General features: G+C 49.2%; 2 protein-coding genes across 3 annotated transcripts; one reads left to right on the plus strand and one right to left on the minus strand.

Annotated features, from left to right (window-relative positions):
• The first annotated feature begins 51,018 nt into the window (after positions 1–51,018).
• On the plus strand, positions 51,019–162,055 carry FLI1 (Fli-1 proto-oncogene, ETS transcription factor). 2 transcript variants are annotated; one of them, XM_084867293.1, is made up of 9 exons: positions 51,019–51,210; positions 113,119–113,327; positions 122,023–122,177; positions 125,275–125,478; positions 135,555–135,620; positions 154,315–154,380; positions 156,261–156,320; positions 158,533–158,580; positions 160,045–162,055. In XM_084867293.1, the coding sequence occupies exons 1-9, from the start codon at positions 51,193–51,195 to the stop codon at positions 160,572–160,574; spliced, it is 1,356 nt and encodes a 451-aa protein (XP_084723419.1). In that variant the 5' UTR covers positions 51,019–51,192; the 3' UTR covers positions 160,575–162,055. The 2 variants fall into 2 exon arrangements, with proteins under 2 accessions (XP_084723419.1, XP_084723420.1); XM_084867294.1 differs by lacking the exon at positions 51,019–51,210 and adding an exon at positions 104,685–104,781.
• Positions 162,056–182,082: 20,027 nt separating this feature from the next.
• KCNJ1 (potassium inwardly rectifying channel subfamily J member 1) lies at positions 182,083–210,167 on the minus strand. Its single transcript, XM_084868369.1, has 2 exons — positions 210,043–210,167; positions 182,083–186,665 (listed from the first exon to the last, which is right to left on the minus strand). The coding sequence occupies exon 2, from the start codon at positions 186,642–186,644 to the stop codon at positions 185,526–185,528; it is 1,119 nt and encodes a 372-aa protein (XP_084724495.1). The 5' UTR covers positions 186,645–186,665; positions 210,043–210,167; the 3' UTR covers positions 182,083–185,525.
• Positions 210,168–210,474: the final 307 nt, after the last annotated feature.

The following is a 210,474-nucleotide window of genomic DNA, read 5'->3' on the forward strand; positions in this document are numbered from 1 at the left end:
CTCCGCTGTCAGTTTATGACATTGTCAGTTTATGACTGTTCAGTAAACCATTCGGCCCGCGATTTAGGCTGGATTTTAGATTTTGGCCCCTTCTCTGATTGGGTTCGACACCCCTACCATGGAGGCTTCTTCTCCTCGTTCCTGCCCAGCCTAAGCTTCTTAGGAACAGGGCCTGTCTCACAATTCCATGCCTCTCCCATGCCAGGTATACAGTAGGCGCTCCAATAAGCACGCATCACTGATTTTAGTGGCTTCTATCTTAGGAAGGAAGGGGAGGAGTGAAGAACAGGACACTAGAGGGCAGGAGGCCCCACATTGGGTTCTGTTGAGTAGTGCCCAGAATATGCATTCACCTCAGGGGCCCGTGGGTGGGGTCCCCTGCAGCGCCCCCTGCAAGCAGATTATTCTACTGCAGAGCACAGTGCACTGTGCTGCAGCTGCCACACCCCCCTCCATTTTCCTCTTGCTCTTTTTTTTTTTTTCTTTCCAAATATTTTTATTTGTTTCAGAGAGGAAAAGAGAGAGAGAGAAGCATCAATAATGAGAGAGAATCATTAATCAGCTGCCTCCTGAACTGGGAATCGAGCCCGCCACCGGGGCATGTGCCCTGACAGGGAATCGAACTGTGACCTCCTGGTTCATAGGTCAATGCTCAACCACTGAGCCACACCCGCTGGGCCTCTAACACTCTTTACATAACCTTTCCTCTCCACACACAGTGTTACCTGGTCTCCACATTGTCTCTCGGCATTCCTGCACCAATATCTGCCAGACCCACTCTGGCCCAGCAACACAGACCATATGCAGCTGACTTTCTCTGGGGGTGAGTCTTTGACCCCCAAAGCCCAATACCTTTGGGGTGGGAGAGGAAACACAAGTGGGGCGGCTGCAGCAGTCCACTGTTAGCTTGCTTTTTGTAATGCGTGACCATCGCAGACCATTTCCTACGAGCCTGCTGCCCTCAGCCACCATCCTGAGGCCTGCATCTCACCTCCCACCTGAGTGTGGAGGCCAGAAAGGTCGAGAGGTCACAGGGAGCCACAGGCAGAGCTAGTGGGGCCCAGGTCCTGTCAGCCCCACTCAGGTTTTCAAAGGAGGAGTCCCTGCAGTTGCTGAGGGGCGCTACCCAAAAGTCCAAGCTTTGGGGTCAGAGAGACCAGGATATGAACTATACCGTCCACTAACTGCGTGACCTTGCAAAAGTAATGTAAACTCAGCCCCAGTCTATCTCGTGTGAGAATGAGAAAACACATGGAACTCACAGGGAGGTGTGATATTGAAGTGAAATCACAAACATAAGATGCCGGGCAGGTCTGTAGGCACGGCCGGTATTTGATCATACAAAAATTAGCATGTAGCCCAGCTGGCATGGCTCAGCGGTTGAGCATGGACCTATGAACCAGGAGGTCATGATTCAATTCCAGGACAAGGCACATACCCGGGCTGTGGGGCTGGATCCCCAGTGTGGGGCTTTGCAGGAGGCAGCCAATCAGTTAATCTCTCTCATTATTTTGATGTTTCTATTTCTCTCTCCCTTCCTCTCTGAAATCAATAAAAACATGTATATATTTTTAAATTTAGCATGTACATCTTGTACCTAACGGAGATTTCAAAGATAACATTAGTAGCCATCAAAACGGAGGAGAAAGAGATGAAGGAAGATAAAGAAGAAGGAGAAGGAGGAGAGGGAGGAAGAGGAGGAGGAGGAGGAGGAGGAGGAGGAGGAGGAGGAGGAAGAGGAGGAGGAGGAGGAGGGAGGAGGAGGAGGAGGAGGAGGAGGAGGAAGAGGAGGAGGAGGAGGAGGAGGAGGAGGAGGAGGAGGAGGAGGAGGAAGAGGAGGAGGAGGAAGAGGAGGGGGAGGAGGAGGAGGAGGAGGAGGAGGAGGAGGAGGAGGAGGAGGAGGAGGAAGAGGAGGAGGAGGAGGAGGAGGAGGAGGAGGAGGAGGAGGAGGAGGAGGAAGAGGAGGAGGAGGAGGAGGAGGAGGAGGAGGAGGAGGAGGAGGAAGAACTGAGAGTGGTTGGCAGTCTGTTTGGATTGAATGACACTGAGCATAGCAGCCAGCAGCTTTGGGATGGATGGAGAGTGGTGAGCAGTCTCGCTGAGCATCCTCTCACAGAGGTCCCCGAGAAGTGAAAACCCAACAGGAGGGGACAGGCCTCTGAGGCAGAAGGAATGACATGGGCCAAGGCAGCAAGGTGAGAGCCCCGTGGCCAGTGGCCGGTCTTGAGGAGTGCAAGGGGAGATGATGAGGAAGGATACCAAGAAGACAGGTGGGCCGTGGCATGAGGGCTCAGTGCCCCTGACTGAGCATTGAGACTTCATCTGAGTCCTCAGGAGGTCCCAGCAGGGGGAGTGGGGACACATGCATGACCAGATCTGCTTCAGAAAAATGGCTTGGGTGGCTGGGGGCAGGGGGTAGGGGGAGAGAGAGAGTTAAAGAGGAGGGAAAAGTTGTAGCAGCGAGTTAGTAGCCACCAGGTGGGAAAATCAACTAGGTAGACAGCCCCCAATGGAGGATAATCTTCGAAGTGACCATGAACTCCAGGGTCCCTGAATCTGAAATGTGAGGGGGGCCCTAGCTGGTTTGGCTGAGTGAATAGAGTATCGGCCTGTGGACCCAAGGGTCCTGGGTTCCATTCCTGTAAAGGGCACAGTTCCTTGGTTGCAGGCTCCTCCCCAACCTGGGCCCTGGTTGGGGGCTCCTGCAGGAGGCAACCAATCAATGTGTTTCTCTCACTTCGATGTTTAACTCAGTCTTCCCCTCTCTCTTCCACTCTCTCTAAAACTCAATGGAAAAATACCCGTGGATGAGGATTAATAATAATAATAATAATAATAATAATACCAATAATAATGAAAAGTGAATGGGATTTCTGAGCATGCTCTGTCTCCTGCTCTGGGTGGGAGGCACGCTAAAGCCTATCTCTGCTTCCCAGCTGCTTTCCAATCCCAGAGATAAAGGTGAGAAATCCAAAGCAAAGGGCCCCCACACCAAAGGGAGCATTTATTTTAAGGACATTGATGTCTATAGGAAGGAGAGAGAGAAAACAAACAAACAAACAAAACAAAAAAACACAACCAGGGCCCCAATGGGGAGCCATGACATCCACATCCATTGTGTGAAGAGAAAAATTCCTCAAGATGGTGTTTGTCCAAGAAATCAGACAGTTTACAGTCCCCGAGTCAAAACACTCCGGGATTGGAAGCCAGCGTTTCCTGGGCTGAACCCAGTTACTAAATAAAATGAAAAGGAAAAGAGCAATTAGATGCCATGCATTGTTGTCAAGCGGGTGGGGTTGGTTGCCAAGGCTTTAATCAGCCGACATAACAGAGTGCTGGGGTGTGCCAGCACCCCCCCTTCCCATCCCCCGTCCCCCACTCTGCCTCCCCACCTCCCCCAGCAGCCAGAGCTGGTGCTGCTGCAGCTGGTGGTCACAGTGGATCACCGGGGTTTGGGGATGCGGGGTCTGGAAGACCAGCGGATTAGTTCCTGCTCATCCCAGAGATGAGAGAAAATCCGCCCTTCTTGCTAATTTCAATAAGTCTCCTGGCTAGTATCACCCTGCAAAGCTTGCCCACCAGCAAGAGCAGTTTCCTCTCTTCCCCAGGCATTGAGAATGTGGGGGGGGGGCCTTTATCTCCCCCCCCCCCACCTGAGGGATGGGATTAGCCAGACAAGCCACCCAGGTGGGAACAGCGGGAAGGAGAAGCTGAGAAGACACACGTGATGATGGGGAGGCTGCCTTCACCTCCAGTCTCTTCACCTCCTTTCTCTTCACCTCCTTCCACCTGCCCGCCCCCCCCCCCTGTGCCCGCACCCCACTGTGAGCCCCAAAGCCAGCATCTAAGAGGGCTGGAAGTCAAGGACTCCATGCTAGTGCCAGATCTCTTATCAGGACCACCCAGCTGAGCACTGAGGGGAGGAACAGGACAGTGATGAGGAGAGAGCTGCTTGGCATTGAAATGCCTCGTAGGTGCTCCCACCTGTGTGTGGGAAGGTAGAAGCCAGCTGCCTCCCACCTGGGGAAGATGCACCAGGCCCCCTCTGCCGGCCTGCGTGTGTTTGGGTTGCCTAGCGACCTACCCAGGACATTATTGCTCAGATGTCCCCTACATGGTCACTCTACAGCCACCAGGGGGACATGCTTTCTGAACCAGGGTTCCTCATGGTCCTTGCATCCAGAAGATTCTCCAGTACTTCAGTCCTGAAATGGCATTTGCTGGGATCCTGAAAAGGCTTCCGAAGCAGAACTGTACGTAAGGGTTAGTAGCTCAGCATTCTGCATACGACAAACTCCAAAGGGGTGACATTCTCCTGAGCAGGGAGGTCCCAAGCCAAGTCACACAAATGAAAGAGGAAAATCCCAGCCAACGTGTGCAGCGGGTTAAGGACACCTCTGTCCATTTCAAAGATGGGGTGTTTTCTCCCCAGCCCTCTGCAAGGGAGCTCCCTGTCCACGCTCCGACCTTTTGAGAAGAGGCCGAGGTGTTTCCTGGAGCCGAGGCGGTCAGTCACTTACTGAGGGTGTGTCAGGGTCAGAACGTACTATCAGACCTCACGGATGCCATCGAGTGCTGCGGAGTGCAGAGCCACCACCTGCTCAGGCCCCCACCTCCCTCTGCACAGACCTGCTATGGAGGGTGGGGAGATGGAAGGGGAGGGCATGTCTTTTATTGTTTTGTTTTGTTTTTTATATATATATTTTATTGATTTTTTACAGAGAGAAAGGGAGAGGGATAGAAAGCTAGAAACACTGATGAGAGAGAAACATTGACCAGCTGCCTCCTGCACACCCCCTTCTGGGTATGTGCCCACAACCAACCTACATGCCCTTGGCCGAAATCTAACCTGGGACCTTTCAATCTGCAGGCCAAAGCTCTATCCACTGAGCCAAACTAGTTTCGGGTGTTTTTTTAAATTGATTTCAGAGAGGAAGGGAGAGAGAGAGAGAGATGGAAACATCAGGGATGCCAAAGAATCACTGATCAACTGCCTCCTGCACGCCCCACACTGGGGATTGAGCCTGCCACTTGGGCACATGCCCTGACCGGGAATCGAACCGTGACCTCCTGGTTCATAGGTCAACCATTGAGCCACGCCAACCAGCCTAGAAGCCTTTTCTATAGAGCTGGGTGACTCTCTCCCACACCTGCCTCACTTCGGAGAGGAGGGAGAGAAATAGCGACCACAGGAGTGTGCACTGTTGATGGGATAAATGGTGCCATGGGGCTTCAACCATTCTCTAAGAGCCCAGGCCATGACCTTGGGAGGCTGCCTGGCATCGGGGTGGGTAGGCCTGGGAGCAGGGAAGGGACGTGGCAATGCCCCAGGTGGGCCTGGCTGGCCTTGCATGCAGCAGAACTGGGCCTTTCCTGGTGAAGGTTCCAGGGAAGTCGCCCAGATGGGAGCCAAATCCTGGCGGATAATCAAAGGAAAATTGGTCCCAATTATTCCCCCGGGCTCCCGTTCTCTCTGATGAGTTACATTCCTGACAACACTCATCAGAATCTAAGACCTGTGTTCTCCTAAGATGGCCATACCGCCCTGATAGGTGAAGGCTGTAGCCTCTGGCACATGCTGTGCATGGAGGTGTGAGTGCATGTGTGTGTTTTAAGGTAGCTATCTAGCCTTGTTTTTCAAGTCCATGAAGCAAAGAAACAACCCAGGTGGAAATAACTGGGACTTCTGAAAAGTCATTTCTGCAGGGCACCGAGTTTGCTTTTTAAGGGCTGTTTTATAATTAAAGATAAAAGTCTGAGCCTTTTGGATTTCAGCCTTTGAGGCTGTCTGTTCATCGAGTCTATTTTCCCATCTTGCTCACTGAGGCTCTGCGGCCTGGAACTTGGTGAGTACAGCTCAATGGTGCCCCCTGAAGGCCAGCAGGGAGAGTGCAGGAAAAAGGAAAAGGTGAGGCCCAGAGACAGAGTCAGCAAAACCCGGGAGCTGCCCGGCTCCCAGCTCTGACACCAGCAAGCTGCTCCTGGACGGGCCCACACAGCTGAGAAGAGATTGGGCTGTGGCATGAAACAGGCCTTGGGTTGAATTCCAGCACCGATAAGCTACTTAACCTCTCCGACTCAGTTCCCCTTTCTGCATAATATATAGTACAAACTATTTTTGGAGTGCTTACTATTGGACGGCTCTACTCCACATGCTGAGCATGTCTTAACCCAGTGGTCGGCAAACTCATTAGTCAACAGAGCCAAATAGCAACCATTGAAATTTCTTTTGAGAGCCACATTTTTTAAACTTGAAGTTCTTTTAACACCACTTCTTCAAAATAGACTCGCCCAGGCCGTGGTATTTTGTGGAAGAGCCACACACAAGGGGCCAAAGAACCGCATGTGGCTCGCGAGCCACAGTTTAAGAGTGGGAAGATGGAGACAAGAAACAGTCTTCTATGGGGAAGGGCATCTTGAAACATCCCTTCCAGAGGGTGGCCAAACTGGCGGGGGGGGGGGGGGGGGGGATGGGAGAGGGAGGGAGCATGTCTTTGGAGAAAGGAGAGGTGCTGAGTTCCTCTCCGTGTGGCAGTTAAAGAGCATAAGCTGAAATGTCAGAAGTCTGGTTCTCCTCTCTCCCTGGGAGAGGCTCCTCTCTCCCTGGGAGAGGTTCCTCTCTGCAGCTTTCCTGGGCTGCAGCCTGAGAACTTGTGTTCCGCGCCTAGAGAGCCCCCTTCTGCTCAAATGTGGTAGTGCAACGCAGCCAGCTGCTGAGCTCTCTTAGGAGATGAGGAAACCACAGAGGCCAAAACGCACCCTGGGGCCTGGGCAGCCCCTCTCCTCCTTGGCCAGTCAGAGCCGCGCTCTGTCCCTCGTGTGCACACGCTGGACCACAGTGCCATCCAGCAGGCTCTGCGTGGGAGCTGGGGGGTGGGGGGGTGGGTGTGTGTGTGTCGGAGTTTCAATGAGACATTCAGAGCCCAGGGCAGGAGAGAGCTGGGCACGAGTGACTATGTGCTGGTGTGTGTGTGTGTGGGGGGGGGGGGGGGGGGGAGCTTTGCCAGAGGGCGTAGGAGGGCAGTGAGGACCCTGTCTAAGAAACAGAGAAGGAGCAGGTGGGCAGAGAGTAAAGCGTGCAAAGCCACAACAGTAGCACCCGAATGTCTCCCAGCTCCCCATGCCCCAGGCCCTGTGCCCCTGTAGCTCATTTAGGTCTCCTAGCAACCCCATGAAGTGGATGCCATGATCACCCCATTGTCCAGGGGAGAGCAGTGGCCAGCAGAGGTGGGGGGGGGGGCTGTGCCCCAGGCCTGTCCCACCTGCAGCATCTGCACACGTGGCCTGCCTCCCAAAGGCACCCCCTGTCCCCCAGCTCACCCAGGCGTCTCAGAGGTCCCTGGAACCGTGTCTCGGTGCAGGTGACCAGGCCAGGAGGGAGTTTCCTCGCTGGCAAACCCTGTGGGGAGGAAGAACATGCGCTGGGCTGGCGTTCTCCTCTTCTGCCTGGTCTTCCATCCGCTTAGCAAATTCATTTAGCAAATAACCGTTGGCTGTTTATGATGGGTTCTGCTAGGCAGGTGAGAGGCATGGGAAACGTGACGCCTGGGGGCCTTTGCAGGTGTGCGTCTGTGTGTTTCCCTGAGGGGAAAGAGGGTTTGGAGAGAAGTGAGAAGTGACCAGAACCCCCTTCTAATTACCCTCCTTGCCTCTAACTCCACACAGCCACCACTCACCAACCCCAAAAGCCTGACTTTTTAGATGACCTTCAGGAAGGCAGCGGAGGAGCCCAGGGTCAGCCCCTCCCAGCAGCACGGCATCCTGGGAAACCCACGAAAATGAGAACAGATGACACCTGCTCGGAATTCCAGCTTCCGGCTTACTGATGGGTGGACCACCTGAACCTGGTTGGCATCGGTGAAATCATTCCCCCTGCGGGGTTCTCAGGGAGGCAGGCATGCATCCTCGGGGGCAAGATGCAGTTGGGACTGGGTCAATGCCAGGAGAAGGAGTGGCGGCAGCACGTGAACACACACCGCCCCGGGGCTGTGAGCATGGGAAGAGGGAGAAAAAGTGGTTGGTAGCTGGGAGCAGGCGTATCCTGGAGAGAAGGGGTTTAAGGATGGGGAGGAATTTCATACATTTAGAACCCGAGGGGCACCAGCAACAGAGAGAGCGAGATTCAGACACAGGAGAGGGGAGTGTGGCTCTGGGAGGACACAGGCAGGTGGGCCAGGGCATCAGGCAGGTTGAATGGCTGCCCCAGGCTATGGGAGTTCGGCGCCCTTCTACTCCAGGCGGAGTGGGACCACACGTGATGCCGCCATGAGGACCTGGACCACCATCAGCGTGGCCTCTAGAATTCGCTCCTCGCCCCTGTAACAAGCATCCACGAACCCCTCCCACGTGATCATGCGTGAAGTTTTAGTTTGGCAAGTCAACCCTGAGACACCTCCCTAGCTTCTTTTGTAGGACTACCCCTTGGCAGCTCTGGCCTCACCTGCATTGAGAGCGCCGCCTAGTGGTCACAAACTCAGCCTGCAGCAGCCAAGTCCTCCACCCACCACGTGTGCTTCAGAAAGGCCTTGAAGCGTTCTCCAGGCTTCTTCCCCTTCCTTTCCCTTTCTCCCCACCCGTCCCACGTGTCCCCTGACTCTTCCTGCCCCCCTGAGGTGCTACCCGCAGCTTGGGAACCTTACTCTGAAAGTTCCAAAGGCAACAGGAGCCACTGACCAGAAATCCACTTGCTTCTTCCCTCTGCATTCTTTCCCCACCACCTCCAGCCTCTACAGGGGCTTCTCAGAGAACCCTCCCCCCCCTGCCCCGGGGAAGCAGAGTCATTCTCACACTGAGGAACGTGGCACCCTTGAGTCATCCCCCCACAAACTCCGAGCCTGCAAAAGCCCCCTAAAGTTCTGTAACGTGTCTGGTGTCTTGAGGGAAACAGAACTGCTAAGAACTGGCCATCACAGACAAATCTCAGTGCCTGCTTCAGTGTCTCTTCTCCCAGTGCTGGCCACGGGGCAGGGGGAATCTGAGAGCTTCCTTTTCTTCTCTCTCCTGCAAAAGGAGGAATCCGGGAGGCAGAGATTGGTGCGGGTAGTTCAGTGGTTGGCAAAGCTCAGCTCTCAAGCCACATGCAGCTCTTTGGCCCCTTGAGTGCGGCTCTTCCACAAAATACCACGGTCGGGAGCGCACATACAGTGCAATTGAAACTTCATGGCCCATGTGCAGAAGTCGGTGTTCGGCCTGGGCGAGTCTATTTTAAAGAAGTGGCTTTAGAACACTCAAGGGGCCAAAGAGCCACATGTGGCTCGCGAGCCAAGGTTTGCTGATAACGTCCCATCGTTATCAAAAGCCACACAGAAAAATCCAAGAAGAATAAAACCCAAATTGTTGGACCTGGTGGGGGGTCTATTTGTGGGGAGGGAAGGGGGAGAGTTTGCAGCTTTCTCATCACCTGCAGATTTCATACTGCTTGTAGGATTGCGACAAAGCTAAAGTGGCCCTGAGGGCCCCTGCCTCATTGATGCCTCTGAAATCTGCAGAGGAAGTCTGAGGATTGGAGGTGCGTGGGGAACGGGGCAGAGAGATAAGGATAGAGAAGGAAGGAAGCAGGAAGAGAAGGGAAGGAAAGGAGCTGCCTCGGGGAGTGTTTGGTGCAACTGGATCTCCTGTGAATGCGCTTCATCCGAGCCCAATATCCTCCCAGGACGCGTCAGTCCTGATGGAAACAGGAAGCTGGTGAGGAAGTGTAGAGGAGGAAGGCATGTTCCAGAAGATAAACCAAGATGCTGTAAAGCCAGGGACTGGGCTTATTGGGCACCAGCTAAGGCAAACAGGACAGAGGGTGATCCCCAAAGCTGCGTACAGGAGACCTCCCGAGTGGGGACCCACAGGCTGCGCTCTGGGCCACTGCCCCTGCTGTTGCCACAAAGAGGGGCGCTGAAGCACCACCCACTGACCTTTCCCTACATGCCTCATGTTCCAGCAAACACAGCTGATGCTGTGACCGCCTGAATGAACCTTGATGCCTCTGTGGGCATAGACTCTTCATTGGAGCAGCCGGGGGTGCTCAGTGGTTGAGTGTTGGCCTATGAACCCAGGAGGTCATGGTTTGATTTCTGACCAGGGCATATGCCTGGTTTGCAGGATCGATCCCTAATAGGGGACATGCAGGAGGCAGTTGATCAATGATTCTCTCTCATCATCAATGCTTCTCTCTCTCTCTCTCTCCCTTTCCCTTCTTCTCTGAAATCTATCTATATCTATATCTATATCTATATTTTATCCATTTATATCTATATCTATATCTATATCTATATCTATATCTATATCTATATCTATATCTATATCTATATCTATATCTAGAGTCTCCATCAGTTTCAACTTCATCCTTTTAGGAAATAATTTCTGACTGCCCAAGACTGGGCCCACCCACAGATTCCGGGATCATTTGATAAAGTAAACTGTTCTACAATCACCCGATTACCCACCAGAACCCCTCACTACACAAGCCCGCATCAGGCAGAGGCTAGGCCCAGCTCCTGCCACCCACAGCTGAGCACCCCGCCCGGCCCAGGATGGACGCCGGCACAAGGCAGACATTCCATTGGTAAAGTGTTGAATCGAATACAATATTGTCCCCCCTCCTGAGCAATAAACGCGACCATTCCAGTGCTTTGCCTCCCCCATTTCACCAGCTCATTTTGTGGAACTCATTTCATTCTGGGACATTCTTGAAATTTCCCTTCCAGTCCATTGTGGGCATCAAGCACATGATTGATCACTGAGTATCCATTTCCAGGTGATAACCCATTTAGTTTCGGGTTGGATTCATTGGCTGGTGGGTTGTTTGACCATGGCCTGACCTCCACTGCCGCAGAGGGGAAGTCACGTGCTGGTCCCAGTGCTTCTCGTTTGCATGTAATGTGTTCTTCCTAACTGGATAGTCAAGTGATTTCCCCTTTCACTTTGAAATGCCTAATTTTACAGGAAGAGACTAACAGCATCCACAACTCTTTGAGAACTTCTTAAAGGCTGGGCCTGCTCTGAACAGCTTTCAGGTAGCAACTGGTTGAATCCTCACAGTAACGCTTTCAAGCAACCATTAGCATCTCCATTATACAGGTGAGAAAACTGAGGCTCGGAGGTTAGGTCCATGGCCTAGATCAAACAGCTCTGATGTGATGGATGGAGCCGGGTCCCCAGCACAGATGGTCTGGCCCCGGAGCGGGGCTACTGGCCCTCATCACGGGAGCACTTTCTACAAATGAAACCTGACCAAGGCTTGGTGCCCCCTCAGTTGTGCAGACTTAATCTTCCTTCAGCCCAGGAAGATGTTATTCTATACTAGATGGTTTTTCAGTATTTACTCTCTCCTTTTTCTTTCTTTCTTTCTTTTTTTTTTTTTTTTTTTACAATTCTCACTTGAGGATGTTTTCCGTTGATGTACCTGGGTTGCGTGTTCAATCTTCAGTCCTGGTCGGGGCACATGTGGGAGGCAACCAAATAAAGTGCCTCTCTCACATTGATGTTTCTCTCACTCTCTCTCTCTCTATCTCTCTCTCTCTCTCCCTCCCTTCCACTCTCTCTAAAAAAATATCCTCCAGTGAGAATTAACAATGAGAGAGAGAGAGACAGAGAGAGACAGAGAGAGAGAGAGAGAGAGAGGAGAGGGTTCCTCCTGTCTTTCTATTGGCTTCGCTCCCACCACTCTCCTCTCAGCCTCACCTCCTCCACTCTCCCCTCACTCGCTGCATTCCAACCCTGGTGCCCTCGGTCCCTCAGATGTGCAAGTTCTCCTGACATGTGGCCTTCACCCATTCTTTTTCCACTGCCAGGAAGGATCTCCCCTCCACTCCCCACACCCCCTCCCTCCTCCAGCTACCTTTGCCTAATCCACTTGGGCATCGTTTCAGCATGGAACCATTCCCTTCCCTTAATACCCTGCCCCTCCTGTCTGTCGCAGGTCTGGATGTAGTCCACGCCATTCTGACAGCATGCACATGCTTTCCTTTCACATAAGCTCAATGTGGAATAATACATCTCTTTGTGGGTTTCTGGTGAATACCTGCCTTCCGCACCAGGCAGAGGCCCCCAAGGCAGGGACCAGTGTTGATTTTTACTCATTGGCCCAGAACCTATTGCTGACATATAGTACATGCTTAATACATGTTTGTTTCAAGAAAATTAAATCAAAAAACTATTTTATATAATTAAACTGTAAGAAATTACAACTGAATATGCAAACCATAAACCTAAATAATGTTAATTTCAATTTCAGCAGCTTTGAAAATAAATACAAATGCTTTAAACATACTACCATTTAAAAAACTAATGATTGCATAGAGAGATGAACACTTTTATATAATATGGTGTTCAGAAAAAAGAATGATATACAACTATATTTAATAAAATCTCAATTTTTGCGTTTTCTTCAATAAAAATCTGGAAAGAAATCCCCAAATTGTTAATAGCAATCATTCTGAGTAGCAGAGTTATGAAAGGCTTTCATTCTCCCCTTTATATTTCTCAGAATTTTCTAAATTATTTGTAAGGAAAATATATTACTCAGAAAAAAAGTTATATCAGCCCATTATACTTTCTGCTACAGATTACAGAAAACCAACCTCAAAGTGGCTCAAACAATAACAGGAATTTATGACTAATGTAACTGGGAATGTTTGGTTATGGTTTGATCATGGCCCTGGCTTTATTTCCTGCAAATTTCTCGCATTTGGTCTATTTCTATGTTTCACTTCCACCCCAGATTAGCTTCCCTCGTAACAGCAAAGTGGCTGCAGTAGCTCTAGGCTTCTCATCCTTACCTCTTCCTACACAGGAGAGAAAGCACCTGTGTGCCACTCTGATTGGACCAGCTTAGATCCCAGCCTGCTTCTGAGCCACAATCACCGTGGCTACTGTTCATTTATCCATAGTTGGAGCTGGAAGTGTAGTCACATTCCCGAGAGCCATGTGGATCACTAAACTGAGATACAGGCTATGGGAAACAGGCACAGAGGGGGAGGGTGTTGGCAGATATGTATGCTATAAACATCCTATATAATAAAAGGCTATTATGCAATTTGACCAAACAGGGGAAGGATAGGTCACTATGATGTGCACTGACCACACCACCAGGGAGCAGATGCTCAATGCAGGACCTGTCCCCGAGTGGTCAGTGTGCCCCCACAGGGGAAGCACCACTCAGCCAGAAGCAAGGCTCACAGCTGGTGAGTGCAGCATCAATGGCAGGAACCTCTTCCACCTCTGTGGTGCCACTAAGGATGTCCGACTGACAGCTTAGGCCTGCTCCCTGTGGGCTCCCGGACTGTGAGAGGGTGCAGGCCGGGCTGAGAACCGCTCACCCCCCAGAGTGCATGAATTTCATGCACTGGGCCTCTAGTTGTAAAATAAAATACTCACTTACCCCATTGAAAAGACTAAAAAGTACTGTGATGCAATGAAAGGGGCCTTGGTATGAAATAAGACCCCCCTCACCCCCCACCCCCACTACTTTTTAACAACATCCTGGAAATAATATGAATGTAATGAGGAAAGAAAGGATCTCCAGACTGGGAAGAAATACATAAAACTACATACTCACAAATGGCATGATTATCTCTGTAAGAAATCCAAAAATTATTAAGGAAAAACCTGCTGGAACTAATAAGAGATATAGCAAGATTTTTATACAAAAATCAATTGTTTTACTATAAACCAAAAACTAAAAGGTAGACTTTGAAATTAAAAACAATACCATTTACATTAGCACCCGGAAAGCTGAAATATTTAAGTATAAATCTAGCAAAAAATATATGAGATATTTATGGCGAAAACTGTGAAAGTTGGATGAAGAAAATCAAAAGAACTAAATGGGAAGACTTAATATTGTCAAGATGTCAGTCCCTTCCAGCTTGATCTATAGATTCAATGCAATCCCAATCAAGATCTCAGCAAAGTTATTTTATGAATAGCAACACACTGATTCTCAATTTTATAGAGAGAGGTACGAGGCTCAGAATAGAAGGAGAAAAACAGGGCTAGAGATCTGAGATTACCTGACTTCAATGCTTACTATAAAAATACAGTAATCGAGACAGCATGCTATTGGCAAAAGAACAGACATATAGATCAATGGAATAGAATAAGGAGCAGAAATAGACCCATATAAGCATAGTCAATTGATCTTTGGCAAAGGGGCAAAAGCAATACAATAGAGAAAAGGTAATCTTTTCAACAAATGGTGTGGAACTACAGGGCATCCACATGCAAAAAAAGGTGAATCAAGACAAAGACCTTATACCCTTCACAAACATTAACTCAAAAGAGATCATTGACCTCAATGTAAAATGCAAAAACTATAAAACTCCTAGAACAGTGATTTTCACCCAGTGTGTCACAAGAATTTTTAAAACATGCAATACCTGGCTATTTAGTCAGGGGCACTGACCTCTTTTTACTTAGGTTGTCAAATAAAAACATAACACCAGCCGACACAACAATGGCCACCCGGTGTGAATGAATCAAAATTATACCTATTTTTGGTGTGCCACAGGATTTTAGCAATTTATGTGTGCCATGAGATAAGAAAAGGTTGAAAATCTCTGTCCTACAAGTGATGGAGAAGAAAACCTGGATAATCTTGGGTATGGTAATGCCTTCTTATTTTTAAATATATATATATACATTGATCTCAGGGAGGAAGGGAGAGGGAGCGAGAGATAGAAACACCAATAATGAGAGAGAATCATTGATCAGCTGCCTCCTGCACTGGGGATCGAGCCTGAAGCCTGGGCATGTGCCCTGACTGGGAATCAAACCTTGACCTCCTGGTTCATAGGTTGCCACTCAACCATGGAACTGTGCCGGCTAGGCTGATGATGCCTTTTTCAAAACAATACCAAAGACACAATCCATGACAGAAATAATTGGTAAACTGAGCTTCACTACAATTAGAAACCTCTGCTCTGGGAAAGACAATATGAAGGGAATTTTAGAAGCCAAGCCACAGAGATGATGCAGGCGTCCCAGGGTTAGAGGAACCCAAAAAATCCACCACTCACTGTGGCCTCTTGGTTTCATGCAGGAAAGAGTTCATACACAAGCCAGCCTAGAGTTCAAAGTGCAGGAGAGTTTATTATGCCGCAGTGAGATGGAGATTGGCGCCTTCACAGACAGAGCAGCCCCTCCCAAGTAGGATCTACTTCTTTTATTGAGGCTCATTTAATTGAGGGCTAGCTAGGGCAGTGGTCTGCAAACCCATTCGTCAACAGAGCCAAATATCAACAGTACAATTTCTTTGGAGAGCCACATTTTTTAAACTTAAACTTCTTCTAACGCCACTGCTTCAACATAGATTCGCCCAGACCGTGGTATTTTGTGGAAGAGCCACACTCAAGGGGCCAAAGAGCCACATGTGGCTTGAGAGCCGCAGTTTGCCGACCATAGGGCTAGGGCATTCAATAAGGGGAAGGAACAGGCAGAATTTTTCTGAGAAAGGGGTGGAGACATCTCAGAAGCTCCACTTAGGTCATGCTGTGTCTTTATATGGGCCTTTCTTTTCCAGTCCTGGTGGCTCTGGGTGCTTCTTTAGAATGCTAATGTATTACAAGGAGTGTATAATGAGGCTGGGGGTTACCACAAGATGAAATTCGTCTCCATGTTGGCTCCAACTGGTCTCCTGCCGGTTCTAAGCCATGAATCAGTTGGAGGTTGGTCTTATTATCTTCCTGATAGTCCTTGTAGCCCTTATTCGTTACAGCTGTCTCACCACATACCCTATCTCGGAATTGGGGAAAAAATATTTGCGAAAGACACATCTGATAAAAGACTGTTGTTTAAACTATACAAAGAACTCTTAAGACTCAGCAATAAGAAAACAAACAGTCAGTCTGATGGGTGTGGCTCAGTGGTTGAGCATTGACCTATGAACTAGGAGGTGATGAATTTGACCTGCCTGGGTTGCAGGCTCAAACCTCAGTAGGAGGCTTGCAGGAGGCAGCCAATCAATGATTCTCTCTCATCATTGATTCAGTGAGCTCTCCCTCACTGAAACCAATTATATATATATATATATATATATATATATATATATATATATATATATATATATTTGTTTGTGGGGGTTTTTTTTGTTTGTTTGTTTTTTTAACAAAAGAGGGAGAATTTGCTTGTAAGGTGGAGTCAGATTTGCCTGCCCATTGCGTTGCTCTTATCTGGCTCTTATGATTTCATATGCCCACCTCTTCCAAGACGGTCCCTGAGCCTTAGAAGAGGCATTTTGGGTGTTCAATTTACAAGCAGAGACCACAGCAATGGCAGAAGAAGCAGGGTGTCAGGACACCTACACCCTCAGTAATAATCGGAGCAAAGCATAAGTTAGTCTCTGAGTCTGTAAGGCCGTCCTCCAGACCAAAGGCTCAGGACTCCATTTCTGCTGGGATGAAGGCAGGGGGTGACATTCTGACACTTTCCTCTGGTTTACAGGCCAACAGTCCCTGATGATGTCCTCAGGTGCTCAAGAAACTCTGTGTGTGGCTTCCACAGCATCAGTCACCAAAACTGTCCAGGCAGGAGCTGCTGTAATGATTTCTCTGAAATTTACATTATGTGGTCTGGCCGCAGTCTGCAATTGCAAGTCTCAGAAAAAAAAACACATAGTTTTAGTTCTCAGTCATTTCAAGGCAAAGGAAACACCGGTTCAGACGGCCGAAGTCAAACACTTTCACTAGAAAAACTCAGGATCCAGTCCAGTCCATCGGTGAACAATAAAACTTTAAAGATAATTAACCAAACTGAAATGTAATATCCACGGTTGGGAATGAAGGTTTCCATGGAAACAGTCTTTCTCTCTAACTCACCCTCATTTTATCCAAGACAGTCAGGTTAGAGACTAATTCATTGTCTAAGTCATCTCAATCAATTTGACCTGTTATCTGTATAAATAGGACAAGAATAGCAATGGATCCTACAGGCTCTTTGAAATCCGTTTTGCTGGAATTTCATAGGGAATCTCCAGGTGAAACCTTAATTTGCCTCTCAGGGCTCAGATGGCAAGCCACACCATTGCCATCCTCATTTGCCTGCAATATCGGTAGCTTTGGGTTAATTCCTCAGCTTCTCAAGGTTCCCTAAAATGTCCTGAGATTCTTCCTTGGTCATCTCCCAGAAAAGACACTATAAACCATGTAATCAAGCTTTTCTTCAAAGGCTCCAAGAGCTTATCCTCTCTGCCCACCCCATCCCCCCGATTTCCCCCCAATAAAATGTTGCCTGGTACCCCAGCATCAGGGAAACCCACCTCCTTGGAAAAAATAAATTCTTACCTCTTATCCCAACTCCACAAGCATGCCATGGCTGTTTCTCGTGAGCACCGCAGTCTTGTTTGACAATATAATGAGGTCTGGTTAAACAGATGAAAAATGCCTCAACCTGAGTGTTTATCTCAGCCCTGCCAAAGCTCTCAGCCCCCCGGGCACTCCCATCTCTGTGGAGAGGGTCAAGAGTCTTCCCTGCAGCTCGTGGCTGGGAGCTGGCGTCTTGCTACACTAAGCCACTTTTGCAACAGCAGAAGGCAGGAGTTTCTGTCAGTTTGAATTTCCTGAAATGCACTGGCCTGTGTCACGATCTCAGTGTTGTCTGGATGCCGTTTGTTCTGTCAGATCCCTGGAATGGAATGAGAAGAGAAAAGGGGAAGTTTGTGCAAGCGAAGCAGGTTGGAGAGTGCTGCTCAACAGGGCCCACCTGGGGCAGAGCTGGATGCATTTGGATCCAGCCAACACGTACCCTTAAGAAGGCTCTCTGCCATGGTTCTAGAGACATAAACATAGCCTAGGCCAGTGGTCGGCAAACTCATTCCCCCACAGAGCCAAATATCAACAGTACAACGATTGAAATTTCTTTGGAGAGCCCGATTTTTTAAACTTAAACTTCTTCAACATAGACTCGCCCAGGCCGTGGTATTTTGTGGAAGAGCCACACTCGGGGGGCCAAAGAGCCGCATGTGGCTCGGGAGCCGCAGCTTGCCTACCACGGTCTAGGCAGCATTTGCAATCCAGGTGACACACCAACCATTCTTTGCAAGCCAAGTCTACAGAGAGCACCATGAAAGGAAATTAGAAAATCATCCAACTAATGCAAACAAGGATAAGTGTGAATGAAAAACACAATTTAACATATACATCTGTATCTGACCACTTTGACCCATTCTGTGATTTCCAACCGATCCGCCCTGGGGTGTGGCCTTCCATCCGGATTGTTCTGTCTCCAGCACACACCCTTAGCCCTGGTATCACTGTGTTGTAATTGTCTACTGACATGGCTTACCCCCACCTGACTGAGCTCCTTGACAGCAAGTAATTGCCATCTGCCACGGACCTTCATTCCTTGCTTCTGATGGTGAATAGATATGCAATAATTAAATTAATCAATAAGGGATGAGTAGAATAAGGTATTTGAGAAAGAACACATAAAAAATATGCATAAGAGTAGCATTTTGGAGTCTCCAAGAACCAAGGTAGGAACAGATTATCATGCATGTTAGCAAACATACTCCAAATAAAGGTGTTTTTCACCCCTTAATACAATTCCCCCAATTGCTTCAGAGAGAAATCACCTTTACTTCCACTTCCTGTTCCAGTGCTGGGACATGGCCATTCAGTTGTTAATTTGCCAGTGCTTCCCCCACTTAGATTTTTTTTTTTTTAAATATGCTTTTATTGATTTGTGAGAGAGAGGAAGTGAGAGGAAAAGAAAGATAGAAGCATAGATGAGAGAAACATTGATTGACTGCCTCTTGCATGCAAGCTCTCTACTGGGGATTCAGCCTGCAACCTGGACTTGTGCCCTGACTGGGAATTGAACCAGTGACCTCTGGGTGCCTGGGTCCATGCTCAACCACTGAGCCATACCAGCTTGCTCCTCCCCTGATCCCAGTCCCCAGATTTGATTTTACAAAGGATCAACTGATTTCCAAGAAGACTCTTGAAGGGATAAAAAGATACCAATATAACTAGAAATCCAGAAGGTTTATAGGAAATATTTCAGCATTTTATTTACCTGGTATTTATCTTCTTCCAATGATACACTTTATTTTAGAATGTCTTGCACTGTATTAGATTAGAATGAATTGATTGGATTGGAATAGATTGAATTGCATTGAACTATAATAAAAGGGAATGGAATGGAATGGAATGGAATGGAATGGAATGGAATGGAATGGAATGGAATGGACTCACACTGTTTACTTCCATGTGTTGCCTCATCCACTACAGTGTAAGCTCCTGGAAGGCAGGGAAGGAACATGAGTTTTTACCTATCACAGTGTTTGGCACATAGTAGTTACTCGATATTTGCAGAATAAAAAAGTAAAAGAGGTATTTGGGGATAAGTCCAAAAGGGTCTAGGTTACACCTATCATTTATATTTGGCCTTGTCCTTCTTTGAGGTGAATGATGTTGCTCCTTATTATTTCTAATAAGGCTGGACATTGTCATTTAGGAGAAAACTATAAACCTTAAGTGCCTTGTGTGAAGTTTTTGCGTTTATTTGTTTGGTGTTTTTTTTTTTTTTAATTTTCTTTTTAAAGTGTGCATAATTAAACAAACACCAACTACATTCATTTTCAATTGATAAATAAGTAAATTGCCTTCCCCAAAGGGGAACATGCCCAGCACCCAAGGGAGTCACATCTTAAATATAAAAAGGAAGCCCACGTGTAGCCGAGATGCAATAAAGAAAGGAGGAAGCCAAAACCAGTTTGGCTCAGTGGATAGAGCGTCAGTCTGCGGGCTGAAAGGTCCCAGGTTCGATCCAGTCAAGAGCTTGTACCTTGGTTGCGGGCACATTCCCAGTAGAGAGTGTGCAAGAGGCAGCTGGTAGATGATTATCTCTCATCAGTGTTTCTATTGTAACTCTCTATCCCTCTCCCTTCCTCTCTGTAAAAAAAAAAAAAAAAAAAAAAAAAAAAAATCAATAAAATATATTTTTAAGAAAGAAAGAAAGAAAGAAAGAAAGAAAGAAAGAAAGAAAGAAAGAAAGAAAGAAATGAAAGAAAAGAGGGAAACCAAACAGTGGCATCGGACAGAGTAAGGGGCAACACTGGCCAGAACAAAGGAGACGTGTGTTCGTTCTAGCATTTCCCACAATATTCGAAGCAAAATACAGCTGTAGGTTCCTCGGAAAATTGCGATGTCCCCTTTAAAAATGATCTCTCCAGTGATCCAGGGGCAGTTCATGTCTCAGGGGTCATTAACCTTCTGCCCTCCATCCCTAACCCTGAGGTTCAGGGAGTATCTCTCTAAGAGACTGACTGCCAGAGGGGGTCAGTATTTCCTCTTAGGAGCCCCCAGAGCAAATGACTGAACAGATTAGGACGGATTAGACAGATAACAACTCAGACCCTTTTACAAGCACATTTTTCACTTGACACTCAAGTTCCCTCCTGTGCCCCACCGTCTCACACAACCCGACGACTGGATAATATTACTGAAATATCCGCGCCAGCCCAGTGCGTGGAAGTGCACGCAGCCAGATGTTCTTGTAACCCTGTTTCACGGAGTTATTTATATCCATATAATATTTGACATTTCCTGTGTTGTTAAAGAGTTGGGGGCCCTGGACATATTTTTTAAGAGAACATTGCCGACTTTTCTTTTCTTTTTTTTTTTTTCCTTTGATGCCCAGCACCAGAAATAAGTAATATGGAGAGGGGTGGTATTAAACAGATGCTGAGGTATCAAATCTTTACCTTCTTTTTGTGCCTTTCATCTTAAATGATCTTCATGAACAGAAAGATGGTTGACTGAACACTCGAACTGATCTTACTATTCCATAAGAGTGCAAGCCCATGGGGCTAAGATAAGCCAGCCAATAGACAAAACATTTTTTTAAAATAAATATTGAAATATTTTTTAAATAAGTATTAAATAAATATTTAAATAAATATTTTAAATAAATATTTAAATGTTGAAAAAATATTTTTAAAATAAATATTGAAATATTGAAATATAAAGTTTCATTTCTGGGATGAAACTTTATGGATACATGAACTCAATCTTATCTTTGAACTTGATAGATATGAAAAGGGCTAGTTAAAATTGTTTCCAGTGAAGTATGAGCTGGCGGATTTCTCTGGCTAAATGAAATAATGGAAACTTTATAGAGGTGTGAGTATTTGGTTGAGCCGAAGCTGAAAGAATATTTAAACTGTACATGAAACTTGATATCCTAGAAGGCTATCCTTCTGTTTTCTTTGTTTATTAGAAGGATCTATTCGCAAGCCCCAATTTTTATTTTATTTTAAGATTCCCAAATTTTAGATAAGTTACCCTTTTATAGGATAGGGCAGGGGAGGGGTTTGCAGTCAGTTCTTAGTATCTTCGGCTACTCAACACTGAAGCAGAGAGAGAGAGAGAGAGAGAGAGAGAGAGAAAGAGAGAGAGAGAGAGAGAGAGAGAGAGAGAGAGAGAGAGAGAGAGAGAGAGAATATACAATGTGAATTAGTTGGGGTCTCTTTGGCCTTCAAAGTTGTTTTACAAATTGTCTCAAAACTCCCTATGTTCGGGTTTTATTTTTTTAAAGGTCAGCTTTCTTTTCTAAAAGCAGAGTACATATGCACATGTCATTGTGCAGAGATACTTCCCAATACATTGTCTTCCTCTGTGTCTTACCCCTGCTCACCCCATTCTGTACCTCGCTCTGAATCCTAGGCCCCTCCTGACAAATCAAGAGCCCAAGGAAGCCGCCCGCTCCATCGCAGCAGTCAAATCCTTTGCAAATCCTCTAAGCTGTGATAAAGCGCTAATCTTCAAGTAACGGACAGATCCTCTCAGAGCAGACAGGTCAGGTCAGTGCTCAGTGCACAGGCTTGCTCCTCTGTATCAACTCCCCAGCCCCTTCCCACCACTGACTGACAGCAGACTCTGTGCTCAGTCCTTCCAGGGTTGCTCCTCTGAAATAATGGGAGTGGGGGAGTCGCAACTGGGAGGTCAGCATGGTCTGGACCAGGGTTTTATTTGGGATCTGCATCTCCCAGATTCTTCCTGACCCTGGTTAGGCCACTGGACTCTGACCCCCAAGTCAAGATCTTTTTCCACCTCTTAAATCGTTGCTATTTTTCCTCCTGCACATATTCAGCCCACCACTGTTTCCCTGGAAAGTCTCTGGATTTTTGTTGTTGTCCATCTTTGTTTCTTTCCTATTTGCCTTAGAACTTTCTCCCTACTTCTATTGATAAACTCTCATTCTGGAAAACCTTCAGAAGGAGTCACCTTCGTTCGCTTGGAAATCAGTCAAAAGCTGTTGGCCAAGGTGTTTGGGAAGAGGTGGGGAGAATTCTGTTCACAGTCCACACAGCCAGTATATTACCAGCCCCAAATGCAATCTTCTTCTTTTTTTTTAAGTCTATATATATATATATATATATATATATATATATATATATATTATTGATTTTTCACAGAGAGGAAGAGAGAGGGATAGAGAGTTAGAAACATCGATGAGAGAGAATCATCGATCAGCTGCCTCTTGCACCCCCCCTACTGGGGATATGCCCGCAACCAAGGTACATGCCCTTGCCCGGAATCGAACCCAGGACCTTTCAGTCCGCAGGCCGATGCTCTATCCACTGAGCCAAACTGGTCCCGGCCCCAAATGCAATCTTCTATGTTAGTGGTCGGCAAACTGCGGCTCGCGAGCCACATGCTGCTCTCTGGCTCCTTGAGGGTGGCTCTTCCACAAAATACCACAACCTGGGTGAGTCTATTTTGAAGAAGTGGCATTAGAAGAAGTTTAAGTTTAAAAAATTTGGCTCTCAAAAGAAATTTCAATCTTGTACTGTTGCTAGTTGGCTCTGTTGATTAATGAGTTTGCCGACCCCTGTTCTATGTCATCAGACTGCCTTGGATGAAACAGAGACTCAAGTCCTGAAGATATGCCTCCAGAAAAATCTAGCCTTTTCTTCAAAGTTATTAACTGATTCACTGTATTGGAGCCTAGAGTTTCGAAGGAAAGATCCCGAGGTTTGACACTGGGATAGGCAAGTTCATTTCACAGAAAGACTTTCACAACCACAATAATACCATGAACCTAGCAACTGCTCCAAGAGAATTTAGCTAACAGATGTGGATAATTTAAGATAACCCATCAACACCATGTGGGAAAAAGCAAACAAAAATTATTATACTGGGATTGGTAACAGTAACATTCCCGAATGTAAGAAATGTATGTTTAAGTCTAAAGAGTGATATCCATCCAGATAATGGCGAGAAAAATGATGTCAATTCCAGAAGAGTTAGGAGCCATCTCTGCAGCACATCACCAACTTCAGCATAGGAGAGCTGAGATAGAAAAGGAGACGAGCCTAACGTGGTGTGGTGTGTGTCACATAATAAGCATCCTGCAAGTTATGGCTAGAACCATTATGGTTATTATATCTGGGATAGATGAACCCTCGCCTTCAAATAGAGAAATGGAGGCCCAGAGAAGAAAAAGTTGCCTTACATTCAGGCCAAAACCACCTCTTCTGCTGCCTCTAATTTCTACTCTTGAAGCAAATACTATCAGAGTGGCCAGAGCAGCCACCATTCAACTCCCAATTCCCATCCTCCAAATAGAACATTCAGAAAGGCTTAAAAAACAAGCATCCAGCCACCAGATGTCCTTAACATCTGGCTAAAGCCATAAAACTATCCTCTACCACCACTACCTCCTTCCTAACTCCGAAGTGTAGGGGGGGGAAATCTCATGAAATCTCTGATGCAGTGAAATAGGATCTTGGCATAGCCATCTTTGTGACTTTTCCTTTCTTTGCTGTATGTCCTGAGTCTCTCCTCGGTATTCAGAGGCATCCACGTGGCTATAAGGTAAACATTGACTCCTATACCAAGAGGACTAAAAAAAAAACAAAAAAAAAAACTCTGAAATTCAATTTTTTATAAAAATTCTAACTTAAGTTCCTGGAAATCAAAAGGGAAGGCTCTAGCCTGGCCAGCATGGCTCAGTGGTTGAGCATTGACCTATGAACCAGGAGGTTGCAGTTCAATTCCCAGTTAGGGCACATGTCCAGGTTGTGGAGCGTGCAGGAAACAATGATTCTCTCCCATCATTGATGTTTCTATCTCTCTCCCTCTCCCTTCCTCTCTGAAATCAATTATATATATATATAATTGATTTCAGAGAGAAAAAAAAAATATATATATATATATATATTTTTTTTTTTTAAGGGGAAGGTTCTAAGGATAATAAATCTGCCAGAGCAAAGGGGATGGAGGATTAGAAGAGAAAAAATGATGATGTTCTCTACCCTAAAGACACTTGGTGATGGTAGTCCGGGTTGGCAGTAGAGGAACAAAGGTTATGAGATCAGAACCTTGGAACATGTCAGGGGCTAAGTCAACAGAAATAGATGTGAAGAGATAAGGAGGAAGGAGAGGAGTCTGCATGGAGATGGTCTAGCATCACCAGTGGCTAACTGGGAGCCCATGGAAACTGAATGGCTAAACACCACCCAGCACTGTTCAAGAGACACATTAACTGATCTCAACTCATCAACTGATCTCAACTCCTTCAGGTGAGGGCCCTTCACCAGCAGGATCTTGCAAGAGGCCAGTGTAGTAGAAAGACACCTGGCCAGATCCAGGGCTTTGCTGGGCCCCAGCTGGGGATCTTTGTGGATATCCGGGACACTTACACAGACCCCCTGGATCAGGATGGGGTGCCTGACTCCTAACCAAGCAGGGATGGTACAGCTCAGTACTGACTGTGTCAGATGGCTAGGCCAGCATATCAGCCTCGGCACTATTGCCATTGGAGGCTGGTAATTCTTTGCTGCAGACACTGCCCTGTGCATTGCAGGATGTTTACCAGCATCTCTGCACTCGACCCACTAGATGTCAATAGCACACATACCACCTCCTTGTTGTGACACTCACAAGAAGTCATCCATTCATGGTCAACAGTCTCCCATGGGGGTGAGGGGTTGCAAAGCTGTCCCCATTTGAGAACTATTGGTGTAGACGGTAAGGAGTCCCTTGCTTATTACACTGAATCAGTGTTGTGGGGATAAACATTATATCACTTACAGCTTCAATTTGTGACAGCAAGCCACTATCTTAGACACTGTCCCAGAAAGTGCATTTATTTCCATCATCTCAAAACATTGGAAGCACCCACTACTTCCATTCATTCCTCAACACACACACACACACACACACACACACACACACATACACACATAGCACACATTCATTCACATACACTCCACAGACTTTTAGAGATGTGGTATAGACCAACTCCAGCATATGCTACTTCCTTTCTGCGTGCAGCAAATAAATACAATAGTTAGTTGTGAAGGGACCATTTGTATTAGCTTAAGGACTCAGGCTGCTCTATGACACAGCTACAGAATGAGTAGTAAAACTGAAAATAGAAGCAAGTCTACTCCGGAATTTAGGATTGGAGGAGGTTTTTGTGAAATTGATAATTTCTTGAAATTGCTGGGGCAATTATTATTCTCAAATATTTACTAGTAAGCCCTCCCCCTTTTCCAGATGTGTAATATTAAAAGAATGTCTTAGTTTTCTAATGCTTTCCTTCATCTGCAAAATGGGCATATAATAACATACTTTATAGGATTGTGATAATGAGCTATGCCATTATAACAATTAACGCAGGGCCTGACACTTAGAAATCTCTCAATGGAATCAACCACTCTCATTTTCATAATAATAGACTAGCAGATTGAAGGGACATTTTACCCACGTTTTGAAGCTCTGACTTATAAGATCTTTGCTCAGCCATGTGATAGAGACACAGTGGCCATTACACCCCTTTAACACAGGCATCAACACAGAAGCTTGGCCAGATTCGCTCCTGGACACATGAGTAGTGTATGGTAGCCTAAGACTCCAGGCTAGATTCCTGGATTCCTACCTGAGTTCTCTTCTCTGGCACCATGCCCACCCTACACCATGCTGAGGGTCTACACCCAGATCCGTTGGTTTCAGCTGCCCTGGTCAGCTTAACCATCAGAAAATAATGTTTGCTCATCTGATCGGATGTCCAGAGGTTGGGCAGATTCCAAGTAAACATGCAGTCAAGACCCTTACTACATTTCCCAAGATTCTCTGCAGCTGCCTTCCTCTGGACCTTGATCTCAGAGCAGCAACCCTCAGAGTCATAAAAAGACCACCAGCAGAAGCAGAGGCAGAAAGAGAGAAAGGGATAATGACTGCTTCTCTTCAAAGAGAGTAAGAACATCCCCAGAAGTCTCTACAATCTTTGCCTGAACCAAATGTGTTCGGGAAGGATGGACATGCCCTGATCTGTGTAGTCAAACCATAGCCCAGCCCTGGAGCTGGAATCTCGGGCAGTGTGGAACAGTGGTTTGCATCACACTCAGATTCATTCAGTTAGGAGTGAGGAGGGAAGAGAAGCCAGCTCTCACACCCTTCGTGGTGTTTAAGACTTAAAGCTTTTACGTCTCTTGTGGTAGTCATCATAAAAAGAAGTTTTAGATGAATCTAATAATGCTTTTCAACAAGGAAGTGAGATTTGAGGAGTGTTCTGAGAGAATGGAGGGCATCCTACACCCCAGAAAGTCTCCTAGAGACATTTCCCAACACCAGGAGCAGCAACAGGTCTGAATGAAGAGAAGCTGATGACGGGAAGTCCTCAACACGATGCAAATCCGGCATAGCGATTTCCCAAGACTCAGACAACTGCTTCCTGGTCTTGGCCACCTTGACTTTGCTCTGAGCAACAGAAGTAGCTCCGCGCCCTGGGTTTATTTTTATGAACAGCTTCTCCCCTGCAACATCATAAATCGTCAGCAGTTCTTCCAGGGTTGGGTGTGTTCTCTGTCTGCAGACTTTAGCAGCAGCTGATCCGCAGATACCACCGAATGGCCCAGATGTGTCCCCTGAGACCAGAGATGAAGAGCTGAGAAACTCTTCTCTACCTGCCTACAAGAAATGACCACGAGGAATGCTTTCCTCCTGGCTTAGGGCCTCCTTTTCAGCCGGTGGTGAAAGCCACTGCTCCCATGTGCCGGTGCAGGGCAGAGAGAGGAAATCCAGGGAGGCTACAGGTGGAAGAAGAAAGGACAGAGAAGAGGGGATGGGTAAGTGGGTGTTGCTGCTGCACTCCTTCCTGAGCATGCCCAGTGCCCACCCAGAGCCCACACCAGGCAGGAAGGGACAACTGCCCGATGCCCAGTCCACGGCCCCACATGCAAACTCCACCAGCCTTCCCCCAGCACCATGGTCGGCAAACATGTGGCTCTTTGGACCCTTGAGTGTGGCTCTTCCACAAAATACCACAGCCTGGGTGAGTCTATTTTGAAAAAGTGGCATTAGAAGTGTGAAAGAAATTTAGAAGTTTAGAAAATTTGGCTTTCCAAAGAAATTTCAATCGTTGTACTGTTGATATTTGGCTCTGTTGACTCATGAGTTTGCCAACCACTGACCCAGCACAAGGTCCAAGCCCTTACCCACCCTCAGGTGAGGCCTAAGAAATAATATCACCAGGGAAAGAACAGAACCCCAAGAAGGCTGATCCTATCCTATAAATAACTTGGCTGCCCACTAAGTTCTACCCCAGCTCTCCCAAATGACTTGCCCTCACTGCCCCTCCAGTTCCACCCACTCTTTCTAGCACTAAGTTACTATCCACTCAGCCAGCAGGTCTGCAGCCACAGCTTCAGGAAGGTCAGTCACAAAAACAACATTGGGAGGCAGGGGTGTGTGTGCGAGTGTGTGTGTGGAGTAAAAGATCAAGAGGAAGCCTCTCGTTCTTGACATGGTTCCATTCTGGCCCACCATTTTATTCATCTTCATTGGGGACATGAGCAGAAGGTCTTAAACCCGGGGCCCAGGTCGGAGGTCATCTGGTCTACCAGAGGCACTGCCTGCCCCGGGCCCAGCCTCACTCCACACATGTGCTCTCGAAGTTACGCGCAACTCCAGCCTTCTGTTTCTGTTTATTTGTCTTGTGTTGTGTTGTTTCATTAACCAGAACTTGAAAAGGAGGCTTTCTTTCTTGTGCTGCCATTTGGCAGAAGACTAGAGGTTACAGTAGCAGGCAGAGCCTAAACAGTTTTTTTTTTTTTTAGAAAGTCTCCATGGAAGTTCCTTCCAGAGAGAAAAACTATATCCGATTCCCCGTCTCCCATTGAACCTCAGAAGGACTTCCCACACCTTAGCCTTCAAATAACAGAACCCCGGCCAACGCAAATGGAAAAGCATAAATTTTTGCACGTAAAATGAAAAGTCAGGGGGTGCGGACAGGCCTATGTCAACAGGGTATTTTGAGCTATCAGTGAATTTTTAGAAGCAGCTCTGGAGGCCTGCTTCTCTGCTCGGGGACCTGGGGCGGGTTTTTTAGGGCCTCTGCTTCGCAGGCCTATCTTCACCTCATTTTCAGCAGTAGATAGGGACCCCACTTAAAAGACCAGGCAAACCAAGGCCCAGGTGGCGGAGGACTTACATTCATTCATTCCCAGTGATTAAAGAGCAGAGCTGAATGTCTGTCTGGATGGGATAACCCCCTGCTAACCAGTACCCCTCAGGGTGGACTTGAACTCCCATCCTTCCTGATCCTCATTGCTCAGCTTTCACTTATGGCCTCTCTCCCTAAAATTCGGTACCACCCCGGTATTGTGCATGACTTTTTTTTTTTAATGTATTTTTAGTGATTTCAGAGAGGGAGAAGGAGAGAGAGAGACATCAGTAGCAAGAGAGAATCATTGATCAGTTGCCTTCTGCAGGTGCCACAGCGGGGGTCCAGCCTGCAACCCAAGCATGTGCCCTGACTGGGAATCGAACTGTGACCTCCTGGTTCATAGGGTGACGCTCAACTACTAAGCATGCTGGATGGGCTGTGCGTTACTTTTGTCTCTTTCCATCGCAGACTGAGTTCCTCATCTGTAAGCTCAAAGGAAAACAAACCCAGTGGAGAAGGAGCTCTCTTGTAAGGCTCTCAGCCTCTCTGTCCCCGGATCCTAACAGGATGGTTTGAACACTGAGGGTGACAGTGAGTGACGGACTCTGGCCGGGGTTCAGTTGTCTCCGGCCCCGCCCCCTTGTGCCAGGAGAGGAGATGAACCCAGCCACTCGTTTTCCCTCTATTTCCCTCCACGGTCACGGGTGGCTAAGTCTCAACGATCAAGCTGTGGCAGTTAGAGGCAGGAAATGGAATCGGAGAAAAGAGACTTAAACTTACCCACCATGGAGAGCCCTCCCCTCCCCAATCCCTCCAGGCTGGGGCGATCTTCCAGGTCCCAAGGTCCCCAGCTGGGTTTGCACCTGGACAAATCCTCTAGGACAAATCCTCCAGGGCTCAGATGGCCCCTGCATTCCCCAAACTCTTAGGAGCCTGTGCTGGATCCCCCTTGAGCTGCTGCTGCCCAGTCCCCTTTGAAAGGCTGTCCTGAGCGTCAGAAGAACTGACCCCAGGGGGTCAAGGAAGCCCAGAACTCAGGTGGCCTGGTCCTAGCCTTGCCACCAAACAAATGAAAGGCTCTGAACGCAAAGTGCTTCCTCCTGTGCCCAGGCCTCACTGCCTATGACCTATTGTGGGTGTCAAAGTGCAAGGACTGCGCTCTGCGGCGCTGGTGATGGAGTCTGCTATCCAGCTCCTGCCATGCAGAGATTCTCTCCTGTGGCCAGGGCTACCTTTGATCAAATATCGCACCTGTACCTAACTGGTGAAGGCACACATGTACCTAAACCGTGAAGATCGGCGGCTCAGTAAGGCAGCTTTAACTTTCTTTTCCTTTTTTAATAAATTTGTATTGATTTCAGAGGAAGGAAAAGGGGGAAGAGAGATAGAAACATCAACGATGAGAGAGAATCATTGATCGGCTGCCTCCTGCATGCCCCACCCTGGGGATGGAGCCCGCAATCTGGGCTTGTGCCCTGACACAGAACAGAACGGTGTGACCTCCTAGGTCATAGGTCAACGCTCAACCACTGAGCCAAGCCCGCTGGGTGATAAGGCAGTTTTTCTACAATCATGCACGAGTAAGGAGAGAGTAGGGGGGTTTTTTGTTGTTTTTTTGTTTTTTTTAGTAACATGACTAGATTGTTTTATAAATTGAACTAGATGAATTCTAAAAGTTGAACACAACTCACTTTTCAACCCAGTGTGTGTGTGTGTGTGTGTGTGTGTGTGTGTGTGTGTGTGGAGTTTTCTTACATGGCTGCCCGGCTCTGTTTAAAAATCAGTCAGCAGCCAGTCATTTATACTTTAGGTTTTTCTGATAAATGACAATTTCTGAATACATGCCTTATATGTAGACTGATTTCAATGGAAATAATTGAGTGATTTTTAAAAATTAGAAGTGCTTCTGGCATGTTTCTACATTTCAGAATAGGTGTACTGTGCCAACGGCAGCTGCTGAAATTCTTTAGAGTTTGGTGTAGCCAAATTTCATCAATTATAATTTTATAAAACTTGTAACATTTAAGGTAAAAAGCTATGTATTCATATAGCTAATATTTATTGAGAATTAAGTTCCAGGCACTGTGCTAAGTAGTATAATACATAAAATAATGTAATCTTTATTATTGCCCTTTTGAGATATTAGAATCCTTTGCTGTTACTACACTTCTTTCAATGGGGGGAAACTGAGGCTTAGGGAAGTTAAGTAACTTGTCAAGGTCACGGAGCCAGTATGTTGCACAGCCATTACACAAATCTAAGTGTACTTGACCCAAAGCTGGAATCTTAACCACACACTCTATTGCCTCACTGTGCCGTTAGCAATGGTAATTTAATAGCAATTACTAAACCATGCTTGATAGCACTATTAGCAATCAAATTTTTAAGCAGGTATTCTTAAATGTCTACTAATCTTTCTCAAGGAGTTCTCCAGTGGAAAAAAAAAAAGTAGACTTTTTTTAAAATTACAAATATAGTCAAAACATAGGCAGAAATAAGTTTCTGTGTGTGGACAGCATTGCATGCTTGTTCACGTCCCAATTTGGAAACTTATTACCCATAATTCCTGAACAATCTAGGATGAATTTATGTTTACATTTTGTGTCTCGGTACTGACACTTTTAGGTGATATTGAGTATTGATATTTGAGACTCGGCCACTAGCAACAACCACACAATGAACTGCAACGTCGTAAATATAAATTCTTTAAAAGATGCACTCACATTTCTCAATAATGTTGAAATGTCAGTTCCCTCTTTTTATCTATAGATTCAACACAATCACTACACAGCAGACTTTTTGAGATAGCAGCATGGTTTTAAACTGTATACAGAAGACAAAGGTGCTAGAATAGCTAAAAACAATCTTGAAAAAGGACGAAGTCACAGGACTGCACTATCCTTCACACTATGATTCCAAAACTTACTATAAAGCACTGTCAGGACAGTGTGGCCTTAGTGAAAGGTTAGACAGATAGATCAGTGGAACAGAAGAGAGAAATATAGTCAACTGATTTTTGACACAGGTACAAAGTCATGTCAATGAAGAAAAGATAGTTTGTTTTAAATAAATGGTACTAAAAAACTTAGATGCCAATAAGTAAAATCAATTAAAGCAATTCTATAATGAATAACTATCAATACATATTCTTCACACCTTATACAAAAATTAACTTAAAATAGATCATAGTCTTAATTGTAAAAACTGGAACTATCAAATGTTTAGAGGAAAACATGAGACTATATCTGCATGACTTCTGGTCTGGCAAAGGGGTTTTAGCAATGATAATACAAGCAAGATTCATAAAAGAAAAAATATATAAATTGTACAAAATAAGGACATTGCAGGAAAACCGATGAACTCTTAATAATCTGTAGTTTAGCTAATAGCACTGCACTAATGCTATGCTTTGATAATCATGGTTATAAAATACTAGAGGCCTGGTGCACAAATTGGGGCATAGGTGGGGTATCTCAGCCTGGCCAGTGATCAGGGCCAATTGGGGCTGGCCGGTCAGGGGTAGGGATTGAGGGAGGTTGGCCAGCAGGAGGTTGGCTGTTAGAGCACACTGACCACCAGGGAGCAGCTTCTGCATTGAGCTTCTGCCCCCTGGTCGTCAGTGTGTGTCATAGCTACCAGCTGATTGGACGTCATGGTTGCTTAGACTTTTATATAGAGAGATGGGTGAACGGTATTCATGAATTATCTCTAATACCTTTGCAACTCTTGCTCACTGTGGGATGAAAGGAAGGGGAGTCGAAAGCAGTATTGGATGTTTTAGAGATGGAAGGAGAGGGGAGTTATGAAATCAGTGAATTGGCCTGTTGGTGAACAGTCCCACCACCCCCTGAAGGAGATGGAAAGTTAGCCTGTTTCATGGGATGTGTTGATAGAAACTCAACAAGGAAATATGAGATTAGAAGTTAAAAGACTTGGGTTTCAACCAGGCCCTGTGGCTCACCTGGCAAAGTTTGACAAATTACTTATATAATTACTGAGATAATGTCTAAAACACATTACTTAGATAATGTATAAAAGATGATTCTAAGAGACTCGGATTTCACACATGTGGCTCCGTTTCGCCAAGTAAGAGATGGTGATAGCAACAATCGTGTCACTTAATGGAATAACATACTTAAAAGTCACCATGAAAAAAGGAGTCATTCCTCTTTCACATTCTGTTTCTTCATCTGGAAACTGAGCATGAATTTCTCTAGGGTCGTTTCCGATCACATATGACTCTAAGTGCTACATAAATATATCATAGAAATATTATAATAGTAGAATAAGATCAGGTTTTGTATTTATATCCATATGTCAAGTCTTTTATTAGTACACTTATTAAAATTGGAATAAAATTGACCCTAAAGATAAACATGAGAGGTGGAGAGAAGTAATTCTCTTTCCAAAAATATTATCTGCTTACAACATGTTTAAAATGTTACACTATGGAATTTATCATGTGTCAATAAAATGCAACCTAATTCTGCCTGGCCAATGTGGCTCGGTGGTTGAGCATCAACCTATGAACCAGGAGGTCATGGTTCAATTCCTGGTCAGGGCACATTCCCAGGTTTCAGGCTTGATCCCCAGTTAAGGCCCTGTAGGAGGCATCCCATCAATGATTCTCTCTCATCATTGATGTTGGTGTCCCTTTTTCCCTCTCCCTCCCTCTCTGAAAGCAACAAAAAATTTTTTTTAAGATGTGACCTATTTCTAATGCAGGGGTCTTCAAACTACGGCCCGCGGGCCACATGCGGCCCGCAGAGGAGTCTGATCCGGCCCGCCAGGATTTTTGGGCAGTGAGCGCAGCCGAGGTGTTACAGTAGGAATTAGTAGTTCATATAGTCCGGCCCTCCAGCTCTCTGAGGGACCGTGATATGGCCCCCACTTTAAAAAGTTTGAGGACCCCTGTTCTAATGTAATCAACTTAGTGGTAGTTTGTCAAAAGCATATCAGGTTTTTTTTTTCAATAAATGTCAGCTGAATATTCATGCAATGTGTGCATGTGTTTATTCAAAGAAGTGCCTGTGGATTGTTTTTATTTTATGGGTAACAAACCTGTATGGGAAGTGAGTCAGGCACATAACTGTATCCTCCCCTCGAACCCGCACTATTGCTGACCTTGATGCCCGCCCACCTTCCCTGCCCAGCAGCGATGAGGGAGCTGAGAGGAGAAGCCCAGCAGCCTGCTCCCTCCATTCCTGCCCTCAGTGGGGTGGGCAGGAAATGCCAGCCTCCTCACAGGAAGGCCTGCTGCGGTGAGATTTCCCGATTTACTTTCTAAATGCAAGAAGGCCAGATACAGGGGGAGATAAGCGCTCAAGATTGCAAGTGCTTATCATCTGCCAGGCTCCTGGGCCCCACAGCCACGGCCAGCTTCTCTTAGAGACATGCAGGCCGAAGTTCAGTTTGGTTCCAAATCGTGAGGTCTCCCAAACTGAAAACCATGATCACCTACCCTTGTCATTTCTTGTAAGGAAACCACTCCAAATACCGTGCTGAACTCTCACCAGGAGAGGCATCTTCTGCCTCGGGTATTCCTAAAGAAAGTCAGGAAATATCACTCTCCCTCTTAGCTGCTGGGATCTTATCTTATACCCTTTTCATTGCATCACAGTGCCTTTTAGTCTTTTCAATGGGGTAAGTGAGCATTTTATTTTACCACTAGAGGCCCATTGCACGAAATTTGTACCCTTGGGGGGTGCTCTAAGAAAGACTGGAGTCTCTGGTTCCCCAAGTGAGCATCGATAGGCAAGGCACCCACTGGACTTCATGGTACTCAGCTGCCTCGTGATGTTTCCATGGCAACACTCCTCCCTCAGTCAGGGTGTTCCATTGCTGGTGCCACTCACATAAAACATTTAGTACAATGTGAAGAACCGGATCCTCAGAAAGACAAGACAGCCAGCCAAGGTGGCTAGCTGAGGTCATAAAGGTCAGGGGGGACTAGCTCAATTAAAAACATATTTTTATTGATTTCTGAGAAGAAGGGAGAGGAGAGAGAAATAGAAACATCAATGATGAGAGAGAATCATTGATGGGCTGCCTCCTGCACGCCCCACACTGGGGATCAAGCCTGCAACCCGGGCATGTGGCCTGACTGGGAATCGAACCATGACCTCCTGGTTCATAGGTTGAGACACTTAAGCACTGAGCCACGCCGGCCAGGCAGGAAAGCTCAATTTAGCAGCCGCACGGGCCAACCCACTCTCTGGTCAGACACTGGGATGAAGGGGGCATTACCCACTTGAAGGAGAATGCTCCATTCCACCCCTTCTCTTCCACTCTATTGTTATAAAATAGAACCAAAACCCTCACCCAAAGCCACAGCACAGAGGCTGCATGGAGAGCCAACTATCACATCCTTCTTTCTCCATCTCCACATTATCGATCACTGTGAAGCCATGAGAATGTCAGAGTCAACCCCTCCACTCATCTCTGTGTGTCACTCACAAGCCTGACATTTTAAGAAGAGAAAAATGGGGTTGGAAATACATCTCCATCTCCTTTTTCCCCAGCCAAAAATCTTACTTCACAGAGTTCTCATTTAAAAATACCACCAAGAACATGAAAACATACCCTCCACTTTTGATCTCTTATCTAGGGAAGCCAGAGGAACTCACAAGGCGGTGAGTCCCCAGTGTTTATTGTGTTAAGAGGGGACATTGTTTTGTATTCAGCTGTGATGTGCGTTGAAGTAACACGGAGTAACTGTGCTCTTTCTGGGGCCTTGCTGTTCCCTGTTTGACCAAAGTTGAAGGTCACAAAATCATAATAATGACACAGCAGACCCGTATTTGACCAGGCAAGGACTTACATAGCTTCTCTTCCCTCCAGAAGTTGGAAACACGTGGCCAAAGGCACATTAGTTCTTTTTTTTTTTTTTTAATAACATATTTTTTTGATTTTTTACAGAGAGGAAGAGAGAGGGATAGAGAGTTAGAAACATGGATGAGAGAATCATTGATCAGCTGCCTCCTGCACACTCCCTACTGGGGATGTGCCCACAACCAAGGTACATGCTCTTGACCGGAATCAAACCTGAGACCTTTCAGTCTGCAGGCCAATGCTCTATTCACTGATCCAAACCGGTTTCGGCAAGACACCTTAGTTCTTGAAAGAGTCTCCCAGACCCTGGCATGAGGACTATCATTTATACCTCTACCCACTCAACTGTCTCCCACACCTCACCCTACTCCTCCCACCTCCATTAAAAAAATGTACACAAGCCCAGCCAGTATTGTTCAGTAGTTAAGCATTGGCCTATGCACCAGGAGGTCACGGTTCAATTTCCAGTCAGGGCACATGGCCAGGGTTGCAGGCTTGATCGCCAATAGAGGGTATGCAGGAGGCAGTTTATCAATGATGTTTCTCTCTCATTGATGTTTCCATCTCTCTAGCCCTCTCCTTTCCTCTCTCTCACAAAAATCAATAAGAAGTTCCTCTTTGCCTTAATGAATAGTTTCATTCATTCTCTAATACCTTACCTCTACCTCTCCAATCCTGGGGAGCTTTAGGATATTTAAAAAAAAAAAAAAAAAAAAAAAAAAAATATATATATATATATATATATATATATATATATATATATATATACACACACACACACACACACACACACACACACACACAGAGACCTGTGTTTTCCGGCGTATAAGACAACCCCCTAATTTTACAGTTAAAACATAGGTTTAGGCCTATATTCGCTGTATAAGACTACCCCCCACTTCAAAGAAAAGACTTACTTTGCCGTCAAGATCTGCAGGTAATTTTTGTGCAATTTTGTTTTTTTGCCCCCAATTTTCAGTTGACTTTTTTTCATTTCAAAGGTTGTCTTATACACCAGAAAATACAGGGTGTGTGTGTGTGTGTGTGTGTGTGTATAATTGATTTTTTTTACAGAGAGGAAGGGAAAGAGATAGAGAGTTAGAAACATTGATGAGAAAGAAGCATTGATCAGCTGCCTCCTGCACACCCCCTGCTGGGGATGTGCTCGAAACCAAGGTACATGCCCTTGACCAGAATCAAATCTGGGACCCTTCAGTCTGAAATCCAACATTCTATCCACTGAGCCAAACCGGTCAGGGCAAGGCATTTTTATGTATGGGTGGGGTGAGGGTGAATCTGTGACATAGGGGAGGCCCTTTCTCTCACTTCTATTTGGATTGCAAATCTCTTGCCCCAGTCCTTTTCAGTCTCACTCTGAATACTCCCTCTTTTGTACTTTGTGCTACACACCCAAAGAGCCTCTTTACACTGAGGACATGTGTGAGAGTGTGTGTGTGTGTGTGTGTGTGTGTGTGTGTGTGTGTGTATGAGATATGATGAGAATCAAAGGACTGACCAGGTCACCCACATGATGGAATCTAAAGAGCCTGGTCTGCTGCGTCTTCTTTCTCATGAACCCTGTTCTACTCACTACTTCCATTTCCTGGACTTATCTCCCTGAGCAGATTTCCCACTCCACTTTCTTTGTCATTTCTAGGGGCTCAATCTTGTTTTGCAGCCTGTCAGGGGCTACAGGGGCATGCAGAGAATGAGAGATAAGGAGTGTGACATCTTATTGGCTCCCCTGTAAAATCTGACATTGCTTGTTGGAAGAGTGGGAAGCAACTTCCTTCCTTTCTCATCATGAACAGCGAAAAGAATAGGAAATCCAGAGAGGCTAAAACTCAATTAGGCTTTGAATGTTATTGGGGTTGAAAAGAACCCCAAGGACAGGAACACTGCTTCACCCACAAGGCCACTCATGGTCAAAAGCATTCGATAGTCAATAGATAGTCATCATCACAGCAGGTTTTGGAAAAGCTCAGGGAGTGGGTCAGCCTCATCAATTCTCTTTCCCTTGCTTGGAGAAACCAAGTCACGGCAGAATACTGCATCTCAGAGGCATTCGTTGGCTGGGGCTGCCATCATAAATGCAAACCAGTAAGTGCTTTAAACAACAGATTTTTGTTTTCTTACATTCTGGAGACTAGGATGTCCAAGATCAAAGAGTCCGCAGGGTTGGTTTCTCAGGAGGCCTTGCCCCTTAGCTTGCAATGGCCACCTTCTCCTGTGAGCTTTCAGTCTTTCTTCTCTGTTCTCACATTTCTGTGTCCTGATCTCCTCCCCTTACAAGGACACTAGTCACCCTGCATCAGGGTGCAGGCATTTTATCTCCTTTACCTCTTGAAAGACCCTCTCTCTAAATACAGTCATAGTCTAACGTCCTGGGGTGAGGGCTGTAAGACATGAACTGGAGGTGACACAATTCAGCCTCAAGTTCATCAGGAGCAGAACCAAGACTCGAACCCAAAGTTTCCAGCCCTGGAACATGAAGTTGACATTGATTCACATCCTTTCCCAGGTTAAATTTTCTCATGGAATTATTAATTGGGGGAGGGGGTATCTCTTGATGATCTAACTGTAGCCAAATGGTGGGCCAAATAAGGAAGCTGGCTCCTAATTGTGTTGCTTAAAATCATAAAACTCCTTGACAGCCACCCAGTGGATCTGATCTCCTATACTCCTAAACTCCACAGGAGGGTCACGTGCTAATCTGTGGATTGTAAATCTATGGCACAAGGAAACAGCTTGGTACAGGATGATGAGGGCGTAATAACTATAGAGCAAGAGAGCCCTCACTTACCTGGTCTCCCTTTGAAAAGAGTTGGAGGGATAAGTTTGCTTTAAGAAGTCTTCCTGCCCCTTTCCCTCCATCCTCCTCTTTTATGCCTTTCCTTAAGGCAGCTGTTACTAATTTCAGCAATTTTCTCCTGGCAAATTGAAGGCTTCAGGTGACAGAGAGTTGGTTGTGTTCTTCTGGAGAATGAGATAGGCTAGGTCCTACTTCCACCCCACCCGTGCTCCAGGACTGGGTGGTTAGGCTGCAGGCACTTCCCCAGTGGGCATCCCCATCTCTCCCTGCCCCCCCCCCCCCGCCACACACACACACACATGGGCCAGCATGGCAGGCTTCCAGGTATATGTCCAGTTCTGAGAGACCCTATCCGAGACTCCACAGTATTCCTCACTTCATTCTCAGCTCATTTGTTTTCCCAGGACCACCAAGATTTTATTATTTACATGCCCCTTGGAGGGAGTGCCCATTCTGATGCTTGAAATGACAGGAGGAGTGTGAAATAGGACACAAGCACATGCGTGTGCACACTCTCACACACACACACACACACACACACACACACACACACACTCACACACACATACAAAGAGTTTGGTACAGAACTTAGGTAATGGACACCTCTATCAGCTGACCACACCCAGGATGCTTGGGGGCGGGGGAGGGGGAAGGAGGGGAATGAGCTCAGGCTCCCTGGTTAATCCAGGAGGTAAAAATGAAGCCAACACATGAGCACTGATTGCATATAAACCTGAGCAGCAGAAAATATCAGTAGCAGTTAGGTGAAATTTTCCTGTCAGTTTTCCTTAGTTTGTTTTTGTTTCTCTTTGTCTTCCCTTCTTTTTTAAAAAATATTTTATTACCGAAACCGGTTTGGCTCAGTGGTAGAGCGTCGGTCTGTGGACTGAAAGGTCCCGGGTTCGATTCTGGTCAAGGGCATGTACCTTGGTTGCAGGCACATCCCCAGTAGGGGGTATGCAAGAGGCAACTGGTCGATGTTTCTCTCTCATAGACGTTTCTAGCTCTCTATCTCTCTCCCTTCCTCTCTGTAAAAAATCAATAAAATATAAAATAAAATAAAAAAAGAATATTTAAAAAAATAAAAATAAAAATATTTTATTTATTTTTTGTTTGTTTGTTTGTTTTGTTTTTTTTTTTTTTTTTTTTTTTTTTTTTACAGAGAGGAAGAGAGAGGGATAGAGAGTTAGAAACATCGATGATGAGAGAGAAACATGAATCAGCTGCCTCCTGTACACCCCACACTGGGGATGTGCCTGCAACCAAGGCACATGCCCTTGATGGGAATCAAACCTGGGACCCTCCAGTCCATAGGCAGACACCCTATCCACTGAGCAAAACCGGCCAGGGCCCCTTCTTTTTTTCTTTTTATTAATCCTCACCCGAATATATTTTTCCATAGAGTTTTAGAGAGAGTGAAGGGAGGAGGAGAGACAGAGAAAGAAACATAAATGTGAGAGAGACACATCGATTAGTTGCCTCCTTCACACGCCCGACTGGGCCCAGGGATTGAGCCTGCAACCAATCTATGTGCCCTGGACCAAAATCCAACCGAGAACCCTTCAGTCCATGGGCTGATGCTCTATCCACTGAGTCAAACCAGCCAGGGCTTATATTCTCTTTTTTAGGTATTTCAAAAAAAGGGATGTAGCCAAATAATTGTTTCCTTTGTCTGCCTATTTCAGTGTGGACACTGGGTATCCAGCCATGAACAAAACAAACCCAACTTCTGCCTTCGGGGAGTTTACAATCTAATGGAGGGAGAGAGAGCTTAGACATGTTTACAAGCAAAGATGCGATAACAACTGTGAAGACATGGAGGAGGAAGAGTTTAAAATCCAGAGGGAGATACTCAAGTGATAACTTAGAAACTCCCTTCAAATAGAGGAAGAAAGAAAGTAAGGAGGAAAGGAAGGAAGGAAGGAAAGAAGGAAGGAAGGAAGGAAGGAGAGGAGAGGAGGAGGGGAGGAAGGAGGGAAGAAAGAAGGGAAGGAAAGAAGGGAGGGAGGGAAGGAAAGGAAAAAAAGGGAAGAAGAGAGGGAGGGAGGAAAGAAGGGGGGATGGGATATAAAGGAAGGACCGCGACTAGAAAAACTTAATCTGGATGGTAAATTATTATGCCGACAGTTGTTTAGTGCCTACCTCCTCTAGCATAGTGGAACCCCTCCTTTTCAAATCTCCAACTTTTCCTGACAAGCACCTGTTTAAAAATACCGGACATCCTCGGAGAACGGATTACGGGACGTAGCTGCACCTCTGTTTTATCCGTGGTTGTTTGGAACCGTGTGCTTGTGTCCTCGGGAAGGAAAAATCATTTTCCGAGAACGAAAATACAAGGGGCCTTGGCTCTTGTTCTTCAAGCCCCTTCCCCTCCCAGGCCCAGCCGTGTTTTCCTAAGCAATTGTCAGGAATGCGCGGGGCGGGGCGGCCTGGCCATCAGCTCGGAGCCCAGGCAGCCCCAGTCACGGTCCCCAGCTGGCCTTTCACCTCGCAGCTCTCCCGGCTGCTCTTATTAAGCAGCAAAATGTTTCAATATGTGGAGCTCTGGGGGGAGGGACGGGGAGAAAAATCGGGATATTGTTGCGAAGGAAATAATGAATAACCCTGCCTGCCAGCCCCCATACCCCCCACGTGGGGAGATCTGGGTGATAAGTGTGGTTTCTCCAGAAATGGAATTCTAGCCATTGCCTTTTGGTCCAAAATCTCCAGAGACAGCGGGAGGGGGGGGGGGGGGAGACGACGGGGGTCTTGAAGGAGAGGGAGCGAGTCCTAAACACATTTTCTCAGTGCCCAGGACCAAAGTAGTCAGCCATCCAGGGACCCAGAAAAGAAAGCGGAGGGGAAATTTGAGAAACTGAGGCCCATTCCCTGAGGCGCGAGCAAAGCCTTCAAGCTTGATCCTTACAAATGGACCCACTCCCCATCTCTCCTCTGACCTGTCACCTCCATTTCCCCTCCCCACCTCCAAGTTCATCTGTTTGGGGGACGGGGAGGAGGGAGAGGCTGGTGAGCGGTTCCCATTTGCAGGACTCTCTGGGGGCGTCCTATGCAAGGGTTTGCAAACCACTAAGGCCCCCTCTGTTCTGTGATCCGGCCACTGAAAGAGTAGTACCTGGGAGCGTGGACTCAAGGCCAGGTCCCCATGAGGAAGCGAAGACATAAGCAACACCCCCGATTTCAAGGAAATGCACATTTGAGGACCCAGAAATGACTCCTTAGCAGAAGTGTTTTTAAATGCCTGTGTTTTTAAATTACCCTCCCCTTCCCCCACCCCCATCGGTTATTTCTCTGACATTTGCAATCCCCTTCGCCCTTCTGGAGTCTGCCTAGAGAATGTGGGTCACAGGAGGTGAATTCTTCCTGGGAAGGACCAAGTCAAGGCAAGGAGCTACCTTGAGGTCGGAAAACCAAAGACCTCACTCCTCTCTCGTTTGGGCCTGAGGAATAAGCATTCGCAGGGTCCTCCTTTGGAACGAAATCATGGGCGTATGGAAGGCCTGGGTGGCTGTCCCCCCCCCCCCGCCCCCCCAGGCTCCGCAGAGCCGTCTTCACATCAGTGATGAGTGAGCCTGTGCATTTCCTAGAAGCCCAGGCAGGCTCCTGGAAAAGCAGCCGGGGGCAGATGGGTGGCTGTCCATAAAACCATCCATCAGACGGCAGTTGAAATATTGATAAGAAAACGGAAATCAAATTAAAAGACGGGGCGGAGGGGGAGAGGAAGAGGGAGTGGGACGGAGAGCACTGGCGAGAGGTTGGCGGAGAGGCAGGCTGCAGGGCGCACAGACTGAAGTGGCTCCTTTAGCCGCCTCCCCCCCCCCCCCAGGAGGCGCGGAGCCTGAGTCCACCCCCCCCTCCACCCCCCGCGTCTGGATGTGCAGGAAAGAAAGTCCAAACGTCGACTCCAGCGGGGGTTGAATTCGCGCCGCCAAGGATCAGATCGGGCTCTGGGCACAGAGAATTCGCACCGAGCTCTTGAACATCCTGGCGGTGCCGCGCTGGGCTTGCCTTAGCAGGAGCGGGTGCCTAAGGTGAGTGTTCCTTTAAGAGGGACATTTGGGGGTGGGGGGGGCAATGCAGACTCTGGGCGCCCCCACTCTGCCCTCTCAGCTTGCTTTAGTTGTCCTCAGGAAATGCAAAGCTTTGGGGTGGGGGGTCTTTTATTTATTTTTTCAGTCTCTCCAATTCTCCAATGCTTTCTTTTTCTCTCCCCCCCCCGCCCCCCCGCCCGCCCCTCTTTTCTTGCAAATTTCACCGCAACTTTGAAAGTAAACAGGGGAGATGCTGCAGCCGGGGCGGAGGCTAGTGAATGGGCATCTAGGAGCCCCCCAGAAATGTACCTAGTCCCTAACTCTCTGTGTGTGTGTGTGTGCGCGTTGTGGCTTCGGGAGCCCCAAAGCTGGAATGTGTTAGTGGGGAGAAAAGTGATTTTATCAGAAACACATTGGCTGCCGGAGAAGCTGCGGGCTGCCGCGTTAGTTAGAGATGGTTTCAGGGAAGGAAGGACCTGGACCAGGAGCCAGACTGGCATTCTGGAGTCCTTGGTGGGGTCCCCCCCGCCCCAAAATTCAGATCTCAGGTGCCACCTCCCCTGCCAGTGACAGTGAGGCCGCATGTTTCGTGATCGTGGCCTCTGCCTGCAAACCCGTGTTCTTTTAGAAGCGGGGACCCCGGGGAAAGGGGCCTGGGGGACCCCCGGAACCGAGCCGGTCTGCCTAAGCGCTCCCTTAGGAGGGAAGAGGGGGGTATCTGGGCGCTAGCGGAGCCCTAGGGGTGTTGGGGAGTTGGGCAGAAGGGGCTGTGCCCCCAAGGGCCCCAGCGTGTTCACCCCTGTGAATATCTGTTTCCTGGGGCCTGGGCAGGAGGTGGGTAAACCTACCTGCATCTCCTCTGGCAGGTGGGAAGCTACCCAGGCCCCCGGGAGTGGGGGTGAGGGAGGGGGGTCGGACAGCGGATAGCGGATTTCCGGCAGAAGAGGCTTGCAGGAGAGTGGGGAACAGACCAGAACTGTGAGCTGGGTTCAGTCTTTATCCCTTAGCCTGAAGTCATCCCCATCCTCCACCCTCCACCCCTGTACTCAGCACAGGCACGGAGGGGGGGGGGAGTGTCCGGTAATGACCACTCGGACCCCCGTCCCCCACCCCCTGGCTGATCCAGGAGGTTTGGAGGCCTCCAGCTCTAGCATTCTCTCTTCATCACCCCCCCCCCCCCCACACACACACACCGCATCACCCTTGCTCCGCTTGTGGGTGACCCAGGTCTCTCCTCCCCAGGTTGGTTCTGGGACCTTCCCCACCCGTCCTCCTCACCGCCCCAGGATGTTCCAGACGGTCCCCGACACGTCGTCTTACGTCAAGGTAAGACCTGACAGCGTCTTTAAACAGGTAATAACGCCAGAGCCCCTGCACCCCGGGAAAGGGTGGTGGCTGGGGGGCGGGGGGGGGGGGGGGGGGTCGGTCAGAGGTTCCGGATCCCTGGCGGCTCCTGACGCGGCGGAGCTGGTGGCTCTGCTGGGAAGCCGGGGCGGCGGCCCCTAGATCGGCCCCTGGAGCCAGCCCATGGCGTGTGCGCTCCCGCCTGGGGCACTGCGGGCTCTCCGGGCTGAGGATGTGCGTGTGCGCGGGTGTGCGCAGGTGGATGAACGAGCTGCGCCCCTCTTCCCCGTCCGACACCCCCTCACCTCGTCCGAAAGCCCCCCTTCCTCCCTCCATCCACGCCCTCCAAGGTTCCGATTGCGACTTGACAGCAAATCGAAGGGTGGTTTTGTTTTGTTTCCTTTTTTTTCCTTTTCCACAACAGTTTCCAAGAACGTAAACAAAATGAGGCCAGGGCACCTGGGTTACACGTTTCATGGAAATCGTCCAGCGAGGCTGGGCCGAGGGTGCCGGGCGGGCGGTCCTGCCCCGGGTGGGGACGCGTCGAGGTCCTCCCGCCGCCCTCGGTGGCTTCCCGGGACTGGAAGGCTGGAAGGAGGACCTGCGAGGTCCTGGAAGCGAGCTCCCACCTCCCCCAGGTCCGGGCTCCGCCCTCTTCCCAAGCCCCGCCCACGAGGGGCCCCCACCCTCCGGCGGGACGGGTCCGAGAGCGCCCAGGTGGTGTGCGCTGAAGAGAAGCTTGTGGCCACAACGACGGGGCGAGGACCCTCGAGTTGTATCCTTGGGGCGTCCACCCCCCATTTCTGTAAAGGGAAGTGTGCTGCCACCTGGTAGCCTGCGTCTAAGCGCACCCCCCCCCCCAATCCCATCCCATCCCCATCTCCCCACTTTCAGTAGAAGTCTGTGGTCCATGGGAAGCCAGGTCTGAAGGGTGTCTCAACAGCAATGAATGAATGAAAAATGAGAAACCAGTGTGTCCATAAGTGGATGGATGGATGGATGGATGGACGGACGGAGGGCCCCCAGGAGGAGGCAGAGAGCACATAGGCTGGAGCAAGCTCTGGTTCCTTGTAACCCCTCCCAGCAGCCTCCCCTCTCCCCCCCCCCCCTAAAACTGGGAGCCCAGCTGAGGAGCTCCCTCTTCCAGCTGGGTCCCAGGGCTGCAGGCGGGCTGGGGGGGGGGTGGGCAGTCTTTCCCATCCACGTGGACCCACCAGTCTGCACGCACCCCGAAAACCTCCAGGAGGATGAGTTCTCTTAGAGGGTAGAGGGGCGAGAGAGAGTCCAGGAACCTGATCCAGGCCGAGAGTTGGAGAGCAAGCATACCCTGGGGGCTGGGGGGGGGGGGGAGGAGGAGAGAGGGAAGAAAGGGGAGAGGTGGAAGGGGGCGTGCCGTTGTGAGGTCTGAGAGCTGTGGGCCCCTAGGGGAGCCGGTCTTCACGGGAGCTCTTTAAAAGGGGAAAAAATGGATTTTTCAAGCAGCCACAACGTTTGTATTGTTGCACAAAGCGGGGCATTGATGATGGTGAAAGGTCTGCGTGGCCAGGACAATCTTCGGTCTGTTCCGCTGGCTCCCGGGGGGCCGGACTAGTTGCCAGAGGGGCACAAACAGTCCGCGGCTGCCAAGCCCCTGCCCTTGGGCGACAGGCGCCCACTCCCAGGTGACTGACAAGCACCTGGGCCCTGGCGCAGGGACCGGGAGCTCAGGGTGCCCACTGCCCCCAGGCAGCTTCCTGGTGCTGATCACTCACAGAATACCCAGGGAGGCACTGAGGGTGGGTGTGAGGATGGGAAGAGAGAGGGAGAGAGGGAATTCGGGTGGCTAAGACATGGACAGGCAGTGAGTGAGTCAATGAGTGAGCATCCCTCTGCCGGGCCCTGTTCTAACCATTGCACTAACTGGTTTCGTGCTGATCACAACCCTAAGAGGGGGTCCAGTTTGCAGATGAAAAACTGAGGCATTGAGAAGTTCACGAAACCCAGCTTGTAAGGGGGCAGAAGCCAAGATCCAAATCATAAGGACAACATCTTGCTGACTGCCAGGCAAGCTCTAAACAAACGTTCATGCCAGCTTTACAATATCCTTTTGAGGCAGGTCCTATTATAATGCCCATGGTTTAACAAGGTCACTGAGACACAGAGAGGTGAAGGAACTTGTTCGAGGCCACAAAGCTGGGAAGTGCAGAGGCAGAATCCACACCCAAGTAGCTGGATCTCCCGATGGGAGTCACTTGCAGCTAAGGGGAGGAGGGTGCAGGAGACCCCCAGAGTAATCCTAACGGTACGTGTACATGGTGCCAGTGCGCTGGGCAAAAACACATGGGGTTTGGGATGGGAATGGGGGGATGAGGACAATTATGTGATACCATAATCAATATTATATTATATTATATTATATTATATTATATTATATTATATTATATTATATTATATTATTGCACATCCCCAGCGCACAGGGCACTCCTTGAAGGTCCCTTCCCGACCCTACTGGAGACTGATGGGGTCCTTCATTTTCCTTTGCAAGTTTTCCAGATCCCTAGCTCTCGTCCCCCCATCTACCAGCCTGAGGGCGTAGCCTATGCAGCCTTCCCGGCTGGGAGACCTCCCCACTCTCCCCACCCCACCCCAGCCCCACCACCAGAAGACAGAAGGCTGATAGCTCTAGAATGTTCTCCGCCCAGACCCGCCCAGTGGCAGCTTCTAGCAGGTCCTGAAGCGGCATCTCAGGGACACAAGTCTGTGCTTAGAAGGACCGCTGGCTGGCGGGCGGGGCAGATGGAGATTGGAGCAAGGCCCCCATCCAGATGCAGCCCCTGGCTGAGGGTCCAGGCCCCTGGCTGGTCTCCACCTCTGGTCCATCTGCGCTCTCTGTCCACCTCGGGCTCCCTGGGGGGGCGGGGGTTCCTCCTGGACGCGGTGTGGTCTGGGGACCCGGCCCCCTGAGCGCCAAGGCCTGGGCGCAGAGACCCTCCCCTCCCTCCCCTCCCCTCCGGGGCCTCCCGCCGCCCGGCCCCCCACGTCGCCTCTGGAACCCGCCCGGCGCTGGGGCGGGAAGGAAGGGGCGCGGGGAGCGGGCCGGGCGGGCGAGCAGAGGCTCTAAATCTTCCTTCCACCGCGAGTGGCTGGAAGTCTGAGCAGCAAATTCAAAGCAGGCGCGCCTTGCAGAGCGAGCCTTTCCTGCAGAAATACGCCCCGGCATCCAAGCGCATCCAGGGGCGGCTCGGGCTGCCTTGTTTGGCTAAGGTCAGACGAGACTCGAGCTCTCCAATAAAAATAAATCTCAAATTAATTATGGCCTCGAGCGAGGGGCCAGACACTTGAAGCTGCAGTTGTGCAGCAGTCTGGAGTTTTGGCGCTGGCTCACTCGCCCATCCCACCTCCCCCGCCCCGCCCCCCCCCCCCCCCCCCCCGCCCCGCCTGCCAGCTCGAATACCCGAATACCCGCTGTGGCCGCTAGAAGGAGGGGTGGGGGGGGGGGCGAGGAGGCGGGCGGAGGGGGAGGATCCGCCCTGGACCGCTGGGCTGGCTGGGCCGGCGTCTCTCTTCCAGCCCCCCCTCCTCCCCCGCGGCATCGCTCAGGGTTTCAAATGCCCCGACGGACTGTCCAGGAGTCGTCGTCGTCGGCACCCTAGGGACCCAGCTCTGCCTGTCGCGCCCTCCCGTCCCTAACTCAGGGCAGGTTCAGAGAAGCCCGGGAAGTCGCTTCTGTCTGGGGAGCCTTGACCGGGTCAAAAGGGCTGACATTGAGCGAGCCAAGCCGCCTTTCACCCGCCGCCCCCCTCCCTCCCGGGGGAAGCGGGACTTCCGCATCCGTGAAAATACTGTCCGATTCGGAAAGTTCCAAAGAAATATCCCCCTCCCCCCCCATAGGCATGCTTTCCATAAAGGACCCTAGACTTAGACATGGAAGGGGGTCTGTTTTGGGGGTACCTCCTCCTCCCCAGGTGGTAGCTTTCGTTTTAAAAGCTGGACCCGCTTTGTGGGGTTGTGAGCCTCCCCGGACTTGGACTTGAAAGCCAGCCGGCGGCGGTGCTGATGGACTGAGGGGGCACGGGTGGCAGCCAGCACCCGCTCCTGGTTGGTCAGCAGCCCTGCCCAGTCTGGGAAAGGGAGAGGCAGCGCAGGCTGTTCTGGTAAGCCAGAAGAGAGGGTGTGTGCCAGTGTGTGGGCTGGGGTAAGTCAGCAATCCCTAGCCAGGCCAGGAGGAGACTGGCAAGGCAGGAAAGGGAAGAGAGAGAGAGAGAGAGAGAAAGGGAGAAAAGGAGTGAGGCAAGAAGTGGGGTAAGGAGAGAGACAGACAGGGAGGGAGAGGGAAGGACAAGGGTTCCACCCACCCCCCAATTCCCAACTCCTGGACAGGCTTCCTCTGCAGCAGGCCTCACCGCAGGCTCTCTATCAATTTGTCTCAATGCAAACATTCGAAATATTCTCCTTGGCTGCTCGTGAAAACAATGCGGGCTGCCAGGATCAAACCATCTTTCCAGATGTCTGGTGGAAACCACATGAAAAGGGGGCAGACTTGTTTACTGTTGTGTTTGGTTAGGGCCCCCCCCCCCCCACACACACCCCAGTTTGGGATTTACAAAAGCAGCAGCGGGAGAGGCGAGCCTCCAATCCAGAGTTACATAAGTGGGCACGCTTGCCCACCGGCATGTCAACACAGGATGTGTGTGTGTGTGTGTGTGTGTGTGTGTGTGTGTCGCATTCCCTCAAAGGCTGTCCAGAGTTGGGGGGGGGGGTTGGTTCGTCTGGACGGAGAGCCGTATGGATGGACAGGAGGGCCTCAGGAAGGCCTGGTCAGTAGGCACAGGCGTGGCCCGCATGCCAGTCCCTGAGTCACAAAGTGGTGACAATGATGCTGTGCCAGCTGCTCCCTCTTCTCGCCCCCACCCCCCCAGCTTCAAAATAATGAAATTGCCATAGCGTGGGTCTTACAGGCAGAAAGAAGAGAAAGTGCTACTGAGCCCCAGAACTAAAACAGGGGGGCAGCCCTCCTTTCAATCCAGTTCCCTGTGGAGCATCCCAATGGGAAAACCGGCATTGGGGGCGCTAGTGATATGGGGGTGACCGTGCTGGTCCATGAGGTGAAGGCAACCTGCCTTGGTCCAGGCTGAACCGGAGGCGGGAAGAGAATGCTTGCCAATGTGTTGGCCACAGAGGAGCCTTCTGGAGGCCTAGGTGGAGGGCATGGGGTATGGGGCATGGGGCATGGGGTGGCCATTCATGGCCTTGGTGCTTGCCCAGTGCCAGGAAGAGGGCCTCCTGATGGTGGAGCTGGAGTCCTCTCTGTCTGAAAGAGGGGTGCTGTGGCTGGGGTAGGGGTGGGGGGGTAGTCCCAGGTTTCTGGTCTCCCCCCCAGTGGGAAGCAGTCTCCCTCTCGCCCTCCTGAAAGCCCCCGTTGTTGTTTGAAGGTCGGCCTGCAGAGTCTGGGCTGCAAAGGAAACAATTTGGGGTTTGAAAGGATGTAATTCATTCTCCCTTTCCCTTTAACCTCTCTCCTCTCTGGAAAGCATGTGGAAGCTGGAGGGGGAAGCAGTGAGCGGGGCCGGGCGGCTGGGCCGAGGGGAGGAAAGGGTTAACCCTGATTTCTTTTAATTGAACTCCAGAACTGGTGGCCCCAGGCAAAGGGGGGGGGGGGGGGACTGACCCCGCTAGCGGTAACCAGATGTGGCGGTCCCAGGGGAGCCCCTGAGCAGACCCCTGGATTGAGAAGCAGACAGGAGGTGGGGGGGTGGGGGGCAGCCCGGCCCTCATTCCACCCCTTAACCACCTCCCCCCCCCCCTTTCTTCACTCCCCCATACACACACCGAGTCTCTCAATTGCTGGCAGGCTGCACCCGCCACTCCTGGTCTGGTCACGTTCAGACCCTCGTCTGCATTCGACCCCAAAATTGGAGCTGAATTGATGAGACTCATTTCGAGAGAGGGGGGTTGGGGGGCAGGCGGGCGGGAGGGAGGCGAGAGAGCTCGCTCTGGGGCTCCGTTGCTCCTGAAGAAATAAAGAATTAATAAGTCACCTCTTTTCGCTGCCGCTGCAGAGGACACCCCTTGGCAACTTTTTTTTTTTCTTTTCGATTGGCTCGGATCTCCTCTGGATTTTTTTTTCTTCTCTCTCTCCTCCTTCCCTGGGTGGACTCTTAAAATAAAAGTGAGAAAGTGCCAAAGCGTGGTCCGGAGAGCGTGGACAAGGTAATTTCGGGGAGAAGCACAGGAATCAGGCCGAAAGCACCCCGGGGTGCCGGGGTGGGGTTGCCCTCCCTGAGCCCGGACGCTGGAGGCTGCCCCCTCTGGAGCGTGCGTCCGAGCTGCTGGGGTGGGGGTGGGGGAGCTCTGGGTGTCGGGGTACAGCCAGAGGGACACCGGGAGGCCACCTCAGCTTAGTGGGGGCTTGGTCGGGGTCTCCCCGGAGTGGGGGCGGGAGTCTGAGTCTGGGCCGCGATGAGGGTGCTGCATGCGCTCCGGAGACCCGCTGAGCAGCGTGGAGGGGACTTCCCGCCCGAATGTCCGTCTCTTGGGCGCGGGTGGCATCGCGCAGGCGGCTGTGGCCGTGGTGCCCGGGCTGGGACCGTCGCCTCCAGGTTAGCGCCGGGGTTTGACCCTAGAGGGCGCGGGAGGGAGGTGGCCTAGGGTGTCGCTGGCCCCAGCCCCAGCCCTGGGGGGGCGGGGGGGGGGCGGGCGCGGGGGCCCCAGGAGCTCTCCAGGAGCACAGGGTCTAAGCCTGCCGCCAGGAGCCCCCCACCCCACCCCCTGCTCCCCAGCGCTGGGTTCGGAGTCCGCGCTCCCCGAGGTCAGCATCCCTGCAAAAACAGCCCGGAGTGCGAGCGGCCGGGCGGGTGAGCCACTCCAGGAGTTGGCAGCCCAATTCCGAGTGGAAAAATTCCCATTGGATGCTCTCTGCCTTGGTCGGTTTGCCTCTGTCTGCGTCTGCATCGCCCAGGGCAGGAGGCTCTGGCTTCTTCTCCCCAGCCCTAGGAAGCGCTCCTGCCCCCACCCCCCCCCTCAAAAAAAAAAAAAAAAAAAAAAAAGAAAGAAAGAAAAAAGAAAGAAAGAGAGAAAGAAAAGAAAAAGAAAGAAAAAAGTTTGACTCCGGCTCCTCCGGCTGGAAAAAACATTAATGAACGTATCTGTGGGAAGAAACGGAAAGTGAATGAGTCAGGAGGGCCACCTTGGGCCAAGGGCCCCGGGAGAAGGAAGAAGGCCAAAGGCGATTGGGTTTGGAATTGGGGGGTGGAGGGGGGAGGGCTGGGAGGGGGATGCAGCCTGCTGGGACCGGGCACGGGCGGCGGGCGCGCCCCCGGGCATTGTTCCCGGGGCCCGTTATCTCTCCGGAGCCGGCATCCTGTGTGCGCGGCGCGTGGATGCAGCTGGGCATCTCCGTGTGTATTTATGTAGCGTGTGATGCGAAAAGCAGGAGCGGCGGAGGGGGGGGGGGTGGAGGGAGGAGAGAGAGAGAGAGAGAGAGAGAGAGAGAGAGAGAGAGAGAGAGAGAGAGAGAGAGAGAGATAGGACTTCCTCCCCGCTTTGCAAAGTGAAGTCACTTCCCAAAATTAGCTGAAAAAAAAGTTTCATCCGGTTTAAACTGTCTCTTTTTCGATCCGCTACAACAACAAACGTGCACCGGGGCGCGCGGGGCGGGCAGGGCGCTCGGCTCGCAGGGGGCACGCGGGGAGGGCCCGGGGCGCCGGGAAGGAGGCCGCCGCGCCCGGCTGATCCGAAGGGGCTGCTGCGACGAGGTCAGGCTGCAACCGGGTCAATGTGTGGAATATTGGGGGGCTCGCCTGCAGACGTGGCCCAATGGACGGGACTATTAAGGTAAGAAGAGACCGGCCGGCTGGTGGACGCGGGGAGGGCGGCGGGCGGCGGGCGGCGGGGTCCCCGGAAGACGTGGCCACTCTCTGCTGCTTCCGCGCCCCGCTCCGCGGCGTGACCTCCCCGCGCGTGTGGGGCAAGTTTCCTCCTTCTTCCCGGGGCCATGTCCCCTGCACCCTTTGCTCCCCAAGCGGAGCCCGGTCTCCCGGTCCCTCTCCTCCGCGCTGCCATCCTCCCGATGCGGGCGAGGGCGGTGTGAATCCTGGGGAGACGGGGGAGTCCCGGGCGCGGGTAGGAGCCTGGGATCCGATTCCGTGCGGATCCATCACCTCCACCCTTACCCAGGCTCCGGGTACCGGTCCGCGGCCGGCTCCCCTCCCTCCCGGCTGGAGGCGGTGGGGGCGGAAGCTGCAGCCGCCAGCAGCTCGGGTCCCCGCCCGGTGGGCCCGGGGCAGACGCGCAAGTGGATCGGTTGCAGCGGTAGGGGTGTGGGGGGGAGATCGGAGGGTGAGTGACCGTTTCTGGGCTCCCCCTCCGGAGGGAAGCCCTGTTGACTTGTCAGAGAGCCTGGTTTCTCTTCCTCCCCGCGTTTCTGCCGCCGCGTAACGGGCCGACCTGGCCGCTTCCCCCGCCGCCGCCGCCGCCGCCGGGGCAGGACGGCTCCCTGCAGCCCGGGTCCTCGCCGCGCCCCGCGCCCCCGGCTTCCACATCCCGCCCTGGGTCGGCGCCTGCTCCGGCGGGGAAGAGCCGCTTCTTCTAAGGTGGCTGGCCAACCCCTGCGCCTCACCCCTACCCTCACCCCCACACCCTGCGCCTGGCTGAGGTTGCAAAGTGCAGCCCCGGAGGGAAGGGCTGAGGGACTGGGTTTCACGTCCGTCCCGACCTCAGAAGGGCTGACTGCCTCCTCCCTCAAGAAGGGGAAGTGGGGCGAGGAGCAGAAAGGAGGGACACCCCCTAAAGCCACTGGCCTCGGAGGCGCGAGGGGGAATGAATGGGACTAGGAGGCGCTGGGCGGCTGCAAGGCAGTGGTGCAACCCCAAGAAGGAGTCAGTCTGGAAAAACTATTAGGCTGGCGAGGTGAGGACTGGCAGAGCCCGCCAATTCCCCCAGAACCCAAAGGAATCAATTTCAGGCTCTTGGGGCTGAGTAGGAGAAAGCTAAGAATTCAAGAGATATTTATCATTTGGGTGGGGTAGTGGTTTTTGTTTTCTAAGGTTTTTTTTTTTCTTTTTTTTTTTTTTTTTTTTTTTGTGTGTGTGTGTGTGTGTGTGTTGTTGATTTTTTTCTCAAAGTTTGAGATATGCTGACTTAGGTAGAAAGCACCAACAGAAGAAATCTGGAGATGAGATAACTGATGCTGATGGGTTAAAGGGTGGCTGTGTGAGCCCGGGTTCCTCAAGTTTCAAGTGTGTGGGTGAGGGAGGATTCCTATAGGGAGGGCGTGGTGCTCAGAGATAGTTTCGTGCTTGTTTTCCTTCACGGTGGCTGGTATGTGTGTCTGCAAGTGTCCTGGGTCCCTGGTTTAATAATGAGATGCTGCACTCTAGCATACTCCACCCCCCACCCCCTCATTAGGACACTTTCCACTTACCCAGAAGGCACCTCTTTGATCCCAAAGAGGGGTAACATGGCTCCGGTCCGATGTGGACACTCTAAGGAGAAGTGAAGCAATTTCTTCTCCACGATGCTCAGACCTCTAAGGCAGGCCCAGCGCAAAGGGAGGAAGCTGTGGTCTGTACCCAGGATGTGCTAATCTCTTTAGATAGACACACACACACACACACACACACACACACACACACACAGGGATTGGCATGGCGGGCAGTGAGCACAGGCTTAGGCCAAGACCCTGGCATTTCGTGCCAAGGATGTGAGTGAAAGCCTTCTTTTTCCACGTGGGTGGTGAGAGCCTGCGGGTCCCTCCACACACCCTCCACAGGAGCACCCCGTTCTCATCTGGGTGACCTGGCTTTACAGACCCCCCCCCCCCCACACACACACACACACACAGAACAGTGGCTGCTCCAGTCCCCAAAGTGCTGAAGGATTGAGTCCTTGAGTGTATGCATTGGTATTTAAATTGTGTGAAAGCCACAGCTTCTCTTTCATGTGAGACCTTTGGATCTTGGGGTTCCTGGGCCCCACTCCCACAGTGGATTACATGTTGTTGTTGGAGAGTGGATAAGAAGATAAGAAGTTAGACCAGCTAACTTCTGGTCTATGTGAGAATGCAGTTCATTAAATCTGTCTGAGCTTCCAAATCTTTGCAATTATCCAACAGTGGGACTAAATTACCTCCACGAGAGTATCTTTCCCAACCCTCTCTGTTCCTAAAATATTATGGTCCTATGCTCTAACAAGAACATGTACTGGATGTCTCTGAGATCCAGGTCTATACAGACACGGTCGGAGGGATCTGTATAGAAAGGGAGAGATCTTGTGTCATATCTAATCTGCAGCCACAAATCCAGAAAAAGGGTGTTCCCCATTGGAATGGCCTGGAAAAACCATTTATGAGTGATTCTGGGATGTGATTTCTATGCACCTGTACATGTTTTCTCCCTCAAATATAAGGTGGGTGTCTCTTTCAAAATCCCTGTCAGTCTCGGCACTGAGGAGGTATTTGGCCCAGAAAAGTCTCTGCAGAAGATTTCTTTGCAAAAGCCCTTGACTCTGTGCATAATTCGGTCTGATTCCAAAACCTCGATCTTAACTGCCCTTGTTACAATAAGTCCTTCTGTGTTATGTTTTCCTCTCATTTCCATGAGCGCCTCCTGGGAAGGCTCGGAGCCTCTAGTTGGGGAAGCACCCAAGTTTGGGGGGGGGGCACCATTCTACTCTTTCGCTGCCACTGACAGTTAACCTGCATATTAATCATCACCCCATCCCGCCCCTGCTCCCCGCAGTGATGGTATCAGGGTTGAAAAGCACATGATACTGGTGGCTGCTCTAAGAAATGACCTGGTTTCAAGAACTGCATCTTAGTTCCAAGCAGTCTTCAACCGAGTCTTAATAGTTCATCTGTGAAAGCTTGAGTCAGTGCCCATGGTGCCAGCAAAAAGGTGGCGAGACAAATCCAAGGAGACGCCGACATGGCAAATGCCATAGGGAAAGGGACAGCAGACTTGAGATCAGGAAGCCCGGGCTCATGCTCAGCTCTGCTAGAATGTTGCTACAGCGAGGGGCTTGGTCCTTGGAGTCTCGGTTTCCTCATCTGTGAAATGGGGCCAGAGTAGCTCCCTGACATACGTAAGTCACAGTAAGGATTATGTAAAGTCTGCGCCTTCGTTGCATGCACATTGGTTGAATTTCTCCTTGGCGATAGGCCTTTTGGGGTTTGATTGGTTAGAAAATTGGATCGTGGGTCTGGATTTACCATAATACATGTTTCATTCATTTAACAAATATGAACTGTGTGTTTCTTATGTCCCAAGGCTCAAAACTCATGCTTTGTGTGTTGAGAATAAAACAGGCATCAAAACCCTGCTGGGATTTATACTCTAGTGGAGGTGACAGGCACACAAATAATTATATGTCTATAGATAATAGACCTTCTGAAGAACAGTGAAGCAAGTTAGGGGATAAAAAGTGATACAGCTGTGTCAGCCAGGATGGTCGGGAAAGATGCTTTGAGCAAAGTCCAGTCGAGGAGAGCAATTCTGTTTGCATCCTTTCACCTCTGGAAAGTACAGCACCACACAGCCAGCGAGTGCTGGGCGAGCAAAGCGGGGAAGAAAGGTTGAGATTGAAGTTGGGTTCTGCAAACCTGCAGAGAGTTTCCGGGCCAGGCAGGCCCAGGAGGGCAGGTTGTCGTCCAGGGGCAGTGCTTGCCAGAGGGGGAAGCAGCAGAGGGAGGAATGCTCCGGAACAGACCTGACTTGTGTCCTCAGAGAGGGACGCTGACTTCACGTTGCAGAGTGAACACCTACGCACATCTTTTTACCTTTCTATCTCCTCCATTCTTTGTATCTGTCCCCAGGAAGTACCCAATGGTGAATTGGTAATGGTTTGGTTTATTTTTGTGGATAATTTCTACGCTTTGGCCAGTTTGGCTCAGTGGAGAGAGCGTCGGCCTGCGGACTGAAGGGCCCTGTGTTTGATTCTGGTAAAGGGCACGTGCCTGGTTGTGGGCTCGATCCCCAGCGTGGGGCATGCAAGAGGCAGCCAGTTAACGATTCTCTCTTATCATTGATGTTTCTCCCTTTCTCCCTGAAATCAACTTTAAAAAATTTAAAAAAATGTTTGAAGAATAATAGTTTCTACAAAACAGCTTCCTTCTATTTCTGCTGCTATTCCAATTAACAGGTTTGCAAATTTAGAGAATATTTAGCTCCATATTCTTATGCTATGGGTGGGAAAGCTAAGCCTAGAGTTGTTGAATTAATTATTCAAGGTTACACAGATTATTACCGAGTCAGGGTGAGAATTCAGGGCTCCTGACCCTCAGACTAGTGTAATTCCCACTCGTACTATGAAGCTTTCATTCACTTTCATTACATTATTGTGGATTATAGAATCCTGGAGGCAGGGTGAGTATGTTGTGTGTGAGTGTGCTTAAGAGAGAGACAGAGACAGAGACAAAGAGAAGCTTTGAAAAAATCATGACACTTTGGAATAAAGACACTTTGTATTCTTTAATGAAAAAAATGTACTACTATCACCTTGAATTATTTCCAGACTTTAAACATTTGAAATTTTCAGATAGGATTTTTGCATAACTGCTTTCGAAAATAAATCCTTCTTTTCTTGTAGACAAACAAGGGTTCCATTATCAGAAGATAATAAGAAACATAGTATTTTACTTAAATAGTCATTAGACTCCTTTGTAGACAAGGGCAGGTGGGCTGAATTTTTCTTTCAATAATTTTAATCATGGAAGGTTGACTGTATCAAATAATACGTGCCAATGCATTAGAACATATCTTAGGGACTCCCCTTCCGGGCTATGTAGCGAGTGGATCTTAAATAACAACCACATTCAATAAGATTTAGGATTTCAATGTCTTCCGTTTGGAATCAACCAGTTAACTTAGCACTGGTTTAAAAAAGTGGTTGATTTAAACCAAGCCTATTTTCTAGAAATGTAACGTTAGTCTTACGTTAACACTGAGTTGTTCCAGAAAAAAAGGGGGGAAAATTTATGATGATGAACAACTTGGCAGCATTTCTAATGGACAGAGGCCTTTATTCTATCTCAAATTTAAAAAAAAAAAAAAAAAAAAGCCTAAATTGTAAGTCAACATTCAGGCCTTCAGCAAAGTCCCAGTGCTCTCTGGGAGAAAATGCACTCCATTTGAAGTTAAACAGACAGATTTTCAGATTAGCAACCAACTCTGTAGGGTTAGAGTGGAAAAGCTGCTATTTTCATTCATTTGAGACAGCCGGCTACGTTACGAAAATATAGAATAACATTTTTGTTTTGCTTTGTTCTGAAAAACATGACTTTCTATTTTGGGCTTGTACTTAAAACAGTCTTTCTAAGTCCATTTTTTTTTTTTTTTTTTGCTTGTTGTTTTGTGACAAGTTGAGAAGGCTAAAGGACATTGGCCACTACACACACACACACACACACACACACACACAGGCACAACTCGCACACACAGACACAATCTCACAAAATCTTGCACCGACCATAGTAACTTTTTTTGTCACCTCAGGGCTGTGCAGGTGTCTTTTCCTCTGGAGGAGACCACACCCTGTTTCATTTTCTGTTGCTTTTCTGATTTATATCTGTGTATTCCTATCCCATTCATGGGTTAGTTCAGCAGTGGGATGAGATGATGTCATTCTCATTCTTCCACAGGCAGGATAGGCCCAGCACCAGCAGCTTTTTACCCGGAGGCAATGGATGGGGTTTGTCTATCCTCACGTGGTCACCCTTAGGGCCAATATTTTGGGATTTTGACAGAATTAGACAATCTACGGAATAGCCCTTTCCTATGCAAAGCTAGCCGGCCTTGTGGAACTCTGTAACCTTGGCCTCATTGGCATCATAAACTGATGTCAGCTATGTTACTAGAAATCAGTAATCGCACATGTTAGGAAGGTCTGTCACATGGCTGTCGTGCAGGCACTGAACTAGGTGACTAAGTGCTGTCAATGTTGGTGGCAAGAGGCAACCTTGGGGTCCTAGCAGGGGGATTAGCCGTGTGTGTGTGTGTGTGTGTGTGTGTGTGTGTGTATGTAAGGGAATGCAGGGTTCCATCAGCCTGGAGAGAGGGAAGAGCAATTTCAGATGGAGGGCCAGGAAGACCTGAGACCAGTAGATATTTGCACAGTCCCTTCCATGTACCAAGGACTCTCTCATACACGCTTGCGTTAAATCCTCACAAAAGCACCGTGGGAAGCCACGTTGCCATATAACCGTTTTGGTCGGGAGGAAATCCAAGTTCAGAGAAGCCAGGTAGCTTGCCCACGGGGACAGCGAAAAGGTGACAGAGTTGGGATCCAAGCCAAGTGCTTCTGATTCCGGAATACCTGCTTCTTCTTCACATGACCCACGCTGCTTCTTGGCTGAGGTGGTTGGGTGGGCCTGGACAGTGGCTTTGAAGGTTGGCTAGGCCTTGCACAGGAAGATAGAGTTCAAGGAAAGTGAAATCCTTTGGCGTGTATGTTGGGGGAGGGGAATGCATATAAAGGAGAAGGTAGGAGTGGAAAGACGGGGTGGAATTAGATTGGAGGACTTTTAAATACCACAACAAAGAATGTGGGTTTTATAAAATCCACGGGTGGGCAAAAGGAGGTTTGCAGCTATTCATATGGTAACTAATACACCCGTTAATAAATAACACAAGCATAAACTCTGTGTTTCACATACTCGCAACCATAAACCTGCTTTTGCCTGCCCTGGTAGACAGAAAGGAGGAAAACCCAGCTTTTCTGATGGATGGATGGTCTACAGAGCTGTTCAAATCTAGATCCTTCAGCTTCCCTCCCTTCCCCTTAGGACAGTGGTCGGCAAACTCATTAGTCAATAGAGCCAAATATCAACAGCGCAACGATTGACATTTCTTTTGAGAGCCACATTTTTCTTTTTTCTTTTTTTTAAAAATATATTTTATTGATTTTTTTTGCCCCCCTCCCTCCCTCCCATACATACCCTCCCTCCCCAGAGTTTTATGTCCATTGGTTGTACTTATATGCATGTACACAAGTCCTTCGGTTGATCTATTATCTTCCCAGGATCTTCCTCCCCTCCCCACTGAAATTTGACAGTCTGCCTGTTGCTTTACTGTGAGAGCCACATTTTTCAACTCAAACTTCTTCTAATGCCACTTCTTCAACATAGACTGGCCCGGGCCGTGGAATTTTGTGGAAGAGCCACGCTCAAGGGGCCAAAGAGCTGCATGTGGCTCTCGAGCCGCAGTTTGCCGACCACTGCCCTAGGAAATGGATATCAGAGGCCACAAAAAATTAGCCGGAGATGGAATGAAACATCCAGGGATAGTTTCGGGCAACCAGACCCAGCTGTCTTTAAACATGTGTTTATTAAGTATGGAGTCAGGGGAGAAAGGAGCAACTCCATCACCAGAAGCCATAACCATGGATTATCTCTTGGCCCCTTTCAATGACTCCTTCCACTGTGTTCTAGAGATTCCACTGCAAGCTGTCTTTTTGACTGGCCATCTCTCCTGGGCTACAACATTAGTTCCTTTCGAGAATGAGTCAGCAGCTAGTAGCTGAGAAGACACAAAAGGAAAGGGTGTTTCCCTGAGACTCAAATCACATTTCTATGGAAATCCCGACAGGTCTGACCCGCCTTCACAGGTTGCCTGGGACCCTCACCTCCCGCAGAAACACACCAACATTCACCGAAGCAAACCCCAGACTCAGAGTTAGCACCACCCTCCACGTTGGTTCAGAGCTCGTGTTCAGATGCATTTCTCAGATCATTCCAGTGAACTTGACAGCAGCTTCCAAATTGCTAACACCTTCCAAAAAAAGGAACCCAGGTACTGAAGGATGGAAGGGGGCGCCCATCTTTGGAAAGCAGCGTGCCTGCCATTTAGTTCACCATCCCAGGCCCAGAGTATGTCATTTCTCAAGCCGCCTTCGGGAAAATGCACCTTTGCAGACTGACATGCCTCCTCGGCCGCGGGGCCCCTTTTGCTCAGACAGTGCCATGTGTCCACAGTAATGAAAGACCTTATGTCACAACTCAGTGCACACAGGCGAGAGGCCAGAATTACAGGTGCCGTGGGAGCTCTAACCCTGCATTTCTACACACGTGTGGGTTTCATGTCTACTGAAACCCAGCAGTTCAGTAGCAGGGTGTTGGTGTGAATAGGTGGCTATTCATCGACTTTATGTGCAGAGGGGCCTGAGAGCGTGGTTTGGCGGCCTTGTTCATGCAGCAGACACTTGGAAACAGGCGAATGCTATAAAATGACCGAACGTGCGAGTTGTTTTTAAGTTGATGCCTTCGCAGTCTGTTTCAGTGCATATGTTTAGGTTGAGTTTCTTACGCCTGGAGAGTCATTTTGTCTTTAGGTATTATCAGTTCAGATAAATAATAAACTCATCCATTTATTCACTCAGCCAAGAGTTGAAAAATAATACTGCCAGACACACGCTCCTCGGAGCTCTGCGTAAATGAAGGAGAAAAAGTTGCTTACGCTGCTATTTTTTTTCCAGACCTCGAGACCCTAGAGAGCAGAGATTTCTCCACTTTCTGATTTTAGGCTCTGACAATTGGCAGGTCCAAAAGAAGCAATGCTCACTGGAGGAAATCTTTATTTGTGGCTTTTTATTAGATGGAAAGTTTAGGCACATTTCCCCAAAAGTAACACCCAGCTTATAATTTCCTCCTCCTCTTTACGCATGTTTTGTTGTTTTGTTTTGTTAATCCTCACCCGAGGATATTTTTTCCATTGCTTTTGAGAGAGTAGAAGGGAGGGAGAGAGGGATGGGAGAGAGAAACATTGATATGAGAGAGACACATTGCTTGGTTGCTTCCTACACATATTTAAACCTGGAACTCAGGCCCATGCCCTTGCCCAGGAATCAAACTCTAAACCCTTTGGTGCAAGGGCCGCTGCTCTAACCACTGAGAAACACGGGTCAGGGTTGCCCCTTTACTTATTGTCTGGACATCTTTTGAGAACTGAGGCATGCCAAGGGAACTTCTTTTTATTGCTCTCCCTTTCTTAGCTTTATTACCATGATTCATACATGAACACAGAGGAAAGTACTATAAACACAGTGAAACAATAAATGAGCATCTGAACAATATTTATTTCTCACACATAAAACAAAGGGCAAATGTCTTCATGGACAAAGTCTACTTGCAAATCAATAAGAAAAAGATAGACCAAGTAAAAACAGGCAAAAATGCTGTGCACACTCAGTGCTAGAAAAAGTAATGAAAATAGCTCATAAACATATGAAAAGACTCTCTAATGAAATGTGAACATGTATCACCCATGAGAAAAGCAAAGATTCGAGCAGCTTAATCATGCCTCTTGTTAGAAAGAGTTAAGGGATATTTCCCTCTCCTACTTGGAGGGCAGTTTGGAAATATCTGTTAAGATATTAAGTATTGATACAAATTTGATAATAATTTCATTTCTAAAAATTAATCTGACAGACATGTTCCCATCGATACCAAGTATATACATGTACAAGATATTTATTATAGTGTTGTTTGTAATGACAAACGTTGGAAAGAATCTAAATGCCCGTCCATAGGGGATTCAATAAATAAATTACGGAAGACGCATGCGACTATGAAGTGGAATAAAATACAATGATTTAGAAAGTCCTCCATGACACGTCATGTCATGGGAAAAAAAAGGAAGTTACAAAATGCGTGCTCTCATGTCTGTAAAAAAATGTGAAGACATGATTATTTCTGCATAGATAGATTCTGGAAGGATATATAAGAAGCTATTCATTAACAGCATGTGCTTCTGGGCAGGGAGAGGTGGACTTTTACTTCTCACACTGTAAACGTAGGTAGCATAGGATTGTTTTTAAAAATCACTAGATGTATTACTTGTATAATTTAAAAAACTGAGGCAAAAAATCAAGAGGGGCTATTGGAAACAGACTAGTAAAGGGGGGTGGGGAAAGTGCCAGGCACCAATAGTCCAGCTCAAATGTGCTCTCTCGGAGACATTGGACCCCACTTTGCAGTAAAAACAGGGGGAAATGCTCCAGCCTACGATCTGGAGACCTGAATTCCAGCCCCAACACCCATTTGCACCCCAAGTGAGCAATGGGATCTTCACTTCACTCCTTTGCTCTTCATTTAAAATTTCTCATGTTAAAGGTTTTCTCGAGTATAAAAGGAAGGCATGGTTTCAAAGTGTCCTTCCAGCCTCCAGGTTGATTCGATTCTCCCCCCCAAGTAAACTTTAAAAACATGTCTTATTGGGGAGTACGGATGAGTGAAGCCCTTGTAGGAATTCCGCCTGAGCCACTGTGGCTCTCCACAAGCCCTGACCTATACTGTAGAGCAAGCATGTCAAACTCACGGCAGGCGGGCCACATGAATGAGGTATGTGGCCCTCTGGCCATGAGTTTGACATGCTTGCTGTAGAGTAGCCTTCCAGGCCAGCTGAGAGCTGGGACTCTCCGGGAGATGCTTTGCAAAGACTCCTGGGCTGGTTGTTTTGATTTCCTGGTGACACTGGAGCTGTGCTGACCCCTCTGCGCTCATGCCAACCAGAGAGAGACTCTGCTCTGGGTCTTACACTCTTTTCCAAAATTTGGTCTCATTTAAAACCCAAAACACATTTGGCCCCAAGCGCCTTTCCCCTGGACTTTTTAAAAGTCCTGTTTAATTGAAGGGAAATTGAATTCATCTGGTTCTGATTCATTTACACTTAACTGTAAAAAAACACACACACACACACAAAAACAATATTTTGAGGACCTATTTGATGTCCAAGAAGAATTTTGAGCCTCTTAATGAGGTTTCTGGAAGGCTTTTCTTCTTCTTCTTCTTCTTCTTCTTCTTCTTCTTCTTCTTCTTCTTCTTCTTCTACTTCTTCTTAGAACAGGAAGTGGGCAAACACAGTCAACCCTGAAAGGCCTAATTCAGTTTGAAACTTTATCATCCACCATTTGGCATGAGCCTGGTGGCCCTAAGCAAAGACCTTTCTATTCCTACCTAAGAGTCAGCGACTCACTCACCTCCCACCTGAGGGAGAAGAACAACGAGGAGGAGCAGGCACAGGAAGAAAAGACTAAGCTACGTGTCTAGCCCTTGCTACGCACCAACACTGTTTTAACCTCTGCAGACGTACTCCTGTTTGATCCTTGGAACAATGCCGTGATGCTTGTGTTATTTTCATTTTGGAGAGTGGAAGTGACTTACCCAAGGTCATTCAGGTAGAAGGTGGAAAAGCAATGACTTGAACCAAATCCCGTTTGCCTCCAAAGTTTCTAGACCTCAGCCACTGGGTTACCTTGCCCGGTGGACATACCACATACCCATGACGTTTAGGTTCTAAACTTAACCCGTCTGTTGAGGACCGTGGATGCTTTGTTGTGTGTTCTGTCCTCCAGTCTCACTGACCCTGCTCACAGTCTGTCTGCATTGCTCAGACTCCTGGCATTGCTCCGCCGCCACATGCTTTATCAAGAGGGCTGCAGCCCTGAGTTCCTCAGGTAGAGAGATGGCCTGGCTTGTTAGCAGTTGCACCGGGCAGCAGGCAAGGGAGGATGAATGAAGCCAACAGGTTCTGTCTCATTGTAATGAGCTCGAGAGATGATCCAAAGGAGAAGGTGTATAGCTCAGAGGACAGCAGGTTCTTGGACTTGACAACGCTGCCTCCTCTATCCTCCTACCTCTTCTCTCTTTTTCTCTCTTGCTCTAACTCTTTTTCATTCTCTTTCTCTCATCCACACACACACACACACACACACACACACACACACACACTATACACACTTTTATTTTTTATTTTTAATATATTTTAATGATTTTTTACAGAGAGGAAGGGAGAGGGATAGAGAGTTAGAAACATCAATGAGAGAGAAACATTGATCAGCTGCCTCCTGCACACCCCTACTGGATATGTGCCCATAACCAAAGTAGATGCCCTTGACTGGAATTGAACCCGGGACCCTTGAGTCCACAGGCCAACGCTCTATCCACTGAGCCAAACTGGTTAGGGCTAGGTATACTTTTAGAAAAACAGATGGGGCGAGTCCTCAAAAAAACAACAAACAAAAACAAAACCAAAAAGGGAATGTTTTGCAAGGTGAAAAGGAAATCATCGAGGAAGGCTAGCCTCGGGCTCCAGTTTCTCCTGAATAGCACTTGTTGTTTCAAGGCTGATTGACTTATAACTGCATCCACAGCCACCTCACATCAGGTCCTTTTATCAGCCCAAGTGAGACTTCCTGTGCACTGGCAGCTTCCTGATGTATTTCCTTTTTCCTTTGGCAGAACAAAGAAAACCCTAGCTCCAAGGATCCTTGCGACCAAACATAATTTAGCAGCGAAGAAGCTATTATTTTAACATTTTCGCTCTCGACGCGTAGGGCCAAGTGCTTGCTTCTGTGCATGTTCCCACAACAGTGTGTACCGCATCCTGGTGGAATCCAGGTGCAATGATCAGGGGCCAATGAGCCACTTGAACTCACCCTAGCTGTAGTTTTATTTCAATTAGAGGGCAAATGAACCCATTCCCCTCACTGACACTGCATGAGCAACCTACCCACCCCTATTCCATACACATATCCTTCTTTAAGTGTTACATGGAACGCCTTTCTATGTAGTGGTTACCCTTCTTCCCCTCACTCAACATACCAGGCCAGCAAAGAAACCCTCTTATTTAGAGAGTTCAACCTTTCTGTGTTTGAAGTTTTAATTCTAGAAATATAAGAGAAAAACGTCAGACTATATCCAAAGGGTCATCAGAGTCCATTGAAGAGGGCATTCCAGAAATTGGGATGAAGTGTTGCTCTCTTCTTTTGCCTGCAGTATGCCAAGTCACTTCTTACCCTCGGCCTCACCACCTATTCTGCACATTATTTCTTTGAGAGACCTTTCCAAGTGATCCAGGTTAACAAAGGAATACTTCTGAGAGAGCTGCTTGCATCTCTGTTGTGTCTCCCAAAGCACAAATCAAAAGTTGCCAACTTATAGGTCCTCTGTAAAGTCTTAGATCATGAGAAGCCATTGTCCAAAGAGATAACTAAGTCTTTACGCTGTCATGTGTCTAAAGATGAGAACTGGACAAGGGACACAGGAAGCAGGATTTAGGTATGCCTATACCCAAACAACACGGTAAGGATGTTTCCAAGAGCAATGGTACCAAGACTCATTGAAGCTACAGCTCCATGCTTTCTTTGTTCTCTGGTCTTACTTCCTGACCGTTGTCATCATACTCCTGGGGAACTGAAGATGGCAATTTCCAGGGGACCCCCCTAGGCCCCTAAGCAACCATGCAGCTGCCCAAAGTAGCTTTTGTTCTTTACAAGGATCGTTGATTCAGAAGGAAAAGCCATCTAAACTGAACCGTGGCTCCCTTGGTTAGAGATGTATTTCTAAGACAAGAGGGAGAATTCATCATGGTTAATTCCTACAGACTCCATTGAACCCACTCCTCGGGGCCATCATCTCTGGGTGAACATGGGTGGGAAGGGCTTTCTCAAAGAGGAAAGTGACTCGGAAATGATAAGACATGAAGGGAACATGTGAGGGTGGGTGTGGGCATAATTACAGTGCAGGCCTCCCATAAACTGCGCTGGCCATGCCAAGAGGAAGGATTCGATTGACTACACCTATGTACATGAGCAGGCATGCTTCCTTTCCTGGGCTCTGTGCTCTGCCACCAGCCGTGTACCCAGGTCTGTGACTGGTCAGGGATCTTAGAGCAAAGATCCATGTGATCTCACAACCCCCCCACACCCCCTGCCCCATAGTGCTGTTTTATAGAGGACCCTATTCTGACCTTGGCCTTCTCCACCAAAAGGAGCATATTTGGGTTGAAGAGCACAAGAAACCTTACTCCTCCAGTGGGTATCTTAGGGGGGACACAGGTGTTCCTGAAAGGTCGGGGAATGGTGGGGCACCTATACTTGCTCCACTTTTCTAGAAAGGAGAGGGGGAAGGAGCAGACTGCTTCTCAGGAAACTGGCATGAAGAAGAATTTTCCCAGGATGCCTCAGGGAAGGTGTCCAGGCAGGTGGATTTGCTGTTCTGGACACTGGGACCTCTAAGTTCTGGAGATGTGTAGATCCCTATATCCTTCCTGGGTCTGTAGTGTGGTAAAGAAGTACTGTGGTCACCCTTACATGCCTACCAGAGTTGACCCCCCAAAGATTGTGTAGACAAAGCCATGATGAAACAGTGGGGCTGGTTCCAGCTCATTAGAATCAATCATCTTACCCATCAGTTTGGATTGGGGATGACCCAGACTCTTCCCTGCCCAGAGCACCTTTTTTTTTTTTTTTTTTTTTTTTAAACTCTGTGTGTATGTATTTCATGGGAGATTTCACATGCCTGTTTCTGATTCACTTCCAATTAAAGGCTCAAAATGCTGGTTTTGTAAGCGCTCTTTGATGATTCAGATTCTCGTTGGTTCTTTTCTTTTTTTGCCTCCTAAAAGTCCTCAGAAGTTGAATAAATGTTGTTCAGGCATTTGCATGCTTAATTGTTCAAAATAATTGGAAACAGGAGAGAATGGTTTACTAGCGGGCCCAATACAAAGCACAGTCTCAATGGGCACAAGAAAGACGGATGAACTCCTGTGGGAAACAAGGGGTGTCCCTGAAGGTGTGCCCAGCACAGGGAGGGAGCTGCGGCTCTGAGCTCACATCCCTGCAAGTGCCAGGAGCCTGGTACATGAAACATAGGGCCAACAGAGGGGTCAGTCTCATCAGAGATGGAACAGGTGGAATGGAATTTTCCAGATGCTAATAATGCTTTCAACTGCCTCTGGATTGGAGGGAGCTCACTTTCTGCCATTTACAACAAGCCCCATTCTCCACCTCCTTCCTCCTAGTCATGAAAAGGCTTTGATGATAACCCCGTCTGGTGGGAACACCTCTGCCCTAAATGTGGGAGAGGCTGCAAAGCAGACCCACACTGCCCTGGGGGAGGTCCCAGATCCTGAGTGTGTGTGTGTGTGTGTGTGTGTGTGTGTGTGTATCAGTTCCTCTAAAGTGCTGGGGCGGTTGTGGGTTTTGGGTGATCGGAGGCCTGGTTTTGCCTGAGGCTGGCTGATGGCATTGGGCAAGTTACTCTCCCTTTCATAACCTCAGTTTCTCCATCTGCTCCAAAGCATTAAGAACTGGTAGTAATACAGTCTTCTTCTCCCAGGGATTTGGTCAAAATCTGGAGTGATGAGTCGCTTCAAGTTTCTCGAAGAAAGGCGTTAATTAAGTACAGCCATTTGGCTAACTATTGGGTGGCTCATTACATGGTTATTCTGGTTGTCAGTTGTAAATCATGCAACATTTCCGTTTCAGGGCCTGGTTTGGACTTTTTCCTAAAGAGAGATCATCCCACTCTCTTTACTCCCAGAAGTTGGTTAGCAATCTTTTTTTTTTTTTTTTTTTAATATATTTTATTGATTTTTTTACAGAGAAGAAGAGAGAGGGATAGATAGTTAGAAACATCAATGAGAGAGAATCATCAATCAGCTGCCTCTTGCACACCCCCTACTGGGGATGTGCCTGCAACCAAGGTACATGCCCTTGATCGGAATCGAACCTGGGACCTTTCAGTCCACAGGCCGAAGCTCTAGCCACTGAGCCAAACCAGTTTCGGCTGGTCAGCAATCTTTAGTCACCCAGACTTACCAAGTGTAAATTTGTGTTCACACAAGGTCGTGTAGGAATGGTGTGTGCTCTGTGGTGCTGCTTACCTAAGAAAGGAGAAGACACTAAACGGTGATTCAGGCCTGCAGTAAGATGCTGGGGTGTTTTTGGAAATGATTGCGATGGTGGCAGGATGGCTCTGTGAAAGCCATGTGAAATTTGAAGTGCAAAAAATCTAGGCTTACACTCAGTCATTAGCTGTGTGATGTTGAGCCAGAAATGAACTTCTCTAATCTTCTCCTTCCCCATACATTTTATTCCTAAAATAAGAGTAGTAATAAAAATATTGTTTTCTCCCTGCCTTCCTAACTCATTATAAGAATCAAAAGAACTGTGGATGTGAAAGCACTTGGAGCTTTTCATAACATAACATAAAGTGCTTGTTATGATTATCTTATTATCTCATCCAGGTTGGTGTTTGACCCTAACAGATCATAAATATTGCTTAAATTGAGTCCATTGGGTTGTATGATTTCAAAGACTTACTTGCATATGGTTAAACCCGTCATTTAACTACTCACTCATATCTCTTTGGCCTTATAGACACCACCTCTTATGAATGCACATGTGAGTACAGACCAAACATCACACATTCCACTTTTCCCTCCCTCATATCCGGCCATTGTTCTGCTCCTGAAACTCCCATCCCAATCAATGGGCGTTTTACGTAAAAACCGATGGCAGGATATGAGTGCGGCTTCAGGAATTCCAGGCTTGTTCTACTGATAAAGAGAGTTATGTCCAAGTGAAAACACCACAGAAACACCATTCTCCTGTCCAGCCTAAGCACCACCGTTTTGTTTAGGTTTGTCTCCCTTTGAAGAGTCTAGAGCCACCTAGACTATAAAACACATCTTTGACCACATTCCCTATTCATAAGGCCCATCTGGCTGACCAGATATCCACTGGTCGCCCCCTCTCATTCACCGGTGCCACCTCCTCTGTCCTAGTCTCGGTGTCCTTGTGCTCATGGATTAGGGGAATACGGGCCAGGCCTGAAATTGGTTGACTCAAGAGATTTCAGTCCTGTACTCTCTGCTTTCCCATCCACTTAAAGAAATAAGAGTTTTCCAGCCCGAAGGGACAGTAGAGTTGGACTCCCTGATCAAGGGATGTGAATTAGGGTTGTGATGGTCTGCATTGAGCGTCAAAGCTACTGATAAATTTAATTGATCTAAGGGTGAGTAAATAAAACAACAGAGCGAAAGAGGTGATTTGCCTTAAAGATGGTTCTCTGCTAACGTGCAAGTCAGGAATAATAATGGCTCTTCTCCTGTGTCATGAGGCCAGGCATAGTCTTGATTCTCAACACTTTATTCTCAACAGGCTGTATTTAAAAAAGGTTGTATTTCTGTCTTCCATGCTACACACACAATCGAATATGAGGCTATGGCCTCCAGAAGTGGAGTGAAGGAACATTTCCTCGCATTCTATCCACACGGAAGTAGCTAAGTTAATGAAGAAAGAGAAAGGAAAACAAAGTTGAGCCTTTTCATTTTTAAAGTGCTCATCCAGGCATTCAGGGCTGAGATTAAGAGCTTGTCCTTAAGTCTCTTTTGCTGAATGCGTTGAATTGTGTATTTAGGATTTTATTTCTAGACAACTGAATTGAGATTTCCAAGTCTGTGGGTCTGGACCTTGAGCTGCTCAGATACTGACCTGCCATTCTTTTGTAACCACAATCGAGCTAAAATCAATCTCACTTCTTCTTTCCCCATAAAAAAATAAATTACTACTAAGAAAGATCCTGCTGCTACATTGAAGGAGGCATTCTGTGTTTTCTACACTAGAACGTTGAGATTGTAAAGAGATTTAGAGAGCATTTAAATACATATTTCAAAATATGAAAGAGGTCTCCCACAATGGAAGTTATGTGGCCTTGCAGGAAAATCATTTGTTTGTGGAGCCTGTCTTTGTGAGGTTGGGCTGTGTACAGGTTCTGGACAAACTCATCATCCTACCATCTTAACTATGTCCTATGTCTTGCCTAAGCATTTACACATTTGGGAATAGCTAATGTGACACGTTCTACTCTTTTCCAATGAACTCTGAATTTCTGGTTATAAACTTGACTTGGGTAGAAGGGAGCAATATTTTTCTGGGTTGTTGAAGACTCCAACATCTCTCTTTTGGAAGTATTGATGTACTAGTATCAGAAGATCCACTGGGATATGATTCCTACATGATTTTTAGGGTAGGAGATTTGGGACACTTCATCACTATTTCTCGACTTTCTTAACCTTGTCTTAAAGTCAGAGGAAAGTGGAATATTAAGAAAACTGTCTTTATCAGGGCTGTCCAATAGAACTGTCTGCAAAGATGGAAATGCCCCATTCTGTATTGTCCAATAGGATAGCCACGAGCCTAGCTACTCAAGTGGTTCCTGAGCACGTGACGTGTGGCTAGTGCAATAGGGAACTGAATTTTTTAATTTAATAATACTTCATCTACATTTAAATAGCCATATGTGGCCAGTGGCTACCCTATTGGACAGTGCAAGTCTAGATAACTGAGGTCAAAAAAATTCTGTGAAGTCTGAATTCAGTCAGAAGGCTATATTTACATGGATTATTTTTATCTGAGTCAGCAATGTGTTGTCCACATGGAGAACTAACACTTCCGTTTACTCTTGTGACCAGCATGAAGCAAAACAGAAGGAAAAGTGAATGTCCACCATTACCAAGGTTCCACCAGTGCTGGCCCGGAACTGGAGCTAAGGCTACCATTGGAGTGGCTTGGCTTCAAGTCTGTGCTGGTGGTCCTTTAAGAACACAATAGTATCTTTTCCCTTCTATAAAATGGGAGCATTTGGAACTTGGCAAAGAGATATTCACAAACTACGATTAAATTAAGTATATTGGGAAAAAATGTATAGGCTTTTTCTGTATTGAAAAAATGACCTAGGTCAAAGAGAATCCTGTCCAACACGGTTTCTGCTTCCTCATTTGTAAAGCCCCAGCATTTTCATCTCTATTGCTTTGTGCTGCAATGAATACATGATTTCCTATTACGTAGGTCTCTGTCTTATTAACAGATGGTTGGCTTTTCTAGTTCCCAGATCCCTAAGACACATTGTAGGAAGATTTTTCCTTAGGTGTCAATGGGAACAAAGCAACTGAATTTAGCAAATAAGGAGCTAGTGTGGTGGCCTTTGAACCCCCCGTTTCCATCCAGGAAGGGTTCCCAGTGAGTGTTCTTTTTGGTGGCACACTCAGTGGCAAAGAACCATATGCTTGGTATCTCCATGGCATGATGCAATTTCTCTCTTTCCTCCGTGGCCCTCGCCCATTGAGAATAGGAACGTGATATAGAACCACACCCACAGTAGCTTTGGAATTACCATGAGGATTAGGTACCCCAGTCCTCCAGGGTACATCTGACCTTGATATTAAGGCCTCTCTACTGGGCAGGCAGACCTTAGGTGCAAGCCTTTGACATCCCTACGAAGGTCAGTTCTGTGTCCATCATATACTCGGTGATGTGCATCTCTGAGTTGAATTGTTTGAAACCAAGATAGACAAAAGCCACGGGAAAAAAACATGGCCAAGGCCTCTGAAGTCTGACTGCATATTGATTTTGGGAGAATGAACTATCATGGTCCTGCTTCTCACGCACACTTGCCTTCTACAAAGGAGAGAATACAGATCAGCCCACAGACCCCAAGATATGCCCATTGTCTTTAGTCAGCTCATCCTGATTGCACATGGTCCACCATTCATTCAATATTGCTGCAGATCATGCATTTTCAGAAACATCTCTCTTCAGATTGAAATCTTCTACCTTAGTTGTTTTCAGATTGCATCTAGAATAAGGTGAGGAAGTGTGTGTGGGATCTTAGTTATCTGACTATGGGATCTTAGTTAACTCCTGTTACATCCTCTTGAGCCTCTAAGCATGAGTTTTAAATGCTTTGTTTTAACTAAATGGATTAGGGTGCCATTGGTTGACATGATCCTATAGGTTTCAGGTGTGGGTTTCTATGTTACAAGATCTGTATATAGCACAATTTAATTTTTTTTTTTTAAACATTTACTGTATGCTCATGGAGGGCAGACACCCTACCACTTTGTCTTTGAGACCGAAGTACCTGGAACATATTCATGTGCTGATTGAGCACCTTTGATGTGCCAGGTGCTGGGATACGCCAACTGAGACCTCGCTGATTCTACAGGCTAGGATTTTCAAAGGTGGAAGTAAGCCTTTCAGAATCCCATTGTGACAGAAGTTCCAGGCAAGGAGAAAACACAGATATTTAGCCAGCTGTTGCAAGCACAAAGAGTTCTGTGAAAAGGGAAGTACGGGGCACTTCAGGAGAGTAGCGTATGGGTTTCTAACCTAGTCTCAGAGGTCAAAGGCTTTCCTAGGGAAGTGACATTTAGCCTGAACCCTGAGCGATAAGCAGGAGTAAGCATGAAAGAGAATAGACCTTTGGAAGGCCTTTGCTGAATGGGTGAATGAATGAAACGGCTGCTCTCCTCTGTGCCTCCCGCACAGGACTGCTAAATTAAGTATCCCAAGCTTAGTCATTCTAACCATAGTCCCTCCTCCAGGCATTATCTGTGGGTCCAGGCCTCATCTGTGGGTCATTTTCTTAACCTCCCTCTTCTTTGGAAAGACAAGTAAAGTGTAATAAAGAATATTGTGCCAGGCTGCTGTGGCTCAGTGGTTGAGCATCAGCCTATGAACCAGGAGGTCTTGGTTTTATTGCCAGTCAGAGCACATGTCTAAGTTTTGGGCTCGATCCCCCAGTAAGAGTTGTGCAGGAGGCAGCCGACCAGTGATTCCCTCTCATCATTGATGTTTGCATCTCTCTCTCCCTTTCCCTCTCTCTTCATCTCTGAAATCAATCATATATATAGTATGAGAATACAATTACCTTTGGAGACATTGTCAGACTAGTATTTACTGAATGTCTGCATATGTATCAGTTAATATGTTTCTAATATGCAATGCATCCAGAAATTTCAAGGGCAAGAAGATTCTGGAAGGCATTCCTTCCACCTTTGAAAAGCCCAGCCTATGGAAACAGCTTGGTCTTAGCGCGGGGACTCCTTCCGGGCACGGTCAGGCAAACTCCTTGGCAAACGGAGCTCTGGAAGCTGCAGCCATTGGCTTTGATGCAACTGGCCGTCTGTCCGTACCCAAGGATCTGGGTGTCCCCATGCTTCGGTTTCCTCAGCTGCTGAGCAGGGAGATTCTGCCAGTGATAAATTTACCCCGAAGCGATGTTGTAACAAAGATGGCCCTCTCATCATTTTGTAAGATCAAAAACCAAAAAAACGCCTACTGAACCGGCGTGCTACCGATGGCTGGTGTTGGCTGGCATTTCGGAGAAAGCTCTCTGATCTAAGGCTTTAGAAAGGCGAAGAGCTGGGATTGGCTTTCAAGTTCGTTTCTGGAATTACTGTGCCCTTGACCTCCTTATGACTTTAAAACCACCCTGGCAGGTGGTAGCGGTAACGTCAATAATAGTAATAGTGATAAAAAAAATATTTATTGAGTATTTATCAGCGCGCCAGGCACTGTCTTGAACACTTAACTCATTGCGCACTGCCTTCCTGCCGTGGCCTACGGAGCATCTATTATTAGACACACTTTGCCAACGAGAGGAACTGAGGCAGAGAAAACGCTTGCCCGAAGTTATGCAGCGGGCAGGGTCTGTCTGTCTGATCCCAAGGACTTTCCTGGCCGCATATGTGAAAGATTTCGAGCCTTTCAGAATAAGAGCTCAGGGTTGCTAAGTGACTCAACATATACAATTAATTATTCCTGCCCTGAAATACAAGAGTGTTAACATTAGCAGAAGTTTATTTTTGCAATTCCTCCGGCCTTCTGGAGTTCCCGCATGCCTCCACCCCTTCTCCTGACTGTGCCGCTCTCCTGTTGCTCAGAGGGAAATCAGATCTGTTCTCTAACTGGCTCCAATGGAAAGCGAGTCACAGTTAAACTAGGGACAGGCGCAGGGAAGGCCTGAAGCATTGAGGTGTCAATCACGGGGGAACAGGCTCTGGGAGAGGGACCGCCAGGACCCACGCTACGTTTTATGACCGAGATCTTAAACCATTTTTAAGGGTCTTTTTTTATGACCTCCCCTCTTCCTGCCCCACCTCGGGTCGCTGGATGCAATAGAGAGAAAACATTTTTTTTTTTTTTTTTTTACCTCCTTGAAATGGAAACAATGGGCTTTGGCTGCACTACTTTTATTTCCCCGCTGGGGACTCTGAGAGATGACCTGATCGGATTCCACTCATAAAGGTCACGCTTTGAATTCAAGGCAGAGGAAAAAGTGAAGAAAACATTTCGCAGCGATGCCCCCTGGGTCCCGAGCTCACTGGGGCCTCCCCCCCCCTCCTTCTTTCCTCCCTTCTCCCCCCCCTCACCCCCCCTCCTGCACTGTGGCCTGCTGATAAGGATAACGTGGATGACAAGCAGAACATTTCCAGGACAAAGAAAATTCCCGGTTTCATTGTGGAGAGGAAGCCACTGTCCACTCAGGAGAGCGGCTTCAGGCTGTCGCACACCGGTCCCTGTGGCGGGGAGGGGGGTTGGAGGGGGGGAGACGGTCAGGCGGGGGGTGCAGGGGGAGCTGGGAGCTGCCAGCTGCTTGCAGCACATCTGTCCCTAATTTCATCTGGGGAGCCCAGGCCTGGCTGGGCCTGGCTGCAAGCTAAGAAGGGGTCATTGCCGTTAATGGCATTTGTTAGGGGGTTCGGAGCCAGACTGCTAGGGATGGAGGGCGCACGCCTGCTCTGCACAATGTGGCCCATTGAGCCGCCACAGCAAAAGCACCAGGAGGTTTTAGAGAAGTTGATCTGGTTTTGAGTTTAAATTCTGGCCTCCTTCTCTCCCCGCCCCCCTCCCCAGCCCCCTGTGTCAGAGCAGGGCCTGGTTTCCCTTTATGGAGCGCAAAATAAACAGATCTTCTGCGGTGGGAGAGGGGCCCAGCCCCCCAGCCAGCCCCCCCACCCCCAATCCCCCATGCCAGGCCTGGGGAGTGGGGCCACGGGAGCAGCCATTCTTCTCTGTCTGGTTAGGATTTGGCATTGACTTTCATTTTCTCCAGCTCTGTTTTCTAGAAGCTGCCCACAGGGGAAGTGCGGAAATCAAAGAGAAGGCCAGCTGGGGGGGCTTGTCTTGGCAGACTTCAGAGGAGGTGGACTTGGGAGTTTGGATAGTTTTTGGGGAGACACTGGCCACATGGAGAATACTTTGGGGAACAGAACCCAGAGACCAGGTCTTAGCTGTTGGCCCGGGGTACGGCTGGCTCTCCTGAACTCTGGCTCGGGCCAGGAGCTCCCCGAGCCGGGCATGCTGGGGTCAGCTGTGGTTAGCCTGGCCACAGGGCCCTGCATTCCTCCGGGCTTTGCCTGGTTTGAGTGGGTGTGACCACGCATTGGTGCTGGAGAACACGGAGACAAAGAGGCTAAATTGGGCAGGATCTGGGATCTAACGACTTGTTTACAGATCCCGTCCTTCCTCCAGCGCCCGGAGGAGGAAGAGGAAAGGGCAGGCTGGGCACCGCGGGCATGCCCGGCGGCGTTGTTTTTCATTCTATGGAGGTAGGATGTTTCAGAGAGCTGAGGGCCATCCAGGCCATCTGCCTGGCAGCCAGTGGGCATGGCATGCTGGGTACTTTTCCAAGGTGGGAGGGAGCGAGCCGGCCTTGGCCTCTGCCCGCTGGCCTGGCTTCCCGGGGACGCACTGCCCTGGGAGCATGCCCCACGCAGCCACACGAGAAACCCCATTCCTCCTGCTGCTCCCCAAACCGGTGTGTCCAGCAGAGAGGGTGCAGCTGTGGTGTGGCCCAGGGCAGTACGGGCCCTGCAAGGGAGAGGAAGCTCAAGGCCTCTAGTAGTCAAGGCGGCTCCTGAAGGCTTTGCTATAAGGTGGCATTTACTTAGTGATTGCTAAGTGTAAGAACAGCACCCCTGTCTCTCCCCCCCAACCCCCCCAACCCCCCCAAAAAAGAGTCCTGCAAATGGGAGGACTTGCTCTCCCAGATTCTGGCAGTTCTCAGAGGTTCTGCTTCCAAGACACCAGGCCCCTAGCTTTGCCCTAAAGCAGGGGTCCTCAAACTTTTTTAAGTGGGGGCCAGATCACGGTCCCTCAGAGAGCTGAAGGGCCGGACTATATGAACTACTCATTCCTACTGTAACACCTCGGCTGCGCTCACTGCCCAAAAAACCTGGCGGGCCAGATCAGACTCCTCTGCGGGCCGCATGTGGCCCGCGGGCCGTAGTTTGAAGACCCCTGCCCTAAAGGGCAGTGCTGGACTGCCGGGGCAGTGGGAGGAGCCACACCCAGGTGTGCACTGGGCCCTTTGTCAGCATCCCCTTCCATTCCCACACCAATGCATGAAGTAAATACTGAAATGACTCTTTTATGATGAGAAGACTGAGTCAGAGAGGTTCAGTAATTCACTCAAGGCCACACAGCTGCCCAACATGTCAAAGCTACATCTCCTCGCCAAAACCGGTTTGGCTCAGTGGATAGAGCATCGGCTTGTGGACTGAAGGGTCCCAGGTTCGATTCCAGTCAAGGGCAGGTACCTTCGTTGCGGGCACATCCCCAGTAGGGGGTGTGCAAGAGGCAGCTGATCGATGTTTCTAGCTATCTCTCTCCTTTCCTCTCTGTAAAAAATCAATACAATATATTAAAAACAAAACAAAACAAAAAAAAACTACATCTCCTCTCCAAAGCACAGGGATACAAGGTGAGGCAGTGACTCAGTGTGTCTGAGCTCCTTAGACAGAAGGGGGTATCCCCAGATGGAGGCGCTCCCCTCTCTTGGACTGTTTCAGTTGGGTGCGGCTGAGCCAAAGTCGTGCTTTGAGAGAATGTGTAGAGAAGCCCAAACCACAATGCATTGCAGGACGTTGTTATGCAGAAGCCCTCCAGATGTTCCCTAGGGACATGCAAGGTGGCACTGGGGATGGTGGAGATGGGGATGGGGAGCCTTCGAACCTTCTGCCAGCGAAACCTCATCGTTACTGGCATTCCCAGAAACCTCTATGTTTGGAATGGAAGGGGACTCAAATGAAAGATAGCATCAACTATACCAACTACCCCCAGAACTGGAATATGCAGAAAACTATAACAGTAACTATAACAGACTTTCTGTGACACCGAAAACTCATGATGTCTGTTAGCTCATCTGAATGCTGAGAGTTAAGGCAGGGCAGCTGTTAATGGCTGGACAAAGAGGCACCCCGATGCTGTAAGACAGGGGTTCTGCTCCCGGCTCCTGCCCTCAAGCTGTGTGTGTGACCCTGAGCAAACCACTTCTCCAGGCCTCAGTTTCCTCTTCTGCAAGAGGAGGGCCTTGTTCTTCAAAACATCCCGCCTTCTGGGTGTTGAGTTACAGAAATGGTTTTCCCCAACCTTCCGAGGCTCCCCCAACACTGGCAACCCCGGGGGCGCTTCGGGGCCCACGACCTCTCCTTCCTCTGCCAGCCCAGCCTGAGTCTGGCCCCCGGGAAGGCCAGGTCTGTGCAAAGGAGGAGGTAGGTGGTGAGATTTCTCTCCACTGCTCTCCTGCACGCGGAGACAAGGACCCAGGCCTTGACTCGCTGGCTGACTTCTCCTTCAGAGCTTTTGTTTGCTTTTGAACTTGAGAGAAAGACACTTGCACGTCTTTCCAATGGCCATTGTTTCTCTCTACTGCCTGTTGCATCTCACTGACTTGCAGCCAAGTCCAAAGCCACCTCTAAGTCCATAGCAACAGATTTTGTTAGTGATTTGTACCCCACGCTGGGGGTGGAGGGTGGTGAGGCGGGAGGAGCTGCCGAGCAGCTGAGGCCCGGCTCCCTGGAAAAATCCAGAAGTGCAGACGTGGGTCCAAACTGGGCTGAAAATCTCATGAGATCAGGCGTTCTTGGACTTCCTGCTTCTGGCCTAAGCAGTGTGCTCAACATAAACGAACTTTCGGTATTTTGAAACTTCCGTTTCTGATCTCAGAACCTGGAAGTAAAGAGCTGCTGTGAACGTTTCCGCAGATTTGGGCATCCTGGCTGCTCGGAGGCCGGGCCGGGCCCAGAGAGTCTGGAGGGCGCCCTCGGGGCAGCCCCGCAGCCCGGGGTCCGGGAGGGGGCTGTGGCAGAGCCCGGGCTCGGGACCCGCAGGCCGGCTTCAGATTCTAGCCCTGCCACTTCCGGCCGTGTGACTAACTCCTCGATCTGTTTCCTCATTAGGGCGATGAAGAAAATATGCCATTTCATAATGTCGTGGGGACAAAATGGTGTGTGTGCTCATGCTCGCCCTCTCCCCTCTTTACACATCCATATGTGTATAAATGTGCATGCATGCATGTATGGGGGTGTCAACCCATGCACACACCTACCTACCTATCTCTGTACATATATACAAAATGTGTGTGATTGTGTGTGTGTATAATTTATTTATTTACACCTATAAGTTGCCCTGGGCATCTCAGGCAGCCAATTTTCTGATAGAAGGAGCATTTGGAAGTTGCTGAAATCCCCCTAATTAACTGTCCAGTGATGCTTGCTTTAACCCAAAGGCAGGAGAGCTCTGGATGTAGAAAGGATGAGAGCTCCATGGGCTCTGAGCTCCCTGGGCCCGGAGTGATTCAGGCATCCCCAGTGAAGAGGGATCAGGCACAGGACTTCACAGGGGATGAGGGAAGCTCTTAGGTCCCTCACATCTGCTTCCGGTGCAGGGCCTCCTGGCTTCCCCGAGACAAGCTAGAATGATGCCGGGCTGGCAGGGGCTGCAGGAGCACGGGCCACTGAATGAGCAGTGCTGTGTGGAGTGAGGCGGGGAGGAGCAGGCCAGGGAGGGGGAGGGCAGGCAGGTCCAACCCCCACCCCCACCCCCACCCTCCACCAATTCCAAGAGAACCGGCTGCTCAGGAGCCCACTCTGTAGGCTGCCACTTCTTCCCTTCTCTGCATTTTGGCTTATAACCTTCTCTTCACTCGTTCAATGGATTGTTTCTAAGCACGTTTTACCCAAAGGAATGCATCATCCTTGCATAAAATTTGGAAAATACAAAAAAATTCAAAAGCACCCATAGTCTCTCAACCCAGAAAACAATTCATTCATATTTGAGTGTATTTCCTCCCAGATTTTTTTTTAATGCAAATATATGGACCTATGAGTCTTATTATTCAATAACTAGAATCGTGTTGCTTTATAAGCTCCTTTTATTCTCTTAATATTAAAACATGAACATTTTTCTGTATCACTACTTCTAATGGGTGTACAGTAAACCATGAAATGAGTGTTTCGTGTAGTCTGCATCAACTTGTTTCCCTCCAACTTCTGGGCCTATGATGGCATTCTGTAACAGGGGTAGACGGAGCTCCTTTTTAAAAAAATATATATTTTATTGATTTTTTTACAGAGAGGAAGGGAGAGGGATAGAGAGCTAGAAACATCGGTGAGAGAGAAACATCCATCAGCTGCCTCCTGCACACCCCTCACTGGGGATGTGCCCACAACGAATGTACATGCCCTTGACCGGAATCAAACCTGGGACCCTTCAGTCCGCAGGCCGACGCTCTATCCACTGAGCCAAACCGGTTTCGGTGGGAGCTCCTTTTTAGTTTAATATAATATCCTTTAGAGACTTTAGAAATGAACCCACGTGACATGCTGAAAGGGGGGACCTTAAGGAAGTCGCGGAGCCCCCCCCCCCCTCAAGTCATTAACCCACCAGGCTGGTGGGGATGGAGGCCCAGCTGAACCTGATCACAGGCAAACCCAGGGCCCGGCTGAAAGCACAGGGTCCCTCCCTGGACTGAATGGCCCGCTGCCACGAAGCCTCGTTTTGCATAGACTGTTCGGCTTACACATACGTGGAAAGCAACCGCTAATAATAGGAGAGCTGCCTCTTGTCTTCCGTGGCGGGTCCGAGGGACGGCCTGGGACTCCCGCATGGGGTGCAGCTGCCTGTCGCTCCCCTGCCCCTCCAGGCGGCAGGGTCAGCCAGGCTCCTGGGAGAAAGATGCCGGGCCCCCTCTGCCTTGCCTACTCGGTGTGTGGCGGGTGGGCAGAGGTGGGGAAGGTAGCTCTCTGAGGGCTCTTTGTCTTGGGAGGGAGTGGACCGCTTTGCAGTTGGAACCCCTCTGGCCACCTCTCCAGTCCTGCCCCCTCCGCCCAGCCAAACGTGTTCTCCTCCTCCAGCCTGGAACCTCTGGCAGCGTGGGTAGGGTCTGGCCTTCCCCGCTGGGTGCTGACAAGTGTGTGAGGGAGGGCGCTCTGGGAGTCCCTGGGGACCATCAACTCTGTCAGCTCACCCTGCAGGAGGCCTACAGAGCTTTATTTTATTTATTTATTTTTAAAATATATTTTATTGATTTTTTACAGAGAGGAAGGCAGAGGGATAGAGAGTTAGAAATATGGATGAGAGAGAAACATCGACCAGCTGCCTCCTGCACACCCCCCACCGGGGATGTGCCCACAACCAAGGTACACGCCCCTGATCGGAATCGAACCTGGGACCCCTCAGTCTGCAGGCCGACGCTCTATCCACTAAGCCAAACTGGTTTCGGCTTTGATGCCTTGACTCCTCTTGTGCCATTGAAGCATCCTTAAGCATTCATTCATTCCACAAATATTATTTAGTGCCTCCGATGCAGGCATTGGGCTGTGATAGTGATGGGCTGGAGGGTAAAACAGACAAGAAATCTGCTCCTGTGGAAGACACAGAGAATAAAAGGGAAACAATAGGGTTGGAGAGCTATGGTGGAGCTCTCGGGAGGAAATGCCTGTGGAATTAGAAACCCCTCCGACGCTCTGTCTGATACCTGACTTGGGGATCCTGGGCTTAGCCCGTCCAGGCCCCCCTGGAGCACGGCACAGGCTCCCAGCTCTCCAGCTGATGGGCTGAAGAGAGACCAGCACTTATGGGCAGGAGAGCATGCCTGGCGGGAGCACACAGCCCCACAGCCCCTTGTGGTCAGAGAGCTCCTGAAGGAGCACGGGCCATCGGGGGCTGGGATGTGTTTACTCTTGGCACACTGGGATTTCCTGTTTCTAAGAAAATGGGCTTCCATGCTCAGCTGCATTAACCAAACAACATGTTGACGCACATGAAACTGAAACGTGCCGGCTCCCGATTCTCTAGAAGGCCGGGTTTGGGAAAGGAGGCATTTGGGTGACTGTCCGAACCCTGGCCTCCAAGCCAGATGTCTCAGGTGTGTGTGGGGGAACTTCATTCCTACCCTTCCAGCCTGAAACCCCACTAAGTGGCTTAGGAGCCAGACTCCCTGGTCATCCCAGAGAGGGGAGAGGGTGGGGAACCTCTTTCTCCCCTTGTCCACAGTCGGCCTTAGGTGTAGGGGTGGGAGGCTCTGAAAGATTCATCCCCCCAAAGTCCCATCACAGTATCCCATCCTCCTGACACAGTCACCCCGATCTCATTCCTTTGTGCCTCCAGGATGCTCATGTCAACATGCACAAGTCACTCATTGGCGTGACTTGAGTGGCTGCATTGACTTTGTGAGCTTAGCTTAGCAAACCTGGCAGGTTGGAATGGGGTGCGGGGAGGGGAAGAGAGAAGGCAGAGGACACAGATGCTTGGCCCAGAGAAGGAAGGCTGAGGACCACAGGAGAAGGATGCTCCCACAAGGGGCAGAACAGGCTGGAGGTGCCAATTTGGGGACTGCAGGCACCACACGCCCCACCTGGCCTGCTGAGCTACAAGGCCTTGCATTGAGCCTTCGTGCTGGTATCCGTGGCCCTGGGGCCCAAGCGCTCAGTGGGATTTGCCTGCTCGGGCTCCAGGGAAAGCAGTTCTCCCTGCTGGGAAGGGTTTTACCGTTTCTGTCAATATTTGAACCCGGAGACTGGGCTTCCACATTGAGGTGCAGCTATGGGGTGAGCCATGTGCCCATGAAGGAGATTTCTTCCGTAACAAGAACTGTAGTCATTGAGATGTTGCTGATTCATATTGCTTGATCAGAGATGGTCAAGGTTTCTGGGGGAAACCCCCGTCTGGGTTGCTAGGCAGCGTGCAGCAAGGCTATACAGGTACATCCAAGACAGCCGTTCATTTTGTATTCTCCCCCCGTATGGAGTATTATGAACTGAGGGGTATTAAGGTGGGTCTCTAAAGAATGAGGAGAAAATATCTAAGACAACTGCATCCAAGTCCAAAGCCACAGACGAGCAGTTAAAGAGAGCAGGGATGGGGCGAAGTCAGGCCGAGTCAGCAGGATAAGCCCAACCAATTCCAAAGAAAAGGCAAACCCCTGTGGGTCTGGACTAGTCTAGGAAGGCTTCCTGGAGGAGGCACACTGTGACCCAGGAGAGCTCTTCTTCACGGGCACCTACATCCTTGGGTAGTAAAGGTCCTGAGCCGATGTCTTTACGGATACTGGAGGCCCAGGAGCGCAGTGAGCAGCAATGGCTCTGGGTAATTGTATGGAACGTGTGCACCAGGGTGTGTACATTTCAGAAATGGAAACAGGAGAACAGCCTTCCTGGCACCACATGTGTGCTGAGCTCCAGGAGATGGCCACGTGTGGGAAAGGAATGGAAAGAAGGAGGAAAAAGCACAGGAAGACGCTGCTTGAGACTCTGAAGAGCAGATCCGTGGAACCCATTTCTTGTTTCACTCATTTGATCACCAGACATTTAGCATGCGCCTACTATTTCTGAGCAGTGTGCAGCATTGAGAATGCAATCATACATAAGACACGGTCCCTGCTTTTGATTAGCTCACAGTCTCCTGAAGGAAGCTGGCATACATGAGCAGCAAGCGCTTCGCAATCAAACTCATGACATGTCATAACTGAAGGAACGTGGTGACGAATGGAGTTGATTTTTTAAATGATTTGGAATTTACCTGTGAGGGCATTCCAGTGGGTGGGCAGAGCCTGGGCGGGGGCCTGATCATGCAAGGTATGAGCCATGCCAGTAAGATGCCACCATGTGGACCGACTACAGAGAACGTGTATTTTATGGTGTAGATAGCAAGGAAATCAGCACATGTGTTTTATGGGAATATGGCAGCCAATATCTGACGCCTGTGAGGGCAGACAGGGCGAGGACCCACCACACTGACCCGTGGTTTGCAGAAAGATGAAATAAGCATATATAGAGCGCCGGCTGCATGCCAAGCACTCACGGCGCTGGGTAGCTTTACAGGCCATGCGAAGGAAACATACCTGCAGGAGACCCCCAATAAATGTGGGGAGCAAGCAGTGAGGGCAGAGAGAGGGTGAGGAGAAACATGGCAGGAATGATTTGGATAGAACATGGGAGAGGGAGGGACACGAGCAAAGGTGTATGGAGGCAGAAACGCCCCGAAATGCCCCGACCTGTCCATGGCCTTCTGGTCAAAGCAGGTCTGATTGGGAGGCCCCACCATTTCTCATTTCCTTTCCTTGGTCATGCCACCGCGATTCTCAATCCTCCCCCTCCCCCTCGAGCAGAGTGCTTTGACTAGGCCTTCAGAGAACTGAGGGGGGGTGGGGTGGTGGTGGTGGGGAATGGGGATGCCAGCAAGCAGGTGACAGCAGGGCCACCAGCATGAGCTGGGCAGCTGGCCCTTCTGCAGGCCTCCAGGCTGTGCCCACCAGGCTGTGACTCGAGGTGTTCTCTTGGTTCACATCAAAACCATAACCAGCCACCACAGCAGCCCATGAATGTGGGAGGGAGGGGGAGGGGGGAGCTCTACATGTGAAAAGTTTTTTCTGGATTCGTCTATTTCTGTCTCCTCTTCTTGCCTAAGGCTGTGTTCAGCTAAATACATACCCGTGTTTGCCTCCGGAGTGACCCACTCGATGGGGCTGAATGTGATCCCTACATAAATAACAGCCAAAACTCAACAGCGTCTTCTGCGTCTCCTCCTCCCCCTGTTCCCTGGCCCCGACACGGGCATGTGCCTATGTCCACACGTGTGCACACACGGGGAGCTGGCAGGTCTGCTGCAGATTGTAACTGAAAGTCTAGACCCCTCTCACCTCACCTGTGACCACAGGCAGCAGGGCCGTGGGGTGCAGGGCACAGACACCCACAGACCCCTGAGGGTTCCAGGACCCTGCACCAGCTGACGCCTGTGAGGGCAGACAGGGCGAGGACCCACCACCCTGACCCGTGGTTTGCAGAAAGACATCTTGTCTTCCCTGCCTTGTCTTGTCTTCTCTCTCTCTCCTTTTCTTTCTCTCTCTTGTCTTCTCTCTCCTTTTCTTTCTCTCTTGCTCTCCTTTTGACTGCGTTGCCTCAGGGTTGGTGGTTTCAAAACTAGCAGCTGCAAACATACGAAGGAAAAAAACCCAAACCACAAGAACCCGCCTTGTGCAAACCGTGTGTGCCACTCTCCAAGCGCTGGGCCAGGAGGGGGGCAGCCCGTGGCCGTGAGCGGCCGGAGCAGGGCCGGGAGGCGCAGGAGTCTGGACAGTGGAGAAGAACAGGGTGCAGAGGACAAGGCAGGAGAGGAGTTGGGGAGGAGGGAGGAGTCCTAACCGGCCCTGGATGCCTCCTAGGAGTGGCCCTTCGTCAGCTGAGCTGTTTGAAGCAGCCCAGCTTCCCAGATGCTAATCAGAACAGCTGTTACTACCTCAACCCTGATACCTTCTCCCAGAGGCAAGATCCAGTCCCACGCCCGGGCCACTGGGAAACTCTTGGTGTAGATGGCATCATAGGGATAGTGTGTGTACCCCCACAAAGTGGCACCTGTGTGGGACTGCGCCCCAACTCCCATCTCAGCGCACCCTCCCCAGCCAACCCCCACGTGGGCGCTCAGGTGTTCACACTTTTCCCAGCTCCAGTAAGGAAGCAGGAAGAGTCCTCCCCAGCCCCAGCTCCCAACTCCTCCTCATGGCCACGTTCCTCCTCTGATGGATCTGAGGGCATGGGTGCAGGGATCGGGTCCTTGTCCGACCCAAGCCTGGGAAAAGGAGGTCCTCCAAAGGGAGTTCCTTAAGGGACAGTAAGTGTCTTGGGCCATTGCTCTTGACCTCCTGCCCATGCTCCACACCAGTGTCCTCTTGGGCTGGAACAAAGAGGGCACTTGAGGCCCTGGCCAGCCCGTTGGGAGCTGGCCTTCCTCCCCGCCACGCTGTGGGTGGAGAGAGCTGGCCATTCATAGACCCACAGACAAAGACAAGGGAGGCCAATTCCGAGAGGCCCCCGTGGGCAGCACTCACTGCCAGGCACTGTGGCGGGAGAGAGGACAAGGCCGAGATCGCTGACAAAGACCCCCATGAAGTCCAGTTATGCAAACAAGGCAAAGGGCATCTGGGGTACATGGTCATAGGAGTATCAGAGGTGAAGTGATCAGAACTGGGCGGGGTTAATGCGAGAAAGTGTGGAGGAGGAAGTTCTGAGTAGAGGTTGCCGAGGGGAGAGACCAGGGTGGAGGGGGAAGGGGGGGGGGAAGAGGAAGTGCTCTCGGTGGGGGAGGGGAGCCCCGGAGGCATGGCGCTCCTATCAAAAGTTAATATCGCTTGGATATATTTTCAAGAAGGAAAACTAGTGTGACTTATTCAGTTAGGCATGTTGGGGAGTGCAGAGAACATAGACGTTGGAAGGAGCACACTCTGGAAGCAGACAGACTTGAGTTGAGATCGTAGCTCTGCCCCTTAGGAGCTGGGGAGCCCTCCAAGCCTCACCTTGCTGAACTATAACGTGGGGACACTGTGTCATCAGGCTCCGGTAAGGATTAAGGTAGAGGAGATAAAATGCCTCGGTTCATACCAACAGTAGCTTCTAAGTGAAGAGTGGCTAGTGTGAGATGTTGCATTGCTCATAGATTAGATCAGCAGCCACAGACTACTGCTTCAGGTCCCCGAGGGAAGAGTGTAAGGAATTAGTTGCTAATCTCAGCAGCTCTGCCCGGGCTCAGCCACTGGGTGCATGAGGCCTCTGGGCATGGATTCAAGTCATGTTTGATTGAGAAGGAGGTACGTCCAGCCATAGGTGCTGACATATGCTCGACCACCAGCGCTCATATTCATCAGCATGCCTATTTCCGTGGTGTAAACTCCACCACCATGGCTAACTCCAGGCCGCCAGTAGGCTGCCAGGAACACACTGGGCCAAGCCCACGCCAGCACTCACAGCACCCAGAGCCCCTGTCTCAGGGCCTGGCCGCTGCCAACTTGAGCAGAGTGGCACAGCCCTCCCCGCCTCGCCCAGCCCTGCTCCTGGCCCTTTGTTTAGCGGAGGGACACGAGGTTGAAGGGGAAAGAAGGACACATTCCTGCTTCTTCTCCATCCTGCAGGGGCCAGAAGGAGAGGTCCTCTCCCAGGACCACTTCCCCCTGGGGCAGTTCCATGTTGACTGGCCCTAGCTAAGCGGAAACAAAACACACACAAAAAGGGGAGGTTCTGTCCAGTGGACCCTGAGCAGACTGGCTGTACTTTAGGACAGTGTTTCCCAAACTTTAACATATGTGTACCCCTTTTATAATTTTCGTAACGCTGAGCACCCCTCGTACTCATGAGAACGTAGAATTAGGCGCAGCTAAGCATGGTGCAGTGCATATCCCCACCAAACTCCGGTGCAACGTGTACCCCCACCAAACTCTTCCCGTATCCCTGGGGGTACGCGTACCACACTTTGGGAAACACTATTTAGGGGAATGAGAAGGTACAGCCCCAACCCGGTGCACTCACTGCAGGGAGCTCCTGCTGCAATGGATACACACACACACACACAAACACACAGGAGAGGAGGCGGTGCACTTCCGGTTTCCCCTTGAGTGGCAGCTGGTCTGGCCTCGCCCTTCATGCATTATCTGGTGGGGGCTGGAAACACCTTAGGGATGGTGTGTGTACCCCCTTGCCGCCCAGGTGAGGACAGTTACTGAGGTCAAATCCCTCAGCTGTCATGGGATCCAGAGCAGGGCCTCCCTTTCTTGCCTGACTCTGGGTGGCGCCCATGTGTTGCTCACATCATTCCTTCTACAATCCCCTACCTCCCCACCTGCACCCCCGGCCCCTGTGAGTATGGTGTGTCCCCCACAGGCACCCAGCCCGGCCTGGGCAGCCCCGCTGGATGGCGGGTGAACAGGTCTGCTTCTGTTTTGCAGTGAAGGAAGTGACATAAGGGGTGGTGCGAAAGGGCCCAGAATCGGGGCAAAGAACCCTCCCCCCCCACCTCCACCTCCCAACAAATCATGTTGGGATTCCTCCCTGGAGTGACAGGAAGCATTGCCCACTCCACCTGACTCTCAGGTGGCCCTGTGTGACCTCAGGGAGCTGAGGGAGGGATGGAAAGCTAACCAGTGCCATTAGCCCCCTGGCCAGGGTGCAGGGTGAGAGAAATGAAAGGAAACCAGAGCTCTTCGCAGCCTCTCCTCCAATCACCAGAGGACACGCCCTTCTCCGCTTCAAGGAGTGGAGACCCACACGGGCCTCCGTAGTGAGGACGGAGCTGCTGGGCTCCTGCAGGATCCCAAAGTCCCATCCGTGGGCAGCATCCCCCGCTGGGACCCAGTGTGGGCAAGGCCTCTAAGGACACCAGCAGGGTTCTGCCAGAGACTCTGTTATGCTCAGTGTTTTTGTGTTTTTTTTAAAAAAACAAACAAACAAACAAACAAAAAAACAGGGGGAGGGATTAATAAAGGGGCAGGAAGTGAGCTTATTATATTGATAAACAATGAGACCATGCTAGCATTTCAGGTGTCCTGATTTATCTCGCAGGTGGGAGGGAAGGACTGCTGGCAGGCGGCCTCCCGCTCCGGGCCCTGAGTAGTTTGGGAACAGGATTTCCTCTGCAAGCTGCCTGAGATCAGATAAACGTCTTAATCTCGGGCACACACAGCCGCAGCCTTTGGCCCAGGACCCCGTGTGCTCCGCTTCCAGCCACGAGCTGAACAATAGCGTGGGACCCGGGACAAGGAAGAGGTCGGGAAAGAAAAGGATCTGGCAGGCGGGAGGTGCAGGGGGCTTTCCATGGGAAATGCAGGTCCGAGAAGCCGGGCTCCTCCGGCTCAGGACAGCGTGGGTTCCTTCCTCACCCTTTGGCCAGGAGGTGCCTGTTGGTGCCAAGTGGAAAGTATAGGAAATAGACACACAGGCTTCCTTTTCTAAAAGGGTGGACATGAGAAACAGTCACCTCTGCTTCTTGGGTTGGGCTCTTTTTTTAAAAAAAAAAAATTATATATATTTTATTGATTTTTTATAGAGAGGGATAGAGAGTTAGAAACATTGATGAGAGGGAATCATCGATCAGCTGCCTCCTGCACACCCCCTACTGGGGATGTGCCCGCAACCAAGGTACATGCCCCTGACCGGAATCGAACCTGGGACCTTTCAGTCTGCAGGCCGACGCTCTATCCACTGAGCCAAACCGGTTTCCGCTGGGTTGGGTTCTTTGGGACCAGCCTGGAAGAACACGTCCCAGGCATGGCCCGTGGGTCTGTTCTCCGGGATGTTTGCACAAGACGGATGCCTCATTTCCCCAAATGCATCTGTCACTTGAATAGGAAGAACCATGACTTTTTGGTGCTGTGTTTATTTATTTTTAAGATATTTTCATTGTTGATAGTATTATAGGTCACCCCTATTTCTCCCCCTTCTTTCCCCTTCTCCCAGTTTCTATCTTCCCCCGCCCTCCCAGGTCTTCACTACCCTACTGCCCATGTCCAAGGGCTGTGCATAGAAGTATATGAGTTCTTTGGTTTATCTCTTCTCGGCTTCCCCCTCCCGTCCCCCCGACCCCTCCATGGAGGTATGCCAGTCTGTTCCATGCCTCCCTGCTTCGGGTCTTATTTTGTTGGTCAATTCATTCCTTCCATTAGATTCCACAAATGAGTGAGATCCTGTGATATTTGTCTTTCTCCGTTTGGTTTATTTCCGCTTGGCATAATATTTCCCAAGTCCATCCATCTGTCCCCGAATAGATGCCACACTGGATTAGGTGGCCCTCGGTTAGAAACTTCTCTGGGAACTGTATTGAACCAACGCCCGACCCTTTCGCTGTTCTGACCTCAGCGCACAGAGCTGATCCGTGACGAGGGAGCCAGCCAACCAAGTGGCACAGAAAGTGTCAGGACATAAAAAAGGTGACAATCTTGGAAGCAGGCTCCTTACCCTGTATGACTCTTTCCCCTCCAGTTCCACTTTCATTTCCTACTGTTGCTGCCTCAACACTGACTGCCGTGTGCATGCTTGGCACCAAGGGTCTGGGCCGAAAACTACTCAGATTCTCTCATCAGGTCCTCATGACCTCGCCACTCCCTTTTATAGATGGAGACATGAACCTCCAGAAAGCGTCCTTTGCTCAAGGTCACCTAGACCTCGGCTTAGCACAGAGCACTTGCACCAGGTCTGTGGGCCCCATGTTCCAGGAGCTCTAGTACCCTGACTGCTCACTCAGCGTTTATTCCGCAGGGAGAGGAGCATGGTAAAAGGTCGGCCCGAGAACTGGAGTCAAGGCCAGGCCCAACAATACCCTTCTAGTCCAGGGTGTTGATACAGAATCTGGGTTTCAAAGCAGCCAAGATGCCTGTTTCCCTCCCTCTTGCGGGCTGGTCTGTGGGCTGGGCCCCAGGAGCCTCCATGCTCAGGACCTTTCTGTTGGCTCAGCCACGGGTGGGTTTTGGGAAGCTAGACGGTGGGGGTGCAATGGACACAAAGGTGTGGGGAGACGTGCTTTATCTGCCTGGAGGACATATGTGCGGATCCAAGCCTAATGAATGAATTCAGGGGGAACTGTGCAATGAGGACTTTTCCCACGGGGGCTGTATTCCGAGGCTGCCGGCAACCTCAAGTGTTTCCACTTTTCTGAGCCGAAAGGCATCCTGTCCCTGTTCCTTGTCTGGGGGAGACATTAGTGCTGCATGCACCATGGAGGCCCCCAAGAGGGAGAGGTAGATATCTTCTCCCCACGAACAAAGCTCATACGAATCTGTGCAAAACAGTGCCCCTGGATACACCCCGCGTGGCTATATATACCCCGCTGGCCGTTTCCTGTCACTCTTGCAGCTTGTGTAGGCCTGAAGGTGGGGTGAGGCTGTGACCAGAAGCCACACGGTGACATGTACATTAGCAGTGCCCTCGGCTTCCTGTGCTGTTGTTGACAGCGTGGGCTGGAAGAGCCAGCATGCGCTGTGGCAGCTGCCCCAGGGGTTGGGGGGCAGGAGCCGCCAGACCTGACTGTGGGGGTGCACAAGGTGGGCTCTCACGTTCCCTGACTGCAGACTGATGTCGTCGGGGGAAATACTGTCGCCAGCGTGCGTGTCTAAAGGCCTGCTTGTGTAACTTTCGCACCAAACAAGAGGTCAAGTAAGACAGGCTGGTTCACAGGCTGAGCGACCCTGCTCTGTGAAAGGGGCCATGTCTTGGTGACGTCATATTCAGAGTCATCTGGCAAAACCCAAGGTTCACGGCCACATGCTAGAGACCCTTCGTGCCAGAAATAATAGCCAGGATTCGAACTGCAGAATCGCCTGGCATTCAGGATTTCAAAAATGCTTAGATGTCTCACGGGGTCATTGGAGAGTGACAAATGGGACTCCTTCTAAACAGTGAGATGTAGGCAACAACAAAAGCAGAAACTTGTCCAAACCTACAGCACGTCGGGAGGAGAGAGGAGATACCATTCTCCCGTGCCTTCCTTTCTCGTCTACGCAGTTAGCGATGGCCATACTGTGCCTATGCTCCTTTCCTCCTTTTCATGTAGATCTGAGCGGGGGGGGGGGGGGGGGGGGGGGGAACCTTGCATTTTTAGAAAGCTTTCCAGGAAATGCTGATGAACAGGAAGAGCCACTGTGAGTGTATATCACATCATGTCCTGTGTGAATGGCTGGATTAAAATTCTGTAATTTGCCCTGACCGGTTTGGCTCAGTGGGTAGAACATTGGCCTGCTGACTGAAGGGTCCCAGGTTCAATTTCGGTCAAGGGCATGTACCTTGGTTGTGGGCACATCTCTAGTGGGGGGGGTGTTGCAGGAGGCAGCTGATTGATGTTTCCCTCTTATCGATGTTTCTAACTATCCCTCTCTCTTCCTCTCTGTATAAAATCAATAAAATAGATTTTAAAAAAACAACAACAAAAAACCCTACTATTTAAAATTCTGTAACTCAGGCAGCAAACATGTATTAAGTGCTCTCTGTCTACCAGACATTGGGCTCATCTCTGGGTGCACAGTGGATAAAGGAGGCCAGAGAGCCTGCCTGAGGCAGCTCGGGGTAGTGGCCGAGAGACCCGAATCCCAGCTCACACGAGACTATATAATCATGAGTGGGTGTGTGAGTGACTATAATTATGAGCATAGTGAGTGCAATGAAGGACAGTGAAGAGTGTTGCCAGAAAGAGCTTAAGGCTGGAGGTCACTTAGGTCGGAGGACTCAAAGGAAGCCCCTCCGAAGAGAGAGAAGATGTTCAGATGCGAAGGATGAAGATGGGAGAAGGCATGTGCAGCATTGCTTTCAGCACAGAACCAGAGCAAGCTGGGATTCTAAGAAGCAATTAATTACCTCCCCCTCAACCCACCCCCCAAAAAACAAAACAACAACAAAAAAACATGCAATTGCTCTTTTGAGCTTTTGAGCTCTAGTGCATTTGTCTTTGCCCAGGGCGCCCTGCTTTCTTCTCACATTAGTTTGGGTGGTTTGTGGCAGGAAACGAGAAAAGTGAGACCTAGGGAGTAGGGTCCTCCAAAGACTGGTGATTACATTTCTATCGGGTATGTCATTGCTTCCAAAATGTGTCTGCGGGATGTTCCAAGGTGCCTTATGCACATCAGCATGGGCGGCACTTGGCTGAACACACCTGGGCCTCTTTACCTCAGGACTTATCAGAACCTTGCGCAGGCGAACAGCTCTTGGGAATCTCCCAGGGAAGAAGAAGCAGAGGCACCTGTGGCACTTTCCGAACCGAGATGATGGCCGGACGGTTCCCCCTGAGCCCCGAACAGAGGCTCCGGAACCTGAACCGCCTAAGACCCCCGGGGAGTGTGCAGAGGGCTCGCCCCCAGGCTCCAGCTCTTGCCCTCCTAATGCACCAGCTCCAGGATGGTCCCAGGAAGCTGCATTTTTTAAATCAATTAACACCCAAGCGATTTGGATGCCACACTCTGAGAATAGGATTCCGTTTTTGCAAGGGGCATTGCAGCAGCTCTACCATTCCCAGGGCAAGTTCTCTTGGGTTTCCCTCATCCTTGTGAACCTAGGTTATGCCTAGTGACGGGGCCAGAATAGATTTAAAATATTAATAATACCAATAATAACAATAATACCGTGTTCCCCCGAAAATAAGACATCCTCGAAAATAAGACCTACTTACAGGTTTCCTTCTGAGTGAAATATAAGGCATCCCCCCGAAAATAAGGCTCCCCCTAGGCTAAACCTGAGAGATTTGGTCCACTGATTCTGAAAGAAATGGAGTCACAAGAAATTCACCAGGAAATTCAGGAATTGAATTGTTGTGATGATGTTCCAGAAGATGATGACAAGATTGTCATTGAATAAATGAGTACATTCTTGATAATGTAGGATTCGGTTTGTCTGGTTTGTGGTGACAACTACCGTAATACCGTACCGTACACAGGTAATAAATTTCCTTTCTTTTAATAATAAATGTGTACTGTATTCTTCTTCATGGAAAAATAAGACAGCCCCGAAAATAAGACCTAGCGCATCTTTGGGAGCAAAAATTAACATAAGACACTGTCTTATTTTTGGGGAAACAGGGTAATAGTGATGACGATAATAATAAGCAAAGTGGGTCCCCTACAGCAAATCCGACCTGGGTTCGGAATAGAGTGGAGCGACAAGACCACATTTGTCATTGGGCTCAGTTGGCAGCCACATCTCTGGTGTAAGAGGCTATGCAAACACAGGGACCCGTGAATCTGTTCTGATGTGCCCATCTGTCTTTGTCTAATTAGCCACCACTCTCTGGCTGCCTCCCCTCCTTTCAAAGGGAACAAAGGTACCTGGAAAGACACAACTTGATGCATTCACGTGCATAGACATGTGTGCCTTTTCTTTCCTTTCCCCCTCTCTGCGGTCAACAAGAATGAAAAGGGCTGGAGAACCTGGCTCTTTTCAGAGGAGTGGGCTGCTCCTATCTGAGTTGCAATCAGTGTTGAGGGGAAGGGGGTGGGGCGGAGCAGGAGTTGTGAGGGGCTCGCTGCTCTGAAGAAAAGGGTTCAGATGGCTGGTACCTTTGCCATAGCAGCCACCCAGAGCTCCGTGGCCACAAGCAGAAATCCCCTTGGCAGTCAGTCACACACCAAGAAGGTTCTTAACACCTTTAGCCAGAGATGTGAATTGGTCACAAGAGAAACAGGAGCTGGGAAGGGAAAACTCGAGAAAGGAAAAGGTGAGAAAGATGTGTGTGTGTGTGTGTGTGTGTGTGTGTTTAATATATTTTATTGATTTTTTATAGAGAGGAAGAGAGAGGGATAGTTAGAAACATCGATGAGAGAGAATCATCGATCAGCTGCCTCTTGCACACCCCCCACTGGGGATGTGCCCGTAACCAAGATACATGCCCTTGACCGGAATCGAACCTGGGACCCTTCAGTCCACAGGCCGACGCTTTATCCACTGAGCCAAACCGGTTTCAGCAAGATGTGTGTTTTTTTGCCCATTCGCCTGCCCTGGGTTGCTCTGAGCATTCAGAGAAGCCAAGGGGTCCCATGCAGCCTGCAGAGAAGGCCGGGATTCTGTGTGTGTAGAGGTGTGTGTTAGGGGAAGGCAGGCGAGTTCTGTGTAAGAACGGGGGTCTAGGTATGGGATGGAACCTGTTTAAAAGTTGAGTCTGCAGGGGATTCAGACCAAGGAGAGAGGGAGAAAGGCGCCCCCTCCTTCAGAGACCACTGCTCTCTGAGCCCGTTGGCCCTGACTCACGCGGTTTGCATCTGCGTTCTGCTTGGCTTGCACTCATGCTCCGGCTGCTGGTCACTTGCTCGTGGTGGCCAGTTTCATTTCCTGCTTTTGAGAAAATGGCAGGGAGGCTGTGGCTCGCGCAAGCTGCGTGCGTCCCCGAAGGAAGTGTGCCCTTTGAAAATATCAGAGCCAGCAGCCTCATGTCCAGGGCATGCCGTCCGTCACCCAGGGCCCCTGGGCCCTAGTGAACCCACTGCAGGTCAGAATGGGAACAAGCCGATAGAGATCAAGCTCTCGCCTCAAAGCTGCCTGCGCTGGAACCAAGGAGGCAAGATCAAAAGGGGAGGGAAAAGGGCATCAGGATGAAAAAAATAAATGCACTCACTGGCATGGTGTTCTTAGGCAAAGGAGGCGTTGGAGAAGGCTGGCCCGTGGAAAGGGCTGGTATATGCTGTCCAGGAGACTGGGCTCGCAGCCTTCTGCTTACCCGCTTTGTGCCCAGGGCTGAGGCGTAGCCTTTCAAAACCTTCCTTTTCTTCAGCCAAATGGAGGGGGCGGGGGTATGGCATAGTGTATCTCCACTTTATTAGGGGGATTAAGTAAGATGTTAGGTGTGGGAAGGCTCCTGTTAAAATAAGGTCTTAAACTATGAAATAGCCCAAGATTCTCAGCTATCGTTGCTAAAATAACCGTGTGGAGGGAAACAAGTCTAGAAAAATGCATCTTCTGCCATTTCCGTCAAAAAGAGAGGGGGGCAGGGGCTGAGCGGAATCGAGGAATTAAACCAGGCCAGGACTCTGTTCTGGCCCTTCTGCAAATGCTTCCATCCCTCGTTCCTAAGGTCATGGTATCTGTGGTTATCATTTGCACTGAAAGATTTAAGATGAACTTAGCACTGCTAAGACTTGGAGAAATCCAAAGAATCGTGTTCTTCCTCTGATGCCATTTGGTTTCAATTTTCTGGCAGTAGGTCTCCAATTTCGGAGAGTTTTGTGACTGTGCTGTTGGTGTAATTCCCTGAGATCAGACTGATGATCCAGCAATCATCGTAGTGATTATCGGTATATATGAGGACTTTGGATAAGATAGGCAAATAAAAGATAACAAGCACCTGTGTGGTTGTGGTTCCCTGGGTAACTGCATGAATCAGGAGTCTGATTTTGGCTGGATTTGGGCTCTAACCTGGGACATACTTATGAATCCATAGCCTTGCTGAGCCCTTCCACCCTTACAGGCCAGGTCCCCATGGACATTCATAGGATTCCCATTAACAAAATATAGTATTAAGAACAAGATTTTTTTTTTAATTTACTTGCAAGGGTCTCATGCACTGGGTCTGCGAAATTGTTTAATCCAACTCTACAGAGAGGACCTCGGAAGAAATAGGGCAAAGGACAGTTGAAGGGAGTAGCCCACATTGGGAGTGGTTCACCCTCAAGTTTTCTAATATGGAAACTTGCACCTGGTTGATGTCTGAGGCCAAATCTCGGCTGTGGGGCATCACCATTGTGGCTACCTACCTGGGTTACATGGTGACCTTGCTCTCAGAGCCTTCACCCAAACCCACTAAACAGGAAATGCGAGCTACTTGAGCTGAACAGACAACCGCCCCCAGGTCCCCACCCCCCACCCCGCCCACCATTAGTACATTATTCTTTACCTTCCATCCTGATGGGCTGTGTGTATCTCTTTACTATACCCAGGGGAATACATTAGACATTGTTAGAAAAAGGCCTGGCAATCTTTTGTACTCTCAGAAAACTCCCAATGGAAGGGGCAATGTGAATGAATAAGCTATAGCATTAGCACTGTGGCTTATGAAATCTATGAGATAGATACTCGTGTAAGATTTGACACACTTGAGATTCTCACTGTTGGTTTCAGATCCTGAATGGCTTTGTTGCGTGAGCAACTTTGAGAATGTGGGAACCTGGAGAGATTTCTCGAGACACACCCATGTCAGACACAAGCCAGATGCAGATAAAAATCTCCACTGTGGCTGCAATATCAGAAAAACAAGCTGATGGCTAGCAGGGTGCCCATCAACTGCTGATATATGGTAGAAGGAAACTAAAAAAGATAATGTTCTTTTTGATTCTAGAAAAGATAGATAACTATCACTTTGTGTGAGTACTTTCTGTTACAATCCTATTTGCATAAGTTAAATATTTATGTTGGTGTATTTAGTAGTCTTCAAAATACATGAGAGTGTGTGGGTATCTATGGGTGTGCAGGTGTGTGTGTGGGGGGGGGGGGAAGGAAGGGACCATGAGAAAAACTAAGCCCTCTTGGCATTGGGAGTAGAGCCTGGCTCAGCACCCAGACCAGTCCAGTCCCTTGCCTGCCTCCCGAAGGACCATACCAACCAGACCATAATGCTAAGTCTTCCTCTTCATTCTCAAGCAAACATGTTCTAAAGGATCCATAACTGTATGTGAAAGAGTAGAGCTGTCTTTCTGCACTCAAGGGGAATATTTTGGCCATTGATGTAATTCTTCAATGGACGTGGACTTCTGAAGACCCTTTGCAAAAGGAGTTTGTTTAGTCCAGATTTCTGTGTAGTGATGAAGGAGTAAACCCTCAGTGGGAGCAGGAGTAAGGCCTCCTGATTGAGAACTGAGAGAAGGAAAGGAGTCCTGGGCCCAGCACAGCTCCATCCCCCCGTCTGTAAAGTGAAGGTACACTCTCTGGCCCACCTCACGGCATTATCTTCAGGATCTCAAGAACTGGGAACTGAAAAAACTAAAAATGAAGCCAACTATTCATGAATGAGATTCATATGATGGACGCAAGTAAGGTATTTATGAATGAAAACCCTAGGATAGACACACCTGGGGCGTGTTCATGTCTCTCCAGTCGGTCAGGACTGCCCTTGAGCACTGGCCCTCTGCCAAACCATGAACTTGACCATGCACAAGGTGATCCTTTTGTCTTAACCCATCTTTTAAAGTTGATTTTTTTAAAAAAATATATCTTATTTATTTTTAACAGAGAGAAAGGAAGAGAGATAGAGAGCTAGAAACATCGATGAGAGAGAAACATCGACCAGCTGCCTCTTGCACACCCCCTATCAGGGATGTGCCCGCAACCAATGTACATGCCCTTGACCGGAATCGAACCTGGGACCTTTCAGTCCGCAGACCGACGCTCTACCACTGAGCCAAACCGGCTTCGGCTAAAGTTGATTTTTAATGAAATAAATAGCACATGGCTACATTCTTGCAAAAAACTGAATTAGAGATAAAATAAAAGCCCTTTGCCTCACCATGCCCCACAGTCTCACCCCCCATCCTCGAAGTGGTCTTTTAGAACTTATTCAAGTTCTTAAGATAGATTGTGTGAATAGTATGTCACCTTTTTCATCAGGAAACTTTCTCTCTGGCTGAGTTCCAGTTACTTCTGCTGGAATGTTGTAGTTGAGGTTTCTGCGGAGGGATTACTTCCTACCCAACTGCAGATGATCAATATGATACATGTACTGGTAGTATTGAGGGCTTGGCAATCAGGAGCATAACTGCTTAATGAAAACTTGCTGGAAAGAATTCATTCTTTTTATGGACTTCAATAGCCATCAATAGTTCCCTGAGTTAAAGATTCCCACATCAGCACCAAGGAACTTTGGAGCTAGGAAGAGTAAGTGTAGCCAGATTCTACTTTTTGTTTCTTAATCCCCACCTGATGGATTTGAGAGAGAGAGAGGGAAAGAGAGGGAAAGGGAAACATCAGTGTGAGAGAGAATCATGGACAGGTTGCCTCCTGTGTGTACTCTAATTGGAGATTGATCCCTGAACCTGGGTATGTGCCCTGACTGGGAATCAAACCTGAGACCTTTCAGTGCACGGGACAATGCTCAACCAACTGAGCCACACGAGCCAGGGCTGTGTTTTTCATCTTTGTCTTAACAAGTCATTTCAATGCTTTACCCCAGTAAGGTCACGGCAGTTGTATGATTTTGAAAGAATGTGCTCATGTGTAGCAAACACTCTCCATGCTACCCTCATCTCCCTACCCTTTCTGCCTGAGCGTCCTCTTGTCTCCCCTCTTTCACTTTATGGAAAGGGAAATGGACAGAGAAGTCACTCTTTCCTCAGACTCCATAGCTTGTCCCAGTGGGGCAGAGGTCAGAGCTCAGATCCCCTCTCCTTGCCCCTTCTACTCTTCATTACACCTTCATCAGCTACTCCTTGCTGAGGCCCTAGCATAGGGCTCAAACTGCGGCTCTCGAGCCACATGCAGCTCTTTGGCTCCTTGAGTGCGACTCTTCCACAAAATACCACAGCCTGGGCAAGTCTATTTTGAAGAAGTGGCCTTAGAAGAAGTTTAAGTTTAAAAAAATTTGGCTCTCCAAAGAAATTTCAATCATTGTCCTGTTGCTATTTGGCTCTGTTGACTAATGAGTTTGCCGACCACTGCCCTGTACTAAAAAATCAGGTATAACCAACCCACTGGGATACAGGACAGCCCAGGCTCTGCCTCCCTCCTATGACTCAAGAGCTGCAAAGTTCAGAGCTCCCCCCCCCACCCTCACCCCAGTTCATCCACTGCCACCCCAGCTTTCCAAATGCTTCCAGACAGGATGCCCAGGTTCAAGGCCATTCCAGTTTCTGGGAATCTTCTAGCTGCCAAGCCTCTGCATCTACTAGAATGACTAAAACCCAGCTTGCAAGGCAGAAAACTCTGGCTTTTTCTTCTGACATCCTCACTGCCCTGCACTTGGCATGCCATTAGACCAATCTCATAACCCAGCTCACGTCGTGTCTTTGCTTGCAGACCATCGGCCCCACCTTGAAGTCCAGATAACACACGTCTGCAGAAGCACTTTGCAAAAGATACTGCTCTGGGCAGATTGCAATGATTATCAATTTGGCTCGCCCTCTTATGTCCGGGCCGAACATATATCTTCTGCATCGATGTCAGAGCAAACAAAGTGTAACAGTGCAGAGAGCTAGGGCTGCGTTCCTGCTCTGGGGTCCCCTGCATTACAGTCTCTGCACCAGGCTCTCCAGTGCGTAGACCAAAACAAAGCAAAACAGAAAAGAAGAAGAAGGAGAAAAGCAGCAGCGAATACTGCTTGCTGTTGCATTTTCCCTTCTGTTTTCTGATTAGAGTCTCTGGGGCCTGCCGCTGCAGAGAGAACCTCAAAAGATCGTGTGAGCTGCGGATAAGCACCGACCCGATGCTTATCGGCACTTTATCTCCTGCAAACTCACTCTCTGGGCTTCAAAGCACAGGGTGAGCTCTAGCCCTGCGCTGGGGAGGTGGCTCCCGCAGGGCCTCCGCTGCAGGTGTGCCCAGGAGTCCTGGCTCCATCCTCGGGGCACGTGGTTCCCTCATTCCTGCCCACGCAGAAGAAGGAAACAGGTTTATTCAATGTTTGGGGATGGGTCTTGTGGTAGTAGGAGCAGCAGGAAAAGCAACCAATTAACCAACCAACCAACCAACCAACAAACAACGGAGTAATTTGAAGCAAACCCTGAAAGGCAGAGAAAGGAAGTAAAGCAGGGAAGGGAAAGGCGGGCTACCTACCTACCAGGTCCTCCCACCTCACCCCTCCCCGACTCATCCTAATACTTAAGCTGCCACGCCAGCCTGTGGGACCCTCAGAAGATGTTTTAACTCCCTCCATCTGCTCCCAGCTTACCTTCCCGGCCTCCTTTGGATGGATGGGCCTTTGGCTTTCTATTGGGAACAATTGTTGGCAGAGAGTGGGACAGTGGGAAGGAGGGAAGGAGGGTGTGGGGGGGAGGGGAGGCGGCATTTTATTAGGCCGTTGGATTTGATTTATTAGGGGGGAAAAATCCTTCGCTCGCTTGCCACACAGGTTATTCTCAAAGTGAAAACTCTATTTTACTTTGAGAGAGAGAAAAAAAAAAAGAGTGGTGAAAGTGCCTCCAGTTATGAATGGAGCCCTTTGTTACCTTCCAGATCGACAAGACAGACTGTTTGGTTCATGTCTGTGCACTAGCGAAGGAGTGCGGGGGCCTGGGAGACAGATGTGGCCTTAATTGCATGGAAATATTAGAAGGTCGTTAAGCCGTTTTGACAGGGTTTTCCTCTGGCTGCAAGAGCCAAGGGCCAGTCTGAAGCCACGCCAGGCCTGGCCCGGCCGGGCCCTGCAGCGGGGCCTCTGTCCCCACGTGGGAGGGACGCAGGGGCCTTGGGTCACTTGCCCTGATGTTAGAGGGAATGAGATGCCTGTTTACCATCAGCGCCCGCTCTCTGCTCCTTAAGTGCAGACAGTAATTTCCCTTGAAACCCTGCGACGGAAGGGAATGTGTGGGGATGTGTTCGCACGTGGAGAGAGAGAGATCAGACGGTCTCCAAACCGAAGAATGGGCTCCCCAGAGCTCTCAGGGAGTCACAGGGGACCGGAAAGAATACATGGTTATCTTGACAAATACTGGTATCTAAGGACAACAGCGTTTCTGTCTACCGTCTACTCACTTTCCCTTGGAGCTCGCTTTTGGTGCTCAGAGAAGCAGTGGCCCCTGGGAGCCTGAACTGAAGTCAGAGGAACCCTTGAATGATGCTGGGTTTATGACCAAGACCCCATCAAAGCACTCAACCCCCCGCCCTCCCCACTCCAGTTCCCTACTGGCCTGCCAGACCCCTCCAACCTTTCCCCCACTCCTCCTTCCCCTAATTGCCTCAAGTGGTTTTCTGTATACTTAGAGAATGCAATTTTTTTTAAACATTCGCCTAAATTAAAAACAATTAGGAGGATTAATCTGCGGGGAGGGAAGGGGAAACCCCTCCTAAACTACATTCAGCAATCCCTGTGGATTACAAGGGGGGTGTTTCAGATCAGATCTGTCTTGGTTGTTCCCTCAGCCCATGGGCTGCAGATAGTCAGTGCCTGTGGGCAGCCCTCCCTCCAGAGGGGCGGGGCCTTCTGAGCGTCCTACTGTCAGGGCCACTGCCTATAATCTGGATGGTGGGTGATGGCTTGGATGATGTTTGGGCCACGGCTGGGGTGGGATGGGGACAGTGAACAGAGAAGAAGGGAGGTAAGAGGAAAGAGAGGATGCAGCTGCAGAGACCCTGTCCTCATGCAAATGTGAACCCAGAGGGAGAGAGGGAAGGGCCCCCTGGCAGAGGTGGCACCAGAGCCACCAGGCTGAGTGGCAGAGGCGGAGGGTTTGAGGGGACCAGCGTGGGGTGTTCAGGGCCAGGAGCATACAGTCTGCAGCTCCAGGTTAATGGATGGACAGTCATTACCCACTGGGATTGGGCCCTGGGGCCCGAGCCAGCCCATTGCCTTCCAGCCAGTCAGGGTGCAGGGCACCCACTGCAGAGTCTTACCACTGCTCAACGCCACCTGCCTTCGGGGTACTGTGTGAAGACCCGCCAGTGGGAGCCACGCGTGTTACTAAGTGGACACAGTGTCTGGCAAACCCCTTAGCGAATGAGCCTTCGAGGTGGGCTGTGCCCCTTCTCCCTGCTGTGAGCTGCTGAGAGGATGCGGGGTGTTTACCTGGCTATTTATGACCAGGAAAGTCCCTGCTACATTGGTTGACAGCCAGTGAACTGTTACCACCTGCCCCTGGGCCACATTCCTGCTCAGCTCACTGCTCTCCCCTCCTCTGAAATCCCCTGCCTCCCTCCCGCCACCTTCTCATGAGCTGGTGGGCCAGTGGCTTCCTCACTTTGGGAGATGGCTCCCCTAATGGCTGGGAGGCCATCGCTCCAGTCTGGGTCATTCGTGAGCTCACAGCCTCACACTTAGCAGAGTTCAGTGGTGGAGCTTTCTTGTGTAATTGAACCCTCACGATACTTCTTGATTCCCACCTCATTTAATTCAGGGTCTTCCCCACCATCTCCTTCCAACTGTGGAGCAGAGGCAGCGCTCACACAGCAGATCTGGTGCTGCTGCTCACTCCTTCGAGGTGAACCTCACCTCCCCCAAATCCTCTGCATCTTCTCATACATTTAGTTCACTGCAGAGACATGGTCATATCAGCGGAGGAAAAGTTTGCACACATCTCCCACTTCCATAGTCATCAACAAATGCCATTCAAGCATGGGAGCGTCTTTTGCCCATTGACATTTTCCTGACTTTTATCATAGGGCTGATGCATAGCACACGTCCTCTGAATATCCTTCGAATGAAGGAATGATTGGATGAATGAATGAATGCATCCGTGAAGGAGTGCTTTGATAGGTTTCATGATCCCATAATGAGACAGGACTTGTTAAAGGAATATGCAAAATGGCCTTTGCGTGTTTTGAGTAGCATGTTATCGGGCCACGGAGCAGAACCTATATTGGTCAGTGTGGTCACCACCAGTAACATGTGGCTTTTTAAATGTAAATGAACTAAAATTTTACCTTCAGCTCCTTGGTCACACTAGCCCCATTTCAGATGCTCAGCTCCTCTGTGTTGTGAAACACAATGTTTACGACATTTCCTATGGTGGAAATTTCTAGCGGGCAGCACTAATTTCTTTTGGTTGAAAGGATCAAGGTAAAGCACTCAATTTCTTTCTGTGTAGAAGAAGCATAGGCTTAACTAAACCTTCTTTGTTGTTTCTTAGTTTTGATTTTATCATAAAACTGAGGTTGAAGAGTGTGCTCTTGTTTTTTCCCAGAATCCTCAAATCTTTTGAAAAGTCGTTCAGGCTGTTGGACCCGAAACCTTCCTTTGTGTTGTTCTTGTTGTTGTTGTTAATTCTTACCCAAGGATATTTTCCCTTGATTTATATGTTTAGAGTGGAAGAGACGGGGAGAGACGGGGAGAGAGAGAGAGAGAGAGAGAGAGAGAGAGAGAGAGAGAGAGAGAGAGAGAGAGAGACATCAATGTGCAAGAGACACATCAATTGATTGCCTCCCACACACTCTCTGATCAGGGCCAGGGATCCAGCCTGCAACCTAGGTATGTACCTTTGACTGGAATTGAACCCATGACCCTTCAGTCTGCAGGTCGATGCTCTATCCATTGAGCCAAACCAGCTAGGACCAGACACCTTTCTTGATTTAGGATTAGAAGGAACAGGTGAACCTAAGGTTCCCCCAAGGGCATTTTGCTCCCTCAGTTTCCCAAGAAGAGCAGGATGGGGAAGGTCGGCATCACGCACCTTGGCCTTCTCATGAAAGTCTCCAAGCCCACCATGAGCGCAGGAGATGCAACTCATGGTGACACCAAGCGGGAGGAGCAGCGTGGGAATAGACAGCCTTCTCCAGTGGGTCCTGAAGGAAAGGGACTGGGCAGGGGAGAGCAGCTGAGAGGCTTCAGATGAAGTGTTTAGGCATCTCAGGGCGTCCCCACCTGGAGGCTGGCTTCCCGTTTCCCATCAGTGTTGGGAACGCCGAGGATCAAGCCTCCCGGCCACCAGGACACCAGGCCTTGAGGCAGAGACAGACAGACAGGCACGGCTCCTCCTGGGCAAGGTCGGTGTGCCCAGCAGCGTCCAAGAGCAGAACACTAAGTGCCCTTTATGGAGAAACAGAATCAGCCCTGCGTCCCTGGGAGCTGTCAGGGGGCTTCGGCTGGGATTTCTGTTCCAATCGCTTTAGTGAGATTGACAAAGAAAATACCGCCCTGTCATCCCGCCGAGCTGTTTTCGTTGGATGGCCGAGGCGGCAGGGCTTGTTCACAAAGTATCTGCCTTCCCTATAGTTGGATGCCTAGAGACAGGAGGCCCCGTGCCAGGCAGCCCAGGCTTGGCACTCGAGCCAAGCAAGGAGGAAGGCCAGCCCGGTGGGTGATGGCGTGGAGGGTGGCTGCCAACCGAGAGACCAGCTGTGCACTGGAGATGGAGCCTGAGCCCCCAGAGGAGCGGGTGCTTGGCTGCTCGTATGCAGACAGGGCTGTCCTCGGTTCCCCTTCCCTCCGCCCTGCCTTCCCTCCTCCCTGGAGAGAGAGCGAGGATGGCAACCAATGGGTCCAGGACACGAGGACACACTGAGATGCCCGAACTTGCTCATAGCTCAGCCATATTCAGATTCAGGAATGGAAGGAGCTGCTCTCTTTAAAAAAAAAATTATATATATACACTCATACACACACACACACACACACACACACACACACACACACATATATATATATATATGTGTGTGTGTGTGTGTGTGTGTGTGTATGAGTGTATATATATATATATATATATATATATATATATATATATGCTCTGGATAACCCCCAGAGCATGATGGGAAAAATATATATGTATATATATTAATATATATTAATATATGTGTGTGTGTGTGTGTGTGTATGTATGTATATGTCGATTTCAGAGTGGAAGGGAGAGGGAGAAAGAAATAGAAACATCAATGATGAGAGAGAACCATTGATTGGCTGCCTCCTGCACGCCCCTCCCTAGGGATCAAGCCTGCAATCTGGGCATGTGCCCTGACCGGGAATTGAACTGTGACCTCCTGGTTCATAGGTTGACTCTCAACCACTGAGCCACGCCAGCTGAGCTAACGAAGCCGCTTTTAGTCATTTCTCTGGAACCATAGGCATGAACTGGGACTTTCCCCAGCAGATGGGCTGTAGGATCCGGGGATTGAGGCTCTGGAAGGGTCTTCCGGTCCTGGAGGTGGGTCCTTTTACATAACAGGCAAAGCAACAGGCCTGAGAAAGGAAGTGCTTCTCTGTTGGAACCTGAGGATTCTAACAAGAAGATCAAGCTTGGGGAGTGCTGACTACGTGACAGGAGTGAGTTAGAATGAGGTGACAAGACATCCCGCTTTTGGCGGGACAGTCCTGATTTTTAACAATTTGTGCCCAGCTCTGATCCTGACGCATAGCTGTGAGTGTTCATCACGTCTGTGGAAAACCAGAAAGAAAATCCATCCTTGACGGGTGTTCAGACAGAACACAAACCTATGGAAAACTACACTGTATGGCAGGAGTTAAGTATAAATAAAACAGCGTGACAGGCGGTCTGGAATGAAGTGCTGAACTGGTGGCAGAGAGAGAAAGGGCTGCAGACTCGGCAGAATGAGAGTTCCCCGGAGTGGAATGGAGGGGATGGTGGACTCCAGGAAATCTGGAAGGTCAAGGATGTGATTTTTCACTCATTTATCTTATATCCCCTGCACCTCCCAGATACCTGACACGTAGTAGGTCTTCCATACATGTTTGGTGAGTGAATGAGATCTGATGGGATGGGGAAGGCAGGTCTATGCAGGGACAGCTGGGTTAGCTGAAAGGAAAGAAATGCCGATTTTCACAGACTTGTTTGCAGATGCCCAAAGAGCAACACAGAAACGTATATAATAAATAGGGGTCTAAGGTTGAGAAAGGGGCAGTAAGTCTTATGTAACCAAAAGAGAAACATTTGAAACAGGGCATTAAAATGCAGAAGAAAGAGCAAGAGGGTAAAATGGAATAGGATTTGGATGCAGGAGTAAGTGAAGAGGGCAGAAGGGCAAGTGAACAGAGGGTGCAAGGGGAATGAAGGGCCAGAGTCACACAGGCAGAGATGGGGCCGGGGCTGCTGAGCCAGCCCAGAAAACTGACCTCCTTAGGCACCCTCCTCCCATGACTCCCCTCCTCAAAGGTTTTGCCACATGTGGATGCAACAATATGGTAACCATATGCGCAGAGGCCACAGAAGAACAAACACCTCGGAGAGAACGGTTCATCCAGATGTGAAAGTTGGAAACACTGCCCTTGTTGGCTGGCTCAATCGGTTGGAGCACCATCTGTGCAGCAAAAACCTGTGGGTTTGATCACCAGTCCGAGTGGATACAGGAGGCAGCCAATCCATGTCTCTCGCACATTGATGGTTCTCTCTCGCTCCATCTCTCTTTCTCAAATCAATAAACATATCCTCCAATGAGAATTAAAAAAGAAAGAAAGAAAGAAAGAAAGAAAGAAAGAAAGAAAGAAAGAAAGAAAGAAAGATGGAAACACTGTACACTCAGGTCTCCGTGGGCATGAGGTCACCCATACTAGCTCCTCAGGCCTGAACCGTGGAAAGGAAATAGCCATTAAGAGCTGGGACATGGACTCAGGGACTCCTCTCTTCCCCATGCTCTGCCAGGACACGGAATAAAATGAGTCTCTCCTGCTCTGCCCAGTCTGTCCATCGGGGTAAGACAGTGGGAGGCAGGCACCTGCTTCTCGAGGCGGGCTTGCTTTGGTCCTCCTGCCCAGTGCTCCCTGGGGACGGCGAGGAGGCACTGGCAGAGGGCCCTGTGCATAGGTTTCCTCGTGGGTCTCCTGTGACTGTTAGGGCCCCAGCTGCCACGACAGCTGTCACGTGAGGAAATGTGAGGAAATGGTCGGATAAGATCACAGCTTCTAGGAAAAGAACCTCACGTTGTTGCTGGGGGAGGGGTCAGTGGCTTCTTGCTTAAATTTGAACAAGATAGTCACAGGGTATGGCTGGTTAAAAAAAAAAAAAATGGACACGCCCAGGGTGCAAGGCTTAATGGAAGTTGCCCATAGCCAAGAGGTAGAGCAGGACATCGGGCTGGTGGTCGAGAGGATGGCTGGGGAGGAAGGTCTGTGCATTTCCCATCATGCTCTGGGGGTTATCCATCAAAAAGGCCATTGCACACCTACTGGGGACCAGGAACGGTTTGAGCAACTGGGATGGAAACAGTGAGTAAGGTAGACATGGCTCCTCCCTCTGGCAGCAGAATTAGTCTTTGAGGGAAAGGATGGGAAAGTTCTCAAGACCCCAGGAGTCAAAGAAGCACCCAGGGCATATGCCACCTCCCCTTCCTCCTCTCCCAGGGCTCCCAGAGCATTGCAGGAAGCACCGAACCCAACCCGGTAGACTGGAGTCTATTGCCCCAGGGGGAGCCCATCGATTCCAATCTGGACTGCCTCACTCGCCCCCTTTCCTTTGCCACTCTTATGAGCAGGGACCAGATTGAGATCCTTTGGGTTCAGCCACAGGCCCGGCCCACGAAGCCCGGGCTGCAGGGAACTTGCCCCGCCTCTCGCTCTCTGTCCTGGCTCCCAGGCCCTGGGTGACATGCAGACCCCATGACACACCGCAGCCTTCCCAGCTCCCAGCTTTCTGGGGTCTGGGCCGCTGGGCCATTCGTCATCGCTGAAGAGCATTAAACGCTCTGTAGACGACATCTAAAGTTCTCCCGGAACCCAGAGGCTAGGGAATCCGCCCAACGACCCAAAGGCGGGAAGGCTCCGCATGGACCCAGCTGGGAGTGGGGGCCTGTGATTGGAGCAGATTTTTTAAAAATATATTTTATTGATTTTTTACAGAGAGAAAGAGAGAGGGATAGAGAGTTAGAAACATGGATGAGAGAGAAACATCAATCAGCTGCCTCCTGCACCCTCCCCCCCCCGCCCCACTGGGGATGTGCCCGCAACCAAGGTACATGCCCTTGACCGGAATCGAACCTGGGATCTTTCGGTTCGCAGACTGATGCTCTATCCACTGAGCCAAACCAGTTTCAGCTATTGGAGCAGATTTTTAAAGCAACACCTTATGGAGTGAAAAGACCAAGGTGGTGGTGTGCTTCCTTTGCCCTTCACCTTCGGACCCCTTCCACAGGGACCATGTTTGCGGAGCCTCTGGGTGACAGAGCCTGCTCCCAGCTGGGTCCAGATCTCCCACCATCCCCTGGTGCCATGGCCAGTGCAGACAGAAAACCACACTCAAGCATAAAACCTCTCCTACTGCATAGGCACCAGGCACCACCCCTTGGCTTGGAGCGCCTGCCATGCCAGTCTTTGACCCTGTCATTGTCTCCAGGCAGAGAAGGGAAAAGGTGGACTCTGAGCCGCAGGACTTTAGCCACAGCTGTTCCAGGCTTGTTAATGGCGGGAACAGCCAGCCATGCACCAGGCAGAGCACAGCCCCAGGGCCAGCAGAGAGCAGACAACTACTTATGTCATTCCAAGGATGCAGCTTTCCCTGCCAGCGTCGCCCCCTGGCATCGGGGTTGTGTTTTGAGGGTTGATGGCTCTCTGTTTATCCTCCAGCTTTGCTCCAGCGAGGGCTTTACTTCACCTTTCCATCCCAGCAAGAGAACACGGGCTCCATTTCACAGGAGAGAACACCTGAGCTTCCCCACCACAGTGAGCCTCGTGTCTCACCCTCATTCCACCCTGTCCCTCGGGCACCTTGGGGTCCACCTCAGAAGTCAGGTTGCCCCTATTCACAGAGGGAGCTTGGCCTTTGGACTGACAAATGTAACTACTTATATATATATATATATATATATATATATATATATATTTCAAAGAGGAAGGGAAAGAGAGAGATAGAAACATTAATGAGAATCATTGATCAGCTGCCTCCTGCACGCCCCCTACTGGAGATCGAGTTCACACCCTGGCATGTGTCCTTGACCGGAATTGAACCTGGGACCCTTCAGTCCGCAGGCTCGGGCCAAATGTAACTACTTTTATACAAGATATCACTGTTGATCCTTTCGCCATCCCCATGGTCCTAGAGAAAAAGCAGTTTGGAGGGAGGGGAGCAGACCCACCCTAAGGACACAGAAAGGAAAGCAGACGGATGGTAAACGTCCCTTCTCCCGGGGCTCAGAGGAACCTCTGTCCCCTTCCGCTCACCTCCCATAGTCAGCACTTGTTTCCCTTCAGCAGTAAAATCATCCTCTGTGGGAGGAGGGTTTCACTTTGATCTTTACAGATGCCCTTTAAATGTGGTTATGGTCAAAAAAAGTGACTGTGAAAACTCAACGTCAAGGGCAAGGGTAAAGCCCATGGGAGCCCCGGAGCAGCGCCTAATGGGAGACAGTGATGAGCAGGGGCCCCTCTGGATTCTGTTACACGCGCGCCTTCCGAGGCCGGGGATCCTCTGCTCTGAACTCCCTTCAGGCTGGTCCCCGTAATTTATTAAACTCCATTAAATAAAGTACTTTCATCTGCAAAGGATTCCAGTTCCATGTTCGAGGAACTTGGCTGCCTCGGTCTAGGACCTAGGTCATCCCCTCCCCAGTAAGTGAAGAGCTAAGTGCCAGGGAGGGGGAAGGAGCACTTGGGCGGGGGGTGGGGGGAAGAGGGTAATTTCAAGAAGATGCTTGAGGAAGCAGACAAGCTCTGTGAGCTTGCAGGGCAACGTGGGGATGCAGCAGAGCCCAGGGTCGAAGTGAGCAAACGGCAAAGTTTGGGGCAAGCGCAGAAGCCTTGCAGTCAGGCTGCCGGCTCACAGGGTCACCCGCTGAGGGACCGGCGGCAAGTGCTGAGCCCCTTTAAGCCTCAGGTTCCTTCTCAACTAGTGATGATCCTCACTCACGTCTAAGAGGAGACTTTAGAAGGCCTTAGGAAGGCCGAGTGCGGTCACGGCTTAAAGGTGTAAGTTCCGTAAGCTTCTTGATGTCAAATAGTCCTTGTCCTATTCTTTCTCACTCTGCAAACACGGTCCTTGTTTGTTTCTGGCTGTCGTGTGTCTGGGGTAATTTCACTCTGTGGTTATTGGAGGACTTAGATCTGGATGCTGAGATGGAGTCTCCTCACCCTAGGAACCCCGAGAGGCTAGGCTCTGTGCCTCAACTTCCCCACCCAGTCAGTCCGGGTGCTGATTCCTGCCATTTGGTGCTTGTAACCACAGTGAGAGGACACCCAACGACCGTCCTCTACCTCCTTTGAGTATGAATTCTCTTGTTGCTGATGAACCTGAGAGCAGATGTGGTTGAGCATTGATCTATGAACCAGGAGGTGAGGGTTCAATTCCCATCCAGGGCATGTGCCCTGGTTGTAGGCACGATCCCCAGTGTGGGGTGTGCCAGAGGCAGCTACTCAATGATTCTCTTTCATCATTGATATTTTTCTCTCTCTCCCTTCCTCTCTGAAATCAATAAAAAATACTTTAAAAAAAAAAAAAGAGGAAGAAGCAAAAGACTTGAAGTAACTTACAGCAGCCCCTGCTCCAGACACTCTAGGCTGGACTGTGGTGAGACTCTGACCCCCCCCTCCCCCCAATCCCCTATCCCCCACACCCTCAGCCCATAGCTTCCAGCCTCTGGTTCCCAAAGGAAAAAGACAGAGGAACTTGCTGAAGTTCATGTGCCCTCACGCTGGCAAGAGAAGGGACTTCGAATCATTATGCAAATAGCCTAATAAAACGCCAAAGCCTGTGCTGCCTGGGGGACCGGTGACTGGGAGGTTAGCTGTCAGCAGGCCCGGCCTGGGAGTCAGGTGGAGTCACTGGTTGGAGTAGCAGCTGGGACTTAGTCTGGTTGCCTTTGACATTAACTTCCACTGGCCTCCAGCCCAGCTCCTCAGCCAGAGCCTGTCCTTAAAGGTTCCAGCAGGACAGAGGGAAGGAAGGGAAGACGCAAGGTGGGCCATGCCTGGCTTATCCTGTGCTGGAAATAAAACTCAGTCTAGTTGTAAAAATCAAGGAAAGACTGGGACTTTTCCTTCTCTGACTTCATGTGGCTCATTATTATGGATCTGCATGCATCCTTCCTGCACCTGGAATTTCTCTCCTAGATTCCTGGATAGAATGGGGGTGTCGAGGGTGGGGGGAGAGGGTGTCCTCAGCATATCTCTCACCTTCTCTCGCTGCGAGGGAGGTGCTTTCATCTCTGCCTCAGCTGAGCTGTTTGGGGGTGCAGAGTCCTCTGCTCAACGTTAGTATCAGCAGAGCCATCACGTGGCAACATTCTGACCACATCCCCTGCCGCTTAACTGATATGCACATGGAAACTAACCTTTGACTTAATCTGCAAACAAATGTTTGAAGATTCATCTGCTAGTTTAGAACATGAAAAGAATGTAGAAATACATAAACATCTGCATATACACTGAATGGCCAGATTATTATGATCTCTGAACACATAATAGTCTGGCCACTCAGTGTGTGTGTGTGTGTGTGTGTGTGTGTGTGTGTGTGTATTTTAGAGGCCTGGTGCATGAATCGTGCGTGGGTGGGGTCCGGCCAGCCTGGCCAGGGGGAAGGGACATGGGCTGTTGGTTGGCCTCGAACTCCTGGTTGAGGGGAAAATTTGCATATTAGCCTTTTTTTTATATAGGATATACTCTGAGTGGCAAGATTATTATGCATTCAGAGATAATAATTTAGCCACTCAGTGTCTATGTACATGTATGTAACAAATCCCCAAATAAGGGAAGTGTTTTAAACTAGTGGATTCACAGCAATGCACACAGTGCTATTCTGGCATTTGCTGCCTACATGATATGTGAACAGCAATAGGAGCAGATGCTGGCTGCCTACTATGTTGATGATCTAGGCCCCAAGGCCTCCTCCCCTGTTGGCATGGCCATTTGATGGAACCTTATCTGTGCCACCTACAGGCCTGAATGCTAGAGCTGAGAGGGGACTGAGGCCCAGGGGAACAAGGCCAGGTTTGAGAAGGACAGTGAACACGTATGAGGGAAGTCAGCTCCAGACCCTAGAAGGCCCATGGAATTCGCATCTCAAAATCTATGGATTATCTGCAAGCTTGCTCATTTTGGACCTTGGTTACTTTGAAATAAGCACAAGTTTGGAAAGGGCTGATCTCACTGGTTTTAACTGTCCCCCTGTCCCGTTCCATCTCCAACCCACAGGTTCCCAAGTCATCTCTCAGCATTGTGAGTCCTTAGAAAGGATTTACTACGTCCTGAGCCCTTTAGGCCCTTGGTTTAGGTATTTCATTTATGTGATCTCATTTTGTCTTTATTGGAAGTCTATCAGGTTAGGCAGTATTTTTGCCCCCATTCTGCAGTGGAGGAAACGAAGTTGTATCAGGGGAGGCACGAATGAGCTTGGATTGGAACTCGGAGCTCTCTGAGATTGTGCTGTTGGTTACAAGAGACACCAGAGTTACCCCTGGAGAGTTCATCCTAATTGGCGAGTGAATGGTAGTGATTAGGTACCCAGACAGCAGATCTGAATTTGAATCCCAGATCCCTTTCATTTGCTGTGTGAGCTGAGCAATTTACTGCATGTCTCTGAATATCCATCTTCTTATCTGAAAAAATAGGGGTGACAGTGATACATCCCTCATAGAATTGCTGGCAGGGATAAATTACATTCCTCATGTGGAGTGTACAGTGTTTTGTACTTAATCAATGCTATGATTATTGCCTGCTGCTTTGATCTGGTTTTGAGAATAAGGACACAGGATGGATTATAAGTGAAGTGCCAGATTGGGTAGGAAAGGGGTCCCACACCATGACAAGGGCCTCATTGGCCATGGATCTCTGCTGGCTCCCTGGGCCAGCAAGGGATCATGGGAAGGAACACTGATGCAATGTGGTCAGCACTTCTATGGGTACATATGGCCATCTGCTTGGCTCAGGGCTACACTGCCACTTGAGGCTACACTGGCCTGAGCACTCCAGTAATGGGGCCAAAGGGGATGCCCATATGCTGAGCCACTTCCCTGCTGGGCGTCAAGGACCATGTGGCTCCTTCTGGACCAGTACTCATTGGCTGGAGGACCAGAGCATCCTGACTCTCCGGCCCACTCTTCCCAGCATTCAGCAGGTCAAAGGACCAGGGCTCCTGAAAATCTAATCGCTGAACCAATGAGGGCTTCCTTTCCCAGGGGCAACTAATGGGACAAAGAGTTAGCCCAGAGCCGGGCACCATAGGATTAAGGAGCCCCCACTCCTATATTGCCTACTTGGAAGTCTGTTTTTAGGTAGCATACTCTCAACAACCTGGACTCAGCACGTCTTTAAAAGAATAACTAGTCTTCATCTGAATGAAAGGATAAGTATAGAATCAAAGTCAATCAGAGAGGTCATTAAACACCAGGGAATTGAGTCACTCGGATGAGAGTGAGCTTGCCTAGTGAGCAGTGAGGACCATTAGCCTCAGACAGGAGTGATAGTAGGGAGTCCGAGGACAAGAGGGTGGGCAGCTGGGGCAAGAGCAGAGTTCTAGAAAACAAGCCCATGAGAATGGGTTTGCTGTTGGCTGTGAGGAGGGGCTCCGGGGGTATCTAAGCAGGGGCTGTGGCAAGGTGGCAGTCTCATTGAGAACCTCAGAGAGCGCGGTCTGACCAGGGAAATGCGAGGACGGGAAAGGTGAGAGCGTGGGAATGTGTCATCGCCGAGGATATGCAAGGGGAAACCCCTGGTCACAGCCGGGCCACACAGAAGTGTGAGGGGTTCTGGGGTAAACCTGGGCTTTCTCTTTTTGTGATGTGGCCACATGACCAAGTTCCCTTTAATTGTGACCTGGCTTCTGTTCCCGATGCGTTCAAACTGCTTTTGCGTGCTTTACCTCATCTGCACTGTCTCATCAGAGACTCCTTCTCAGTGTGCCACCCATAATCACCATAACGAACACTGATGGGGTGTCACGTAGCATGTGCCAGAGATGTTGTGTTTTTCGTGTATTAGTCCATCCCATCTTCACAACGGTAGATTGTATAGGTCAGAATCAGTTAGCGTTTACCACCTTTTCTGAAAATGGTCACCTCCACTTGGTGTAGTTTTGTGATCTGGTGAGCACCACATCCCCGCCTGTGACCCGGAGACCCTGTGGCTTGAGGGGACTTGGAACAATGGGAGAATCTCATGCACACGCTTCGGTTGGTAGAAGGCCTCTGGAAACACCATGACCTCCACGCACCTGTGTCAGGTGACAGGCCAGTCGGAGTGGGAAACAGCAACCTCTTTCAGAAGGTCCCCGGATGGATTCTCCCATCCACATAGCTGAGCCTCCACCCTCACCCCTGGGCAGGAGGAAGGCAGGGGGCTGTCATCTCAAGGGGTCCCGTGAGAATGCCCGATGGAGCCCTCTGTCCCGGAGAGCGAGCGGCCTCCCATCGGAATCCTGGGTGTGCAAGACACACTCACACATCCCGGGCAGCTCTTAACGCATGCTGCTGAGCAGTTCTTAACATGCTAGGCACCTGTCCCTAGATCTTCTCATTCGCCCCACTTATCAACTCTGCAAAAGCTATTCCTTTTCCTGTTTACAGATAAAGAAACCAAAATTAGCTGGGGCCGCAGCCCTGGGCCCCACCCTTCCCCTGTGTGACCCTGAGCTAAATACATAAGCTCTCTGGGTGGGTCTCTCGGGCCTCACCTGTGAAATGAACGCTCATGCTCACTCCCCTAACCCCCCCAGCTTAACTGTCCCCTCACAGCTGGTCAGAGGCATTTCAGCTTCTGCCTGGCTGAGCCCAGTGTGCCTGAACCACCCATGCTCACTGAGTACCCAGGTTTCTGGGCCTCCTGCTCCCACCATCCTTTCTAGGGGTCCCAGCTACAGATGCAGCAAATGAACACAGGCTTATGGACACCCCCCACCCCCACTTCAGTGCCCTAACTCCCCTGTCACCCAGAGTGACCCGCCAAGAAACCATCCCGTTTGCATATGGGTTGACTTGCTCTGAGTGTGAGTCAATCAGCATCCGACGAGTGGCCCGGGGCCGCCCTGCCAGCTCAGAGGAAGCGCAGGTGAGGAGTGGCTCTGTGCCAGGAGTGACTCTGGGCTCTCTCTCTCCTTCTCTGGCCCTCCAGGAGGCTCTCTCGGTGGTGAGCGACGACCAGTCCCTCTTCGACTCCACATACGGAGCGGCCCATCTCCCCAAGGCCGACATGACCGCCTCCGGGAGTCCTGACTACGGCCAGCCCCACAAAATCAACCCCCTCCCGCCGCAGCAGGAGTGGATTAACCAGCCGGTGAGGGTCAATGTCAAGCGGGAGTACGACCACATGAATGGATCCAGGTAAGCCCGCCAGGATCATACGTGTCTCCAAGGTCAGGTGCGGGGTTGGGGGAAGGGGGAGGAGGAGGGCTGGAGGCATGCTTGCTGCCCGTGTCTGCGTAGGCAGCTCTGACCTAAGTGGTTTCTGGCACTAGAGTTCCTGCAGCAGGTGAGGTTCTCGCTGGTGCTGAGCCAGGAGCCTCAGTGAAATGATAGAGAGAGAGAAAAAGAGAGTGAGAGATGCCAACGTGAGGGCTGTGGGCGGAGCAGGGCTGGCCAGCCCACTTGGCTTCCTGGGGTAGGCCTATGACCTCCTCTGCAGACGCTGTGGAGGCCCAGATACAGCCCCTCGGGGGAACACTTTCCCATACTGTCTTATCACTTGCTCCCACCACTCTCCTAGGAGGTAGATGCAGGAATTCCATCTTGACATAAAAAGACACGTGAGCGGAGGGGTCAGTGACTTGTCTAAGGATTTAGAGGAGGCAAAGCAGCATAAGAGCCCAGGCTTGCTGGCTCCTGGCCTGGGGGCCACCTCCCTCCCTCTAGGCCTGGTGCGGTGCTTCTGCGTGCACCCTCTCATGACTGCCAACTCCCCCCGATCCCCTGGCAGTAAGGTATACCACCCAGCGAAGCCTCCCACAGCTCCCAGTGCTTGTAGAAAACCCAGATCCCACCCTTGGGAGAGTCTTCTGTCTGTTGGAGCCTGAATCCAACCGCCAGCTCACCTCCACTGCCCACCTCTAGCCGAGCCAGCAGCACGCTCCTTCCATGCCCATACCCCTCCCCCCCTTGCCTCGTGGCATCCTGCTCTCCCCACTTCCTCTTCACAGCAGGTAGAGTCATCCTTTCAGAACATCTAACTGTCTTGCTCACAATCCTTTCCTGGTTTATGACAAAAGTCCAAGTCCCTCCTGCAGCCCCATCACCCCGCTGACACCCTCTTCCCCCCCTCCTCCCATCCTCCCATTTCACTCCCTCCCTGCATCCCAGCCACGTGAGACTCCAACTGCCCCTGGGTACCAGGCACACTCCTGCCTCAGAGTCTCTCCGCTTGCGTTCCTTTCTTCTGGGATGTTCCTACTTCATCTTGTCATGTGACTCTCTCCTTGTTTCAGGTCTCTGCCTGAATGTCACCTTCTCAGGGGTCGTCCCTGACCCTCTGATCTAAAACAGCACCTGTCACTCTAGCCTGCCTTGAGTCTTCTTTTTAGCTCTTCTGGGCTCTTATCACATCCCCCCATTAAATGATAATATATATCATATTAACTCTATATAGCTGAAGTCACTGACCCCTCTGAGCTCAAGTGTCTTTCTATGTCAAGATACTTTCTATATACATACATACATACTGGTACGTTTTTATTGATTTCAGAGAGGAAGGGTGAGGGGAGAGAGATAGAAACATCAGTGATGAGTGAGAATCATTGATCAGCTGCCCTCCTGCATGTCCCCCACTGGGGGGGTCAAACCTGCAACCTGGATATGTGCCCTGACTGGGAATCGAATTGTAATCCCTGGTTCATAGGTCAATGCTCAACTCATTGAACCACACAGCCTGGGCAGAGCTTCCTATTTCTTACTGAGGACACAGCAGGTACTGGGTAGATAGCTGTTCAGTGAATAAGTGGGTGAATGTGTGGCTAACCGTGCTCAAAGGTGAAGATGGTGACTCAAGGTCAGGTAGAACATTCGTGTGTGAGTCCACAGGACAGGGGCCCAGGTCGGCCTTGGTCTCTGCCTCAGATGGAGCCTGTGTTTGTGCTCCACTGCCCCCAGAAGCCCTGAGCACTCCCAGATGCCAATCCCTGGCCAAGAGGGTCCCCACAGAAATCAATTTCAGAGCCCCTTGCGGCTCCCTCCCGGCTCCCGGCGCCCGGCAGCTGGAGGAGGACTGTGCGAAGCTCAGAGCAGATGCCTGGCTCGGGTTGCACAGAGCGGCCCCTGCCTTTGATTTGCCGTCCTGACCCAGACCGTTAGCAGGTGACAGCGTAGGCTCAGAAAGACGGATGTACGCTCGGCCCCCGGAGAAACAAAGAAGATGCAGTGGACTCTGGGAGCCCTGCAGGTTCTCCACAGCCGTCGCCAGCACCTCATAAATATCCGCTAAGTGCTCGCATGGAAGCGGGGCCAGTGGGCAGCAGGAAGCCAGGGTTTTCAGAAAAATGTCTTTGCTTGGGATGGAAGCGTGTCCGACGCTATGATCTGATCTGCAGAAAGCAATAACAGGGTCCGACAGATGCCAGGCTCTTGAAATCTCTCGTCCTCAACACTGAAGCTTCTCATACCCCCTGAGTATTTTTGATAAAGGCATTTTTCATGCAAAAGATCCATCCTCACTTGAGACGAGAAAACCAAAGCAGAGGATACAATGGGGACTCATGGACTAGATTCATGCTATCCATGCAGCAGTCATTTAGCCACATGTTGCTTTTGAGGGCTTGACATGTGGCTAATGCAACAGGGACATGTGTGCTCCACCTGTCATACCCACGGGATTTAGAAGGCTTACATGGGGAAAAGAGTAAAATAGTTCCTTCGTTCTTTTTATATTGATTATGCTGAAATAATCTTTCAGCTATAGTGAGTGGATATATGTTAATGTATTATTCAAATTCGCTTCACCTCTTTTTAAAAATTTTAAACGTGTGACTGCTCGAACATGTATAGCTGTGTGTGTGGCTCCCATTCTATTTTGCGTGCACAGCACTGGGCTAGCGGAGTTTGGACTTCTCTCCATGTTCCCTGATAACATGGGTTCCTGAGTTACTCCTTCAGGTTTACTGAGCCACATGGATGCCTCCGAGAAGCTACAGAGCACTTCCTCATTTTTGTTTTGTTTTGTTTTGTTTTAAATATCCTCACCCAAGGATATTTTTTCCATTGATTTTTATTTTTAGTGGCATTCCAGTAGCTCGCTATGATCGAATAGTGGTTAGTACTCTGCATTGTAATTTTTATTTTTTAAAAATATATTTTATTGATTTTCTTTTTACAGAGAGGAAGTGAGAGGGATAGCGAGTTAGAAACATTGATGAGAGAGAAACATCGATCAGCTGCTTCCTGCCCAAACTCTATCGGGGATGTGCCTGCAACCAAGGTACATGCCCTTGCCCAGAATCGAACCTGGGACCTTTCAGTCCACAGGCCGACGCTCTATCCACTGAGCCAAACCAGTCAGGGCTCCATTGATTTTTAAAGAGAGTACAAGGGAAGGAGGGGGAAAAAGACAGAGACATTGATGTGGGAGAGAGAATGTCAATTGGTTGCTTCCTGTAGATGCTCTGACCTGGGCCAGGGATCAAACCTTCAACCGAGGCATGTGCCCTTGACCTGGAATCGAACCTGGGACCCTTCAGTGCGCTGGCAGATGTGCCAACCACTGAACCACACCGGCTATGCCCCCTTCTTCCTTTTTATCCAAGGATCAAGTTATTTGAACAAAGGTGCAGTGAGGGTGCTGAGGGCTGAGGAGTCAGAGAAAGCCATGCTGGCTCGGCGGCGGAAGGCACTCTTTCCTTCCTTTTTCCTGTGTGGTTGTGTTTGTTAGCGTGCATTGTTCCTGAAACAGCAGGGCCAAAGGTTCTGTGCTGGATGTAGACTCCAGCAGCTCAACCCACACTGTGGTCTGCTAGTAACTCCACCGCGTCCTATCTCAGCCACGGGGCTGGGGCAGCATCCGTGAAAGAAAGAGAATGGGTTAATGGGGAGGAGACCCAAGGCTTTTCATGCCTTATGCGCCTGGCCTGCAGGCCCCGAGTTCCATGTGACTCTGCCCACGGGGATCTGGATGCCCTTATTAAATGCCTAGACACCTCACGCTTCACATTCAGGAAGAGCAGCCTCACACGCCCTGTAACTCCTGCTCTCTGGCCTTCTAAAGGGGCGTCCCGCGGGCTGGACCTTGCAGGGTGAAGCATGTCACACACACCTGGGTGGGAAGCCAGCTGCAGGATTCCCGAGAAGCTATGAGCATCTACTATGTATGGGCCTTAAATTAGGGATGAGGTCAGGGCGATGGCTTTATTATGGGCGATTTCCTTTCTTTTCTTGAAATTTGCTTTCAACTTGTTTCATCTTCTTTTCAAAACCAAAAAAATCATCTGCAGACATCTATATATAGATCCTATAGGAATCCTAAGGACAACACAGGTTTGCTTAATTAAAAATTTTGTTTTAAATATATGTTTTTATTAATTTGAGCGAGAGCGAGGAAGAGAGAGGGATAGAAACATGATGAGAGAGAAACATCGAACAGCTGCCTCCTGCACACCCCCTACTGGGGATCAAACCTGAGCATGTGCCCTGACTGGGAATCAAATTGGGGACCTCTTGGTTCATGGGTTGATGGTCAACCACTGAGCCACGCCAGGTTTGCTTTAATTTTGCACCATGTGCACACATTACATGGAAGACACACATGACAGGTCCTAATGTAGCTGTGTAGCTTGGGTAGCCTTGAGACTTCACATGATCTGTGTGAGTATTGGGTATCCCCTGATGGTGAGTGAGTTATATATAGCTTTGTGGATGGGTTGACACCCCGAGTGAAGGTGCCCTGAGTTCAATGGGAAGATAGAGAAAATGTTTTTAATCGAAGGGGTAATCTTGGGGAAAGGTCTTTGAAATCTTCTTTTATTCAAATATTGAGGATTTCTCATCTTGTTTTAAATGGCTTAACAGTTTGCAAGGCTGACTGTTGGAAATCAGTAGTGGTCTCTATAAAACAATATTCCTTGAACATGCAGAAATAGGACCAGAAGGGTCTGGGGGTAAAAATAAAGGGTCAGGCTGCAAGGTTCACGTCCCTATTCCTGTGGTCTCCCTGTTGTGGCCTCCCTGCCGTGGCTTTCTGAGCCGTGGCTCTCTGAGCCGTGGCTCTCTGAGTCGTGGCTGAGATTGACATGCTCGGAGTTAACCTGTCAGAGGCACCTCCCGCCCTGCCCTATTGTGGCAGCCCCAGCCCTCCTGTCACCTGTCCCAGTGCTGTCAGCTGCCTGTGGGCTCCAGCGTGTGCTAGCTGTAAGTGCGGGTCTCAATACAAATCCGTGGTGGTGTAGACCAGCTGAATGGCCCAACCTCCTCCCTCTGTCTGTGCCTCTCTTCCCCTCCCTCTTTTTTTTTTTCATCTGGCTCCTTCCCAGGTGCCAGCTGCCTCAGGAAAGAGCAGCCTTTATGCTGTGTTTCACCTGGATTACGCCCCCTCCCCTTAGCAGTAGCTGTGGAGCCCAGTGACCACACGTGACGGGGTGCTGTCTGGAGGAGGCAGAGAGGTTGAGAGCATGGGAATGGAGGAGCAGGTGGCTTTCTTCTTTCCTGAGCCGTCGGAGCAGGGCTGGCCTGGCAAGGGCAGCGGTCTAGGCTGGGGGTCAGGCTTCTCCCAGAGGCCACCCCTGTGCAGAACCTAGCTGAGGGGCCTGAGGCCGAGGCCAGGGCCTGTTCCAACAGAGCATCCTGCCCAGCTGGGGAGAAGGTGCGAACACAAGGGCTGAGGAAGGGGAGAGGAGGAAGCAGACAGATGCGGGTTTCTATGGGATAGGAAGTAAGGAGGTTCCAAGAGCACTGAGAAGCTCCCAGGAGTCACCCGGCAAGAGAACCCTGGCCTTGACCATGACTCTGATGTGGTCTTCCAGGAGCGGGTGCTCCTGCCTCCTCAGTACCCACCTCTTACCAGGCAACATACCCGGTAGCTTTGACCAAATGCTCTCTTTTTTCAAACGTTTTTTCTCCACTCCTGGCACCAGGGCTGGCCCTGCCAGAGGTGCTAAGTGGCTGTCATTTCAGGGATTTCTGAGGTTCTGGCTTCTCACCTCCGCATGGCAGGGGTCAGTTTGGGGCCTGGAAACTCCCCCTCACCCCCCAGGTCTGGCTGATGTGGGAAAGAATGTTTTGAAACTCATCTCCCCATGTCCCTAAGGGGAGAGCAGCCCACATAGCAGCAGCTCTTCCCCTGTCACATCACGCTGGCCCCTGACAGACAGCGCTCTCTAGGCTGAAAGTTTCCTCCGTGCCCATGGCCTTGTGCTCTGGCTCCCTCCCAGGAAAGCGTGTGCTCGGGCAACCCCACCCTCTGCCACGGAGTTCCCAGCCAATGAGACACTGCCCTCTTGGTTGAAGGCCAACGTAATCCTCCTGCTTCTGAAGCACTTGAGTTGTTTCACAGCGACCACGTATGCGGAGAAAGGCTGTTAGGCCCTGGTGGGTTGGTGTGTGGTGCATATGTGTGCATGTGCATGCATGCGTGTGCATGAACGTATCTGGGCAAGCATGCATGTTTTAAGTGTGTACACATGCATATGCTGGTGTACATTGGACGTGGGCTTGTGTGTATGCATGCTGGCGTGTGTGCATATGGGAGTGTGTGCATGCATGCATTGGAGTGTGTATGTGCGTGCAAATGTGTGCACCAGGGTGAGCATGCGTGTGCACATATGTGTCGTGACATGCACACATGCATGCACACATGTGCGTGTGCTGGTGTGTGCATGTGTGCGTGCATGTGTGTGCACATACCCTCACGGTTAGCCATGAGGAGCCCAGTGAGCTTGGCCATGGCCCAGGACCAGGGTCTTTCGGGGACGGCTTCATCTCAGGCCAAGTGCTTAAACTGCAGGAGCCGAAGGCCAGCCCCTGGTGAAAAGCCCTGATGAGCTACCGCCGCCCTCGCACTGCCATGGGGACATTAAGCCTTCAACAGTCTGGCTTTCTGACGGCTGGCTCTTGGTCCTCTGCCTGGAAAAACAGTAGGCGCATAGTAAAAACCTTAAATTCTAACATGTGTAAGTTATACATCTTATTTTCATTTTCAGCCCATGTTCCCCTCTGTACGACATCAGGAAAAAATTACCGTCTGACTTCTAATATCTCAGTGGAGCATTTATCTCCCAGCCATGATAAGTGAGCTTCAATACTTTTTTTCCTTTCAGATTAAGAAACAAATTCATTTAATTTTCTTTATTGAATGTGCTCAGTCTCCCCGGCCCGCCCGCGTCCCCCCCACCCGCAGGGTGGACCCCGCCTCTTCTGCATTCATGGCTGGGCCGCTCTCCCTGGGAGTGCAGCTACTGCCACTGCCTTGCGAGAGGAGCCGGACCCCGTCTGGCAGCGCCTGCTGCTTGGGACCCTGTGATGGTCAGTCCCCCGCCACAGCAGAGCGAGGGAAGCAGCAGCCAGGCCTTCCGAAGGCCAGAGAGGTTGGGCAGCTGGGCTAGGCGGCTGTCATCTGAACCTTATCTGAACTCCTGGGTCTGAAGCCTGGTCTGGAGCTCTTGAGAGAGCTGGCTGGTCTCCCGCCTAGAAGAATCTGAGCTTCCAGCTCCGTAGACCCGCAGCTGCAGCCTCCCCTTGGCCTGGCTGCCTGTGTTGGTCCCGCCGCTGGCAAGTGGCGAGTGAGAGCTAGGACAGGGCTGGATGTCACTTGCCCAGGGCACATGGGGAGGGTCCATGACGCTGCCCTGGGGTATGTGGCATATCTTGCCAACCTGCTCTGGGCACCAGGAGGCCACAAACTCGGACCTCCAGATGGTTGCTTATTGCTGACTAAAGTCAGTGAGCAGCCTCTTGCAAAACCTCAGCGGCTCACTCAGCTGCCTACTCTGAGACCAGGTTGAGTATTTGGCTCCGTCGCTGGTGCACCTCATACTTCCCCTGAGTGTGATGCCAGGGCTAAGCAAGGCCACAGCCTCTCTGTATCAGGTTGAAGCTCTTGGATTCTATTCCTCCTTCACGCAGCAGCCAGCTCTTCCGCCTGTGCATTTTGACGGGGAAGCTTAACAGGAAAGATCCTGCTGTCACCTGTACTCACCCTGGGACCCTGGCTCAGTCACCTCGCCTCTTAGTTGCCTTAACCACAGCAAGGCGCTATTAACCCCTGCCAGGCCCATCTTGAAGGGTTATTGGGAAGTTCGGGTAGAACAACGTATGGAAAATGTGTTGACATTATAGGCATGCAATAGAAATAATTTGCCCAGGAAACATCTATGGCTCATCCCCTGCACAAGATTCTGTATAAAGCTGGCGATAATCTATATCGAGGTGACAAAAAGGTGATGTCACCATCTCAGGAAACTCCCTCATCCAGCGAGGGCCTAGGGCACCTGTCAAGCTAACAGGGCATGACAGTCCTGGGACCAAGGCAGACACACTATGGGAGCCACGTGTAGTCTGCCTGGTAACAAGGTGAAACGTGTCAGAACTGCAGTCCTGTGCTGAGAAGTCCAGACTCTAAGGGCAGTAGAAGCTGGCAAAAGCTTTTTAAGCATGGTAATTCCAGGACCAGGCTGGGATTGGAAGAACACTCTGGTGGCAGTGTGGAGAATAGAAATAAGGTGGCAGTGCCCGGCCGGTGTGGCTCAGGGGTTAAGCGTCAACCCATGAACTCAGGAGGTCAAGGTTGTTTCAATTCCTGGTTGGGGCACATGCCAGAGTCGCAAGCTTGATCCCAGTAGGGGGCGTGCAGGAGGCAGCCAATGGATGATTCTCATCATCCATGTTTCTCTCTGTCTCCCTCTCTCCCCCTTCCTTTCTGAAATCAATAAAAACATGTTTTGTTTTGTTTTAAAAAGTAAGGTGGCATCAGCAGCATCCTCACCATCCTGCACCCGGTGGGGCTGGGAAATGACTTGGGTTGTCTGAGCCATTGGCCAAGGTGAGCTCCGTGCTGTGGGGACCACGGTGGCCGTGATGACTTCCGGGCCTTTGTCTCTTCCCCATCTAGGGAGTCTCCGGTGGACTGCAGCGTCAGCAAATGCAGCAAGCTGGTTGGCGGAGGCGAGTCCAATGCCATGAACTACAACAGCTACATCGACGAGAAGAACGGTCCCCCTCCTCCCAACATGACCACGAACGAGAGGAGGGTGATCGTCCCCGCAGGTACTGTGGGAACCAGGCTGCTGGCATCCACGTCCTCACTCTCTGGGCGAGGAGGGGAAGGGCGGGCCTGTCCCCAAGCCATCTAAACTTGTACCCGGTGCCCTGGTCTCTGTTGAAATGATGCCCTTCTCACCTTCTCCCTCAGCTGCCTCCCAAGATCCTGTCCCCAGTGTCACCAGATCCCTGAGGCAGATCCCAGAAACCTGCCCTCAAACAGATCCCATCTCAGACTGGTCCCCTAGGGCGAGGCTGGCACAGAGAGCAATAAGGAGCAGAGTGGCCTCAGAGGTCTCTCGTGCCCATCGAGCATGCGCTCCTGGCATGGCATCCGCAGGGTCCCACCTTTTCAAATTATAGCCAGCGCTTTCTGTCCCAAAATAGAAATAACTATATTTAACAAATGGAGTGCCTTACCATGTGTGCAGCGAAGTTATGTCATTATGTAAAAATAGCCTATTTTTTTTCCTAGGTATTAGAGCAGTTGGGTACAGAAAATAAAATCATTGTTCGAGCCTTCCGTGCATTGGCCGGACACTCAGGCTCGGCTAGACCAGCAAGCTCAGCCGCCAGGTCCAAAAGGGAGACTGAAAACTGAACCGAGTGGGGTCGGTGCCAGGTAGAAGGAGCTAGAACGTCCAAAACCTTAAGCAACGTGAATTATAGGGCAGAGATTAAGAGTCATTTGACCAAAATAACTCTACCCGAAAGGCAGAGCCCCTTCCATTTGGAAAAATACAAGTGCAGTTGTGTGCGAGGCGAGGATTAGACATCTCTGAGGAAATCCAAAGGCTGTTGCTTCTTGATCTAGAAGGTGTGGGTGTGGGCCTCGCCCCCCAGGCCCTTTGTGTTCATTTTGCATGGGGAACTGTGTCTCCCCATCTCCTGGGACTGCAGCTACACCCAGGTGTGCGGGACCAAGTTCAAGGTGGGAGGGGTGGGGACCTGGGGCCAACAGGGATGTGTCTGTGCCTTGTAGGACCTCAAGGCTGCTCATGAGCCTTTTAAGTTTCCTTCTTCCACAAGCACATGAGCTCACAAAGGAGGAGGAGGAGGAGCTCCATTGATGAGCACTTTGGGGTACCAGGCACCATTGAAGTATTTCACGCACATTGCATGTCCTATGTCACCTCATTTGTGATCTCCTCCAAGCCCCCAGCTAGGACTGTCTAGCTCAGGTGCTTCTATCAGTCAGGTCCAAGAGAACCATGTCTTCTCCCTTCACACCAGAAGGTGGCAGACGATGGAACTGCTCTGCCGTGGGCATGGCGGGGCCTCTGTGGACTCCCCAAGGCCAGGCCAACCCTCACCAGGCCTCTGGCGGTTTGGTATTGAACTCCCCGGCCTCGCCAGTGGGAAGGAGATCTTGAGGACTGAAGGGTTAGGAGATCTGAGATTGCCTTAACCCAGTGGTCTGGGAAACGACAGCTCACGAGCCACATGCAGCTCTTTGGCCCCTTGAGTGTGGCTCTTCCACAAAATACCACGGCCTGGGCGAGTCTAGTGGTGTTAGAAGAAGTTTAAGTTTAAAAAATGTGGCTCTCCAAAGAAATTTCAATCGTTGTCCTGTTGATATTTGGCTCTGTTGACTAATGAGTCTGCCGACCCCTGCCTTAACCAAATGTGTACATTTCTGCAGACTCTTTGGGGAGGGCATAGGAAAAAGGGACAAAGGCTGCCAGACTGCTTGTTTGGCCCTTCCACTCTAAATTGGTGCTGAAATATTTTCAAAAAGAATATCAAAATGTCAGTCTTCGGTGGGCCAAGGTAACTCTGGCAGTAATAATGAAAACGGTGTAAATTCATATCAAGGGATTTTTAAAGCACTTTATACTACCGGTAGTATAATGAACTCACTAGCTATGGATTGACTTCCCTGCTTTACCTCTGGCTCTGTCTTTAGCCATGACCCTCAGACACCATGGCTTCCTCCAGGCCAGCCTGCTGGGCATGATGGGAAGTTTCATTGGGCAGGTCCAAATAAGCCTGCCCATCAAAGAGGCCCAGTAGAAGCTGCAGCTGACAGCTGACATGCAGTGCCCCATCTCCCTCCTCCTCCAGGGCCTTCCCTGACTCCATGCTTACACTAATGTCCTCCTCTTCCGGTTGCTTCAGCTACCACCATAAAACCTGTTGCTTAACTCTGTGCATTCCTGCCTGAATGCTTCGTGGGGACAGGTCTTTCATGAGTTCCAGGGCCGTGTCATTTTCTTCTTTGATGAGCATGTGTAAAGTGCTTAGGACTCACTATTAATCGGTTGCCAAGGAAAAAGATGGCTTCCAGACTGTGCTAGGTGGTAAGCACGAAGGGCCTCTATCAATGGGACCTGCTGGACTCCCCACCAGCACTCAGAGTGCACCCCCGTCCTCACCCCCTGCCCTTCCCCCCGACATTTCTGGTTGAGAAGTCATGAGGGGCCTACATGGAGGCAGCCTCAGTCCTTACATTATTACGGTCCCCGAAAGGGCTAAAGGTTTCTCATCTTTGCGGACTTAAATACCCGAAAGACATTTGCAGGATGATCTGGTAGAGATTTGAGCACAGATGTCTCCAAAGAGAGAAAGCGCAGGCTGGTCCATGTTAAGGGCTAACACCCCAGGGTTCGCCATCTGCGTGCACAGATGTGTTCTCTCTGTAGCATCTGAGAGCTCATGTTCTTCCATGAAATCAGCGTTCTCCAGAGGCAGCTGGTTTCCCTTGCCGAAGACGCTGGGCCCTGGTCGCTGGAACTGTGTTTATTTTCACTTGGATGCCACCATTTCTAAAGGCAAAGGCTTCAATGGACTTCCCAGAGTTTTAAAGAGTGTCCTGTCAGGATGTGGAGTGAGGCATCTGAGAACCTCCTCGGCGTGCTAAGTGGTTCAGGCAGCGCCAGATGCTCCGGACCAGATGCAGTTCTGGGAGGACCATCTGGGAGGGAACCCACGTTCCCAGTGAGGGTAGGGGGTGGGAAGAGAGAGAGAGAGTGGGGGAACGGGAAAGGGAGATTGGAGAGGAGAGAGACAGAGAGAGAGAGAAGGGGAAGGAAGGAGGGAGGAAGACCGAGGGAGGCTGCCCAGGCTCGGTGAAGCCCCGGCTGACGGGCCTTGTCCTCTGCAGACCCCACGCTGTGGACGCAGGAGCACGTGCGGCAGTGGCTGGAGTGGGCCATCAAGGAGTACGGCCTGATGGAGATCGACACGGCCTTTTTCCAGAACATGGACGGCAAGGAACTGTGCAAAATGAACAAGGAGGACTTCCTCCGAGCCACCTCCCTCTACAACACGGAAGTGCTGTTGTCACACCTCAGTTACCTCAGGGAAAGTAAGTGCCTGTCCCTGTCTCCTTCAGGGGAGGGTGTCATCCCCCACCCCCACCCCCACCCCAGAGGGTGCAGCCCAGGTCCCTAGTGCTAGGAGAGACCTTTGCCTGGCCCGCTCCCAACCAGACTGGCTTCCCAGTGAGCCAACCCGGGGAAGGAAGCTGTGTCCCCTGCCTTTGGTGTACGTTGGGCCGAACCTGTAGGAGCTGCGGGTTTGGGCCGTGAGGTTACCAGGGTCCCGTGGGCTCCGGCAGACCCTGCGAGAGGCCTGACCCAGGCCTGGGGTGGCAAAGGGGAGTAAAATGAGGAACGGAGAACAAGTAGGGAGCTGTGGCCCAGAGGGTCTGCCTGAGGCTGGCCACACACGTCCCACAAGAACCCCTTCCCAGAAATACCTAGCCCCATAATGACAAATACCCGGATGCCTGGCTCTTGTTGTCCTGAGCCATGATTTAGGGTTCCCACAGTAAGTCTAGATCCACGGATTTAGGATTTAAGGATTTGAACCTATACACATTCAGTTCCTCTTATCTTTGGGGTCACTCCGGAGCCTCTTAACCCCACCTTCAGGGGTGCCACCTACACCCCTTCCTTACTAAGCAGGGAGGGGACAGGTGCCATAGGTGGGTGAAGCCTGGCACAGCCAGTCTGCTCTGGGAGAGTTTACAGAGAGAGCATGCAGTTGCCCGTAGGATTTCTTCACGATGGGGTTTCACTAGCACCAACAATTCCATACAAATGTCATTTGATATGCGCTGTACCCAGAATTCTTTGAGGCCAGTTAATAACCTTGGCCAGTGGTCAGCAATGTTGACTAATGAGTTTGCCGACCACTGCTAAGTCATTACCCTTACCCAGAAGGTTTGACTTCAGTACATTATTAAAATGTTTTTTAAAGTGTTTTTTTTCCCTAAGGCAGTGGTCGGCAAACTCTATTTAGTCAACAGAGCAGCAAACCGCGGCTCTCAAGCCGCATGTGGCTCAGGAGCCGCGGTTTGCTGACCACTGACCTTGGCCTTAACTCTTCACCGGAAGTCCAGGCCGGGTGGTCTACCAATGGCCCCAAGGATGAAAGAGCTATTCTGTGGCCTAAAGGACAGTACTGATATCGGGAGTTGACGCTACAGATAAACAGATGTGGGCTCGTCCTACGAGAAAGCTGTCTCCCAGCTGGCCCTGCCCAGGGACAGACGGGCTGCCTCCACAGACAGCATTTGCTATCAGTGGCCGGGACAGCTGGGAATCTCAAAGGTGCTAAGGTTTGGAGGGAAAGGATTTGATGATTCTCAAGCTCCATCGAAGCTGAGATCCTTGGACAGGGCCTTTGTTGTCTCCTGGGCCCTGGGGCGGTGGGTTCTTCATCTGCTCTGCGCTGTCCAGCAGGTCTTCACTCTCTGTCTTGTTGGGCAGCAGTGTGCCTCGTGGATCTGGGCAACACTCGCTGGCTGCCAACATTGAACGTGTGAAAAGTGCCTCCGGGAGTTTCCCCCGGTGCCCCTGGGCTCCTCGGTCACCCCTCCGAGGCGTCTGGCATCCGGTGGGGAGTGGGGGTGACGCCGTATATGTTACCACCAGAGCCATGACCTCATGTCTGAGTCTTGCGGCAGCAGGAGGTCAGCGCGAGGCCCAGCCATTTCCAGAAAGGGGGCAACGTTCCACCCAGCTTTTTCCAATCCTCGGAGAAGGAGCGTTTTCTAACATCTCTATTTCCCAGCACTTCAGTGTTTATAGATTTTTTAAAAATTATAATAATAATAAGGTCTTTGCACAGAACCCTGCAACGAATGATGCTAGCTAGGCCGGGCAGCGGTGGGAGTGGGCATGAGACGCAGAGACCAGTAAAGGGAAAGGACTGGCCGAGCCTGCCTGTGTGCTTCTCCCCACTTCCGTTGGCAGGAGGCCAGGGCTCACAGACCCCTTTCCCCCCCACTTTGTGGGAGCGGAGATGGACCAAAGCAGCATGGGCCCAGTGATTCTGGTCTCCAGAACGATGCCCTTGTTGGGGAAATATCCAAACACATCCTGAGTTGATGTGGGGAAGGCCCATTCATGCCATGTGAGCCCCAGATCCCGCTTTCTGGCAGGTCCGTAAACAACCCAGATTCCTACTCTACTCAGACGCCCTGTCACAGAGGGACCCAAGCCACAGGCCCTGAAGTAAGATCAACATCTGTTCCGAAGGGCCAGGAATGTGGTGAGCTGGCCATTGGCAGCCACTGAGCAGGCTGGCTACTGACAGAGAGCAGATAATAGCGTGAGCGAAGGGGAGGGCAGGCGACGACGAAGTGGCGGCCAGAGAGTGTGCTATTTGGGGGGTACTGGTAGCAGGCAAGGAAGAGTATGGTTGGCGTCTTTTTCCTTTTTTTTTTTTAAATGTATATTTTTATTGATTTCAGAGAGACAGAAGCATCAATGATGAGAGAGTATCATTGATTGGCTGCCTCCTGCACACCCCACACTGCAGATCGAGCCCACAGTCCTGGCATATGCCCTGACCGGGAACCGAACTGTGACATCCAGGGTCATAGGTAGATGCTCAACCACCAAGCCACACTGGCCGGGCTCCTTTATTCTGTAAGAGTATGTGTGGACGTGAAGGAAGATGCCCCAAAGTCATAAAAAGAAAATGAAGTTTCCAGAAAGGAGATTATTAGTGGAACACGTGTCCGGAGTGGAGAGGAGATGGAACAAAGCATACATGTGGTACAGTGTGGAGTGAAACAGCTCAATGGAAATGGTTCTGTGTCTTGATAGAAAAACCACAGCTGTCTGCCAAAGCCAAAACCAAAATGCCCATATCGAGGCTCATACAGGCTCGCCCGGCATAGGACTGGCCCAGTCTGCAGGCCTTTGGAGGAACCTAGGCTTACAGTGGCCTGCTGGCCTGGAAGGCAGCTTTGATTCATGCTTCGTTTTCATTGCTGTCTACCTTCAGGCTCTAGCTTCTGGGACACTGTGGCCCCCGGTGGTGGTTGGCCTGCTAAGCCATGGCAGGAGGTCACGTGGCTGGTGGCCGTCTGCTACCTGGACAGCTGGGAACCCCCTGGTGTCCACCAGCATGTCCTCAAACACTGTATTGGTTTTGCAGATGGACTTCCAGGGGATGTTTTTGTGCTCAGACAGGGAGGCCGGCGCTTTGGGGGAAGAGGCCGGGCCACTGAGCAGAGGCAGGAGGAAGGGATGCTGGTGGCTGGGGCCGGGTCACCTGTCCTTCTGTTGAGGAGGGCACGGGGTTGAAACGTCTGCACTTGGGTAAGAAGTGGAAGGGAAATAGCTGAGCGTCTCCGCACAAAAGGAGGAAGTGCTGTGGGCTAAGGAGTCAGCAGAGACTCAGACCTGAGCTTTGAGTCAGGGGCTTCCAACTAGCTGTGCTTCCTCGCAGTCTGACCTTCCCAGACTTTCATAGCAAAAGGAAACCTTAGCCTTAGAGTAGGGGTGTCGAACTCAATTAGAGAAGGGGCCAAAATCTAAAATCCAGCCTAAATCGCGGGCCGAATGGTTTACTGAACAGTCATAAACTGACAATGTCATAAACTGACAGCGGAGTGCAGTGATTACAGCGCGGTGCGGGCCACATTGCAAGGCCTGGCGGGCTGGATTTGGCCCGCGGGCCTTGTGTTTGACACATGTGCCTTAGAGGATACAAAACCCTGGCATCACATTTACACGTTCTAAAAGGTGCCTGAGTAGTCTTTCTGGTTGTCTGAGAGGGAAGCTTTAAAAGTAAGCACTAAATCCAGGCTGACATGGATCAGTGATTAAGCATCGACCTATAAACCAGGAGGTCACGGTTCGATTCCCGGTCAGAGCACCTGCCATGGTTGCAGGCTCGATACCCTGTGTGGGGCGTGCAGAAGGCAGCTGATCAATGATTCTCTCTTATCATTGATGTTTCTGTCCGTTTCTCCCTCTCCCTTCCTCTCTGAAATCAATACAAATATATATTTTTAAAAATAAATAAAAGTAAGCACCACATTTTAAATGAATTGTCCAGGGTGGAGAACAAATAGCAATACCAAGCCCCTCCGCCCCCTGTCTGATAGCCCAGCTCGCTTGCATTTATCCGGCCTGCCTGCAGGTGCCTGTCCCTCAGGCCTGGGCTGGTAGGCTGTTCCCACAGAGTGGCCACACCCTGGTCCCGCTGTGACACTGCTCACTCTTAAGGGGGAGGTGAATGGTGGGCTGGGGAGGGTGCACAGAGCACTTAGGATCATTCCAGACCTCCCTGGGCTCAGGTGTGCACCTCCCCAGGTGTCATTCACTAGTGTACGTGGACATGACGCCCCCTTGTGGACACCACACAGGCTACTTACAATCCCCATTTTAAAGCAAAGGCAACTGAGGTTCAGGAATTGGTCAAAGGCAGGCAGCTAGTGGAGAGCAGCTGGTGTCTGAGACCCAGGCCTCTTAAGTCCTGGGCTGAGGCCGGGTCCACAGCTCCCCTTCCCCCCACCTGTGTGGAGAGGGGTCCGCAGACCTCATGCTAACCTGCACCACATCATCTTCCCTTCCCTGTGTCTGGAATCAACCTCCTCCATTGGGCCTGCCATGGAGAGAGCCAGACCACTTTCCCCACAGCCTGTTCAGTTTTTATTTGTCCCAAGAGATAAATGCTTTCCGAAAACTCGCCTGTGGCCTCCTGGAATGAGGCAGATTAAGCCAAACCCTTCACCACACTAACCGTGTCCTTCTCTCCTCCCCGCGGTGCCCACTCAGGACCCACCTGGCGGTCCCACCGTATCTCTCCGGGCACAGCCCGCTTGGCAGGGGCCTTATTTACAGCCCTGGCTGCGGGAAATGAGATTGGGCGGGACCTCAAAGGAAGTGAGAGCCAGTTCCCCAGCTGGCAGTTCAAAAGTGGGGCCACTGGGGGGAGTTTGGGGTTTCTGGGAGCCCAAAAGGTCCTGGGTGGGGCACCCTGGGCAGAAGAAAGAGACTTTTATCATTTTATAAAATAAGTTGGGTTCCATAGGTATAACTGGGTCTGGCCTGTGAACATTTCTAAGAAACGGTTTTTATTTATTTATTTTTAATATATTTTTATTGATTTCAGAGAGGAAGAGAGAGGGAGAGAGATAGAAGCATCAATGACGAGAGAGATCAGCTGCCTCCTGCACGCCCCACATGGGGAATCGAGCGCGAAACTCAGGCACATGCCCTGACCGGGTTCATAGGTCGGCGCTCAACCACTGAGCCACTACCGCGGAGCTAGGAAGCTGTGTTTTTCAGTAGGCGCGGCATGAGGGATGAAATATGTTGTGTGACAGGGAGGCCACAGCGTGGGTATCTGTCTTGATTCTCGTTTTTAATTTAGACTTAATGGGAAACACATTTCGCGTATTGTGGCATTCCCACCGGCAGCTCAGACAGTCGGGCCAAAGGTGATGGGCCCGGGCCATTAAGCCGGTGAAGTATTATCCCTGGCAGGCCCGGGTCCGACCGGGAAAGGACAGGGTCCCCTCAGAACAAAAGGCCAGGTTCCCCTGGACAGCCCCTCCTCCCCTCTGCCCTCGGCCCTCCCCATCCGAGCCATTGACTCGACGCAGAGAAAAGGGAGCCCCGGCTTCAATAGGCAGGAGACAAAGGCTTTGGCACTGGGACCCCGTTGTTGCTCCTGCGCCAGGTGTCCCCGATGAAGAGCCCCTTGGGGGGGGGGGGGGCAGCACAGAGCGGAAGAAAGCCCCATTGTCGGGCTCTGCCCCACACCTGCAAAGCGCCGCTCCGCTCCTTCCCATCTTTGTTCAGGCCCCAAATACCGGCTCCAGGATGGATCCCAAGTGGACACGGATTTTTTGTGATTCTGTTGTCACACTGGGAAGGCCATTGCATTCTCAACAGCAGCCACTTCATGCTTCTCGGGGCCCCCACTAAATAGACAGACACACAGGCCGGTACGCACACAGGAATACGAGACAAAGAAGCACGCCAATTGTCATCATGGACGCGAAACGTACAGAGGGGTGTGGAGCTCATGACTGTGCCATTCAAGGGGTTATCACAAGGTGAACCCACATGCTCGTTTAAATGCCCCCAGGGCAAAGGGTAGACTAGCAGCCCCCCCCCCCCCGCCCCCCGTGCCCTCTCTCCATCATCACCCCATTCTCCCTAAAGGTTAGCACCGTGTTGACTTCCACCCCCATTCGTGAGCGGTGTATCTCTTCAGTTCAGCCTGCAGGCTCTGCTGGACCCGAATGGGGTCCTTGCCCCCGGGCTGGGCTTTCTGGCTGTGTGACCCTGGCCAAGTGACTTGACTTCTCTGAATGTTGGTTTCCTCAGCAGTGAAAGGGGATCATGTGATACGGGTAAGGGTAAGGGTTAAGTGAGAGAACAGAGAGAAAGTGCTTGCCACAGTGAGCGTTTGATGACTTGGCTGCCTCCCCCTCATCTCAGCCCGTTTACTCTGAGGAGGGGCATCGGGAAAGACAGGCGGGGGGGCGCTCTCAGTGGACATTAGCCTCACGCAGAAGGAGCCTCAGAGCAGGAGAAAGAAATCCACAGTCACAGAGCGGGAGGCCAGGCTCGGGGAGGACCTCCTCCCATCGGAACAAGTTCCCTTAACACCAGCGTGTGCGGTGCCACCCTCCATAGCCGGAGGAGAGAATGAGGATGGAGAAGGAAGGGGGTGCTGGTCCCTGGCGGTGGGGGCAGATACCCGCCCCCCAAGAAGGCAGCCCCTCCTTCTAGGAGTGAAACTTGACCCAGGAACAGTCTTGAGGGCAAAACCCGTTCCCTAGGTCACCGTGAAAGATGTATTTCATGCGAGCTTTGCGGAGGTCAAAAGACCCTTTCTCTGGCTTTCTGGGAGTTTCCTGTGGAATTCTCGTGTGCCCAAACCAGGGCTCTCACCCCAGGGGGGAAATTTAATAAATGCGGTTTATCTAAGCTCCGTGCTCTTAGCTAAATCTGCACTAATGACTCAGGCAGCGTGCTCCTCCGAGACCATCATTTTTCTTTATTTGCTCCAGCCGTGAGGTTTCAGCCTGGGGAGGAGTGATGGAGGGAGGGAATGTCGGGGACAGAGAGGCAGACATTCTTGGTCTCACTCCTGAGACGTTTTCTGATTCCCCTGGGACGTTTGGTTCCATGTCTTTACCCGCTTTCAGGCATGAGGGATTATTCCTTCTTTTTTTATTTTTATTTTTTAAAAATATATTTTATTGACTTTTTACAGAGAGGAAAAGAGAGGGATAGAGAGTTAGAAACATTGATGAGAGAAAAACATCGATTAGCTGCCTCTTGCACACAGCCTATTGGGGATGTGCCTGCAACCAAGGTACATGCCCTTGACAGGAATTGAACCCGGGACTTTTCAGTCCGCAGGCCGACACTCTATCCACTGAGTCAAACCGGTTTTAGCTTCCTTCTTTTTTTAAATTTTATTTTATTGTTTCAAGTATTGCATATAGTATACATATATCTCCTTTTTCCCCCCATTGACCTTCCCCCAGCCTCCCCTACCCCTTGTCGCATGCCCTCATCCCACCCCCTTCCCCCAGTGTCTTGTGTCCATTGGTGTGCTTATATGCGTGCATACATTCTTTGGTTGATCGCCCCCACACTCCCCAGCCTTCCCATTTCTTCTTGCAGGAGAACCCATTTGTAACTCTGATTCCAGAGGCCAGGATCATGCTCATAAACCCTTTGATAATGGCTTTATTGTATGTAATCGTGGTGTCTGTGGGAAAGGGGATACACAAACAGCCATGATGATAGTTAGCATCGATTGAACACATATTATGATCCAAGGACTTTCGGAACAGTTTATATATATCGTCTTATTTGGTCCTCACAGTGCCACACTAGGTGTTATTGTTAGCCCATTTTATAAATGAGGAGCCCATGGCTTATGAGCTACACTGATGGATCACAAGGCTACCAAGTGGCAAAAAGGGCTCTAGTTTTATTAAAATACTAGAGGCTTGGTGCACGAATTTGTGCACAGGTGGGGTATCTTGGCCAGGCCAGCGATCAGGGCTGATAGAAGCCAGCCTGGGAGAGGGACCATGGGAGGTTGGCTATGGGAGCACACTGACCACCAGGGTGTAGCTGCTGCATTGAGTGTCATAGCTATTGGCTGGCCATCTGGTCCTCTGGTCATAATGGTCTTGTAGGCTTTTATATAGAGAGATATTTTTATTGATTTCAGAGACGGGATTGAGCCCATGACCAAGGCATATTCCCTTGATCTAACCTAGGACCCTTCAGTCTACAGGCTGACACTCTATCCATTGAGCCAAACTGACTAGGGCATGAGGGAGGGGGCTCTAATTTTAAAGCCTGATTTGCATAACATCTATATTAGGATGAGGTTGCCCCAGCCTCACGTGGTCTCTAATATTTCTGAGAAAGGAATAACCAAAGGCACCTGGTTCATGGAATTTGCATGTGTGTGACCGTCTCCTTACTAAGCCGGTGACCACGTGGCCATACTCTGTCACCACCTCCGCCCTCCTCTTTCTTGTCTGAAAGGATTTCAGAGCCAGAAAGAAGCCGCCCAGGCCAGGAGTCAGAGGTTCTAGGCAGATGGATGATTTTTCAAAAACTCTATCCCTCGGCGTCTGGCTGGGCAGGGCACACATTTTCTGGGCGGCACGCAACCGAACGCCCACAGCTGGGCGAGGCAGCAGCTCCACTCACCTCCCTGCCCTGGCTGAAGACTAAAAATAGGAGTGTCTGCCAGCCCGGTCCCTGCCCGGAGCCCTGGCACCCGAGCCAGGCAGCTCAGCCCAGGAGCAGGGAGGGCTGTGGTGGAAGACTTGTCAAGCTCTCGTATCCCTGTGAAAGCAGATTCCAGCCCCTCTGGGGAGCGCCTTAGTTTCCCCAGGAAAATCTCCAGGAAACTTGCAAAATAATAATAATAATAATAATAAGCTGACATTTTACAAAATAAAACTCTGGAATGTGCTTGAATCAGAGGAACAACCAGTTTTAGGAAAAAAGGGATGACAGCAAAAACTATCTCCTTTTATTTTTTTTATCCTTGCCCGAGGTCATGCTTATGGATTTGAGAGAGAGAGGAGGGAGAGGGAGGGAAACATCAACGGGAGAGGAACATCCATCAGTTGCTCCCCATATATGCCCTGACCGGGGATCGAACCCACAACTTTTTCATAGTATGGGATGGCATTCCAACCAACGGAGCCACCCAGCCGGGGCACAAGTTGTTATGCCTTTAAAATGCCTGCACTAGTGTCGATACAGACTAGGTCCCCATTACAGTGTCATTTTAAAAGATTGTATGTCAGCCCTCAGGGAGGACAGACAATCCAAAGTATCTTGCCTGTCATTTAGTTGTTGTCTTCTCTTAGACATATGCAAAAGGAGGCAACGTTATTATTAGGAGAGCGTTACAATTAGTGTGTCTCTCCTCTCCTCCCTCCCCCGCCCCCCCCAGCTCAGTGACTGAGCATCCAAGTGCCTGGCCCCCCAGCAAACGGACCTGCACAGAAACCCAGAGGCCATCGGAGCAGGAAGCAACTGCTCAGACCTCTCCTCCAGGGCTTGGAAGGCCCAAGCGGCCGGCCAGCACTGGCCAACTCTGGCCCGTGTACAAAACAAAACAAAAACAAAGAAGAATGTGCGGCCGCGACTGTGCCTCAGGCCTGCGGGGCCTGGACTCTCTCGGCCGGCCTCAAAGCATGCCAGCCCCGGCTGCAGATCAAGCCCATCATTTTGCTGATGAGAAATCACGGTCTAGACATATAAAGCTGCTTACGGGGTGTGAGGGGCAGAACCGGGACGGGCCCTGGTGTTCCAATTCCCCGTCCTCCGTGTTCCTGCCATGACGTGGCATGGCCCCGAGGAGCTCTGAAGCATGAAGGCTGCTGGGAGGGCATGTGTGTGTGTGTGTGTATCCCACCGGCAATCGTTCTGTCCTCACCCGCTCTGACCCTGACCCAGGAAGCTGTGACAGTCCCCAGGGTGGATCCCAGTGACTTTTTCTTTCTCCCAAGGACTCAGTTCCCCATCCCGTCTCTCTGTCTCTGTCCCTCCCACTCAGTCCCTTCGCATGTCACCTCCTACTCTTCTTTGCAGGACCGAGTCTGGGTTCTAACCTGCTTTTGCTTTTGCCTTTCAGGTTCACTGTTGGCCTATAACACCCCCTCCCACACAGACCAGTCCCCACGGCTGAGTGTCAAAGAAGGTAAGTCTGTTCCCTCGTGGACCTAGACTGTTCCTCGGTTCCGTGCTGCTGAGATGGGTGGGGGTCTCAGGTCTGTGCACAGCCCTCTGGTTTCACACAGCTTTCTCACACACGAGACAAGAGAGACAAGATGCGAGAGCTTATCCTGCTTGTGCCACTGGTTGGGGGGAAAAATACCACAAGCTTTCTAAATGTTGTGTCATAATATCATAAAGATATGACTCAAAAGTTGTGACCCCACAAAAGAAAATGTTTGGTCATCGAATGACATGGATATGGCTCGCTTTCCAAGCTGAAAATTGGGTTTTCCCTGCCGGGATAATGAAATAAAGATCGTGGGGATGCTTGCAATGCTACATTTCAAAGTTTTGAGAACAAATTTTCGCAATTCCGAAGTGGTGATTTGAGGATTTAGTCTAGTTGGTTTGGTTTGGTTTGGTTTGGTTAAGGGAGAAAGAAAACAGACTTTGCAAACAATGTTTGCCAGTGACAATTTTAGCAAAGATGACAATAGCATTTCTTAGCATCTTTATTTCTGAAACAATATGGTAAAGGTTTATTGCTCCAGATACTGTGCTAGATTCTAGGCTTTTAAACAAGTGGATAGAATGATCTGAGGGAGAGAGAAAAAAATGTGAATGAGAAAAATCCACCCAAGGCAAAAGAAAAATTCCTTGGAAGAGAGGATTCTTATGTGGGGACTCTGTAAAAAAAAAAAAATCAATAAAATATATATTTTTAAAAAAGAATGAATGGAAGCATGACAGACATTCTCTCTACCTTGCTCTCTCCTTCACTACTTTCTCTTTAGTTGCACATCTGCCATTATATAGAATGAAGGCAGAAGATTTTAGTGTTGGTTGCATTTAGAGTAACACAGTATAATATTCCAGAGAAAGATAATGTCCTTCTAATGGAAGAAAGTTCGAGAGCATTTGGTTCAGAATCCTCATGGGCTATGGAGGACACAGACACCCACACTGCCTGGGTGTCTTGGCCAAGGCCACACCTTTGATCACATAGGACTTTGTGTTTCCTGTTAATAATTTATAATCAGATGATGACCAAAAAAAAATTAGTGGAGAAAATATACAACATGATGGACCTGATTGTAAACTTCTGTGGTTTTCACTTGCTTCCTTCTCCCTTACCCCAACCTGGGCCGGTCTTATTTATGCTACTGTTTTCCTTTCCAAATCAATTTATTTCATTTCGCCAGACATTCTTGCAGCGCAAGCCACATTGTACTTGATGGCCTATTTAATACCATGTTGATCATCTCAATAAGAGAGAGAATGTAGCCCAGCTGGCTTGGTTCAGCATCATCCCAAACATCGTAGAGGTCGCTGGTTCGATTCCTGGTCAGGGCAGAAGCCCGGCTTGTGGGCTCCATCCCTGATAGAGGGAGGGCAGGAGGCAGCCGATTTATGTTTCTCTATCCCCAATGTTTCTATCTTCTCTCCCTCTCCCTTCCTCTCTCTCTAAAAAATCAATAAAAACGTATTTTTTTTTTAAAGGGGAGAGAAAATGTATTAGAGTAACACCCTGGCTTGGTGGTCAGGGCACTTTCGGCCTACTTTGGAGAAACCCCTTCCTCCCCTGAGCCTTAGTTTCCCAGCAAGTGAAGGGGCTGGACTACGAAGTCAGCTCCAGTCGAGCCCAGCCTCTCCAGCTGTGGCTCCGTAGGCAGGACTTGGGGCCACAGAGGGAGGGCTTTGCCTCCAACCAGAGCCACGCTGCTCCCATCTGTTTCAATTACGGAACTTCCTTTCCCTTGCAGACAGGCACCCACTTCTTGGAAGGAGGGAAGGAAAGAAGAGAAAGGGAGAGGAAGGCCTGGAGGGAGAGGGGAAAAGAGGAGTGAGGGAGTGAGGGAGAGAGGGGGAGAGAAAGAGAGACGGAGGGAGGAAAGGAATAAGGAGATCCCTCAAAGTCCCTCCAGCCCCACAGGCTGAGGCTAATGAGACTCTGGGTCTCACGACAGATTTTGGTTTGGAAGCCGGTTTGTCGGAGCTGAACTGGATTAATAGCCACCACATTGCTCCCCCGGGGGGGTCTTAGCTTTCAGCCCCCCACCCCCTACCTGCGAGTTGCAGTCCCTGATCCTTTTGTGTGCAGGGAGTGCATCTGTAAGGCCACGGGCTCATTCAGGCATCTCAGGAGCAGCTCACAGGAGAGGGAGCAGCGACCCTCTCCTGACATGAATGAGCTGCATGAGCGGCAGCATCCTGGCGAGTGCCCGCTGTGCTGCCAGATCGCATTCAGGTGCTGCCGGCACTTATCTCCCTGCGTCGGCCCGGGCCTCCTGAGACGATTAGGGCTGCGCTTTGCAGGTGCATCTTTTGTCCCCAGGAACGCTTCCCACTTGAGCTGTCATGCTGCTGTGTCGCCTCCCCCTCCTGAGGTGGTCAGACCTCAGCCACAATGCAAAGTGCATTAGCAAGACAAAGCTAATCAGGCCTCTATATCCTCCCCAATTCAATCGCCTCCCCACCTCCTCGCTCCTGCTTTTCTCTCATCCCTACCTTTAGTTCTTAAAATACTAAAGGGGAAAAATAAAGGGGACACACAGTGCAATCCTGGCTCCGTGATGTTCAAATGAAGAGACACACAGAGCCCCCACACAAACCGAATCCCTCTGAAGCACCAGCTGCGTGTGTGTGTGTGTGTGTGTGTGTGTGTGTGTGTGCGCGCGCACACACACATGCTTCACACAGGGCAGGTGCTGGCACCGGGCACAAAGGAAAGAAGTTCAGGAGGTGATGTCTATGAATGCTTCTTCAATGCTCTTATCAAAGTAGAATGCCTTTTGACTTGCACCGGCCCAATCACTCCCCCCACCTACCCCCCGTACCCCCAGCTTGTCTCTTGAAAATGATTGCACGCTCTAAAGGTTATTTGTGCCCACGAAGTAAGACTTGTTTTTAACGTTTCATCTATAGCAGCCTGAAGCCCCTTTATGAAATAGTCTCTGGTCGTAGAGGGGACCCAGCTAGAACAGTTGTTCTTTCTACTGTTCGTTATCAGGGCTCATGCACTTGAGTCATGCAGAATGGAAGCATTCATTGTCCATTTGCAAGAGCAGCCACCCCCATCGTCTGTGTAGAATGTAGAATTCGCGATGCTTCAGACACATTGGCAGAGCTGTGCCTCTGCTCTCCAGCCCGGCAGCTTCCCTGGGCGGTAGATGTGGTTCTTTCCATTTCGCAGACGGAAACAGTGAGGCCGGGCGATGTTAAATTGCTGGCTGAAGGGCACCCAGGGACTCGACAGCAGAGCAGGACTCAAACCCAGGCTGTGGGATTCAACATCCCTTGCTGCAGAAGGTCTGCCTGACAGACAGCCTGTCCCCTCTGGCTGATGTTGCATGGAAACAAGACCCGGCCTGAGGGTAGTTCGGGCGGAGATTTTAATTCCCCCATTATTTTTCTCTGTCCCTGCAGTTTTCCCACCCTCACCCCTACCTGCATCCCTCTTCTACTTTCTTTCCCCAAAAACGAATTCATACGCACCCCCACTTGGCACTACCCCCCTGTCCTCACTACACACAGAACCGCCTGCTGAGCTTTATTAAAAATACCGAGGCTGTAGGACAAATACTATTTGAATCCTCTCCTATGAGGTACTTGGCCAGGCAAACAGAAAGTAGAATGGTGGCTCCAAGGCCTGGGGGAGCGGGAGGAGGGATGGTGAGTTGTCATTTAATGGGACAGTTTCAGGGTGGAAAGATGAGCCACACAGACAGGGCAGCCCTATGTGTTCATGTTGGGTTTGGGGGAAGGGACCAGGGGAGTTCCTGGGGGTGTGTAGGAGTGTGCCCTATGGGGGCACCAAGGCCTCAGTGTGACATGAGCTCACGAAACTGAAAGTGGGTTGTGTCACTGTGAGACAGGAAGTTCAGCAAAGGAGCGGAGCCAGGGATCTGCTTCAGAATGACCACGGCAGCAGGGGAAGGGGAAGGGGAAAGGGACAAGGTGGAGGCAAGAGCAGAGCTGCGATAGGATTGACAGGATGAAGGAAGGGGCCATGGGGTTCAGTAGTTTCCTCTCTGCTTTTCTTTCCTTTCCTTTTTTAAAAAAATATATTTTTATTGATTATTCAGAGAGGAAGGGAGAGGGAGAGAAACATCAAGGATGAGAGGGAATCATTGATCAACCGCCTCCTGCATGGGCCACACTGGGGATCAAATCCACAACCCGGGCATGTGCCCTGACCAGGAATCAAACTGTGACCTCCTGGTTCAGAGGTTAACGCTCAACCACTGAGCCACCCCAGCTGGGCTCCTCTCTGCATTACTACATCTTTGAAATTTCCTATGATTGAAAAGATGCCCCGAGAACTTTAGTTTTAATGAGAGAACATGGATGAGTGCAGAATATTTATGCCTAAAGCTGGCACTCCCTCCTACCTTCTTCCCCCCCCGCCCCCCCTATGTGTTATGCAGTGAAAGAGGACGCCATGTGTCCAGGTCAGCACCGGGGGTGTCGCATCCTGCGTGGAGGGTGCAGGAGCATGTGTTCAGGTGTTCCGTGTGGGCATGGGCCTTGCTGTTGCCTGGCCGGGGTAGCGTGTGGGGGGTGGTCTGGAACACGTGTGCCGTCGGAAAAGGCCTGTAAGGCTGTGAGGTAATGCGCTGGTATTTTGGGGAGTAAATAACATCTCTCCGGCAGCAGGTCAGATGGCTCCCCGGCCCGGCCATGGCCCACTCTGCAGCACTTAAATCCCAGGCGCTGGAAGGCTCACAGGAGGGCCTGTTAAGAACTTTGTCATCATATGTTTTTCCTTTATGATGAAATACCGCTAATCCATTTTTAGCAAAAGTGGGGATGATTGCTGGCTGTGTGTGTGTGTGTGTGTGTGTGTGAGAGAGAGAGAGAGAGAGAGAGAGGGCTCACACTGCTTCTGCGGTCCAAAGGCAAGATTTATTATTACAGAATAGACAGTAGCTTGCTCTCTTGGTTTTTTTTTAATATTAAAAAAATGTTTTCCTTTGAAATTCCAGAGTTAATGTTTTGTCTGCTTTCGATCTGACCCCTTTTGGAGAGCAGCATGCTTTTGTGTGTGCTTTTTTTTTCTTCTTTGCCAGAGAGAGAGATAGAAAGAGAGGGAGGGAGAGAGGAGAAAGAGAGAGAGAGGGAGAGAGAGAAAGAGACAGAGAGAGAGAGAGAGAGAGAGAGAGAGAGAGAGAGAGAGAGAGAGAGAGAGAGCGAGCGCTGGAAACAAAGAATCCTTGTCTGTAAGCGAAGCAGGCAGGAAACCCCAGTCCCCAGGGAGCTCCGCCAGCCAGGCCTGTCCCGGAGTCAGACTCCAGCCTCTGAATTCAATCTGACAGCTTGTCTGGGACACTTTCTAAGTAACCATTCTCCTTCCTTTCTCTGAGGAACAGAACTGCTATTTTTTTCGGTGGGTGTGCTGCATGTGCTGTTATCACACATGTGTGGGTTGCACGGCGACCAGGACACGCTTTCTCTCCATTATGGCCGGCACTTCGCCTGTTTCCTGGGACAAGTGTAAACTGGTTCCATGATAAGGAGGCCAACAGCGCCCAGCGTGGTGCTGTTGCAGGTACAGAGGCATGTGGCAGGGGCATGTCATCTTTCTTTGGTGCTAGTGAAGGCGTGGGTTCCCTGATTGGAAATAAGGGAATTCCATCTCAAGAACTATTCACATTGTGCAGGTTTTATGTCTTTGAGGATCTTTTACAAAATATGTACGCAAATGTCTTCTAATGACCATTCTGGCTTTAATTCATTCTTTTCTACCCCAGACATGTCCCTGCAAGAGAGAATTCAGAGGTGACCTCCCCAGCATTCAAAGTGGGGTCCTTCTGCCTCTTGCCTCCTCCAGTTACTCAGATGGGGTGACTGTGCCACCAGAAAGTGAGGGATGGTGGGGCAAAGCCAAGCGTTCTGACATGCGCATTTGGAGGCCATTCAGCTTCAGCTATGTGGAACCACAGAGGCACAGAAAAGGAATTGATACATCGAGTAATAAGATTGCAATACACTTAATTTTTTAAAATGAGGGGAGATGGATATTAGTCCAATAAACCTAGTTGTGAAATGTCCCTCCAACTACAACAGGTAGACAACCCCTTTCTTCTCTAAGCTTCATTGGCCCATGGCTCTCCAAGAAGAGAAAGAAAGGTATCAGAATACCTGGGACCATTTTAAAGACACCTGCCAGGATGCTTCAGCCACCCCATTCCACATCACCTTCTCATTTATATGCACCCTTGGCAGGTGAAGGAGCCCAGGAGGAAGATGGAACTGAGCATCTGTTCTTAAAATAAGTGCCTTCCATTGCTTCTGAAACCTCACACCCCCCCCCCCCACCACCACCACCACCATCCCTACTGTCAAGTGCTTTATTGGAACACTTAACAGAAAAGCAATCCCTTTCTGCCACTACAGTGCGGGTCTTTCTCCTACCTCTACCAAAAGGTACCCAGGGCCCTTTCCTGGTCTTGAATGCTTAGAGGTTCCCACGTTGATGTTGACATTCCTGCCTGCCTTGGGCATGTCTTTTGTCTTTATGTTCATCAAAGCTGTTCTTAGATGCTCCCTGGAGAAATCAGGAATGTCATAGGCTGTAGGAAAGGTACTTTGGAGCAACTTGACCCCCAGAGCATCCTTAGACTCAGCCAGACTACAGCCTTTCCCAGCCCCACCAAGGAACCCCCCTTCCCCGCCCCCATCTGTGACCTTGAGTACTCAGCTGGCCAGAGCTCCATCACCTCTCAGTGGCATTTCACACTTACTAAGTAGGACATAGGGGTTTTTGCATTTCCAATTCATCTCCAAATTCTTTACTGCTACTATTTTAGGCCTCCCATCTCTACCAACTTTCACTTTGACTTGCATTTTTCATCCCATTCCAGATAGCAAAACTAAGACTCAAAACGAAATTGCCTTCGGTTGCTGTAACTCCATTTCCACTACCATGCGATCTTGTTTTGTAATAGAAACTAGAAGTGATCCCTGTTGGCTTTTCTGAGGAGTGGGGTCCCCAAGTGCTTTGGAAATAAAAGGCTAGGTCTACAAGTGTTCCCGACGGCCCACCTCAACACAGAGTATTCCAGAGGCATTTGTTCTACTACATGCACTGATTTTGAAATTCTACAGGGAGGTTCTCTGAGGGCAGCAGTAGCTGGAGAGTATTGAAAGATTGTTTAGTCTCATGCTCATCAAGCAGATTCTATCAATCCATCCATCTGTCTATCTCTCTCCCGGAGAAAGAGGGGAGCTTCTCTCCTGCCCGACAGCAGTGTTGAGGTTTGGGGCATGTTTTAGTGAAAAGTCCAGGCAGAGGTAGCATCATCAGCTTCTATAATAATAAAAATGTAATATGCTAATTAGGCCGGACATCCTTGTGGACGACTTTCTGAATGAAACCAGAGCTGTGAGGGAAGCCCAAGTCCAGGGTGCAGAAGGCAAGGCCTACTCTTGCATGAATTTTGTGCATCAGGCTTCTAAAAATATATATATTTTTTATTGGTTTCAGAGAGGAGGGAGAGGGAGAGAGAGATAGAAACATCAATGATAAGAGAGAATCATTGACCGGCTGCCTCCTGCTGCCTCCTGTGCACCACCTACTGGAGTTCAAGTCCACAGCCTGGACTGGAATCGAACCCGGGACCCTTCAGTCCATAGGCTGATGCTCAATCCACTGAGCCAAACCAGCTAGGGCACATCTTCCTCTCTTTAGAGAATCCCCTAGCTAACATAAAAAAGAACTCATTTCTTTTGGGAGAAGATAGTCTTCGAGGAAGAAATACTATGGCTAGAAACACTAAAAGGGACATATATCAGCTTTTCCTCTTGAGTCTCAGAGATCTGTAAGCTGAAGGTCAATCAAAAGTTTAACATGTCTCTGTGATGAAGTTCAAGTTCTTGTGTCAGGCATCCTCTAAAGAGAAAGTGGTTCATTAAGTGAGGCTATTACTTTATATCAAAATCCAACACATGCTTCAGTGCCCAGTTCAAGTTCCAGCCCAGTTCAAGATATATTTTCCTTACTCCCAGACATTGCCATCACTTCTCAGAATCCTCCCACACACACGAGATATCCATGAACCTAATTACCACACCAGTACCTGCTCTTCTCTAATTGTGACTTTTTTCCAGTCCTGTAGCTATTCAGTAAGTACTACTGACAGTAATGGATTCACTGGGGAAGGAAAATGTAGTCTTTGACCATTTAATTTAACATTGACTCAATTCTTCTGCTTTCCTAAAGAAAGAACCAGAGGAAATTAGCTCTGGCTGACACAAGAAAGATTACCTTCTCATCGCCAATGAATTAAACTCTGGAAAAGAATAGCAGCCAACATTCTATAGGACACATTGGAGTAGTAGAAGCATTTTCTCAGGCGTGAGCTCATTTATTCTCCACGTAACCCCGTGGGGACTAAATAGGCCATTTGCTTTTCCAGACCCTTAAATTTTAGAGGAGTTATTTCTCTCTGAGTATCTCCCTTTTACAGATAGGTTAACTGAGACTTAGAGGTATTAGCCACGTGCCAGCTGACAGAGAAGTGAGGCAAACCAAGGTGTTCTGAACCCCAATCCAGCATTCCCTCTATTGCAAGGAGCTGTTTCCCTATTTGGAATGGATGAACGAGAAGTGATGGAATCTTTTCCCGTGAAAAATCTTTGGAGCCTTTAAGAAAAACCACAAACAGCCTTCTGCTTGATAACATTGAGCTACGACTCTTCCAGAGAGATGAAAATTGTTCTTGGTATCATTTGGAAAAATCTTTGAGCTTTTAAATGGGTTTTGGCCTGCCTGTAAAAGAATCATCAGTCCTGCCCAATATCCTAGAGGAGTTTAGAGAAAGGAAGTTTTCATGGCATGAGTCATACTTTCAATTTCTATTAAAATTCTTATATGGCCACATATGATTTCTCTCATGCTTCAGGCCTCCAGGCCTGTGCTAATTTGCATGTCTGGTTTAGATAATGTCTGAGGTACCTTCCAGGATGAAAAGAAGCCTCTAATTCTATTATGTAAGACCATGTTCTAACTTCCAGAATTGATGGCTCTTTTTTTTTTTTTTTTTCTTCCAACTCCTGGGCTCTTGCTGTGTGGATGCAGGATTCAGGGACAGAAGCATGTCATGCTCACTACCAGGCCATGAAGATGGCATGTTTAGGATGACTTCCATGTCCACTTAAAATATATATATATATATATATATATATATATATATATATATATATAGAGAGAGAGAGAGAGAGAGAGAGAGAGAGAGAGAGAGAGAGAGAGCGAGCGCAAAATTATAACACTAGTATATATGTATGATTGATTTCAGAGAGGAAGGAGGAGAGAGAGAGAGAGAAACATCAATGACAAGAGAGTATGATTGATTGGCTGCCTCCTGCATGCCCCACACTGGGGATCAAGCCGGCAACCCGGGCATGTGCCCTGACCGGGAATGGAACCGGGACCTCCCTCCCAGTTCATGGTTCGTAGATCAAAGCTCAACCACTGAGCCTCACCAGGTAGGCCACCTGTCCAGTTTTCCCAGACTGAGCCCAGAGAACTGCCTTTCCCCTAAGACCACTTCAGATTCGAATCAAAGGGCAAACATGGGAAGTGTAGGTATTTTCAGTTTCTTGAGTTAAATGGCAAGTCTAAATTGGCGTACATCTAAGAATGAAGATTTGGCAATTACCCTGATTCTAAATACGAAAAAAACTGGTGAACTCCTTAATAGACTAGGCTCATCTCACCATTTACAATCCCTCACCCACACATCACAAAGCTACTGTCAAGTTCTTTAGCTCATTTTGTGGTCTTCCAACATACAGACATTCTTACTAGGAGAAGAACTAAGAAGAAAGGCATTAGACTTCTCATCAGGGCATAAGAAAATGATAACATTACAGAGAGATCTATGTTTATAACATTGGACAGGTCAAGTCTGTGCTTAATTATTTTCAGGAAGACCCTCCCCAACCCAGTACCATCTACTCCCCTTCCTGTGTTTTCTTTTTTTTTAATAGCACTTATCACCTCTACTATTTGTTTGAATGTAAGTCCCACAGAGCAAGGACGTTTGTCTGGGCATCCCTGTATAGTAGTCCCCTCTTATCCATGGGGGATATCCGTTCAAAGAGCCTGAAACCCCGGATAGTGAAGAACCCTATATGGATGGCTTTTTCCCTATACATAGAATCTATGATAAAGTTTAATTTATAAATTAGGCATAGGGGGAGATTAACAATAACTCATGATAAGATAGAACAATTATAATAACGTACTGCCGCCAGAGAGGGTGAGACCAGCCTCACTGTGAAATGTCAGCGTAAGACGCTCAGATCAAGGCCCTGAGCAGAATGGAGGGGGCTGAGCCCAGACAGACTACCTCTCCTTGAGCCACAAGCCCTGTTTCCTAAGCAAACGGTTAGGGTTTCTTTTTTCCTACCTGGAATCCTATTAAACCTGAAGCAGACCTGGCCGAAGAAGTGGGCAATTTAGTTGTGTCTACAGGGCCCTATGGTGGCCAGGGGTTTGCGGGGAGGGGGTGTCGGGCAAACATCCAACTAACCTAGTCAGTATGAATGGCCTTCCTGCATAAGGCTGGCTCTGAAACCCTGCTTTGAGGCTCTATCCAAATAAAGGGGTCCTTTAGACTCCTGTGTCACTTAGACACGGAGCCCACAAGTGAAGCCAAGTGAGAGGGGAGCCCGCCTCGGTAGGCAGCCTGCGTGACTGTGGCCACTTGACTCCCCAAACTTTTCCTCTTTCAAAACCATCCACCGCCCCCCCACCCCCTAAGCATTCTGCTCATATGTCTTTGTGTCCTCTGCACATGTACTATCGGAAACACTACCTCCATTCTTCTCCACGCAGCGGGGCCGTCCTGAGCCCAGGCACTGTTTGGATTCCAGGACGAGGTCCTTGAGCAAAGGAAACCTGATCCAGGATGTTTTTTTTCCCCCCGAGTTCCAAGTTTGAAGACAGTCCTCCCCAGATATTTCCCTCCTCCTGGGGGCTCCGTGGAAGCCAAGATCCTCTGTTGCTCTTTGTAAAATTAGATGCCACGGAGGCGAGGGCTGGGCTGCCCCTATAGGACGGGTTGAAATGAGGTGAGGACCCCGCTTCAGAGCCAGCTACCCGGGGACTTGGAGCTGACAGGGGTGCAAGGAGGATGCCAGACAAAACCTGAGCCTAATGTACCAGGAGGCAGCACCTACCTCCACCCCTCACTACCTTCCAGGGCGATATTCTTCAAACGGGGGCCCAGGATAACCTATTTATTCTTTTTAAAAAAATATATGTGTTTACTGATTTTAGAGAGATGAGGGGGAGAGGGGGAGACAAAAAACCTGAAAAATCAATGAGATGAAGGAGAAACATTGATTGGCTGCCGACCCATACTGGGGACCAAACCTACAACCCAGGCATGCGCCCTGACCAGGAATAGAACCAGAGACCTCGGTTCATAGGACAATGCTCAACCAACTGAGCCACACCTGCCAGGCCATTTCTTCTTTTGAAAGAGACCCACCCTTTATTGCAGTTTGGGAATCAGTGGTCGGGATCACAGGAATGGGACTGTCCTTCCTCCTTCTAATCCTTCCCCAGGCCTTCCTTGCTGAGCTTTGTAACCTCGTTTCACCACGCTAAAACTCGGAGAGGTGCAGGCAAGGTCATGTCACCTACATGTATGTACAGTGTGCCTATTTTTAAATCGCCATGTAGCAAATGCTTGTTTCATCTTCCTCGCAACCCTAGAAAGTATGTGTGATTCATCCATTTTGGAGAAGCAGAACCTGAGGTTTCAAAAGGGGTGAGGAACCTTTTGACCAAGGTCACCCGACAGAGCAAATGGAAGTGCTGGGACTTGAACCCAGGGCGGCGTGGTTCTGAATGCCCTGTCGCCCCCACAGAGGTAAAGCCCCCTAGAGAGAAAGGGCATCTCGGTGAGGGCGCCCTGCAGGGATGCTCACTGCTTATGCACCGGTTGCCTGTGCACTGTGTTTGCAGGGAGAGACCAGGCCTGTAGGTCGGGCATTTTAGTGATTACCTGTGGGCGTTATAGCAGAGACCATGACTAACAAGTAGCTGGTCCCCAGTTGTGGGTTGAGAAGGTTCCAGAAGCAGAGCAGGCGTTCACAGGCTGGGGTGCATTATCAAAGGCATCATGGAGGAGAGCCCAGAGGCAAGCTGCCTGCATTGGGTTGGTGGCCAGACGGGGCCCTTAGAAGCCAGGACCTCAAAGAGAGGTGGGGGTGGAGGGGTGAAGGTGAGGGATCATCCAGCTCAGACCTCCACCAACAACATAGATGGTGCTCCCTTGCGCAAGCCCTCCCTGAGAGCCGGGGAGGCATCTTCCGCCTGCCGAACCTGGTGCTTTCTTAGGAAGGTCAAGGCTGTGGGTCAGCGTCCTCTGTCTAGCGCCCTTCTCCGTGGTCATCCTCTCTCTCTTCGAGAAGGGAGGTCAGGACCTGACCAAGAGGAGCCCCTTCTCGGAGCTCCAGCAGCTGTCCCTCTGCCTGGGCTGAAAGGTCTGATTCAGAGCCCGGCTCTCCAAGGATAAACAGGGCGAGGCGCTGCCAGCCTTCTCGGCACAACCAGAAATTCGACGAGAAGGTTCAGGGAACATTCATCTTTTTCCATCAAGTAATTGAGGGGGCGGCCTCATGTCGTCAGGAGTGAAGAGAGAGGCCCTTGTGTGCACCCAGGGCCTCCCAGTGAGGTCATGACAAAGTGGAGAGCCGCGTGTTGCCGGGACACGGGGCCTTCAGACGGTGAACCGTGGGCATCAGGGCAGAAAAATGTCTTTCCTGAGACGCTTGGCCAGACTTCTGAGGCCCGTGTGAAAGCTTCACACAGAAACTGAGCTAACACTGGATTGTATATGAGATGGCCGTGCCCAGACAAGGCTTCTCCTTCCAGAAAAAAAGTCTCCACGCTCAGCTTTCTCCCCCCGGGAGGCTCTCCTGGAATCTAAGAGGCCATTTAGAGTCAGCGTAGCCACGTCGAGCGTCCCATGATAGAGATACCACTCGGGCCATTGTATACAGGAGGCAGAGTGCCCCACGGGTGCCTGGCGGTGCCCGCCTTCTCCACAGCAGGGCTCTGGTCTCTGTCTGCTGTGGCTGACTTTGACCTTGGGACCGCCTGAAACCACAAACACTAGGCCAAGCCCTGTGGGTGACTCGTCTGGGAAATCATCACAACATTTGTCATCCATGAAGCCAGGTGGCAGCAGCCTTCACCCAAGTCAAAAGTGAGCTTGTCAGACTAGGGTGTGCTTTTGTGCTGACGAAGCAGGCTGCCACCGCACACCAGCCTGGACTGTCAACCGTGGGCTGGTCACCATCAGTCACACTGTGCCCTTGGCTGCTCCCTACACTGTTTCCAGAAGCCAGTTCCCAGGAAGCAGACAGCAGACATTGTATTCGCGGGTGGGGGCTGGCGCTGGCTCTCACCAGGTGGCTCCGGGGACCTGCAAGCCCACCAGGGGACCAGCCACACCCGATGACAGCCAGCCGGGGTCAGGGAGGCCTGACACAGCCACAGGTAGTGTTTGTGCAGGAATGCCAGGCGCGGGCTTAGCGCCCTGGACCAGGCCTTTTCATCTTGGTTGTAGACATAGTTCTGCTTGTGTGTCCAGGTCCAGAGCTGACCATGCTGCTCAGTGTTCACTTGCACCACAGTTATTAGGAGGAAAACAAACCCTCCTTTCAATAATGACATTGAAAAATTATCAAGGTAAATGCTGGCCACTTCAATAAAGTGGCATCTAGTCTGTGACTTGCCAGTGGGGACAGATTTTAGCCGGTGCCTGTAGCAGATGGGCTGCCGTCCATGATGCTCAGAGGGCTCACGGGGTTAGCAGAGTCCCCTGGAGACGGCTCAGCCGGGAGAAGGAAGGGCAGGCGTCTTGAATTCTCTTCAGCCAGTGAACGTGAGAGGAAATGTGGATGTTTGGCAAGAAAGAAAGCATGGCCCATCTATTCATCCAACAAGTTTCTACTGTGAACTTGCTGGGCTGGGCACTATTCTAGGTGCTTGATAATTAATGTCAAAGAATAGCCCTAACCCATTTGGCTCAGTGGATAGAGCATCAGCCTGTGGACTGAAGGGTCCCAGGTTCGATTCTTATCAAGGGCATGCACCTGGGTTGCGGGCACATCCCCAGTAGGGAGTAAGCAAGAGGCAGCTGAATCGATGTTTCTCTCTCATCGATGTTTCTAACTCTCTATCCCTCTCCCTTCTTCCCTGTAAAAAAAAAAATCAATAAAATATTTATTTTTAAAATAATAATCTTTAAAAAAATTAATGTCAGAGAATAGAAGAAAGGTATTCAGGTGGGAGATACAGACAGTAAACAACAAACATGAATTAATTATTGATTCAGTTCAGTGATCAATGGGAAACTAAGAAGTAGAGCATAGAAAGCGGGTAGAGGAGAAGGGAGGAGAGGGGAAAGTTATGTGTTTTTGGTGGGGCTGGCGACCATGTTTCTGGGTCTGAACATCCTGCAAGTGTATAATAATGATGCAAATTATTAACATGAATTGCTGACATTTTCCATGTCTCACTCGGTGCTAGGCCCCGTGCCAGGTGTTTGCTTGGATATCTCATTCGATCTGCAAGGCTTGCTGGGCTCTTAGACCTCCCAGGCAGAATGCCAGACCTTGGCTCTTGACATTGGCCTCCTCCGTCCTCATGCTCTGTCTGTGCAGTAGGACTTCCTCCAGAAATACTGGCTTTCGTTTCAAATCTTACACTTGGTGGAGGTCCCCCCAAAGGCCTGTGCCCTCACAGGCATGGGTTGAACTCCTCAGTGATGAAAGTGGGGGTCCTTTGTAGATTTAGGTGCCAGTAGCAGGACTTTCCATCCGATAGTTGAGGATGAAAAAGCAATGGGGAGAGGGGAGACTTGGGGTGTCTATTGCTCAGAAGCACACACTGCTCCTAGACCCTCGGCTAGAGACACCAGCCTCCGAATGGCCATTGCTATTGATTGCTCTGCTAGCTTTGCAGTGAGGACACAGTCCAGGCTGATTGCTGGTGGCCTCGGATTCGGTTGATTTTTTTTTTTTTACCCACTAGAGGACTTTTGTGTTGGTTGGAACCTCCATCGTCCCCTCAGCCAGGCTGGCTTTCCTCATCTCCCTTCCCACCCCGACTCCCATCCCATGTGGGCCTGTGGGAGAATTATGACCCACAGCTCTGCAGCCCCAAGGCCCTGAGGCAAGGCAGCCAAGATGGGCTGCCCGACACTCTGATAAGGCACCAGCTTCAGCCTTGGCCGGGTACTTAGAGTTACAGAAGAGCCCAGCCATCACCTCCCGCAGTCCGTTTTGGGGATTCATCTACCCATTCTTGTCACTGCTGCATGTCTACTCTGTCCCTGGAGTTAGAATAAAAGAATAGGAGGAAAAATTGACAAGAAGGTGGGAAGGAAATAAGCAAAGAACTTATGTGTATAGCCCATGGACACAGACAATAGTGAGATGAAGGCCTGGGGTGGGGAATGGGTTGGAGGGGGTTACTGGGCAGGGGGGTTGGGAGGGGAACATGGGTAATACTTCAACAATAAAGACCAAAAAAAGAGAAGTCAGTGGTGATGATAGTCATAGCCATAATTTGGGCTAAAAAAAAAAATGGTTCCAAATATAAAATGGCTGTCATAGAGGATGCCTTCGGTAAATGAATGAATGAGCAGAAACAAGAGTTAGAAAACTTTAGCACAGATCTTATCAGTTTAGTAAGTCAGGAGGCAAGTCAGGACTTCAGATAACACACACCAATTCCTGGAACTTAGTGATGTTTTTTTCTTATTGCATCTGTCACTTTCTATTCCACTTTCTGTTCTGTTCCTACTTAATTCACCTCCTTCTCCTAGGCGCTCTCCCATCCCACACACCACCACAAGCTTCGTCCTCCACCACCCCCTGTTTTCATGGAATTGCCACCTGCCCACAACATCTCTGGGCTTCTGCTGCCTGTACCCCAAGGTCATTAGACGTGTCTATTGCCATCAACATGGCCTTGAACATGCCCTTGGCCCCCTCTTCTAGCCCTCTTTTCCTACTCATTCCTCTGCGTCAGTCCTGAAGCTGCCTCCATGGTTGTCCCAGACAGCACTGGCATGTCCCATCACCCGCTTCTGCCCTATGTCTGTCTGCATTGCTCACTCTCTTCTCTCCAAGGAGGTCTCACTTAGTTTAGATGACACCAATGACACTCTTCTTCCCCTCCTTCTCCTCCTTAATGTCCCCACCACTCCTTTGGTCCATTCCCCATCATTCCTCACAATCATAGTTTTCTTCTCATAGTCAAATGCAAGGACAAGAGAACATTTTCATATGGCCTAATATCCACTCTATGGCCAAGCACTCAATACATGGCAGAGGTCACTCGGAAGTAAATCACTGGAGGCCTACCCAGCATCCCCCACCACAGAAAAATCTTTGAACCCCACTTTTCCTTTGGCTTATACCAGCTTTGCACACACTCATCAGACCCCCACAAGACAGCAAAAAAAAAATTAAAAAAAAAAATGCCCATGACAGCCATCAACCTCATTCCAAGCTTGTAAACAAGTTAGGTTTTTCGTTTGCTTTTATTCTATTTTGTTTTTAAGCAAGCAGAGGCATCTGCTTGCAGGAGGAATTGTGGGGGAGAAAAAAAGTCAAGTAAAAATAAAAGCAGATCACGTAAATGAGTTGAGCTTTGTCTCCCTTGTGTCCCCTTTCCTGCTCTCTCTTCCCCCATCCCCACCCCCTCACTTTCTGTTTTGTTTTTCATGCCAGTTGCTAAATACTGTAGTTTCAAAACTGCACTGGCTTTTCCAGAACCAGGAGGAATGTGCATTCGCACGTGGATTTTTCCACAAGAACATTCTCCCCGTCTTTCGGCTCTTCTTCGCCAGAAACAACTAGAACAGAAGATCAGATGCGCCCATCCATCTTTGCAGTTCTTATTCTAATTCGTTAGAGGCTCAGGAGGGGCGGAGGGGATGGTTTGTGTTTCATTCGCTTAGGCTGTTGTTTGATGAGGTTTGCACTCCATTTGTTCGGATGGTTTTCATGGTTTCTTTGTTGTTCATGGAAAGACTTTGAAAGTCATAATTCTGTGTCCTCGAGCTCTTCTGCCATGCCTGCTCCGTGTCACCACAGGACTCACATCAGGAGGACGGAAAAGGGATGTTTCCAGCCTGTTAGTGAAGCCATTTCTGAGCACAGCTATGGAGGCATGTGGGAGAGGGTGGGATCACAGAGGTTCGGGCTCGATGGAGACTCGGAAGCAAGGCTCTAGTCATTTCCAGGCAAGGCATCGCCCCAGCCCCTCATTTCTTATCCCCACCCCTCTTCCAGCCACACCTCTGGCTTTTTTCTTTCTCTGTGGTCATCAGGCCTAGCCCTCTCCACTCTCAGGAGGAAAACATGAGAGCCCTGGCAGGTTTAGCTCAGTGGATAGAGTGTTGGCCTGCGAACTGAAGGGTCTCAGGTTCAATTCGGTCAAGGGCACGTACCTCAGTCTCAGGCTCAATCCCTAGCCCTGGTAGGGGCACAGGCAGGAGGCAACCTATCAATCTCACATCGATGTTTCTCTCTGTCTCTGTCTCTCCCCTTTCTTTTTACTCTCTCAAAACTCAATGGAAAAATATCCTTGGGTGAGGATTAACAACAACAACAACAAAAAAAAAAAAGGAAAGAAAAGAAAATACAAACATGAGGGCCTAGGTGAGCCTGGGGTGTGTTCACACCTCTGAGACATCATCATAGGATGGGTGTGCTGGGGAAGGGATGGAGCTGGCCACCTGAGAGGTCGTGGGCCTGGACTTTGAAACATTCCTCCCACCGAGTCTTGAATCTGGATGCTGCCCATCTCTTCAGAGCTGCTATGGACATGTTTTCTTTCTATTTACATTTGCAGAAAGCTTTGTAAGACGTCTCACATATGTTTAGCATTTGATCATCACCTGTCTTAGTCCGTGGGGACTGCTCTCACAAAGTACCATAGAGTGAGTGATGTATAAACAACAGAAACTTCTTTCCCACATGTTTGGAGGCTGGGAATCTGAGATCAGGGTGCCAACGTGATCAACTTCTGGCCAGGGCCTTTTCTGGGTTACAGATTGCCAATTTTCTATGGCATCCTCAAGCAGCAGGAAGAGAGCAAGCTAGCTCTATGTCCTCTTCTTACCAGGCCACTAATCCCATTCCTCAGGGCTCCATCCTCACGTCCTGATTACCTCCCAAAGACCCCACCTCCTGATACCATCACATTGGGGTTTGGGTATCAACCTATGAATTTGGGGTAGCACACATACATTTAGTTCATGACATTAGCCCTACCCTATAAGTAGATATGTCAGGTAAATTTTAAGTTTCATATTAAAGAAGGTTGAATACAGGAATATGTTGTGATTCGTCCAAGGTCTCACAACAAGTAATGTTGGGGACAGAACTTGAACCAATCTTCTGACTTCAAATTCAAGGTTCTTCTGTTACTTTGGCTCCCCATCAGAACATTCATACTCCTTCCACTCCCCCCCCCTCCCCCTTTACCCTAGGGCGAGAACACACTTCTGGAATTTAGTGGAGTCTGAAAAGTGATTGCTGAATTACATTTAATTTCTCCTGATTACTACAAGATCATTTTCACGCAATCATTCTGCAAAGCAGGAGATGCTGATGTACAATTATGTGTTATTTTTCATTAGATCCTTCTTACGACTCAGTCAGGAGAGGAGGGTGGAGCAATAACATGAATTCTGGCCTCAACAAAAGTAAGTAAATGTCACTCTGTCTTTGGGAGGAAAACATTTTTCCAAGGATGGGGTGCAGAACTGGGTCATGAGATAAAAAAGGAGAGGAGCAAGCATTTGTTTTCCTGTTTGTTGAGTGGGCATCCAAATTAATTGCCAATTTAGGGCCTGTCGGTGATGCCAGTTCCTTAAAGAGGGTTGGGGTTTTCGTTCAGAGCCTTGAGTTTGGTTTCATGGCCTTTGGTTTGAGAACTATTGAAGGCAGAAGGTTTCTCAGGACAAGGTTCTGTGTGAACAAATAGTCACTGGATTTGGATTCTGTCATTTAAGTGATGATAATGACCCTCTATGACTTTGCTGCTCAAACCGTCAAAACTCAATCATGTCAGGGTCACTGTCCCCATTTCATGAGAGGTTGAGATGAAGGATAAGTTGATGAGGAGATGGAAGGGGTCTGAGACATCAATTGGAATTGAAGTCTGACCCAAAATTTCCCATGAATGGGGGTGGGGGGAGAAGAGAAGGACTCAAACTCCTGAAGCAGAATGTGTTCTTCTTACTGCCTGTAGGGAGTAAAATATCAAGTGCATGAATGGATGTTGAAGGAAATTATTTCAAAAAAGAAGTTGGGGTTACAAATGTATGCCTCAGCAATAACCAATATCTCTTTTTTAAAAAAAATATTTTTACTGACTTCAGAGAGGAAGTGAGAGGGAGAAGGAGAGAGAGGGGGAGAGAGAAACATCAATGATGAGAGAGAATCACTGATAGGCTGCCTCCTGCATGCTCCCCACTGGAGATTGAGCCCAAAAACCCAGGTATATGCTCTTGACCAGAATTGAACCCGGGACTTTTCAGTCCAGAGGCCGGTGTTCTATCCACTAAGCCAAACCCTCTAGGGCCCAAGATCTCTTTTAATGATATGTGTGATTATTTGTTTACTCTGTGCCCAGCACCAGGCACATTGAGGTTCACAAAGATGAGTCGGGCTCAGAGCAGCTGGGGAGAGAGCCTTCATTCTTCATTCTCCACACATCACTCTTTATCCGTGAACCTGGGACCATCTGAGCTGGCTCTAGAGAGAGAAGCAGGATGTGGACCTGCGGTAATGGGAAAGACAGACCCTCCCAGAAGCGGGGACCAGGGAAAGACATCAAGGCTGATGTGTCTGACAGTCAGGGAGGACTCCAGGTTCCTAGAGCTTAGCTGGGTGAGGGGAAGAAGTCTGGGAAGGTAAGGAAGGGGAAAGAAGGAAACCTGGAGGACAGACCTAATTCTGTAGTCAATGAGGAGTCACTAAGGTTTTTAGACAGAGAGTACAATGGTTTAGGGAGATTAAACTGGCTAAATAGCATGTGACGGGACTGTGGGAAGAGCGAGTAGTGGTGAAGATACCAGTCAGACTGAGCCTTAGACCGTGAAAACAAAACAAAACAAAAAAACAGCCCAGATCTAAAATTGGCATAACAGGATGGGAAAGGAATGGGAAGGGTGCATGGGAGATCCCATGGAGGAAGCTCATGAAACAGTCAACATAGGAAGCAGGTGCTCTTCACTCAAATGTCGCCTTCTCTTGAAAGACCTCTCTACATTTTCTATTTTTACAACGAAACCCAGTCCCAGGACCATTAGCCGTGCTCCCCCAGGTGTTCATTGTTGTTTGCCACTGTCTGCACCATTAACTTGTAAGTTCTAGCAGGTGCTGCTGCTTCATGGCTCAACCCCTAGCATCAAGAATGGGCAGTGCACAGAAGAGTCTAGATAAATAGCTATAAGAGAAAATGAGTTGATGAGTGAGTGAGTGAGAAAGTAGCTTTCTCCTCTGGAGGGCATTTGACAAGGTATTTCTCTTCCCTTCGGAGGTGGCCCCGCTGACCGGATTTCCTCTTCTCTTGCTGTAGGTCCTCCCCTGGCAGGAGCACAAACGATGAGTAAGAATACTGAACAGCGGCCCCAACCAGGTACGTGTCCAACATGTGTAACCCCTCCTCTGCTTCTTACTCAGCCATTGGTTCCATGTGGCCGCCTGAGGAGGACTTAAACAATGTGCTGTCTGTGTCATCACTTTTCCACGTAGGGCCTTTGTTTGACACCATCACATATCTGAGAGTCAATACTGGCACTGGAATGAGGTTGTTAAATGTCAGGGGTGAAAGACACATTAAAGATGAAGTCTTCCAATGCCTCGTTTAGAAAAATAAACTTAGGCCCAGAGGGTCAACGTGATTTGCTAAAAGCCACAGAGCTCACTGACAAGAGCTACTCCATTCCAAGTACTCTCCAAGCCTTTCGTATCTCACCAACCTTGCTTTCAAAAACACCTCCATCCTGTGATGGATCTACTTAACAATTTAGACAGGGGAACTTTTTAAATATAAAAAAATAGAAATATATATATATATATATATATATATATATATATATATATATATATATATATTTGTATTGATTTCAGAGAGAAGGGGAGAGGGAGAAAGATAGAAACATCAATGATGAGAGAAAATCATTGATTGGCTGCCTCCTGCATGCCCCCTCCTGGGGATCAAGCCCACAACCTGGTCATGTGCCCTGACCAAGAATCGAACCATGACCTCCTGGTTCATAGGTTGACACTCAATCACTGAGCCACACCAGTTGGACAGGAAGGAGAACTTTTGAAAGCATGGAATTGGAGACTTTTAGCATTAGAAAGGAACTTAGAGACATCCAGGTCTATACATCCTTCTTTAACATCTCCACCTCTACTTGAATACTTATAACAACAGAGAGTTTACTACCTAGCTGGGCTCAATTCCACTATTTGAGCCATAGTCCCCTCCCTATAACTCATTCAAGTTTCCTAGTTTACCCTCTGGAGAAATCCTCCTCCTATTCTATATGAAGATCCCTCATATAACTGAAGGCGGCTCTTGTGCCAAACCCGAAAGGCCAGCCATGTCTTCTTCACGTGACACAGCTGAGATTAAGGTTAGAATAAGCCATTTTCTTTGAGATGGGCAAACACTGTTTCCATCTCCACTAAAGACAGAGCAATAGCAAATTGACTTAAGATTCATCAGGAAAGTTTAGAAACACAAGACAGACAGGGGATTTGACATAAAAGATTTAAAGAATCCCTAACAACAACAAAAATCAGATGTGACCTGCCAAAAAAATGTATGTTGTCATACTGTGTGGATAGAAAAGGGTAGGCTAAATGGCCTTAGGGATTCTTCAATGTTAATTTGTGGGCCTAAGTAGAAACCCAAAAATCATGTTGATTTTTTTAAAAAAATTGCAATTATAACCATAAAAATAGTAAAATTGCACCAAACATTTAACAGTGTGGTCAAGTTAACAATCAAGCTTTCTACCATGATTTCCCCCGAAAAAGGAGACAAACCTTACGTAAAACCAATATTGCAGAGATTTTTTTTTTTATAGCTAATCACATAAATGTTAAGTAAACTGAGATACAAGAATAGTCACTTTATACTTAAAATACAAATTCTGGTTGGTTTAGTGTTGACATTTCCAAGCTTAAAATCACAGAATGTTGTACTAGAAGGGAACTGAGGGATTCAGTAGCCCAACCCACTCATTTTGCTGATGAGAAAGCTAATACCCAGAGATGTTCCAATGGCCTTAGTTTATAACATAGCTGGGGCTAGAAACTGGCTGCTTGATTTTTTTTTTTTGGGGGGGGGGTATGTTTTATGCCTCCACAGAAAAGCAGAGGTGTGTAAAGTTGTTAGTAATAGATAGAGCTATGAAAGACCACTAGCCCTTAGATCTTCAAGCCCATGTAATAAACTATGTTCACCTTATTCGTTTTGGTGAAATATATAGCCAGCTCCTTTCCAGATCGTTTCATTACTCTGTTTTAGATAGTAACAGCATTATCTACAGACTTTAGACACCAACTATGAACAAAATATAATGCTGTTACTATGCCACGTTGTTTCTATAAATACTGGGATGGATCCTAACTGTGATCAAGATCTTGGGGTCTGCAAAAAAAAAAAAAACACACACACACACACACACACAAAAAAAATAGTCTAGTTTTCTGAAATCAGACTTTCCTATGATGTTTAAATAAAAGCATAAACCCTTGAGATATTCTTATTGTTAATTCTGTTATTCTTATATTTTTAATAACCCTGAAGCAAATCTCCTTTTTTGTTTCCTTAGATCCATATCAGATCCTGGGCCCAACCAGCAGTCGCTTAGCCAACCCTGGTGAGTTGACTTTGCAGGATTTTCTTTCTGGAATGTTCCATAGCTATGTGAGATTACAGAGACCTCTGTCCAAAGTTCAGACACCTGACTGGAGAGCAACATGTACTTCTTCCCTTGAAACATTCAGCACCTGTTTCTCTAGTGTACCTGTGAGGTCAGGGTGAGTTATTTGGTAGCAATAGTGTCCATTAGCCAAGGATGTTTCTAGAAAGCAAGGATGTTATCACTGCACACCTGCACTGAGCCTTAGCTTAGTTATAAGTGGCACAAGAAAAGGTTTCAGGAGGGAAAGATGGGGTAGGAGGACACAAAGCCACTGGGCTCTCAGTTGCCTCCCTCCTACGAGGCACAAGCGAATAAATATTCCAAAGGTGTTTTATTATTTTAAATATATATATATTTTTTATTGATTTCAGAAAGGAAGGGAGAGAGAGAGAGAGAGAGAGCTAGAAACATCAATGATGAGAAAGAATCATTGATTAGCTGCCTCCTGCACACCCCCTACTGGAGATCGAGCCCACAACCTGGCATGGAACCATTGCTCAACCACTGAACCACATGGGCCCAGCCAAACATGTTTTATTCTTGATTTCAGAAAACATTGCAAGCTATCTGGCCTTATAGAAGAGGTGTGACCCTAAAAAGTTGCAGATGAAGTAAATTTGACAATGCATTTTAAGGGTTTATTACGAAAAGAATAACTCTAAATCAAGAGTTCTAAATCAAAATCACGGAGCATGTGAGCTGATAATAGGCTGTCCTAGTGCAGGAGTGAGGCCCGCACCCTCCCAGCTGTTTGCATCGACACTGCGGGGTCTCCAGTCTTCTGTGCTTGACCCTTTCTGCCCAGGGAAAAAGAAGCCAGCCAGCTCCTTCTTCTCTTACTTTTCTCTCGGTCCGGTTCTTCTCTGTAGAACTTAGACTCGGAGCTGGACTCTAGTGCCCTGATAAGGAGCATCCTGTCAGCTGGAAGCCTGTGCTATGCCTTCTGCCTGTGACTGACAGCAGCCTCCTGGCCCAGACTCTTCCCCTGACATTAAAACCACTCCCTCACTACATAGGAGAGCTGGCCAGTGACTCAGGCCTTTACAGAAGGAGAAATTCCAAACTCTGGCCCAAAGGAGTGGCTGTGGTTTGCCCCAAATCATACAGCTAGCTCTGGGCCCTCCAGCACCTCATTACCCACAGTGCATTTCACCAGGCCTTGGGGCCTGTTGTTTTAAGATTTAGCTATGCTTATAATGCCCATCTCAGCAGCAAATGATAAAGCAAATCAACAATGAAAGGAATGGGCTGCCAAGGCAATGCAGAATGTAAAAGGAAATGCAGATTTGTTTTGTTTTGTTTTGTTTTGTTTTGTTTTGTTTTGTTTTGTTTTACAAAGGGTCAGGGAATCCTTGCACTTAGGGGATGGATTCTGAAATGTTCTGTTTTCCCCGTTCCGTTCTGTCTCACCACCTGCAGGAAGCGGGCAGATCCAGCTTTGGCAATTCCTCCTGGAGCTACTCTCAGACAGCGCCAATGCCAGCTGCATCACCTGGGAGGGGACCAACGGCGAGTTCAAAATGACGGACCCCGATGAGGTGGCCAGGCGCTGGGGGGAGCGGAAAAGCAAGCCCAACATGAATTATGACAAGCTGAGCCGGGCCCTCCGATACTACTACGACAAAAACATTATGACCAAGGTGCATGGCAAGAGGTATGCCTACAAATTTGACTTCCACGGCATCGCCCAGGCACTGCAGCCACATCCAACCGAGTCGTCCATGTACAAGTACCCTTCCGATATCTCCTACATGCCTTCCTACCACGCCCATCAACAGAAGGTGAACTTTGTCCCGCCCCACCCGTCCTCCATGCCCGTCACTTCCTCCAGCTTCTTTGGAGCCGCCTCACAATACTGGACCTCCCCCACGGGCGGAATCTACCCCAATCCCAATGTCCCCCGCCATCCTAACACCCACGTGCCCTCCCACTTAGGCAGCTACTACTAGAAGCTTAATCATCGGTGGTCTTCTAGCTGAAGCCCATCCCTCACACTTCCCAGGAATACTTTGGACTCTAAAGGACATACGTGGCCTTGAAGGGAAAACAAAACTGGATATGTTCTTTCTTGTTGGATAGAACCTTTGTATTTGTTCTTTAAAAAAAAAAAATCCTTTTTTTTATTTTTATGTTGCTTCCTCTACCTTGAACAAAGAGATGGGTAATTCCATGGGCCAGTAGGCTAATGTGTATTCTCAATCTCTTATCAACTTCTAGATGGAACTTTTAGAATTACTGGAATGGTTGTATCATGGTTCTATGAAAGAAACTATAAATTGTCTTTATTATTTTTATGACCAAAGCAGTTTCTTATCCACACACGGGTCTTCTCATGGATCTCGTACGGTTCATTATGCTAAGGATTCGTGGACTTAACCAGTTAGGCTCTGGTTTGAGACTTAGTGAAAATAGAGGCAGGAAGCTTATAACCTTGTTTTAGGGAGACCTAGCTCAGTGGACAGCAACTGGAACATTGGTTGTAAGGCCAGTGAAGTTTTCACCCAACTGGAATTTTAAGAAAGAAGGTGTGTGTGTATTTAAGAAGCCATGGGCATTGAACAATTCCTCTCAATGGGCAATATGTACTAGGCTGACCATTTCCTCTAGGTATACTCAAGATATTAACTAAGAAATGTTCATGCAAGGGCAGACATTCCTGAAAGACAGAGACCTAGATAACTTCTTTTTTTTTTTTTTTTTAAAGATAGTGACAGTGAGTCCCAGAACTTTGAAAAGTCTTAGGGATTTCTAAACACAAACAGATCCGCAGGCGCTGTGCGCTTGTCAGACCGTCAGTCCAGGGGTCACCCAGTCAGAAGGCAACTTACTGTATAAATTATGCAGAGTTATTTTCCTATATCTCACAGTATTAAAAATAAATAATTAAAAAAAAAAAAGTAAGAAGAATAAGTAAACGAGTTGACCTCGGTCACAAAGGCAATTTTACTATCAAATCAGTCGGTGTTATTTTTTTAAATGTAATTTGTACATCTTTTGTCAATCTGTACATTTGGTCTGTTTGTACGTTTTTATAGCTGGTTTTTTTTTAAATAATAAAGCATAATGTGACTATTGCTGAAAAGGAAACGGACATTTAAGTCACTGACTTGCTAGAAAGAGAAGCACTGGTTGTAGTTATTTAACAGGTGAGCACACGTTACCCAAGGAGAGCCATTGAAACGTTCATGCTTGGACATGTTTGTACATACCATCTCTCCTGCAATCACTGCAACTTTTAAAGGAACAAGCAAATGTTCCCTTGTGGGCACAAGGGATTTTCCCGCCCTATATATGCAATATATTTTTTAGATATTAAAATATATATAATTTTGCAGGTAACCATTGACTCTTATAAACTATGTTAAGCTGACAACTGTCCATGAAGACTATGTTGTAAAATAAACTAAATAAATTGTGCCTTCTTCTCTGAGACCTGAGGATGTCGTCTTCTTATTGGCTCCCTCCCATAGGCTAAGGTCCATCCTGGGCCAAACTGTTTGCTTTGTTGCAGTTCTTGGACACAGATGGTCTATGGCCTTGACTGTCATCCTATAAACCTCTTTTTGGCTGGAGGGAGATTGAAATAACATTAAAAAGAAATATCTGCAAGCATCATCAGCCATGTGAAGGTTAATGTTAAGTATTCAGTTGACTGGGCCACAGGATGCCTGGATGAAACATCATTTCTGGGTATGACCCTGTCTATTAGACTTCATTCTATTGCATCAACCATACTCCTCAAACCCAAGTGGCCAACCCCCCTGATAGTCCATCAGAGAATCAGGTGGCCCAGCTTCTAGCCTGTTCCATGCTTCTATGTCTCTGGATCTACTTTGTTCAATAGTTTATTTTGTTCATTAGATTCCACATATGAGTGAAAAAGGGGACATATTGTAATACTTTTAACAATAAAGATTAAAAAAAGAAAGATGGCGCAGCTTTCTCTGGTCCCAGGCCAGGATTTTATATGGCCCATGCAAACTTGTAAGATCCTTTTTCTTCCCAAGGCAAAAACTTTCTTCAAAGTGCTTCATTGTTAGGTAGCTTGTTTTTAATTTCTCTTTTTTATATAATGGGAGCAGGGGGATGGTGGGGAGGGGATGAGGCTTGGAAGGTCCTTGATGTGAGGAATGAGACCCACAGTGTTGTTAACCCTCTGAGTTTCCCTTGGTAACACTGAGTATCTTCTAGACAACAGGTCTACGCAGGCAGAATGAGACATGCTCCAGAACTTTGGTCTCCAATTTGTTTAACTTGCACCCTGCCGTTAAAAAAGGTGTTAGGCCGGCGTGGCTCAGTGGTTGAGCATCGACCCATGAACCAGGAGGTCACGGTTTGATTCCCAGTCAGGGCACATGCCCGGGTTGTGGGCTCAATCGCCAGTGGGGGGCATGCAAGAGGCAGCCAATCAATGATTCTCATTATTGATGTTTCTGTCTCTCTCTCCCTCTCCCTTCCTCTTTGAAATCAATAATAATAATAATAATAATAATAATAATAATAGAAATAAAAAGAAGCTATTCCACTCGCTCACAGGATCAACACACCATTTTTTCCTTAAAGACGTTTGTGCGGAGGAAGGAGTAGCAATGCCCAGATTGACTGACTGGCTTACAGGAGGCAGCCAGCTGACTGGTCACAGAGGACAAGCAGGATCTTGTCCTCCGGCTTCTGGCTCAGTGTTTCCCCCACTCCAGCGTTCTGCGCCTACGCCATGACGTTTATTTGTTCTAACCAACAGTGCAAGCCAAGGAGAGAGAAGCGTGGCACAGCTGTGGGCAGTTCTCCTGGAAGCCAGTCTTCTCCACAGTTGACAGTCCTTTGGAGCAGGAGGTCGTATTTTTTAGTGTCAAAAAAACAAAACAAAACATGAAGGACTCTCTGTTTTCAATATCTGCTGTTCTGAGACTTGTTTATTGGTCAGTGGCCACCAGAAATGTAGTAACACCTAAACTAATCATTGTTTTGTTTAAGCAAGAATATCTCCATGCTATGGAACAATGAATCAGATGTTTATATAGTCCCATGGTCCGCAAACTGTGGCTCGCGAGCCGCATGAGGCTCTTTGGCCCCCTGAGTGTGGCTCTTCCACAAAATACCACAGCCTGGGTGAGTCTATTTTAAAGAAGTGGCATTAGAAGAAGTTAAGTTTTTAAAAATTGGCTCTCAAAGGAAATTTCAATCTTGTACTGTTGATATTTGGCTCTGTGGACTAATGAGTTTGCCGACCACTGATGTAGTAGTCCAGGGGTCATGCATCAAGTGTGGGCCATCAGATTGGGTATGACTGACTCATTTAGACCAAATGAGATCAAGAGGCTCGAAGGAACATGGGTCTCTCTTTCTTTTTTAAATTTTATTTGTTGGAGAGAGAGAGAGAGGAAGAGAGAGAGAGAGAGAGAGAGTGAGAGAGAGAGAGAGAAAGAGAGAGAGAGAGAGGTGGATTTGTTGTTCCACTTACTTGTTGTTCTACTCATTGGTTGATTCTTGTGCGTGCCCTAACTGGGGATTGAACTTATAAACTGTAAACTTTGGCATATGGGAAGGATGCTCTAACATACTGAGCTACCTGGCCAGAGCTTAAGCCAGCGTGCTGCCAGGCCAAGGCAACGGTTGGGGGACAAATAAAACACAAAGCAAAGCGAAACAAAAGGCAGTGCTTTCTGTAGATCTCTGGGAACTTGGCTTCGCACTCTGCTTCCTCTAATATCTGTTCATTAACAGCCGTCCTGTAAACACGTCACCTTAAACACGACTGAAGAGACACCACGTTGGGAAGCAGCCCTGGGCCTCGCTGCCCTGCTCCCCCTGAGCTTGGGATCTGCCATTCACAGCAGCACCGGGCTGGTGGCCAGCATTCCCTCCGGAGGCTGTAAAACGGTGCTTAGTATCAATGGTAGGGAGAGGGGAGGTTATAAAGAACCTGAATGGGGGGCCAAGGGGCTGGGTTCTGGTGAATAAACAGAGGCTTCCGCTCGTATCCAGGAAGAACGTTGTGTTTTGCAGAAAGCACAGCGGACACTTCATCATGTAGAAAGCTACTGAAGTTGAACTGCACTCCCTCAGCCAGGGAGCCAGGGGTAGGATTAGGAGAGGTCTGCTGATTTGGAGACTACAAATCCCAGGCTCCCCTGGGGGACGGACACTTCTGAGAGGAAGTGGGTTAGCCAGTCAAACCTCTAGGGTTGCAGCCAATTGAGGAAGCACATGAAGGGAAGCTTTGAGAAGGAATGTGGGCTCCCAAGCCTGGGGTCTGTCTCCCTCTCACTCTGGCTCGGCCTCCTGTCTAATTGTTTCAGGCTGTGTGAGCTGGGAAATTCCTAAGCACATAGTCAATTTACACTTCGCTTAAAAGCTCTAGGGGGAAACAGAGAGCTTTCCAGCGAGACCACTCACTTACCTACAATTGCTAAAGCTTAACTTAGACTTTGTAACTGAGTTGCTTTATGTGTTTGTTTAGTGGGAAGAGAGGCAATTTAGGTAGAGAAACGAGCAAGGATGCAATGCTGAAGGACCTGGCTTCAATTTCTGAGCCTTCCACCTACTGGGCAACTATTTGCACCTACACATGGGGAGCTGAGCAGTCACTATCTCCTGCAAGAGTTCCTGTGTGGTATCAGGTGATCCCCGTGGAAAACCTAGAATAAATTCCTGTACAGGAAGTAGATATATCATCAGGGCTATCTGTTGGTCTTTGCTAGGTTTCCTCCAAGAATGTTTATTGAGTCCTTGCTAACTGGTGAGCCCTTTGAGTGGGGAGTTGAGTACAGAGTAGATTTTTGTTTTACAGCCAGAAAGGCATTTTTTTAAAATATTTTTTTATTGATTTCAAAGAGGAAGAAAGAGGGAGAGGGAGATAGAAACATCAATGGTGAGAGAGAATCATTGCTCGGCTGCCTCCTGCATGCCCCACACTGAGGAACCATCCCACGATCCGGCCATGTGCCTTGACCAGGAATCAAATCGTGGCCTCCTGGCTCATAGGTCGATATTCAACCACTGAGCCAATGGTTATTGAACCATAGGAGAATAATTTTCCAACCTGATGCTTCATCCCAACAAATACGGAGTGTGTATCTCCCACAACATTGTTCTACCACATAATGCAGTACAATCATAAAAATCAGACAACTTACATGAACAGATGACCACCTAGAATCCTCAGGCGCCACCCACTCTTCCCTCATTGCCCAGCTCTTGTCTTGTATGAAAGGATCCCATTCAGAAATATATATTGCATTTAATTATTGTGTCTGGAGCGCTCCCAAGGCATTTCCTTGATTTTCAAGGCTCTGGCAACTTTGAACATTATAGGCCAGGGATTTGGAGAATGGCCCTCCATTTGGGGTGGTCTGGCATTTCTTCATGTCGGGGTTCAGGTTAGGTGCCTCAGACAGGTACCAGGAGTGACTAGCTTCCTTCTCATGGTAACCTGGACATGGCACACATTTCAACTTTTCCCATTTCTGATGGGGTTTGTTTTGGTGATTTGATTACGGTGGTGTCTGCCAGGCTTCTCCACTATAAACTACTGTGTTCCCCTTTGTAATTAATAAGTACTTTGTGTGCTTTGAAATTATGTAAATGTCCCATTCGTGGTCATATTTCAATGTATTCATGCACTTATTTCTACCTCTGAAGGCTCATGGTTTTCTATCTTATTCAGTGAATATGAGATGTTCTTATCATTATTTATTTTGATGATGACATTGTCCCAGGGGCAGGCCAGTCAGGCTTGTGTCTGTCTCCCTTGCTGTTATTCCCAGCAGTCTTGGGACCCTTCCTCGACATCATACTTGGGGCTCCCTGACCCAAACAGCCCTGGAGTCAGTCGTTTCCCCCAGGGTTATTGGTGCTTTTAGTGAAAAATGATATTTAGAAGCAGATATCTGGGGGATAGGTGTGCTCATTTCTTTGCAGTGTTGCTGCTCCCAGGTCTTCTCAGTGGACAGAACTAGGCAACATATATGTATACATACATGCACACACATATTTATCATCTTTACACACAGACATACACTGATTGCCAGATTATTATGATCTCTGAATGAATAATAATCTGCCTGGTGCATGAATTAGTGCATGGGTGGGGTCCGGCCAGCCTGCCCAGGGGGAGGGGACATGGATGGTTGGCCTGCCTGCCTGCTGGTCGAACTCCTGGTCCAGCGGACAATTTGCATTTTAGCCTTTTATTATATAGGATACACACTGAATGGCCAGATTATTATGCGTTCAGAGATCATAATAATCTGGCCACTCAGTGTATACTGTATTAATCAGGGTTCCCAGAGAAACAGAACCCTAGCACCTAGCTTTAGAGAAGGGTCTAGCCCATGCCTATTGTTTGTCAAACTCCACCCATGGGGCAGAAAGGTTCAAAGCCCAGCTGCCCAGCAGTTGTGGGAGGCAGGGCAAGGGGTCAGTTCTGCTCCATCACAGTTCACTCCAGAGACACATAGAAAAAATAAAGCACATAGGTGAGACGTCTCAGTTTAAGTATAAGCCCAGAGCAGGCTTATAATTAGCCTGGCGATTTCTGCTGAGTCAGGGTTTGGTGCTAATTGGTTTTCCCAGAAGTCTTTCCCATTGACTGAGATACTGCCCTAGGCTCTGGCTTCCAGAAAAGTTTCATCAGGCCTCACAGGTATTCCAGCAGTATTTTCTAGGCACTGCATTTCCTGACAACTTTATTTTCCTTTGCTCTTCCTGTCTTTTTAGGAACTTTTATTTATCTAGTGTTTTTCCGCATATAAATAAAATCATAGTAGCCTGGCTGGTGGCTCTGTGATTGAGCATCAACCTATGAACCAGGAGGTCACAGTTTGATTCCTGGTCAGGACATATGCCCAGGTTGAGGGCTTGATCCCCAGTGTGAGGTGTGCAGGAGGCAGCTGATCAATTATTCTCTATTTATCATTGATTTTCTATTTCTCTCTCTCTCCCTCCCTCTCATTCCTCTCTGAAATCAATAAAAATATATTTTTTAAAATCATAATAGGACATTTAACCATCAGAAACTAATTTGCATTGACATCCACCTGAGAACTTTAAATTGTGAAGAATGCAAACTCGATCCAGAGGTGCTTGGCCTATAGGGAAGAAATATGAACTTGCCATTCATTTCTGAAAAGCACAGTTAGTTGGATTGCAGCTGAAACCTGCCTTTAAAAGAGTATTCCTGATAATCCTCAGTCTTTCCCTTTCCCACTGAGTCTTTGCAAATGTCAGAGATTACCTGATCAGAATTCAAGACACAAAACTCCAATGATCTAATTATTCAAGTGGCTTCCATCTTACAGCAAATCCTAAGATTGCCTCTCATGCTCACAGTCAACCCTTCAAGGAAAATTTTGGGCAAAGGGTGTGAAGAGGGAGCAGTAGAGGAAACCATGGTTTCCATCTACGTGATGAATCACATGGCCATGGCCACAGCCATCCCTGAGCTGCCCCACATGCTTAGGAGACATGCATCCCTGGAAGACACCAGCCCTTTCCTATGGGAGGTTTCATTAATTTCAAGAGGACTTCCTGAGTAGGGTTTCCAGAAAATTCCAGAAGTATCATAAAAATCACATTTGCATACAGTGTGCACTTAGGTTCAAACTTACACTGTAAGAAATATCTAGTTTCCAGGAGGTCTGTTACTTAGTTTGTTGAGAGTTAATGACAAATGACCTCCGGCTTTCCATCCACACATCCCCACAAGACAACTGAGGGTAAGCTAGAGTCGGAAGTACAGGGTAGCTGTGTAGTCTGGCCCTCCTCCAACATTTTGGGTAATCGTGGCAGATGGACATATGTCCTTTATGCAGGAGGGCCTGCTGGTTTTCCTGGGAGAAACTCTGACAAAAAGACAGAGGGACTGGTCCTGGACTTTTCAGGATGCAAGCATCACAAATCTTCCTGCAAAAATATTAGTCTCCTCAGAGTCACAGCATCTTCAGAAGATAAAAACGACCCTCCCTAACTCCTCAACCATACTGGTCTCTGAGAAAAAAAAAAACATGGAATTTCCTGGTCTTGGTGGATTTATGACCAAAGATCCAGCCTCGGATGACCCAGGTCATAAGTGCTGGCTGTACAGCAAATTCAATTATCCTAAATTCCTACCCGTCACCCCTCTTCCTGTCCCTGGGCCCTTTCTCATCATCATCTTTCCTGGGCCATCGACCCCCACCAGTGTGTCAGAGCCCAAGTTCAAGCTCCTGGCAAGCTCAGAGCTGAGAATCAATGCCGAGGGCATCTCATCAGAGGGAGGACACCACGTTGTGTTTGAAGAGTGGGGGACATCCATTCAGCCCCAGCCTGGCCGACCACCACGAGGACCAAGTCCATGAGTTTTGTCCCCTCTCGGCAGCCATCTCCAAGGATGGAGACAGGGGCACTGGGATCAGAGCAGTTATTTTTTAGGACTTTACAGTGGATGCTTTGATACCCAGAGGGCCTTAGGAACAGATAAAAAATAAAAATAAAAAAGGACAATTCTGGAAAGTGTTTCTGCTGAGGTTTAAACACTTTGGTGCACATAGACATGCCTGTTCTTGGTGTGGCCTCCCCCCACTCCCTCCCCTCGTCACATACAGTTAAAGAGCATCCCTACGTTATTTAGACAGACTTCCTGGAAGGTGCGTCTTTGGGTGGGAAGAGAAGGCACTCCCTCGGGCTTCTTCGAGTCCTGGGAACTGACTGTAAAACCCTCCAGGGGCTGAAGGAGACAGGACCGTTGAACAAATGGACAGACAGCCTCATGGATCCTGAACAAAAGAGGGACTAGAATCCAAGGAATTCAAGTGGGAATGCTTCTGAACTCCCGTGACTAAAATACCCTCTTCACATCTTCTTCCTTGTTCTCCCACTACCCTGGACTCCGCCTCCACATTTCCCAGTTAATAGGCGGGGGCTAATGGCTTGCTAAGCTAATTGCTGTCTCCTGGCTCTGATCACTTCAAGGTTTACTTGAACTCTATGGATTGGCTGTCCCCGGGGCAGGGCCCAATGGCAGTGGCCAGGAGGGTCACATGGTACCGAGTGGGGCTGGGGGCACGGCAGGAGCCAGGTGATTTCTGCTGAGTCAGGGTTTGTTGCCTAGGCCACCCTTACTGCCAGATGCTGTCAAGTGTGGGAAGATGGGGCGCAGCATCTCCTATGAAGGGAGCTCCAAGCTCCAGCTTCCATGACTTACTTGGTCTTCATGTTTCACCTAGAAATCTTGTTATGTTATGGAAAGTTTTACAATGTCATATTCTAACTGGATACAACATCTCCACTGGACCTAGGCTAATGCATGGCATTTGGGGGGGGGGGGGTATCTAACATTGAGTGAAGTGGGCTCTCCATGTTCACGGAACCCTTACAACAACCCAGCCACGTGGACATGATCAAGCCTGACTCACAGCTGAGGGTGCTGAGGCTCTGGAGCTGTGCTAGGAGGTAGATGCGGACTTGAGACGTTATGGAGCCATAGCTTCTCCTTGCCACCTGCCACCAAGGAGACAAACTGGCCCAGAGGGACAGCTGTTTCCACCGCACAGCCCCGACACCAAGCTCTTTACCGTTTCAAAGCGTCTTCTCCCACTTCCCTTTTCCCATAACACCCACCCCTGAGTCTTTTACCTCTGTTCTTGTTAACTATCTGTCTCTCCCCACTGCCACGTGAGTTCCACGCAGGCAGGGCTTTCTCCCTTCTGTTCCTGCTGCACCAGCACCTGCAGCCATGCCAGCCCGGGGAAGGTGCTCTGGATCCGTTCTCCCAGGAGAGGTGGATTGGGGGACACCCCCTTACAGGGGGACACCCACTCCACAGGTGAGGTACGGGCAGCCCCTCTGAGGAGCTCCAGCGCTGGGGGCACTGGGCTCTGCTTCGTTCCGGAACCCACATTTGACAGGTAGATGCTCAGCTTTACAGGGAAGCTGCTCTTCTTGTTTCTAGAAGTCTCCCTCAGCAGCAACATGTGGTCCATGGGAGAAAGGTTAATATATTTTATTGATTTTTCACAGAGAGGAAGAGAGAGGGATAGAGAGTCAGAAACATTGATGAGAGAATCATCGATCAGTTTCACACCCCTCACTGGGGATGTGCCTGCAACCAAGGTACATGCCCTTGACCGGAATCGAACCTGGGACCTTTCAGTCCGCAGGCCGACGCTCTATCCACTGAGCCAGACCGGCTTGGGCGGGAGAAAGGTTTTTAATGTGTTTGCTCTGAGAAGGGTTCCTGAAGGCTGTCCCTTCCCCCACCCCCACCAGCACACACACACAGAGAGAGAGAGAGAGAGAGAGAGAGAGAGAGAGAGAGAGAGAGAGAGAGAGAGAGAGGCGCTGTCTGAAGAGAGACAGTTTACCTGGCTCAGCTCTGTCCTGACCACCCAGGTCCTGGGGGGGCCCCCACTTCCCCAACTCCCTGCCCCCCCCCCCTCCAGCCCGTCCCTCCCCCAGCCCTCATGTGAATCCAGCCCATTTACAATTCCCTTTGAAAAGGTCTCTGTTTGGGTGAGTTAGTTCCCCGGGCCCTGCCTGGAGCGGCAGATTATCTGAAAATAGGTGTTATTGATTACAACCAGGTGGTCTTTATGGAAAGGGGTCCACTTGAACCAAAATAAATATTTGCCCGCACAAAGCACAAGGCGGGCCCTGTGGCGGGGCTGGGCGTGCTGAGGCCTGTCCTGGCCTCTGCGCGGGCTCCTCGTAGCCCAGCCCGGATTGTGTTTCCTCAATGGGACGGCTTTTGGGAGGGTCGGGGGGCGGCCGGGGAAGGGGGCGCCCCAAGGCCCGCGGGTCCAGCGCCAAGGGCTGGCCGCCCAGGCCGGCTGGCTGCGGGCCGGGGGAGCCGGGGCTCAGGGCCTCGCGATTGTATTTTCTTTGGCTTCCTGGCGCGCTCCTTAGTATTTATTTCTGTTCCCCTCTGTTTTATTTGTATTTTCAAGTTGCCGGCAGGACTGGGATGCCGTCCATTCACCCCGCTGCCTTGGAGCGCGGCGCGCAGACGGCGGGAGCCAGAGCCGGCTCAGCCCCACCGCCCGCCCGGCCGCCGCCGCCGGCTCCCGGGGAGGCCCCGCCGGGCGCGGGCAGGGCTGGAGGGCAGGAGCAGGGCTGGGGGGCAGCCGGGGGGCAGGGCTGGGGGGCGCCCAGGGAGCAGGGCTGGGGGGCAGCCGGGGGGCAGGAGCAGGGCTGGGGGACAGCCGGGGGGGCAGGGCTGGAGGGCAGCCGGGGGGCAGGGCTGGGGGGGGGGGGCGGGGGGGACGTGGATGGGGGCGGGCGGTGGCTCGGAACAGGGGTGCCCCTGCCAGGATGGGGCAACACGAATTCAGCTCCACCCGGAGTCGCACCCCAGCCCAGAGTTCTCGAGACCTCGAGGTTATAACGATTTATAAAGTGGCTTTCTTGGAAAGATGATGCTAACTTGGGGTGAGATGTGGGGGGTCAGTTCCGGAGGAAGCTGAAACTCCCACCCTACTCAGGTCCCCTCTCCGGACCTCTGAGCTCCAGGCCCCTGCCTCCTGTCCAGGGTCAGCGCAGACCTCCTCCAGGGGCGCCCCCTGGCGGCCGCTCTGAGAAATCCTCGCTGGCCCTTCCAGAGTCAAAGCAGCCTCTCTAGAGCCAGGAGTGTGGTCCAAGGAGCTCTAGGGAGAGAAATGGGGGTGAAGGGAGGGGTCACCCTCCTCGGTCAGTGCAGGAGGATGTAATCTACATCGTACAGAAGCTTTGGGCAGGTCCCCACCCTTGCAGCAAGGGGGTTGTCCAATGCCAAGGGCAGAGGTGTGGAGGCTGGATGGCAGAGAGGAGAGCTGGGCTCTGGAACGAGAGACTTAGCACTGACCTGAGGAGACAGAGAGTCAAGGTGGACCAAGCAGGGCAGAGCACGGGGCTGACAGAGGCAGGAGAGGGCAGGAGAAGGTCCCACTTTGCACACCTGGAGCTTCCTGCTGCTCAGGGACAGAGATAGACTCCTCCCAACCCAGGCATCCTCACTGGAGACATTCCTGGTGGCTGCTCTGAGCTCGTGGTTGGTGGCTGACAGGGAGCAAAGTATCGCAAAGTAGAATCTCAGGACAGGGATGGGTATTTACTTACAATCACCTGTGCCTCTGTCTCTTTTTGGGAGCGATTTCCTCTCCTCCCCAGCTCATAGCGAGCGCTGCCATTAAGTCCCACATGCCATAGACAAAGTGTGGCAGGACAGGCCCTGGAGAACCAGGATGACTTCCTAGTCCTGAAGGGGACCCGGGACACATCAAGGCACCAGTAGACACCTCATTACTCCTGTGGTCCTCAGTTTCCCTTGGATGTCATTTCTGAAAGGAACCCTGGCTATTTCGCCGCCATTCCTCAAGCCCCCGCATCGCTGGTGAGGACTGGCTGGTCACAGGGACCTCCTACCCAGAACCAGGATGACTTAGAAGTTGGGACCAGGAATTACCTCGTCAAGGTGGAAACAGGCCAGCAGGTGCAGCCATAGCCATAGCCCCTGAGTTCCCCCAGATTTATAAGGAAGACACAGGCTAGGACTAGAGGCTTGCTTACACGTACACCAGTGGTCCTCAGACTCACTGTCTATTCGTGTCACCAGGAAGCTTGTGAAAGTCCCTATGAAGAATGGAAAAATTCCCAGTGCCTGGATTGTAACCCCAGCCAAGGAATTGAGTCAGAATCTTGGGGTAGAAGACAGCAAGCATCCGTATTTTATGAGGCCCCCAGGTGATGCCATTGTGTGCCCACGGTTGAGGAGCACAGGCCTAGAACAGTCCCTTCCCATCACTTTGCAGAGCCGGCTCCTCCCACGGGTCAGCTCTCAGAGTTAGCCCCTCCCAGAGGCCTTCGCTCACCACCTCATCCAAAGCGGCTCCTGCCAGCCAGTCATTCTCTAACCCTCCCCATTTTTTAAATATTTTTTTTTTTTTTTTTACAGAGAGGAAGAGAGAGGGATATAGAGTTAAAAACATCAATGAGAGAGAAATATTGATCAGCTGCCTCTGCACACCCCCTACTAGGGATGTGCCCACAACCAAGGTACATGCCCTTGACTGGAATCGAACCTGGGACCCTTCAGTCCGCAGGCTGATGCTCTACCCACTGAGCCAAACTGGTTTGGGCTAACCCTCCCCTTTTTAATGTTCCATGTGGCCTGTCTCATTACTCAAACTTCTCTCAACTGTCTGCATGTGTCTGTTTATTTTCCATCTCCCTCATTAGAAAGTAAGTTCAGAAAGGTGGGACCTGGACTATCTTTTTCATAGCTGTATCCCCACTGCCCTTCACAGTCCCCAGAACCACAGGCCCTCCAAACACACTTGATGAATGAAGAATGAATGAATGGATTTGTGGTTATGTCTTTGTGTGTACACAAGCATATGTATATACATATATGTACAACAAAAGTGAATGTTTTAAAAAATGACTTCAAATTTAAAATTTAAAACATTTTAATGAAAAATCTGTAATAATAAAAGCTTAATATGCTAATTAGGCCAGTCGTCCTTCCAGACGACCTTCCAGCCAGGGCTGCGAGGGAAGCCTGGATCCAGGGTGCTGGAGGGAAGCTGGTGCCAGCAGCTGAGGGAAGGAAGGCCTACTCTTGCACAAATTCATGCATTGGGCCTCTAGTATGTTTAATATGTTTAATGGTTTTCTCTTTTATAATAACAGTGTGGTTTATTCAAAAGGGCAACAAAACACGTTTATCTGTTCATAAAATGCATTGCTTGTTATTGCTCTTGGATAGTCATTCATTCATGGAAGTGCAGAATTCAGTGTAGCCTAACTGGGCAGTGGTAAAAGGAGTTTTACTAGTGTCATTTGCAGGACAGTAGTGTGTATCGTGTTATACTGCTTTTAAATATTTGCTTGTCTAGACTTTATTGGACCCTTAATGCAGTATGACTTAGGATTTATTAAAAATTAAAATCCTTTGCCATTTTCTGGATTATCTCTAAATGATACTTCCAAAGATGGTCAGGTCATACTGACTTTTTCAAGTTTTTTCTGTTAGCTTTTTAAAAGTATTTTGGACAAAATTTCTAAAGCCATACATTCCACACCACTGAAATATATTTATTTTCTCTACACATTCTTTAAAAATAGAATTTCAGTAAGGTAGTTCTAACAAAACCTGATTATGCCCAATTTCAGGAAACTGAGAATGTGCCATTTTCATCTTCAATTAATCTTGAGATTTACTGTTACTGTATTACTCTTTTCTGAATGCTGTATTGTCATAAAAACTCGCAGCCTAAAAGATATTTGAAGATCACCTCGTTTTTGTGGGGTTTTTAAAAAAATATATGTAAGATGCATGGAGATCAGGAAGGTTGGGCACTTTGCCTGAGATGCTAAAGAAAGTTCGAGGCGACACAGAACACTGAAGTCGCTTTGACCTTCAGCCTAGGATTCTTCCTATGATACCAGCGACCTCCTGAACCTGTCAGGGTGTTTTAAGACAGTAATATGGTAGCCAAACGACACCTCAGACCCTCAGAAAACGATAGTGTTCGGTTTCTAAACAGACTTTAATATTGTTGGTTCACACGTCTTTCATTTGACATTCTGAGAACATTGTCTGAAACCATGGCCTGTTTTTTCAAAAGTGATTTGCAATGTGTTGTGTGCTCATATCCTGGACTCGGACATACGTTTCCTCTTCCTGGAGCACCCCCTCTCCTGATCCTCACCCTCGATGCCCCCTCCCCCCCATGTGACTAACTCTTTCTGTGCCTCAGGTTTCACCTTGCTGGCAGCTCCCCAGGCAGACTCTCCACGGGGGCCCCAGACTAGGTTAGGACCCCTGACCGGTCTCCCCTCCAACAACTGTGCTTCCTGTCAGCTGCCTCCAGCCCTGAGCCCCAAGGAGCCGCCGGTGTGTTTTGCTTGCCAGCGTGTGGCCAGGACTTTGCCGAGTGCCCCGAGTCCTTGTTGAAAGCAGCACAGGATTTTGCCCTATTCGGGTCCAAATGGCACACACCCATTTCCCCAGGGAGCTAAATGAAGGGGGCTCATCCCGACAGAGAATCCCGTGGCAGGCAGCTGTGTGTCTTTAAGGCAATTAAGCTGCTCGGTGCCTGCAGTAGAGATAATCCCGTAAAATAGAGTCTTGCTTCGTAATGAACATGTTTTCCCCATTGAACTTCCCACAACCTTGCCTGGTGATTATCTCATCTTCCAGATGAGAAAGCTAAGACTCACAGAGGTGACGTGACTGCCCAGATTCATAAGGAAGGAAGGGTCCTGCTGAGACCAGTTTGGCTCAGTGGATAGAGCGTTGGTCTTTGGACTGAAAGGTCCCAGGTTTGATTCCAGTCAGGGGCATGTATCTTGGTTGCGGGCACATCCCCAGTGCGGGGTGTGCAGGAGGCAGCTAATCGATGTCTCTCTCTCATTGGTGTTTCTAAATCTCTATCCCTCTACCTTCCTCTCTGTGAAAAAATCAATAAAATATATTTAAAAAAAAAAAAAAAAAAAAAAAAAAAAAAGGAAGAAAGGGTCCTGAGTGGAACCAAGGCCTCCAGGAGGCAGGGGTTGGCCTGGTATTGAGGAAAAGCCTGTGAATGTTGACACAGCATGGCCTCTGCTTGCATGGGTGGGCTGTTCTGCCTCCTAAGCTTATTATGAGGACTAAATAAATGTGTGTGTGTGTGTGTGGGTGTGTGTGTGTGTTTAATACATAGATGTAGTGCCAGCTCTATCCTCACTAGCCACATAGGGACCCTGGGCAAGTATCTTAATCTCTCCGAGCCTCAGTCTTCCCATCTGTAAGCGGGGATAATAATACTATAACGTCAGCTCTCTGCAGAGAAAGCACCACGCGCCTGGACTCTAGGAGACTCTTCATAAACTGTAACGACGCTCTCCCTGCCACTCTCATCTCTCTAACGTTAGAAACCTCTTTCTACACGTACGTCCATTTATTTGTTCAGTCTTTCTCAGTGGTTTTTTCAGCCCAGCAATGAGGAGATGACCCAGATATTTCAGGTCTCCCTGCTGAACACTGGGAACATTATAATGGCTCTTAGGGCGCTTCCTAGGAAGGCCAGCCTGGCACCTAACGGCAGGAGGTTGGCGGCCCTGCCTTTCCCATCAGGGCACTTTCACTTTTGTGATCTGGAAGCGTATGGCGCCACCTCCTGGCCAGAGGCCCACTGCACTGAAGGAAAGTGCCCACTTGCTAATGAGACAGCTTTGGGAAGTCCCTCCCCCCCCCCTCCCGGTTCCCCACCTTCCTCTCCGGTCAGTTCAATAGCACCTAGTACCTGTTTCTACTCTCTGGTGTGGTGGGGTGTCCGAGGCACGGGCTGGGTCAGCAGTGACGCTTTCTGAGGTGCAAGAAGACACCCTGGACAAGCCATTTCCTTCTGGGGCCCCTTGTAAGGTTCTCGGCTTGGAAAATAACAGAGGAGTCTATGCATCTGCAGTGGAAGCAGAAGCAGTGACGAGAGGAAGATGAGGTGTTTTGTCTCGGGTTCAGATCAAAGCTGGGAGTAGACAGCAAAGCGGGGAGCTGGGGAGTGGAAAACAGTGAGGCTCGGGCGGAGGGAAGAGAGCACAGTGTGGGACAAGCCTCATGGGCGGGCTCCACCTCTTTTTGTTTTTGTCCCGCCAGCATCGGAATCATCCTTTCAACGTCATCACCACTCACACTAGCATTTATCAGAAACCCATGAAGACAGGTGCTTTCGTATTATTTCATTTTATATTCTTTCATGCTTTTGTCCTTGGAGTCATCCTCTCAGATGGGTATTCTGTGATTTGCAACTGGAAAAGCACAGTTCAGAAAGGCGAAGGACTAGTTTTAGGTAACACAGCCAGGAAACAAGAGGCTGCATTTGACCAGATCTGTCGCCAAAGCCCTCAGCAGGGCACTCCTGCCTTCAGCTCTCCTCCTCCAGCACCTGCTTTGCATGCTCTTGACAGAGAGCATCCTTAGGAGGCGGTCCCGGGTCTAGTCTATGTCCGGCCACCCCGGGATGAGGGGACCTGAGAGCCATTGGGGTTGTTATGGTCTTTAACCACGACTTTTAGATGAGCTGGAACCAACTTGCAGGTGGCCCAAACAGCCCACTAATGAGTGAATCGCCCACTTTTCACGTCACATCACGAGTGTAGAGGAAGTCACCTCTGGGACCCTGGGGACCAGCCTTTTTCCCAGGCTCTGTGGATGCAGGTGCAGAACGAGGTGCACTGGCCTCTGTGCCCCTAGAGCACATATGTCAAACACAAGGCCCGCGGGCCAAATCCAGCCCGCCAGGCCTTGCAATGTGGCCCGCACCGCGCTGTCATCACTGCACTCCGCTGTCAGTTTATGACATTGTCAGTTTATGACTGTTCAGTAAACCATTCGGCCCGCGATTTAGGCTGGATTTTAGATTTTGGCCCCTTCTCTGATTGAGTTCGACACCCCTACCCTAGAGCAACAGTCCAGGGAGATGGCTCCCCCTTCGTCCCATAGACTCGTGATCGGCAAACTGTGGCTGGTGGCGAGCCACAGGCGTCTCTTTGGCCCCTTGAGTGTGGCTCTTCCACAAAATACCACGGCCTGGGAGAGTCTATTTTGAAGAAGTGGCGTTAGAAGAAGTTTAAGTTTAAAAAAATGTGGCTCTCCAAAGAAATTTCCATCGTTGTACTGTTGCTATTTGGCTCTGTGGACTAATGAGTTTGCCGACCCCTGCCCTAGACTCCAGTCCTCTGCTCCTGGTAAGCAAGGCCCTGACCTTGACTGCCACCTCCTGGGGAGCTTGCCTTTGGGAGCAGTGACCCCCAGGCATGAGGTTCTGGGTGGCCCAGGAAAGAGCAGTGCACTAACTGGCAGGGAAGCCCTGGGCGCTGGCCTCTGCTTGTTCTCTCTCCGCTGGGTGACCCGGGCAAGCCAAAGTCTCTGGGTCTCTCCTCCCTCTGAAAAACATGAGTGGTAACGCTTTCTCTCCCTTCCTGAAAGCTAGTTTGCACCCTAATTGCTTCTTCAGTTCACCCCACACACCAACGCCAGAGATTCTGCTTAGTCATGCTGTCACCCCTCAAAGACTCCAGTGGTTGGTGATAGAGCCAGGATCCCAGCTCAGGCCTGACACCAAACCTCCAATTCCTCTGGCCACATGGTGCCACCTCCCTCTGTATGTTAATGAGCATCACCCAGCCCCTCATGCATATGCATAAACTGTTCTTCTGTAGGGCTGGGACAGTGCCCACCTGGTTGCCTACCTTGGTACCTCTCCGCTTCCCATCTCCCACTTCTTACCAATCCATGAAGCCCCGTCGGCTGCCCTCTCCTCCAGGAAGCCTGCCCCTAGCTCTGAGACGTCTCCCTCACCGCTTTCATCTGACTTCCATGGTAGCATTTTTTAAATTTAATTTCTGTAATTAATTTTCATTGTAATACCCATGCACAACGTTTTGCATACAACAATGGGTTCTGGATCCTCACCAAAAAATAATTACCCAGAATGCCCTGGGCATTGAATCCTCCTCTCCCTTGTAGAGACCCCAGGCAAGCATGTCAAACTGGAGGCCAGCAGGCCAAAATGAGGCATGCGGTCCCTCCGGCCTTGACTTTGACATGCTTGTGAGAGGAAGGGTCTTTCTTTTTCTTTTTTTTTCCTCACTATATTTTATTGATTTTTCACAGAGAGGAAGGGAGAGGGATAGAGAGTTATTGTAGAAACCGATGAGAGAGAAACATCGATTAGCTGCTTCCTGCACACTCCCTACTGGGGATGTGCCCGCAACCAAGGTACATGCCCTTGACTGGAATCGAACCTGGGACCCTACAATCTGCAGGCTGACGCTCTATCCACTGAGTCAGACCAGTCAGGGCGGGGTTGTTTCTGTTGAGGACACCCATTTTCACTTTCATTCCAATGAGGTTTGATTCTCCAAAAGCTGCTGGTCCCTGGCGGATTGTCTGGCACAGGGAAGCCTGGTCCCTGGCAGATTGTCTGGCATGAGGAGCCCTGTCCCTTCCCTGGCTCAGGAGGCAGAGTGAGCCTGGCAGGCACCTTTCAAAGAGATGCAGGCCTTCAGGCACCTCCACAACTTCTCCAGCTCGAACCAGAAGGGCAGGGCCTCCAGAGCAAGGTCCCAGCAACTACCACAAACGCATCAGCCAAGGGAAGTGGAGGGGCTGGGAGGGGGAATCCTTGGGACAGCAATGGTTGCCTCTTAGGGTGATCTGCCGGAGATAGGCTGAGGCGCACAACACCCTGCGGGGCAGTGTTTCTAGAATTCTACCTTTTATGTAAAAAGGGGGGATGGAACTAAATATGTATCGCTTATATTTTTTAAAAAAGAAACAGCATGACAACACCAATTAGAATGGTCACCTTTATAAAAGAAGAAAGGAGTAGAGAGGGCACAGGAATAGAAATGAGTCCTCTGAACTCTGTCCTATGACTGTTGAAAGCATGTCAAAGCTTTGCATCATTAACAAAAGGAAATGGTAAAATCAGGAAAGAAGAACAATGAGCAAGCTCTAATCACTGGACATAAACTAAAGCAAATGAACGTGCCTCTATGCCACATCGGTGCATAATCACACAGAGAAAAAAACAACTTCAGGGAACTTCAGAACAGGTTGCCAACTCAGATGCTTAGCAGGATATACTGCAAAGGCTTTTTAAGAATCCCAAATAATTTTAAAACGATAATCAGTCATTTTATTGTTGGCAGCCGCATTTATTTCTTCCACACTCCGCAGTTCTCCTGTTTAGCTCTGGTCCCCGGGCTGGTGTAAGCCACCAGGACCCTCTATCTCAGTGGCAGGAACCAGCCTGGGCTCCCCATGCTTTTGTCCCCAGGGCCTGGCTCATAGTAGGCCCTCAATGAGCACTTGTTAGGTGGAACTGAAGCTCAAGGCACTAGGATTCTTCTCAAATGAGCAATAGGCCTCTGAGACCTCTGTCTCATCACTGGAGGCCCCCTCGGTTCTTCGCATGGCATCAGCCAGGACTCTGCCTTCCTGGCCTCTGTCTGCCCTGGGGACCAGGCTCTCCCCTTCTGCTTCTCGGCTTCAGACTCATGCTCCTATCCCACTTTGCCATGTAGCAGTCATTTACTTTTGTTTTTTAATTTATTTGAGTGAGAGAGAGAGAGACACAGAGAGAGAGAGAGAAATGGATTTGCTCTTCCACTTGTTTCTGTATGCATTCATTGATTGATTCTTATCTATTCAAATCCGAAAACTTGGCATATCAGGGATGACACTTTAATCAATTGAGCTACCTGGCCAGAGCTAGTCATGTGCTTTTTACAAAGGGGTTTTTACATTAATTATAAATAAACTAGTGGTCTTTCAAGACAGAGAGATCTAGGTTCGAGTCCCACCCTGCCATTTGCTAGCTAGTGACTCTGGATGGGTTCCTTACCTGAGTTGCTCCAAGTCAAAAATAATTGTTATGCTAGTGCCTCATTGGACTTGTGGGCAATCATGTATTCAAACGCCTTAAAACAGAACCTAACACCTCCTAGGAACTCTAAGTGGCCCCTACAGCCAGTTGCTTCTATTATCACACGTCTTGGGTTTCTCCCTGCCTGAAAGACACACATCTTCTAGAACATCCAGTGCGGTCAAGGCTGTATGGAGTGGAGAAGCAGAAGGGGCCCAGCCCAGTTCCTACCCTGAGCCCCAGTGCAAATCTTCCTCCACAGGGCTCAGCTCCAAGGAGTCCAGCTGGGTGCATCTGGCTGGGGAGATTAAATTATTTTTGAATTCCTAACTGAATGTTCTTTTAATGGAAACTTAATGACAGGCATTGAAATAGATTTCCTCCCTCACCCCTCCTCCGGGCGCCCCCCTCCCCAAGGCTCTGTGTTGCCCGGTTCCCGATAACCTTTATTCCCTACCCCTGGACTTTTATCTCCCCAGTGACAAACAGCCCTGGCCGGACAGAAAGAGGAAATTCCAGTCATTGTTCTCCAACTTCTGGCTTCCAAAATAAAATGCTCTATCTCCCCCTGTCAAGCTTTGATTGACACACACTTCCTGGAATGGCAGGCAGCAACGGCCCAGGGGCGGGGCCAAAGGGTCATTTGCATGCTTTGCTTCAGAGGTTTTCAGAACATGTATTCCAAATGGGGGAAGATTTCCCCATGCTGGCCACCGAACCCCCTTGTTGGGACCCAGCTCCTGTGTTATGAAAAACTTCCAAGGAAGGAAGGCACCCCTCACCTGCTCACACCATCTACCTAAGGACATTCTTCCAGGGCCTGTCCCACACCCCATCAGCTATGGAAACAGACAGGGATCATCTCACTTCTGAGAGTTGGCAACTGAGAGAGGATCTGTTCCTCACTCTTTCTCTCTTGAGAAATCAATGGTTAGACCGCCTCCCAAACCTTAACTCTGAATACTGGAGCTTGAGCCAGCCTAAGTCCAGGAAGATAAAACCAGGATCCCACTCTCCAAGTCTAAATCCCCATAGCAACAGAGAGAAATCAGGCAAGTTCAGCGGAATCAGTACCAAGACAAAGTTTGCATAAGGCAATGCATCATGGGATGAAGTTTAATTTATTTATTTATTTTAAGGAATAAGAAATGCTGAGTTCCTTGTGAAATGGATAGATCAGTGAATGTGGGCGTAGCTATAGTGAAACTGATGGAGTCAGGCCCTGCTGGGAACAATGGTACCCCATTGGAATAAAAAGCCTACCGTCAGCATCACCAAGTTGGCCTTCTGGAACCTTCTGTTTCCTATGTATCTTCTTTACTCACTGAGCTCCTGGGTGACCCTCTCCCTCTGAATGTCCAGGGTTTTTATGCTGCTTTGGGGTTCCAGTCACCCCAAATTAGTACTATCAGCAGTACCTGGGTGGGAAGGGGGCACTTCCCAATGGGTTTCTTCGATGTCTGTTAATCATTGCTAGAGGGTCAATGGAAATTTATATTTCTTTAAAAAAAAATATTTTATTGATTTTGTTACAGAGAGGAAGGGAGAGGGATAGAGAGTTCGAAACATCGATGAGAGAGAAACATCAACCAGCTGCTTCCTGCACACTCCCTACTGGGGATGTGCCCGCAACCAAGGTACATACCCTTGACTGGAATCGAACCCGGGACCTTTGAGTCCACAGGCCGATGCTCTATCCACTGAGCCAAACTGGTTTCGGCGGGAATTTATATTTCAAAAGAAGACCCACGTGGCAGAACTGCCTTAATTCTGATAAAGGAGTACATGGAAGCAGATGAGCTTCCACCAAATAGCCCAGAAAAAATATGCCCATCACAGAGCCTCCAGCTGTCATGCAGCATCCCTCACAATCAGAAGAAACAGATTGTTTGGGTCATCTTACTCCCAGCAGTCCCCAGGTGCTACCAGTGACAAGCACGGACCAGAAGGAATGTGTTCTGGTGTGAAGGACCCAGGTCATACATTTCTCTCCAGTTTACAGAGGGACTCGCATCCTAAGGCCTCATACTGGGGGCCAGCGGAGAACTCCAGCTCCCTCAAGCTCGACTGTCCTGATTTCCTTCCATTTATTCATAGATTAAACTGCTATGCCAACTCCCAGGCACACAGCAATCTCCCGTGTGGGCCAGCTGCGTCACTGTGATGGCCACCAACTAACTGTGCGACCCTGAACGCAGCAGACTGCCCACTGGCCTTGGTCAGAAGGATCAGGTTGGGTGGCTAAATCTGTCCAAATGCAACCCCAGGCCCGGGCAGACAAAGCTGTTCCTATGACAAGTGCTGGCAGCTGCCACTCTATGCGCCAAGATGCACTGGAGGGGTGTGCTGGGTGGCTCAGGACAGCACATGTGGGCAACCGAGCTCATTTCCTCCTGGGAAGCTGAAGCTGGCCATTTGCATCCTACTGGCCAGCCCCCCAGCCCTCCCATTGCTCCCTGGAGAAAGTCCACTCTTAGCAGAAGAGTTTCCATCAGCAGGTCCATCACACTGATGCTCAATGACTGACATTTTTAGAAAGAACATGCAGTACCAGATATTTAATATATTAATCATCACAGTCAAAACAGATTGATTCCTAAGCAGCTTTGAGTACCATCCTTTGGAGAATACATTCAAAATCACATAGGTGGGGAACTAAGACATTCACAGTAAAACCTTCCCCTAATGATCAATCCTGTCCAGTTGGCGTGGCTCAGTGGTTGAGCACTGACCTATGAACAAGAAGGTCATGGTTCAATTCCTGGTCAGAGACAGGAAGACCTGGAGCTTTCCTCACTGCGGGGCCACATCCCATTCCCTTTCACACTTTTTCCCCTTCAGAGGCAGCATGCCAATACCAGCCCCATGCACAAAAACACAAATATGGTTTTTCTCAGAAGCGTTAGAGGTACTTTCCCTTCTACACTGACTTCCCCCCTTTACACTCCTCACTGCTTTCTTGGGGGATCAAGAGATATTCTTTTAATACCTTCATGGCCCTTTATCCCACGAATACAAATGGAAAGAAATATCACCACTTTTTTTTTCAAACCAAGCATTCTTTCTTGCAGGAAAGTGTTCATGGAGATTCTGGAGCGATGATCTAGCTTGTGTCTAAATATACCCTGGGAGGTCGTTTGGGCCACAACCCAGCTTGGGCAGCAGCGCATGGATACATCGTAAAGGAGGTTGGGCTTGGAGCTCCTCTCCATGTTGGGGATGGAGAGACACAGCGACCGTGGACTGAACTGTCCCTCGTTCCTCCAGAATCAGTGTGACCCAGGTTGAGATGCGAACTCCAACGACCAGGGCTTGAGAGGGGCAGAGCCCCACAGCTGTTCTTTGTGAAACAGTCTTTTCGTATTGTCTTTGATTGGTTTAGTTCCCCCAAACTCAAAAGACAATCTTTCCTTTGATAAAAGTCAATGTTAAAATAAAAGTGACTTGCAGATGACATTGTACTGTATGGAGAAAACCCTAAAGATTTCACCAAGAAACTAGCCAATCAGAGAAAGACAAGTGCCATGTGATTTCACTTATATGTGGAATTCAATGAGCAAAATAAACTAACAAACAAAATAGAAATAGACTCAGATACAGAGAACAAACTGACAGCTATCAGAGAGGAGGGGCGTTGGGGTGAAGGGATTAAGTACACACAAGAAAACAAAAACTCATAGACACAGATAACAATAGGATGATTATCAGAGGGAAATGGGGAAGGGGGGAGGTAGAAGAGGGTAAATAAGAGAAAAATGGTGATGGAAGGAGACTTGACTTGGGCTGGTGAACACACAATACAATATACAATGATTTATTATAGAACTGTACACCTAAAACCTATATAATTTTATTGTTACCCCCAAAATTCAATAAATTTTTTAAAAAATAAATAAAGTGACTTATTTCTTATCAGTAGAATGAAGACAAGAATATGTGTTGTTTTTTTTTCCCTGATCCTATATAAAGCTCATAACTTCTTTAAGGAAACTTTTAAAAATACCTTATTTGATCTCATTAAACTTTTGATGACTTTTGTCTGTTTCTATTAACATTGCATGATTTTAAATAATCATATTCAAGTGAGCTCCCATGACTTCTATATTCTAGCTTCCTACAAATACAATGCGTGTTCTACTCCACTAGCCTTGTAGAGTCTTATAGAATCACAGTTATGGAGTTCAGGGGCATTGTGCTGGGGCTGTGGTTGGCAAACTGCGGCTCACAACCTACATGCAGCTCTTTGGTCCTTTGAGTGTGGCTCTTCCACAAAATACCACGGCCTGGGCAAGTCTATTTTGAAGAAGTGGCATTAGAAGAAGTTTAAGTTTAAAAAATTTGGCTCTCAAAAGAAATTCCAATCATTGTACTGTTGATATCTGGCTCTGTTGACGAATGAGTTTTCTGACCACTGTGCTGGTGAACTTGGGAGGCTTTTGTCTGCTTTCACACCCCCCACATTGTTGATCGCTTCATCATGCTGCTAGTTACTATGTGTGTTCGAAACTTGGCTTTCCTTGTGTTGAAAAGCCGCTGCTACATCTTAGTGTCATCTGTCTCGTTGACTTCTGACAAAGTGAAGTTGGGGTTGTCATAGCCTCTCTTCATCTTGGCCCTGGCATCCCTCTCATTGTAAAGGCACATGGCACAGTGAGGGGTGTCCACTGCCACTGTTTTGCTAAAGTTATGGAAATCCACGCGGTATTTCCCTTCCTTGGTCTTGGACACGATGGGAGCAAATCGGTAGCCCCAAAGCACCTCTTCTGGGACATAGGATGTCCGGACTTGGCAGGTGGCACTAGTGGACTCCACAGTGCCATCTAAGAACACCACTAACTCAAAGTCCTGCTGGAGGAGTGTTTCTGCCGCCATGTCGAAGAAGGGGCTGTTGTGATCAATGATGTGGTAAATAGTTAGTGGGGAGATGAAGAACAAGTTTTCATTTCCGGCATCAACAACGAAGTTGATATTGGTCTGGTCCAAAATAATGGTCTCTCCCTCAGGAGTGACAGTGGTCTTCAGAAGCTTCCCGTAGATGTGACTGCCAATGAGGAGGCTCTTCCGGAGGTTGGCCACTCGGATGAGGAGACACAGCTTCCCGCCCCGCTTACTGATCACTGCATTCTTGCTGAAGGTAATGGTCTTCGCACGCTTTTTGGGTCTGGAGATCTTGGCTAAAATGGCGCCACACATGAAGGAATTGATGATGACTCCGAGTATAGACTGGAAGATGAGCAGGAAGATGGCGGTGCCGCACTGTTCGGTCACACACCTGAATCCATAGCCAATAGTCACTTGTGTTTCCAGAGAAAACAGAAAAGCTGAGGTCAAACCATTAATGTTGTCCACACAAGGGGTGTGGTTGTCCGGTGGATGGAACTCGGGGAGATCTTTGTGAATATAGGCCACAGCATACCACAGGAGGCCAAAGAGGAACCAGCTCCCCAAGAAGGCTGTGATGAAGATGGTCATCTTGTACCTCCATTTGAGGTCAAGCACCGTCGTCCAAATGTCCACAAAGAATATAAACCTTGTCTGCGCTTCCACATTGCCAAACTCTATGTTGCACCTTCCATCTTTGGAAACCAGCCTTGTTCTTCGCCGGGGATGCCCCAAAAAGCGAGTGACAAACCATTTCCGAAGATATTTGAACATTCTTTCTGTCAACACCTTGATCTGAGAACACATCAAAGAAAGGCAAACAAAATAAAATTGTATTTAGAGCAGCAGTGACGTGCATGACGCCCATAAAGAACTACCTGTTTATGAAAAGACATTCCAAACAATCTGGATTACTGACCATTTGGCAAGCTGACAAGTTTATTCTGGATGCCACAATTCTATTTTCAATAGAAACTTTCCACCAGAAGGCCATATTGCTTAAATATAAAGAGGAAAACTAACCCAATGAAAGAGAATTGGAAGGAATCTAAGAGAGTTCCCAACCTTAATCGCACACAACCTTAAAAAAGTTTGTGATAACCACCATGACCTGTACTCTGATATTTTTATATTATTCTTTAAATAAGCTCTCCTTTAAAAAAAAATAATAAAGTTAGGTTTGGGGGGATGAGAAGAGATAAACCAAAGCAATTATATGCTTATATGCATAGCCCATGGACATGGTATGCAAAAGAGTAGTGAAGACCTAAGGAGGCAGTAAATAAAGGTTTGGAGAAAAGGGGGGTAATGGAGGGGGGAAACGGAAGATATCTGTAATACTATCAACAATAAAATATATATTAAAAATTAATTTAGTTTTATATTAAGCAAAAATATCCATGAAAGAAAAAGCTTGATGCACTATTTACATTTTTTGTAATATATAAAAATAAGTGATTATGAAATAAATAGCTCACAAATATACTACCTAAGCCATCTTGTGTCCTGCTAGAGGCATATACATATCAATAAATAAGAATCCTGATTTGATTCAGTTCTCTCATTTATTAAATGAAGGAACTGAGACTCAGATAATCCCAATGACCCATCCAGGCATGTACAAAGCGGCAGGAGGACACGGAGAGCATGCGGGTCCCTGCTGATCAGTCCAGAAGAGCCTCTTCCCCACCGTCTCTCAGTTATGAAATTCTCTTTTCTAAAGTTAAATTTCCCTGAGACATTTTCAGAGAAGTATTAATCAACTTCCTTTTTGTGTTAATGCGGGGTACTGTTTAGAGCCCAGTTCCTCAGTATAGCTTGGTCAAGTCCTACCATCTGATGGCAGTTTTCTCAATGCATCTGCAAGCCTGTTTCTACTCTCTCTTTGTGGTATGCCAACATCCCCCCAAAAGTAATATGGTGGTCACCAGAAATATCTCGCACATTCTTCCCTGCTCCCAAGCTAAAGGACTGGGAGCTCTGACTTCAATTCTAATACTCTGTGAGGGAAGGATCATGTTTAACTCACTCTTCCCCAGCTGTTGGCACAGTCTATGACTTACTATTTAGTATAAAAACATAAATGAAATAAGTCAGTGAATGAATTAAGCTCTTCAACTGCTGTCTGATCAATGGTTTCTTATCAATGACATTATTTTGGCTTCTGTTTTATAGCAAAAGAAAGAAGGGGTTTCCCCCTAAACAGCCAATGATGATGACACCTGGGGACATAAACACAAGAAAGACAACCTTAGGCATGCCTACTGCCACTCTAAGCTCGTTCACCACGGTGACCCATGTCCTCGTGATATTTTGAATCAAATGCAAATATGTTTCTAAAATAGATTTCAAAACCCCCTTCAAAAATGTGTTTATTCATACAAACTAGGAAGCGAAACCAACTCAGTGATAAACTTTAAACAAAACTGATATTCCACAGTTTCTTGCTCATGATCTTAGACCAGGTGAAAATACAAGCCAACAAACCAAGTAGAAGTGGTGAAGAGAAAATTACAGCTGTGGTGATTTGAAATTCTGAGGACAGATTCTAAAGATTTATATTCTTTTAATGCTATGAAGAGAACAAACAGCAGTGCCTGCCCGCATCCCACCCAACCTCAAGTCCCCATGAGTATGAGGGGATGGTCCCAAATTGGACTCATGGAGGAAGACATGGGCTCCTCCTTTCCCACGCTCTCCCCTTTCTCTGCACACACAGCCTTTCACCTTGCTTACATTCACTGGGACTGTCTCCCTTTCTCAGGTTCATGGAAGTGCATAGCGTGTCAAAAGCTCTTCATAGAGTGGCCCTCGCACAAGATACTAAATTCTAAAGCCAATTTTTATCAATTGAATCCACATGGTCTTTGCCATACATTATCATTTCCGAGATGGCTCCTAACACACCAGCTTCTGGGTTTTCCCCCTGCTACCCTTTTCCAGTCTCTCTTAAAGTCATGGTCTGAGAGCAGGTGAAAATGCAAGAAGCCAACACCAATTAGAAGTGGTTAAGAGACAACCACAGCTGTGGCGATTTGAAATTTTGAGGACAGGCTCATTTCACTTTGGATGATAAAGAATATTTCTGTAGAGTGAATAAGTACCCCTTGACCTAGCTCTCAGATAAGTTTGGGTTTCCATGCCCATATTGCTAATAAAATATCGTCCGCCTGGCCTTGCAAAGAGTTGAGACAACAGCAACCAGCTTGTGATGCTTTCCCCAGATGGTTCGTACTCACCTTCATCCTAAATATATTCTGACCTGAAGCATCCATGGCTGGGCAGGGCAAGGCAAGGAAGTGGTGTTGGGAGCTTGCCTCTGGATGCAGGCTGATTTGTTTCAGACCCAGCTTAATAGAGTTTATTCTTTCGTCCGTGGACGGATGCTAATTTGTACTAGCTTGAGAACACTCCAATTGGATAGTTGTGTGGTATAACCAAGGCAATTGTTTGTTCTCAGACTGAGCCCCAGCCTGGGTATGTATTTTATCTTTTGAAACCTCGCATGGCTTGAATACCGTCATGCTAAGACATGACAAGCAGCCAGCTGAGGTCTCTGGGCAGCAGGCATGCTGTGTTCCGACATTTCTCTCCTCTCCTTGCCACGCTCGGTGGCTCCCCTGCTGTGTCGCCCAGGTTGTGCCCAAGAACTTTGACCAAAACAATTAGTTATCCTCAATTTCCCAGACTCACCCCAAGATGGTGAGACGTCCAGGTGTTCCCAAAGACTCAGGTGAAAACATAGACACAGGTAAGTACATATTTGTAAGATGAAGGTAAGATCACACCAGGAAGCAACAAGATACCATGTTAATCTCTCTGGACAACAGTCCCCGTTACATAAGAAAGTGAAATTTATAAGCAGCCTTTATTGTTGGGTTTTTTAAAAATAAAATCTGGCCTTTATGAAAGGTACTTTTCACATATACCACTTATTTATTTATTCAGAGAGTTAGAAAAATTATATCTAGAGAAAGCAAGACTACAGGATAAATTCATCCTCTGACCAAAGCCATCCTTCACATGGCAGACCCCAAGGTACGCAGCACACATCCAACTTTGCTTAGACAGTGGCATTTAACCCAACCACAGACAAAGTCCATATGTATTTTTTAAACTATTGGTTGATTCCAGATTGGCCCTGGTGTCTGGGTTATGTAATACCCACCGATTTTAGGTTACTTTCTATTGAGATCAGTACATCTTAATGGCAAGCAAAGGGCTGGATATTAGCTAATATTTACCAAGGTATTCGGAGTGGCCCGGCAAAGCAAGTGAATGATTCAAAAAATTCAGCATTAGCGTTCTGTAAACAGTCCACTCTCAGAAAATACTTTTTGTAAGCTTTTCAAACATTGAGTGTATGCTCATCATGCTGGATTTCAAAGACAAATAGAATTTGGTTCCTGTTCTCAAGGGGCTCACAGTTGAATGGGAACATGAGCTCCAGAAATCGGCTGTTGCAACGTGATTGGTCCCTAAAAGACCTCTGTCAGATGGGTATCCATCCCCTGCAAAAACACATCAACTGACAAAACACTCATTGCCTTTATGTATACATTCATGTATTTGTCTACTGTTACCCAACACTGATATTTGATTCTGGAATATGTACCAGGTACCATGGGAGAGACCAGGGAATTATCCTGTGGAAGTTTCCAGTCCAGTGTGGGGGTAGGAGATGCAAATGAACTGGGGAAAAACAACCGTCAGTATACCAACCAGGATAGAAAAAAGTGGGAGTGATTTAGGGGGGAACCTTATCTAAGGGTGCTAAGGCCTAAAGATGGCATTTGGGGACACTTAGTAGGAACTCTGTACATGTGTGTTGACTGAAGATAAATCAATTAATCAATGTGTGCATCAATGCAATGAATTTGCTGTCACTATGTGACTCCTGACAGGTATTTTAGGAGAGACTTCCTGTGCCTTCTTCTTCTTCTTTTTTTTTTTAATGTATTTTATTGATTTTTTACAGAGAGGAAGAGAGAGGGATAGAGAGTTAGAAACATCAATGAGAGAGAAACATTGACCAGCCGCCTCCTGCACATTCCTACCTGGGATGTGCCTCCAACTAAGGTACATGCCCTTGACGGGAACCGAACCTGGGATCCCCTCAGTCTGCAGGCCAACACTCTATCCACTGAGCCAAACTGGTTTCGGCTAGGTCCTGTGCCTTCTTAACTAATATAACTGAGCAAACACTCTACTTATTGAACATCAAACCAAGATGATCACAGTGCCTGCTCTCAAGTTGCTCCAGGTTAAATACATCAATAACTACAGTACAACAGGTGTGCCACCCTGAGAGGGTTGAGAACAGGGTTTTAAAAGCAGCCACCAAAGAGGAGACCCAACAGGCTGGGTGCCAAGCTGATACTCTTCAACACACCTTTGCCAGGAGCATAAATAGGTGCCCTGACTAGGAGGACTTCCTGTTTTCTATGAAAACGGTCTCAGGCTGTTAGAGGTTGGCTAACCAGCTGAATTTGCAAATCCTCAGAGCCCCAAGGAGCCTCACTCATCCAGTCCCCCCACCCCTCGAACTACCATTTTAATATCTGAAACCTATGGTTGGCAGAAGGTGTCATGTCCCATTTGCTCAGTAATTCCAAGACAAGTTATTTCTGATGCCTTTTGCACTATTAGGCAGCTCACTTGGGGTCAGCCTGGGTTCTTAAATAGAACTTGGCAAAGCCGGTGGAAACAATTTTCCTGGCCTCATGGGCATGTAAAGGGGCATCTGAACCTCAGGACTCTGCCAGCCTAGATTGGAGAATTCACTTTAGGAATAGCCCACCCTTGGCTTGAGTGTCTGTTCATGCCTTGTCCACCAAAGAACCCCAAGTCTTCTGTGTCCAGGGTGGGGATGCCACACAGGCCTTCTGGGCACCTGGCTCCATCCAGAGAAGTGAGCTTGGGAAAAAGAGCCAGGGAATCACAAGGTCTTTGGTGTTGGTACTCTCCCAAGGCACACCGCATTCTGCAGGTGCCTCTGGAGCCAGCTGGTCCAGTAGCATCGGCTGGATAACTACAGAGGTGGGCCATGCACAGGACTAACAGTGGATGAGAGACCTGGTCCAGGGTGTTCATAGCATAGGCCATAACCAAAGGCAGCATGGCAGAGTGGAAGGAACTCCAGCTTGAGGACTCACAGACATGGATTTGAACCCTAGTTCTGTTACTTAATGACCAGGTGGCCTGATCAGGCCACTTAGCCTTCCTGAGCCTCAGTTTCCTCACCTGTGAAATGGCTATAATACTTTCAAAGGTGTGTTTTCAATGCAATCGCACATGTAAAATTCCTAAAACACAGAGATTGTACAATCAATAGTAGCAACTGTTATTAATTCAGAAATTGAAGCTTGGGGAGCAGTGTAACCAGGAGTCACTGACCCAGGCCATTTAGTGTCTGGTATGCAGGGTCACATGGGCTGTGGCGATGACAGCCAAATGAAGGAAAGGCTTCTAAGAGAAAGTGACCAACGTTGTGACAATTCATCCATGTCTATGGCATCGGAGCCCAGTGTGGAACAGAAGATCTGGGAAGGGCAAACATGTTTATAGAAAGGTGTTTTCTATAATCAGGCAGAAGCCTTCTCTTGGAGAGGTGAAACAGGAGTGAGGGAGAGAATTATGATTGGCAAGGCTGAACAGAGGCGTGGTACGCAGGGCAATGCTGTTCTTCTCTTACATAGATATTAACTGGAAATTTGATGGCATCACTGATAAAATACAAATGCCTGCTGAGAGGAGAAAAGCAGCTCTGGCATCAGGGAGCTAGCCTGGCACCCTCACTCAGTCTTGGTGTCCTCCTATTGAACAGACTCTCACAGAACATCAACATCAGAAAGACCACTCCACATTCACATCTGAACCCAGACAAAGAATAAACATTGTCTAACTAATCAAAACAACAAAAATTGTCATTCTGGTCATAATGAGTGGATCGCTGTGTCTTCACCAGTAATGGCTATGGCTTCACACCAAGCTTCTCTCCTTCTAGATAATGAGATTTAGTAGCATAATCATAGAATTACCCCTACCTCCTGACATGTAACCCAGAGCAAAGTATTGCTTCCTTAAATATTACTCAAATCCCCTACAACCAGCCCAAATTCTATTGCAGTGCTTTCTAATACTCTCTCAGTGAGGTTCCCCATGGTTCCTCAAAACCATTTTTCACGCCAATTGGTGAGAACCAATTTCATTCCGTTACTTCCAGAAGTCACACACACATATGTGCATACTCTGGTATGTTTGCTTTTGCATCAGGATGTAAAGAATCAAGGAAACAACCAAATTTAAATACAAAAAAAATAACTAAAATGACTTAAAATTTTCAAGTTCAGTTCTTAAATTCTATCTAGCTAACTTGTCTCCCAGGGCCATTGGTCATCCTGAGAGGATTATACTCTCATCCCAGAGCCCTGTATATCTTCATGGCAACGGTATTGGATCCCAACAGGAAGTGTCAGGAGGTGTGATGGCCCCAACAGAGCAGCCTGGGACCTGGTGAAGCTGGGCCCAAGCTAGATGTCTGCAGGGTCTTACCAGCCTTTGCTGTGGAGTCAGAAAAACCTGAGCCTTAGAAGCTGACACTTACTCTGTGTGTATTTTCAATATTGCTTTTCTATTGTCCTTTATCCCTGTTTGTAAAAGTATTTAGCAAATGCTAGTTATGCAAACAAGGACCAAAAGGGGGTACTTCCTCTCTGCCTGATTCCGAGTTTTAAAGCAAGAGCAATACATCCCTGGGGTGGTGAGAGCAGAGTGAGGAAGCCCTAGAAGCCATGAGACACTCACAGAGTTGGATCTACTAGGCTTCTATTCCAAAGACTTCCTAAGAATTCTTCTCTTCCAAGCTTCAGGAGTTCTACATCAGACTGAGCCAGAGTTAGGATAAGAGAAGGCAAAAGTGAAAACGTGCAGCTTAAAATGATGAAGAGAAAGATGATGGCTGAGAAAAGTCTCTAGACTAGAGAGTGTGAAATGACAATGAAACATGCCTTGGAGAGCATCAGTACCCTGCTCCCAGCAACAGCAGACCAGCGCCCCCTAGAGCACAGTACAAACGGTATCCCCTGGAGCTGTGGAATTACACACCCCTGAAAGCCAACGGTGTGAGCTAGGCACAAGTGCAAAATCTCCTACATGCATTAACATATTTAATTTTCACAGCAACCCTAGGAGGTGGGGAGCTGAGATTCAGAGAAGGTAAGCAATGTGCAGAGGTCACAAAACAGAAAGTCAAAAGAGCTAAAGATCTAGAAGAATCTAGATGGGCCTGAGAAGCCCTTGCTTTTTAAGCCCTCTGGCATACTCAAAGTAATTAATAAGCAATGTGGAGGGAAGGAAAACACTTACTCGGGAATGGTGACTTTCTATATGTTTTCTTACTCAGTGGAGAGATCATAGGAGGTCAAGAGCTGGCAAAAGACCAGACCTCTTCTAGACACTGAACCTGAAAGGTCTAGATTAGTGGAGATGGAATGGGTTTCCAGAGACAAGGAAGAGTATGAGCAAAAGCACCAAAAAAAAAAAAAAAAAAAAAAGGGTGAGAACCCCCTGGAGAGGGCACAGAATCAACTGGATTAGATCCGAGGGTGTATGTTGGAAGAGAAGGTCACGGGCCCCGGTGGCATGAGAAGGGCCTCCGAATGCTAGACAGAGTTCACCAATGGTAGTGGTGCTTAAGGAACTGGGAAGCAGCCGAGGAGGCAGCTGCAGATGTTGTTCTGTTGAGCTCTGTGCTTACTTTGGAAGCTTCTAGAGATCATCCTGGCTTGAACTTATTGGAGTTATGGGAATGCCCTCTTCCATTGGAGGCATCTATAGATATGTACCGTGCAGTTACTGATTAGTTTGTTGTGACGGTGATGCCTAGTGTGGGAGGGTAGGGCAACTTCCCACTAGCAGAGGCAAAACATCCTGGCCTGGAGTCAGTCAGCTGGGCAATATTCATTGAATGCCAAGGTCAAGCATAAGCAACAGACGTGGGCTAAAGAGACAAGAACACGTTGGCCCAGCCCTGCCTCATACCAACCATAGAAACTTGGGCGAGTGGCTCTGCTTCTCTGAGCCTGCCATGCGTGCTATTTCCCTTGCTGGGAACACCTGGTCCTCTACTCTCCCCTCCAGACTCAAACCTTGGTTTCAACTGAAAGGTCATTTCTCAGAAAGAAACTTAAATGTCAATTTCTCAAAGAGAAAGGAGTGCCTGATCACCCATCCCCATTTATGTCAATTCCCCCCCCCACACCCCCATATAATATTATACTTTCAGCCCAGAAATGAATGGATTCCATGTGGACTGGAAGCAGTGAATATACTTTTCCTGCGTGTCTGCAACAAGTACACTCTGTTTTTAAGAAAGCATTCAGCATTCCATGCTTTGGCAACATATCAGATTGGGGAATAAGCAAGCGAATGCCATAACTATAGGCACTGGGGGGCCAGGACTCATGATGCCCTCCCACAGCTAAAGGGAGCTGTGGCAGGGTAGCCCAGCTAGGAGGGCATGCGAAGTGTAGGCACAGGGCACCAGGTCCTTGTGTTGGGAGGGGATTCTGAATGCCTGCTGGTCAGTCCCATATTCTAGCTCAGTGTTCAGCAAACTCATTAGTCAACAAAGCAGCAAACTGAGAGCCACAGTTTGCTGACCACTGTTCCAGTGATATCTGAAGTTTCCTGGTCACAGGCCCATCAAGGGGCCCACTGAGCAGGATATAAAAAAGTGGGTGTGTGGGGTTTGAATTTGGATCAGCCCCTTACTAGCTCTAATCCTCAGTACTACATAACTTCTCAGTGGGCCCATTTCTTTCCTTTTTTAAAAGATATTTTTATTGATTACAAACAGGAAAGGAGAGGGAGAGAGAGAGAAACATCAATGATGAGAGAGAATCATTGATTGGCTGTCTCCTGCACACTCCCTACTGGGAATGGAGGCCCCAACCCGGGCATATGCCTTTGACTGGGATTGAACCCAGGACCCTTCAGTCCGCAGGCTGATGCTTTATCCACTGAGCCAAATCAGCTAAAGCTCAGTGAGCCCATTTCTTTATCTGAAAAAAACGGGAACCTTCATCTCTATCTTACAGATGGGCAGAAAGAGTTGAGACAGTCCTTGGACATGGAGGTGAGTGATCAAGCTATTAACACCTTCAGTAATACCACCAATGTCTCCTTCAAGCTCCAGCCGTGCATTGCATGAAGGATCCGATCACGTCATCATCTGCGGTGCCTTGAACTTGGGCTGCTTCGCACCAGTGTCCAGGCTGCAGTCACTTCCCAGAAAGGCCCCGGGAAGGGCAGGGCTCCAGGACCAAGTCCGGGCAGTGGATTAGCCGGGAAGCCGGTGTTCCTACCGGTTCTCCTGCTTTGCCCCGGGGGTTCTGAGGGTCAATGATTACCAGCGTTGGCTCCAGTCCTGCCGAGCCTCACAGGTGCATTAATGGGGCGGCACGTCCCCCACTCTCCCATGTCCAAGTGCTTTCTGAGAAAGCCCCGGAGGCATGGGGAGCAGAGCCAGGAGTCTCGGTGACCCTGTGGTTCCATGCCACAGAGCCAGCCTGGGGCCAAGCTGGGTCCCATAAGGAGTGCCTCTTGTCAGCGGGCAGAGCTCACCCAGGATGGCCTCCTCAGAATGGGGTGCCCCTGCAGAGACCTGCCATCTGGCTCCTCACAAGGCTGGCCAGCGACTCCAGCAACTGTTTGGAGCTGCTCTTTACTGGTGCTCTTGTCTGCCACTGAGTCAGGAGGGTGAGCAGGACAAGGGGGCCCCAAAACCCAGACCTTAGAGCCACGGGGTGGGGGGTGGGAGGAGACAGGGCCAATGTGGGCCCTCCCTGAGACCCAGCTCCCCAGAGAAGGCGAGTGGAGCCTTCAGTAGACTGGTGACGCACTTTCCCTCATTCCTTTCATCTCTTTTGACTCACTGGTGTATATCATGACCCGGAAAGCGTGAAGCTAAATTCCATGTTATTTCCCCTGATTTTGCCTTCTGTCGTAATAACATCAAAAGGTTTTCTGTCTGAAAAAAATGTAATTCAGCCTCTCCGAGCGGCAGTTTTTCCATAATAAATTGGTGATTGCAATGCCTATTTGTGATGATGATTAAATGGAAAATGCATAAAAAAATTATACGGAAATGTTTATAGCAGCATTATTCATGCAGGAATAGCCCCAGAGCGGAAACAACCCAAGTGGCCATCAACGGATGAGCCAAGAAATAAAAGGAGGTATATACAGGATGTCCACCAAAATGTAAACACACATTGGAGGATTATAAATTCAGTGTTCATTAACATAGAGTTCATTTTCAAAATTAAGTGAGCAATCAGCTGTTAAAGTGTGTATACATTTTTTGTCACTCCCTACAGATACAATGGGATATTATTTGGCCTTAAGAAAGGAGTGCTCAACACGGAAGACCTTAAAAACCTTGCGCTAAGTGAAAGAAGCCAGATATCGGATTGCTCCTTTTGTACAAAGGCCCACAGTAGGCAAATCTATTGGGAAAGAAAGATAGACCGGTGGTTGCCAAGTTGTGAGGGACAAAACAACCTGGGGAAGGAGTGCTAATGAATATGGGTGCTGCTTTTTGAGGTGATGCAAATATTCTAATACTGACTGTGGTGGTGGTTGTGCAACTTTGTGAATATGCTAATGAACCAATATTGTGCATTGAAATGGGTGGTAGGTTTATAGCATGGGGATTACTACTATCTCAATACAGCCGGTACAGAAAAAGAGCCCAGGTAAAGTTGCCTGCTGCATAAAAGAGAGTCAGCAACCCTCGCCACTCCCCGCCCCCCACCCCCCCAATTCTTCGTGTCTTAGTCCTCATTTCCTCCTCTTCCCTTTCTACTTCTCCCTCCAGCACCAGCCAGAAGCACAACCCTAGGCTCTTGCTGGGGCCTCAGCTGCACTTGGCACCTCCCTCCTGTAGCCAGCAGCCACTGAGAGTCTAGGCACCACCACCAAAATGATTTTCTTGGACACACAAGCCTTGGGCACAGAAAGCATTTTTTTGCTTGTCCTCTCTCTTAAACAGAAGCTCTGCTAGCATATGGGGCAGCGTCTCTTCTCTCAGCATCGCGGGAGACATTCTTCCCACCTGACCAGGTGGTGATGGGCGAAGCCAGTGAGCAGAGCGTGGACACTTCTCACCATCCACCTGCACTGAGTTCCAAGGGGGAGAACCGTGCACAATGTGACCTCAAGCTGATAGTGCCAGGGTGAAGCCCCATCTCAGCTCTGCCCACTCTGACCTCTTCCCTCTGGGGCCAGAGGTCAAGCTAAAGTCAAGTGCTTGGGAGCCAGGTGAGCGGCTCCCCAAAGCAGAGCAGGCCCTTAGGGTCACAGACTATCTTTAGGATGCCCTAAGGGGGGAGGGCAGGAGGGCATTTATGTGGCCTTGACCCCATCCTGCTGCACACAGCCCCAGCCTCCACTTGACCTCCCACATTCGCTCATCCTTCCGTGGGAACTCAATTTCATTCTCTCTCTCTCTCCTCCCTACAGTATAGGTTTTAATTTTTTTAAATTATATTTTATTGATTTTTTTACAGAGCGGAAGGGAGAGAGATAGAGAGTTAGAAACATCAATGAGAGTTATCGATCATCTGCCTCTTGCACGCCCCCTACTGGGGATGTGCCTGCAACCAAGGTACATGCCCTTGACCGGAATCGAATCCGGGACCTTTCAGTCTGCAGGCCAACGCTCTATCCACTGAGCCAAACTGGTTTTGGCTTCAGTACAGGTTTTAATTTTTTTCTAGCATTGTATTCCTTGCCCATAGCCCTTTTTCTGTTCCCGGGTCAGTGATGTCAATCATCCAGTTCTTCTTTAAACAGATCTCTCCGAAGTCTCCCCACTACCTCAAAGATAAGCCAGATTCCATGGGACCATTTCAAACCTCACATGCCCCCATATCACCCTCTCCCTCTGCTCCCTGAGAGATGAGGGGCAGGAAGCCTGGTTGGCAGACAGCTGGGCAGAGAGCTGTGTGAGTCCGTAGTCAGGACTCCTCCGGGGAAGAAAGAAAACCACCCATTGTGTATTCCCAGGGCTTTGGCCCTTTCCCAAAGGCAGGGCTAGCATGCATCTGAACCAGGGCCACTAGCAAGAGCAAGACAGAATGTACCAAGCCACCCGCCCCCCATCTCTCTGTTCAATTGCCCCACTTAAACAGAGCCTCCTGGGACTCATACACGCCATGGGGAGCAGGCCCGGACCTTATTAAGTAACTAATGGCTTGGGGCTGAAACAAAAGTCTAGCCGTGTCCTCTGTGGCACTAATTCCTCCAAAAGGCACCGAGGCCCGTCTACCTGGGGAATGCGTGCAGGCGCCCCGCAGTCTGGCCTGGGCACGTGGGCCAGTCTGGCTTGAATTCCAGCTCTGCTGCTGGTGGTGCGTGACTGAGCAGGCCGCCTGCATCCTACAGAGCTCACTCCCCAATATAATCGATTAGCCTGGAAAACAGAACTAACTGAAAGCCACTATGAGACGTTAGAGAGCAGACAGGACCCTGGAGCTCATGGTGAGTTATGTTTGCTTTTGGGGGTCCAGGGGCGGTGGGGGGAGGGGTGTGTGTCTGTCTTTTTGTTCTGCCCACACCTAAGTTTCACTTTTCCTCTTTCCATACTCCCAGCAGCTGTACCCTTTTCTTTTTTTGTTTGCTAACTATATATTTTTATTGATTTCAGAGAGGAAGGGAGAAGGAGTGAGAGATAGAAACATCAATGATGAGAGAGAATCATTGATTGGCTGCCCTGTACATGCAACCTGGGTATGTACCCTGACTGGGAATCGAACCCATGACCTCCTGGTTCACAGGTCAATGCTCAACCACTGAACAATGGTACTGGCTGGGCAATTGTACCATTTTCAACAGGGCGGTTATCTCCACAACCTCCACATTCTCTGGGCCTGCCATGGTCCCTCTGGGCTGCCCTTGGCCTTATGAAAAAAAAAAAGAGAGAGAGAGAGAGAGAAGAGAAGGAAAGGGAAGGGAAGGGAAGGGAAGGGAAGGGAAGGGAAGGGAAGAGAAGAGAAGAGAAGAGAAGAGAAGAGAAGAGAAGAGAAGAGAAGAGAAGAGAAGAGAAGAGAAGAGAAGAGAAGAGAACAAGACCACCAAGAGTTGTAAAGAGATGGACAATGGTCTAAGCACTGATCAGAATGCTGGCCCCTGGGCACTGGGGGTGTGGAGTCTGCCTTGTGGGCAGTGCTGACAGAGAGAACGTCACCACTGAAGGCCAGCAGTGGGGCTGGCAGAGCCAATGTTGGGCTCACAGGTGTCCTGGAGGCAGAGAAGGGACAGGCTGTAAGGTGGTAGAGATGTGGCTTTAAACCCAACTCCTTCCACTCGCCCACAGGAGAAACAGCTCTGCTTCTCTGAACCTGGCTGCTGTCCATCACAATGGAAACACGGAGATAGTACCTGCTTCCCAGCATGGAGACGGGGACCAGCAGAGGCCCTAGCATGGGGAACTTCCATATGGCAGCCCCTTCCTTGCTTAGCAGGACTGACAAGCCCAGATGGAGAGCCAGCCAAAGGATGAGCTGGCATTTTGGGGAAATGAGAACTCTCGGGTCTGGATTTGAGCAGGCAGCTGGCTCTCCTACCAGACCCAGGACAACCTCGGAAGTGCCTTCCTGAGCTGCAGAGGAGATGCAGGGAGGGGCGTAGCATCCACTCAGGCAGATGCCAGGCCTTGGAAAGCAGCCTCTGCCTGCCTACCCCAGTCTTCCCTGGCTCTCCCCCTAGACCCTCTGCAGGGGGCAGGAAGAGGGGGAACTATGGTCTCCAGGCACCTATAAGGGGATGTATAAGGAGCACTTTGGGTGACCATGAAGCCCAGAGAGAGAGGTCTTTGTTTATCTGGCTGCTAGGGGAAAATTAACAATGGTGGGGGCAAGGCTGAGGATCAGAGAGAAGAAGATTGCTCCTAAAACGATGAGATTAGATTAGACCACGAAGATCCGATTGTGCCAGACCGATTGCATTTCCTGGGAGGTCAGCGTGACCAGCCTTCCAGACCCAGGGCCAGCTGGAGCGCAGGGCTTGACGGACACGGCACCATCCTTTCTCTAAAAGCTGGGAGCAGGGGTTCTGGCCCCAGGAGCTCTGGGCAGGTGCGAGAGGCGCTCCCACCCCTGGCACCCCAGGGCAGCACATCCTGGGTTGCAATGCCTTCTCTGAAAATGTTTTCTGAGCACCCTCTTCATTTCCTTCTGAGCGCTTCATGCAGCATGTGTGATCTTTATTTTGTTGAGCACAGGCCGTCCTCGGCTCGGGAAGGACCACCACCAGCCCCTCCTTCAAGTGCAACCTGGATTCGGTCCTGGTTGTTTTCCATCAGCAAGTCTGCCTGCACCTTCTGCAAATAGACTCAGAACCCCTCTGCCCTCCTCAGTCCCTCTCCCTGCTGCCACCTTTGTCCACAGCATCCGGCTTGTTCTCTGTGACAGAATCACTGGCTCATGGACCTCTGTGCTGTCTCCCTCCTCCCTAGGAACAGGTATTCAACCTGTACATGGAATCCTGCTGCTATCTTTTTAAAAAAATATATATTTTATTGATTTTTTACAGAGAGGAAGAGAGAGGGATAGAGAGTTAGAAACATCAGTGAGAAAGAATCATCGATCAGCTGCCTCTTGCACACCCCCTACTGGGAATGTGCCCACAACCAAGGTACATGCCCTTGATTGGAATCGAACCCAGGACCTTTCAGTCAGTAGGCCGATGGTCTATCCACCGAGCCAAACCGGTTTCAGCCCCGCTGCTGTCTTGTTAGCTTCTCCTGCTTCCCCTTTGCCCTCATGACCTCGAGGCCCTAGGTATCCTGGGCTCTGCCGCACTCCCAGCCCCAGCTCATCTTGCTGTGCTCCAACCAACCCTTCGAGCAGCTGTTTCTCCCCGCACTTGCTGTTCCTCCCTGGGGACTGCCCTGCTCCAGGTCTCCCTGTGGCTAGCTCCTTTAGTTTTCTTGGGATTCGGCTCCTTGTCACCTCTTTACAGGCCTTTCAGCATCCGATCTGAGGTGACACCACCACCTCAGGCAACCCTGCCACTCCGTTCATTTCAGCTTCTGCCCAGCTCTCATCAGATGTCATCTTGGGGTTTGTTTACCTGTTTACTGTGCTCACTTTGTGTCTAGCTTCCTTCTGAAGAATATACTTCAGGTAAGCAGCCCCTTGTTTTCCTCTGACTCCTCAGTAGGAAATCTAATCTACAAATATTTTTTGATTAAATGAAACTTCATGTCCTCCCGGGCTGCAAGTTTCACCAATGCACAGACTTGGTCTGATCTGTCCACCACTTTCTAACAAACACCACCCAGGAGGTCTCAGTTGTCTCTCTGAAGAGAGATGGAGGCCCGACTAGCGTGGCTCCATGGTGGAGCATCGGCCTATGAACCAGGAGATCCCGGTTCCATTCCCAGTCAGGGCACATGCCTGGGTTGCGGGCTTGATCCCCAGTGTGGGACATGCAGAAGGCAGCTGATCAATGATTCTTTCTCTTCACTGAAGTTTTATCTCTCTCCCTCTCCTTCTTCTCTGAAATCAATAAAAATAAATATAATAAAAAAGAGAGAGGCAGGAGAGAGAGAAGCTATTTTCCTATAAGTTGCAGCTGAATATGTTTTCATTTGCTTATTCAATTTATAATCAAATGGACGATGGTCTGAGATGTGGCCAGTTCGTGGAAGCTAACACCACTAATGGTGACAGAACACTGGGCATCACGTTCATAAGCACCCAGTGCATTTGTGGGCATGTCCTCTGCTTTTTAAGTCAAGCTTAAGTTTCCTGCCATTTGTAGTGGCACATCCATCTCACATATTTCGAACTCAGGATAGTGTTTGGAAATGTGTGTGCTTCTGACCACTGGTTCCCATGATCACAAAACTACCCATTTTAAGCCTTTCTTTAATTAGCAAAGGGTTTAAGTGTTTTCCAACGTGCAAAAACAGCTAAACCGTGTGCCAGAGTTCAGAGACACCGAAAGACACGGGGGTAAAACAGAGAGCAAATGGAGAGCGAGGGAGGTAACTGGCTTAGAGAGGTTGGGTGGCTTATATGAGGCACAGCTGGGAGGGGAACCCAAGGGTCTTTCTACCACGTGTCTCTAAAGAGGTGGTGGGTGGATGGGTGAGTTCCGACCTAAGGGAAGGGAGGAAAAGCAGGAAGGCTGAGGGAAAGGACAGGCCTCACCCCGCCCCCCCCCGCCCCAACTCCCACCCCTGGTTTTGCATCCCTCTCTTACCCCCCCTTGTTGTCCTTCTGTCGATAAATATTTATGGAGAGTCTGTCACCCGCTGGGCTCTGTGCTCAGAGCTGGGGACACAGCATTAACAAGATTGTTATTCGGGGAGGTGGAGAGAGCAAGACAGATAATTAAAAGGAACCAAATAAACTCAGTGATTCTAGATTGTGATAAGGGCTAAGAAAGCCACAGTAAGGAGGGTGACCTTGAAAAGCATCAGTGAATAGAAGGGCACTGGGTGGCCCTGATGGTGGGGGTGGCAATGCCAAGGTGAGAGCGGGCAGGCTCTCAGGCAAGTGGGGGGGGGGGGGCTCAAACTCTGACTCTGCCCCCTCGCCAGCCTGGGTGGGCTCCCCACTGACCAGTCCATGGACTGAGCCCTCACAGGCCCTCCCTTGGTGCAGGGATTTTCCTCTCTGGGCCTGGATGGAATTGTTTGAAAAGCAAAAACAGCCCAGCAGGTGTGGTCCAGTGGTTAAGTGTCAACTTATGAACCAGGAGCAAAGGGTTCGATTCTCAGTCAGGGCCCATGCCCGGGTTGTGGCGCGATCTCCAGTGTGGGGCATGTAGGAGGCAGCTGATCAATGAGCCTCATTATTGAACGTTCAATAATGATGCTTCTATCTCTCCCTCTCCATTCCTCTCTGAAATCACTAAAAATATTTTATTAAAGCTAACACATGCTATGCACAATGTCTGGGGTTACTTCCATTAACTCCACGGCAGGGAGGGGCAGCCCTGGGGGCAAAGCCAGCACCGTTCTGTCCATCCCCTGCACACAGGTTCCCAGCCTCAGCAGCCTACATGCCCACAGCTGACTCCCTTTCCCTGTGAGCCTGCCCCTGCCTCTCCACACCCCTTCAGGCCCAGCTTCTCCCCATGTCCAACCCCAAGTCTTATGCTCAGATTTGCCTCTCCGGTCCTCCTGTCTTCAGTAAGCATGAGGCAGCCAGCCCTTCATGGTCAGAGAGCCATGTAGGCCCACGACCTCAAGTGATGCCTGTTTCCTGCTTCACTTCACGGTCCCTGCAGTCAGACCGTGGGAAGGAATGGGCTGCTTCTCGCCTTGAGCGCTGGCCTCCCCAGTCAGGTCTCTCCCAGCACCAGGCTGGACTGGGCCACTCCTCCTCCCCACCCTCTCACCCCTTCCCTCAGCATCACAGGACACTTACAGAAGCATCCTTGTCTGTGGAAACCCACCACAGGCTGTACAACACCAGCCAAAGGCAGGTGTGTATGAGCAGGAAGGGCAATAAAGTCCGAATCCTGTCCACACGTCCCCCCACTCACCCCTCTGGGCCTTGGCTGTGGGGAGTGTGCATACTGATGGGAAGGAAACCTTGAGGCCTCACAGGATGGATGTGGACAAAGGATTCGCAGACCTGGCCCAGGTGAGCCTTCTTCTGAGTGAGAGGGACTCTCCTTCTCCTATCCATCTCCAGGGAAGGAGGAGTTGGGAGGAAAGATGTGCCTTCTCTTCTCATCTTGCTGGGGCTGCCTGGGAAACAGACTGGGTCAGAGAGACCCAGCAGGTAGAATGTACCTGTCACTCCCGCCAGTCCTCCCAGTGAGATGTAGACTTCCGTAGAGTAGGGACCATGTCTTCACACGTTAGCACAGCCTGGGCTTCCCCACGGTTTTCTAAGTGCCCCAGTGATTTATCTCTGAATCCGACTCACTTCTCTCTCCGAACACCTCATCCCTGGGCTTGGGCTCCAAGGGGTGAAGTTTCAGGGAGTCCTTTCCCATCAGAAGCTCAACAACAGTTACTCATATATTCCCAGTTCCGTGGAACTCTTCAAGGACAAAGAGCCAAGCTGGATAGAGCCAGCAAGTGGCCAAGAATGTAATCAAGGGCAGCGAAGCATGGGCCTTCCCCTCGGGGCAGTCACCTGAGAGAGCGGGCTGTTCTAATTGCAGAGACTGTATTAACCTGTTGCTTTCAGCGGGGCTGTGTTGCCCATTTGAGTCTGCTCCCCGGGAACAAGTGGCATGGGCACAGGCCTCGGTGGACACGATTCCTGAATGCCGGCCAAGACACACGGGTGCCCATGCACTTGGAAGAGAGGGAGGGAGGGTCAAGGGCATCAGGACATTCAAAAGGCCTTGAACTTCGAGGCTCGTACTTTCCCAGAGCATCAACGGCATCTGCTCTCAGAGGGGGAGGTGGGTGACATGTGTCCAACAGAAGCAATGTTTACCAGGCTTGGTAACTGCAGGATGGAGCATGGCAGGCAGGGGCACGCGCGTGCGCACATGGGAATGGATTTAGGAAAACAACAGTCTTCGTGGAGTGATTGCTCCGAAGAGATGCTGGGTGAATTCGGGTTTCTATCTTTCTTGGAGTCCCTGAGCAAGTCATGGGATTTGTCTAGACCTCGGCCTCTCCATCTGTGCAATGGGTGAGCTGATGAGCCCTGAGAATGACTGCTGAACAGTAACCCCAGTGCTTTGCATTTTCATGGGATGATGTTGGGTTGAATTTTTTTCTATGAAGATGCTGAGCCCTCTGTACGAGTTTTCGGGGAGCCACTGCTTGGGTTGCAGCATCTTTGGATTCCCAATAGCCCTGAGGGGGGCTATTGTATGCGTTCTCTTGCTGCTTTCTGCTATTCTTTTCAAACAAGACCAGGAGTCCCCTGTGTATGGGCTTCTCTCCCGGTGTTTGCTCATGCATTGTAACAAGGTAATGGCCAGGATGGTGACATTCAACCTCTGAACGTCCTTTATAATAAACCCGACAGACAACCAACTCCAGTGACCCCTTTGACCTTCAGGTTGTTTTTGTTTGTTTGTTTGTTTGTTTCTGGTTCACTTTTCTAGGCGACTCCCTCCTGTCTATCTCCACTCTGATTTTTCCCTCATCCCTTTTTTGGGGAGGCTTTCGTTTTGTGTTCCCAATGTCCACACACTCCCTGCTTGCTCAGAAAAATCTACGAGAGACATAATCCAGCCAACCGCTTTCTGCCATCTAGGGTGGAGTTCATATTATTCATGAGTCATGCATATTCCATGAGACAGCGGGCTGAGAATGTCTCAGGCCTTCTCCTTTTTGGCTCTACACTGAGTCATCACTGTTCTGTGCTTTCTTTGTTTTGTTTTGTTTCTTTTTTCTTCTTATTATTTTTAAATATATATTTTATTGATTTTTCTACAGAGAGAAAGGGAGAGGGATAGAGAGTTAGAAACATCGATGAAAGAGAAACATCGATCAGCTGCCTCCTGCTACTGGGGATGTGCCCGCAACCAAGGTACATGCCCTTGACCGGAATCGAACCTGGGTCCCTTCAGTCCGCAGGCCAATGCTCTAGCCACTGAGCCAAACCGGTTAGGGCTTATTATTATTATTTTTTTTTTATCCTTACCCAAGGATATTTTTTCCACTGATTTTTAGAGATAGTGAAAGGGAGGGGGGAAGGGAGAGAGATAGAGGAATATCAATGAGAGAGAGACACATTGATTGGTTGCCTCCCCCCACTCCCCTAACAGGAGCTGGGAACATGCCCTTAACTGGAAATCAAACCCGAGACCCTTCGGTGGGCCGATGCTCCATCACTGAGCTACCCGGTCAGGACACAGTTCTGTGCTTCCTTTCCTCAACCTGTAAAATCAGCATGATCTTAGTGGCCCCCACGTGTATACAGATGGCTTTCTCTCAACCCCCTTCTCAAGCAGCCCATCACCCTCACTTCGGAAAATGCCCAACGGCCATGGAGAAGAGCGAGGTGGGAAACAGGAGTCTTTCAAACTGATTGCTGTGGTCAACCGCCCTCAATTAATTATTGAGCAGACTTTGCTTTTTGTGCCAACAAATGCACTCACAGTGACTTGAGCTAGCAACACAGTGCGTATTCTGGCGTTCTGTCTTCTCAGGCCCTATAGCACTATCAGCAATATGGCTAACGTGGCTTCTCTGAAGTAGGTCAGAAACTAAACCCCAAAGTGCTGACTTTTCCAGATATTCTGAACTGCGTGACCGCGTTTAATATTTTAAGGCCTCTTGCCACACCTGCCAAGTGGAAGGAGGAGGGATGTGTGGAGGACACTGGGGTCTGACAGAGGCACGGCTGCGGCCCAGCACCACCTCTTTATGCTCAGCTTCCTCAGCCCAGAGCTCCCCGGGTGCGCCTGAAGGGGCGCCATATGGACAGAGACACTGACACCCTCAGCCTCATCTAAGGCCTAGGCACTCAGGGGAAAGAGATGCATGCGCACTGTGCTGAAAATTCCCCTTCTGCCCTAGCCAATGTGGCTCAGTGGATAGAGCATCATACCAGGGAACAAAGCATCCTGGGTTTGATTCCGGTCAAGGGCACATGCCTGGGTTGCAGGCTCCTCCCAGGCCCTGGTCAGGGCGCATGTAGGAGGCAACCAATTGATGTGTTTCTCTCACATTGATATTTCTTTCGGTCTTTCCCTCTCTCTTCCACTCTCCCTAAAAATCAATGGCAAAATATCCTCAGGTGAGGATAAAGAAAAAGAAGAAAAAGGCTCCTTCTCGCCCGATATGCATGCATTTCAAAGGTGCAGAAAAGCAAGTGGCCGTGGGCTTGTTTTGGAGGAGGAGGCAGCTGAAAGCTAGCTCACTGCCCCACACAATCCCTGACTCCCCGTAACATCCGGGGACTATCTACTCATCTCACTGGGGCCAAGAGGCCATGGTGGATATGGGGGAGGAGGACTGGGGTCAATGCAAAGAAAAAGCTCTTTTCCATTCAAAGCTTGTTCATCCCTTGGACTTTGGAGAAGTTTCCTGAATGAGATCACTCCACTCTCGGGTGTGTATTTCAGGACCACGCTTCATCCTAGCAGCCAGTCTGCCACTAGATCCTGTGTGTTCTGCCTCCTAGCAATTTCCTACTTGGCTTCCCCAGCAATGGTCTACCTTGTGCTTTGCAGACAAAGCAACCTTTTAAAAATAGGATCCTACCTGGTTTCCCACTACCACCAACCTCCTTAGCATCGCACACAAGGTCCTTCATGGCATGGCCTCGCTCTTCAGCTTCTCCTGTCTCATCTCTCTTCATCCCTCCCTGTGCCTCCCACCCCCAGCAACCAGCTTTGTATTCTTTGTACATGTCACACTCTCTCGTGCCTCCGTGCTTTTGTAAATGCCATTTGTTTGTTCTGGAATGTCCTGGCCTCCTGCCCCCACCAGGCCCCATCCTGCCTACTCTGAGATTTTAGGATCAGACTTCCATGAGGTTGGCCATAGGCAATGTAGGATGTCTTTCCTGTGAGTGCAATGATGCCATCATGACTACGTTGAAGTATAACAGCCCCATTCATCACGGTGTTTACCCTGCCAGGGTCAGAGCCTATTTCCAGAACATTCCCCCTAAACTGTAACTGCTAGGAAGACCTGGGCTCTTCTATCATGGCCCAGAACCTAGAGCAGTTCCCAAAACACAGCGGGTGCTCGTTATAAGTTTGTTGAAAGGAAAATGAAGGAAAAAACCCTGCATGAATAATAATAGCATCAATAGCATCAGGAAGAGAAGAAAGACAGTAGTCATCCTTAGCGTCTTAAATGGTAGAACCAGGAGGAGTGAATGTTGGGGTCAAACTCAGAATCAAAGTGCTGAGACACCTAAGCCATCCAGTGGGAACTCTGAGGCGTTAGGAAACCTGGGGTCGGTGGAGGCCAGGGAATGGGAAAAGGCAAAGCATTGGAGTCAGAGTGGAACCCCTGGGAACACTCTGAGCTGTGAAAGGTCCAGGTGACCTAGTAACCTAGCCAAGAAAAGGAACTGCTGAGCCAATGGCAGGGACGTGCATGAGAAACCCCGAGTCTGAGCTCCGCGGAGCAGAGCATGCTTGGCAATCATAGCGCATCACATACTTTTCACCGAGTGCCATCAACAGCCAGCGCTCCCAGAACACCCACTAGTGACTCACTCACTGTGCTTCTTTACAACTTCAGCCCTGCAACCCCCTCTCTCCAAAAAGCTCTGCTGCTGGCTCATCCCTTCCCAGATGCCCCTACCCCATCATTCCTGGGGGATCTTAGTGGACTTAGTGCAGCTACCTTTTCACAGAACAAGGCAGAGTAGGACTACCCTGTAGGGCAACCCAGACCGCACTCATGTCTGAAGGGCACCCATGGCCCGGCTGTGTACTACCTCGCCTACCACAGCCTCCTTACCACAGTCACTATGTCCCTCTCCATTCTGGATGCCCCACTCAAAGAAAAAAAAAACACACACATTTTCCCCTTCAGCTTGCCATTCCCAATAGACACACTTCTTTAAACCTACAAGACAGAGGTGTTGGGAGAACGAGGCTCCGTGCCTGCTCCTTCTGGGGCTCACACAAAGCAGAGCATATAACAGTGGCATGCGCTGTCCCAGCAGGATGCAGGGGGCTGAGCAAATGTTGGGAAATCCAAATGCATGCACTGGGCATCACGCAGCATCACACAAAACGAAGGACAGGCATTTTGACGGAGGCCAGTGAAATGTCTTACTAACACCTTGCGCCCAGGTGAGTCTTAAGCCTTTTCTCTACTAGACCCCACCGACACCTGAACCCTCCCCCTTACTCATGGAAAAGGCCTGAGAGAGGTTCTGCTATTATTCAAGGTCTTGCAGCATCGGGAGATGCCAGCAGGGACAGCCGCTCTACCTACACACCGCTGTACCACCAATAAGAGAAGAGCTGGCGCCAGGCATGAGGCAACCAGAGGCTTCAAGGGCCCTTCAGCTCAGGGCTGGGAGAGGAAGCTCTGGGCTCATAACCCACATGGGACCAGAGTATCCAGAGCATCCCATGAGTGAGTGAAAGCCAAGCCTTTACCCCCCTGGGAATGTTTCCATTTGAGATGGTAGAAAAGGGGCTACCTTTCCAGCGGAATTAATTCCTTTCTACAAAGGGGCACCGAGGCATTTCGCCCCCTTACCTCATGGGCTGCTTGAGTAAATATTGAGACAAAAACTCAATGTCTTGGTCCCCGAGAAAGCAGCTGGGTCCTTGCTGTGAGCAGGTCCCTGGCACCTTTGATCCAAGAAATTGGGTGTCCCAGGCGAGGGTGCCAGAGGCCCCGTTGGTTTTTATGAGCCTGTGGGTCAGCTCGGACTGGCTGCCTACTCATCTGTATGCAGCGGCTCTCAAAGAACACAGTTTACTTTGGAACCGGATCCAACAGGAGTAGGCGTGGCAGTAAACCCGGCTAGATGCACCAGAGGTGTTGAGCTGGGGGGGGGGGGGGGGGGAGGAAGAGAAGGGGGTGTGCTAATTAGGAGGGATTGTTGGGATTGTTGATGGAGCCCTGACTTGGAGTCAGAAGCCCAGTTGGCTCAGGCTGGCTGTGTGATGTTGAGCCCACATGCAC

This window comes from Pipistrellus hanaki (assembly GCF_964339955.1).
Source record: "Pipistrellus hanaki genome assembly, chromosome: 19".
NCBI lineage: Eukaryota > Metazoa > Chordata > Mammalia > Chiroptera > Vespertilionidae > Pipistrellus > Pipistrellus hanaki.

Bases quoted from the DNA above. Each gene is read 5' to 3' on its own strand.
- FLI1 (XM_084867293.1), top strand. The intron at 122,178-125,274 runs GTACTGTGGGAA...TGTCCTCTGCAG, and splicing joins GAGGGTGATCGTCCCCGCAG to ACCCCACGCTGTGGACGCAG. The intron at 154,381-156,260 runs GTAAGTAAATGT...CTCTTGCTGTAG, and splicing joins GAATTCTGGCCTCAACAAAA to GTCCTCCCCTGGCAGGAGCA.
- KCNJ1 (XM_084868369.1), bottom strand. From the start codon at position 186,644: ATGTTCAAATATCTTCGGAAATGGTTTGTCACTCGCTTTTTGGGGCAT.